This window comes from Zootoca vivipara, chromosome 15, assembly GCF_963506605.1.
Source record: "Zootoca vivipara chromosome 15, rZooViv1.1, whole genome shotgun sequence".
NCBI classification, from domain to species: domain Eukaryota; kingdom Metazoa; phylum Chordata; class Lepidosauria; order Squamata; family Lacertidae; genus Zootoca; species Zootoca vivipara.
The window spans coordinates 21,983,871-22,227,663 of record NC_083290.1 but is presented as its reverse complement, the minus strand read 5'-3'; the positions used below and the strand labels follow the sequence as shown (position 1 = coordinate 22,227,663).

The 243,793-nt window shown below is 44.9% G+C and overlaps 4 protein-coding genes across 5 annotated transcripts; 1 reads left to right on the top strand and 3 right to left on the bottom strand.

Annotated features, from left to right (window-relative positions):
- The first annotated feature begins 15,431 nt into the window (after positions 1–15,431).
- On the top strand, positions 15,432–42,996 carry ATP12A (ATPase H+/K+ transporting non-gastric alpha2 subunit). 2 transcript variants are annotated; one of them, XM_035139388.2, is made up of 23 exons: positions 15,432–15,663; positions 19,370–19,507; positions 22,046–22,105; positions 22,816–23,019; positions 24,433–24,546; positions 25,331–25,465; positions 27,130–27,247; positions 28,440–28,708; positions 28,926–29,124; positions 29,245–29,354; positions 30,226–30,360; positions 31,265–31,457; positions 32,562–32,737; positions 33,179–33,315; positions 34,773–34,923; positions 36,089–36,257; positions 37,294–37,448; positions 37,733–37,856; positions 38,337–38,482; positions 39,261–39,394; positions 40,293–40,394; positions 41,415–41,506; positions 42,227–42,996. In XM_035139388.2, the coding sequence occupies exons 1-23, from the start codon at positions 15,655–15,657 to the stop codon at positions 42,253–42,255; spliced, it is 3,099 nt and encodes a 1,032-aa protein (XP_034995279.1). In that variant the 5' UTR covers positions 15,432–15,654; the 3' UTR covers positions 42,256–42,996. The 2 variants fall into 2 exon arrangements, with proteins under 2 accessions (XP_034995279.1, XP_034995278.1); XM_035139387.2 differs by having other exon boundaries at positions 19,367–19,507.
- A 4,956-nt stretch (positions 42,997–47,952) lies between these two features.
- Positions 47,953–53,901, bottom strand: LOC118097013 (uncharacterized protein CXorf65 homolog). Its single transcript, XM_035139551.2, has 7 exons — positions 53,703–53,901; positions 53,227–53,264; positions 52,671–52,757; positions 52,044–52,160; positions 50,981–51,055; positions 49,157–49,255; positions 47,953–48,267 (listed from the first exon to the last, which is right to left on the bottom strand). Exons 2-7 carry the CDS (start codon positions 53,249–53,251, stop codon positions 48,191–48,193), a joined length of 480 nt encoding a protein of 159 aa, XP_034995442.2. The 5' UTR covers positions 53,252–53,264; positions 53,703–53,901; the 3' UTR covers positions 47,953–48,190.
- A 3,054-nt stretch (positions 53,902–56,955) lies between these two features.
- Positions 56,956–95,360, bottom strand: LOC118097274 (uncharacterized). Its single transcript, XM_060268587.1, has 31 exons — positions 95,264–95,360; positions 92,552–92,703; positions 91,684–91,852; positions 91,283–91,391; positions 90,549–90,694; positions 89,651–89,776; positions 89,182–89,361; positions 88,110–88,334; positions 87,338–87,464; positions 86,413–86,612; positions 85,868–86,080; positions 85,554–85,699; positions 85,293–85,420; positions 83,834–83,966; positions 83,290–83,422; positions 82,619–82,765; positions 81,961–82,087; positions 80,367–80,578; positions 77,861–78,023; positions 76,296–76,375; positions 72,891–73,051; positions 71,451–71,613; positions 70,953–71,122; positions 70,738–70,816; positions 68,778–68,936; positions 67,249–67,578; positions 65,225–65,343; positions 62,622–62,737; positions 59,402–59,531; positions 57,942–58,085; positions 56,956–57,144 (listed from the first exon to the last, which is right to left on the bottom strand). Exons 1-31 carry the CDS (start codon positions 95,358–95,360, stop codon positions 56,956–56,958), a joined length of 4,773 nt encoding a protein of 1,590 aa, XP_060124570.1.
- A 110-nt stretch (positions 95,361–95,470) lies between these two features.
- On the bottom strand, positions 95,471–130,081 carry LOC132591207 (neurogenic locus notch homolog protein 4-like). Its single transcript, XM_060268586.1, has 23 exons — positions 129,985–130,081; positions 129,003–129,112; positions 127,527–127,680; positions 126,727–126,826; positions 126,257–126,423; positions 124,153–124,386; positions 122,090–122,187; positions 121,008–121,185; positions 119,933–120,160; positions 119,160–119,252; positions 117,370–117,543; positions 110,869–111,024; positions 110,191–110,311; positions 109,667–109,884; positions 105,039–105,290; positions 103,469–103,660; positions 103,122–103,346; positions 101,992–102,141; positions 101,289–101,392; positions 100,434–100,651; positions 98,067–98,287; positions 96,894–97,040; positions 95,471–95,499 (listed from the first exon to the last, which is right to left on the bottom strand). Exons 1-23 carry the CDS (start codon positions 130,079–130,081, stop codon positions 95,471–95,473), a joined length of 3,666 nt encoding a protein of 1,221 aa, XP_060124569.1.
- Positions 130,082–243,793: the final 113,712 nt, after the last annotated feature.

Genomic DNA, 243,793 nt, shown 5'->3' with positions numbered 1-243,793 from the left:
AAATCCCTGCAACGGGGTGAGCTCCCGTTGCTTGGTCCCAGCTCCTGCCCACCTAGCAGTTCAAAAGCACATCAAAGTGCAAGTAGATAAATAGGGACCGCTCCGGCGGGAAGGTGAACGGTGTTTCTGTGTGCTGCTCTGGTTCGCCAGAAGCAGCTTTGTCATGCTGACCACATGACCTGGAAGCTGTCTGCGGACAAACACCGGCTCCCTTGGCCTATAGAGCGAGATGAGCGCCGCAACCCCAGAGTCGGACACGACTGGACCTGATGGTCAGGGGCCCCTTTACCTTTACCATAGAGATATGACCCAGAGTCACCCGTGGATCCGAGTTTGGGAATTTTCTTAACAAACTAGATTGAAACGGGGGGTGGTCTGCGCCTACAGATCTGTGCACAGAATCTGGCGACCATCCTGGTCGTCTTGTGATCTTTGCCTAACAGAAGAAGATCGAATTTTTGCTATACCGGGAAGTCAGCAAGTCTTACCAGGGGCTTCCATGTTTGGCACAGTTGAATCAAACCTAGATTAATTCTAATTTTTACTAATTCTAGGATTTATGGGTGACTTGCACCCACAGATTCTGGCCCCTAGAACATATAATACAAAAAATAAAATATACAAAAAATAACCATAGAGAAAACAAGGCACATACAGTACCATCTTTCTTTCTTTCTTTCTTTCTTTCTTTCTTTCTTTCTTTCTTTCTTTCTTTCTTTCTTTCTTTCTTTCTTTCTCTCTCTCTCTCTCTCTCTCTCTCTCTCTTCTTCTTTCTTCTTTCTTTCTTTCTTTCTTTCTTTCTTTCTTTCTTTCATAAATGCTTTAAAAACTTTAAAAGTCATCAAATGCCCCTGTGATTTCTTTATTCACCCTCTATCCATTTCAACTTCCGCCATAATGCCAGTGTGCCATTATCCTCTATTCCTTTATCTACCGGTATGCAGATTAATAGCATATGATATTACAGCTCCTTTAGCCATGCAGATTAATAGTGCATGATATTGTAGTTCCTTTAGCCATGCAGATTAATGGTATATGATATAATAGTTTATATAGGCGCTCTAAACACAGTTGAGTAACTTGTCAAAGTTGGGTAACTTGTGATAAGATGGAACATGTTCAACCTAGTGAGAAAAAGCTATCGGTAGTACTCAACTAAGAATCACTCCAAGTAGACCCATTGACATGAATGAAGTTTGGTTCTTTAATTTCAACAGGTCTACTCTGTGTAACACTTAGTTGAGTGCCACCCAATATGACCATGTATGTATTTCACACTTTTCCACTCAGTTTGCATTTAATAAGCACCCAGACTGGTTCTGAGCAGCAGTTGCTGATAACTGGAATAAATCAAATTAGAATTTGACACCAAAGGGAAGGAGGCAAAAGGTCACCAGCGGCTGATTAGTCATCATTGTATTATTTAACAAGGCTGAATTCCAGAAAGATGGATGGTGCCAATCAAGGGCAGAGCAAATGAAACTTTGGTGTCAACTGGACACAACTGCAAGCCTTCCAGAATGCAGAATCCTTTCTGATGTTGTTTGGCTGCATCTCCTCAATCCCATTATGACTCTACTATCTTTTAAAGGAAAGCAACTTTTAGTGCCTGCAACAGAGTCTGTTTAGTCAGACGCTCCCCAACCCCAATATTCCACACCCCTACATTAGCGGCTGCATCCGCCCGCAGATCGCGCCCCCTGCACATGTCCTCCGCCCTACATCCCTGTAGCCCCTCCCCTCCCATACCTTGGCCCCTCCCCTACGTCCCCTTGGCCCGCCCCTAGCATTGGCTTGCACCCCCTAGCTTGATCCTAATGTCCTTCCCTAAGACTTCTCAATCCAACAGATGTCTGACATCTCACTGATTGAGTTCTTGTAAACATGCAAAAGGCCTCCTGAAATTTCCATTGACCCCTGTTGCAAAACTAGAGGCAGCATTTTGGAAGTCCCAGCTTCTAGCAGAATGCACAATTCCCATGCCAGGGGATGGTAACCCGAACCTTCCAAGCCACAGGGTTCAGATTGCAAACAACAGCAACTGGAATGTGATGGAAAAATTAATCGCCTCTTTCAAGTTTCTTTATACCTCAATTTGACTCCTCCTTGGCCGCCCTCTAATAGAGGCCAGGAAGACAGTCAACAACTGTCGGCAATTAATTAATTATCCTGCAGATGAGTTCATACTTCCACATGTACACACTCCCCCATATCAGGTTCACAATGCCAGATCTCAGAAACTTCGAATCTCAGCTAATCTTAGCCCTCTCTCTTTCCACTCAATGCTTGACTATTTTAAACAATAAAATCAGATGGAATCAGAGGGAAATGTTAAGGAATAGCTACAACTCATAACACATAGTCAGGCGATTGTTCTTTTTATTTTCAGGCTCAGGACATGTGTTGAGGCTTGCTCACATCTGATGCTTGCCCTCCGCTGGAAAAGTACAGGGTTTATTGTTTTGCTTGGCAGCTTTTTTTGGAGTGTGGAAATCATTTCACAGCTCTGTTTCATTAGTTCATCTGCAAATAAACCCCTCTACCGTAATAAACGCGGGTGGCACTGTGGGTTAAACCACAGAGCCTAGGGCTTGCTGATCAGAAGGTCGGTGGTTTGAAGCCCCGCGACGGGGTGAGCTCCCGTTGCTTGGTCCCAGCAACGGGACCACCTAGCAGTTCAAAAGCATGTCAAAGTGCAAGTAGATAAATAGGTATCGCTACAGCGGGAAGGTAAACGGCATTTCCGTGTGCTGCTCTCGTTTGCCAGAAGCGGCTTAGTCATGCTGGCCACATGACCTGGAAGCTGTACGCCGGATCCCTCGGCCAATAATGCAAGATGAGCGCCGCAACCCCAGAGTCGGTCACGACTGGACCTAATGGTCAGGGGTCCCTTTACCTTTTAAAACCCCTCTACATGACAGGGCCAGAATAATGGTGACAAGGCTGGGCACCACAATAGAAGAGATGCAAGTAGCTGCAACAGACCATCATAACATACGCTGAATTCTGGACCAATCTCTCATGTCCAGTTTCTCATCTTTTCCCCAGTCCAGTCTTAAATTCAGTTCTCCATATTTCTGTAGCAATTTGTGCTTTTTTTTTTAAATCCTCCTAAAAATTTGTCAGCATTTGAGTGAGAATTTCTCCTAATCAACACATTTTCATATGTGGTTTTGAATAACGTATAAAATTTGCAAGCAATTTCTCGTAATATAACACATCTTGGTATGTTCTTTCCCTTAGTATATGTATTCTTGTACATGTTTGGTTGGTTGGTTGGAGAACCACATCACAAAATTTGGAGATGTGTGAACTTCAGAGGAAAAATATTGGTTCCAGAATGTGAATTAGGTGGTTTGTCGTTGGAATGCAACCAGAATCAAGTTTCTCCCACATCCCTACTGGCCTCCTATGTAAGGCACAGGTCAAGTAGCTTGGCTAGGCTGCCTGCCAGCTGGAATTCCAGAACTGCATTCAGGGCTCATCCAGACTTCCATTTTTCCTGTGGGTTTAAAGCACTGGTCAGTTAGGTTTTTTTTGTTTTGTGATGCTGCTTTTCCCGAGAAAACCCATGGTTCACTGCTGAATCAGAACAAATGTCAATCTGCAAAAACCTGGGTTGGCATTTGTTCCAATTCAGTGGTAAACAGTGGTTTTCCCAGGGAACGAGGCAGGAGGACAAAAGAAAAGACTACCCGGCCAGTGCTTAAAAATCATGGGACAAGCCCTTTGTTTTCCTTTTTCCAGCAGGGGTTTGAAGGTTTAGGGTATTTCTTTTAAGGTTTTATTGTGCAATTTTCAGTAGGTTGCACTTTATGCGCACTGCTTAGAAATGCAAATGATCAAATGGCAAATAAATATCTTAAGGAAATAAAATAATGGATAAATTATTACACTATTTCAAGGAATTGCTCAGGTACCAGCAGTGCTGACTCTTTGTGGTGTTGGAAAATAGGGCAAGACGTATTGCTAGTCCTACATCCCTCTGCTCATACTCTATATTTTATTAATTGCATTTATAGCCCACCTTTTCCTATAAGGAGCTCAAGGCAGCATACACGGTGGTCCCCCTCCTTAGTTAATCCACACAATAACCCTGTGAGGTAGGCTAGGCTGAGAGGCAGTGACTGGCCCAAGGTCACCCGATGAGCTTCAGGGCTGAGTGGGGGGTTTGAACCCTGCTCTCCCATGTCCTACTCAGACACTCTAACACAGGCATCCCCAAACTGCGGCCCTCCAGATGTTTTGGCCTACAACTCCCATGATCCCTAGCTAACAGGACCAGTGGTCAGGGATGATGGGAATTGTAGTCCAAAACATCTGGAGGGCCGAAGTTTGGGGTTGTCTGCTCTAACACATGGGTAGGCAAACTAAGGCCCGGGGGCCAGATCTGGCCCAATCGCCTTCTAAATCCGGCCCACGGATGGTCCAGGAATCAGTGCTATGGCAAGGGCTGTACTGGCACAGCATTGTTTGAGCCCATTTCTTAAGAACCGCAGATGCTTGCAGGATCTGAATTTGCTTCCCTCTACACAAAAAAAAAAAAAGATGTAACCCTTCAAAGCTACCATTTCATCCATTCCTTGCCAGCTTCCTTTCCAAAAGGAAACTGAGCCACTGAGCCAAGTGGCAACAGTGCTTCTAAGCAGCTGCAGAGGTCTTTGTGGATCCCCCCCACCTTATGCAACATCACTGGACCCTTGCCAGCTGTGTAAAGGGATGCACGGTGATTTCCAAGATGCTTTCTTCTTCCAAAGCAACTGCTCAGGCTGCAGTTTCCAGTCCTATGCGGGTGGGTGGGAACATGCCTGTATCTTTTGGCCCACTGGGCGAAAACATCACAGATTCTTTGAGCCTAAATGACCTCTAGGAAGAGGTGACGAATACCCTTATTCTTTGTGTTGCAACTGCAACTCATGGTAGCAATGAGCGCAAGGTAAATTGAGGAAGGAGGAAGCAAAGGAATCGGCTGCATTTTTTAATGGTTAACATGATTTCCACACCAGATTGATACTCAGGACTGTAGATAATTACATAATTAACTCTTCATGCAAAATCATATTGTGACTTCTTTTGCTATGCCTTTTGCGCATATATTTCTTAAAAATATATAAACTGAAAACTCTCATGATGCCAGACCTGGTGTTTATCCAACAGAATGAAAGGTGCTTTAGCAAGCAATCCCTTCCCCCCTGGGGAACTGTGGGATTTGTAGCTCTGGGAGGTGAACAAGGGTCTCCTAACAACTCTCAGCACCTTTAACAAACTACAGATCCCAGAATTCTTTGGGAGAAGCTGTGGCTGTTTAAACTGGTATCAGACTGATTTAAATCTGCGGTGTGGATGTGGCTCAGTGTCTGACCATGTGCTGCATGGTTGGCATTTGTGAGAAAGCAGGTTCTCCCCTTAAGGAGAGCATGGGTTGCGGAAGGGTAAACAAGACGTTCCCTGGTTTGTTAGGCGGGTCAGTTTGGATGGCCACAGAGGGTATTGTTGCTGGGGAGAATTTTATGTTGCAATTTGTTTGATTGACAGCCACAGCCTATATGTACTGGGCAAGCAGCTTGCGGTTTCACTTTTGGTGCTTGCAACGGATCTCCCGCCCGCCCGCCCTATATTTAGGGGTTTGTTTGTGCATGATGTTGCTGTGCCTGTCATGGGGTCGTCCGTATTGATACAGGGGCCTAGTAGGAATTTTGCCACCTGGCTGATTGGCTGGTGCCTTGTGGTTTTTGCCTACTACATAGCAAAATGTCACACCTTGTAAGGTTGGTGGTTAGGCATTGGTTCAAATTGGATGGTGGAGGGGTATGGATTTGGCTGGGCCTGCCCCTCAAAACTGCTGCTGCCTTTAGGGGTATTCTGTTAAAGGAATCCTGGGGCTCCACATGTTTGTCCGTACCCCCGGTAGGGGCTAGGACTGCGCATGAGCCTCAGGGAGCATCTGGGGGAGAGGTGAAGGGCTTGGTGGCCCTGCCCCGGCCTCTCTCAGAGGGTGCACACCTATCCTGGCTTCCCCAGTATGCTAGGGGAGCTAGATCTGTCCCAGGTGGGGGACAGATGGCATGGGAACTTAAATTCTGTGTGAAGTGTGAGTTATTGGTGGGAAGTCTTGGTACCTTGACACGCAAATAGACTCTGGCCACTCCTGAATTAGTAAGATCCCCAGGAGATCTTTCAGCTCTGCGCCGGACCTAGCGCCTTGGCTTCCTGACTTCGCAAGTGCCTTGTGTCCATTCCCCCAGCCACTCACACCAAGATGTTGCTCAATGCCTGACACCCTGATGCTGATGCAGTGGTGCAAGGTCTCCTGTAGCTGGGATTGGCGAAACGTCCCATTAGTCATTGCAACATGATGACTCAGGCCACTCTCGAGGTGTGACAACCCATAAGCCCAATTTTACCTGCCTTTTGGCTTGTCTGGGGGAGGGGTTTAAAAGGCTAGCTCAGAAGACTGCAATCTTGCATCTCAGTGCATGTGCAGATGCCCCATTGAAATCAGGGGGGTGATGTGCTTGGAAGACAGTGGCCAAAGGTTTTATTTTTTTAAAATATAAGTCCCCTTACATCTGCTGAAATCTATTCAAAGTAAAAAAATTATTATTATTATTATTATTTTTTTTGGGAGGGGGGGCAAACAAACCACTGTTCTGCATGCTGCCCTAAATGTTCCTATTGGGATAGCAGGTTCCATTACCTATTGAAATCCTTTTGTATGCGCTGTTTAGCTAGTGAATCTTGGTTAGAGAATAGACATGTTACCTGTTGCAATGTCACATATACACAGATACTTGTAGGTCAGAAAATAAGAAAAGTTGTTCATTGTAGGAAATGTGTAATTTGAATAGAAAAGCTTCTAATCTAACTAGGCTAGAGAAGAACAAAGCCGTCGTGCTGGCACCTTTGATCTCTTAGAGGCAGAGGCGCACTTAGGGGTTGGCAAAACCAGCCTGCAGTGGGGGTGCAGGCCCCGGGGGGGGGGACGAACTAGGGTTGCCATATTTCAAAAGGTGAAAATCTGGACACAAAGGTGGTGTCCAGTTGCTGGTTTTTTGTGTGTGTGCAAAACCTCAAAACAAAATGAGTTTTTGAGCTATTTTTTAATGAAATTCACCCAAATCTACACTACTGACACAGGCTGCCATACGTCTGGGTTTTCCCGGACATTACAGCAATTTTCACCCGGGCGCTGTTTGCGAGGGCTGAATACCGGCTATGTCCAGGAAGTTCCAGAAGTATGGCAACCCTAGGTGAAGGCACACAAAAATCACCCCAGAAATCTGTCTACAATTATGTGTGTAAGTAAGGTTTTGAGTTTAGACAAGAACTGGGAACTGAGCAGTAGGAGAAATGGCAGGGCGGTAAGAAGGTGGACTGCTGGAGACTACGGAGGAGATGATGTATATTTGTGTGGCACAATCTACTTTTAACCATGGATTGCTTTTTTTTAAGGTACCTGGGAAAATCCCCCTCTCAGAGAAGCATCTAACTCTTCCTGCACCCAACTGACAGCATCCTCTTGGCTATTTGTTATAAGCCAAGATGAGTAGAAAGAGTGACCATGCTATCAGCCAAGGTTAAGCTTACAGGTACTTTGAGGTACAGGTACAGGTGAACTGCTATCATTTCAAGGCTAAGATTGTCCCTGGTCTATGAAGTGGTATTAGGATTTCTTACAGAGTTATCAATCAATGTTGTCTCCCTCTCATTCCAAACCTAATGTACATAATACTGCTCTTGTTCAGTGTGAAGTCTTCAGAACTGATGAGGCAGATAGAAACGACTGATGGCATCAGGTGCTTGGATATTTGAGCTCATTGCTGATGGTTATGACACACTTTCACTTCTGTCACTCGAGGCAAAGTGGACTTTCTTCTTTCTCCATGAAATATACAACTTCCTTACTCCTCTAAGACCAGCTGCAGAACCTGCTGGGATGGCACAGCTAAAATGTCAAAGCGCAGATAATGGTTACCATGATCACAGGGGTTCCTTTATCTCTGCAAAGTTACAAAATGCTAAGATTCCTGGGTTCCTTTTTAGTCAATTCTCACTGGTTGCCTACAAACCAAAATTTCAATAACAACAGGCAGCAGAAGAGGAGCAATAAACAAAACAGAGTGGGTCATCAATATGATCAACGACCAATAATAAATTTCTGAAGGTCAGCCGAAACATGCATGCATACATAAGTAATTTTATTTTCACACCACTTTTCCATCGTTTAAACAACGCTCAACATGAGGCTTGCAACATGAACATAATACATAATCTCAACATAACAAAAGTAGTCACAACCTATAAATGAAACATAAAAAGTAGTAGGCAAATAACAAGATTCCGTCCTCCCAGGGCTGGATTTAGGTTTGATGAGGCCCTAAGCTACTGAAGGTAATGGGGCCCTTAATATGTACAGCTGTGCTGTCACTGTTTTTTTTGTGTTGAATATATGCTATATGGTAATTTATGGACCTAATAGGTATCTAAAGCCATTTGCACATAACAAAATATGCATTTTATCAAAGGAATTGTTGAACTGAAATACAATTAGGAAGTAATTTTTTTGGGGCCCCTCAAGAGAGTGGGCCCCTAAGCTATAGCTTGCTTAGCTTATACGTTAATCCGGCACTGTGTCCTCCCTTTCCATGCACAGAAACTGACGAAACTGGCCACTGAATCTTGCTTTAACGCTTGCAATGGAACAGTATCCTTTAGGGCACCTGCGGCCAGCAGACTTGTTCAGGGGGTAGAGGTCAGGCATATGACATGTTTAGTTCTGATCTCTGACAGAGGAGAATGGCAGGGAGCCTCTAGGGCAGCTGGGGGACTGCCTTAGAGCATATTCCACCTGAAGTGATTGCATTACTGAGGACAGGCCCACACTATAGACCAAAAATATATTAAACTCACATTTAAAACATGCGGCATCCCCCAAATAGAAGGAATGGCCTGCTGGGAGGCCTCCTAGCATCTGCCCCTGAGGTGATTGCCTCACTCTTGTCTAATGGTAAAGTCAACCGTGTCCAGTTCTTCCATCTTTGCGCAATCCAAAGTAGGACCCATATTAGTTGACAACCTGGCACCTAATGTGTTTTACACATTTTGCCCAGAGGCAACAATCCCTTTCCAAATGCTTCCTCACTGCTGGAGAGGCCACATTGCCATCTGATTTCTCCGACCTGTATTGAAGCAGGTTGTCCACTCTTTGTCCCATAAAACCAGGGCAACATAAAAAGGACCAATTTTACTGTGATGTCTTTTCCTCCATGACCACAGTGTGTTGCAATACAATTTTATTTATTTATTTATGCATGTATTTTTTTTTGGGGGGGGGGCTAGCATGCTGTGCTGAGCCTCCATGAAGAAAAAGAGCCACAACACCAAGATACAGAATTTCTGGGTGAATATGGTGATGGTTTACCTTGGGAAGCTTCCTTGAGTTCCTAGCAAGGCACAAATAGGTTGCACATTATGAATTTCTTGAGGATTCTTCACATGGGGCAGGTTGGGAGCCAGAGTGTTGAGACTGGAAGCAACAGAACCTAGCTTTTGTTGTAGAACCATTAGGTGTTCTTTCACCTCCACCATTTCTGTTGCCCTTACTCAGACCTGGAAGTGTGAATCTCCAGGTGATGTGGGACTAAAACTTCCACTGGCCATACTGGTTTGGGATGATGAGAGTTGCAGTCCAACAAAAGCTGGAGAGTACCACATTGGCTACCCCTTTATTTCGCAGGGATGAGGAACCTCCAGACGTTGAGGGATGCCCATCTTCCCACTGGCCATTGCTGACTGGCCTCATGAGAGCTGGAGTCCAACTACATCTGGTGAACAATAGGTTCTCCACTTTAGATGAATGCACACATGCAGACGACTGTGCTGGAGCAGAAAGGGAGAAAAACACATAAATGCAGCTGCAAAACCAACCACCATCCATCAGCACTCCATACCGTACTCGCCTGGAGCAAAATACCGGTTGTAGCAGTTGTTGGAGCCAAGCAGGTGTTAGTGGCAACCAGCAACAGTGAGCTCTTTGGATGCTGAAGGGATCACTTAGGGACACACATTGGCTAGGTTGCCTGATAAGTGCTGCCCATAAACAATACTACAGGTTGACACAGTTGGCATAATAAGACTAAATGTAGCAAAGCACTGTACCTGTAAATATCTGTTGATGTCTCCAGATGAGAGGTGAACCAAATGCCATTCAGAAAGTCTATGGAACTTGCTGGGTCTGAAAGGTTACTGCTTTGCTGTTCCTATCGATTGCTTCCTGTTCCTGAAACTAATTAGTTATCAATTTCCTGTTGTGCTCTTCTGTTTATTCTCACTGGGTTTTAAAACTCTGTTTGGTTAATGCTCATATTATCGTGGATTTTTTACATGTGGATCAAAATGTTTTAGGGATGCAAATGTTTCAACACATTAAAATAATGCATGCTTGGGGAAGAGTTTATTTTTTGTAGATAGCTGTGAGAGTTGCACATCCAATTTCTTATGAAAGCACCCTGGTTCAGCATCAATACACACACAGAGGACCCAACTTAATCCAAATAAGTTATGTTAAACTGCATTCATTCATTCATTCACCCACACATTTTTCTTGCATCACCTCTGCTAAGATTTCAGTGGTAGCTGAATCATACCAAGGGATCTAGAAAGTGTGAATGAATCCGGTTTGGGGAAGTAAGAAAGGAACACCAGCTCATTCTCATACCATTATTCATGCATACATGATTTGCATTTAATTTGGTTTTGGCTAATTATAGAATAGATCTAACATGATTTCACCAAGATCAATAGGTGTTTCATAAGAGAACTGAAACTCTATTTAACAGCAAACAGGAGGATTCAAGAGAGTCACCTAACATTTCCTCCCCACATTTCCTCTGTGTACCTCAGCATTTGTGAAGAATACACATAAGCTTTATTTTGCCATGTGTACATGCAGAAAGTCACTTTGTGAGTTCCTTACATATAAAAGCTGAAGCATGGGGTATATATTAAAAGGATAGTTTCAGTTTGCAAATGTCTGCTTCCAGTATTTTATTTTCAATTTTGTAAACTTTTTATCTGATTCATAGCATTTTCTTTTATGTATGCATTCATGTATTCACAAGGTTCCATTTATTATAAATACACACTTGGGTATTAATAAGTTGATTTGGATTAACATCCCCACCACCAGTTCCAGCTCTGTATTATCATGGTTTCGTGCAAAGCTGTTGCTTTGGGAGGAGGAGTTAGTAACCATTATATGGATCAGCCTAATCATTGAACATTATAATCAAGGGGTCCTGGAAACCAGTTTTAGGTTGCTAGGTAAAAGGTTGAAGAAAAGACACTTCAACATATCATTTTCAGAGCTATCACTTGTTTCGAATGCAAAACCAAGTAGTCAGGAAGAGCCACAAGGTTCCACTGCCAAGGACGAGACGGTGGTGTCAGGATGAGGGATCTAGATTTGTTGGGCACTGGAGAACATTTTGGGAACATGCTGTACAAAGGACAGATGCTTCACCTAAACCAAAATGGAACCAGGCCTTTGGTGGTTAAAATAACAGCAACAAAAGGATAGAAAGCAGCTTTTAAACCAACTTGGGGGGGGGGGAATCAATGGTAACTGAGGAACGTCTGGTTTGAGATAACTTATCCTACAGAGTTTGGGTTCTGAAAGTGTATACTCTCAAGGAGGAAGAGGATAGAGGAAAAAAGACTGTGAAGATTTTCAGATACACTAAATGACTGTCCTAGGTTGGCAGGAGCTGGGACACAACACTGGGAGTTCACCCCGTCATGGGGATTCGAGCTGCTGACTTTCCGATTGGCAGGCCCAAGGGCTCAGTGATTTAGACCACAGCACCACCCATGTCCCACTGTCCCACTTAGTCAGCAAGAGGAAATGGACATTCATTTTATAGAGAGTGGTACCCAGGCTCCAGTTAGAGATGTAACTGTTGAGCTGGGAACCACTGGGAATCACAATTAATTCACCACTGGGAATTACTAGTAAAGGGAATATTAAGGGGAATATTAAGAAGATGGGATTTCTCTAAAATAAGCGAGTGGGTGGGTTAAAAAGGGGTTGAAGGAGAAGTCCAGAGTGTTGAATCCCTTCAGGAAGCCAGGAGGTTATTTAAAAACAATATGATAAAAGCCTAGATAGTATGAGTAAAACGGGCACATGGATAGCAGCCAGTGCTGGATTTACGAATAAGCTAAACAAGCTATAGCTTAGGGCCCCACTCTCCTGGGGCCCCACAAAAAATGTAAAGGAAAAAAACCTGGATGTACATTTCCAAAATATAAGATAAAAAAACAAATAAAATAAAACCTACATACAGCAACAGTTTTTGTGTTGGCTCCAATGATGTACATATTTCGTCATGTGGCTTTAGATACCTATTAGGTCCATAAATTACCATATAGCATATATTCAAAAATATACAAAAAACCCTTGTTGTTGACAAAGGACAGCTGGACATATAAAGGGCTCCATTACCTTCAGTAGCTTAGGGCCTCATCAAACCAAAATCTGGCCCTGATACCAGCATAGCTCAATAAGGAAGCTATAAAAGGCCATGCTTTTGTTTAAAAGTATGTTTTGCACAAATGGAGGAAATTAAAAAGAGCAAGAATTCTGGACGAAAAAGAAAGATAAGAATAAGGAATGCAAAGGAAGACTCTGAGGAGCAAATTGCTGAGGGTGTGTTTGTGTAGGTAGCAGTGACAGTCCCCAGCAGCTTCCCTCTGTTGGATGACAGAGCTGTGGCCAACACTGTGACCCCTAAATCAGTCTGCTGCCCTCGCAGGTGCTGGAGGACAATGTGACGTCACTACCATTGACGTAAGAGTCAACTTCTGTTCCAGTTGGCTTCTGTACATGTAATGGAGAAGAAATACTATCTTTTCCTTCACTTAAGGCAGCAAAATGTATTGAGCTGCCCAAAGCTTTCCTGGGAGATATTTTTTGCAAGCAAGGCGCCACAACTGGAAAGGTAATGGTCTCTGTAAGCCCCCACCTGACTTAGTGGGGCACCAAGGGGATGATCAAAATCAGTTTCCATAACAGAGGACTAGGAACCAGGAAGCTACAGATCTGTCGAGCTACTCTCTTTCCCAAGTAAATTGGTAGAGGTTGATTATATAACCAACAGGCAATGTTTACAATGGAGGAAATGAAGCAGTAAGGCTTCCCAAGTATCATCAGTGGTTTTTTTTTTGAAAAATGACCAGGAGTCAAAGGTGAGCAGTGAAATAACCAAATTATCATGATGTGAAGTACTCCACAAATTGTCTCAACACCATATGAATGAGCAAACAGAAAGGTAAAAGGGAATAGGGAAAACCCTCATTTCATACATTTCTAGGGTCTAAATTGGACATGTACACTGTATATTCCTGCAAAAGAGATTGGGGTCATGGTGGACAGGTCAATGAAAAACACCCATGCAGTTTACAGCAGAAGTGAAACAGACAAGGATGGAGTTTACATTATGTAGTTGTTATTGAGGATATTGATGGTGAAAGTGATAGAACTATTGATGCTACAATTCCTTAGTATAAATTCAGGAATGAATTCAGCTCAGTTCACATTTTAATGCAAACCAAATATGCTCTTCCTGAACCAATACACCAATGATGTATTGAATATTCTGTATAATTCTGGTTGCCCCATCTCAGAAACAGTGCAAATTTCAGAAAGGCACAACTGAGGCTACAATCCTTCTCTGGGAATACGTTTCAATGAACACAGTGTGTCACTTCTGCATAAATATGACAGAATTGAATTATGAAATGATTGGGACAGTGAAGGACTTTCCCTATAAGTAAAAGCTAAAGCATTTGCAGGCTCTTTAGTTTAGACCAGGCACGTCCAACAGGTAGATTGTGATCTACCGGTAGATCACTGGACGTCTTTGGTAGATCACTGGTAGATCACTGGCTCCCCCAAAAGAAGCTCAATATTTTTGCCCTGTACCCTCAAAAAATGGGCCTTCCTCTTCCCTAAAAAAAAGCTCAACAACTTTGACCTGAACCCCCCCCAAAAGGGGGTAGATCACTGCCAATTTTTAACTCTGGGAGTAGATCGCAGTCTCTTGGGAGTTGGCCGCCCTGGTTTAGACTAAAGAATAAGGGGACCATGAAAGAGCAGGTGTAGATAACATGATGCTTATCAGATGTTGTGAACTACAACTCCCAATGGCTACAGCTAGCATGGTCAATGGTCAGGAATGATCAGAATCATAGTCCAACATCAGAAGGGCACCATGTTGGCTATCCCTGTGATTGAGGTTTATAAAGTTCTGAATATGAAATAACGGACAGAGAAATCTCTCTCTCTCTCTCTCTCTCTCTCTCTCTCTCTCTCTCTCTCTCTCTCTCTCTCTCTCTCTCTCTTTCTCTCTCTCTCTCTCTCTCTCTCTCATTTGGGGTGACCCAATGCATCTAATCAGCAAGAGACTGAGAAAATGCAAAAAAAGAAGAATCCATATTTCACACAACAAACAACATTTTTTGTTCTATAATCCCAGTAGGTATATACTGCATAAGAAATAAGGAAAACTGCTAGACTCTTCTTTCCCACGATTACCCTGTTGTGAACAAAACATTCATTACACTTTTGCTTGATTCCTCTTGCCTTTACATAAATGCCTTTACATGCTTAGACTTTAGGAAACTGATCTTTCCTGGTTTGCTGATAAACATCACTCAGTTTTAAAAGAAGTAATAAATCTCCCCATTCCTCTTAGAGAGCTGGTGAATACTACATTAACCCTATATATATATATATATATATATATATATATATATATATATATATCTACCATGTGATTGCTTGCTCTTGTAAAGTCTTGTGGCTTGCATTCTTAAGATTTAAGGGCTGCAAAAAGAATTATTATTTATTTATTTATTTATTTATTTATTTATTTATTTATTTATTTATTTATACCCCAGCCATCTGGCTGGATTTCCCCAGCCAATCCTAGCATTTTCTTAGTATTTTGAATTACTATGATGCAGAAGAGCCCAACTAACTGTTGCCAGACCTATGACAGTCCACAAATGACTTTAAGCCATCTCCCCTCTGTCCCTGTAGTTCCAGCACACCTTGAAAGGAAGGCAATGAATCATGTGGATTGATTTCCTTTAGAACAAAGCAGGGAGTCAAAGTGAAGTCTTGAAGGAAGCTCATGGGTAGATCAAAAGATGCTAAGTAAGTTGCCCTTGCTTCCTCATGGAGGAAAAAAAATATTGCCAAAGCATAATTAGAAGCCCTGACCTGGAACTCATATGCCCATTACTGTGGTATTTTTCCACCTACTATTTGATGAAGCAGAGAATGGGCTGGCCTCAGACAGCTAAAGAGGTGTGGCTTGGCAACATTCATAAGGGCCAGCAGGCAGCAGTCTCTTCCCACAGGGCTCTGGAAGGTGAGCCTGTCCTGTCTAGAGGATGCTTAAGTGTGGACAAGAAGCCAGCTAACGTTAACTCTCCGGGAGGCTCCAAGCTCTGTGAGCTTGTGTTCCAGCATTGCTCCCTCTCAAAGCTCATTGGGTCTTGACCTTTTCACCCTAGAGCCTTCACTTGGTACATTTATTTGGCTGAGAGACATCCATTGCTCCACTAGGTCAAAGACAGAGGAAGTCTACAATGGGGAAGGTGAGTAAATAAGGGATAAAGACAGCAGATATTCCTTAGCTGGCTTCTCTTCAGTTCTGGGAGCAGTTGGCTTCTAATAATTGAAATATGCCTGTCCTCATGGGAAAATTTTAAGAAGAGAAGAAGACAATTTCTTGGTTAAGGTCAGGGATGTATCCAACTGAGTTCCACTCAGTCATTGAAATTAATAGGCTCATTAACTTCAATGAATCTATTTTGAGGAGAACTAGCATTGGAGGCAACCCTTAGGCTGCAATTCTAATCCCATTTATCTGGGTTTTCAATAGGACTGAGTAGATGTGAGTCTTGCAGCCTTAGTTCTGTGGCAAACAGAAAAGTTATTTCATATGGAGATGTAAGAGATTAAATTCTTCTGCATTTTTGTGTAAAACTTTAACCTTCATAATTGGATGGGAGGAGAGGAACAGGTTCGTGTGTATTTGTAATTTACTACACATACACAGGATTCTTAGCGAATTTCCATCACAGATTGCTGATCAGGCTGATACCAGTTTAGCGCCAGAAACCCTACAAAATCTGGTGTTCTCAAGCTGTTCACCTGTTTGCTCAAGTGGCTCTCCAGGACAGATGTATTTCACATCACCTGATTCTTTTAACTGGAGGGATTAAGGATTGGCCCTGGGATCTGGAAAGCACATGTTCAGATGTTGAGCTTTGGTCCATAGCTGTCAAGTTCTCCCTTTTTAAAAGGGAAATTCCCTTATGCTGAATAGGCTTCCTCGTGAGAAAAGGGAAAACTTGACAGCTATGCTTTGGTCCTTTTCCTGAGCTCACTAGGACTTACTTCTGAGTAAATCTATATGATTCTGCTGCATGTCACATTCCAAAACAAAGAGTGCTTGAACTGATTTGTTTTCCCCAGCAACAATCAAACTATCAGAGATGTTATTGAGGTGTCAAGTTGAAAGAATCCTCATTGACTTATTCCAGAGATTAAAATGCTAAACAGGGTTTAAAAGGCCATTCAGCTGAGTTGATCAATTACAAAAGAGAGAGAGAGCCCACCTTAATAATGGGAAATATCCCACAGTGCACAAGATCATCTATCCCAGGCTTCCTCGAACTTGGCCCTCCAGATGTTTTGAGACTACAATTCCCATCATCCCTGACCCACTGGTCCTGCTAGCTAGGGATCATGGGAGTTGTAGGCCAAAAACATCTGGAGGGCCGAGGCTGAGGAAGCCTGCTCTATCCTCTGCTAATTAAATATCAAAATGGCACCCACAATATACCAGGAGCTGTAGAACAGGCATCCCCAAACTCGGCCCTCAATATGTTTTTGAACTACAATTCCCATCTTCCCTGACCACTGGTCCTCTTAGCTAGGGATCATGGGAGTTGTAGGCCAAAACATCTGGAGGGTCGCAGTTTGGGGATGCCTGCTGTAGAACATAGAACTGGTGCTGTCCAAAATCAGCATGTTTGCAAACTTTATTCCACAGGCAACATGGAAAGCAGCAGAAATAGATGAGAGTCAAGTGGTTGGGAAGGAGCAGCACCAGAAAATTACTTTCAAATGATGGAAATAGGATGGCAGTTAAGGATAAACAGATACCGATGTTTTTGCTGGTTTCTGGAATGCCCCCCAAAACAAGCAAAATAAATTTACTTGCAGAAATTGAATTACTTGCGTAATTCTTGCTGTCATTCTCTACCAGATTGGGAGAATCCTGAGTATTAGGGCCTTTTCATACCTCAGTTTAATGTGGTTTGTGAGCTCCTCCTTATGTCTGCTTTAATTCCCCTTTGGATGAGGGGGGAATTGAGGGAGGGGCTCACAAAGCACAATAAGCCAAGGTATGAGTGGGCCCTAAGTTTATAAAGCAATCAGGACAAGTCTAGCTGATAGACACATAGGTTTGGGAAAACAAAAACCAGTTTGATTTATATTTTAATATTGTTACTAAAAGTATGTTAAACAAGTTATCTGAAAACATTGAAGTGCACACATGTTCCAAGCTCAGGTCTGTGCCAATAAGCAAGCGATGACCTGATCCTCAATCACCAGGTATGACTATGCCTTACAAACTCAGTAATGTAACCCTTAAAGAATCTGCTAAGGAATGGGGTCAGTCAATAAGCTGGCTATTCTACAGGACAGCATGCAGTTTATGGGTCAATTATGATCTGGAAAGCTATGTATATAAAAGTAGATGAGCTGAAATGAAAACAGGAAGCCAGTCTTTGGAGCAGGACAAGCTATTGGAAAAGAGGTAACAGAGAACAATGGCATATTTATACATCCAAATTAATTTGAATGGGTGGGGCAACGTCCATTGCAGAATAGAATTGGTGGGGCAACTACCAATAGCTGGTGTAGATTGACAAGAAGGGTTGGCTCAATGGCTCAGTCACGAGTTGTCTGGAATACTCAGGTAATATTCAGAAGTAGCCAAGATTTGTGATTTGAAACAACCATGTCATCTACTAACGACTAAAATGAAAGTGGATCCTGTACATACATTATGTAATGGGCAGTAATTTATCAAACTCACAAGAAAGTTAGCATTGCACCTCTTTTTCCTGTTCTCAGGACTCCCAACTTTGTTGGACTCATTGAAATTGGAGAAACTGTTGTGGGCAACACACACACACTGCAGCCTATTCTATTGGCTGCCAATACATGCCTCTTTCAAGACTGATTTCAGATAGAGAAGGGAAGCTTGTGGGTGCCAGGGAAGGCATCTGTAGGTGAAGGGGCACGACATTGGTGACCCCCCAAAAAACTATTATATGGCAATAATGTGCACACTGTTGGCCATAGACATTTTCTACTTTGTTGTTGTTTAGTCGTTTAGTCGTGTCCGACTCTTCGTCACCCCACGGACCATAGCAAAGCATCCCCTCTGGAATCTGAGTCTCTAAATTTCTCACCAAGATAGGGGTCAGCATTATGATAATTGTTAAATCTTATGTTGCTCATTATTTATGGCTAAACATATCCAAATGATTAAGCATTGCTTATTGACTTTGTGGAATAAGTTCAATTCTAATATAGATGACTTCTTTTTCAATTCGGATTATTTCTTATTTCAGGTTGTGCAGGATATTTGTAAGGTTGTGTGTGTGTTCATTTGAGAGGGAGGAAGGCACGCGGCAGTGATGGTTAGCTTACTGGGAACTAATGGGAATATCAGTTAGAAAGCAACAATCTGAAATTTTGGGATTATTAAAAAACATGTCCCAAACACTCTCTGGATATTAAGGAGCCAAATTACCTGGTCTTTTCTTCAGAGAGGCACCAATGTCATAGGAATGTACCACAATTCCATTTTGATTTCTGAACATGTGCATGGCTTGCCACAGCTTTTATTTCCTAACCTTTGTTCTTACTTTTTCTCCCCCCCCCTAGCTTACTGATGTATGCATTGATAAAACATAGCGCCAAAAATCATATTGATGCACCCAGTGGGGCTCATCTGAGTGCATGCACTATATTTCATCAAATGTTCACTAGCACATATCAGAAAGGCAGATAATAAAAAGGCTGACAGTGAAAAGTTTCAGCTTAACTGCACATTCTAGAATCAATCTTATAAATGCTCCATGTTAAATCAGAAGGGAGGTTGAAACACTGTAGTGGAATTGTACCACTTACTCTGCTCCCTGTCTGTTGGGTATTTCTGCTGCCCCCTTATGACAAATCCATAATGCTAACCCAACCCATCTCTGCTCATTTCAGAAGAAGCTTGACATCTACTCTGTTGAGATCAATGGAGAAAAGGATTTGGAAAAAGTGGACAAAGGAGATGAAAAGTACAAAGATTTGAAAGGGAAGAAGAAAAAGAACACCACCGATGACCTGAAAAAAGAGCTGGACTTGGTAAGTGACTTCAAGCTTCTCCATGCTTCCTTGTTAAGTTGTCCTGGGACAGAGCAGATAGGCTGAAACCAAAGTCCTAAACCATAGTTTTCTTGGGGAAATTGGGACAGATTGTAGTGCAGATCTTTCAGTCTTGAATGGGAAATCATTTAATTACCGTTAAATAATACATGCTCCAATGGCCAACAAAGGCACACTGTTTTGTATTGCACTACCAGCAGTGTTCCCGTAGTGCATTTAATCTTCCAACTCTGATTTTATGAACACTGACTAATTGCATTTCAATTAGGTAGGCAAATGTGGGTCATTACCCTTCTTTTATTAAGCTGCCACCTCCAGCCAGCCGGAGGATCCTGGAGTTTTAGGGATCCACTCAGCTATTGCTTCACTTGATCTGAAGCTATGTTGAAAAGGAGAAGAACAGTGGCCATGAGAAAAAGGAATCAGCATGACAAGGAATGGGCTACTCAGCTAGAACAGCCAAAAGCCCCTTCCTCCCCAGACAGCATGCGTGTTAGATCTGCATATTAGGAAAGGGCACAGTGGCCTTCTCACTACAACATCATGGAGTTATGTAAACGCAAATACATGTAACAAGTCAGCCAGTCAAGCAAGGAACTGTCTTGTTTGTCTCTGAAAAAGCTGTGCAATCCCTCCTCTTCCTTCTGCTATGGAGAAATTATCAGTGGGATCTCTGCTTTTCCTCTTCCTTCATGCCAAGTCCTGTTTTGTTAAGCTACACCCAAGATTTAATCAGAAGGGCAATACCATTTGCTTGAAAAGTGAAGCAAGTCGGAAGAGATGTCAGCTCTTGGTTTCAGCTCTCCTGACTTTTTATACTGATGCTTTGAATCTCTTATTTATCAGAAGAGGGTGAAGGCCATGTCAAATTGAGTAACAGCATACATGATTCTTACCGTGACCCTTAGCTCCTGACACACCAGTGCCAAAGCTCTTCCATTATAAGTACATACCTGTGTGAAATATTTTCAATGTGCTGGTGTCAATCCATGAGATGCTGTAAGTTTCACTGCAGTACAGGTGTGTGTGTGTGTGTGTGTGTGTGTGTGTGTGTGCAGGTATGATTATGTACCTGTAGTGCAGCATCTGCTGTGATTTGTAAGCTTTGTTTCCCCCCCCCAGTGGTGCTAAATGCCATTTGGGGGAAGGGCCATAGCTCAGCGATGGAGCATGTGCTATGCATGCAAAAGAGCCCAAGCCCAATTCCCGGCTTCTCCAGGTAGGGCTGGGAATGTCTCCTGGCTTGAAACCCGGGAGAAGCCCTGCTTGTCAGTGCAGACTGTACTGACCTAGATGAACCAATGATCTGACAGCTTTCTAAGTTCATCTCTGCATATCTTAGGGATTAGTCCATAGCTGCCAAGTTATCCCTTTTTTAAAGGGATTTTCCCTTATGCTGAATAGGCTTCCTCATGAGAAAAGGGAAAACTTGGCAGCTATGGATTAGTCATGCAATCTGAATGATGTGCTTTAGCACTGAGCAATGACTTGCCCCGCAGTTAAGTCATAGCTAGCTTTATTAAGAAGCCTTCCTTAATTCCCATGACACATTACGTTGTGCAAAAACAATGGAGGAGCACTCAGCTAGCTGCCTCCAAAACAACAACTGTGGCTCTCGTTCGGTGCTTTCCAAGAAAAGATTGTACAACCAGCTGTTTGAGATGCTTAGATAAAAAGGTATCCTTTCAGACTTGCTAATCCAATGGTTCCCCTTACATTCCACAACTACCGGTAACTGGATGGCGTTAAATCTTAGAATCATAGAGTTGGAAGAGACCACAAGGGCCATCCAGTCCAACCCCCCGCCAAGCAGGAAACACCATCAAAGCATTCTTGACATATGCCTCTCAAGCCTCTGCTTAAAGACCTCCGAAGAAGGAGGCTCCACCACACTCCTTGGCAGCAAATTCCACTGCCGAACAGCTCTTACTGTCAGGAAGTTCTTCCTAATGTTTAGGTGGAATCTTCTTTCTTGTAGTTTGAATCCATTGCTCCGTGTCCGCTTCTCTGGAGCAGCAGAAAACAACCTTTCTCCCTCCTCTATATGACATCCTTTTATATATTTGAACATGGCTATCATATCACCCCTTAAAGATGCAAATGGGGCCACTATCCTCAAATGCAATGCCTCTTCAGGTTCACATAGGTTTACAAGTACTGTATGTACTAAAAAAATAAATAAATCACAGATTAACTATGGATCTTTTTCTCTTGATACATCTGAACAGGCAGAGTGACAAGTTATCAGCCGGCTCATATTGAGCAAGCAGTACGGCTAGCTTCCACTGAATTTTTCCTAAAGCAAAACTCATGAATTCAAAGGTTGCTGCATGGGCAAAAAGCACAGCAGAATTTCATATGAAGCTGAAGAGTTTTAAGGACTAGAAAAAAATATTTGCTGGGTTTCAAAAAGCTTTAGCAGAGCATGTTGATTGTGGCATATAATTTCTGAAAGCCCCGTGCTGTTCTTTAAAAAAAGCAAAGCTTGTTAATCTCTCTCTTTTTTTGCTGCTTTAGGATGATCACAAACTCAGCATTGAAGAACTAGAAGATAAATATGGCACCAGCATCACTAAAGTAAGTGAATATGGGCAAGAGGCAGTCATCAACAACACACCCACATATAAGTAGGCAGCAAGCATTATAATTCACTTAATCCAAGCATGGTGTTAAAAACAGTATGTGTGCTATTTCACAAATAGTGTATTTGTGCAGTTGCATGCTTCATGTGGTATATTGCAACCATCAGCTGTAATGATCTGGTCTTAGTCTTCAGGATGGAGCAGGGCATAAATTTAAGTAGCCTTTAATATTTAGACTGCTGGGTACATCAACCATTTTGGCAAGTTTTTTATTATATAAATTATGGGACTTAAAATTCACTTTTGAACATAGGCTGTGCTCTTTCAGGATTTCTAATTTAAATTAAGAATGAACTGAACAACCTAATAATGTCAGTTCTGCTGGCACTCATTCAAATGCCCATTGTGTGTGTGTGTGTGTTTAAAGAAAGGCACAAAGACTCTGTATTTTGTCTGAATTTGTACACAGATGCTTTCTATTTTCTGAAAAAAATGTTGCATTTATACACATTTTTAATGCAAAAACCAAATTTCTTTGCTCCCTATCCTGCACACGGGAAACTGCATTGCAAAACTTGGCGAAGTGTGTAATGTGTTTCCAACGACAAGCATGTTTGGGAGTGTCAGATCTGCTGCAAAAAGTTGACAGAGCAGAAGATCCCCCTCCATCCCTAATCCCAACTATGCACTTTGTCTCTCCTACAGGGTCTTGCAAGCTCAAGAGCTGCAGAGGTTCTGGCCCGTGATGGCCCCAATGCACTTACTCCCCCTAAATCTACTCCTGAAATCATCAAGTTTCTCAAGCAGATGATAGGAGGGTTTTCCATCCTCTTGTGGCTTGGGGCTATACTCTGCTGGATCGCTTTCGGGATTCAGTATCTTCATCATGATGCCGGAGCATTTAACAACGTCAGTATTATTGCAGGTTTATTGTGTGTTGTGTAATTCTCATGGGTGCCACCCATGGTTCTCTTTACCCCCAAGTCAAGGAGCATGGTACCCAAGGCCACTCAAGGAATTTGGACACCTGAGGCGGAAATCCTACAAGTGCCAGGCTCGGGCCTGGGAGACCCTGGTTCAAATGCTAACTCAGCCATGAAGCTCATTGGGTGACCTTGGACCAGTCGCTTCCTCTCAGTCCTAATCTATCTCACAGGGTTGCTGTGGGGATTAAATGAGGAGAAAGAGAGAGCCATGTATATGCCACCTTGGGGGAACAAAAGTGGGGCATAAATACAAAAAACCCCAAACAAACCGTAATAAATTAACTAACAACTTACCGCCCTTCCATGACACTTAAGCCTCATTCCACCTAATGATAGGGGACTGTCCCAATGGAAAATGTTTGCAAAAATTAAGAAAAACCGCACTTTCACATTCCTGATTAAATAGCTGTCTGAAATTCTTATATAATCTTTGGCATTTGTATGGTTTTAGCACAATTTCTAAACCAATGTATCTTGGTCAGAATTGAATGACCTGGTGCAGACCCTGAAGACCACCTGTTGTCATTCAGCTATATGTTTCCTCCGTATGTTTATGCAATGTTGTTTAGTCATTTAGTCGTGTCCGACTCTTTGTGACCCCATGGACCAAAGCACGCCAGGCACAAACACAGACTCAGTTACAGAGACACAGAGGCAAAGATGTTCATGACTGTCAGGTTACACAAACTGGAACAGAGAGTCAAGCCTAGAATGGCAGTTGACAGCTACACTTATGGCAGTTAACCCTAGAATGACAGCTGAGGCAGTTACAGTTATGACAGTTGGGATTCTAGCCTGTTTTTCTGTTCCTGCTCTCATGCGTCGATGTCACATGACACGCCTGTCTTCCACTGCCTCCCGCAGTTTGGTCAGACTCATGTTGGTGGCTTCGAGAACACTGTCCAATCATCTCGTCCTCTGTCGTCCCCTTCTCCTTGTGCCCTCAATCTTTCCCAACATCAGGGTCTTTGCCGGGGAGTCCTCTCTTCTCATGAGGTGGCCAAAGTATTGGAGCCTCAGCTTCAGGATCTGTCCTTCCAGTGAGCACTCAGCGCTGATTTCCTTAAGAATGGATAGGTTTGATCTTCTTGCAGTCCATGGGACTCTCAAGAGTCTCCTCCAGCACCATAATTCATAATTTTGCAATAGGTCTTGCCTATAAATCTCTAAGGCATTTCACTGATAATATGCTAGGTATTGCTCTTCTCCTTGCTGTTTAAACAAGTTCATTCACACAGTTTATTCAGTGCAGTTACAAAATTATTTTGCATCAAGTGGGAAATAGTAAAAGTGTTGTTGTTTTTAAGCTAACTTGAGCCATCTTTTCACTATTCAGCTCTACCTGGGAGTGGTCCTTGCGCTGGTGGTCGTCCTCACTGGGATGTTTGCTTATTATCAAGAAGCTAAAAGCACGAACATCATGGCCAGCTTTGGTAAAATGATCCCACAGGTGAGTCTTCAGTAGTGCTCAGAATATCAACATATTTAAAAACCAGGTAGTCATTGTAAAGAGTATTTGTCACCATATTAGAGAACATACCAATGTGCAGGAAAAATGGTAGAATTAGGGTGGCCACACTGTTTAAAGAGAGGAAATGCATGGCCCCAACAAGGGGGACAAAAGAGGACACAGGTTTCCATAAAATACATATAGATGAAAATTATTACCATAATTTTAACGGGAAAACAATACCAGCATAGCGGCGAAGACTTTGACTGCCCAGCCTGCTGCTGTTCAGCTTCTAAATGTCAAGCTCCACTCTTCCTTCTTGGAGATTTAATCTTCAAACCTGACTTAGATCAGACAGCCCATCAAATAAGGAATGTCTTCTGGATAGTCTTCCATGCAGTAGACTTCACTGTAAAGTAGGACATATAGGTTGGAAGCCGGCTTCACTCTTCCTATCGTGTTGTCAGCACAAATATTTCAGGTTGCCTAATGGAAGGATCTCCCCTCTCCTTCTCTTGTGGACTGCTCTGGAAGTTCTCCAGACCCTCCCCCCCAGCTGTTTTTTTTTGGGGGGGCAAAGTGGGGAGAGAAGCCCCATTGCATTTGGAGGAGTCTATGTGCTGGCTCCTGCTAGCACAATTGTTTAATTGAATCCTGCCCATAGTTACAGTATGCAGATCTCCAAGTAGCTGAATATATTCTGGCAATTGCATGTGTACAATAATCAGTCCAAGAATCATTTCCACCCGACTTTATCTGTTTCATTTTGTTTTTCCCTTACCAGCGAGCCCTTGTCCTCAGAGATGCAGAGAAAAAAGAGATTTCGGCAGAAGAACTGGTAGTGGGCGACATTGTGGAAATCAAAGGTGGAGATAGGATACCAGCTGACATCCGGATCATCACCAGTCAGGGCTGTAAGGTAGGAACAAAACAAAACCCAGTTTTGAGCCAAAGAAAAGAGAAAGAGAAAACCCAGCCTCTTTCTACAGATCAGGGACATGAAGAGGCATGATCATATGTTCAAAGAAAGGATAACACAACAGCTAATTGAAAAAGAGTCTAAAATTAGACACTCCTTTTGAACTTTTATGAGAAATTGTCTTCCCACCAAGAGCTTGATCATTAAAATTATGGAAATAATCACTGCTTGTTGTATGGGTTATTTACGCAATCTTGCAATGGTTGTGATAACAGCATCATCATTTACTTAAAGTTTGGTTTTGTTTCATGTCAGTCAGTCAATCCCAGGCAGAATAAATTAAAGGGGGGACGGCGGGAAAAGCTGCTGCATAATGAATAATGTATTATATGCTTGCTTTTGTCCCCATTTTGCAGTGAATACACATTAATCTAACAATGTTAGGTGAATAGGATGTGTGGCAAAGCGAGTTCTCCCCTTAAGGAGAGCTCGGGTTGCAGAAGGGTTAACAAGACATCCCTGGGTTGTTGGGCGGGTCAGTTTGGATGGCCACATGAGTGATTGGTGGGTTTTGCTGTTGCTGGAGAAATTGTTATGTTGCAAGTGATTTGATTGACAGCCATAGCAGTATATATTCCTAGGAAGCAGTTTGCGTTTCACTTTTGCTGCTTACAACGGATCTCCCGCCCTCCCTCCCTTTATTGAGGGGTTCTTTGCGCTGGACATTGCTATGCCTGTCATGGGGCCGCCTGTTTTGGAGCAGGGGCCTGGTAGGAATTTTGTCCACTTGGCTGATTGGCTGGTGCCCTGTGGTTTTTGCCTACTGCGTTTGTCACAACTTGTAAGGTTGCGGTTAGGCACTGGTTCAAATTGGATGGGGAGGGGTAAGGATTTGGCTGGGCCTGCCCCTCAAAATTGCTGCTGCCTTTAGGGGTATTCCGTTAAAGGAATCCTGGGGCTCCACATGTTTGTCCGTAACCCCGGTAGGGGCTGGGACTGCGCATGAGCCTCAGGGAGCATCTGAGGGAGAGGTGAAGGGTGTGGTTCCCTGCCCCGTCCTCTCTGATGGTGCTCACCTATACTGGCTTCCCTAGTTCGCTAGCGGGAGTCAGATCTGTCCCAGGCGGGGGACAGATGGCGGGAACCAATGCCTAAGCAACCACCCACATTTAGTTGTATTTAAATAAAGTTGTGGCCAAATTAATGCCAAAAACCTTAAACTTAAATTCTGAGTGATGTGTGAGTTATTGGGGGGGGGGTGTCTTGGTACCTTGACACGCAAACACATCTGGGATTTCTTACGAGGTCGATAAACCTAAAATCAGCCTGTTCTTTATGGATGCAAATTGTCTATGGATTAATAATTTGCATATTCATCCTCATGATAAAAAGGTATCATGGGTGAGATCCTGCATGAGTCCCAGAACAAAGGGGTAGGGACGGCCAGCATGGGAGTTGTAGTTCAGCATCTGGAGGGGCACAGCTTCCTCACCAGCAAGTCTTTAAGTGACTTGTTGCAGTTGAACTCCATCAGTGATTCAGTCATCATAAGTGTCCCTGTTGCCTTTGCTGTGATGATAGCCTTGGACACTACCACTATTATTATTATTTTTTACTACAGTAATAATAATGTGATAATGTGAATGTTTGTGACTGATCCACAGGTGGATAATTCTTCCCTCACTGGAGAGTCAGAGCCACAATCTCGTTCCTGTGAATACACTCATGAAAACCCACTGGAGACCAAAAACATTGCTTTCTATTCCACAACCTGCTTGGAAGGTACGTATTTCAGTGGTGCCATTCCATCCAAATTCCACATATTTTGTGCCTATGAAAAAAGCTACTGCAGCAGTAGTTAACATCAATATTTTCTCATTCCTTCTGATATTCTACCGTTTAGTCCTCATCTCCTTCTGAAACTAAGCCTAATTGTGTATAATGCAAAGGATAAAGGTAAAGGGGCCCCTGACCATCAGGTCCAGTTGTGTCTGACTCTGGGGTTGCGGCGCTCATCTCGCTCTATATGCCGAGGGAGCCAGCTTCCGGGTCATGTGGCCAGCATAACTAAGTTGCTTCTGGCGAACCAGATCAGCGCACAGAAATGCCGTTTACCTTCCAGCCAGAGCGGTCCCTATTTATCTACTTGCATTTTGATGTGCTTTCGAACTGCTAGGTGGGCAGGAGCTGGGACCGAGCAACGGGAGCTCACCCCGTTGCAGGGATTCGAACCGCCGACCTTCTGATCAGCAAGCCCTAGACTCTGTGGTTTAACCCACAGCGCCACCTGGGTCCCTAATGCAAAGGATGAGCATACCCTATTAAGACAGTTTTCTTGACTTACCTTTCTTGGCTCCCCATTTGTTAAATTTTAGATTGTAAGATTTCTGGGGAAGGGAGCAAGTTCAGGTTGACATCCTGGAAAGAACTGTGTACATTGATGGTGCCCTAACATTACCCTCCAAATATGCAGTTATGTGGAGCTGGTGTAAAACATAAAAACATTGTCTTGGGTCCTAACATTGGCTTGTCCATTCACATCTGCAATGCAACCCCCACAACCATATCCTACACCAATCATATCCTGGTCTCCTAAAGGAAATTCTCTGCAGAGGGATTGGTGAGGTGGGAAAGCCCTTCTCCAATAACGTAAACTGTTCATGGAAAGAAATTTTGGATTCAAGTCAATTATTTTATTTTAAAATATGACACACACACATATGCCCACATTGTCTTCTTTAGTCGGAAATCCAAGCAGCATTTGACCTGCCCAAAGAAAAAAGCTATAATTTTGATTGAAATAAGACACCAAGGAGAGTAGAAGAGGGGATTATCAAAAAGAGTCAGGAGTATTAATTGGAAAGTTTGGGGAATACAATTAAATTTTGGTTTGTTTTTTTTAAAAATGGCATTGGTGTTCAAATGAATAAAACTTATTTTGTTTGTTGATAATCAATATTTTACTTCTCCTTAGGAACTGCTACTGGCATGGTCATCAACACAGGTGACAACACCATCATTGGACGTATTGCTTCTCTGGCCTCTGGTGTTGGGAATGAGAAGACGCCTATTGCTATTGAGATAGAGCACTTTGTCCATATTGTGGCTGCTGTCGCTATATCCATAGGGGTGATTTTCTTCATCATTTCCGTCTCCATGAAGTACACTGTCATGAAGGCCATCATCTTCCTCATTGGCATTATTGTAGCCAACGTGCCCGAGGGGCTGCTAGCCACAGTCACTGTAAGTACTGGCTCACAACAGCCACCAGTATCTTTGTACTCATGCATAACAATTCACGACAGTACATGCTACTGAAAACGGGATGCATAGGACCTCTACATCTCCAACACATTATTAAAAAGGGGTGCATAATTATTAATGGGCAAGGCTGGCACTATCTGTTGGAATAATGGTGGAGAGTGACTTTAAAGTGCTGTGCTTTCCCCCACATTTTTAGGTAGCTTTGTCCCTAACTGCGAAGAGAATGGCAAAGAAGAATTGTCTGGTAAAGAACCTGGAAGCTGTTGAGACACTGGGCTCTACCTCCGTCATCTGTTCTGACAAGACCGGGACCCTTACACAGAACAGGATGACAGTTGCCCACCTTTGGTTTGACAATGAGATCTTCTCCGCTGACACCAGTGAAAATCAAACAAGTAAATAATCAGTCAAGAGGCTTTGGAATGGGAAGAGTAACAACATGGTTGCTTCCTATTTTAGAATGTGGAGCAGCTGTCTTCTGAAACATTATATAATTTTTACCACTTTCTTTCCAGCCCAGACTTTTGACCAAACATCTGGCACATGGACGGCGTTGTCAAGGATTGTAGCCCTTTGCAATCGGGCAGAATTCAGACCAGGACAGGACAGTGAACCTATCATGAAGGTATTTACTACTTTAATGAGAGCTGCTTTCTTAAGAGGATTGTCTGATGGGTTTCCAGGGTTTTCATCTGGAAACAGATGTTTTATTGTAAGTTGCATATAGCACCTGCCCTGCCCTGTTTCCTTCTAAAGTGACAGAAATAGGTATGGTGACACCACTATTGGGAGAAAACAGGCTAGCACAAGAACTTTCAGGCATTTAATTTACAAGCAATAAACAGGCCTTCGGTCCAAGCAAACATACCACATTGCACTCTCATTCTTTATGTGTGATTTTAATAATGTAAACAGCTGGATCAAAAGCTTTTTCTCTATTTTAAAATCAGTTCATACTCCAGTCAAAGGTCCATGATGAGAATTCTCATACAATGCATTTGTTGAGATAAATAATCTACAGGTAGAGCATGAGGACTAAACGATCAAGTTATTTTTATTTTACTCACAACCATCAGTTTTACCGCAAGAAAATAAATACTTACGTAGTGTCATATTGCTCAAGAAGATTCATAAAAACGATCAGAAATTTCTCTACTATAACAACAATATTAGGAGACAATTTAGAATACATTACAGCTATAGATCTCTCATGGATTACAGCCACTAACTCACTCTCTCCTGAGATTCTCAAGAATCTCAGCTTTTATTTGCATGCATGAGTCCCCGAGGAGAAGGATGATTATAGCAATCTTGCCCAATTATTGTTCTTCTTATGTAAATATGATAGTACTTTGCTACAATGCTACAGGATGCAATCAGAGGAGCAAGCTATATAACACAAAGTGACCTAAGTAATGTCCATTGGTTAGTTGAATGCACATTAACTGAGCGACACTTTTGCTGAACTGAATTTTCAAAAATGACCCCCCCCCCAGAGAATCGTGGTTGGAGACGCCTCAGAAACAGCTCTGCTGAAGTTCTCTGAAGTTGTTATGGGCAATATAATGGACATCCGAAAAAGAAATAGGAAAGTGACTGAGATTCCCTTTAATTCTACTAACAAGTTCCAGGTAAGTTGTATGTCTGAGAAGAGACTGATCTCTTAAGAGCTGTTAAGAGAAAATGTTGTGCCCCATGAGCTATCAAGATAAAACCTGAAAACTGGAAGGACCAGTCTGATGAATTTGTGTCTGTGGTGGAAAAAACGCATTGCTGCAATACTCAAGTAGAAGTGTGTTATTAATTTCACATAATTCAGTGTATGTTTGAAAGTAAGATGTAAACTCCAGTGGCAATCCCAGAGGCTAATCAGCACAAAATCTCTTGTTCTTCTGGAGTGGTTTTTTGTGATTGCTATTCTACACAGCAGAAATAACTACTGCATTGAACATATGCAACATTGTGAAGATGGAAATCAAATGAAAAGATTCCATTGTGAAGATGGGGCATATATAAACAATTGTAGTTTAAAGCTTGATAGAATATTTAACTCAGGAAGGTTGTCATAGACTAGGGCTAAATTCATATGGGAGTTTATTTCATTTTCCTGATGTTTCCTTAACTGTTGATTTCTGCATTATGTTTGAGCTTTCGTGACATAAAGGCGTTTCCAGAAATATAGCAGAATATAGCTCAGGTTTAGCACTCATTGCTATGTTAAATGCTTCCAGAAAAAAAATAGATTTGGATATAACATGAAGTTGAGCACGAAACTAGTGCTATATTCCACTGGTTTTTTTTCTGGAAGTGGCTTTTATGTTGTGTGAAAGCTCAAATATACAGCAGAGATTACCAGTAAGGGAAATGTCAGGAAAACAGAATAAATGGCCATGTGAACACAGTCTAGAATTGTATCTGTCAGCCACCTTTGGTTATCAGATCATTGCATCCCCCCATGCCATTCCTCCTCTGGGAGCATTAAGATCAAAAGATCCAGGCACTTGTTTCAACGTTTGCATTTGCATTTCATTCAAGCTTTCCATCCATGAGACTGATGACCCCAATGATAAACGCTTCCTGCTGGTGATGAAAGGGGCACCCGAAAGGATTCTGGAGAAGTGCAGCACCATCATGATTAATGGAAAAGAGGAGCCCCTGGATGAAGAGAGAAAAGAGGCATTCCAGACAGCTTACATGGCACTGGGAGGCATGGGGGAGAGAGTCCTAGGTGAGCTGAACACTTGCAAAACAACATGTGCAGAGAGCAATGCAGCAGGCAAAGGGTTAAGTGCAACAATCCAAGGCAGGGGGGGGGGGAGCTACAGTGATACTAGGGAAGTCACCCCAGCTCTTTGGCCATTCTGATTGGTGGCATTAAATGATGCTTGGTGGCATTAAATGAGCACGGGAAGTGATAGAAACTGTGGTTGGCTTGGTGCATTTTCTTGAATTTGATCTACAGGCAGTGGTGTCCAAACTTTGGCCCTCCAGATGTTTTGGACTACAATTCCCATCATCCCTGAACACTGGTCCTGTTAGCTAGGGATCATGGGAGTTGTAGGCCAAAACATCTGGAGGACCGCAGTTTGGGGATGCCTGATCTACAGGCAGTGGTGTCCAAACTTTTTTCAAAGAGGGCCAGATTTGATGAAGTGAAGGGCTGTGAGGGCCGACCAAAGTTGTTGAGCTTTTCTTTTTTTAAAGATTTCACCCCAGGAAATAAACTGCTACAGGGGCCAGATTAAACCGACCGGCAGGCTGGATTGATTGGTCCCCCGAAACGGACTTTGGCCATGCCTGACAGGGTGACAGGGTAGGGCAGGGGTCAGCAAACTTTTTCAGCAGGGCACATTCTACTCATGTAAAAACACTCTGATTCCCAGACCCGTCCACGGGCTGGATTTCGGAGGCAATTGGGCTGCATCCGGCCCCCCTGGGCCTTAGTTTGCCTACCCATGGGGCAGGGACTAAACCTGCTATTTGTCCTCCTGGTGATTGCTTCCTAATGTAAAAGCTTAGAACCCATACATCTTCCTACTATAAATTATAATTAATGGCTTTTCATATGCATTCCTGTGTTAGCTGCTATCCATGACACAGTAAATAAGACAGCTAGTTAGGAAACACAATGGCTTTAACTTGCTTTCTCCTCAGTAACCCCCATTGTTTTGACAGGAGGCAATCTATTTAAAGAGACAGGATAATGGTCATATGATGGTCACTAGACCTAATAAAACCTGTTAGTTATCCTAGGAAGGTTTGTCCTCCCCCCCCCCTGGTTTCTTCCTCTGCTTAATTATTCTGTTGTTGCTGTTATTATTTTCAACTCTAGGCTTCTGTCACTTATACCTGCCAGAGGAGGAATTTCCAGACACCTATCCATTTGACACTGACTCAATGAACTTCCCCACTTCCAATCTTTGCTTTGTGGGGCTCTTGTCAATGATTGACCCCCCTCGATCCACTGTGCCAGATGCTGTCATCAAATGTCGGAGTGCAGGGATCAAGGTAGGCTTTCCAAAAACCAACTCACCATGAACGCCTCCCTTGTTCTCTTATAATGGCAATGGCACCCACCTGAGAGGTGCCGGAACAGACTTCCAGTAAGTTCATGCTGAAAAAGGCCCCACCCAAGTGTATAGTAAGTTAAAAGGATGTATGCAATGTCAATGCACATTTGCAGATATAGGCATACATTTCTGAAAGAGAATATCCATGCAAAATCTTTATGTACAAGCAGTGGGTATATTTCATTCAGATGTTTCTATCTCTTCATTGCTGATCATAGAATTGTAGAGCTGGAAGAGACTCCAAGGGTCATCTAGTCCAACCCCCTGCAATGCACACAGTTTTTGGAGTGGTTAAACAACCATGGCAGATGCTACAAGCTGTATCTTTAATTTGGCTCCTTCTGATAATGAATCCTGCTTATTTGCCCATTTTTTCCAGGTGATCATGGTCACTGGTGATCATCCAATCACAGCCAAAGCCATTGCCAAAAGCGTAGGCATCATTTCAGCCAACAGCGAGACAGTGGAAGACATTGCCCAGCGCCTCAAAATTCCCGTGGAGCAGGTGAACAGAAGGTAAGGATGGCATAGACTCTCTCTGTCTTAATACGTCACACTATGTTCCTATGGCCGTGGTGGTCGCCAACTTGGATGGCTTTAAAAGAGAACTGGAAAGGCTATCAATGGCTGCTAGTCACAATGGCCATGCTCTGCCTCTACAGCTGGAGGCAGCAATGCTTCTGAATACCAGTTGCTGGAAACCACAGGAGGAGGACAGGTCTCTTGTGCTCAGGACTGCTCAGAGCAGTCTCGAGCAGGTCGGGCGCCCTGGCGCTGAGGGGCAGAGATCGCTCCGGCGCCCCCGCCCTCGCAGGGCGCAGCATGGTTTCAGTGCGGCTTTTCCACGCAGCGCCCCACCTACTGACTGGGCGCCCGTCCGCACCGCGCCACTGGGAGTCTACCTAGAGCCGGCCCTGGTCCTACTTTTGAGCTTCTTAGGGGAATCTGATTGGCCACTGTGAGAACAGGATGCTGGACTGGATAGGTCACATGCTTGATCCAGCAGGCTCTTCCCATGTTCTCATGCTACTCTATTTTTAATGCACAGTTGATGGTATAACTCAGAACAGGGGTGGGGAGCATAGCTGCCAAGTATCCCATTTTTCGCAGGGAAACCCCCAGATTTTAATCCATTTCCCGCTGGTATCCCAAATTGGAAAAAAAATTCCAGATTTCCTACCTGCCAGGGAGGCTCCATTTTAGGTGCCGCTCTGCCCATGCCTGGGCACCGGAAATCGGGCAGCGCCGGCACCGGAAGTTGCTTCTATGCATGTCCAGGCATGCATAGAAGCGACTTCCGGTGCCGCGCCGCTGCTGATCCCACATTGTTCAGTGGGAGACTTGGCAGCTATGGTGGGGAGTCTCAGACCTAAGGGTCAAACGCAGCCATTCAAGCCTCTCTCTGTGCTCCTCAGGACCAGACCCACACACCACACCCTTCCCACACCCTCTCCCTGGACCATGCCTCTCATCTGCCCGGCTTTGCACCTCCATTGAGTGTTTTTGCCTGTCTGGGATGTGTTTGGTAATGCCTTTTGCTCGGATGGAGGACAGAGAAGGGTGTGTGAATATGTAGAAGTTAGCCTACCATACAAATGTAAAATTGGCACTTGCTGCTCCACCCACTTTTGTCTCTGGCCCCACCCACCACTAGCAAGTGGCCCCTGAGATGTTGCCTAGAAGGGAAAGTGGCCCTCAGGCTGGAAAAGGTTCCCCATCCCAGACTTTGAACAATCTATCCACTTATCACATTTGAATGCTCCCAGACCAGTCAGTCAGTGGCCATCTACTGTATCTCATTTTTCAGGAAACAAGGAGTGAGGTTTCCTTCCTATGCTGTATTCTAACTTGAATAAATGAGCTTTTCGCTGTTCCCTAACACACCAGTTTAGATTTAGTAAGATACGTACGCATGTCATTTTTGAACTCGGTGCTGCAGCAACTTTAATTGAGATCGCCTCTGGTTTTTACAGCGATGCCAGAGCTGCTGTAGTTAATGGCATGGAGCTGAAAGACATGAATTCAGAACAGCTGGACGACATCCTGCGCAACCATTCAGAGATAGTCTTTGCCCGAACTTCACCCCAGCAGAAACTAATTATCGTGGAGGGCTGCCAAAGGCAGGTGAGTGACTCTGGCGAGAACAGAAGATGTGCTTTTGGTAGAAACAGGTTGCATCCACATGATCTTGCCCTGGAACACTTCTCAGTGGAAAACATATATAACAACAAAAAAATTAGAAAATACAGCTCCCTAGTTTCAATCCTGCATGGAAACAAACAAAGTCCTATATTTAAAAGGCACAAATATTTTTTCTCCTTTTTACCGTTCATTAACACCCACATTCAAAGTAATATTTAGCTCTCTAAAGGATGAACAGTAGAAAAAAGGAAGTGTGCTGTATGCATGCTCTATATTTAGTTACCAGAGCCTATAAGCTCTTAGGCACAGTATTATTTATAACCAGTCTCAATGCACTAAGTCCCCCGAGAACAAGATCCCCAGCATTTGCCTTAATCAGGTTTTCTGGGTTTTCTCTCTGCTTAATTCAGCTCACAATACTCTAAATTCCCTTACACTTAGACGCTCTGACCTTTCCTAATAAGGACGCTTGGTTGCATAAATCTCACCGAGCAGATATGGATTTGGCCAATCAGCATATTTAGCTATCTGCATAAATCCAATCTATGCTAGCAAGAAGCAAAATGCCACAGTAACAGATTGGCATTGAAAGAGCTGAAGGGAAGGGGATCCCTTGATACTGCAAATTTTGTAGTATCTGAATTCTCGGTTATCTGAAATTCCCAATGCTGAAAATCGTGTCTTGACTGCATAATGTAAGCAAGCAAATAATCCTTGATTATCTGAATATATTGGTTGTGCTGCGGATGTCTGGGCAGTTGAAGTTTTGCCCTGTACAAATATCCACAACCAAATTGCAACAAGAAATGGCACTATTTCTCACAAAAGACAGAATAGGAACTGACGTCTGGCTTCATTCCTGGAAGCAACACAGGCAGGAATAAGAGAACTTTACAAGGCAAGGTCAGAGGGATGCTTGTGCAACTAGTATTTATATTTTTGCTCAGTCGCTGGAATGGTTGTGCCTTCTGAGCTGCCCACCCAGATCCTTCCATCAAGTTGTTTTTGAAAGAGCAACATTATTGTTCAGAGTAACCGTACACAGACCTCGACACTGAATTTAGGAAGTTCAATATAGCAGAAGTGAAGCAAGGGCAGGGCTGTGGGCACAGTTTCTCTAACCTCCTGTGGTTCCTATGTTCTCAAGGACGCAGTGGTTGCCGTGACTGGAGATGGCGTCAATGATTCCCCAGCTCTGAAGAAAGCTGACATAGGAATTGCTATGGGCATTGCTGGCTCTGATGCAGCAAAGAATGCCGCCGACATGGTCTTGCTGGATGACAATTTTGCTTCTATCGTCACTGGAGTGGAGGAAGGTAAGATGAGGCTCTGACAAGTAGCCTTAACAGTCTAGCAGCATATGTTCGGGGAGAGGTGAATCACATGAACGCCCAGGTGACTGGCCGAATTTGGATGCTCTTGGGGACAGTTTTTGCAAATCTGGAGAGGATTATGCATACAAACATAAACAGAGGCAGCCTCACACCAATCTTTACACAACACATGAGACTTGTTCTCCATTCCCCTCTGGATCCCATACCTTCTCAGCCTATCTCAGCTTGTACTGCAATGATTCAATCCCAGAAATGTTCAGATCGTTGGAAAGCTGTTGGACCACTTTTCATAGCATCCCCGTAGTCCTTTCAGCTCTTCACCACCACCACTATCAATATGTGGAACAGGTGTCTCAAGGTGTCCACAGCTGAAGTCCACCTAATCGTCACTATTGTTGTGGCTCCTTTCAAATGGAAATCCTATTTTACCAATGCCAATGATTTAAATGTTTGATTTAATCTTGAAGCCTGCTCATTTGCTGTAACTGATGCCAGGGAAAAGGAAATGGCAGTCCTATGAAATGCTGTGGGTTAAACCACAGAGCCTAGGGCTTGCCAATCAGAAGGTCGGCAGTTCGAATCCCCGCAACAGGGTGAGCTCCCTTTGCTCGGTCCCAGCTCTTGCCAGCCTAGCAGTTCGAAAGCACGTCAAAGTGCAAGTAGATAAATAGGTACCACTACAGTGGGAAAGTAAACAGCGTTTCCGTGCGCTGCTCTGGTTCGCCAAAAGCAGCTTTGTCATGCTGGCCACATGACCTGGAAGCTGTATGCTGGCTCCCTCAGCCAATAACACAAGATGAGCGCTGCAACCCCAGAGTTGGTCACAACTGGACCTAATGGTCAGGGGTCCCTTTACCTTACTCCAGCACTATGTTCTTGATAATCCATACCGGTATCTTATGGTAGGAGCAGATAAATTAAGCAGCTCTGCATATCTCCTTTCCTTTAGTATATTTTGCAGCACTGCATGCCACATTCACCAAAACCTGACAGACTTATTCCCCTTTCTCTCCTACAGGTCGCTTGATCTTTGACAATCTGAAGAAAACCATTGCCTACACCTTGACCAAGAACATTGCGGAGCTCTGTCCTTTCCTGATTTACATCATGGCCAGCATCCCACTGCCCATAGGCACCATCACCATCCTTTTTATTGACCTTGGCACAGACATTGTGAGTCCTTAACATCTGGAGAACAAACATTTACAGGGTTCAATTTGTACTGCCTTTCCTTTCCTACTCTCTTGCTCTCTTTGCTTTGGGGAAGGAAACTGAAGGCTTAACAGAAGCGTTCCTTAATCCTAACCAAAGTGTTCCTTATTTGATTGTTAGATTCTCCTGGGAGCATGAATTGCTTTTTTGTGTGCAATATTCCGTAATCAAAAACAAAAGCGGAAAACATGAATCCTAGAATCTTACAGGATACTGATTGGGACTTTTCCCTCTCTCTCCTACAGATCCCTTCTGTCTCACTGGCATATGAAAAAGCAGAAAGTGATATCATGAAAAGGAAGCCACGACACAAGAAAAAGGATAGGCTGGTCAACCAGGAGCTTGTCACATACTCCTACTTGCAGATTGGTACGATGGGAAATTTGCAAAAGTGGTAAATGGGGAGGGGCTTTGAATCAGTTTATGGCTGATCTCTGATATTATCTTGGAGCAAATCCATTATTTTGTTAACAGAGAGGCAAAAGTCTCCAGGAGAGCTATTGTAATACAGTCATACCTTGGTTTGCGACTGCCTCCGTTTGCGACCGCTTCGGTTTCCGACCACCACGGACCCGGAAGTGTTTACATCCGGGTTCCGCGGCGCTTGGATGCGCAGAAGCGATCTGCGCAGCATGTGTGTGCTGTGCGCAGAAGCGCTCTATTGGTGCTTCGTGCATGCGCAGAGGCATGCATTCGGGAGCAACCGATTTTGGGAGTGACCGGCTCCCCGGAACAGATTGCGGTCGCAAACCGAGGTATGACTGTATGCATTCAGTCATTAGTTTTTGTCAGTTTTTTAAATCTCCTACAAACTCTGCTTCCCCCTCAAACTGTCTTCTTTTCTTCTAGGGCTTGTGCAGACCATTGGGGCCTTTCTGACCTACTTCACAGTTTATGCTCAGCAGGGCTGGCTACCTCACACACTGCTCCATATCCGAACCGACTGGGAAGATCCATTTATAAATGACTTGGAAGACAGCTATGGACAGGAATGGGTAAGGCAATTTCACTGAAGACACCAGTTCGAACTTAGAAGGACTGACACCAAGGGCCACCATAGTTGGGCATGCGCCAAGAACCCACACAACCCAACAGGGAGTCCCTTGACCAGAACCCCCTGGTCGTCTTGCTCCAGTGATGAGATAGATTCACTAAGGGAATGGGGTCATGGGGGTGTTTTGGGCAAGGGGCCCCCCAGAACATGGAGCTGACACCAAATACTCTTCATCTAATTTAATTTAAACCATTTATATACCACATAACTACAAACATCTCTAAGTGGTGCAGAAAAATCAGTTAAAATTCCAAAACCAGACTTCAGTTAAAATGCCTGCTGGAATAATAAAATGTATTCAGTCGGCACCAGAAGTTCAGCAGAGCTGTTTGACTTCAACTGGGAGTTCTGTAAAATTAGGCCCACAGTTCTGAACACATGACTTTGTTGCAATAGGGCAAATGGAGCCACCTCCTAATTTATATACATAAATAGCCTTACTGTTGCATGCTATTTTCTTTCTTTCATTTTTTTTAAAAACACTTTTATAATATTTGTTAAAACTGCTTTAAAGCAGAATTAGCAGACCTGCAGAATTTTCGAAAAAGATCCTGGTTTTGCTATCTGCCTGAACTTCAAAAGGGAAGGCTGTCAAGCCTTTTTCTATCAAGCATGGCTTGAGGGATGTATTCAGCTTGCTGGCTCACAGTTTATCTATCACTTACTTAACACAGATATCTCTCCCTACCCCCACCCCCAAATTTATTGTTCTTCTGCAGACATTCTCCCAACGGCAAATTTTGGAGTACCATGGCTACACGGCCTTCTTTGTCAGTATCACCATTGAGCAAGTGGCAGATCTGATCATCAGGAAGACACGACGGAATTCCATTTTCCAGCAAGGGCTTTTCAGGTATAACTGGAGTCTCAGATGATAAGATGACTTTGGAACAAATCTCCACCTCTTTCCTTTGTTACTGACCACTGTACTCTTCCTCCGGTAGCCATTCAGTAGAGCTATGGATAAAAAGAACCAGTAGTCAAATTAATGGGATTATCCTTTTGGAAAAAAGGAAGTTGGAATTTAGGATAGATAAGTAAATGAGAGACTAAGATGCATCTACGTACATCTCCTTCTTTTTTTTGTGACCAACAACCTCTAAAGGTTTCACCACATCAATTTTTTAAAAGTCTTAATTGATCTTTTTAGACACACATGCTCTCATTTTGGCTCATTTTGTCTGTCGCCGAGAAAAGATTACAACAGAATTAGGGTCAGGGGGAAGCTTTTATTTTTCTTCTTCCACACGTTATCTTTCCAAGAACATGTTTGCTACACAAATTGCTACAAAACCAATAAGAAATGAAGGCAACTCATGATGAAACCCATTATGGGTACCCAATACCTGTTCAATGACCTCACAGTGATAAAGTCAGGAGAGACAAACGTTTGAGCTGAACCTAAACTGAAGAAGTTGGAGAGAAAATGATTTTGGTGGTTGCTAAAGTGTAAATATCACAATGGAAAAATAGATCCAGTAGCAAGGTTGTAAACCTGGGTGATCAGAGAAGATAAACCAGGCAACTCAAGTTTCACACATCAAAGGCCTGGATTATTCCTTTTTTACACCCATTTCTAGGGCACACACTCCACATCTGACATGGCACTTTTGCATTAAGATAATCTGTACTATTATAGACATAGGTGAGGACAAAAAGTAAAAATCTATTGTCATGAATAATGAGAGTTCATGTTCATAGTACTGTATATAAAACATTTAATCACCGAATGTATTTTTTCCCCTTCATAGGAACAAAGTAATCTGGGTTGGCATATTCTCCCAAATAGGAATTGCTCTAATTCTCTGCTATGGTCTAGGAAGTGTTTATGCCTTAAACTTTGCACCCCTCCGGTGAGTTCAGTTTCTATCCAGCAAGATGTGTGTGTGTGTGTGTGTGTGTGTGAGAGAGAGAGAGAGAGAGAGAGAGAGAGAATCTTGGGAGTGTATTATTAAGACAAGAACACCAACCCTACTGTGTTCTTCTTCTAATAATAGAGCCCCAAGACTTGTGTGTTGAAGGATATCTCTATCAAAATTCTATTCTATCTTTAGCTCTCATGGCTAAAGTGGCTAAAGGAAATACGAAGCAAAACCATGAATTGGGGTGGTGGTGGTGGTGGTGGTGGATAAAATTCATTCAAGGTGCATATCTTTGGAAGGTGATGATATATTTGCTCTGTCCACTGCCCAGCTAGGCTCTCACTAGCAAGGTGGAAGTGAGAGCAGAGGAACACTTTTGCACTCCTCTTTTGCAAGCCCCTAAAAACACACCCCTATTGGGGGAAGGAAATAAATGGGTACCAGCTCCTGAAGTGGATTAACTGCTCCTTGGACTCGAGGCAAATTAAGGAGCCTGGGAGGCTTAACTGCCTCAGCATGCCCTGGTTTGGCCCTAGTCATGAATTCTGATATAATCAAAAGGGGTGAGGGTTATGGAAGTTGACGTGGTGGTGGGAAGGACCCAGCTCTGTATGTCTGCCTCTGAGGCCAGAGCTCTTGCTCTAAACTCAGAAAGAGATCTGTGATAGCCCTTAAGAACTGATGTCTCCTATAGCCCCTGTTATGGCCTTCCAGAGACCATATGATGGAAGCCTAAGTCAGCTGAATAAAGTCCTAAATAAGAGTTGAGTCATGCCCTAGTCTTGGGCTCCTTAAAAAACATATGCAGAGTTTTTGGTCATGATGAGAGTTTTAATCTTCTGCCCATGGTGCCATAAGCACTGACCTCAATGCCAGGGACATCAGGACCGCAAAAGGGTCCAAAATCCTTCAGCCACGCCACAATGTCAATTGCTGTGGTAGAGATGTTTCAATAAATGATCTGACTGTATTTTAAAAGCAATATCTGATGCCTAATACTTTGCTTTCTAGGTTTCAGTATTGGTTTGTTGCTGTTCCTTTTGCCATCTTGATCTGGGTCTACGACGAATTCCGCAAACTGTTCATCAGACGGTATCCCGGAAGTAAGTAACGCAGCGATTTAGAATTTCTACACCCATTTACTGCAGGTAGCATTGCATTTGTCAAAATATAAATATAAAAAAATCTATGAAAGGCAACAGAGGTCCCCTCTGGTTAGGAATTCCACTTTGCAGTACATGAACCACAAGTTAGATTCATGAATTACTGCAGGACCTCATTCACATTTTAACCAGCAATGTACAGATTTGGAAAGAATTCAAAGAAGAGAAAGAAAGAGGACATTGATTGGCGGACTGATGGAGATCTAGGAAACCGTACCATTTTCAAGAACATTCAAACCATACTTTTCTAGTTGCCCTCAATATATTCGGGAGACTGGGCCAGGCAAGGCACTGCATGGTCTGGATGCCTTCATTCTGTGCCCCCCATAGGAGGAGGAGTGGGAGGAAGGGGGAAAGCTCTCATCCCATGATCTTTCTCTTTCAGCATTGTTGCCAGGGGTGGAGAACCCCAGGTCGGTGGGGGGAGGCAAATGTGGCCCTCTGAACTTCTGTCTGGCCCTTGGTGTGATCCACACGCACCCTTCCCAGAACATACCGCTCTCCTTGAGCGTCTGTGTTTGTCTGGAATGTGTCAGATTCTGATAAGGCCTTTTTGCTTGTTTGGGTGAAGAACAGAGAGGCATGAGAATTGTGTGTGTACAGAAAGCTAAAGGGAAAATTCACACGTGTTTTTCTCTCTCTCCTGTCCTTCCGTTACAGGCTGGTGGGACAAAAATATGTATTATTGAAAGTGTCTCCGCCACTCGTTTCTCCATGCTGGAGACTGCAACTTGGTTGTCTCTTCTGGCAGCGGCTGCTTGAAGGTGCTTGCCTGTGCAATATCAACCAATTGCGAAGGAATCTCATCAGAATTGAGAGGAGGAAGAGGAGCAGATATGAAGCAGATCTAAACTGTACTGTAAAAGCGTACCCTTGGGTTGCCAACTTGAATGCTATCTATTTTTATAATACCTAACCCCTTCTTGTTTAAAGTGTGCAACTGTCCGAAGGAAAGGAAACCCTCTTGTATATAAAATGAAAGAAACCGCCAGTTTGTTGCAGCAATAATATAAGGCGCTGACTTGCACTAGGTTTCTTAAAAGTTGCATTTTTGTTCATACGATGTCGCCTACAGCAACCCAACTGTGAGCCTGCTGGTGCAGACCAGAGGTGGGGTTGCTGAGGTCTATGCTGTACAATCACAATTTGATAATAAAAATAACTTTTTACAAAAAAGCTCCTGCTTGTCCTGTCCGGGTCTTGATTTATTTATTATTACATATATCCCACCTTTCTCACCTCCCTGTTCTTAATGGAAAAGGCTACAAATGGCTACTCACCATGCTGGTGCTTCACAGAATCTCATAATTTGTAGAGTTGGAAGGGACCACAAGAGTCATCCAGCAATGCAGGGAAATTTTGCCCAATGTGGGGCTCGAACCCTCGACCCTGAGATTGAGAGTCTCATGCTCAGCTGTCTAACCCTACACATAGTTATCAGTACAACTGCATCATGTGCAGGAACACAGCTTGTCCTTTTCTATGCAAAGAGCTTATTCCCCATTAGGTGGTGAATAGGATATATTCAAGACGAAAAAGTCTGCTTTTATTGCTGTCCACAATAAAGGCAGCATTCCAATCTGAGACTTGGCACTGCAGTTCTCTGAAGCAAAAGCAAGAGCCATGACTAACAGTGTCTGTAAGGCTACCAGGAGTTACATTTTTTGGAACTCCTAAGTCAAATGCCTTTAATGCCATTCCGTACTAAGTTGTTATGGAAATGGCCAAACCAGTCCATCCTGCTTTCCTTTTTCAATTGCTCACATTTGAAATCCTTGGCTTTCCATCCTGTCCTGCCCCTCCTGTGCTTTTATACAGTGTGTAGGAGTTGTTGGTGTAGTTTTTTTTAAAAAAATAGAAAGTGCAAGTTTGAACTGGCACATCCCCGTCTTCCAAATGTTATGGGAATTCATCCCTAAACTTTGATTTGCAAATGAATGGAAAGCAACTAAAAATCTGGCTTCAAGTAATGCATTCTCCTATAACAATGGACTCTCATAGATGTGCCTTAATGGGCATCTGTTTGTCACTCGTAAATGTCACTGTTTTTATGTGATATGAGAAAATAATAATAATAATAATAATAATAATAATAATAATAATAATAATAAATAATTGATAATAATAATATAATAATAATTTATTATTTGTACCCTGCCCATCTGGCTGAGTCTCCCCAGCCACTCTGGGCGGCTTCCAACTGAATATTAAAAACAGTACAGCATCAAACATTAAAAACTTCCCTAAGCAGGGCTGCCTTCAGCTGTCTTCTAGGCCCTCGGCGCTGGATCTCAGTGTCTGGGCTGAATAATGGGGGTGGAGACGCTCCTTCAGGTATACAGGACCGAGGGTGTTTAGGGCTTTAAAGGTCAGTACCAACACTTTGAATTGTGCTCGGAAACGTACTGGGAGCCAGTGTAGATCTCTCAGGACCGGTGTTATGTGGTCCCGGCGGCCACTCCCCGTCACTAGTCTAGCTGCTGCATTCTGGATTAATTGCAGTTTCCGGGTCACCTTCAAAGGTAGCCCCACGTAGAGCGCATTGCAGTAGTCCAAGCGGGAGATAACCAGAGCATGCACCACTCTGGCGAGACAGTCTGTGGGCAGGTAGGGTCTCAGCCTGCGTACCAGATGGAGCTGGTAGACAGCCACCCTGGACACAGAATTATCCTGTGCCTCCATGGACAGCTGTGAGTCCAAAATGACTCCCAGGCTGTGCACCTGGTCCTTCAGGGGCACAGTTACCCCATTCAGGACCAGGGAGTCCTCCACACCTGCCCACCTCCTGCCCCCCCAAAACAGTACCTCTATCTTGTCAGGATTCAACCTCAATCTTCATGGCTTTATAGTACTGAAATAAAGTACCAAAAATGCCCCCATTATATCAATGAGAGCCAAATTGCATGGGTTGCTGATGCAGTCAGCCTGGGGAACAGATCTTTTCTGGACTCTTTTCAGTTAGGTCTCCACCTTGGTAACAAGATCACAGTTGAATCTATACATATATAAAAAACGCTGTGGAAATGCTTTAATTTTTTAAAATATATATACAGTGGTACCTCGGGTTACAAACGCTTCAGGTTACAAACGCTTCAGGTTTCAAACACTTCAGGTTACAAACCCAGAAATAGAAGAACTTTGCTTCAGGATGAGAACATAAATGCTCCGGCGGCGCGGTGGCAGCAGGAGGCCCCATTAGCTAAAGCGGTGCTTCAGGTTAAGAACAGTTTCAGGTTTAGAACGGGCCTCCAGAACGAATTAAGTTCTTAACCAGAGGTACCACTGTATATGGAATTTGCCATTAGCTCACCAGCGCCATCTAGTGTCACATATGTATAATGCACTGAAAGGTAAAGGGACCCTTGACCATTAGGTCCAGTCGCGGATGACTCTGGGGTTGCAGCGCTCATCCCGCTTTACTGGCCAAGGGAGCCAGCATACAACTTCCGGGTCATGTGGCCAGCATGACTAAGCCACTTCAGGCAAACCAGAGCAGCGCACATAAATACTGTTTACTGGAGCGGTACCCTTTTATCTACTTGCACTGCATGCTTTCAAACTGCTAGGTTGACAGGAGCAGGGCCTGAGCAACGGGAGCTCATCGCCGCGGGGATTCGAACCGCCAACCTTCTGAGCAGCAAACCCTAGGCTCTGTGATTTAACCCACATCACCACCCCTGTCCCATAATGCACTTAAAAGCACTGTTAAAATGTTATGTTTGCAGCTGTATAGCTGAGTCCCAGCATGGCAAAAGTTGCTTTGGTGCTTGGGTTCCCAATGCGGCACACTTAGATTTTGGTGCATTCCAATCCTCTCAGCATCTCCCAATATTTTATTTTTAAACATTTACGGTTGGGGGCTTGTTTTCAGTGGGTAGTTGGTTTGTGCCTTTTTTGGGGTCTGTGTTTTGTTTTGGGGTGTGCGCAGGTATTTTTCCTGTTGTATGTGTTCAAAATCAGCAGATTTGTGGGACCCCACAAAGTTTCTTTTTTAGATTTCCAGATGTGACCCCAGGCTCAGAAAGGTCAGGGAGCCTTGCTCCAATGGACAATCTTTGTGAACATGATGAAAATTATTTCGACTGGTATCGTTTTACACCTAGGAACCACACAGACACATTTGGATGAATAGCTCCTATTCACAGCAGAGAGCAAAAGTTCAAACAAGGTGATGGCCACCCGGCTTCAAAGTTGGCAAAGAAATGGCTTTGTTTTACTATTTGACATCTGGCTCCTTTGCTGGATAATATCCTAACCTGCTCTTTACTGTTGCCCACTATGGGCCCCTTTGAAATTAAATGGTCTCTGGTACGTTCCCAAGAAATACTTATAAACAGAAACAGCACATTCTTGTGAAGGAACAAAAAGAGAGCACAGTACACAACCTTACATGAGGATACTAGACCTTTCACATGGAAAAAATGCCTTATCTTCATCTGCTCAGATCAGAACAAGATACAGACTTGTTTCCACCAAAGCTAAATCAAAGCAGTATTGAAAACCGCAATGCACGTTTACAGAGAGTTTAAATCACCCCCAACTGAACTTTAAAGCAGCCTAATTGCAAAGCAGGTTCTCCCCTTAAGGAGAGCATGGGTTGCGGAAGGGTTAACAAGACCTTCCCTGGTCAGTAGGGGGGGGTCGGTTTGGATGGCCACTGAGGGTTTGTTGCTGGGGAGAATGTTATGTTGCTAATTTTGATTGACAGCCACAGCCTTTAAAAGGGTGGAAGCAGGTTGCGCTTTCGCTTTTGGGTGCTTGCAAATGGATCTCCCGCCCTCCCTCCCTATATTTAGGGGTTGTTGTTTTTTTGCTGTGCTTGACGTTGCTGTGCCTGTCACGGGGTCGTCCGTATTCGGGGGCCTAGTAGGAATTTTGCCACCTGGCTGATTGGCTGGTGCCAGGTGGTTTTTGCCTACCACATAACAAACTGTCACAACTTGTAAGGTTGGCGGTTAGGCATTGGTTCGAATTGGATGGGGGAGGGGTAAGGATTTGGCTGGGCCTTCCCCTCAAAATTGCTGCTGCCTTTAGGGGTATTCCGTTAAAGGAATCCTGGGGCTCCACATGTTTGTCCGTACCCCCGCAAGGGGCTAGGACCGCGCATGAGCCTCGGGGAGCACCTGGGGGGGAGAGGTCATAGGGCGTGGTGCCCTGCCCCAGCCTCTCTCAGAGGGTGCTTACCTATCCTGACATCCCCAGTATGCTGGGGAGTCAGATCTGTCCCAGGCGGGGGACAGATGGCATGGGAACCAATGCCTAAGCAACCACTCACATTCAGTTGTATTTAAATAAAGTTGTGGCCAGAATTAATGCCAAAAACCAAAACTTAATTTCCATGTGATGTGTGAAATTATTTGGTGGGAAGTCTTGGTACCTTGGCACAATAAAATTTGTGTGTGAAGATGCCGAGGTGTCAAGCAGCATTTATTTTTGAGGGTGCAGGTAAACAAAATGTTCCAAGGAAGGGTCAGAGCAGGCATCCCCAAACTGCGGCCCTCCAGATGTTTTGGCCTACAACTCCCATGATCCCTAGCTAAGAGGACCAGGGGTCAGGGATGATGGGAATTGTAGTCCAATACATCTGGAGGGCCGAAGTTTTGGGATGCCTAGGTCAGAGTATTGTTTCGTGCAACCCCAATCTAAGCAACACATCCACTGTTCCTTTGTGACTGTATATTTCATCAGTGTAGCCCCTTAAGGCCCATGTCTGTATCAGAAATTAATTCCATGGCCATTCCTGGCTCACTTATGTTCTGTAATGTTATTGTGAGCCACTTGGGAGCTATGCCCCCCAAAGGGAGCATATATATTTATTTCAAAATAGGTAACAATCAACTTACATGCCTCTCCTTTCTCTGTTGTCATAAAAAATGGGGAAGTTTAGGCTACTATGAATTTATTTATAACAATAAGAGTGAGGGATCTGCAGCTTCTCTTATTAATGCAACTCCATTCCATATTCGTCTACTCTTAAAACATTGGAGATTGGAAACAACTCTCAAAAATAAGCCTTGGGGAATCCTGGTGCAGAATGGCTGTAGCATTGGCTGACTCACAAAATTGTTCCTACAACGGTTGAGGCAAAGAGAGAGAAACATAGTGGAGAATGCCTAAAAATTCACATTTGCACAAAGGAACAGAAAAAGGAATATGTGGGGACTCGGCTAGATTGGTAAAGAAAAAGCGATTTATATGTATTGTATATGCAATATAACACTGTGCCACCAGATGGTGCTGTGGAGTCCCATTTTTACCTACCGGATTTCCCTGTTTAAATGTACGTGTTTAACTGAAACGCTTCTTTGATGTGTCTAGATCCAGCCTTGGTTCAAGCGAGAGGCAGTGATTCAGCTTAAAGGCTTTAGTGAGACATCAGGAACAGATTGAGGGAAACAGGGAACAGGATCTGATTTATATACACTTCAGCCAGCCCCTGGCAACACCCACCTCACACCTGATTGGCTGTTTTGTGCCAAGGCAGCGAATCACAATGCAGGCTTCAGAATCCTGGCCTGCCTTGTTAAGCGGACTCAAGCTCAGAGCAGGGGACACTCAGGAACATACATAACAGGTGCATTTCCACAAACTGGAACAGATTCCAATCTCAGATCCAACAAGAGATCATAATTTTCTGCTTTGTTTTGGAGAAGCAACGGGTGTCCTTGTTCTGCTGCTGTGAGGCGAATGATTCCTTAAGCCTACAGTGGAAAGAGACACAGTGGAAATCACGTAAGCACCAATGCGTCTGTGAAGAAGGCGGTGGAAGCAAATACTTCATGCAAATATGGACAATAACGTGAGATTTTGGTTAAGTTTGGTCTCCATATGTAAAACAAACCATACATTCAGAGAATGAAATAAAAAAAATCCTTCCAGTAGCACTTCCAGGTCATGTGGCCAGCATGACAAAGCCACTTCTGGCGAACCAGAGGAGCACACGGAAACCCCGTTTATCTTCCCGCTGTAGCGGTTCCTATTTATCTGCGTCAGACCAACACGGCTACCTACCTGTAGTCAGAGAATGGTAATTAAATATTTATTTATTTCATAAAATTTATACACCACTTGATAGTAAACAACAACAACAACAACCAACCCTCAATCTTCAACTAGCATTAAATGATGACATTGAGGTGATACGCGTAACCATTTTAAGTCTGGTTGTGATCATGTTAGGGGGAAAGCAACCCATTATTCATTGAAAATGTTTTAAGCTTATATCTCAACTCAGCAGTTCACCAGAGGCAACTTGCAGTGCCTGGCTGTTGTTCCCTGACGTCTGCCCTTGGACAATGAAAAGACTGGCAGTCCTCAGAGAAGGAGTTGCTAACTTTGAAATTCATATACTGTAGCTGGGTTCCAATAAGTAAACCAAGTTGATATTGGATTCTGAAGGTGCTTGTTAATCTCACTTGGCTAAAGAAGTAATTCCACTTCTCCGTATCTAATACCTGCCATTTTTCCTGGATTGCAGGGGGTTGGACTAGGGGGCCCTCTCCAACTCTACAATTTTATGATTCTATGTTAGCCATCAAGACTCACAAAAAGTAATAAACTGGAGGTTTTCTTTAATAATTATGAGCTCACCTTCAGCAGCTGGAATATCCAAGGTTGCTTTTTTGTGGGTCTTTCTGGATTTTGCTCTTGGAGAGGGGACTTTGTGCTCTTGACAACTCTCTAGCTTAGCTTCAGGTAGGAGAAATATATAATTCACCAAAACAATTGTCAATAACAATTGGTTCAACGGTGCAACGAAAAAGCAAGATACAGGACCAGCAATTATCTAACTAAGGGAGCAGTCTTGTGCCCCCTGGGACAATGGCTGAGGGTCCTCCTGATGCTGCAGACCACCCTCTATGATGCCACCAGAAGTCTCCACAGAGCAGTGATGGAAAGCTCCCAAACCACTGCTATTCTGACAGTAGTCCCCAGGCACAGGTGGGGACAGGAACAGGGCTGCAGATCCACATAATTCAATAACCCTCCTTTCCTCCCAACATGCCCTTCAAGAGGTGCTTAAAGATCCTGGATTGGCTCTTTTTGTATTGTTTTGAGAAGTTAATAAATGTATATGATTCAAACCATTAATGCACACTTGAGATGTATATTTTTAGGCTCCAGCTCATTTTTGTTGTTTTAAAATATTGTGTAATGTTATGTTTTACTATGTTTCCATATTAATGCTGTGTTTTATTGCTGTAACCTGACCTTAGGGTGAAGGACCAGTAATCAACTGTAATCATCATCATCATGATCCAGGTGTCTCCCTGGCCAGGTAAGTATTAGCAGGTGGGCACCAGGTTGGGGAATGCTGATTGACTCGTCTTCAGATTTGGCTATGTGACCGCATCCCTGAGGTCAAAAGAAGCCCTCCCACTGCCTTCATTATCTTCATTTATACTTTATTAATTTTCTTTGTAAAAGTTCTCTTTGGGCATTAGACGAACAAACAGTTATTGGGCAATCTATTCTAAGGAATGATTCAACATTCCTTTTGGGAATAAAATGCTTGCGTTCCATAAATGTTAGAATGATCACATCAAAAATGAAACTTGTAAGAGAAAAAGCCTTCCCTTTAAACAAGGGGTGGGGCACTTCTGGCCTGTGGTACAATCATGCCTGGCAGGAGTGGTCAATTTGGCCTGTGAGGCCATTTTTACCCAAACCACCCCCATCTTGCCATCAAAACTGGTTTACTAGGGAGTAAGTACAGTGGTACCTCGACTTACGAAGGCGATCCATTCCGCGGCGCTCTTCGTAAGTCAAATCCTTCGGTTGTCGAAGCGTCCGTTTTGCGCATGCGCAAAGTGCGATTTTGCGCTTCTGCGCATGTGCCGACCGTGCACGCCGCTTCTGTGCAAGTGCAGAACGCGTGCGCGGAGAAAAGACTTCTGGGTTTGCCGACTTCGTAAGTCGAAACCTTCGGAAGTCGAGTCATTCGGATTGTCAAGGTACCACTGTATTCAAAAGCTTGAGGATTAAAGAAACTTAAAAGGTAAACATAAAATGTATACATAAAAGTTACACTCACCTGTTTTCCACTGAAATCAAAGGGGCATAAAGCACTGCACCCCTTCTAGGTTGCATCTGAAGGTGGAAGATCCTTTGCCTGTCCTTTTACAAACCTAGTTCCCAGTTCTAAAGAGGCAAGCCACATTTCTGAATAGTTATTGTCCTACATTGAAAATGTGTATGTCTCTTTGGCATGCGAGGTGTATTTTTGTCCAGAGGCACTGATCCATCTTTGACAGGGCCAACTAGGCTCAGGGACAGACAAAGCTTAGCTTCTTTTACTGGCAAGTGCACACTGGCAAGTGTCCCTGGACCCTGATGGCAATTCTGGCTGACTACTGACATTTGAAGATGCTTCTCAAATTGCATAGATAAATGGAGGCATGTTCACCCACCTACCTAGGAACTTAGCATCAATGACAGACTCGTCTTTCAACAGAGGTGTAAATATTCTCTTGGAAGGCCTTTCACCTCCTGGAAAGGGCAAAGGAAAGGAACAATTATAGTGTGTGGTTAGGGGTAGGGATGGGATGTCCTGTTTAGCGCTCAGAATAAAGTGCAAGAGTTGAGCTAGCTGGCAAAGACTTCTGCATGAGACATGGCAGAACAGCTGCCAATCACAGCTGTGGCTAGTAGCATTGTAGTTCTCACTAAGCACGTTCTATTAGAAACAAAACTCCTTTTCCGTGGGTTTTTACTCACAAGTAGGGCTGGTTGAAAAAAAAAATGATTTCCAGAAATTCCGACATGAACTGACTTGATTTCCATCTATTGGACTAAATTGTAGATGGGAACACTAGATTTCTCCAAATTTTGCAGTACTGTTCTTGGCATAATAATAATAATAATAATAATAATAATAATAATAATAATAATAATAATGTATCAAAAGGAGCTTTAAAATGTATATTTTGGGACAAAAACAGTTTAGAAACACGGACACTGAGATCCCATACATGCTGAAATACTTGTTTTCTAACAAAATACATAGTTAAATATATATTTAAATATGGTTTTTCATGCAGTTTTTTTCTTTATAAAATCACAGATACAAAGGAAATGGGATGGAGTGGAATGAAAACATGCAAAGTTCACATGGAAGTGAAACAGACAGATCTGCCTATCCTTGCCTCTGAGTGACAGGCATAGGATTGGCTGCGAAGAACACTAGAAGTAGCTCTGCTCTGCTATCTGTGGACCCAAATGCAGAATTGTAAGCAATAGGCTATCAAGGAACTGCTCACATTCTTGCAAAGTGTTTCAGGGCCCACAGTGAAAGTACAGACCTTACAGGCAAAACTGTGCCTTTGTGCGCATATCCGTACATGCACAATACGGATTCCAGTGTGCATAAATTATCATGAGAACTGGATCCAGAGAACTGCACATTGTGCAGTTGAACATGTGCAACCTGACATACCTGTCCACATGGGAGTCTAGAGTTTTGGTGCAATGGACCTACTTGTAACACCCAGGAGCACGTAGGCCTCACGTTCCCCCAGAAGCTCAGTTGCGGAGCGCTGCTTGTTCTGGAGTAAATTCTTCATCTGGCCGCTCTCATCTGCTAACTCTATATCGTCTGAAACACATGATTCAAGAGCTGGCAAGTGTTATTCATTCACATGCTATCCCTGGTTTTTTCTAACGTAATTTTTGAGCTTTCTGCATGTGTTCAATTTGTGTCAGGCCTTCTCTGAGGAATGTGCTTCTACACACCTTGGAGTCTTTAACAGAAAGGCAAACATGCTCAGAAGGAGGCTGGATGTCTGTGTCACAGCACTGAATGCTGTCTCAATTAGCCTCCACACTCCAGGATTTGACAAAGTCTCTGCTGGATCAAGGTGCTTACTATCAGTGAGTGTAACCCAGGCACCCCCAAACTGCGGCCCTCCAGATGTTTTGGCCTACAACTCCCATGATCCTTAGCTAACAGGACCAGTGGTCGGGGAAGATGGGAATTGTAGTCCAAAACATCTGGAGGGCCGAAGTTTGGGGATGCCTGGTGTAACCCACTCAAACATCTAAATGCATGGATACCACACTCCCCCCCCACACATACAAAGTGCACAAAGGTTTTTAGCTACTGTACCTTCGTCCTCACAGCCACAGCGGCGTTTGATGCCTTCTAGGAGACGCTGGACTTCACAGTGAATGTTAAAAATGTCTGCCCTGTTTTCTAGAAAGTAAAAACAAAATGCAAAAATTGATTTCATTTTTTGGAAAAAAAAGAAACCATTTACAGTATATGCCACCTTTCAGTAAAACATCTCCCAAAGTAGCTAACGATAATTAATTTAAAACATATGCAAGGATAAAACCAAGGGAAACAGCTGTTATTCACACGCTTGTAACCTCCAGGTTAGACTAATATAATGTGCCCTTGAAGATTGCAAGGAAATCATAGTTTAGCTGAAAATACAGCTTGTGGGGTTGCTAACTGGGTCCAGGTGCTGGAAATGTGTTTCCCCCTGTGTTTAGACAAATGCACTGATTCCTAGTCTAATTCAAGATGCTGGCTCCGATCAGCGCTGGGCATTGGCTGTGCTTGCTGGAGCTGATGGGAGCTGTAGTTCTGCAGCCCATGGAGGGCAAAGGTTCCCCACACCTGTTTCAAGACAACAAAAGCTCAAGGCCAGGTCACTTACCACCATGAAGCACAGTTACAAACATGTCTGCTGAAAACCTGAAGGGGAAAAGAAGGGAAAGGGGGAAATGTGCCATGAGGTCAATATATAAAAGATTGCTTTTGTTTATGCTGATGAAGTCAACAAAGCATCTGACTCCTCAGCAAATGCCCAGGAATTGAGAGTATGGAGAGGGGAAAACATGCTGTTCTTCACATTGAATTCCCTAGAATTCTCCCTTCCTTCCTCTGGGGGGCACATACCAGCAACAGAAATGGCTACATTCATGCTCCACACACATCCTTTAGCAATTAGGCCTGAAAAACATCATTCCACATGGTCATTTTTCTTTTTGAAACAAATATATATCCTAGTTTTCCTTTGACACAAGGACTTGGAACTGGTTGCAACCATTTTAAATTCCATTTAAAAACTATGTAGCATTAGAATGTAGCAGGACAACCCACAAATGCCTGTTGACCCAAGCCATCACTGACCTTTCTGGACTATCAGTAGCCCTAATCCAAAACGGGATGGACTGACGTAGCTTGGGGAGCCAGGAAAACGTAGGATGGTCAGCTGCAAATTGCCACCTTTGTTCCTAAATTCCGTACCAGCCTTGCGAGCAAAAGTGATATTGCAGCTATCTTCCAAGCAGCCTGATACAACAGAACACATGTGTCTTTATTGCCGAGTGCTGCTTGGGTTTGTTTCCGTCTCCATGGGTGACATGTTGCCCTAACAATGGCCCTGGTAAACAGCAGCAGAGCCAATGAAACTGTCTCTCTTTTCTACCAGTCGTGTAAATATTACCTCATCCTCCACGAGCAAAGAACCTGCCTTAATGTACTTCTATGTGGATGAGGATCTCAGGAAATCTAGGATAAAGGAAGTGCTTGGTTATCTGAATAGATCTGAAATGAACATTAGCATACTCGCCAACATTTCTCGAATGAAAATTGAGGTGTCCTATTCAATAATAATAATAGTTGTTGTTGTTGTTGTTGTTGTTGTTGTTGTTGTTGTTGTTGTTATTACCCCACCCATCTGACTGGGTTGCCCCAGCCACTCTGGGCAGCTACCAACATACAGTGGTACCTTGGTTTATGAACTTAATCCGTTCCGGAAGTCCATTCTTAAACCAAAACCGTTCTTAAAATGAGGTGCACTTTCCCTAATGAGGCCTCTCGCTGACAGTGCCCTTCCACTGTTCGACCGAGGTACAGTTTGCAAACTGGGACACTACTTTGTTTTGCAGAGTTCGTAAATCCAATTTTTCATAAACAGGACTGTTGTGAAACCGAGGTACCACTGTATATAAAAACATAATAAAACATTAAACACTATTTACCTTTCCTATATGGCTTTCAAATGTATTCTAAAGGTTATATATATAGCTACAGTGGTACCTTGGTTCTCAAACGCCTTGGTACTCAAACAACTTGGAACCCAAACACTGCAAACTCAGAAGTTAGAGTTCTGGTTTGCGAACTTTTTTTCAGAAGCCAAGCATGTTCTGTTTTGAGTGCCACACTTCCGTTTTTAGTGTCTGTCTGTTTTTGCTATTTATTTTGCATTTTTGCAGCTTTTTTGTTTTGTTTTTGTGACTGTGTGGAACCCACTTCAGCTACTTATTGATTGTGTGACTGCAGTACATTGTTTATTGCTTTCATTTTATGGATCAATAGTCTCATTAGATAGTAAAATTCATACTAAATTGCTGTTTTAGGGGTTGTTTTTAAAAGTCTGGAACAGATTAATCCATTGTGCATTACTTTCTATGGGAAAGTGTGCCTTGGTTTTAGGAACGCTTTGGGTTTTTTTTTGGAAAGGACTTCCAGATTAAGTTTGAGAACCAAGGTACCACTGTACTTACCTCCTTGGCTCGGAGGTTGCATAACTCCATACTGTTCAGCATTTCTCCAATGAAAATAGGAGCATCTTAGGTGACATGTTTCCCTAACAATGGGCCTGGTAACCCTCCGACATCTTGCCGATGAAAATAGGGATGTTCTAAGGAAAGCGAGACATTCTGGGATCAAATCAGGGACCAGGACGGCTTCTGTAAATCTGAGATTGTCTCTGGAAAATAGAGACACTTGGAGGGTCTTCATTAAAGCACGGGGAACCCACCCAAGCAGACTCACCCAATTAAAGTACAGGGCGTGGATACCCTGTTATGCTACTTCAGGAATCGTGTTTCTCAAACATAAAGTGTGTTAGGCCCTCTTAGTTGTAGCAGGAGGCACTGAGGCTGCATCCAGACAGCAATTTATTCTGTTTTCATTTATTTCCTTACCTGATAATTTCCAAATTTCATGTGATCTCTTATACAACATACTTCTGGAAAAATCTAGCAGAAGTTTAGCACTCATTTCCATAGTATTTCCTTCCAGAGAGAGAGAAGAAAAAAACTGTCTGCAACTCTGTTAACCCAGAAAATCTCGGGAGTTTTTTTCTGTTGCAATTTCACTTGACCAAATTCTGGGAGGTATTCCAGCATACAGTTCTTTTCCCGCCATTGAAAATTTAGTGTGACAAGGCAGTATAGCGATAAAAAAAGCCACAGTTCCACAACACAATGGGTAATGCAGTGTAAAAGGAATGAACATTAGAATTCGGGATAGAATCTGAGGCGCTAGCATTATAATCAGGCAAAGTAACACAATAATCCCCACATCTGAATGCTCTCCAAGTAGTGTCTCCTTTGTCGAGTGGTTCGGCTGTTATAGATGCTCATAGTGACTATTTGTGACATTTGTTACAGGATCAAACAGAATTTATTTCCCCACTGGAAACATGAAGCATGAGGCACAACCGCAATCCTGATTCCTCTCACATTTTGAATATTTACATGATGATTTCCAGGTAACAAACATTTCTCAAATGTGGCATTATTATACCGTATTTGCATTTTTATCTCCCATGAAAATTAACATTTTTGCCCAACTTTAAAACATAATGCACATATTTTTCAACTGCATCTATCAGATTAGCAGTTATAGATTCTGCAACCTTTCAGATGTCCACCTAACTCTTTGTGTGTGTATCAGATTAATTCAGAACTGTCATTTTGTGATACTGTAAACAAAACTGCCATTTCTCAAACTTCCTCTCTGTGTGCACACATCCCATACATACCTTCTCTTTCATGCAAAGTCATCTTGAGCCAGAACTAACCAGAACTTCTGTTCATTTTTGACACCTGCAATGACCAAACCTTGTTTTTGTATTCCCTTCTCCTTTGAAAAAGTTATTGCCTATATTCATTTGAAACTGGCAAGGACAAAGAAAATTGTGTGCACATTGGATTATAACTCTGTAACTTCACAATACTCACATGATATAGCTCACAACACATCAGTGATGCACATCCATTGGGCACTTAAAATTTCCTTCCTAAATACTAATTAGAAAGGAAGGAGCAGTAGCAGGCAAACTGGTGAACTTCTGAAAGTTACAACAAAAGTTGAGAAATCCACTCACTGCCATTGAAAGCCTCATCTCTCTGATCCCAAATATGTTAAAAAGAGAAATGATTAGGAGACCCTAGATTGTAATCCACATGCCCTAAAACCATTTGGTGCCCAAAACAGTTGTCTCAAATTTGCTACTTGGATTCACTCCTACTGCAATACTTGAGGTCCCAAGAGAGTTAGGTATTTAAGTAAAGTGTTGATCACTTCAGCAAGAAATAAACACAGCCAACCAAACGTTCCTTGCTTGTGCAGAGTTTTGGCCAGTCTCCTCTCAGCTGCTGAGTTGGCCACCACGATGGATTTTCAGACAATGAGCCAGTTCCAATTCAACGTCTTTGATTCTCTGCACAATGAGACTTCTCTTGATTTCCAGCAACACACTTTGGTCTCTCTTGGCAGCCCAAGATTCAAGATGTTCCGAGAAGTGACGTGCTTTCTCCTCAGGGAGACAACTTGAAGACTGTATAATGGGTGGGGAAAGAGGGAAGTTGGAAAAAGGCGGAAAAAAGCCACTGAGTTATCCTGAAGCAATTACTGGAATAGTGGTTGAGGCAAGATGCTGTAAACCAGGAGGTCTGGGTTCTTATTACTCTGGTGCTACTAAAAAAGAGCAAACCAGACGGTGTGGCCTCCTTCCTCCAGTTCTGATGACTTGCAAAGCACTTGCTTCAAGTTTGTGGCTGAAGAGTGTTCAATGAAGGCAAGCCAACCTTCAACCAACTGGATGCCCTTCAAATGTTTTGGATATGCTGGCTGGAGGCTGATGGCAGTGGTAGTCCAAAACATCTGCAAGGGAACATCTGGTGGGGAAGGTTGATGTATAAACAGATTATCTAGTAGATGTTGGGTGAGGAACTTCATCACAGAATGAGTGAGATCTATCTGCCCAGCCTCACTCTCTTGGGCACTAACTTACAACTTCCTGGTTTTTGTCTACCACACGCCCCAGAGTGTTTCAAGAAAAGTTTCTTTGCATTGCCATTTTTAGCACTGTAGATGTAGGGATCCATGCAGCAAGCACACATGCCACATGATGTGTGTGAAGTGAGTCTGAGAGAGGGATGAGAAATTACTATTCCCTAGTTCATTCCTAGTCTTAAACCCAATGCCCAGCCTTATGGGGCTGTTGTGTAGGTGTTGGGTTGTTGAGCATTCTGCATACAAGGAGCACTGTCTAGGCATATTCATCTGCATTTAAAATATGGTTATAGTCATTTGCATCACTGCCCCCGCAATGAAATTGTGGCATGCACATACTGCAAATGAAGGTGACTCCTCTTGTGCTCTGAGTTCACGGTCCAGATGTTCCTCTTCTTCTTGAATTGTTAAGGCCTGCACTGTCAGCTGGAAGAAGTCCTCATTCAAGCCATCCAGCATCTCCTCCAGCTCTTCAATCTTCACCTGGAAAATGGAAACCATTAAGGAGGAGGACGGGGCCAAATGCAAGTGAGGACACAGCTGCTCTTGGAACAGTTGTGTACAGAGAATTTCATCACTTGCAGAAGGTCATTTCTTACTGCTAAAATCGCAAGAGTAGGCCTTATTGAACAAGACACAAGAGCCCTGCCTTCTAATGCACTTGGGCATGCCACACAGATGCCCAAATTGCACATCATTGGTAGATCCATGGATGGGACTGACCTATGCTTCCCTCCCCGCATCATGTCTCTTTGATAACATGTTGGTGTTGTTTGTTAAAGCACAATGCTGTGTCATTGCAATAGCCTTCTCCTCTCCTCAGTGAGTGACAATCTATGAAACAGACTGAGAGTGGAGGAACAAGAAGGTGGGTGGGCAACTGGATCTGACCAGCAGGCTGGATCCTGACTTCCCCCAACACCATGGGCTGTTTCCATTCAACGGTCACATCTGCCCATGAGTCAACAACCTATTTCACCATTATGCCAGGGTGAAGCGTTTTCCTTTGCCTTAATGATCTGAAATCAAACCATGCAGGCAAAAAGAGGTTCCATGGGGCCTCTGGCTGGCTGATAGGTGGCTCCTGCAAAACCCACTTCTGCAGGGAGCCTTTGCCTGCCCTCCACCTGATGAGATCAGTGTAGTGTGGGTGGGCATGGCTTGGGAAAACAGCAAACCAGAACCACTGCTAGGCTTTATTAGGCCTGTAGACAGCTTTCACAGGTACACAACAGAGACATGGGCCAGTGCCACCCATGTATCTCCCTTAATAGGTATTCTGGGGTCCAGAGCCTTCCAGTCTTTGAATAACATCTCATCTAGAACCAGGGGTCATTTTGGCCATCCTTTTACCTTTCGACAAGCCCATTATTGTTTTGCTCAGAATGGCCAAGCACCAGTTATCGTATAAATAACCCCTTCCCACCCTATTTGCATAATATAGGGAAAGGAGGGGGGTGTATGAAAAGGCAGCCACCAGAAAACAACACATTTCCATAAAAAGGTTCTGCACATCATAGCAAGACAGACTCTTCTAGAAGGGGAGGGATCTTCTCCCACTAGGGGATGGTGGACAAGCCTGATTTACATGGCCCCACATACTAGAGCAAGTAGGAGGTGCAATGGGACAACTCATACTCTCTTCCATTGTAGAAAAATGATATTGGCACGGCAGACATAAACAAGTCTTGCAAGGGGATGAACTAGATGACCCTTGGGATCCCTTCCCACCCTACAATTCTATTATTCTAAGTTGCAGGAGGTTAAGAACCAAGTTGATTTAAGGTCAAGTGAACTACCTGAAGGTCAGAGGAATCTCCTGCCCAAGTCTTCCTCTCACTGCTGCGTGCTCTTTCCTCAAGTTTCCCTGAAGTTTCCATTATATTTTGAAGCTCTGCTTGCAGCAGGAAACTTCTGTAATCTTGCAATCTGAGACACACAGGAAGAGGGAAAAAAAAGGAAAGTAGGATTTTCTGTGTGTTGCACCTGCCTGCATCCGGAGGGCTAGCATTAAGCTCTCTGTCCATGCTTTGAAATGAAGGAAGGAGGAGAGAAAAGAATTGACCTGGTTAGAGAGTCCTCCTGGAGCAAGGCATCCATTAGGTTCCCAATATCACCTATTGTAGCTCATCCCTTTATCAGAGGGAAGAACCACATGACGGAGAGGGTTATATTAAACCAGTGCTGTACTCCCAGACCAAATTGAGTTAGGGGTGGAATGCAACTAACTGCTACTAATTCATTCAAAAATGGAGAGATTCTACACTTGCTACTACATCAGAGCTATTTGCAGGATGGGCCTGTTTAGAATCTAGGTTGCCTGAAATGGCTGCTTTGCTTCAGAAGGTTATTGAGCCATTGCAGACATCCTGGTGGCCTAAATCAATCACCGAGGCAGTGATTGAAGATTCAGGGCAGATTTTTTTTTTAAAAGCACTTCGCACACACAGTCCATAGTTAAACTATGGAACTTGCTCCCATAAGAGGCAGTGATGGCCACCGGCAAAACAGGCTTGAACAAATTCATGGAGAAGACCATCCATGGCTACCAGCCATGATGGTTGGAGACATTAATGCATCTGAATACCAGTTGCTGGAGACCACAGGGAGAGGGCTCTTGTGCTCAGGTCCTGCCTGCAGGTCTCCCACAGGCGTCTTGTTGGCCACTGTGAGGACAGGACGCTGGACTAGATGGATCCAGCAGGGCCCTTATGTTGTGTGTTGGGCCTGGAACACCCTAAGGAGATTCCTCTACCCATGGAGGTCTTGTTAGACATCATCTTCCTCTTACCTTGCCCACATTTTCCCACTCCAGAAACCTCTGACTGCCTCTGCTACATGCATCCAATCTGACCAACACACAGAAGGGTGAGGAAGAAAAAAACCTGTCCACAGTTTAGTTTTGATGGAGCTCAGGCAGCACCCAGCTGCTCCAAGCTAAGCAGGACCAGAACTGGAGGCCAGTTACACCTCCAACTGTCAAGGATGAAAATTCTAACACTAATTTGCATACAGCTGACTTGTTGCATGTATTGTGATGGAAGCAAGACAGGTCAGCAGGTGCAGACTGCACAGAGCAATGATGTCATAACAAGATCAGCCAATGTGGAGTGTTTTCAATTTACACCAAAAATTTACAATTTTTTTTACAAAAAATGTAAGAGTATGTTTTCTTAGAAACTCTTTCAGCCACAGCATCGTCTCTTAATCCTCTATCTACTGAGGACATATTTGATGCAGCTATGAAGACTGACAATAATTTCTGAGAACTATGATATATTCCCCGTGGAAAAGAATGGATGTTGATTGCCTCCCTGTATTTGGTATCAGGATATTACCCAAGGGCAGAGTCTGATTCATTGCTTGTAAGGGAAGATGAGATCCTGTAGATAAATGAATGGTTTATGGGCTGCTGGCAGGCTGGTCCTGGGTCACTATAGCATGGAGCTGGCCCACCCATGAGGCAATACGTGATGAGACCACATTGAGTGGCAGGATCCACAGCGGCAGCAGAGCTGGCCTCCAAGGAATGCGTTGCCCACTGATGTTGCCAGAAGTAAGATCTGCCTTCTCTTCAGTAGCACCTCCAGTGCTGCCTCTACACCAGCCTCTTGTTGAATTAGACACAGTACTGATCTCCTCTTATCCCTAGGGAGGAAATGGGCAGGGACTGCCCTTTGGGGTCTCCTAGGCTCTGCACCTATCCAACATGATTCAGAGAGAGCCCTGTGACAGCCTTTGCTTCCCACTTCAACCACCAGGTGAAGTTGATTTGATTCCCCCACTTTCACAGTGTAGAGCAAGCATGTCAAACCTGCGGCTCTCCAGATGTTTTGGACTACAATTCCTATCTTCCCCAACCACTGGTCCTGCTAGCTAGGGATCATGGGAGTTGTAGGCCAAAACATCTGGAGGGCCACAGGTTTGACATGCCTGGTGTAGAGCTTTACACACACACACACACACACACACACACACACACACACACACACCGTTCTTGATGTATATCTTCATTCACCCCTCCTTCCCTAGTGGGGTGCTCCATTTTGTGGTTTTCCCACAGGTGCCGAAATGTCTTGCCCAGACCCAGTCCTGTTACTGCACCACAGCAAACACTGTTTCCAATGTAAAATAACATTATAAACTCTTGTCTTTGCAACTTGAGGCATTCACCTCTTTGTCTGACCCTCCAATGCACTTGCTCCCTGTGCCTGCCAGGATCTGACCCAAGCCTGATCCTGTCAGCGTACCACTTGGATCCCTCTAGCCAATATTTCTACAGCTGAGAAAGGAGAAGATGGCTGCACACATACGCCATACATCTAAAGTGTGTTTTCCACTCCCAAAAGAATCTTGGGAACTGTAGTTCATTGAGGGTGCTGGGAATTGTAGCTCTGTGATGGGGTAAATTATAATTTACAGAGAAGGTGCATGGTGTATATGCAGCTGATACCCTTATTCACTGACTTTGCCTGGCACATAGATAACTTTAGTGGTGGTAAGGTTTCTTTGGGGCACAAATCTACAAGCATGGAGTCAGCTAATGGACATTGATAGATGACTCCTCTTTCCAAGAGTCTTCTGTTCCTTGTCAGTAGCCCAGTTATCAAGCAATGGGGCTCCCACTATTAGCAGTTTACTCCACACAAACCCTTCCCTGAAGGAGATGCCAATAGAATTATCTGAGCTCAGTGACTGTTCTCAAAATTATCTCTAAGCTCAGTAATTGTTATCAGTGATGCAAATGAAAAACAGGACTGTTTTCGGATAATATACATGCACCGATATTAAATACACAGACAAAATTCATTACAAAGGGCTAGGTTACCCTATCTCGGTGAGATAGGGAAGAGGGAATTGGAACATTATATAAGCTAAATAATCAATTATGCAACTGAAAAATGCCCTTGTTATTGGAATATATGCACCAATATCGCAACACAGCAATATGATGCTAGTACTATTTATTTGTCTGTCACAATCCTGGATTAATTATCTAGTGAAACCAACATCAACTACCTTTCCCGTGGGTGTTGCTCAAGGAAACGAGAGTCAGGCAACATTCGGAGACTCAGCAGTTCTTCAAAAATCGACCGAGCAGCTAAACAAACAGGCGAGCAATTTTTCATCGGATTCTGAAAGAATCAGCACAGAAGGCAGAACTTTTAGTGGTCCTAATCAAAGAGTCTATTCATCAGAAATATCGAGCGTCCAAGATTTTGCTGACATCGTGGGATTATTATTTTATTTTTATTTTGCATCCAGCTGTTTTGAAATTCAGGCCTTTGGGTTTTCTTTTCACAACCCAAAAGCTGCGGGTTGAAAACAAAAGAACAGAAAGCTTATACAGCAGTTAAAAACCTTCAACTCACATTCCAAAGCTTTTTTTCTGTAATTTAATATTTCTAACTTTTATTTCTGATTGTAGTGACAGGTAGGGATGCCTGAGAAATTAGATTTCCGTGAATCCTGATCTGAATTATTATATGCTGTTATTATTATTATTACATTATATCCCACTTTTCATCCAAGGAGCGCAAGGTGATGTGTACAATTTTGTCTCTCCCAATTTCATCCTCTAAACAACCCTGGGAGGCATAGCTGCCAAGTTTTCCCTTTTCTCACGAGGTAGCCTATTCAGCATAAGGGAATTTCCCTTTAAAAAAGGGATAACTTGGCAGCTATGCTGGGAGGTAGGTTAGGCTGCGAGATGGCGACATGTCCAAGATCACCCAGTGTGCTTCATAACTGAGTGGAGATTTGTTTTTTGGTCCCCCAAGCCTTAGTCCAGCAATATAACCATTACACCACATTGGATCAATTTGCCTGATCCTAAGCTCCTATATCATAATAAAAAAATTCCTTCAGTAGCACCTTAAAGACCAACTAAGTTTTTATTTTGGTATGAGCTTTCGTGTGCATACACACTTCATCAGATACACTGAAACAGAAGCCACCAGACCCTTATGTATATTCAGAGGTTGGGGGGTGGGGGTGATGGGAATGGGTGATGGGCTGATAGGAGTGGTAAACCTGTTGGTGACTGTTAGAGACTGTTAATGAGGGCTGAGGTGCTAAGGAAAGCTTGATCATGTATAATGCTTGATCATGTATAAAGCTTGATCATGTATAATGAGATAAGAATCCTATGTCTTTGTTCATTCCAGGTGGCTCCATGGTTTTAAGCTTGCTAATGAGTTGCAATTCAGCAATTCAGCAACTCATTATATCATGTATATCATGTATAGCAACTCATTATATCATGTATAGCAACTCCTATATCATGTAATGGATAGGAATTCGGGGACAGAGAAAAGGAAGTACCTCTTTGTGTAGCACATAGTTCAACTATGGAACTCACTCCTATATGGGACAGTGAGGGCCACCCACTTGAATGGCTTTAAAAGGGGATTGGACAAATCTATGCAGGACAATGGCTATTAGACATGATGGCTATACCGCACGTCCACTGTCAAAGGCAGTAATCCTTCTGCCTACCAGCTGAGGGCTCTTGTGCTTAGGCCCTACTTGAGGGTTTCCCACAGGCATCAAGTTTGCCACTGTGAGAACAGGATGCTGGACTCAATGGGTCATTGACATGATCCAGCAGGTTCTCCTTATGTGCTTATGAATTCAACTATCTTTCAGATTTTGTGCTTCTCTGAATTTGGCAATACAGTGGTACCTCGGTTTACAAACAGAATTGGTTCCAGAAGTCTGTACTTAACCTGAAGCGTACTTAACCTGAAGTAATGGAAAGTGGATTAATCCATTCCAGACGGGTCTGCGGAGTACTTAAACTGAAAATACTCAAACCGTAATTAAACCGAGGTATGACTGTACCATCTAGCGGCAACTAGACTGGTGACTGGGAACGGCCGCCGAGACCACATAGCACCGGTCTTGAAAGATCTACATTGGCTCCCAGTACGTTTCCAAGCACAGTTCAAAGCCCTAAATGTATACCTGTATACCTGTATACCTGAAGGAGTATACCTGAAGGAGCGTCTCCATCCCCATCGTTCTGCCCGGACACTGAGGTCCAGTACCAAGGGCCTTCTGGTGGTTCCCTCGTTGCGAGAAGCCAAGTTGCAGGGAAACAGGCAGAGGGCCTTCTTGGTGGTGGAGCCCGCCCTGTGGAATGCTCCCCATCAGATGTCAAAGAAAAAAACAGCTACCAGATTTTTAGAAGACATCTGAAGGCAGCCCTGTTTAGGGAGGCTTTTAATGTTTAATAGATTATTTTATTTCATTTTTCTTTTGGAAGCCGCCCAGAGTGGCTGGGGAAACCCAGCCAGATGGGCGGGGTATAAATAAATAATAATTATTATTATTATTATTTGCAGCTCATGCCCCAAAACCATTTTAGAAAGTGCCATTTACAATCAAAAGCATAAAGATTCTGTCAAGCCAATTTTGTCCCCTTCTGCAGCACCTTCGGAATTTGCTGAGATGCCAACTCCCCACTTCACACCATGGAAAAAAGGGGTGGTGAAATTGGGGAAGGCATTTCGGCTCAGCCCTGAGCCAGAACTGGCCCCAAGCCAGACCAATGGATTTTAGAGCCACATCTGTAGTGTTACAGCAAGCACATATGGCCGGAACACCTGAAAACTTATTACCTTCCCTGCTGTCTCTTCTGCTCCCCAAGAACACTGGAAAAAAGCATCAGCTAGGGCAGCCACTGCTGTGTTGAGCTCTTTCCAAAAGCCAACGTTTGGAGGAATAGCTTCCTTAGCGCCTGGGAGCAGGGGAGAAAGATAAAAAGACAGATCTGTGTCATCAGAATTCTTTGAATCCTCCAGATGTAGCCTCACCCAGCATGGAATCCCCTTTCCATTAGACCAGTGTTTCCCAACCAGTGTGCCTCCAGATGTTTTGGGACTACAACTCCCATCATCCCTAGCTAGCAAGACCAGTGGTCAGGAATGATGGGAGTTGTAGTCCCAAAACATCTGGAGGCACACTGGTTGGGAAACACTGCATTAGACACTCCCATCTGGAGTTTTGTTCAGTTCACTGTCCCTTGCCACAGTATTACACCTTTCTGCATGCAACCATCCAGGCCATTCAGGAGAGCCAAGCACCAGACAGAATTTTTTAAGCTAGCTAAAGTTTGAACCACAATTTTGTCCAACTACAGTACTCATAGTAGTCAAGCGATGAGACTATTTTGAAGATTCAGTAAGCCAAACCCGTCTTCAGCTCGCCATTTTGGAAGCCTGCCTGCATTATTAGGCAGGGCTTGTGTGGTGCAACATGCAGATTTAGAAATAGGCAAAACCTTCAGCAGAGCATCTCATAAGCCAGGAATCCACACCTTCATTGTGCTATTGTTAGCATAAGGCACAAACAAGGAAGAGGCCAGACTCTCCTGTCATATGCATTGCAGATCTAGTTCTTGGAGCTGCTATCTCTCTCCTTTCCTCTGCCATGATCCTGGGGGCAATGAAAGGTTAAGGAAGGAAGTGAACAGACAAAAAAAAAGAAGATCTGCAAAAGGTATTTTTGTCCTTGCTTACAATATTATCCAAACAGCAGAAGGACCGAGAAAGGAAGAACATTACTGGAAAAAACTATCACAAGGAAGGAAGTGTTGTGCCAAATACCTGCTACACAAATAGGATAAAAAAAAATTCCCTGTACCCAATTATGCGGAAAGGATATCATTTTATCACAGGGTGTAGCAGCCTACTTTGCATTTGATATGGCAATTGTCAGAATTTCATCATTATATTCCAGGCATTCAAACCAGCCTTCAGTACTTTGAAGTACATGCTTTTGCTTGCAGAAGATCCCTGGTTCACTCCACAATATATCTACAGTTGAAGGAAATCAGGTATCCTTTAGCTGTAGTTACAGGTAGGTAGCCATGTTGGTCTGAGTCGAAGCAAAATAAAAAAAAATTCCTTCAGTAGCACCTTAAAGACCAACTAAGTTTTTATTTTGGTATGAGATTTCGTGTGCATGCACAGGAAGAAGTGTGCATCTGAAGAAGTGTGCATGCACACGAAAGCTCATACCAAAATAAAAACTTAGTTGGTCTTTAAGGTGCTACTGAAGGAATCCTTTAGCTGTAGATATCACGGAGGGAACAAGGTACCATGTGAAAAGAAACAAACACTGGGGATTGTTGGAAAAAAATGGCAGCCCCATGTCAAGTTCCACCTCCCCTTGAATAATGTCCGAACATCTTGGCAATACATAGAATCATAGAGTCGGAAAGGACCCAGAGGGTCATCTAGTCCAACCCCCTGCAATGCAGGAATCTCAGCTAAAGCATCCATGACAGATGGCCATCCAACCTCTGTTTAAAAACCTCCAAGGAAAGAGAGTCCAACACCTCCCAAGGGAAATCATTCATTTCTCTCACTCCTATTTTTTTATCATTGGGTAGAGGGGGCAGAGAAATCCACATCAGAATGACATTAGGAGAGGCAGTAAATTGAACTAGATGTTTCAGAGTGTGAATGTTGGCACGGGGCTGTCATTTTCATTGCAATGCTCATTTCTGCCACCAGGTGGCAAACACACACACACACACACACAACACATGAACCTGTCTGGCACTTTTGAATGCCTCTGTAAGTCAGAGTTGAGAGTGCTGGGTTGAATGGTTTGACAGCTTCTTTCCACCTAACTATACCTGCTTTGATGTGTGCCATGGCATTCAGCAGCACCGTCACAAAGCCCCCAGCGCTCTCCAGGTGTGATGAAAGTATATACAGGAACCTGTTGGTGGCATCATAGTAGGAATCTCTGGCGAACTGAACCTCCGTAGGGCCTTGCTTGGGGACTGCTTGAGCCAAGAGGAGAACCAGCGCTGGCAAGGAGAAGGCCCTTCCCAGAAGGCGTGTGACAGTGCAGCCAAAGCGGTAAACCACAAAATGGCGAGGGGAGAGGCTGGTGAGGTCAGTGGGGACCACAGCATCGACACAAGGTCCTGAAGAAAGGCGACCATGATCTATGTTTTCTCCTGGAAAAAGGCCACAGAACAATGGAAAGTTGGCACTGAAAGTCATTCTATAGTCAAGGTACAGTGTTCCCCAAACTTGGCTCTCCAGCTGTTTTTTGGACCACAACTCCCATCGCCCCTAGCTATCAAGCTATCGGTGGTCAGGGATGATGGGAACTGTAGTCCAAAAGCAGCTGGACACCTAAGTTTGTGAAACATGGGTCTAGGATCATGGATCTAGACCTTTGGCCTTCCTGATGTTGCTGAACCACAGCTCCCATTAGCCCTGGCAAGAAAGGCCAATGGTTAGTGATGATGGGAGTTATAGTTCAGCAACATCTGGAGAGCCAAAGGCTTTCATTATTCTGAAAGCATGAAATTGCTCTTTAAGATTCCTGAGTTGCCTCAGTCCCTAAAATAGCCTTATCAATGGATACATAGCCCCCTCTTCCCTGTGTTTGTGAGATTGCTTGTAAAATGAATAGGGAGTTAGGCTTTTCTTAATTGGTATATTCAGAAACATATGTATATTCCGGTGTATAAGATGACTTTGCCTCTGACAGTGAAGGCAGAGCATTGCCATCATGGCTAGCAGCCACTTACAGCCTTATCCTCCATGAATATGTGCAATCTTCTTTTAAAGCCATTCAAAGTTGCTGGCCATCACTGCTTCCTATGGGAGAGAGTGCCATATTCATTTATCTGTCCTGGGAGCTTCCAAGGTTCAGCTTCACTGGATGTCCACAAGCTCTAGCACAGGGTTTCCAAACTAAGGCCCGAGGGCCGGATGCGGCCCAATCGCCTTCTAAATCCGGCCCGCGGATGGTCTTGGAATCAGCATGTTTTTAGATGAGTAGAATGTTTCCTTTCATTTAAAATGCATCTCTGGGTTATTTGTGGGGCATAGGAATTCGTTCATATTTCCCCCCCAAAAAATATAGTCCGGCCCCCCACAAGGTCTGAGGGACACTGGACCGGCCCCCTGCTGAAAAAGTTTGCTCATGTTTCCTGCTTAAGCCCCCATAGTGGCTTTTTAAACCCTGGAGATTTAAAAAGCAACCTGGGCATTCTAAGATGGAACGAAGCCAAGGGGAGGAATCACCAAACCACTTCGCTGATTTGCATGTGTTTCTATGCATCATTCCCACTTCCTCTCTGAGCCAATCCCAAGAAACGCAGGGATGATGGGTATCAGAAGATGCAGCAATCAGCTCTATCACCTGGAGAAGGAGGCGAGTGCGGGGGCTGCTGGGACGCCTCCAAAAACTGCTTGATCTCGCCCAGGGTCTTGGCAAGGGGGGACGTCGCCATCAGGGCCTCTACTTCCAGCTCGCTTACGCAAGCAAGCATGCTGCTCTTGCAAGGCTGCAGGTCCAACCCTGACAAATACAGACAAGGCATATATATCAGCTGAAGGTGCTGCTTGTAGGCTCAGAGAGATGAGGATGAGGATGATGACTTCATGCAGATTACTAAATTCATGCAGCGGGGAGGGGCTGTTATGTAACATACTGTCACAAGGGTCACTTGCATGGCCTGAAAAAATGACCTATACGTACATAACTGATGCTCTGACGCTTGCAGACCGCATGCGGCTTATGTTTCCATCTAGTGGCAGCTCGGGAGAACTGCACCTCCCAACAACCGCAGACAGGGAGAAACTAGAAGTGGCAGCGCGGCGGGCAATTAGGATTTCCTGTGGTTTTGTGTGTATTATTTTAAACTAAGCAGCTGCTCTCAAGATTCTGAACGCTTTGAAAAGCGCTGTTTCGTTAACCGTTTCCTCCCTTAGCCTGATCTAAATTGCCCCTTCCGGCTGCTGTTAACACCATAGCTGTCAAGTTTTCCCTTTTCTCGCGAGGAAGCTGCGACGTACCCTAGGACTTTGCCACCAATTAATATGCGACAAACCCAGTCCCGGCATTGTCACTAAACTTTCGGGGATCCGCTGCCACCAATTATGTGACGAATTGTCCACCCTCTCTATTACTAAAAATGTGCCACAGGAATCCAGGGGTGAAACCACCACCCCTCACTTCTCCTGCCGCCTTAAAATAAACCCCTGTTACTTGGGTTCCTTAGTAAAGAGAGTCTTCCAGCTTACGTGGCCTGGTATCTTGATAAACTCTAGGCTGTTTGACGGACTAACCTCTTGCCTACAGAAAAGGGTCTCAGTCAGATTGATTCCCCACTGCAAAAGTTTGCCCTTTCCACTCTGGCAACTTTGTAGCACCCCAGGTTATCCTCCTAAGCCTCCTCCGTGTAACTCTAAGACACAAACCGTTGCCTCTATTCCCGAGGTAAGGTCCTCTATTGAGCCACCACTTCTGTGACTTTAGATACCCAGCTGGAATAACTAAGCACATCCACTTTTAATAAAACATTTAAGAAAGCTTTATTACTAGAGGTCTTTTAAACGCGTAATGGTTTCATGTGTACAGGCTCTTAGATCATATTCTTAGTTTCAATTAACAATGGATAGATAATATAATTCAATTAAACTCCTCAGAACACTTTAAGATCTCCTACGCCTACCCACACTCTCCCTCGCTCCAACAATCCTCTCCCCCGAATTAACTGCCTCCCATTCCTTTTAAACTCCTGGCAGTCCCGCCCCTCAGGAATGGAATGCGTCATTTATCCAGGAGGTTGGGGTTTAACTCTCTGCACCCTGGAGTTCTTTTGCCCACCAGGCCAATCCGTCACAGAAGCCTATTCAGCATAAGGGAATTTCCCTTAAAAAGGTGAGAACTTGACAGCTATGGTTAACACATGCACTTGTTTTGTTTTCTGAAGCCAACAGCTGCTTCGGAGGAGCTTCGCCAGGGAAAGGGTATGGATGTTTAGGACACCAGCTTCAGTGCAGATGTTTACAAGAGTCCTTTGTGTCTGTAATCTGCACTGGGAGGGGGGGAATCACCTTTCAGGGGAGCAAATGAGAGCCCCACCCAGCCACGCAGATTGCATGTGTGCACACTGGGGTCATCATGTGTACCTGTGAATGGATGGGTATGTCAGTGGATCGGGTATGTGGATTAGAGAAAGGATGTGGACTGGCTTTATCAACTTTTGTTTCAGGCTGCAAACACATTACACCAAAGGGAATGCAGCCCTCGAGGGAAGTGGGAGGTTCTCCTTCCCTGTTCTATAACCAGGTAAAAACGCTGCACACATCCTTACCTTGGTCTTCACAGCCACGAGAGCTAAGGGAGGCCCGTTTCCCACTGGAGAGCACACGCTGTGTCAGGGAGCTAGTACCCTACACAGGAAATAATTTTCAAATATCACAGGAGAGAGAGAGAGAGAGAGAGAGAGAGAGAGAGAGAGAGAGAGAGAGAGAGAGAGAGAGAGAGAGAGAGAGAGAGAGAGCGCCAAAGGGAGACCTTCATTCTTACCGGGCATCTTTGCTGAGTTCCAGCTTGCTCTTGGATAGCCAGGCCAGATCCATCAGCCCCATTGTCCCCTTGTGTCCCTTCTGGCTTCGCTGTCACCTTCCCAAAATGGACTTTTCGCAGCAAAATACCCAGGACTTTCATTAACTCTGTTGCCTCCTGCCACTCAGAACCTTAAAAGAATTCAGCAAGGCATTTAACACCAGCACTAATTAGTTAATAATACGGCTTCCTTAACAGCCTATAAGCAGCTGTTTTCATGCATCTTGGACATTTGCTCATGGAGGAATGAAGCAAGCTCCATGGGTTACCACAAGTGTCACAGTGAAATATCCATAAGAAAAGAGACCATTAAAAGGTGCGGAGGAGAATTTTAAAAATGAAAAGCACACTGTTATTTGCTTTCACATTTTGGTCAATTCTAATGGGTGCCTGGCACTTGTAGAATATTCCCTTTTTAAAAAATGGCAGGGAAGTGTTCTGTTTTCCCAGCTCTCTCACCTGAGTAGCCCATCGCTTGCAAGACTCCAGAAAGCTTGATGGAGGAGCTCTCACTTTCTTGGGTCTCCTTGGCTGAGCTGAAGGTGACCTGGGCTCTATCCCTGGGGACTGGGGACCTTTCCATGCGCTTCAATGCATCCATGTCCAGTGTCTGTACCAGATCCTACAAACGGAGATCAACAGCCTTAATGCTTTACTGCTGTCTCGTCAAATTGCTTTTGCCTTCACTGGGGAACATTACATTGCTTAGGAAAATAGGAAGCTGCCTTATGGAAAGGTCAGACTATTGCCCATCAAACTTTTGGGTGGCAGAGGCTTTCCAGGGTCTGAGGCAGAGAGAATGGCACTGGGCCCTGTAAACCAGGGATAAGGAACTTCAGTCTTTTTCTTTTTGCCAGGGGTGTGTGGCAAATGTGACCCTCCACTCCTCTCTATCTGGCCCTCGGGACTCTCCCCACACCACCACCCTTCCCAGCCAGCCACACCCTCTCTCCATAGGCCACACCCCTGCTTCATTTGTTGCTCCACCCACTTTATCTCTGGCTCTGCCTGCCACTGCATGTGGCCCTGGAATGTGGCCTAGAGGAGACAGCTGCCTTTGGATTGAAAAAGGTTTGCCAGCCCTGCTACAAACATTTCCTTGTGAGCTTCTCTGGAAATCTGAATCACTCATCTCCTTAACCAAGACTTTCCCTTGGTATGTCTCACCAAGCCTGCCCTGCCTCACCTCAGTTATCCAGTCTGCTGCTTTACCCTGCCAGCCCATTCACGACTATGCCGCCTGTTTCTGGCCCACAAGCCCATTGCCACATTCCAGGGCCCAGACTTCACAGTGGCCTGTTTCAAGCCAGACCCCAGGCCTGACAGTCCCCTAATTCCCCATGCAGCCATCAGGGGGCGCCTCCTTCTTTCAGTTTCAAGCTTATTGTAATTTAGCCACATCAATGGCTCCCATAGGTGTGCATTAATGTACCCTAGTGCAGAAACATTTAATGAGGGCCAGAGATCTAAAACCTGCCAATGTTGAAGAACCCTGCCTGAGCAGACAGACTCAGGGGCAACACTTCTAGGTTGCCCAGAAGAGTGAAATTCATTGCTATATTCTGCCCCCTAGTGGAGTTTTTGGTACCTACGTCTAGAACAGCCACCACCATGTGATTGGTCAAGAGTCATGATCTAGCTCAAGCATCCCCAAACTTCGGCCCTCCAGATGTTTTGGACTACAATTCCCATCATCCCTGACCACTGGTCCTCTTAGCTAGGGATCATGGGAGTTGTAGGCCAAAACATCTGGAGGGCCGCAGTTTGGGGATGCCTGATCTAGCTAATCTGGTCCATTCAGGTGAGTGCAGTGCTCCATTTCGTTGGAAATAAAGTGGGGTCAAAAGCAAATAAGCAAATATATTTCCACACATAACCTTCCCTCTTCACAGCACTGACCAAAAGACTCTGGATCTTCTGGCTGATGCCTCGGTAGAAAGCTAGGACATCTGCCCGGTGTTTTGCTAGCTGCGAAGCCAGGTGAAGGTTCTGGTCCTCCAGCTTGTCATACAAAGTGCGGACGCTGAAATCTTCCAGGTCTTTTGTTGCAAACTGGTCGCCTGAAACAAAGGCAGCTTATCCGTTTAATTGTCAATGACCTTAGGTATAAAGGAAGAAGCTTTGCGACCCTTATTTTAATTGATTTCTTTGTGGTGGGAAGGGAGGAGAAAGAAGCTCAGAAATGGAGACGCTCTTCCAGTAACTCTCCCTTCTTATCTTGTCTTCAAAAATGGCATGAGATGAATGGTTGGAACAGAAGGACCCGGGTTCAAATCCATGTCCAGACACATAGCTTGCTGGATATACTGGAACAATCTCTCTCTCTCTCCCCTTCTCTCTCAGTCTATACTACTGCATAGGATTTCTGTGATGAAACATCAACTGGATAGACTCCATGAAAAACCATCCCGATGAGAACATAGGGAAAACTCAGTTGGAGCTGGACAAAGGCCCAGAGAATCCAGCTTCCTGTTCTTACAGCCCTAACCCAGGTCCCAGATGCCTATGGGAAGACCAGAAGTAGGACCTGGGTTCAACCACCACCTTCCCACTTGTGGTTCCCAACCAGTGGTATTTAGAGGCCTCCTGCCTCTGGCAGTGGAAGCAGAGCAGCCATTGATCACCTTATCTTGACCTTGGGAAATGATCTCGCCAGCCTGGCTCACCTGATACTGAACCTTGTACCATTCCAGCCCCAGGTGAAGACCTTTTCGAATCCCTTGAAGATCTACCCTAGAAGTTGGGGGCTGCACACAAATATGGTCCGACATCCTTTCCCAAACTGGTGTCCTCCAGATGTTGCTTGACTACAACTCCCATCAGTCTGAGCAAGCATTTGGCCTATATGGTTTTGCATGCACAAAACCATCTGAAAGGCACCAAGTTGGGGAAGGCTATGTGAGAAAGAGAGAGTGTGACACATCATTGAATGAGAACGAATAGAAGCGGGAACTACAACAAAATGTGGCAGTATGAAGTGCTCCCTGCTCAGAATTCAAACTATTGCATTATATTTCTCTTGCCCCCTCCCCCAGTTTTTCACCTCCTCCCCTCATCAGTGAGCATCCCATGCCCTCTGAGCATGCTCAACCCCTGTAGAGCTGTTTTGGGGTTTCCGCTTACCCCCTCCTTTTAAGGTTTGCCCTGCTAAACATTTGATGCTGCCCGTTTGTGCCTGGGTGATGTCATTTTAGCTACACAAGCAATGGCATTCACAGCCTGAACTGTGAATACAGGGAAGGATCCTGCAGAACTTTGGCTAAGTGGGTCAAAACCTGAAATCAGTCCCCAGAAAACCACAAGGTTGGAAACAAATATTGACAGTTTTCACAGCGTCCCTAGTGAGGTGCCCTAGTGTTAATTACCAGTGTTACCAGTGTTAATTACTAGTGAGGTGTCCAAAGTGTTAATTACCAGCTATTATTAGTCTGGTATGATGTGCGCATGACATTCAAGCCTTTCAGGGTGCAATATATATATATATATGCACATTTAAATCCTCTTTATAGGTTCACAAGTTACTCTTGGCCACCCACAATGCTCATAAGAATAGTCTACCAGTGTGAGTGATATTGTGTGAACTAGGAGCACAAGCCCAGCAACAGCACAAGCAGTGAGTTGGGAGGAGGGAATGAGGAATGGAGAGGGTTGGAGGGCTCAGTGAGGTGTCTGAGCCCTGACAACGCTATGGAGAACAGAGTGTGCAGGAAGGGCTCAGAGACGTGTCAGAGCCTTGGCACCGCTCTGGTCGAGGGTCAGCGGATGAGGGGCTCAGCGAGACGTTGGAGTCCAGGCGCCGCCCCAGCCAGCAAGAGGGGAAACCTCTCCTTCTGGCACCCAAATTGAAGTGTGTGCCCACATGTAGGACAAAGGGACGGCGTTTTGGGGTACCCAGGCTTTTATGCTGGCCGAAAAGCCAGAAGCAGCCATTGTCGGGTTCTGAATCGGACTAGGCAGCCATGTTTTCTGTTATCTCTGCACTGTAAATAGTATGCACAATAAAATCCTTAAAGACAGTGCGGACTGGAGCATCTTTACTCGAGAGTAGCCGCAACAACCCCCTGACATGTACTTTTAATGGGTGTTTTTTTTTGCTAAAACTGTAATGGCTGAGATCTGCAAATTCACAGAGGGCACCACTTGGGCATCTGTAGTTCTTAGGTGAATTACAAAAGTTCCCAAGGTATCCACGGTGGCCTTTTCATACAACAGACTTGTTTGGAAGCCTAATCCTAGGTCCCTAATGAGTTCATGTGCATGGCACATGTATTTACAAGCACAAATTTGCCTCCACTTTTCATTTTCAGGTGTACATGTACACGTCAAACATCCTAGGTCAGGCATCCCCAAATTGTGGCCCTCCAGATGTTTTGGCCTACAACTCCCATGATCCCTAGCTAGCAGGACCAGTGGTCAGGGATGATGGGAATTGTAGTCCAAAACATCTGGAGGGCCTAAGTTTGGGGATACCTGTCCTAGGTCTACAACTTAATTGAGAGAATTTAGTAAAATTGTCAGGGTGACAATGGCAATTGAAATGCCCTGCCTTGATTCCCCCCCTAGTGATTTTTTAGTACAGGAGCCACCCCCAAAGAGTGTAAACACTGCCATCTGCTGGACATTGCTCCTCCTGCACTATCATCAGTAAATGCTTCCGCCTTGGAGATCTCACAGACTTACATTCTCATCTGACAAAAGCAAAAGTTACTGGGCCATGATGAGTTATCCGGAGAACAGACAAGCGTGATCAATATACCTTTGCCAAACCTGTGCCCTGCAAATGTTTTGGACTACAGCTCCCATCATGCATAGCAATTGTTTAATTTGCTCTGGAGATGATGGGTGTTGTAGTACAAAGCAACTTGAGGAGTCCAGGTTGGAGAAGGTTGGTTTAAAGGGAACCAAGTGGGGAGTGCTTATCTGTACCCACATCAGAGAACTCCACAAATTCTGAAAAAGTCCAGGAAACCAGCTACCAGAGTGTATGTGCCATTGCTATCAAGCTACTGATGTTCAGTTTTAAAATGGCCCTTGTATGTGCAAATGAACAGTATTCATTTTCTCCTCTCTGGAAGACATGGCGTCCCAAAAGCACCCTATGCTGGATTGTAGCTTTGATTACAGCACACGCCTTGCTTCAGCGTTTTGTGGTTGCTTTGGCAAACTCAGAGATTTCCTATGTCAGGACTGGAGATCAAAATTGCTTGCCAGCATTTGGGTGTCTGTGTGGGAGGGGGGAATATGCAACATTCACCTGCCCGTTTGTGAGAGCACCAAGCCTAATCTTCCAAAACAAAGTCTTACCTAATCCTGGGAAAGTTCCCTCTCCTGCATCAGGTTCTTCTCCAGATCCCTGGGAGCCAAGAGCTTCATAGAACTGGATGCTACAAGAACAGGGGGAGAAATGCACACAAGAGCTTGAGAAAGTGCCTCTTTTAAAAAGGCTGTCTCTTGTGTTGAGACTAGGGATGGGCAGATCTGTTAATTGGGATTACTCTCGGTTTCTTATTTAACCACCTCACTCCTGGAGGAGGAGAAGGCTATCCTTGGCCACTAGCCATTATGTCTATGCTCTGCCTCCACAGTTAGAGGCAGTTGAGGTAGAAATTCTGCAAAACCCATGACCAGCAAGGCCATTGCTGCTATGCAAGTTTGCAGCCTGGCCACAAAACTGACAGTAATCCATTCTGAAGGAACCTAGCTTTCCACTAGAGTGGAAAACAATTCAAGATAAGATGCAAGGAGGGCTCTACATGTACAACTAAAAACAACACCAACACCATAGGTTGAATAAGCGTTTTTAAGAACTATAGTTGGGTGAAGTGTTGGGGTGGCAGAAGGTGGCAAAATGTGGTTGAATAAACAGCCAAGATTATGTACCGGTACATTTCCCAAATAGGACGCGGGTGGTGCTGTGGGTTAAACCACTGAGCCTAGGGCTTGCCGACCAGAAGGTCAGCTGTTCGAATGTCTGCGACGGGGTGAGCTCCCATTGCTCGGTCCCAGCTCCTGCCAACCTGGCAGTTCGAAAGCACATCAAAGTGCAAGTAGATAAATAGGTACCACTCCGGCGGGAAGGTAAACGAGATGAGTGCCGCGACCCCAGAGTCAGTAACGACTGGACCTAATGGTCACGGGTCCCTTTACCTTTACCTTACATTTCCCAAATAGGGAGTGGGCTACTGGAATGCTCTCACAGAGTCTTTTGGACTCTGTCCTGTAATATATGACTGAATATAAGAGTCTGACTAATTGGGAATCTGGTCTGAGCCTCTGTATTGAACCCCCAAAGACAATTTCTCCCATGCAGTAATGCTTCTGAATAACACTTTCTAGGAACTGCAGACGGGATTATGATTTTTAGTTTTATTTTTAAAAAACACACAAGCTGCCCCTGTTTGTTTTAAGAACTAAATTTCTGTTTGTTGCCCTGAGTCAGGATTTTTTTTTGGGGGGGGGGGGAATTCAATTCAGTTTGCTTTGGTAGGTGAACTTACCTAATTCACACTTTTCAGAACAATGCATGAAGCAATGCATACAGCCGTCCTATGAAATTTGCACTTTTCCTAATTTCGCAGTGCACTTTTAAAGTCAAGCAATGTGTACAAAAAGGTATGGATTGGGTTAAAGTATGCATAAAGCTGCACATATTAGTTTTTAAAGCCTGCATTCTATAAGGGGAATTTGCACACAAAGATATGTAGAGTACAAAAAGTAGTACTGAAATGCTGAAGAATTTCATTTGGGGGGGAAAAAATCACAAACTGATGTGGAAATGTGAAGAACTGAAGATGGAAAAAAATTAGGAACTGAGAGACACTAGAATTGATGCCCAAGTTGGCACTGGAGATTAGGCTTCCGTCACGCACCTCTCTTTAATGAGCACATACTCCGGGGGGATGTGTGGCTCTCCCAAGCTCCTCCACCGCGGCTTCCAGCTCTTCATTGGACTTGGAGCGGAGCTGGGATGCCTCAGGAGAACAACTAAGGCTGTCAACACCACAGTGAGGAACCCCAGGATGAAGAGCACAGCTGAAAAGGCAGGAGAACACAGTGGTGATTAAATGAAGGGAAACAGGTCACCACGATTTCTTCCCAGAGGCCTGATGGTGGTCTAAGGCAAGTTCTTGAGCTGCCACCCCTGCTCCACTTTATCCAGGTGGCATCCGTTAATGGTTCACAGTTCATGCTTCCACCACCTGCTTAACTTCCCCCCTCCACCTCCCAGCAGGCATTTCTCTACAGTTCAGGCGCCTCTTGCTAGTCCGCATGCGGCTTCTTTGGCCTGAACTGACCATCTTTCAGAGGCAGCAGGGCTAAGGCTGAAGAGGCAGAGTTTGCAGCAGAAATGTCCCTCCAGGTGCTTTTGGACTCTGTGGATTCATTTGAATTAAGTTTTAATCGGCATTGGGTAACGTGGCGCTGCTGTGGGTTAAACCACAGAGTCTAGGGCTTGCTGATCAGAAGGTCGGCAGTTCGAATCCCTGCAATGGGGTGAGCTCCCATTGCTCGGTCCCAGCTCCTGCCCACCTAGCAGTTCGAAAGCACATCAAAGTGCAAGTAGATAAATAGGGACCGCTCCGGCGGGAAGGTAAACGGCGTTTCCGTGCACTGCTCTGGTTCGCCAGAAGCAGCTTTGTCATGCTGGCCACATGACCCGGAAGCTGTCTGCGGACAAACGCCGGCTCCCTCGGCCTATAGAGCGAGATGAGCGCCGCAACCCCAGAGTCGGACACGACTGGACCTGATGGTCAGGGGCCCCTTTACCTTTACCTAACGTGTTCTGACATTTGCATTGCAATGTGCATTGTATTTGATGTATACTGTATAGGAATTATAGCCCAGCGACAGCAGAAGAGACAAAGGTTCTCTCCTCTCATAAGAAGAACCTGCTAGATTAGGTCATCTACTCCTGCATTTTGTTCCCAGAATGGCAATTCATGGCATTGCTTTGCTGTTTTGTTTCATTTATTTACTTGTTTCCATCCCGTCTTTTATTCCGTGAGCTGCCCTGAGATCTTATGATGAAGGGTGTTATGCAATAAACCTAATAAATAATTAAATAATCCAGGTGCTTGTGGGAAACCTGCAGAGGCATGACCCGAACACAAGAGCACTCTCCCCTCCTGCGGTTTCCAGCAAGTAGTATTCAGAAGAATTACTGCCTCTGGCTTCAGTTCTTATGGGCTGGGACAGATCGGTCTATTGCTAGATGGGAGTTATAATAAGTCCAGTAACATCTGCAGAGGCACCCGGTCTCTCTCCACTCTGGGTCTTTCAATCCACTTTGCCTGCTGCAACAAGGTGACCCACAAACTAAGCCCGTTCCTTCCATGCAGAAATATGGGTGCGGTTCAGTTGCAAGAGCATTGGAAACAATGCATAAGTGTCTGGCATATGTCAGGCACATAAAGGCACACTATATTGTACACTGGGGTGAACATGCCTAAAACAAGTCGTCCTTAGAACTCTTGCACAGAGAATACGTCCTGAGATCACACCATGCCTAGCTCTATTTTGCAATCCAGACCAAAGCAAATATCTCACAGTGTGTTTATTTTGACACCAGCACGTGCTGGAAACTATGACGTTTGCTGCTCTTATGTAAAAAGACTGAAGAAAGCAAAGCCACCTATTATTGCATTCTTAAGGCAAGGTGTGGCAAACCTGGGCTGCTTCTCATTGCTAGCTCCACCTGCTATTGCTATGCAGCAAAGAATTGCTTACATAGTAGGAGGAGAGTTGCTGCAGGAGAGGATGGAAGACCAGAAGTCTAGAGACTCTGTCTTGTTCCTCTGCTTGTATAAGACATATAAGCAGATTAACTGCTACAGATAATTAATATGATTCAGTCACCTCAAGTCACCTTCCCACAGGGCGTCTGCTTTCCCATGATGCATGTTGCAAGAAGTCAGCTCTCCTTACCTCTGGAAAAAATATGCCAGAGGAGCAGCTGATATTATAAAGGTGAGCAGAGAGGCCAGCAGAGGGATGCCAGTATGGGATGAACAACTTGTTAATTGTGGCCTAGTTGTGTTGGTTTGACTGAAAAGGGCAAAGTCTACAAAAGTTTAAGGAGCACATACACAGCACTTTGCAAGATCCACACTATAGACCAGCCACCCCCAAACTGTGGCCCTCCAGATGTTTTGGCCTACAACTCCCATGATCCCTAGCTAACAGGACCAGTGGTCGGGGAAGATGGGAATTGTAGTCCAAAACATCTGGAGGGCCGAAGTTTGGGGGTGCCTGCTATAGACTTAAAGCACATCTGACACACATTTAAAGCACATGACTTTCCCCAAAGAATTCTGGGCACCATAGTTCCCCCCCTCCTTTAAAGACTTATAAACTACAGAGTCATTGTCATGGTACCTGCAATAGCTGCCCAGTCTGGGGCGACATTCAACACCTGGCGCTTCAGGACCCCCTGCCGAGAAAGCTGGAATGGAGATGAAGGCTGGAAGGGAGCTGCAAGGGGGTTGCAACTCATAGTCTCCTCATTCACCACCACGATCAGCATCCAATCTTCAATGGCATTATCCCGGAAGACGTACGTCCCAGGCTCAAGGAACACATGGGAGAATCTGAGGAGGGGAGAGGTGTGCTGTCTTAAATAAGCCCTTCTGCTCTACTACATTCCATCAAGATTTAATATTACCACAAAACTAAAGGTATCAAGGTGGAGGAAACACCTTCAAGCAATTTCGGTGTTATTCACAGCTTGATCTCCAGGTCGCTGAGGCCATGGAGATTCTGGTCTACTGACTGCAGCAAATTATTTCTTTGATTATTGCTGGATTATTCTCCAAAATGATAGAGCTCCCCTAGGAAGAAGATGGAAAACACTGTTCCTCAAGCTTTCTTCCTTGCAAAAGGCATTTCATGCCTCTTATCAGTTCCTTGAGTGGAGCTCTTATTGGTTCTCTGAGGGTTGGCAAGTGCATCAGACAAAATTCTGCAAAGTTAATGGAGGCAAGAGAGATGTAAAATCAGAGATTACTCATGAGTCAGCTACAAAGAGGAGAGGCATATTGGAGAGATGAAGACACATGAAGTATATGTCATCCATACAGTATTTTACATGGGTAAATTAGAGATGTCAACAAAATTAAGCCCTAATTTCTACAAACCAGAGCAGCAAACGTGTGCTGCTCTGGTTCACCAGAAGCGGGTTTGTCATGCTGGCCACATGACCCGGAAGCTGTCTGCAGACAAACGCCAGCTCCCTAGGCCTATAGAGTGAGATGAGCGCCGCAACCCCAGAGTCATCTGCGACTGGACTTAACTGTCAGGGGTCCCTTTATCTTTACCTGTACCTTTACCTTTACATACATCTGTCTACCTACCCACCAGTGGAGAAGAACCGCAAACTAGCCTTCTCACTGATAATCTTGTGTAATGCCTGAATTTCTCAGCTATAGATAAAGAAAAGCAGACTGAGAATCACTCTGGAGCTTAAGGAATATGAACAATATTTCTTTAGTCTATAGATTTAAAGCAATTAACACAGCCAATTAAATGAACAATCTAATCAGCACATGACTCTCCCTGACTCCCCTCAAAACGGAAGGCCACAAACGACCAAACCAACACCATCATTGGTTAACATGACAACCACATCAACAGAAGGGGAAGGGTCATTTCCTTCAGTTTGTTTGCTGCCAAATTCAACCCCCTCAGCTGGCAATGGGCTGGCAGAAGATTTGCTGGATTCTTGGAATGTGTGACCCACAACATTGTATGGCAAGGCACCTGGGGTTACTAATGTTTTTTTTTTTAATATAACAAAAAGTAAGAAATAACAGCTAATATTCACATGCATATCTGTCCATTTTTTTAAAAAAAGAGTTCTCTCCCCCCCTTAAAGATCAAAGAGTTGGCTAGCCTGTCAGATATCTCTTGGGAGAGAATTCTACAAGGATCTTCGTAGAAGGGAAGGCATTCCTTTGGTAGCATCAGAAGATACCTGGAGATGTTGAGATGAGTTTCTCGAATGAGGTGGTCCAGCCTTCTGAATGCACCAAAATCCCAGTGGGGGTTGCTGTTGTAGAGGTGCTGCTTCTGATAGACAGGGTAGTGACTAGTGAGGCGGTCTGGTAAGGAATGGGCACAGAATCAACACCATCCAAGCACTCACGAGTGGATTCAAAGCCAGGCTAAGGGTGCATAAACAAACAGGCTTATCTCTTGAATGGCAAGCCCTCTGTGATCAGATGTGCAACTTTCCTAAGAGAACTGAGCTCAGGATCAATTAGCACCCCCTCTTTCTAGCAGAAACGAAATGTGAAGAGTAGCAATTGCAAAGCCAAATCTGCTTTTCCTTCCCAAGACCACAGCTGACAAATTCATAGAGGGTACAGCTATGGATGCCTATTTTCTACCTCCAGTGTTTGAGCAGCAATGCTTCTGAATACCAGTTGCTGAAAGCCCCAGAAGGGGAGAGTGCTCTTGCACCTTGTTCCTGCCCCAGCCCCCCTCTCCCCCCCCTCAAGCCTTATCTGGGACCGATTTGTGGGTGAGGAGGTGGAGTGAAGAGAAGCAGCAGCCTAGTTCTGTGAGCAGATACCCACTTATGCTGTGTTAGATCTCACCCTACATCACAGGAAGCAATTGCATATACTCACCATAGGGATTGATGCTGAGCTGGAAAAGGATAGCATCCCCAACAGTCAGACATGCAACAGGGTTTGGAATTGTGGGTAATTGTTGGGATTGTGTAGCCTCTCCCTCCCGCCGACGTCTCTGCCGCGGGGGAGGCAGCTCTGAATCTCCTGGATTGGAAAAGTTGATGGAAAGCAGAGGAACTAGTCAAGCGTTAAGGAAAGATGCTTCTTCTGTGGGTAGGTGGGTGGACTGGACCACAAGTTCTTACAGAGATGGGAACCCACCAATGTTGTGGGTGGAGAAACCATCGATGTCCAGCAACACACTCCTATATTCCCTTGTTTTCTGACTCACAGGCCATTGGTGGTTCATTGCAATATATCCCTTTTCAAAATATGTGAAGGTTCTCTCCGTGGTGTTTGATCTAGGATTGACCATTCACACATGCAAGTAACCATACAACACTGTTGTGATGAGGAACAAGTGTAAACCAGCTGGATCATAGATCCAAAGTGATTTTAGTAGGGGTGGGGGGAAGGGGAGTTGCACAGTCTGTGGGTTGCCTGCAAAAGGGTCCATCTCACACATTATTATCAGCCATTACAGGCATAGTGCTTATGTAAGACCTAGACTGCAGATGCATAAGTCAATGCACTCCTGTCACTAAACTGTGGCAAACCAAACATCTTACCAGCCAGGAAAGTGTCCAGCATGTCTGGGCTGGAAAGTAGGAAGCCAAAAACTCCACTGGGACCAAAGAGAGCCAAATGCACCTGCTGGCTTTTCTGCACATGTTCATCAGGTCCCAAGGTATTTGGTAGCTCCTGCAAAGCAATATAGCACTGTTTGTCTTACAGTCTGCTATTTAACGTAAGTTATTTGCTGGAATTCTCTGACTTCCCTATATGGTCCCCAGCAGAGTAGTCCTAGAGAAACTCCAAGCCTTAGGTAACATTTGCAGCATGTATTTAAAACAGCATCATTACTACCGGTACTTTAAACTGTTCCCAGAGTTGTTTAACAACAAATCCCTCTTTAGAAGGAATTGTAGCTTTGTGAGGGGAAATAGGGGTCTCCTAACAACTCTCAGCATCTTTAACAAATGCCAGCTTCCAGAATTCTTTGGGGGAAGCCATGACAGCTCAAAGTGGTATGATACTGGTTTAAGTGTGTGGTGTGAAAGTGCTGCATGCAGAGAGAGTCATTCTCCTTCTGCCCTGGCATTCTCCACTCACTCTTTCTTGAGTCCCGTCAACACTTAGAAGCAGCTCCCTCTCTGGACCAAATCTCAGGGAAACCTGTGGAGCTCTCAGGAGGCATAGCCGATCACACAGCTCTTCAGCGGAGATGTACTGCTCACAGTGGCACCTGGGAAGCAGAGAGGAAACAATGCTGCTTCTGTCTGAATCTCCATTCCAGGGAAATAGGCTTGAAAGGCTTACTTTCATATAAGCTGGGAGTCAGCTGTGTCTGCTGGTGCCAGAACTAAGAAATATGCAGATCTCTGTGTTGTGAGATGCAGGGGCCACAGGTGAAGAATTATGTAGACCGCAAGGCAGAGTTAGGGAACCTGGTACCCTTGAGGTGTTATTGGAGTTGACCATTGATGGCTGGCCATTGACCATGCTGGCTGGCATTGTTGGGAATTGGAGTCTCACCTACACCTGGGTGACCACAGGTTAGGGGCTGCCGTGCGCGAGAGGCACTCCGTTAGGGGCTGCCTTGCGTGAGTGGCGCTCTGTGCAGATTGTGCACACATGACATCCCACGCATGCACAGTCCACACGGGGTGCTGCACAGGTGCTTGGCGGCCTTACGGGGTGCCACGCGAGAGCGCCGCACCCGGTAGCAGCTGGGCTAGGAATGCCAATGCGCAGACAGGAGCAGCCCTGTCCTCTCGGACCAGACACTGGAGGTGGTACCAGTGGTGGATGTTGACATGGTAAGGCTGCAAGAATGATCTGGTAAAATGTGCAAGCAAACAGACATGGAATTTGGGTGTGAAGCTTATGAGACTGAGATGAAGTCCATTTCATACATATTTGGGCAGAAAAACATAGGTTCTGCCACGGTGTGGGGATCTGCAGCCAATTCTGGCTCTCTAATGGGCACATCTTCCTCGCTCAGCTCCTTTGGAAGGAAGGAAGGGAAAGAGGGAGGGAGGAAGGGAGGGAGGGAGGGAGGGAGGGAGGAAGTGATAAAAATTTAATTTGAAAAAATCAAAACAATAAATCTGTCTAAATCAGGCATCCCCAAACTTCGGCCCTCCAGATGTTTTGGACTACAATTCCCATCTTCCCCGACCACTGGTCCTGTTAGCTAGGGATCATGGGAGTTGTAGGCCAAAACATCTGGAGGGCCACAGTTTGGGGATGCCTGGTCTAAATGCACCTGCTTCCAGATGTACTTTTTGGGGGAAGTTATTTGTAAATGTATAACCTAAATGTGGAAATGAAACAATGTGTGAAGTGACTCCCATTTTTCATTTCTGTTTTGCCTTCTATGCAGAGACTGCTGGCAAGGGGGAGGAGGCCAGAGTGCTGGCATTTGTCACATCATACTTAATCCCATGTGAAAAATCCGAGCAATGGTAAAAATGCATAAGAGTTTGCTGAGATTTACACTCCTGATTGCTAAGAGAAGAACCTGTCTCTCTGGTACCCAGTAATGCTTTCCTGAAAAGATGGTGCTTACATGCCAAGTTCAGCGTGGAGCTCACCACTTGCTGGACCACAGACCAGAGAGCAGTTATAGTGCTCAGGGGACACACACTTGCGGGTGGATGCTAAGCGGACCTCCCAAGGAGCGCAGCGCTCCTCTACCTGCAGAAGGGGAAGGAAAGGGGCAAGTCAGACTGGCACAATGTTTATAAAAGATGCCACTAGGAAGCAACACACACACACACACACACACACACACACACACACACACACACCAACAGCCATGGTGCATCACCTGGGGCTGGCAGTCCTGGTCACTGTTGCTGTCAGGTGTTTTCTTCCCTCTCTCGTCAAAGTAAAGGTATCCCACCTGGCAAATGCAAGAGCCATCAGACTCCTGGAAAGCCCGATTCAGACCATGGCAGGTACAGCTGGTAGCACCTTGAGGAGGCAAGCTGAGGTTCAGAGGGGGGGTTGACTACTCATCTAAAAAGCATGCACTCAATCCTTATCTGCAAATGTTTGCACACTGCAGAAACGAAGCCCTTGTGCAAGCAGCTCCAAATGATGCTAATGAAGGGAACTGAGCCAGGGAACAGGTGGGCTCACCTGGATTGGATGTCGATGAACTGCCGCAAGGAAAACACCCAGTTTGAGCTGGGAGGTGATTGAAAGATCCAGCAGTGCAGGGGTGGCATTCCTCCAGCCGCTTGGCTAGGCTACTGTTCCCGTAAGTACCAGGAGGGCAGGGCTTGGGGGAAGAGGTCAGGTCTGGGCAATAATACCCCCGGGGGCAAGGATGCTGGAGGTAACTTGCAGTACCTGGGGGGGAAGAGGAAGAATGGGAATTTCTCACTCTGGACCTAGACAATCCTGTGGTATAAAAATGATGGGTCGTCTCCAATGCTTGTCCTACTCAGAGCAGACTCGTTGAAGTTAATGGAGGTGACTACTGGAGGTTCATTCATTTCAATGGGTCTACCCTGATGCAACCCAATGTTCTTTGGCTCCTGGCTCAGATTTTAAATGTGGCATTTCTTAAAGAGATGCTCAAAAGAAAGTTTCTTCTTGTGTCCTCCCCCAGCAAACCTTGAAACCAATTTCTCTACCACGACTACCTCCCTGCTCTCTGTGGTGTTTTGTGGAACAATCACCTTCAGGGCAGCTGAATCCTGGCGGGCAGGGCTGGCAGGGTGGAATGGTGTCCAGGTTGCCACCGTAGGTTCCGGCCGCGCATGCCCTGCAGCTCTTCTCAAAGGAGTCTCTCAGGCCTGTCGTGTTCAGGGCTGTGTAACCGGATTGGCACAGGAGTGGATGCGCACTGCCAAGAGGGCAGTAGTGGGGATAGACACACCTGAGAAGTAGAAGCAGGGCTGAGGACGGTCAGAGAGCAAATAGGACTTCCTGTGAATAGTTCACATTTCTGCAGCAGATGGAGAGTATCCCCCAATGGATTCATCCTTTCACTTGGTCATTCAAGGAAATAGAAGATAGTCCATGTTTAGTACTCATTTCTGTGTTATCTGATTCCAGTAAAAAAAAATCAATTTGCAGACCCCTTAACCTGGAAAATCACAGGAGTAAAGTGGTATACTGGCATATAGTTCTTCCCTGCTATTTTCAGAGGAGAACAGAGGCGTGGAAAGGGGGGCTTGCATTTGAGTAAAAAGTCAGCAGGGGGGTGGAGCAAGCCTCTTTCTATTAGTTTTTTTTAAATAAAAAAAATCCTCCTCCTGTTAAATAAAGCTTTTTTTGGGGGGGGGTGTTGATGCTGCAACCCTATATACAGTTACCTTGAAAAAAGGCCCAGTAAAGACAGGGAAACTTATTTCAGAGTAAACAAGCACAGGGTCACATTGTTAGTCATACTGAGATGGTCCCCACTAGGAAGGCTATGCTGAACGGGACACCCAAATTACATGTGTGGGATTTTGCAACTCTGAAGCAGCTTTACAGTATCTATGAAATACACAAAGTTTTGGGTGGGTAGGGGGTCAGATACCCCAGAACGATATGTTTGGTTTTAAAGCATGAATTTTCCAGAGGTGTGGAGTCTTTCCTCCTGTGAAATATACTCACAGCTGCCCCAGAATGTTGTATGTGGATGACCCTTCCGGGCAGTAATACCCTACTGGACACAGGGGAGGAACCCCCGTGCGAGGTCCACAGTAAGAGCCAGGCCGGCATATCTGAGGACTAGGTGAACCTATAGGAAAGGAAACACAATAGATGTCCCACCTGCGCTATGCATTTAAAGAAGTGTCTATTGGCTTTAAGCAGCCACAGCTTCTACCAAAGAACCATGGCCAGTTCCCTCATAGAACTACAACTCCCAGAGTTCCCATGGAGGAGGGATTGAGTTTACCCCTCACAAAACGACAATTCCCAGCAACCCTCAACAAACTTCAGGTCCCAGGATTATTTGGAGGAAGCTACTGGTATGTGCTTTAAATGTATGGCATGTACCGTGTTTCTCATATTATAAGACATGTCTTATATTTATTTTTTCCTCAAAAAAACACACTATGGCTTATTTTCAAGGGATGTCTTATTTTTTTCCTCCTCCTCCTGCCGCAGCCGGCATTGCTGCTGTGCCTATCACTATGTCTTATTTTCGGGGTATGGCTTATATTCCTTGAATGCTTAAAAATCCTGCTATGGCTTATTTTATGGGTATGTCTTAAAATATGAGAAACAGGGTACACAAGAGTATTGCTTCAGCCTACATGTCCTGGGTCTTCGCAAGTACAAAACACCCAGAAAGTATCACGGGGAGAATGCCCAACTAGTTACTGAAAGCCATATTGTCAGCGCTGTGATGCTCAAGAGTTGATGGAGGATCACATCTCACCTGGTGGGCATTCATAGGCTGGTTCGCAAGGTATGCCCTGGATGTTTGGTACCCCTGACTTTGCTGGGTCTGGGCAGTAAAACCCAGAAGGGCAGGTGTTACAGTCCTCCAAAGATGTAGCACCAGGCTGGGTCCTAAAGGTGCCAGGTGGGCAAAGGAAAGCCTCTCTTCTTCCTGGGCACCAGTGGCCAGGAGCACAGGGATAGTCTCTGAAAGCAGTGGCTCCTGTTGGATGAAAGACAGGGAAACAATTTAAGGTGGAAGGGGGCAGGAAGAAAGAACTTCACTATAACACCCCTGCTCAAAAAAACCTGGTTTGCTTGTGGGGCAAGCTTAACAGTTCTCAAGGCCCAGTTCTCAAAAACCACAGGGAAAACATAGGAAACTGCCTTATACCAAGGCAGACTATTTAACTACTTAGCACAGTCTACTCAGACTGGCAGGAGCTCTCCAGTGCAGAATTCCTACAGAATCACCTACTTAGCTGATCCTTTCTAAATAGAGGTGGCAAGGATTGAACCTGAACTGTGCCAGTTGGTCGTTATAAGAACAATTATTTCAGAATTGGCACTTGAGTTTGATTTCCTCCTCTACCCTCCCTGTCTTTTCCCCCTTGTGTGTTATGTGTTTATTTTATTTTTAAGATTGTAAGCCTGCGGGCAAGTACTGTAATGGACTCATAGAGTTAGAAGAGCCCACAAGGGCCATCTAGTCCAACCCCCTGCAATGCAGGAAACTTTTGGCCAACACAGGGATTGAACCCACGACCCTGAAAATAAGTCTCATGCTCTCCTGACTAAGCTATCTCATGTTTTAACAGATTGCATGTAAGTCGCTCTGGGAACTTTTTGGCAGAAGAGCAGAGTACAAATGCGCTAAATAAAACAACAACAACAACAACAACAGCAACAACAAAGTTCCTAAAGGTTCCTACGGTTAACATTTCTGCTTTCATATCATTTAACTTGAAATTTCAACCACCTCCTGGATGGGGAATCTGCTCCATCATTCTTGTGCTGAACAGCAATTTTGCAGACTGAGTTTCGAAATGGGCCTCAAGTTGGGGGCTTACCTGTGGCCGCACACAGATGGTCTGATGAGCAGGGCTGGCAATCGATAGGGTTCTCAGTCCCCATTTCTGTTCGGAAAGCCTGCCTCGGGCACTGCGGGAGGGCCCGGGGTCCACCGGGGGTGGTGTGATTCATTCCGTGGCAGTCGTATCCATAAGGACATGGATAGGCTACTGGATCCCCTGAAGAGAGAGGGAGAGAGAAGGAATGAAGGTGTTCAAAGGGATAGACTTGCAGTGCTTAGGGCAGGGATGGGGGACCTGCAGGCTACAGATGTTATCAGAGTACTGTACAACTCACAATAGACTCAGCCCGCACAGCCAATGATGTGAGTTGGAATCCAATGACACACAAAGGCAGGCAAGCTTGTTGTCCCTGGTTGGGTGTGCATGAGTTCTGAAAGGAGAGAGGGAGGGAGGGGATGCCTCACACAGGTGTTTTGGGAAGGGGACTCCAGAAATAAATTCCTACCTGCTTTACACCAGCGGCCTGGTGGGCAGGGCAGGCAGTTTTCTCTTTGTCTTGCACCTGGGGCAGAGCCAATAGTGTCATCTGGACAAGGAATGGGTGCCTCTGAGCCTTCTGGGCAGTAGAATCCTGGGTGATAAGTAGGAAACACCTTTAGTTTAATGCCTTGTGGTAAAGATTAGGAAAGAGAGATCCCTCCATTGCAGTTCCTCCCAGTTCCTCCTTTTTCCACTCTTGAGTTTGGGTCTTCACATTTCCACATTAGTTTGTAATTTACTTATTTATTTTATAAAGACCTCAAGAAGTTTCATCAACACTTTTGTGTGAATTTCTCTGAATATTCAGACACACACATAAAAATAGGGATGGATCTATATTTTAAATTCCTGGATGCCAATATTACATTACAGTGGTACCTTGAGTTACAAACGCCTCCGGTTACAAACGCTTCAGGTTACAAACTCTGCTAACCTGGAAGGAGTTACGTAGAGTTGAGAACTTTTTGCCCCAGGGTGAGAACAGAAATCATGAGCTGGTGGCACAGCGGCAGTAAGAGGCCCCATTAGTGAAAGCACGCCTCTAGTTAAGAACAGCTTCAGGTTAAGAACGGACCTCCGGAACGAATTAAGTTCGTAACTAGAGGTACCACTATATTTTTGTGCAAGCCAAAATAAGATGAAATTACATTTAGCCTGAAATCCTACCACACACTTAGAAGGGAGTAAGCCCCAATGAGTTCAGTGGTGCTTACTTCTGAGTAAACATGCTTAGGACTGGATCCATAAACACCAGCACCAAAACTTTCAGGAGCTGGTGATTTTTAAATCCCCATTTCTCGTTGTGTTCTGACTGGACTGAATTTTCAATCATGTGCTTGCTTCTTGACAGACGGCTTAATTACCTGCTGGGCAGGGTCCTGCACACACCTGACCCCAGAGACAGCCTGCCAGGGGGCTCCAGGTGAAGTTATGGCCCCGTGGGGTGGCGTCTGGGCTCCCTTCTTGGCAAAAGAATCCGGCAGCACATCTCCCTTCCACTCGTCCTCTCCTAGTGCAGAGAAAGTGGTAGGGATTTATTTAGATGGCGAAAGAGGCATTATTCATTAAAACTATACCTTTTCAATGCCACTTTTCAAACTGAATTCACAGAGCAGTTTACAGTATAAACCAGGGTTGCCAACATGCCCTCTGGCCCCTTCCATAACACCCATGAAAGATCTCAGTAAATATGCCCTCAAATGTCTACACCAGGCATCCCCAAACTTCGGTCCTCCAGATGTTTTGGACTACAATTCCCATCTTCCCCGACCACTGGTCCTGTTAGCTAGGGATCATGGGAGTTGTAGGCCAAAACATCTGGATGGCTGCAGTTTGGGGATGCCTGGTCTACACTGAGAGACTGTTTGCTCTTCCTACTCAGTCCCTACCTGCACTTACCTTCACTGATTGTGTTACTGATGCTTCAACTTACTTACATCCCTGGCTTTATAGCTGTTTTGATGGACTGTTTTGTGGGTGCAAAGAAAGGCAGGATAAAAACAAATGCATTAAGTAAAATTAAATGAAGCCGAACAACAAGAAAGCAGCACAAGACAGCACAATGGAATTTGCTGAGGCAGTGGGAAGGATTCACTACCTGCAGAAGTGACCCACAGGACAGGGAAGACATCCCCTCTCCTCCTGAAGGCCGGACATATCCATGGGAGTAAAAGTGCCATCGGGACATGGATAAGGAAACAAAGTACCTAAGGAAAGGAGACATATAAAAAACACAGAACAGTGAAGTATGCAGCAACTTAAGAAGAGCCCTTCCAGATTACATCAAAGGCCCATCTAGTCCAGCATCCTGTTCTTACAGTGGCTGGCCAGGTGTCTATGGGAAGCCCGTAAGAAGGACCTGAACACAAGAGCACTCCCCCCAACTGAGATTCCTAGCAACTGGCATTCAGAGTTTGTGAATGAAACTTTAGGTGATGGGTCAGTGACATCAATCAGTTAAAGCTTGTGTCCCTCTGCTTAGTGTGCTGCTGTTTGTACCTTCAGGGCAATATGAATGTGGTGGACAGCGTCTGGGCTTCCCTGTGGCAGCCTCATGGCAGTAGAAGCCTGCTTGGCAGGGGAGGCAACGTTCCGAGCCCCGGTTTGGCTGGTATTCACCGATGAGGCAAGGGGCTGGATAGGCAGACCCAGACTGGCAGAAGTGCCCCTGGAGACCAGCGAGAGAGAGGGAGAGGGAGAGGGAGAGAGAGAGAAGAAATAAATTGAGACAAAATAATTAACTACCGTAACTGCCCACACACAAACACACAAGCTGTCTTCTGCTAAGCCAGACAATTGGTCCATCTAGCTCCATAATGCCTACACTGACTGGCAGCACCCCTCCAGGGTTTCAGGCAGGGGATATTCCCAGCCCTACCTGGGATGTTGGGAGTTGGGATCCAAAACTATCCAGAGGACCACAGGCTTGCCAATGCTTTTTTTTTTTTTTACACACAAATCTAATTACAGCATCTGTGGCTGGGTGGGGGAGAAACATCCCACGACCCAGTTTTCTGATTCCGTTTTTCTATTCAGAACATTCCAGAGTGGTCCTGTATCAAGAAGCAATAGTCTTCACATTGGCTTCCATGGGGAATATCCCAAGCTACCAAACCTCCTTTGTCAAATCCAATGCTCTGCCATGGGGTTGTATTAAGGCTGGAGTAGGGAACTGGTGGCTTTCGAGCTGTTGCTCGACTCCATCCCTCACCATCCTTGACCATTAGACATGCTGTCTGGGGGAATTTCATTCCAACACGACACCTGGAGAGACTAAGGGCTTCCTCCTATAAAGCAACCCAATGATAACCTGGTTCCCATAAATTGTGATAGCAAAGCCCATGACAACAGAGCATGTGTTCCATACCTCAGGGCAGATAAATGCCGTTGGGCTGAAGGAGCTGAAGTTTGCCGGGCAGTAGAAACCAGCAGCACATGTTCCAGTAGGTAAACTTAAACCCACTCCAGCACAGAAGAATCCTGGATAGCATGGGATGCAGCAGTCTGGAGAGGAACCTCCTGCGGGACACAAAAGTTGGCAGAGATCAGTTTAATTTGGAAATGAGGAACATAGGAAGCTGCCTTGCACCGAGTCGCTGCCTTGTATCAGTCTCTACAGCCACAGCAGGCGCTGTAATTCTCCAACAGAAAATTATCCCTGAAGGCACACTCTTCCATTGTCTCTCAAGACAGATAGATGCCAACAACAACTGCGGAGCATGGCCATCCTGTGAGATGGTTGTGGGAATGCTCTGGAGCCTGAATAAGTGGTAATGTGTACATAGCCTAAAACTTTAAAATACAAAAGGTACTGTGTGAAGATCTTCCAGGTCTGCTTTGCCTGTGATTTGAGAGTTTGATTTTCGATATCAAACCAAGAGGTTCAAGCCAAGAATACAAGTTACTTTAAAGATTTTAACTTTGAAAGGATGAAAGTGCAGCTGTCAGTTTGGCTCACATTACGTGGCTAGAGAGTTAGTGGGCTTTCTGCTATCTCTGATGGAAAAAAGTTTTAGCTGATGAATGACACATCTATTAACTGATTGACTGAATTAGCTAGCCTATTAATGTTAAATGCATTTGCATATCATCACCAGCTCAATAAAGAGACAACTTCTGAGATATCAGATGATAAGACTATCAACTGTTTAATAAACAAAAGCCTACATGTGGTGGAAGAAAATGCAATTTTTATTTAATTCATTTATTTTTGCTTCTATTAAAGTAATGTATCAAAACCCAAACTGAACAAGATTTCCCAAGAGGCAGCTTCACTGATTAAAATATGCCCACGCCAATTCAAAATAGTTTCCATTGGCTAATCATGCAAGGCAACCTGTGGCCCTCCAAATGTTTGTAGAATAATAGAATTGTAGAATTGGAAGGGACCACGAGGGTCATCTAGTCCAACCCCCTGCAATGCAGGAATCTTTACCTGACACGGGACTTGGACTTTGCAAACCTTGCTCAGTATTGTCTGGCAGCAGCTCTCCGGGGAATCTTTACCCAACGTGGGGCTCAAATCCATGACTCTGAGATTCAGAGTCTCATGCTTTGACTGTGCTATCTCCCAGAGATTGGGGGGGGGAGTTGTAGGCCAGGAGCAGCTGGAGGCCCCACAGTTTGCCTACCTTGAGCTAAGACTTTAGTGTCTTTAGTTGATTCATCTGCCAAACTCTGCTTTTCAGCTTAAACACTGGGTTTCAGTGCTTGCACTTGCTCAGCGCATTGGAACTAGGTTGCTGTCTTCTGCGACTAAGGATGGAGCTGGCCTTTAGGAGGGAAGGGTGAGCCTTCTGTAGGTGTTTGAGCTTGCAAAGGGGCAAGTGCGAACATGAACGGTAAGCCACACCCCTCCAAAGGATGCTGCATGTGCCAGGCAATGCACAGCCACCTTTAGTCTGAAGGGGGCTACCCTATTTGTGTGTAAAGTTATGGAACCCTAATTGACTAGGATTTCCACCCCTGTATTAGAAATCCTATTTGTGAATAAGGTAGCCTCTTTCAGAATAAAATGAAGACATTGTCCAGGGGGCGTGTTTGGTGTGCACAGCGCCATCAAGGATCTCCTCATTTTGTTCCTGTTTGCCCCTTCATGTGCCTGAATGCCTGGTCCCAACCACACCATACATTTTTAACGCTCTGATACCACTCGTTTAGTCATGGCTGTCCCCAAAGAATTCTGGGAATTGTAGTTCACTCGCGGGATGGGAGTTATAAGGAGGTTGCTCACAGAGCTACAATGCCCAGTGCCCTTAAACTATATTTCCCAGGATTCTTTGAGGGAAGCAGTAACAGTTAAAGGGGTATAAGAGGGCTTTATATGTATGATGTGGTTATGGCCAGTGCTTTTTTCTGGGGGGGGTGCAGGGGTACACCTACCCCTAAACATTTCGTGAATCTAAGTTTGGCTTCATTGAGGGACAGTATTTCAATATGAGCAGAAAAATGAGAGTACCCCTAAACATTTTTTTAAAGAAAAAAAACCACTGGTTATGGCCATTGGAAGAGGCTAGAGGGTATCCATGCACCCCTCATAAAGCTGGTGTGGGTGCTGTGGGGCCACCCAAAGAGGGAAATCAATGTGTGGAATGCGAGACTAACCTTTCTTCTACCTGCCAGCTCTCTCACACAGATGTCTCTCCAACAGATTTAATTTTTCCTATCCCACCTGATTTCAAAATGGAAATGGGTGGGCAAGGTGGGGGAAGTAAGAGCTTCCGCCAATCCACTGCTTCAGAACCCCTCTGGGTATCTTGAAAAATGTGGTAGTGGGACCTTGCATTTGCTGAAATAACATTTAGGTAAAGGTAAAGGGACCCCTCACCATTAGGTCCAGTCGTGACCGACTCTGGGGTTGCGGCACTCATCTCGCGTTATTGGCCGAGAGAGCTGGCGTACAGCTTCCAGGTCATGTGGCCAGCATGACTAAGTCGCTTCTGGCAAACCAGAGCAGCGCACGAAAACGCTGTTTACCTTCCTGCTGGAGCGGTACCTATTTATCTACTTGCACTTTGACATGCTTTCGAACTGGTTCCACCCTAAAATATGCTTGTGTCTGCACGTAAACCTTGCAAACCTTGCTCAGTATTGTCTGCACTGTCTGGCAGCCGCTCTGCAGGGTTTCCCATCTCCACCTGCAGATGCTTGGGATTGAGCCAGGGACCTTTCTGCATGACGAGCAGGTGCTCTACCACTGAGTTATGACCCTTCCCTTTTATGTTTCCCCTCCACTGAAGAAGAACAAAGATTCGGCACATTTCTTTCATGCTAGGGCTCCTTGCGTTCAGAGAAAGTCAGGTGCAGCAGCAGCAGCTGAAATTTGAACATGGAGTACCCATGCTGTACTCACCTGTAACATTATTCAGAGTGCCCACTGGACAGGGAACGGGAAACCGAGTGCCTTCTGGACAATAGTGCCCCCGTGGGCAGGGCCCATTAAGAGGAAATTCAGGTGTGCTTTGTGGGACAGCATCAGAGGCTGCCCCTGAACAGTAATACCCAGAGGAGCACAGACCTGCCAATTGGAAAACAGAACTCTCAGGGGCTGTGGACACATCACATGATGAAGTGCAAACAGTGTTAAGGTACCCCTATAAAGGTTAGCTCAGAACAGACACCTTGCTCCTGTGTTGTTCACATATGTATGGATTAAGGGGCCACACCTTTCTGAGGGCAGGGGGAAAGCCAATACTTCTGTTTCCTCTAGTATGAATGAAGGTAAGGTAAAGATAAAAGACCCCTGGATGGTTAAGTCCAGTCAAAGGCAACTATGGGGCTGCAACGCTCATCTCGCTTTCAGGCTGATGTATGAATGAACTACTAATCTGATAGAGGCAAAGAGAAATCTCTTAATAAATCAGAGATGTTTGCTATTACTTTATTCCATAACTCTTATTTTCTGCAACAAGGCAGCCTCTGAATCATTTTGAAGTACTTGCAAGATTTCACTGTATCTAGCCTATACCACTTCAACATAAAGGTGAGTGGAACAGAATGGAAAACTCCTCAGTTCAAAATATTCCTTCTTAAGCTTTCCCTTAAGAGTTCTCTCTCTCTCTCTCTCTCTCTCTCTCTCTCTCTCTCTCTCTCTCTCTCTCTCTCTGTGTGTGTGTGTGTGTGTGTGTGTGTGTGTGTTAAGGGGCATGTATGTAGAAAGGTTAATGTGCATATCAACTGAGAACTGTGCATATTCACCAGGTCTCATGGAGAATGTGCACATAACTCTTCCACAAAGAGGGAATTGTGCACATTACCTGGTCAATATACATATTCTCCAACACACCTTGAAACAGGAGCCTATATGGATAGAATTTTGCAGATTCTCTGGTCATTATGCATAAGCCCCAACAGGCCTTGGGCAATGTGCACAGCATCCATTAACTGCTCTCAGTGGCATCCTGCCTTTGTACATCTTCACCATTTATTACATTTATTCATTGCTTTGCACAAGATGTCTCAAAGCATCTTATACATCTATAAAATACAAGTAACTTGACAATAATTTAAAAACCAAACATTGGGAAGCAGGGAATACAATAGAAGAAGGTTCCAAATAGCTTCCACGACTACCAACCATTTCATAGGTAACTCCTCCAGAAATGTGTCTGATTCTCTCATAAAGCCATCTATGCTACTGGACACCCCGTGGCTGAACATTACTAGGACTTGTGAATCACCTCAGAGCAATAACTAACCCTACCTCTTACCATCAGGTTCCCAGTTAGCATTTCCACTGCAGTACCTCCCAACTGGGCATGGTTTGCAGGCATTGGAGGAGAGCGCCCCCTCCAGGGTGTTCAGGGTCCCAGCAGGACATGGCAAAGGGATGGCTGTCTGAGCTGGGCAGTAGTAACCTGCCAAAGCAAGAAAGCATTAGGGGGCTGTGTGTACACATTATATTTATAGTGTAAAGGGATTGGTGGTTGAGTTGGGCAATTTCTAGGTTCCTTCAGCTCAGTAATTCTGAATTTGTCTCCTGCCAACCTAGCAGTTCGAAAGCACGTCAAAATGCAAGTAGATAAATAGGAACCGCTACAGCGGGAAGGTAAACGGCGTTTCCATGTGCTGCTCTGGTTTGCCAGAAGCGGCTTTGTCATGCTGGCCACATGACCTGGAAGCTATACGCCGGCTCCCTCGGCCAATAATGCGAGATGAGCGCGCAACCCCAGAGTCGGTCACGACTGGACCTAATGGTCAGGGGTCCCCTTTTACCTCAGCTCAGTAATTCTGAATTTGTAAGATCAGGGGTCTGGAGAACGGAAGGGGTGATTTAGACAAGAGTCCCCATTTGCAGGGGTGGGGCTGGAGAGCACATTTGGAAATGTAAGAAGATAGATCCATCCCCAAACAAAAAAAAAACAGAGAGTGTGAGGTGCAGGGAGAAGGCAACTGCCCCCAACAAAACAACAACCAAATCCTTAAAAAATGAAGGGTGGTGGTGGAGAGGCTATTGGTACTTGTCAAAGGTGTGAGTTTCTGGCTTTGTTATGTAAAATAGTTGGCCAAGTACAGACTATTTGTTGCTAATGGTTGGAGGGCCTTCTGGAAGGAAGCATGTCTTTGTCCCCTCCCTGGCAGATCTTATCATCCAGCTATATCTGTGTGGATCAAGACTGCAGATTGAGAGAAGCAAGGATTTTATATACATGCTGGGTCCCTGGAATGTGCGTCATTTGGAGAATTGCAGCACACAAGGATTTGATTCAAAGGATCTTGAAGGGGTGTGGGATGGAGAATTATCATGGTAACTCAGGAAAGGACTTGTGCATCATAGTGGATAACACTGACAGTCAAGAAAAGCGGGTAAGGAGTGTGTTCTACCTCTGGCAAACAGTGTGCCTCCCATCAGTGGAGTTAAATGCAATCTCTCCGTGTCTCACCTCTGGGGCAGCTGAGTGGCTCCACAGTAGCAGCATAAGGGCAAGCTGTACCCGCTGGGCAAGGGAGGCAGAAGCTGGCCCCAACCATGGGGCTAAACATGCCAGGCTCACAAGGAACTTCCAGAATGGCACCCTCAGGGCAACGGAATCCTCTAGGGCATCTGTACCCATGAATCCCATCGCTGGGGCATGGAGCAGCATTTCCCTCAAGGCAAACACACCTACAAATATTACATAGGAGTACATATCTAAGGCAGGAGTAGCCAACATGATGTTCTCCAGCTGCCGCTGAACTCCCACCTTCATCAGCCCCATTCAGCATGGCCAATGGTCAAAGACAGGCACCCCCAAACTTCGGCCCTCCAGATGTTTTGGACTACAATTCCCATCATCCCTGACCACTGGTCCTGTTAGCTAGGGATCATGGGAGTTGTGGGCCAAAACATCTGGAGGGCCGCAGTTTGGGGATGCCTGGTCAAAGAGGATGGAAACTGTAGGTCAAGAAGATTTGGAAGGCACAACTTTGCTACCCCTAATCTAAGGTTTGTCAAGAACCTGGGCCTACGCTGGAAGGACAGAGTCCAATCCACACCTCTAGTTTCAGTTTAAGGCATGCTTAAAGCCTGGCAGATGGTTGTCTGAGGAGACATGAATGCCTCTGCTTAAATTCATCATGGGTAGCAAATAAATTAACAGCAACAGCAACAGCAACAGCAACAACAATTTATTTATATGTTGCCCATCTAACTGGGTAGCCCCAGTCACTCTGGATGGTTTCCAACAAATTAAAACACAAGAAGACATCAAACATTAAAAACTTCCCTATACAGGGCTGCCTTCAGATGTCTTCTAAAAGTCAGATAGTTGTTTATTTCCTTGACATCTGATGAAAGGGTGTTCCACAGGGTATGTGCGACTACCAAGAATGCTCCTTGCCTGGTTCTCTGTAACCTTACTTCTCACAATGAGGGGAACCACCAGAAGGCCCTCAGAGCTGGATCTCAGTGTTTGGGCTGAACGATGGGGGTGGAGAGGAGACACTTCTTTGGATATATAGGGTCATAGCCATTAAGAGCTTTAAAGGTCAGCACCAACAGAGCTAGACAGGTTGATGGGTTTTCTGAATCTAAGAATCTGCTTTATACCAAGTCAGACCATTGCTCCATCCAGTTCAGTAGTGTGTCCAGTGATTGACAGCAGCTCTTCAGGGTTTCAAGCAGGGTTCTCACCCAGACCTACCTGGAGATGCTGCCGGGGATCAAGCCTGGGACCCTCAGCATGCCAAGCAGATGCTCTGCTACTGAGTTATAGCCCTTTCCACACAAATATCAGGCAGTAGCAGCCAATCTACTGGAAGGAAGTGGCCCCATGCCACAAAATAAGAGGTGAGCAGAAGTAAACATTCTCATCATCAAAATGGTAAAGCCAGGATTGGGATGCAGGCAGCAGAGCTCAGGTGTCACCTGTTTCCCTTGGCTGTCTATTACTCAGAAATGTGCTGTGCTTCTTTGCTAGTGATGCAAGGAGGTAGCTATTTCCATCCTATACTCTTTTTTGTCAAAACCACTGCTGTTTCTGTCCCATTACAGTTTGGCTTTAGCTGAAACACATGTTATTTGTCTCACTATTGGCTATATAATCAATAAATGATATCACTGTGCCAAGCTGATTTAGAAAACATAACTCACAAATGTAAATCACTGTGTAATTAACTTCAATCCATTTCAATGGAAGGGAAATTTCAAAAACAATGTAGAAAATGACATAATTTTTATGTAAGGTTTGCAGACCAACCCCCCCCCCCATGACACCACATTCTGTTCATGTGATGTCCGTTCCTGACCTCAGTTGAACATGCAAACAGCAGTCATTTTTCCATTCCCATTTCCATTTGTGATTGGATGCTCTTTGCATCTTAATACTGAGCCCTAAGATGCTCCCATTGTTGTTGTTGTTTAGTCGTTTAGTCGTGTCCGACTCTTCGTGACCCCATAGATGCTCCCATAGGAGAATAATAAAAATCATAGTTATTAGGCCCTTCCCAAACACTCCCTTCTCAATTTAGGGTTTTCCTTTGGGTTCATGCAGAGCGATGGAGATTTGATGTATCTCCGGGCTGGATTCAGATTACTACTCTGCCACTATTAGTTCATTGTATTTTTGGATCTCTGATGATACTCTTTCTCCCAAATACCCAGGACAGCTGCTCTTCTTTTTATCCAGCTCTGTCTACATCACTCATGTAACCCCTATTTATTTATGGAGAATATCATGCGATCAGAGGCTACTGTGTTTCTTCAAAGTGAGCTTGCCTGCAAGTCTTGGCTTGCCATTCAGTCAAGGGAAGCAGCTGTTACAGCCTCTTACCCTTCATTACATGGTGCCATCTGGGACAGATCAGACATCCCTGATTGGCTGCAGTAGAGTCCAGCTGGGCAAGGCTGGCACTCGCTCTCTGCGTTCAGACCCAGAGAAGCGGAAAAGGAGCCAGGTGGGCAAGGAACGGGATATCCAGTCCCATTGGGGCAGAAATGCCCAGGAGGGCAGATGTCATTCCCGGTTAGGAGGAAGCTGGAAGAATCCACCTGAAAAATAAATAAAGGAAAATAAAATCAGTGAGAAAGAAATATTGTTGCTGAACAATTTTGATTAAACCAAGTCTTAAATGTGAGCTTCCAATAAGATGATATCACTGTGCCAAGCTGATTCAGAAAACATTTCTCAAGTAATTGCACATCAAAGAGCCTATTGATTTTCTCTCAAGTTTCTTTTGTGAGCCACAGAGAGGCGTAATTAACTTGGTAAAATTGTCCAAGGTTGTGCAATTTGCTTTTTTAAAAAAAGTTATCATGAAAATTCATCAACATTTTAGTGCAAATTTCTCCCCAAAACACAATTTTGTAAGTAGTTTTGACCAACATGAACATTTTTGCAAGCTATTTTCCTTGATAGAAGGCATTTTTGTGCATTATTTTCACAAATATAAGTATTTTTATTTATGCAAAAACATGCCTAGCTTCTCCTAATGTGCAAAAATGTGTATGCTTTGGGGGTTGTTGTTTTTTTTTGGGGGGGGAACTGCATCGTGAAAATGGAAGATGTACATATTTTGAAGGATAGCTGCTTTGGGGTCTGCATCTGGGTTCGGGATGTGAAAATTAGCCCAACACATTTGACACCCCTAGTAATGAATTAATCCTGCTTCTTGCCATTTACACTCACCCTGTGTCTCACGGGAGCAGGGTTGACTGCTCCCCTGGTACAATAGTAGCCTTGATGACAAAGACCAGTCGGTTGGGACAGTCCAGGAGAGGAGCAGTACATTCCTTTAAAAAAAGAGAGGAAATAAATCTGCAGTGAACATAGGGAATATAGGAAGCTGCTTTTTACCAAGTCAGGCCAATGGTCCGCCTAGCTCAACATTGTCCGCACTGACCGGCAGCAGCTCTCCAGAGTTTCAGGCAGGGAGGTCTCTCTACCTGGAGACGCCAAAGGGGATTGAACTTGGGACCTTCTGCATGCAAAGCAAATACTCTACCACTGAGCTGCGGCCCTTTCCCAGTGTGCACAGCATTTGTATGAGCAACCAAGAGAACAAGAAGGAGGAGGTGGAGTTTGGATTTGATATCCCGCTTTATCACTACCCGAAGGAGTATCAAAGCGGCTAACATTCTCCTTTCCCTTCCTCCCCCACAGCAAACACTCTGTGAGGTGAGTGGGGCTGAAAAACTTCAGAGAACTGTGACAAGCCCAAGGTCACCCAGCAGCTGCAAGTGGAGGAGCGGAGACACGAACCCGGTTCCCCAGATTACGAGTCTACCGCTCTTAACCACTACACCACACCAAGAGCTAGACTTCTTCCCACTATTGCCTTACCTTCTTTCTTGGGTGGGCTGTATGCTCCTTGCCCCAGGCCCTCACTTACCTGCTGGGCAGGGCTGACAGTCAGATTCCTCAGCAGCACCAGCCGTGGGCCCATTTGTGCCTCTGGGGCATGGGTGTTCTGTGCCAGATGTAGTGCCAGGGGGGCAAAAATGCCCCAGAGGGCATGGCTTGGGGGCCTGGATAGCAGCAGCTAGGAATGAAAGAGCGGCTTAGAAACTTCTTGCTAGCATTTTCTGTAAGACATTATTATATTGTTACAATTGTGTGTACAAATCTCCAGCACTCTGCTCTGAAAACTAAAACGTATAAAAGATAATTGATATAAAGTGATAAACAATGGTAGAATTAAAACCAATATAAAAAAAATCTGTTAAAATGTGGATAGTAAACAGCACAACACCACCAAAATGCATTTTAAAAGCTGTCAGTTCCCAAAAGCATGCTGGAATAAAAGAGTCTTCACCTGCCGGTGGGAAGACAACAAGGAGGGATCCAGTTTAGCTTCTCTAGGAAGAAGTTCCAAAGTTGGGGAGCAAACACCTGGGAAAGCCCTCTCCCACATTCCCACCAAGGGTGCCTGAAAGGGTGGCAGGACTAAGAGAAGCTGGGTCTCCTCAAAGATATCAGAGGCCAGGCAGGTTTATATGGAAGAATATGGTGCTTCAGACAGCCTGGACTTAATCCAGAGGGCTTCATAGGTCATAACCAGCACTTTGAATCGTACCCAGAAACAGACTGGTTGCTGGCAGAACTGTTGTAACAAAGGAGTCATGTGCGAACATACTTGGAGCTTAGATTATATCCAGTTCTTATCAAGCATCTGTTCTTATTTACTAGCAGGGAGATAATATTATGGTGAGCATTCCTCCTGCATTCATCCAGATTTGCCTGTTGTGTGCTTATACACCTTGGTAATCCTTCAATGTGTTTCACTATCACTTTCCTAACTCCAAAAAGTCTATTTTTTCAAAGCAGATTTGTTGTGCAAGGGCAACAGAGCACCTTCATACGTATTAAATGTGCCAACCTAAATTTCCCAATTATGTGCTTGATTCCCTCCTGCAAAATACTGACAGCCTGGAGGTGCTCACAGACATATGGAACAAGCTATCCCCCGCACCTACATCACAACAAGCAACCATCATGGGCACATCCCTCCAATTTCCTCACTTTGGTTGGATGATTCACAGAAGAACCCGGCTGGGCAGAGATCACATGACTCTTTCCCTTCCTCCAATTGGTAGGTTCCTTTCTGGCAAGCTGCTGGAGCCACGGATCCCTGAAGGCAGTAAAATCCACGTGGGCACCGATGGGAAGCAGGTGTGGCAGAGGTCTGTCCTGGGGGGCAATAGTACCCGGCGATGCACATCCCTTCTGGGGCAGCCTTTCCCGGCCCTAAAGCCATTGAGAGGAAAAAAGAAGGCTGTGCTCCTTTCCATTAAGAAAGAAGCCAGCTGAGAATCCGTCAAGACTCCCGCTTCCCTCAAAAGGGGGGATAGAAAATTTCCCGCACATACCACTGCAGAAATGCCCCGCTGGACAGAGCTTGCAGTCTGTGGGATCCCATTTCCCACTGTGGGGATTGATGCTTCCTGAAGGGCATGGAACTGGGGACCCTGTGCCTTTGGGGCAGTAGAATCCTTCGGGGCAGAGCTTCTGGTCAGGATGCGTAGACAGCAAATCACAGTAGTAGCCGCGGTGACATATCCCTGCAAAGGAGAGGGTGTCAAAGACCACCACAAATCAACGGTGAGCCTTAATAATAATAATAATAATAATAATAATAATAATAATAATAATTTTATTATTATTATCCATACCCCGCCCATCTGGCTTGGTTTTCCCAGCCACTCTGGGCGGCTTCCAACAAAACATTAAAATACAATAGTCCGTTAAACATTAAAAGCTTCCCTAAACAGGGCTGCCTTCAGATGTCTTCTAAAAGTCTGGTAGCTGTTTTCCTCTTTGACATCTGGTGGGAGGGTGTTCCACTGTTGAGATCACACTCCTCCCGAGTTGCAGATATGGTGGATTGTTACATGTCACATGTCTGTTTACATCCCAGCACAGATTGCTGGAGTCTGTGAGCGGAACTTCTGCTCTGTATTGCTTTTGTTTTCAGTCTCTCTCCGAGAAGACGGCAAGGAGAAGAGCCATGTTTTCTTCGTCCTGGTTTATGTATAATAAATGTGTAGTTTAGAAACATGGCCACGCCTCAAGCCTCATCTGTTGCGCAGTTTACGCTGCTGAGTAATGTGTGCTCAAGCATGCACTGCAGCTTGAGTCACAGACGCATGTCGGGGCTGCAGAGGTCAATGGATCTGCGCAGTGGCGAGGCTGAGAGGGGAGACACTGGCTTTTCATCCCTGGTTCCGACATACACAGAGCGTGTGCCACTACCGAGAAGGCCCTCCGTCTGGTTCCCTGTAACTTGGCTTCTTCGCAGCGAGGGAACCACCAGAAGGCCCTTGGCACTGGACCTCAGTGTCTGGGCAGAATGATGGGGGTGGAGACGCTCCTTCAGGTATACTGGACTGAGGCCGTTTAGGTCTTTCAAGGTCAGCACCAACACTTTGAATTGTGCTCGGAAAGCAACCACAGGGCTCTGTTTCTAACAGAAGAGGTGCCAGGTCTTAAGGCTACCTGGAAGTCACTTTCTTTGACCTCCCGGATGCCTTGCTGCCTAAAACCATACCTGTGCATGGGGATGGGGAAGTAAGTTTCCAGTAGGTCCATGGTGAGAGAAACTCTGTGTGGGCTCAGAGCCTTCACTTTCTTTATTAATTCCAGACTCTCAGGAAGGATTTTCCTCGCGTCCCATTGTGCAGAAAATGAACAGTAATTTCTAACCTAAGCCAGTTGCTTTAAATCATCCACCCACTCACCCCAAACTCCCTATGCAAATTGCATATCAGATGTAATTATTTTCTGGGTCAGAAGCCAGAAAAAAAAGAGGCTGCTTGATTAGTGCAAGACAAACTTAGCTCAATGCAGCTTGCGGAGTGGCGGTGGTATATTTATAGAGCTTTCTCTTGTTTCAGCATCTGAATTACACTGCATGCTCTGGAAGGTGATTACAGAACTCACCAGAAACGCTGACCAGACCTTCTCCTTGGCAGAAACTTCCTCCAGGGCAGGGCAAGCAGGCATTGAGGGACAACATCCCAGGCTGGGTTAGAAAAGTCCCACTCGGGCATGGTGTTGGGCTGCTGCTACCCAAGGGGCAGAAATGCCCTGCGGGGCACATGTCTCCACTTTCATCGTGAACAGGGTTTGGTACTTGTGCTTTCAGGGTGCAGTAATACCCAGGCAAGCAAGGGCCGCTAGAGGTAACAAGACCTAGGAAAGAGAGAGGCTTTATTTTACTTTATTTATATCCACATTATTATACTGCTCAAAAGCTCTGGACTGCACATAACTGGTGAGGATATTTAGGGATTTAGATACACACCATACCTTTAAAGTACTTTTTAAATAAAAAGAATAAATTTTATTAGAGTTTGGAAAACAGGATACAAAGATTACTACCTATTGCCGGTATCTTTTTAATCAAAACTAAAGTTTTAATCTAAAGAAAAACACAAACCAAAAAGAAAAAGAAAAGAAAAAACAGAGAGAAAGTGAGGATGAAGAATTAGAGACTGGAGAGGGGAGAAGGAGAGAGAAAGAGAGGAGATAATGAAAGAAAAAGGAAGGAAGGAAGGAGAAGAAGGAAAGCTACAGTAGTTAAGAAATTTCTGATTATTCATCAGTCTGCTATATACAAACATTATTCAACTCATCCACTCCAATTGTTGTTGTTGTTTAGTCGTTTAGTCGTGTCCGACTCTTCGTGACCCCATGGACCATAGCACGCCAGGCACTCCTGTCTTGCACTGCCTCCCGCAGTTTGGTCAAACTCATGTTCGTAGCTTCGAGAACACTGTCCAACCATCTCGTCCTCTGTCGTCCCCTTCTTCTAGTGCCCTCCATCTTTCCCAACATCAGGGTCTTTTCCAAGGATTCTTCTCTTCTCATGAGGTGGCCAAAGTATTGGAGCCTCAGCTTCACGATCTGTCCTTCCAGGGAGCACTCAGGGCTGATTTCCTTAAGAATGGATAGGTTTGATCTTCTAGCAGTCCATGGGACTCTCAAGAGTCTCCTCCAGCACCATAATTCAAAAGCATCAATTCTTCGACGATCAGCCTTCTTTATGGTCCAGCTCTCACTTCCATACATCACTACTGGGAAAACCATAGCTTTAACTATACGGACCTTTGTCGGCAAAGTGATGTCTCTGCTTTTTAAGATGCTGTCTAGGTTTGTCATTGCTTTTCTCCCAAGAAGCAGGCGTCTTTTAATTTCGTGACTGCTGTCACCATCTGCAGTGATCAAGGAGCCCAAGAAAGTAAAATTTCTCACTGCCTCCATTTCTTCCCCTTCTATTTGCCAGGAGGTGATGGGACCAGTGGCCATGATCTTGGTTTTTTTGATGTTGAGCTTCAGACCATATTTTGCGCTCTCCTCTTTCACCCTCATTAAAAGGTTCTTTAATTCCTCCTCGCTTTCTGCCATCAAGGTTGTGTCATCTGCATATCTGAGGTTGTTGATATTTCTTCCGGCAATCTTAATTCCGGCTTGGGATTCATCTAGTCCAGCCTTTCGCATGATGAATTCTGCATATAAGTTAAATAAGCAGGGAGACAATATACAACCTTGTCGTACTCCTTTCCCAATTTTGAACCAATCAGTTGTTCCATATCCAGTTCTAACTGTAGCTTCTTGTCCCACATAGAGATTTCTCAGGAGACAGATGAGGTGATCCGGCACTCCCATTTCTTTAAGAATTTGCCATAGTTTGCTGTGGTCGACACAGTCGAAGGCTTTTGCATAGTCAATGAAGCAGAAGTAGACGTTTTTCTGGAACTCTCTAGCTTTCTCCATAATCCAGCGCATGTTTGCTATTTGGTCTCTGGTTCCTCTGCCCTTTCGAAATCCAGCTTGCACTTCTGGGAGTTCTCGGTCCACATACTGCCTAAGCCTGCCTTGTAGAATTTTAAGCATAACCTTGCTAGCGTGTGAAATGAGCGCAATTGTGCGGTAGTTGGAGCATTCTTTGGCACTGCCCTTCTTTGGAATTGGGATGTAGACTGATCTTCTCCAATCCTCTGGCCATTGCTGAGTTTTCCAAACTTGCTGGCATATTGGGTGTAGCACCTTAACAGCATCATCTTTTAAAATTTTAAATAGTTCAGCTGGAATATCATCACTTCCACTGGCCTTGTTATTAGCAGTGCTTTCTAAGGCCCATTTGACTTCACTCTCCAAGATGTCTGGCTCAAGGTCAGCAACCACACTACCTGGGGTGTACGAGACCTCCATATCTTTCTGGTATAATTCCTCTGTGTATTCCTGCCACCTCTTCTTGATGTCTTCTGCTTCTGTTAGGTCCTTACCACTTTTGTCCTTGATTATGGTAATCTTTGTACGAAATGTTCCTTTCATATCTCCAATTTTCTTGAACAGATCTCTGGTTTTCCCCATTCTATTGTTTTCCTCTATTTCTTTGCATTGCTCATTTAAGAAGACCCTCTTGTCTCTCCTTGCTGTTTTTTGGAAATCTGCATTCAGTTTCCTGTATCTTTCCCTATCTCCCTTGCATTTTGCTTGCCTCCTCTCCTCCGCTATTTGTAAGGCCTCGTTGGATAGCCATTTTGCTTTCTTGCATTTCCTTTTCCTTGGGATGGTTTTCGTTGCTGCCTCCTGTATAATGTTACGAGCCTCCATCCATAGTTCTTCAGGCACTCTGTCCACCAAATCTAAATCCTTAAACCTGTTCCTCACTTCCACTGTGTATTCATAAGGGATTTGATTCAGATTGTATCTTACTGGCCCAGTGCTTTTTCCTACTTTCTTCAGTTTAAGCTGGAATTTTGCTATAAGAAGCTGATGATCTGAGTTAGTCAGCTCCAGGTCTTGTTTTTGCTGACTGTATAGAGCTTCTCCATCTTTGGCTGCAGAGAATATAATCAATCTGATTTCGATGCTGCCCATTTGGTGATATCCATGTGTAGAGTCGTCTCTTGTGTTGTTGGAAGAGAGTGTTTGTGATGACCACTCCAATATAACACCCAATAAAACTACTTTCTATAAACCAGCATTATCTTCAATCCTCAAACCCAAATTTCATTGGTTCATTTTCTTTTTCATGCAAAAACACTATGAGAGGTTTCCAATCTTTAGTAAATGTTAACAATGACTTTTCTTTGATTAAACACGTCAATTTCACCATCTCAGCTAAGTCCATTAATTTTAACAGCCATTCCTTCATAGTTGGTAATGACGAATCTTTCCACCTTTGTGCATATAAAAGTTCCATAGCCTTTTCCTAATTGTATGTATTTGTATACAATTTTTTGGAACCTTTAAAGCACATTTGTAGCACATTCTTTCCCTCAAGGAATCCTGGGCAATGTAGTTTACCCCTCACAGAGTTACAATACCAAGCAATCATTAACAAACTACAGTGCCCACAATTCATTGAGGAGCAAAAAAAAAAAAGTGCTTTAAAGGTACACTCTGTGTGCAGCCTTAAGCACTACCTCTGTCAGGAAGACTGTAACTGTGGTGTGTATTCTTTGTCTAAAAACTGGCCCTAAGGAGATGCGCCTAACATAAAACAAGATGCCTAGTGTTTGAAAACAGAAAGTGCTGCAGGCATGCCTCAGTTGCAGTTTAACTTAAGCACAGAATTTCACTACATGTACTGGCCACAAGTCTAGCACTCCATCCACCAGGTCCACTTGCATGGGAGCTTTCAAAGAAAATCCACTTTCACCAGGATTGTCATCCAAATAGGCATGCTAAGGCAGGGGCGTTGCTAGCCCCTAGGACACCCGGGGCAGCGGCGCGAAGGCACCCCTGGCGGCGAGGTCGTGACGTCATGACGTGTACGTTGTGACATCACAACCCCACCCCCAGCGAGCAGGGTGGGCCAGCAGACTGGACATATAGAGGGCGGGCCAGCGAGCCGGGGCGTCAAGCACTGCTCTCTCGCTCTGCCGGCTCGTCCTTTTGTTGTTGTTTTCCACCATGCTGAGCCCTGGGCAGAGAGGCGAGGGGGCGGATCAGCGAGCCGGGGCATCACGGCGCCTCTCTGGCCCGCCCCCTCGCCTCTCTGCCCAGGGCTCATCGCGGCCGAAAACAACAAAAAAGGATGAGCCGGCAGAGTGAGAACTCGCTTGGTGCGTGGCGGCAGCGGCTTGGCTGACTTGCTTGCTCATTCCCTCGCTCGTTCCCTCGCTTGCTCGGCCTGCCGGCACCTGCTTGCTTGCTTTTTTTAAAAGCCTTTTTCTCAGCGCGGGGCAGAGCAAGGGAGGGGTAGGCCAGCGAGGAGGGGCGTCACGCCACAAGTGTGATGCTTTGCTGGCCCGCCCCTGCCACCCAGAGCCCAGCGCTGCTGCTGAGAAAAACTTTTTAAAAAAGAGCGAGCGAGCAAGCAAGCAGGCGCCGGCAGGCTGAGGGAGCGAGGGAGCGAGCAAGAAAGTCAGCCGCCGCGCGCCGAGTTAGTTCTCAACCTGCTGGCTTTGGAGTTGTGATTGTGGGGGCGGGGCCCGGGGCCCGGCGTGTCACCCCCCTCCAGGGCGGTACCCAGGGCGGCCTGCCCCTTCTTGCTCCGCCCCTGTGTTTAGGATTGCAACCCAAACCGAAATCTGCTTGTTGTCTCCTTGACCTACCTGGGTTTGCACAGAACTGGCCTCCAGGACAGGGTGTGCATTCCTTGGAGCTGCTCAGGCCTGTCTGGTTACTGAAGGTGCCATTGGGGCATGGGAATTGCTTGGCAGTTTCTGTCCCTGAGAGGCAGTAGTATCCAGGCAGGCAGTCCAATGGCTTCACCACTCCTCGTGGAGAGGTGTTTTTGGAATCCTGTGCTTGGAAATCAGGATCACAGAACCTGCAAAAAAAAAAAAGCAGACCATGTCTCCTCTAGTGTTACATTTTTGTGCATACATTGTTTGGCTAGAGAATTGCCTTGCAAAATTCAGAAAAGTGCAAATTTTAAATGAAGTTTGCTCGCATTGCAGTTCATGCATTGTTTAGGAAAGTGGAAATTTAGTATGTTCACCTTTAAAAGTGAACTCAGTGGAATCTCTCTCCCTTTGGAAAGTTAAAGACTAGCAACTGCTATGCAGACTGCAAAGGAGAAGACTGAAGACAAAAAAAAAAAAAGGTGAAGGATCCCGCAAACCGTTTCACTTACTTTCCTGCTGGGCAGATTTTGCACAGGCTTTGACCAGTTTCATCCTGGTATTTTCCAGGGGGGCATGGCTTGGGCTGTGGGCTGCCCGTGGGGCAAGAGTGACCAAGAGGACAGAGGTAGTCTACGGAAAAGAGAAAAGAGTAGAAAATGTTGCAGCTGTGCGTTACTTTAATTGGCACCCTGTGCAGCTATAATGCAAGGAGGAGTGTGAACTTCAAGCACTGCAGAAAAATAATTAGAAAAAGTTACAAGAAGATCAATAAATAATCTGCTTGCACCATTTCTAATTCAGAAGCTGGGCTTGACACATGTGATGCTTGCTAGCCTAGTTTAAAGATTACAGACCCCTTTTGATACATCTAAGACAACGACCAATTTATGTGCATCCAATTTATGTGTGACTGCACACACATGCATTGCATTGAACCCCAAAGTGACTTTAAAAAAGGCAAAAAACTGCCCTAAAAGTGCACAGAAAGGGGACAAAGGGCACAAAACCAGCATCTAGTAATCCCACAAGTTTTTTACGTTTGCGTCCAAATTGCTTGGGTTGTTTTTTAATCTGGAAGCAACTGTTTTTCCTTTATTTCTTCATGGTCTAGAAACCAATCTCTTATTTCTATTCAGATTCTTACTGCAACACAAGTGGTTGCCCTTGAGCATACGATAATTTCCTACCTGGATTCTGGTCAGATACCGATCCTTCTGGGCAGAACCAGCCTGCCATGCACAAACCCTCTGGGGAAGTTTGACCTCGGAGGGAACAGAACCAGCCAGCCACACAAAGACGGCAGTCTTGCAGTGACTCACCACCTCGGTCGCCCAGAAAGGAGCCTGTAAAAGGAAACACATGTTTGCTTGTGTTACCTGCCATACTCATAGCTGCCAAGTTTTCCCTTTTCTCATGAGGAAGCCTATTCAGCATGAGGGAATTTCCCTTTAAAAAAGGGAGAACTTGGCAGCTATGCATACTAATCTGTCTCAGCTACACAGAACACAGCAGGGACAAAGATAGGCTGCAAACTCTCCCCTGACACCGTCATTCCAGGGCTGGATTAAGACCTTTAGAGGCTCTAAGAACTTTTAAAAAAAATGGTGCCCCATATATACTGAAATGTACTCGGAGTCGAGAGTGAATTTCATGCTCTTTATTCAGCTCATAGTCATCAAGGAGAAGAGGAGAAGAAGAATCGCTCTTTTCCCAAAACCATCTGCTTATATACATTATTTACACAATGGGCCTTGCGTGATTGGCTACTTCAGGGCTACACCTGTGGGCCAATTATATTGTGGATTGACTTCTGCCTGCAGCCTGATTGGCTGCTCCTACAGGCCAATCAGGTAGCAGATTCACTTCTGCCAGCCGCCTGATTGGCTGCTCCAGCAGGCCAATCAGGTTGCGGATTCACTTCCACCTGGAGTTGGATTGGGTAGCTCCCGCTGTTTCTGAATCCTATTGTTCTAGGATTCAGCTCAGTACATAACACCCCTCCCCTCTAAGTTCCAGTCCTGCCCGGGAAGTTGCATTCGTAGTCCCCAAGGTCTGCTGGCCGCCTCCGTGTGCGTTGTGGCCTGGGGTGTTCCTTGGTCAGGGGTTCTGGTTCTGGCTCGTGTTCCGAGGCTGCTGGCTGTGCCGGGGCTGTCTGGTCTGGCGCCACTGAACCACTAGGTTGTGGCTCTGGTTCCGGTGTCCTTCCAGCCTCGGGGCGCCCCTCTGTGCCTACTGCTTCTGCTTCCCCTGCCCACCCCTCTCGCTCTACAGGCCTCACTGCCCTGCTGTCCCCTTGGGACCCCTCTGTCCCGCTCTCCTCCCAGGTTCCTCCTGGGAATCGTCGCCGTAGCTGGTCGCAGTGGCGGCGCCAACATTGCCCCCCTTCCGTTAGTACCTCGTACGACACGGGACCGGTCACCTTGGTGACTGTGGCGGGTACCCATGCTGGGCCTGCCCCAAAATTCTTTGCGTACACTGCGTCCTGGGCCACAAATGTCCGGGGGTTCCTGCCTTTCCCCACCACTACCTCATCCTGAGCTCTGTCGGGGTGAAGTCGGTCCAGTCTAGTTGCAAGGCGCCGGCCCATTAGTAGTTCAGCTGGGCTCCGGCCCGTCGTTGTGCTTGGGGTGCTGTGCTGTGCTAGAAGAAATGCGGCAAGGCGGTATTCCCAGTCCCCTTGTGTCATGCGGCGGAGGCTGTCCTTGGTGGTCCGCACCATGCGCTCCGCTTGGCCATTGGTGGCAGGGTGGAATGGTGCTGAGCGGATGTGGCGAATGGCGTTCTGCGCTGTGAAGGTCTGGAACTCCTCTGACGTGAATGCGGTTCCATTGTCCGAGACGAGGGTGTCAGGGAGCCCGTGGGTTGCAAAAAGCTTACGTAGTACCCGGATGGCTGCCGCCGTAGAAGTGGACGGTACCAGTGCGACCTCCAGCCATTTGGTGTAGGAATCCACCACTATGAAGAATGTTTTTCCCTGGAAGGGGCCAGCGAAGTCCACGTGCAAGCGTGACCATGGATGTCGGGCGGACTCCCAGGGCTGGACTGGGGCCCTTGGGGGATCCGGGCGGGATTCTTGGCAGGTCTGGCAGTGTTGGACCCAGGCCTCTATCTCTCTGTCAATCCCCGGCCACCACACATAACTCCTGGCAAGGGCCTTCATCCTCACTACCCCTGGGTGTGTCTCGTGTAGGGCTGTGAGGACCCTTTTGCGGAGGGGCTGGGGAACAACAACCCTGCTTCCCCATAACAGGCACCCCTTGTGGGCCGACAGTTCATGTTTGCGGTTTGTGTAGCCAGCGAATTCTGGCCCGGGGCTGCTGCTGGGCCATCCTCGCCACACCCAGTCCAGGACCCGGGAGATGACCCTATCTTTTGTGGAATGGTGCGCAACTTCTTGTGCCTGAATGGGTCGGTCGGGAAGCAGCTCCAGGGTCATAACCTCTTGCGCAGGCGCTGGGTCGGGGCCTGTTTCTGGTAGTGGTAGCCTGCTGAGGGCGTCTGCGTGGCCCATCGCCTTCCCAGGGCGGTGGATTAGTGCATACTGGTAGCCGGCAAGGAAAATTGACCACCTGAGGACACGTGGAGACAACACTTGGGGGGTCTGCTTCTCGGGGGCAAACAGGCCAAGCAACGGCTTGTGGTCAGTCACTATGGTAAAGGGCCGCCCGTACAAGAAATCATGGAATTTTTTTACGCCCTTCACGATTGCCAGACCCTCCTTGTCAATCTGTGAGTAGTTTCGTTCGGCTGCAGCAAGCGTCTGGGAGAAGTATGCCACCGGCACCTCTCTTCCATCCGGGAGTTGGTGTCCCAGGACAGCGCCGATGCCATAGGGGGAGGCGTCGCATGCCAGCACCACTGGCAGCCTCTCGTCGAAGTGTGCCAAGACCGAGTTCGAGACGAGCAAGTCCTTGACTGCCTGGAATGCGGCCCTTTGTCGCTGGCCCCACACCCAAGGGGCCCTTTTATCTAGGAGTCTGTGTAGGGGCTCCGCTACCGCTGCCTTATGCGGAAGAAAGGCATGGTAAAAGTTCAATAGTCCCAAGAATGACTGAAGTTCGGGCTTGCTCTTGGGCGCTGGGGCCTCACAAATGGCCCGTACCTTGTCACCGGTTGGATGGACCCCTTCTGCGTCCACCTTAAATCCCAGAAAGTCCACCTGCGGTACTCCCAGTAAACACTTTTCCCGCTTCACCTTGAGGCCCGCCGTCTGGAAACGGTGCAGGACGGAGCGGAGGCGGTCCTCAAATTCCTCTGGTGTGGGCCCGGCGATCAGTACATCATCGAAGAAGGGGGTGACGCCAGGAATCCCTTTCAGGAGAGAGTCCATTAGATTCTGGAATATGCCTGGTGCCACGCTAACGCCAAATTGCAGCCGCTTTACTCTGAATGCCCCTCTGTGCGTCACAATCGTCTGAGCCTCTGCTGTGGCTTCGTCCACAGGCAACTGTTGATACGCTTGGGCCAAGTCCAGTTTGCCAAAGATTTTTGACCCAGCCAGGGTGGCGAGGACATGGCTGACCACTGGCACTGGGTATGCATGGGCCGTGAGAGCCTTGTTTATGGTGCATTTGTAGTCTGCACAGATGCGGACCGAACCGTTAGGCTTGACGGGTGTGACAATTGGAGTTTCCCAGGGGGCGTTGGGCACCGGCTCCAGCACTCCTTGCTCCACGAGTCGGTCCAATTCCTCGTCTATGCGGGGTTTCAGGGCGAACGGGACCCGGCGGGCCTTGTGCCTGATGGGTCGTACAGCGGGGTCTAGCTGTAGGGCAATGGGGGGTCCTGTATATCGTCCCAATGCCCCATCGAAAACCCCTGGAAACTCTTTGCATATGGCGTCCACGTCCACTTGTAAGCTAGTGCGGTTCACCCCAGTAACGGCTAGCCCCAGAGGTCCAAACCATGCCAGTCCCAGTAAGCTAACGTAGGGGCCCTTAACTACCAGCAAGTCCAATTGTTGCTTTCGCCCTCGATATTGCACCCTGAAGGTCCCCACCCCCATTGTAGGGACCTTACGTTTCTGGAAGTCCCGGAGGGTGAATGGGGCCGGCCTTAGTTTGGGACCCCCATTAGGGCACAGTTCCCTTAATGTTCGGGCCGAGATTATGGATAGAGTTGAACCCGTGTCCAGCTCCATGCGGCATGGGGCTCCCTCTATCTGTACCTCTATATAAATTTTCTCTGTGCTGGGATGGGGCAACTGGAATACCTGGTAGTCCGTGATCTCCGTCGAGTTGCCTTGGTGCATGGTGCCGTGTGACCTGGGGCTCCTGGGTCGGTCATCTGATGCTTGTCGACGGGTGAGTCGAGCCCGACACACCCGGGCGATGTGTCCCAATTTTCTGCACTGCCTGCACTCTGCGTTGCGGAAACGACAGGTCCTCCTCTCGTGGTTCTCCCCGCAGCTTGCACAGTTCCCTCCTTCTCGTCGAGGCTGCTGTGGTGTGTGTGCTGCTTGAGTGCGCCGCTGTACTCGGTGTACTTCCTCCCTGTCAGATTCGGATTCGTCGGTGAGGTCTTCGTGGTAGACCCTCGGTTGGGATGGCGGGGCCGGTCGTGCCTCTTGCGTTGACCTCTCGGCGGCTTCGGTTGCCAGGGCTTCCTCCAGAGCAATCTGGAACGTGAGGTCTTTTTTGGCGTAGAGGCGTCGTTGCAACATCTCGTCCCTCAGGCCACCGACGAGGCGGTCACGAAGCATGTTCTCCAACTCTGAGAAGTTGCATAGCCGGGCGGCTTGGCGGAGGGAGGTCACAAACCCAGTTATGGTTTCCCCCGGGGCTTGCCGCTTTGCGTAGAAGGCATTTCGGCAAGCTACCACCGAGGGCTGTGGTGAGAAGTGCTCCTTCAGCCGTTCCATTATTGTTTTGTAAGAGACGGTAGCGACATCTCTAGGTGCAAGGAGAGCCCGGGCGATTTCAAACGTCTCCTCTCCACAGACGCTGAAGAATTTCGCCCTCTTCATGGCATCGTTGGTGACTTCTTTCGCTTGCAGGAGGAAGTTGAAACGGGCGGCGTACCCTTCCCAGTCTCCTGATGCTGGTTTGAATGGCGAAAAGCTGCTGTCGGTTGCCATTCTGGGTTCCTTGGGTCCTGGAGCTGAAGCCTGGATGCACGGTGCGATGCAGCGGTGCAGCAGGTGGCGGTGCTGCGGTGCAGTGCGTGGTGGCGGTCAGCTCAGCAGGATCCCATCCTCGTCGCCAGTGAAATGTACTCGGAGTCGAGAGTGAATTTCATGCTCTTTATTCAGCTCATAGTCATCAAGGAGAAGAGGAGAAGAAGAATCGCTCTTTTCCCAAAACCATCTGCTTATATACATTATTTACACAATGGGCCTTGCGTGATTGGCTACTTCAGGGCTACACCTGTGGGCCAATTATATTGTGGATTGACTTCTGCCTGCAGCCTGATTGGCTGCTCCTACAGGCCAATCAGGTAGCAGATTCACTTCTGCCAGCCGCCTGATTGGCTGCTCCAGCAGGCCAATCAGGTTGCGGATTCACTTCCACCTGGAGTTGGATTGGGTAGCTCCCGCTGTTTCTGAATCCTATTGTTCTAGGATTCAGCTCAGTACATAACATATACCTAATTCAAAATATAAACAATAATAAACCATAAAATAAAATTTTACCAGATTCCAATTTTGTTGTATTCCCAAGATAAATGTATATCATTAATCTCTATTATTACTACCGTATGGTATTATTACTATTTTGTAATTATTTTGTATTTGTGTATGTAATTTTTCCATTTATTGTGGGAGCCTTTTTTGAGGAACCTGGTTCAGCTGCCCCATGTAGTCCATGGTAAATTTGGCAATGGATGTCCTAAGCATGTGCCTATTTTGCTTAATGCTTAATCCAGCCCTGCCTAGTTCTCTACACATGGGGAGACTTTTCATGGGGGACCATGAAATGCTCATAGTACATCATTTTTTTTTAAAAAAAAAGCCATGCCAGTTGATTTGGCTAAACTGGCCCTTGGTAGCTATAATGGAAAGACAGCATTTTGCATCAGTCCACACAGAATGTCTGGGAGAGAGAGAAAAGGGATTTCTCTCCATGCACATGTGAGAAAACAGATAAAGTCAGAATCCAATAGGCTCTTCTCTTCATTCCTGTTTCTGGGAGGTACAATATAAAAATATTACGATTTGGAGCAAAAATACCCCATCTTTGCTGGCCCAGAATAACTATTGTTTATGTGCTTCCAATGATGACAAAACCTAGGCTCAGCCTGAGTACATAGATAAAACAGGACTTCAGAGTTTCAGTTAAGCAAGTAGGCAGTGCTAGGTACAAGCCCATGATCCATATTTGCATATTTCAGATGTATAGATGCAAATTTAGGCTGACTTTCAGAGGGAAACAAACAAACACACACTTGCTAACAGGGATGACTCTGAGCTATGGGATGCAAACCCAATTTTCTGGACCCAACATACTGCATGGGGATTGTATCCTCCACAAATTAACAAGGTAGGTTGTTTGGAGTCACATTGGCACTTGGCTTTGCAGTGTGCCCAGCTGTGCTGTAAGCAAAGATTTAAAAAATACAAAGAGGAGGGAAGGAGATCCTCAGCCAGGTGGAGTAGACCTGGGGTTTGCCCCTGCCCCCTGCCAATGCCCCCGATCTCTAGAATTGATTATGGCATCAGTGCTTTGCTGAGCAGCTACTTTGGGACCTACCTGTGAGGCATGGAATGGGAGATGAGCTTCCCTGTGGGCAGACATGGCCTCCAGGACAAATATCTCCCACTACCCCATCTATTGGGTTAGGGATGGTGGAGCCCCCAGTGCAGTAGAAGCCGGCATCACAAGGGCCTGAAGGTGCAGCCAATTCTGAAGAGGCACAGTAAAAACCTAAAGGAGGAGGGAAGAAAAGCACATTCAGCGTTTCTGCCTTCATGGATCTCCTATTAACTAGCTATGTATTCCAGCACTATTGGAATGAACCTCTAAGGCTGGAGAAGCAACAGGATGATCTGTTAAAAAGGCATGCCTAGAACAAGGCGAAGCCCCGGTAGATCTAGATTTGCTGCCCTGGGGTTGTAAATATACTTTGTTTGCAAGTAAGGCTTTGGGAGAAATGTTGAATTTCAGGGCTTGGATGAGATATAATTGAGCAGAGGAAAGACCGAGGGTGAGGTGAGAGGCTCCCTGAACAGAGAGGGAGAGACAAGCAAACTGCACGGTCAATTTCTGTGTGCTCTTTTTTTTTTTTGCAAATTTCAGCTGGTTTGGATAATTATATCTTTGCATAGTAAACAATGATATAATTGAGCCTCTTGTCTGCACACACAGCCCCCTCAAACCACCCTTTGTGGTGTGAGCAGCCAAACCAGGATGTTTCTAATTAACCAAAGTTTCTCATTTTGTCTGAACCAGGAGGCTATGGTGACCAGCCTTATTCAACCAACTCTGAACTACAGTATAATATCCTGACTCTTTCCAAGGCTGGCAAACCATGGTTTGGAAGACTTTGTGGGTGTTTCCTCATGGGGGGGAAAGCACTACATGCAAGGGCAAAAGTCTTGTCCCGATCTCACCTTATTAAGCCAAGATACAGCATTCTGCAGACATAGGGTCGTCGCCAATTAACATCTACTCAGAGTAGACCCACTGAAAGCAATGGATGTAAGTTAGACATGCCTATTCATTTCATTGGGTCTACTCTGAGCATGGCTAGTGTTGGAAACAACCCGCTTTATCTCAGTTCCAAGTGCAATCATGATCAAACATATTTTTCTAAGGGCATGTTGTGCTGGCAGGTTGCTGCATTCCAAGCTGGAAACTGTAGCATGCAAGAGATACACTGCAGGGGAAATGGAGCTCTTTTTGCCCTCTTCTGCTCCTACACTTGCCAGCTCTCACAATGCACTGGTTTGCTCCATCTCCTTGCTGCCCTCATCAGTCAGAGTGCACAGCATGGGCTACAGAATGTACATGGAAACTGTGGTGAGAAGTAGATGATTTAATCAATTTTGGTTTCTCACCTTTTCAGTCTTACATTTCCACACCCATTTGCAAATTTCTTTTTTTTCCGGCAGTTCTCATGAAAATTTACCAGTGTTTTAGTGCAAATTTATCACAATACACACATGGCTGCAAAGCAACTCTCAATAATATAATGTATTTTTGCACATTGTTTTCATTAATATCTGGATTCTATGCACGGTTCTCCCTAAAATATGCATTTATTGGCTGGGAGACATGCAAATCTCAAAGGTTCCCTCTGTTTCAGTTGATGCATTCTTTTAATTCATTTTTTTGAAAAGTGCAAATTTGGTTGGTTTGGCTTCAAATGTGAATGGATTTGAATTCCTCCCCCATCTCTAAAGACCGCTGGGAGATCAAGCACATTGAAAAGAAGTCTGCTGCAGAAAACAGTTACCTATGATCTCTTGGGCCACCTGTGGGAACTTGGAGGTGGCAAGTTTGAAGGCATGCTCTGAAAGGTTAGTAAGAAGTATAGCTACCTGGAGTGCAAGGGATGGGAACAGGAGATCCCTCCGGACAGAATGCTCCAGCAGGACATATTTGAATTAAACCAGAAGCTTGGACAGTGGATCCTGCTCATGGAATGGAAAAGATAGTGTCTGAAAAGTATACATCCTGGCTATGGGCAATACTTTGTGCTGCAAAAATTAAAATTCGGCATCTAGGAGACCCCAAATTTCTGCATCTACCGTATATAAAAACTGATTTCAAACCACATCATTTATCCTGTGTGGACTGTTATTTTTGCCATTTTGCACTGTCTATTTTGCATTATCATCTGTCTTGGCCAGTTTGGGGTATGTGTGTCTCAAGAGACACAAAACGACCCCATCCAACCCACTGGAAATCTGATAATAAGCCAGCTTCTGAGATTTAAGCAGGCATTTTGCCCCTCCACCCTACCAGCATATATTTATCTTCACAATCTATATAAACTTTAAACGGCAATAAAAATGGAGTTTCTCGGGAAGCTGAATTCTACTGCCAGTAACATATAGGGCTACACTGATGTTTACATGTTAACCTTTTCTGTGCAAAAATGTGCCCTGCTGTGGTGACTACTGTAGCACTGTCCGTTTATTAAATATATTGTAGTCCACCTCGAGAACTTTGCTAAGCAGGCAGGGTATAAATATTCCTAAATAATAAAACATTCTGTGCTATTGTGCAAGGACAAAATATCATTTTCTCCCACCACCACCACCCCCACTCCCAAATGCACCATTATGCAATCAAATGTATTCTCCAATACCAGTGCTGTTTCCTGGGGATATCGGCTTGCCTGAAGTTGACCCAGGAGGGCAGTACCATCCGGGCATGCACATGCCATCTGGGCTTACCAAGCCCGGCTTGGAGCAAAACTTTCCAGGAGGGCATAGCTGGCAATCCAAGACGGTCTTGATGTTAAGAATCTCACTGTAGGTCCCCCTTGGACAAGGGAACTGAGTGGCAAACTTTGTACCACGTGGGCAGTAGTGCCCTGGAGAAGAGAAGGAGATTGCCAAAACTGTAAATACCAGATTGTTAAAGGACACTTTCCCAAGTGCTCAAGGCAATTTGCATCAATCGAGGAATCAAATCCACAAGAACACACACACACAAATGGATGCTGTGAAGGTTACATATGGGCATCAGTAATGCCACAAGCAGGGACCCATTTACATACCAATGCAGATGTCTCCCTCTTACCGCCAGCACGGCCAATGCTGGAGTTGTAGTTCAGTTTCCCCATCCCTGCTCATAATGCTAGAACACATGGACATCCAAGGAAGCTGAATGGTGGAATGTTCGGGACAGACAAAAGAAAGGACTTCTTCATGCAGAGCACAGTTAAACCATAAAATTAGCCCCTACAGGAGGCAGTGATGCCCATCAGCTTGGATGGCTTTCAAAAAGAATTGGAAAAATTCTGCAGTCAGTGGCAGTAATGCTAGAGGCCGCAAGGAAGGGAGAGAGCTCTTGTGCTCGGGTCCTGTTTGCAAGTTCACTCAGGCATCTGGTTGGCCACTGTGAGAACAGGAATTTGGACTACATGGGCCACAGGCCTGATCAAACAGGGCCCTTCTTATGTTCTTACATTCTGACCGAGAAGGAATCATAAGGAAACCAGACCTGACCACCAGCAAATACTTCATGCATAGCAATAGACCAGAGTAGGCCATGTAGTGAAGCTTCACAGGTCAGGATGATGCAATGTTCTGAGCAACAGGTCACATAGTAGTGATCTAGATCTAGATGCAGGCATCTAGAAGGCCTTCAGAGCATTGGACTGATGCTGTTCAAAGAAAAAGAAGAAGCTGGAAAGATACTTGTACTGTTAAACTCACCGACTGGGCAGTTGGTGTAATTAGCTGAACCAACATCACAGTAAACACCTTCTGGGCATTCCAAACACTGGGCCATTCCCCAGAAGGGGCTATAGCTTCCTGCTGGGCATAGCTGTGGTCTTCCACTCCCTGAGACACAGTAATGACCAGGTGGGCATTGTCCCCCTCCACTTGTTACCTGGAAATATAAGTGCATGGCATCACTGCAGAACAGAAGTGGGGAACCTGTTGGTTAGAGGGCTGGATGTAAAGATGACCAACCCTCCTCATGACACTTTGACAGCTGGGCGGGGTTACCCACCTGTCCATCACCTCATGTAATATGACACCAGGCACATCATAAGATATCAGGTATTTCCCAAAATGTAACTGCAAAGAAATAATCTTCCTTTGCAGATGTGGCTTGAATTCAAAAAGTGTCAAATTCAAGTCATTTGGAGTGTGCTCTCAGAAGACAAGGGTGGCGCTGTGGGTTAAACCACAGAGCCTAGGGCTTGCCGATCAGAAGGTCGGCAGTTTGAATCCTGTGACGGGGTTAGCTCCCACTGCTCGGTCCCTGCTCCTGCCAACCTATCAGTTCGAAAGCATGTCAAAGTGCAAGTAGATAAATAGGTACCACTCCGGCGGGAAGGTAAGCACTGTTTCTGTACACTGCTCTGGTTTGCCAGAAGTGGCTTAGTCATGCTGGCCCCATGACCTGAGAGCGAGATGAGTGCCGCAACCCCAGAGTTGGTCACGACTGGACCTAATTTTCAGGGGTTCCTTTACCTTTACCTCAGAAGACAAATGATAAAGAGGCATATAGAAAATGGCTACTGTAAGGAATGAGATCACCTGATACCTCCTGAAGTATACTTCATGGAGAGAAAGATGGGGGGAATGAAGGGTTAAGTGTAAATTCTGTTCCCTTGGTCTCTCTTTTGAGAATTTTTATTTGCAAATATAACAAACAGAAAGAAAGGTTGAAACATCACCAGCTGATATTAACCATAAAAAAATCTTCCACCAGTGCTTCCTAATTTAAACTTCCTTCTACTCCTGACAATTACAATATTATCAGCATCAGCATCAACATAGCTTACCAGCTGAGGTCTTGGAGAAACGGCTCCTCCGCTGCAGTAGAATCCAGTGTGACAGAGACCAGAAGGGGCAGCAAGCCCTGTCCCATCACAGAAATATCCTGAAATGGAGCAGAAATATAAAGCTGCTTCCAGGATATGTGTACCATGGATATCATCATCGGTGGGAAGGGGAGAACCTGTGGCCCTGCAGATGTTGTAGGGGACTGAAGAAATCCTGTTTATTTGAATTATGTTTCTTTGAACTGTATCCTTACTTTTATGCTGTTATGCATTGTAATGAACTTGATGGGTTAAACTGTCATTTGGGGCCTTCCAACTGCCAGCTGGAATTCTCAGGATGCAAAAGCGAAGGAGGTATGCATATTTTGATTGGTGGCTGCAGATTTAGAATCTCCAGTTAAGCAGTTTGATTGGTTGGGGCTGGACTAGAGGGCTCCGAAGAAGTGTGTATATGGGCAGGTGCTAGGCAACAGAAGTTAGTTGGTTGGAGATGTCTGAGTTGTTGGTGTTCATGGAGGCAGCCAGAAGATGATGATAGCAGAGTGAGAAGGCAGTAGAGGAAGAGGACTGGGTAAAGAGAAAGGAGACCTGAGCTGCAGATGGAGTGGCTTGGTGGCCAAATACTTGTTGGGGTAGCTGGGTCACTGCGCTTGGGCTGAGGAGGCAAGGGAAGGAACCTGTATGCAGCACTGAGGAGAGAAGAGAGACACAACTTTCAATGCTGGTCTACGGTGACTGGTAGGAGTACCAGAGGGAAGATTCCCAGGGCAATAAAGGCAAAACTATGGTTTAATAGGTTAGCAAAAGTTGGGGGGAAAGAGCCTTCCAGCGGTTGTAGTTATCGTGTTGGCGAGGCTTTAAGTGAGGTGGAGAAATTGAAAGGGTTAAAGATGGAAACCTGTTTCCTTCAAGCTGTCTTAGCATAAAATAGTTGAATATAAGCTGTTGGTATTTAAAGCGACAGTAGCAAACTAACTGCATATACACATTTAAAGATATGGTACTGTTTCAAAGTAACAAGACTGTGAACTTGATAATTATTGTGTAGAACATAAATGTAAATGCCTTTGTTAAATATAAGTTACATATCTGGCTTTGTACCATGCATAGCTGCCAAGTCTCCCGTTTTCCCCGGGAAATCCCCGTTTTTCCAGTTGTTCCTAGCTGAAAAAACGGATTTTTTTGTTTTTCCCCGGTTTATTCTGGCGCAGCGGCCATTTTGGAACTGGGTGGAGCATGCTCAGAAGCGACTTTTGATGCTGCTCTGCCCAGTTCCAAAATGGCTGCAGTGCGACTTCTGGCGCGGCGGCCATTTTGGAACTGGGCAAAACAGCATCAAAAGTCACTTCTGAGCATGCTCCGCCCAGTTCCAAAATGGCAGCAGCGCTACTTCCAGTCTGCTATTTCTGGCCCGGTCCCTTATTTCTCTGACAGCAACTTGGCAGGTATGGTACCATGCCTACTAGGATTGCCATATTTGAAAACATTTACCTCCCCCCCCCCAAAAAAAAATCTAGAAAAAAATGTTTTAAAGCTATTTTAAAAGAAATTCACCAAAATGTACATTTCCAGCATGGGTTGCCATACGTACAGATTTTCTTGGAGATCTCAGCAATTGCCGCCCAGACACTGTTAACCAACGGCTATGTCCAGGAAATTCCGAATGTATGGCAACCCTAACCTATACCCCCAGTGTTACTAGAAAATTGGTAAGTCAGAAGGAATAAGTGAGACTGAATTGAGACAGATGCACAAGTTTAGGAGAACCAGTGGAGAGGGAGTTGGGCTTCATTAGAAATACCCCTCTTCCCTTGCTGCAGACTCCAACTCTCATCAGCCCAGCCAGTAGGGGTAATACTCTTTACCCAGACATTTGGTGGTTGAATATAGAGAATAAAAGCTGTTTAAATAAACAGATCTCATAAGGGCTCTAGGATGGAAAAGACCCTAAACTCATATTTGTGAAGAGCACCGTCTCCTCACTGGGACTCTGAAAACCCTTTGGATCCCAGTGCAATGCTGGAAGCTCTCACAGGAACCATTCCCTAAACTCCTCATCATACCTGCACGACACAGAAGACAGTCTTCAGTCTTGGTGTTTCCTGTAGAGTTGCTGTAGAAACCATGAGGACAGGGCTGGGGAAGGGCAGATCCTTCAGGGCAGTAATGCCCCTTTGGGCATACATTTCCAGCCAGACCATTTGCAGGTGTTGGGGTGGTAGCCCCAGTGGTGCAGAAGTACCCCGCCAAGCAAGGACCTGTGACATGAGACTGACCCGTCAGGGCACAGTAATGGCCTGGAACAAAGATTGCAACCCACTGTTATTAATATAGATCTATAGATATGAAGAATACAAAACAGAAAAGTGGAACAACTTCAGTGGAAAACATAACCAAATTCTCTGTCTCAAATTAAATTTAAAACGTTCAGTCAAAATTCAGTATAAGATTGTAGCATGAAAGCACAAAGTTACAGAGGGCCATAGCCAACATTTTCAGTCCAATAACACAATGGCTTTTGTGCTTGAGGTTTTTATGTTGCACAACAGAGGGATCCAATGCAATTGTTGTGCTAGCGGAAACTCGCCACCCAACAGATTCTGCTGTCTATCATGCAGCAAACTTGCCATCAGCCTGCTTCTGCGTTCTCTTGAGCTTTCGCATTCTCTTGAGCAAGAACGCGCCACTGGTGCAAACCCTTTCACCACAATTCACCAAAAATCGTGTAAACGATCCCTGAACATAAACCAACTCACAATTCAGAACCAAAAACAAGCAACACTTTATCTTAAATTCCCTTTTGTACATAACAGCACTATCAGAAGAACATAAATAAGAACCCACTGCTGGATCAAATCAAAGGCCCATCTAGCCAACCATCCTCTTTCTCACAGTGGCCAACCAGATGCCCCTGGGAAACCCACCAGCAGGACATGAGTGCAATAGGACTCTCCTGCTGAATATCAACAGCAACTAGCATTCAGAAGCTATGCCTGCTACTTTGCAGGTTAATAAAAAGTGAATCCCACTGAGTTCAATCAAACTTACTCTCAGGTGAGAACATGATTGTTACTTTAATTACATTGAATACTTCCCTCTTAATGTTTTCATAATTAGAATCCCCAAGCTATGCGGCATTCCAAAGGGTTCTTTGAAATCCATTGTTGGCAGAATAAAACACGAGCAATTTAATCCTCAGGAAAGTTGGATGCTTACACAAAGAACAGCCCCCACGATGATTGTATGTTTAAAAGGCAAACCCATTCACACAAATTGGCATACATGTTCTTCAACAGATATGGTGCAAAGGGGCAATAGACATACACTCTTTAATTATTTGTTTGAAAAGCAAAGAAGGGCCTGTACGAGCAGCTCATAAAATTTCCACTGTCTAAGCTGGGAGACTCTTCATTTTCTTTAACAACAGAATGAGTGCATATAGAACATTCTGTGGTTTAACATTTTGATCAGGGGTCATTTTTTTCTGAAGAAATTTGGAAACGGGTAGGGCCTTTCTATGGATTTAAAAAAGAACCTTGAATGTACTTACAGCGACATAAACACAAATGCTGATCCAGTGCCAGTAACATAATGTCCCATTCTCACCTAATGGAAACAGCCGTATTTCATAGGCTTAATTATTATTTAACTAGGGGACAGGGGTGTCAACTTGAATAAAATATTGGGGGTGGCGACAAGTAAGCCCTGCCCTGCATAATCAATCACATGATGTGGCACTCACCCACCCATTCGATTGGCAATGTCCATCAACTTTGGAGGGGACTGCCCCCCCCCCTCAAATATTAGGAGCTGGCTCCTATGCTAGGGGTTATGTCTACTGCAGTAAAAGGAAGCGGATATTTGAATAGCTAATAATGCAATCCTATGCACGTTTACTCAGAGGTGAGTTAAATAAGTCCTATTTCTAGAAGGGGTGGGGTCATTGTTGTTTAGTTGATTAGTCGTGTCCGACTCTTCATGACCCCATGGACCAGAGCACACCAGGCACTCCTGTCTTCCACTGCCTCCCAAAGTTTCATCAAATTCATGTTGGTTGCTTCTATACCACTGTCCAACCATCTCATCCTCTGTCGTCCCCTTCTCATAGGAGTTCATTGAATGGGTTCCTGGCCCGTCCAACAGGATGTTCTGAGCTGAGATACCTACCTGGATCACATGCTATGCAGACAGATGGATTGCTGCTTCCTGTGTTTGCATTGTAAGTCCCTTGGGGACATGGGAACTGGCTTTCTGAGACAGTGCCTATAGGACAGTAGTGGCCAACTGGACATTTGTTCCCATCCAAAGAGGAGGAATTATTGGGACAGAAGTATCTGCATCCAGAAAAGAAAAGTGGGGATGGGAAGAGAAATTCAACTTCTGCAGCCAACACTTCAGTCTTAGTACACCAAGGGATCAGCTGGATGAGATGGTGCCTGATAAGATCCCCATACTTTAAAAAATCAGCTGCTTTTAACAGGCTGCAGTGATGGCAGAGGGCTTTAACATCCCTCTCACTAAATTGCCCCACTGGAGCTGCAGCCAATTGCTGCCCTTGGCCCCACCCTTGGCCCCTGCTGTTGCTAAAAGTGTTTCTGTTTTTGCAGGTGATGAATGATTATTGTTCTCTTGCTTACCCGCTAGGGCAGGTGAGGCAGGTGGCTTGCCTCTGTAAAGGATTATATGACCCTTCCGGGCAAGGCAAAGGATTGGCTGTGCCCTGAGGGCAAAAATACCCTGGAAAAGAAGCAAAAGTGTAAAATCAGGAATGCCCCTTTGAGGCCAGGTTGAGGGGGTGGGGAGCACAGCAAGACAACCAAAAAGCAACAGCAACTCTAAAAACAGTTCACATAAGAACATAAGCAAAGGACTCTGGGGTCTGACCAATGGCCCATCTAGTCTAGCATCCTGTTCTCACAGTGGCCAACCAGATGCCTGTGGGAAACTGCAAGCAAGAAAATAGCAGAATGCCTCCACCAGTGGAGGTAGAGTAAAGCCATTGTGGCTAGTAGTCAATGATAGCCTTGTATTCCATCCGTTTGTTCAATTGTTTAAAAAGGATGGCAAAATCCCTGAAGCTTTGGAAGACCTCTGGCTTTGGTGGCTGAGAGAACCAAGGAGCATGCTGGGAATTCTCTTCCTAAATATCACCCCCTAGCTGCAATTCCTGCAACACAGAGGGTTGGGGGCACCTTCCAACTCCACAGTTCTAAGATTCTATGAAGATAGAAAGCTCCTTTATACGGAATCAGGCTGCTGGTCCACCCATCTCAGTATTTTAGAAACTGGCAGGCAGAAGTCCTCTAGGGTTTCAAGCAGGGATTCTTTCCTAACTTTACTGGGAGATGTTAAAGACAAAGCCTGGGACCTTTTCTGTGGAGTGTGGCAGGCAGTTTGAGCAATTTCCTGAATTGGGTAGGGGTGGTGGTGGAAATACCTCTGGGGCATGGGCCTCCAGTCTCATCCATGGCTGGTATGTTGGGGACGGTGGAGCCCAGAATGCAGTAGTATCCTTCTTCACACAATCCTGTTGGTGCCGTCAGACCAGGAGTGTTGCAGTAATGGCCTGGCAGGCAGGAAGAACACTCGGCCTGCAAGAGATTAAGGTGGCCAGAGATACTTTTCAGATGCAAGAGTCATAGCTCACCTACCTTTTTTGAGTCTGAGGGCACACCTGGAATTTTGAGAACGTGGGTGAGACCCACAAACCAGCGGTCCTAGGGATGTGGCCTTACATAAAATGGCTGCCACAGGGTATATGGCTTAACACAAAATGGTTGTCCCTTCTGAAATAGTAGAAAGGGGGGCAGACAGGGCCACAAAAGTTGTGGTGGGCATTTCTCTCATCAATGAAAAAAGGCACCTACACCTGCACTGCTGTGCCTGCTCAGAAAAACTATTTGCACCTTTCTTTTGTTCAGAATGGAAAGGAGGGTGGGTATCACATCATGGTATTCAATGAAATGTGGACATGTTTGATGGGACATGCTCATTGCTACAAGCCAGTGCAAACTAGAACTGAGCAAGAAGAGGGAACATTCACTTTTGCATTGGTGATATTTCAAGGCATTTCATGGACAATATGGGAGGTACTTGTGCGTACATTAGCACCCATGGGCACCATGTTGATGATCTCTGATCTATGCCCGTTTGCATGGAATCTTAGGTGGAAGGGAACAGGCTACGGTTACAGCAGGAATTTGCTTTCAAGCATTCGCTGCATTATGAATCTTGATTAAAACACTATGTTTTTTTAAATAAAAATTACTTATAGGCTGCTTTTGTGGGCATAGCCCACCAAAGGGATCTTACCAGTGTCATAAACTGACAATTAGCAGAAGTGTTAACAACTGTTTCAAAAACATAAATTAGTTAAAACCTAAAAAAAAAAAGCCCTGCGCCCTAGGTACAAGTTGCAACACTGCTAAGAGGACCACCTCTTCTAAATTAGCTTAACTTAAAGAATGGCCCTATTTAGGACACAGTCATCAGGGAAAGATGAGTTTTAAGGCCCACTTAATAATTTGCAGTGGCCTTGAGGATGCATCTGCAGGGAGGGACTTCTAAGTTCTGGGGCCACCAGGAAAGAGGTCTCCTCTCTTATGCCTGCGAAGTGAATTTGTTTAATAACTACTAAGTACAATAAAAGTGTGTGTGTGTGTGTGTGTGTGTGTGTGTGTGTGTGTGTACACATATACATAAACACATGGGCACACCTGCACATACACACAAGCATGTGTTGACTCTTAAAATGGAATAACAATGCTTTTGTGATTATAATTCAGAGCACAACCTCCATTTAACCACTATCAATTGTATGGGGTTTGTTAAGGATCAGTGAATTTATAGCCAGTATATACAAAGGATACCCAATTCCTACAAAGGACAGCTTTAACCGTATTTTTGCCCTTACCTCAGATATTAGCTTGGTGCTAGCGGCAAATGTTCCCACAGGACACTGCTTGGGAACAGCTGTGCCCCTTGGACAGTAGTGACCAGAAGGACATGGACCAGCACTGTGATCTGTGATCAACAAGGGGAACATAAATTAGGTGGTAAGAATAGTGCCAATAACATACGAGAAAAGAAAAAGAAGTAGTGAATGGTAAAGATGAGGTCATTTTAAACCAGGCACGTCCAACAGGTAGATCGTGATCTACCAGTAGATCACTGGACGCCTGTGGTAGATCACTGGCAGATCACTGGCTCTCCCCAAAGAAGCTCAACAACTTTGGCTCCCATAAAAAAAGCTCAATTTTTTTGCCCTGCATCCCCCAAAATGGCACTTTCCTTCTTCCTAAAAAAAGCTCAACAACTTTGATCTGAATGCCTAAAAATGGGCCTTCCTCCTCCCCCCCAAAAGCTCAACAACTTTGACATGAACCCCCAAAAGGGGGGTAGATCACTGCAAGTTTTTAACTCTTAAAGTAGATCACAGCCTCTTGGGAGTTGGCCACCCCTGTTTTAAACTAACAGAACAATCTAACCCTTTATTCCGCTGTACTAGAGCTTGGAAAAGTACAAATAATAATAATTTCATTCCATAAAATTTTATATACTGCTTGATTATTTTTTTAAAAAACCAGCAGTTTACAAAAATAATAAAAATAACTATATTATTAGTAAAAAAACAATTAAAGATTAACAACATTAGACTAAAAACAACATTCTAAACATCTGGGTAAGCTCGTCTAAACAAAAACGTTTTCAGCAGGCGCTGAAATGTGTACAGTGAAAGTGCCTGTCTGGTGTCAATATGCATGGAGTTCCAAAGTGTAGGTGCTGCCACACTAACAGATTTATTTCTTGCAAATGTGGAACGGATATTATGCAGCACTTTTGTAACCGTGCCAATTCCACACTGATCCCATTGATTCAAATGAAAGAGCCAATACCATTGAGCTGAGCCTCAGGATTGGGCTGGTCTGAACCCTGGGTGCAGTAATACCCTTCCCAGCAGTGTCCTGTAACATCAGTTGCATTGTGGTACATGCAGAACTTTCCTCCATCGCACGCTCTGCAGTTGGTATGGCTCCCTATCCCTTGGATAGGGCTGTAGGTTCCAGGGGGGCACGGCTGCCAGTTTAAGCCTGTTCCTTCAGGGCAGAAAAAGCCTGGAAGGGAAGGAGACATCCATGTAAACTGAAAGCTGTTAGAACAGGCATCCCCAAGCTAAGGGGACCAGTGGTCAGGGATGATGGGAATTGTAGTCCAAAACATCTGGAGGGCCGAAGTTTGGGGATGCCTGTGTTAGGACAAACAACAAACTGTTAGCGAAAAGAAAAGAAAAGAGGAAAAGGGGGGGGGGGGAGAATCACATCAAGATTGCTTTTATTTAAGTGTTTCACCATAGATGACACATGAGTCAGTAAAGTAGGGGAACAGAGCTGCAGATGAACTGGAGGAACTCTAGTTGCAGACCCTGCCCCAAAATTCTAGTTTCCCAGTTAATTTTAGAATTTCTCAAACCCGAATTCAGGACAGAGCAAACCCCGGAAGGGAAATATGGGGAAACCATTCATTATCTAATTCACATGGGGACTAGAAACATGCACTTGCAAAATGGAAGCACAAATAGATTACAAACTCTTGGACACCAGGACAGCTTTGTGTATCGAGAAAGCCAAAGACTCACCTTTGGGACACAGCTGTGGCAAGTGGCCAGGGAGACAATACTTCCCCTCTGGGCAGGTGTGGCACTGTCCTTGCACATGTGTTTCAGCCATGTAGGAGCCAGGTGGGCAAGGTGTGGGGCTGTCACTGCCCAAGGGGCAGAAGTGGCCCACAGGACAAGGAGCACCTGAGATTCCATCCGTAGGTGTTGGTGTGGTAGACCCTGTGATGCAATAAAACCTACCAGAATGGCAAGAGAAAAGTCATTTTATTAATAACGAAGGAGGATGAGATCATTGCCAGAGTTCAAAAAAGCAAAGAACCAGACCACAGGAAACAATCCCCTGGGTGAATCTGCCCTCTGACTGCGGCAACAAGTGATGGCTGGCTTGTGCGAAACATCCATGACTGATCAGGAGTGGGGACCAGAAAAAGGAACGTCTAAACTTATTCAGTCTGCTGCCTAGAGTAGCCAGCTCACGTTGCCTAATGGTAGAGCCAGCCTTGGATGGGGAGGAGGAGGAGGAGGAGGAGGAGGAGGAGGAGGAGGAGGCAATAGCCTCACACACAGAGAATGGAAAGCTCTTTCCTGGCCTAGGACAAAATAATGATTGAGAATTTGGAACTGGAAGAGAGCAGAGCAAGAGAAAGTATACAAAGAGGGCCAAGAGAGTAAAAGAGTTGGGGGGGAGGGGGGAGAGAGAGGTGGAGAATTGTTGAGCTAAGGGGTAGAATAGTGGGTGGTAGCAACCCCTGGGGGGGGGCTTGGGATCACCTAGGGGGTGCTAAGAGGCATAGGGGCAGCAGGGGGCCCTGGAGGTGTAAATGGCTATCATTTTTGTTGAATTAAATTGTGTGTGTTTTTTTAAAATAATTGTGCAATTAATCATTACTGTTTTTAATTTAATTGTGTTATTATCATTCTTAGTGTTTGTGTACACTGCTATTCTGAATAATGCTTTTTGTAAGGTATGGGGCACTGGGGATGAGTTTCTGGAACCAAGGCAAATGTTTCTGTCAAATTTTGGGAACCACTGAGCTATAAACATGGTTGATGCCTGATCAGAAACCTGCAGTCCATTGACTATCCTGACATCAAATTGGAAGGTGGAATCTGGCACTGCAATTTGTATTTGTAGCTGGAATTTGCTAGAAAATCTCAAGGAAAGTGAGCTTGTAGTTTGTACCTACCCCACTGCACACCGCCCCGAAGGGGCCACGAGGCCTGTGCCATTGCAGTAATGCCCCCCAGGGCAAGCCTGACAACTCTGGAGGTTTTGATTCCCTTCCTCACCCGACCAGGTTCCACGTGGGCAGGCAGATGGAACAAGAGTTCCTAGAAGGACACACAGATGAGAGAATCCCCCTTTGGGCACTGAAACAAGTGGGTCGAAAACAGCAGGAAAGCTCCTAAGGGGCATCCAAAGGAATACAACCATGACAAAAGCAGTTAGTACCTGAGAGGCAGTAATGTCCACGCGGGCAGGGAAGTCCAGACACTCCATCAGTTGGGTTCGGAGTCCGAGCAGCTCCTTTGCACCAAAATCCTGCAGAGCAATCCCCTAAAACAGAGAAAGGGGATTATATGCTCTTTACTGGCTCGAAGTCCAACATCAAGACAGGGAATCTATCCCAGATTTTTATTTTGTGTATGTGCTTCATGAGTATAAATAAGAGTTTTGCTGTTACTCAAATAAAGTGCAGTAATTAGCTGTCGGCATTCCCTGAGAATCTACCTGACCGATGCTCAAGATAGGAAGTTGCAGTAGGTGTGTATCCAATTAAATCTTCCTCGGAGTAGACCCACTGAAATTAATGGCTGTAATTTAGGCATGCTCATTCATTTTAATGGGTCTACTCTGTGTAGGACCAACATGGGGGCACAACCAGTGTTATTTTTCTAGAGAAAGAGACGCCAGAACTCACTATGAACGCCTCATTTATAATGGCAATGGCATCCACCTAAGAGGTGCCACGACTGAGTTCCAGTGAGTTCCAGCTGAAAAAGAGCCCTGGGCCATAGCTGCCAAGTTTTCCCTTTTCTCGCGAGGAAGCCTATTCAGCATAAGGGAAAATCCCTTTAAAAAAGGGATAGCTTGGCAGCTATGCCCTGGGCACAACTCACATGAAGCTGCCTTATACAGAGTCAGACAATTGGTCCATCTACTTCAGTACTGTCTGCAATGACTGGCATTGGCTCTCCATGATTTCAGATGGGGGGGATGGGGATCCTACTGCTATATGAAGATGCTGAAAAACGAACCTAGGACCTTCTGCTCTTCCTTTGAGCTTTGACCCTTCAAATGTATCACTTCAGTAAAAAAAAAAAAAAGCAAGGTAACTGACTTTTGCCTCAGGCTCCCACATTGAATCACTCTGTAGAGGAATGCAGCCTAGCAGGTAAATTAAGTGGCAAGAGGGGCATTAGCACAATAACTAAGTAGGATATTATGGTAATAGCAAAGGAAGATATAGTATAAATGAGCTATTTTAACAGAGCATCGCAAAAAGCAGTAGAAAATAAATGAAAGCCTATACACGCACCACAAAGTATATTTCTGAAAGGTAAGAATGTCAAAAAAGGAAAAGGGGAAAAAAGGAACAATATTCCTATAAATAGATAAAAGCACAGACTCCCAAACAAGCAATTTGAGCCCCTGCTGAATCAGAAGTTGATTCTGCTCAATTGAAAATCTGCTTCATAGCTGTTAATGATCCTCAGCTGACTTGAAATCAAAATGCTTCAAGGCATTGCTGATATGACTAGCAAAATTGTTCCAAAGCTAAGTTGGATCCATTTCAAATAAATATCTTGATCATATGTTAAAAGTAAACCAAATCAAACTCTCATTCTTCAGTCCTTTGAATGGCTTAACCTGGATTTAAGCTCCCTTGAATGCCATGGGACTTGCCTCCGATTTAAACCCACCGAGCAGAGGTAGCCAACGTACTGCCTTCCAAATGTTGCTGGACTCCAACTCCCATCATGCCCGGCTACCATGACCAATAGTCGGGGTGGTGGTAGTTGTAGTCCAACAACACTGGAAGCATCACCAGTTCCCCATCGTTGGTTTAGCATTTGCTCCCTAAAACATTTTTATAGTTGCTGCCTCAATTCATTGTTGACTAAAGAGGTGGTTTCTCTCTCTCTCTCCCTAGGTCAGGAGGTCAGGAGGTCCACTCTGGAGATATGACTTACCTGTTGGAGCTGCTAGCCCAGGAGATGAGCAAAATTTCCCTGGTGGGCAATTTTGACATTCCTGGATCTTCTTTAGCCTCTGTCTGGGTCCAAACGTCCCTGTGGGGCAGCTGTACTGTGTAGATTGCTGTGTTCCTGGTGGGCAGTAATAGCCATGTGGACAAGGGTAGACAGTGAAGTCACTGAGAGGCCCCTGCTGATTGTCACAGTAATAGCCTATAGAAGAAAATGGAGAAGGTATGACCATTAGATTTAATTTAAAGGGGAAATAAAGATGCATATGGCATACCATTTCCTCTGTAAGAGATGGAAATTTTGGATGAGTCTTAAGTAGGGATGTAGGAATGCAGCTATTTCCTTTCCTACCTGTATTGATCACAATCAGCACAGTTTCCATTCTGCTGCAATGCAGTTTCTGCCCAACACTAGGTTATTTGTCTCACTGCCTGCTATTTCATGTAATTAATGTAAGGCTTTTACGGTACATGAGTTGCAAAACTTACATTCATTTCAGTGCAAAAACAAACAAACAATGCAATGCAAACAAATCCACAACTATTTATGGTTTGTAGACTTAACACACACACCCAAACAACAATGGGAATGAATACTAATTGTATTTGCTTCGCAATTTTCCATTCCTGAACATAAACTACCGTAACATGAGTTTTGCAGCAATTTCTGCTTTCTTTCCCATTTTTGTTGGGATTCTCTGACACCCCTACACAGGAAAGATTGGATCTAAATGTATTATTATTATTATTATTATTATTATTATTATTATTATTATTATTATTAATTTGCATTCAGCTAAATTCTACTTAGGGTAGAACCACTAAGATTAATAAACTGAAGTCATTTGCAATAACATCAATGGGTCTACTCTGAATAGGACAAGTTATACAGCCAAAAAATGATAAAATAAAAAATATGGTGGGATGATAACTTAAAGAAGAATTGTTTAATATGTGAGCACCCCTGTTTGAATTCTTGTGAACAGAACTTAGGTGGGTGATGGGATGGTAATAAGGTAAAATTCAATAATTAGAACATAAAATAAATTACTAGTGGAAAAGGCCCCCACTTTTTTTGATTAGGATGCTTGCACTAAAGGAAAACATGTTGTTACTTTTCTTCGTATTCAGTCTAGAAACAACATAATTTCATTTCCTCTAAATGGCATCATGAAACTACTCAAAGCAGAACTACTGTAATTAATGGACCTGAGTTAATAATGTCCATTTTTTTAATGGGTCTACACTGAGTAAGATCAACATTGGCTACAACCCGCCGTTTGCACTGGCTTCGTATTGCCAGCTGCGCATGCATAGTTTTCACTGGGTGAACTTTGCCAGCTGTATCACGTAGGCTGTAGGGATGTTGGAGAACTCCCTTGAAAAAGGAAGCAGAAATAGCCATGTCTCATGTTCACCCAAGATCAGGAACAGAAATCAGGCAAGCAAATGAGAGCTGTAATGGTGCTATCACTATTTCTTTTAAGTCTGTGAACATCACATAAACAGTCACATTGTTTTCTGCATTGCTTTTGATGTTTCCTTTCCTTTGAAATGCCAATTCCAGATGGAAACAACTACCTCCTTCCATCCCTAGCTGTCTGCCAGGCTCCCCCTCCCCACCCACCCATTTCAAGCTCAACAACAACAGCTCCAGAAGGTTCTCCTGTGCTACTTCCTAAGAGTTCTTCACTATTACCCCGGGCTCATCCCTGATCCACTTTGGCAACTGTGGTTTACCTTCCCAGCATTCTCCGGTGGGGGCCTTCAGTCCGGATCCTTCACAGTAAAACCCAGAGGGACAGAGCTGGCACTCGGAAAGCATACTTTGCCCTAGATGATTGGAGAAGGTGCCAGTCGGGCAGAGGGTGGGGGCTGAAGACCCCACAGCTGCAAGAAGAAACATTGGAAGAGGGAGAAAGTGAGTGAAGCTGCGAGAAGAAAAGAGACCACAGGGTGGTCCAGCCCAAGAAACCTTGTTGCTGCTGATGAAAGACAAGATGGTGTCTCCTTTCTGTTCCAAATATAGAAGCAGACTTTGACACTGGTGATGGGATAGCATCCTCCCTTTCACACACACCCCTGGGGCAGCAGGGCGCTTTAGAGAAGGGCAGGAAAGGCCATGAGTAAACAAAGGGAAATGGTGGGGCGGCAGTACGGAGGGAGTTCAGGAGGAACATCTGGCCCCATTTTGCTGCCCCTCACCAGCACCTGCCACCTGAAGTGGTTGCCTCACTCTGCCTAATGCCAGGATTGGTCCTGTAAACAACTAACACAAGCACTCTCCATATCTCAAGCACCCCTTTCCAGATTTTCACATTACTTTCAGGCGATTTTTTTAAATAAAAGAAACCAACACATGGTAACTGTATCTATTACATTTATGACAGGACCCCTTCTTTCAAATTGCCCTATTGTATGGAATTATTTGGGTGAACAAGAGCTGCAATTTATTTTAATTTATTTTTGCAGCATGAAGTTTTTCTGCTCAGGGTCCCAACCACTTCAATGCTGCTTTGCTTCCCACCCAGTTTTCTGTCTCTAGGCAAGAGATACGCACGGCAGTAGGTGCCTTGAGGGCAGATGTTGCCTGTAATTTCATCCAGTGGCTTAGGAGAAGAGGCTCCACCTGTACAATAAAATCCAGCAGCGCATTCCCCACTTGGAGCCGACAGACCTGATGAAGAAGAATGGGAATGTGAGCGCAGGGACAGTTTTAACAGATGCTAATAATTCAAGAGAAGCTAATAGTAAAAGGTTATTTATTATTTGCATTATTATTATTAATAATAAGAGCATTTACATGTATACCCCATATTTCTTCAAAGGAGCTCAAACTGACTTACATCCTTTCCCCCTTTCCCCCTTCCCAATTTTATCCTCATGTCAACCCTGTTAAGCCTGAGAGAAAATGAATAGCCCCAGGTCACCCAGTGAAATGTCATGGTTGAGTGGGGATTTCAACCCTAGTCTTCCAGTTTTCCAGTAACGAGAGAGACTTTTGCTTATAGGTCTGTTTGGAATTATTTTTTATTTCTAAGAAGATGGATACGTGCTGGACTCGCACAAGATATTGTATGGAGTTATTTGGATGTATCATTGTTTATTTTTGTACCTGCTTTTGAAGCAAGTTCTGCAAGTAAGGTTTTTGAATCATTTATGGGTCTAGGCAATTTTCATTCCAAAAAAAGAGTCAGGTTTTTATGCATCCAGTTGCTTCCAGCTGCACAATATTAATATCCACTGAAGGCAACACTGAGCTAAATGGACCAATGGCCTCTTGATATAAGGCAGCTTCCTATGTCCCTGTACCCAAAAGGAATTGAGTGTTTTAGGATAGCAAACTGCACACAGGAAAGCCACCTGCAGCAAGCCACCTTCCCTCTCACTACTTACTTACCATATTCAGGCAAAATGGGCAAAGGGTTCCCCTTACCGGGTGCATTGCAATAAAAGCCTGGAGGGCAGAGAATGGGCTCAGGACTGCCTTCTGGGCAGTAGGACCCAGGAGAACATTTTGCTCCTGTCGCAGTGGCTGGGCAAAGGCAGTTGCCATTGGTGTAGTTATCCAGGTCAAAGGGCTGTGGGGTCCAGGCAGCTGAAATGCAGAACCAACCTAAGAGAGCAAAACAAACAAATGGAATTTGTGAGAAATGGAAGGAAATTATAAGTCAGAAGAGCAGGAGCAGGAGGAGTTAAGATTGATTGATTGATTGATTGCATTTATATCTCATTTGTTCCTCCAAGGAGCTTGAGGCTATATAGATAGCTTGAGGCTATATAGATAGCATCCTGCATCCCCATTTCATCTTCACAACAACCCCATGAGGTAGGACAGGTCAAGAGTGTGTGATTGGCCCACAGTTGCCCAGCAAGCTTTGCGGCTTAGTGGGGATTTAAGCCTAGGTCTCATACATCTTAGTAGGATGTTGGAACCACTACACCACACTGCCTCTCTTCATGAGGAGTGGGCTGTGTGGTTTAAGAGAGAACGGTGTCATCAGCACTATGCCTTTATCTCTGGTTTTGCCTAACAAAATGGGCCTGAAAACATATTCTAGAGGGTTGTTGGTGTTTTGAGTGAATATCCTCAAAGAATGTTAAACAGACACCTATGATGCTATAGCTCCTTGTGATCCCACCTCCTGCCCTCCCTTTAAATATCACCTCACCCACCCCTTTCTGTTAATTATGTTTGTTTGCACAGAGATGGAGAATCTGGTACTCTTCAGACATTGTTGGACTCCAACTCCCACCAGCCGCAGCTGCAGGAATGATGGGAGTTGTAGTCAAACAAATATCCAGAGGATATTTCACATTCCTGCTTTATCACAACCCAATAAGCCCTTATATCACACTAAAACTAAATCAAAGTACGTGTAGCTGAACTGAATTCAATGCATGTATGTTAGTTTCATCTCCTTCCTCTCCCTTTGTTCCTTCCCTTCTATCAAATGTTAAGATTGTCAGCCCCTCGGGGACAGGGAGCACACTGAAAGTGCTGGGATATGAGTAATAAATAAAAACTGTGATTTTTAAAAAATACTCCACTGTGTTGTTTTCACAAAGGAGCCAAGAGTGTCTAACTGCTTGTGTTTTGAATGTCAGTTTTGGTAAATTATAGAACAACTGGTTTCAGGGATCTTAGAAGGATGAGCCAGACAGCGATTCCTTCAGAGTTGGGAGGTGGACCCATTTCAGTTTTGAAATGTCAGGTCGACAGAGATGTGTTTCTGCTCAGATTCCTCCAACCTCACCTGCATCACACTTCCCAGACACCGTGGTTAAGTTTTCCTTCCCGCAGTAATGTCCGGGGAGACAAGGCAAGCAGCTGTCCAAACTTTGGGTCATGGGATCTGGGTTGTAATAACCTCGAGGGCAGGGAAACTCTGTCGCAAACTTGGTTCCTGAGAAGCATGACAAAAACAGAGGTGGTCATAACCAAATCATTCGGCAATGTGCCGTTCATGCTGTGTGTGTTTTTGGCCTACTGGTATACTTGTGTCTGGAATGCAGACAAGAACCCACAGGATGAAATTATCCTCTATACATTTGTTTTTTCAAAAAATCATGATAATCCTCACAGGCAGAAAATTAGCATGTCAGGAATATGACAGTGCTAGAAATCTTCTGCATGACACCCTAGTTTTCTACTTTTTTTGTCTGTCTAGAGGAGCATGCTGTGGTGTAAGCTGAAGCTCCCACTTATCCTATTTTAAAGATGACAGCCCTGTATTTCAAGGAATGTTCTATCCAGCCCAAGTCCACCTTAAAGATAATCCTAAAACAGGGCAAACTTCAATACTTAGCACCTGCATAGCTGATCAAGGAGACACCCTTGAACACAGTCTTCTCCACTATGGTGAATTGCAAAGTAAGGTAAAGGTAAAGGTACCTCTGACCGTAAGGTCCAGTCACGGACGACTCTGGGGTTGCGCGCTCATCTCGCTCTATAGGCTGAGGTAGCCAGTGTTTGTCCACAGACAGTTTTTCCCGGTCATGTGGCCACATGACTAAGCTGCTTCTGGCGCAACAGAACACCAAAACCAGAGCAGGGCACTGAAATGCTGTTTACCTTCCCGCTGGAGTGGTACCTATTTATCTACTTGCACTTTGATGTGTTTTCGAACTGCTAGGCTGGCAGGAGCTGGGACTGAGCAAACGGAGCTCACCCCGTTGCAGGGATGTGAACCACCAATCAGCAAGCCCTAGGCTCAGTGGTTTAGACCACAGCACCACCAGCAATTATTTCTACATTTACATCTATACATATAAATCAGCACATGAAAAAGCCACTTCCGCATCATACGGAGGTGGTGTTGTGGCCGTGGCCTGAGCGAACCCTCGCGATGGGGGCTGAGTGTGCAGCCCCCTCGCGAGAGGGGAGTTCCCGCCTCCGTCATAACCGGGCAGACCAATAGGGTCGGCCGGGAGGCGGGGCTTCCCTTCTTTAAACGAGCCGGAGGCGGGAACTCAGGCCTCTTCTGCCCTGGCTCTCAGCCCATGCAGTTCACCCACCCACCCGCCCTTTAAGCTAGGCAGGTTAGGCCGACGCTGCTATGGACTTCAGTTGGTCGCCTTGGTTGGCCAGGGGGCCTGGTAGGACTTTTTCCACTTGGACTAGCCAAACTGGTTTTTTTCGCCTACCTCATAGCAATTCGTCACAACTTGGTGGCGGTTAGGCATTGAAAATTTGCATAAAGTAGAAGGGGGGCAGATTACGTCATCCTCTGCCCAGAAATTGGAGATTTAATCCCGTTAAAGGGGTTCCGGGGGCAGTAGCTTTGTCCTGAGCCTGCGGAGGTCAGGGCCTTATGGCACCCCCCAACGGTGGCCACAGGAGGTGTCTCAGTAGATGTACATCATTGGGCTCCTTTCTGGTGGTTAATTTCTCCCAGACTGTAACAGACGGGTTACAGTCGGATATAGTCGGTTAGGTTCCAATGCCTAAGCCAATACCGCTCAACATCCGAAACCAATAAAGTTGTGGCCTTTTCGCCCAATTAAAATTATTTCACTGTGTCTTGTGTCTTATTTCCTGGGGAGCGAGGGTCATCGCCACACAATGTTATGCAGAACTGCATCTTCTTTTGATCTCCTTTTTTAAGCGATGCACTTCCCCAGGGGAAAGGGGGGGGGGGTGTTGATGCAAAAGTGGCCACCTTAAGTGGTATGTTCCAGACTTTGGTTTAACAAGCTGTGTTGGAATTTGGCAGCTCTCCAAACAATGCATCTTTGAGACAGTCAAAATTGGGATACTCAAACGCAGCCATCCACATCCATAAAAGCCATTTTAAATTTCTCTGCATGGTGACTGTCACATAAGGAGACTGGCTTTCAGCTGCATCCTTGATGCTGCCCCAGGTCTGATCCAGCTCCACCGAAAGGGACACAGTGTGGGTTCCTATCCAAACAAGCAAAGAATCCTGGCTCAGCCACCTTCTTTCTGGTACCTTGTACTGCTATGCTACTATCAGCAGATGGAGCTCATGTATCTGGATTTATTTTGAAGCTCTGCAAATTTGCTCATTCTTTTCCCTTGGGAAATCTGGTCGAGCTCTTAGCAAAAACACTTTTTCCAGTTAACTTTTAAAAACCTTTGTTCTCTAAAGGGTATATGAGCAGAGAGATTTCAGCACTGGCATTTAACCACCTTCTACTGTCTGGACCACAAAACGTCAGTCTCAGCAACATCTTGTTCTTGACAGCCATGACAGATCTCACCTTCAGGACAGTAGAAGCCAGGTGGGCATGGGAACTGACTGTAGTTGGTGATATTTTCAGGGCAGAAGTAACCAGCTGGGCACGAGAAGCAGCTCGCTTGCCCAGTGAGATTGTTGTAAGTTCCCGCAACACAAGGAAGTGGCTGGCTGGTCCCGTCTGGACAAAAATGGCCCATGGGGCAAGGGCCTCCCTGATCTGAAAACCCTGCAAGAAGGAAGAGTAGAAAATCTATAGCTATGTTTCTAGTCCTCAAGCCTCTGGTAAAAAAAAGAAGACACTTGAAACCAGAAACCAGCAGGGAAGTATAAGCCACACCCCTCAATTCCTTTTCTTATAGAATCATTGAATTGTACAGTTGGAAGAGAACCATCTAGTCCAACCCCCTGCAATGCAGGAAAATTTTGCTCAGTGTGGGGCATGAACCCGTTGCCCTGAAATTAAGAGCCTCATGCTCTACCAACTGAGCTATCAAAGTGGTTTGTTTATTTATTTCATGTCATGAAATGCACATACAGCTATGGTTCCTAACAGTGCTGTCTGTGGGCTTAAGGGAAAGAGACTGAGTTCAATATCAGTCTCTCAAACAAATGATGAGTTCAATGGTGCCAACAGCTACAAGCACCTTATTCAGAGGGCAGAGTCTTGTTGAAAACCCCACCATTGTTTTGCAAGGGCACTCAGGGAATCTGCATTCTCAAGACACCCCTGACACACTCACCTGTGGGGGAAGGAGACATGGCCCCGGGCAGGCAGTAGTAGCCAGCAGAGCACGGCCCAGAAGGGACTGTGAGTCCAGCAGAGAGGCAGTAGCGGCCAGGTGGACATACTGTGCAGCTGGACTCAAGGGAGAGGTACAGCCTGAGAAAAGAAGTATGGTAATTTGCCACCAGGCCATCTACAAAGTGCTTGTGTCGATACACAAAGCCCAAAGCAAATGGGGCCCAAGATACCTTAAGGTCTGAGTCCTTATGTTCCACCTTGATCGGCAACACCCTATGATGAGGCACTTCTGGGGCTTCCCCCCCCCCCCGCCCCTGAGGTTTGGTTGGCCTTGTCGAGAGACCAAGCTTTTAGTGAAGTATGTGGCACTCTCTGCCAATAGCAGCTTAGCATCCTGACTAGGGATGAATGAATCTGTCCATTTCAGTTTCTCTCTGTTTCTCATTTGTCCATCTTTCCCTTCGGTTCTCCCTATTTCTGCATCCATTTGCAGAATTTCTCTCTGTGAATTTCTCCGTGTGAAAATGTGTGTACGTTCCTCCCTAATGCACGCCTGACAAGGACCTTTTTGCAAGCCATTTTCTCCATTGCAATGTAGTTTCATAATGACTTCTTCACTCATATATGCATTTCTGCAAACACTCTTTGGTCCCAGAACTGCAGCATGAAGTTTGAAGTGGTGCAAATTTCAAAGGACCTTTTTAATTTAAGAAATGCGCATTAAGTAGCTATGCATTACTAAGCACATCTTCTCCCCTACCTTTAGTCCTGGCACTGTGTATTTATTATACCTAGTTCAGCCAATACAGGGGCCCAGTACTGCCCATTACTCCTCTTTCTGCAGGAAGAAGCAGGGTCGGCCCTAATATTAGGCAGAATGAGGTAGTGGCCTCAGGTGGTAGATGTGTGTGTGTGTGTGTGTGTGTGTGTGTGTGTGTGTGTGTAGTGGAAGACAGAGCAGTGTGTACGCATCATAGCCTGCACTGGATCCCCAAAGGTAGCATGACACTCTCTAGAATTGTAGCGTCAGAAGGGGCCTCCAGCTTCCTCTAGTAGTCCAACCCCCTGCAACACAGAAATTACAGCTAACAAATCCAACCAACACCTTCCAAGCCAAGATATGGTGGAGGGTGCTGTCCCATTGCCAGTGCTGAAGTCAGATTCATCCACCAGTCCAGCTGGTTTCTGTACACAGAGTTAGAGTTGGGGTGCTGTGTCTCATACTCTGTCCCAGGGAGCGAAATGTTTTGGGCTAGTCCTAGGAAGGAGTCACTCTCCACCCCACAACCACACACAGTCTTCAAGGCTCATACCTGTCCGAGAAGGTGCCTGCAGGGCATGCCAGAGGGTACTTGGTTCCAGCTGGGCAAAAGTGTCCAGCTGGGCAAGGGCCTCCAGCACTCATGGGAGAAGTTCCATTTGGGTTTGGGCTGCTGGAGCCTGCAACAACAACATAAATCCAAGCCATGACGCAGCCGTAATGTGTAACTGGGACAGCTAAGTGGTCCATCTGGTTCAGAACTCTGGGCACAAAAGAGAATTCTAAGATCTGGGTGGGGTAAACATCTGAGGCATATTGTGTTAAGGACACTTTAGGATTGCCCATCACTGGCTTGGCTTTGGGGGCCCTCTGCCTTTGCTGATAAGGGGTGCCGACCTTAGCTAGTGGTACAGCATCTGTTTGCATGCAAAAGGTCCCAGGTTGAACCCTTGGCATCTCCAGATAAGGTTGGGAAAGACTCTCTGGAAAGCCACTGCCAGGTCGTGTGGATAATAATTAGAAGGACCAGTTGGTTTCACATAGTATAAGGCTGCTTTCTGACCTCTTCACACTGGAGGTGCCCTTTAGGTTTGGCATGCACAACAGGGTGAATGCCAACATGGAGGAGCCACAGCGTGCTTGCCAGGTTCACATGCCCACGGCTCTCATAGCAAGGAGGAAGAATTCCTTCCAATCCTTTGCTGCGGGGCCACATGTGGAACCTGCAAATGAGCCCAGGAGTGGGGAGGGATCTGTCCCCTCCTGTCGTAAGGAACTTCCCTGCTTGGACTGCAGATGCACTATGTTGTTGTATTTTGAATAAATATAGCATTTTTTCACCACATGGATCTTCTTCATGGCTGCGCTGGGTGGGGAGGGGGAAGTATAGACAGACACCGACAGAACGATCAATACCTGAAGTGCAGAAGAAGCCTGGCAAGCAGGGGCCAGTGGGAGCAGGCAATCCCCATTCACCGCAAAACATCCCTGGGTGGAAACACAAGGAATCAGATAACCAGCTAGAACGACCTTCTACCACAGCACAATGAAACCTGATCCTGTTGCAGCAGCAGAACAGGACATGCTTTGATATCATGTCTTGATTATGAGAGCCAGCGAGGAGATTCGTCTGCATATTATAAAGAAATTGTGTTGGCAGCCCAGCTACAGGAGGAGGGCAGGGCAGGGGGAGTTGGCTTTTGCAAAGGGCACTAATAATAATAATAATAATAATAATAATAATAATAATAATAATTTTTCCCCAGCCACTCTGGGCAGCTCCCAACAGAATATTAAAAACACGACAAAACACCAAACATTAAAAACTTCCCTAAACAGGGCTGCCTTCAGATGTCTTCTAAAAGTCAGATAGTTGTTTATTCCCTTGACATCTGATGGGAGGGCGTTCCACAGGGTGGGCACCACTACTGAGAGGGTCCTCTGCCTGGTTCCCTGTAACCTCACTTCTCGCAGGGAGGGAACCGCCAGAAGGCCCTCAAACAAAACAGCTGCAGCATCTGTTATTTTCCTGAAACAGTTCCTCACCTGCAGGACACAGCTGGCACCTCTCTGCTCGGTCACTACCAGGAGATGGGTTGTAAGTCCCAGGAGGGCATGGATGAGGAAAGGCTCCCGTCTTTGGTGGGCAGTAGAACCCAGGTGGACAGAGGAACCTTACGCCATTTTTACAATAAAGGCCAGCTGGGCATGGGAAGCACTCCTCCAGACCTGGGGAAAGAAAAGGAGAACTGAGTTGTTCCCTTGCTTTCTGCATTCTGTACTTTGAAATGACCTTCGTCTGCTCTGCCTACCCACAGAAAGGCACACACACAGGGACACACACACACACACACACACACACACACACACACACCCCTGTATTTCTCTCTGGATTGGCTGGTGCTAAAATGACAGGAAGGCTGGCTCTCAACTTGTGAGTCATATTCTCAAACTCGAAAATACAAATCCTGGGAGCTAGAAATGCTCCCCTCAAGCATGAGACAAATGTGAGAATTCTTCTCCAGCTAAGATTTAATTGCCAGTGGCCTTAGGAAAATTTCGTTTCCCAGGGTTTTCTCGTGGCCTGGTTGCAGAGAGGGGAGAGATAGATACTTCCCTCCTTTCCTCCCTGCCAGTTGCAGCTGCTAGTTGCTAGTGATGCTAAAGCTAGACCCTAAGTTAGATCAGAGGAGAAGGGGAAAGTATCTGGGAAATCAGTGGATGGGAGGAGAGAGTTATGAGGTGGGTAGGCCTTGAAAATAAGCCAAGCTATTTTCTGATTTCTCAGTGAAATATCTTGGTTAATTCTGAGCCAATATTATTTGAGCTAAAGGGAACTTGCTGGTCACTATTGACTGGAATTAGACTGGAATTTTGGCTCAGTTTCCCCCCAGCAATTTGGGTATGTATGTGTGAAAATAAGCCATTCATGAAAATAGAGGGAAGTGGGAGAAATTTTGCGAGAGATGTTTGGAGTTATGGGGGAAAGGTTTGGCTCACTTAAATGAAGCAATGAGTTTATGTCTCTGATACTTTTAATCTTTAGTAAAAGTATTGCATACTCACCTACCTAAAGTTTAAAAGTTAGAAAATGAATCTCAGCGTTTCCTTTGAGTAAGATGAGTAAAATCCTTTATGCATACATATCCCCCCAAAACATTCTATTATTTCTTCTTCCTCCCCCCCCCATGAGCAGAATTAACCCACCTTTTTGTGGGTGAACAAATGATCCCCTGAAAATGCAGGTGAAAATTCAGCTCAGTGTTACCACTGACAACTCCTACAAGCCATGTCTGATGGACACACAGAGAGAGACACCATGCCAAACTCGCACTCCTCACCAGTTATTGGGCTGTATTCCCCATCTGGGCATGGAGATGGCATTGAGGAGCCTGCAGGGCAGAAATGGTTTTCGGGGCACAGGTCTCCAGTTGCCCTGTCTGCTGGCCTGGAAGTTCGAGTCCCACCCCTGCAATAGAAGCCTGGAAGTAGAGGGGAAGTTATATTAAACTGCAGGATGAAACAAAGGAGAATCTGCAGAAGAACATAAGAAGAGTCCTGTTCGATCAGGCCTGTGGCCCATCTAGTCCAAATTGCTGTTCTCACAGTGACCAACTAGATGCCTGAGGGAACTGGCACTGAAATAATGGGCTAATGCTGCCAATTTCTCCAATACAAGTCCAATACAATACAAGCAGCACGCAAAGGCACAAGATTCAATCAAGTTACAATCAAGTATTATTAGTACAAAAAGAAAACAATAAGAGAACCATATACAAACGCTAACACAGAAGCCAAAACCAAAAGTCAAGCAGATAGCATATACAGTGGTACCCCGGTTTATGAACACAATTGGTTCCGGAAGTATGTTCATAAACTGAAGCGTTCATAAACTGAAGTGAACTTTCCCATTGAAAGTAATGGAAAGTGGATCAATCCGTTCCAGACAGTCCGCGGAGTAACCGTTCATAAACTGAAGCGAACTTTTCCATTGAAAGTAATGGAAAGTGGATTAATCTGTTCCAGACGGGTCCGCGAAGTACTTAAACTGAAGCGTTCATAAACTGAAACATGGGTGTAATTGGTTCCGGAAGTCTGTTCATAAACTGAAGCGTTCATAAACTGAAGCGAACTTTCCCATTAAAAGTAATGGAAAGTGAATTAATCCGTTCCAGATGGGTCCGCGGCGTTCATAAACCGAAAATTCATAAACCGAGGTGTTCATAAACCGAGGTTCCACTGTACAAATAAATACCAAAAGGCAAACCAGTCTTTATGGTCTTTGACCCGATCACAAGAGCTCTCTCCCCTCCTGTGGCCTCCAGGAAATGGAATTCAGAAGCATTATTGCCTACAGTAGCCATCATGGCTAGTAGCAATCAATAGCCTTCTCCAAGAATTTATCTAATCCTCTTTTAATGCCAATATAGGTTGGTGGCCATCATTGATTCCTGTGGGGATGAGTTCCATACTTTAACTATGTGCTGCACCAGTAAACGCATGTTGGCCCAGTTTGTACATAATGGGTATTGTGCACCTGCTTAGCAAGAATGAGAAGGTGCACAATACCCATAGGGGAAATTTCAGGAGCTTCATTCCTCCCTTGGTCATGCTGCATCACTAACTACAGACAAGCCATAGTTCAGCTTAGCATCACATGCAAATCTGGGTTTGGGTTTTGTCTCACTCCATATTAACCATGAACTGCAAAGCAGTGATTTTGCTTAGCACAGGGGTAGGAAACCTCAGGCCCAGGGGCCAAATGTAGCCCCGGCTCCAGATCTCTCTTCCTGGACCCCAGGACTCTCCTCTGAGGAGGAGGAGGAGGAGGAGGAGGAGGAGTAGTTTGGATTTGATATCCCACCTTATCACTACCCGAAGGAGTCTCAAAGCGGCTAACATTCTCCTTTCCCTTCCTCTCCCACAACAAACACTCTGTGAAGTGAGTGGGGCTGGGAGACTTCAGAGAAGTGTGACTAGACCAAGGTCACCCAGCAGCTGCAGGTGGAGAAGCGGAGACGCGAACCTGGTTCACCAGATTATGAGTCTACCACTCTTAACCACTACACCACACTCTAGTCTGGGTCATACCCCTCATTGAGTACTTTTGCCCCTTTGAAAGTGTCATTGAACTGTGATTAATGTCTCTTGCATGCCTGGCTAGAGTATGGTGCTTGCAGAGATGAAATATCGTCTATGGTAGAAAAGTGAGGGTTGCCCCAACTGCTACTTTCATGTGGCCCCCAGACAGTTGCTTTGAAGGGAATGTGGCCCTTGGGCTGAAAAAGGGTCATAACTCTGCTGTTTTAGCGTTACCTGTGAAGGAGGCCAGTAAATTGAGGTTTAGCCCTGAGGGCCAGTTCACACACACATGCTCACCATAACTACTTATGGTCCAGTGTCATAGATATTTTTGTGGGCACTGCTTGCTACAAACGTGGAAGGAAACAGAGTATAGGCTGTTGCATGCATTGTGCAGAAATTAAAATGTTAAGTTCTGCTATATGACTTTACTACTTTGTAAGTGGCTTTGGGTCACCTTTCATGTGAAACAAGAAACTAACAAGAATTGAAATGACAATACAGTATACAATGGAAAACAAGCAAGGAAATAACAACAAAAGGAAATGGTTGAACGAAGGTCTGGGCCAATCTATATTAGGCGGCATATCTATTCATGGCCCTGCAATTGCACACCTTATCTTCTCAACAACCCTGTGAGGTAGGATAGATGGAAAGGGTTGGTTAGCACCAGCTCTCCATTTACATACTGGCAAATATTGAAAATGGATACATATTATGCACACACATAAGCAACAGTTTGTGCCTTTCTCTCACAGACGGGGCATTATTATGAGATGCCCCTTTCCAATTGCCAGCAAAGTGCCTCTAAGGAAACCATCCTTGTCTTCACTCACCTGGAGCACATGGACCTGTTGGGGAAACACGGCCTGGACTGCTGCAGAAAAATCCTGGTGGGCAAGGCAGGCACCAGCTGGCATCCCGGCCTCCTTTCTGCTCATTCCATGTCCCCACCGGGCAGGGCATTTCCCTGAATTGCTTTGTGCCAGCTGGACAGTAATGCCCTGCAGGACAAGGGCCACCAAAGGGGAGGCCGGCCTTGGAAAAGAAAAAAGTGCAGCTGTAATGTAATGTGGAACATGCATTTCTCAAGATTCATTGAGAAGGACCAGCCATGCCTTAAATTGGGGACAGCCCAACTCTGGAGTCAAAGCCACTACAGTCATACCTCGGTTTAAGTACGCTTTGGTTTGAGTACTCAGCGGACCAGTGGAACAGATTAATCCACTTTCCATTACTTTCAATGGGAAAGTTCGCTTCAGGTTAAGTACGCTTCAGGTTAAGTACTCCGTGGACCGTCTGGAATGGATTAATCCACTTTCCATTACTTTCAATGGGGAAGTTCGCTTCAGGTTAAGTACGCTTCAAGTTAAGTACAGACTTCTGGAACCAATTGTGTACTTAAACCGAGGTACCACTGTATTGGAAAAGACAGAGAACTGCAATCAAAGCATATGGACTTCTTTTTATGTCTTCCCTAGAAGCAACTGACTGTCAAAGGGCTAGCTGAATTCTCATTGGCTCAGAGGCCTTTATGAAGTCACCAATGAATTCCAGACCTTAATAAAGAACCATGTTATCTTTAACTGCCTTCAGCCCGTTTTGTACGTTACATCACATCCCTCAAGTAGTACTGAATAATATGGATCTGTTCTCTTCCAGAGAACGATTTTGAACTATCTTCTGATATTTGCATCTGTGCAACTTCCGATCACAGCTTCGGCATCTCTCTCACCCTGCAGTTGCATTGATCTACCTGCATCTCTCATCCCTTGAGTCTGGGCAGAGGCACATGTATCAGATTGCAATCTTGATAGAAAAATGGGAGATGGGAACCCAGACAGGACACCAGTTCCACACTTACCGGGGAGGCACTACTGGATCCTTGGAGACAGTAATATCCTGGCTGGCAGGGTCCTTCAGGCACTGCCAAGCCAGATTTGCTGCAGTACATGCCTGCTGGACATGGCTTGCAGGTGCCCATTCTGGTGCCACCCAAGATGTTTGAGTAGGTACCCTGAATAAAACAGGCCGGGGGGGGGGGAGCCAACACAAAAGAACAATATATATCAAAGGGGAAGTCAAGGCACATGCTCTGCCTGATTTTCTGTTTCCCTGACTTAAAACTATATCAAAGGTTCACCAAAATTTGATCTGCAGTCCAACCCTGTGAACATGTGACTTGTCTTTTTTTTTTAAAGGAGACCTCCCCTCCCCATGTAAGAAGACCAAAGGTGTTTGAAGCTGCAGGTTTGTTTCCTGAGTACGGAGATGTGGCTTTGTTGTTCTTTGGATCCTGATAGGAGAAAACCATTAGGCTGCTTCAACATCTTCAGCAATTACTGCCTTCTGGTTCTTTGGGATTTGAGAATTTTCACCAACATGGTATGACTAGCTCTGGACTGTACATCAAACTGCAGATGTGTGGACATGATTAAATATTCCATATATCTATCTATCTATCTATCTATCTATCTATATCTGGCATAAGACAGCACTTCAGGCAAGTTTGTTCTGGATCCTGGTAAGGGTGATCACTAAAACCATGTATTTATTACAGTGACTAACAAAACAGAAATTTTAAATTCTTATAGCAAAGTGATGGTGCTGTTTTCAAGGTGGAAGCTACAGCACTCTGAGGATGGAATGCTCAGATGGCTTTCAAGCTAAGCGATGCTGGTATTATTCTCCAGGTGGAGCCAGGAGGTGTTCTTGTGTCCTGTGTGTGTATGTAAGGACAGTTTCTGCATATACACACTGGGCACATAAACACTATGGCCTCACGGACAGTATCAGCATCATGAGGGCTCATCCACAATTCCACTTTTCACCTGTCTAGAAAGTACAAGTCCCAGTGGTTTTGCCTTTGCTCTGTTGCTTTCTTCCAGGAAATCCACTCTTTAGTGCTAAATCGGAACAAACAGCAATCTGCCGAAAACCCGGTTGCTGTTTGTTCCAAGTCAGTGCTAAACCACAGGTTTCCCAGGGTTTTTTGGGGTGTGTGTGTGAGATGACAACAGGGCAAAATGGAGGTGTGGAAAAGCCCTTCGTTTCTGTGAACGAAGGGCCTTGAAGCATTGCAACCTCAAAGCTGTAAAAAGGCAACCTTTGAAACAACAGCTGATGAAGGTGGAAGCAGAAACATTTTGCTGTAGGAATTCAATATTGCTGCACTCAGATAACTAGTCGGGGAGAATATTCTAGCCTAGAGCGTTGCAATATGTGAGTACTCAGTACAGTCTGAACAGGCACAGCCCAGACACAAGCTGACAATCTCAGTACTAGGAACTGGGCTGTAGACAATGTACACTGCCCAAATAAATTGCCATTTACGATTTAAACAATAGCAACCAGCATCTGGTAAACATATATTTTCTTGTTCCTGCAAATCTGACTTTAGAAGAAATAGATCGGTTGCTTTCCCATGTGTTTCCCTTGAAGCAACATGCCACTCAGACTCTTCTGGGGTCATGCAGTCTCTCGCACACACAAAAATAATTATCATGGGATTTGTTTGAGCACAAAAATGTTAACACGTGGGTATGCATGGTGTGACATCATGCAGGTCAGTGTGACATCGTTCAGATGCCAAAAACACAAAACCTTGGTTTATCTCACAAAAGCAGCATAAATATTTGGTCCAGGAATCTGTTGGCATATATGAGTCCTAAAAGCTCCTGTTTTTGAACATGCCAACTTTAAAACTGAGCCACTGATAATGGCCAGGATTTAAAAGAAGTAAATGTGCACAGAAAAGCCTGAGTAGCTGGGTTCCCCCCCCCCCTGCTGCAGGTGAAGAGATAAGTTGCTGTTCAATTTCAAAAGCAGCTTGTCTCTTCAGCAGCAGTAATTGTTGTGGTATATTTAACAGGGAGCAAAACCCTGGCTATGCATGCAGTCATCTTCTTTCCCCTTTTGGAGCTTGCTCTGGCCATAAATTTGCATCTGTGCATTTAGATTCAGAACTGAACTTTGGATTTTGAATATTCTAGCTCTGGAATCAGTGATGAAATTTGTTTGTTTTAATTTTATTGATTTTATAAAATGTGTGTACTGCTTGGCTGTTAAAACAACAACAACAACAACAACAACACACCTCAGAGCGGTTTACAGAAGAAATAAAGTAATAAGTAAAAATAATTAAAAACAGCTATTTAAAACATTCAAAAAAGAATTGAAATTAAAACAATAAGCTAAAAAACAGATTAAATCACATGTCAACATTCTACATGCCTGGAGATGCTTGCCTAAACCGAAACGTTTTTAGCCAAACTGAAAAGAGTAAAGTGAGGGCATCTGCTTGATGTCAATAGGCAGGGAGTTCCAAAGTGTGAGGTCACACTAAAAGATCAATTTCTGACAAATGTGGAATGAGTTTTAGGTGGCACCTGTAGCAGTGCCAGTTCCACAGTTAGATATTAGAATGTGTTTCCTGCATTTCCCATGGCTTTTCTAAACTGAGAAATCTGTCACAATTCTAGAAAGTCTTACTGTTGGGCAAGGAACAGGCAGCGTACTCCGAGCTGGGCAGTAATATCCTTTGGGACAAGTCAAGGGCTCCACCAGGCCAGTGTGATTGCAAAACATCCCCGCAGGACATTCTCTGCATGAAGACTGGGCTAGACTCTAGACAGAGGAGAGATGGAGGGGGGAAATCTGTCAGGCTTCAGATGAAAACAGGGAAGGAAAAACCTATCTATTTCGAACCCCTCCCTGTTTCTCGCTGTTTCCAGTCTTAGTATCAGTTTGCTCCATTTCCACACCAGTGTGTGATTTTTATCTTTTAAGAAACTCTGCATAGACTCATAGAATGCATTTAGTTAACATGGATCCCAAGGATCATCTAGGCCAGCCTGCTGCAATGCATGAATATTTACATGCATTTTCACGCACATAGCTTCTAATGCACATGTATTTTATGCCCAACATATACATTTTTCTCAAGCAACATAATGCCTTTTTGTACATTATTTTCAGAAACATGTTCACTTCTGCATGCACCTTTCTCTGATGTTTGCATTGTTTCACACAGGTGTGTGTTGTTGTTACTTCGCCAGAGAACTGCATTGCAAAATTCAGAGAAGTGCAATTTTTTTGCCAGAAAGCTTCCTTCCAGTTTGTGTACTTCTTCAGGAAGCGCAAGTTAAGAAGGTTCTGAATGAATCTGTTCCCCGTCCCTATAGATGAAATCAGAGCAGGAAATCCTAACATGTGCCCCTGCCACTCTGTTCCAAGGCTCAGCAATTCTCTAGTGGGGGTGGAAGAGATTAAGCTCCTCTGTTGTGTCTCTCTCGTGTGGACTGATTTGGCTCACAGCCAACTAACCCATCAGCAGCTACTGCAGAGTTACTAGGAAAATCAGGGAGACATTAAGGAGCGTGAAGTGGCTAAGAATGAACAGATTACACACAAGGGGGGGGGAACAGGGATGTTGTCAAGCAATTACAGTTTTTTAAAAAACAGATTAATCATCTGCCTTTTAAGCAATTAATCACTCAATTAATTGATGATAAATACATTAGAACATCCTAATGTAGGTGCCTTTTTGAGACACTGAAGCATGGGCAGATTTACAACTTCATAATCAAAATATACCATTCTCTGTTAGAGCTTGTAAACTAGGCTGGAAAGCAGTGGACCACCAGAAAAGCTTTGGTGAGCCGGATAAAACCCGCAGGCCTACAGTTCACCAACCTGGCATTAGGCCAATCTTACTGGGCTGTTTTTCCATTCCTTATTCAAGCAACACAGCGGAATTGCCTTAGAAACAAGCATGCTCTAAATCTGCTTACTGCTGATTAAAATTTGCCTCCAACTATTAATCAAAGAAGCGGCAAAGACAAATCTGAAGTTTTTCCAATCCTGGCTCTTCATCTGTTTTGTTTGACACAGCAGGAATGCAGACCTATCTGGCTGATGCTAGGGGTTAAGGAGAATGGGGATGGGGTGTCATTTAAATTCTACTCAATATTGATCCAAAGAAGATTCCAATGTATAGTTAGCAGAGTGACACATTGCAGGATCCCCCCAAAATAGACCAGAGGCAATTATATTTCATCCAGCAGAGCTTTAATGCTACTGAGGGCAAATAAGCATAATGGTCACATATCCAATGCATTCAGGTTTGGCACTGTCCATAAAAAATCCAGTTGCAGCAGACATACTTAAACTTACAATAACTCATAAGAAGTCTAAAACCTAAAACCTTAACACTAAGCATACAAAACACCACACCAGACGGAAAAGAGATAGAAAGAGAAAGTGAGTGAAACCCAGGCTCCTTCTGACCTATTATTATTTCATTTTATATTATTGCCAGCTGATGAAGAATTATCACTGAAACAGTTAATTATCCTGGAAGAACTGTTCTGTCTGCTGCTGTGCTCAGAGCACCCTTTTGCGACGTTTGGAGCACCCATCACCTCATGTTCGTAGGATATTGACTGTGGAAAGGCATTCTGCCTCCATTTCAGTGATCTTTGACAGTGACTTACCACTCCTACCATTCCTGTTCATGGAACATTTATTTGATTCTTATTAATTTGTGGCTCCGTGCACATATTATATGTCTTCTGTTTATGAATTTTGAAACAGTATAATGTTATAACAAGACAGGAGTGCCTGGTGTGCTATGGTCCATGGGGTCACGAAGAGTCGGACATGACTAAACGACTAAACAACAACAACAATGTTATAAAAAGATTGTCAGTATATTATCAACCAACGTGTTGCTTGTTGTTCAGTGTTCTGTTTTGCAACACAGGGGATTTTCTTTGTTGTCTATTATTATAGTCGGCATGACCTTGACTGAAAGAGGTAAGAGAAGCAGTTTAAAGCAGCTTCTCTGAAGGAATAACCCAAACATCATGAACCTTCTACTTGCTTCTTTCACACAGAGCAGCTTTCAGAACCCTCTTGAACGAAGTAAAATAGGAAAGATCTTTACACATCAGAGCAATACTTTCGGTACTAAGAAATGCAAAATGACAGGGGGAAGGATATCTAGTCTACCTGCCTTCTGTGCCAAAGGGAAGAGTCGTGTCCATTTTTCTGCCCTCGGTTGTCTCTGGCCCTACCAACCACTTGCATGTGGCCCCCAGGCTGAGAAAATTCTCCCACCCCATTTTATAAAGTGACCAGCTGGGATTTTGTATTGAGGAATATGGATGGTGCGTGACTGTGTGTATTACTGGTTGAACGGCACAATGTTATTCTAACAATTTCTTATCTGCGTATTACTATATTGTATAGCATTTCAGTTTTGCGCACATGGCTTGGGGGTTCTCTTGAATATAGAGCGATCAAGACACTTCCTAAACACATTCATCCAAAAACAGCTGCAGTATCTGTAGGTCAGGCTCTGCTTACCGGCTGAAAACTGCCAGGAGGGCAGGTCTCTGGCTGGATAGCACCTTCCAGGGTGTAGTGACCTTCCTTTGCCATCATCTGAGTGGCTGTTTTAGCAGCACCAGGGCAGAAGTAGCCGGGTTTACAAGGCCCCGTTGGAGCTTGAGGGTTTGTTCCATCACAGTAAAGCCTAGGATTAGAGGAGAAAATGTAGCTTACATGAGATAATCTTCTGAGATCCTTCCCTGGGTAAGCTCTCAAGATTTGACATGGGTTGGTGAAGAGGAAGGGAGCCTTTTGGTGGTGCCATCCTGTGTATAGATATCTCACCCCAGGGAAATTCACCTGGAATTTTTTGTTGTTGTTATCCTTTTGGCACCAGGTGAATGATTTTTCTTTTTATTCTCGCAGGCCTTTAAAAGGGCTTTACGGTCCTGAGCTTGAACTGGTTTCAGCTTCTGCTCTTAATTGCCAGTTTTTATAGAGGCGGTTACTTTATTCCATTGATTTTTATTGCTTTTAGACTCTTTGTAAACTGCCCTGGGAACCATGTGAGCTGAAGAGTTGTCTAGGAATCCCCCCAAATGAGCAAGCAAGTAAATCCATAGATATGGCAAATCCGCACGCCCAAAATTGTGCTTATCTTAGAAATTGATTAATTGGAATTCCGTATTATCATATATCAGCCTTCAGGACCATGGATTTCCATGGTAAAGGAGGATGAACAGACACAATTCAGATGCCTTTAAAAAAAGACCCAGCACATTCATGGAGGATGGCTAGTCAACAGCAAGGTCACATTCACGCCATACATTTAAAACACTATGATGTCACTTTAATCAGTCATGGCTTCTCCCAAAGAACTCTGGGAGCTGAAGTTTCTTGAGGGTGCTGTGAGTTGTTAGGAGACCCCTGTTCCCTTCCACTTAATGGAGGCAATGTAATTGAGTATTGGGGAAGTAGGACACACCCATAAGGAATGTATATCACTTAAAAGGCCTCATTTGTGAACTTTCCAGGGCCTTCTGGCTGGTGGTTGTTTGAAGGATCACACACACACACACCGATCCTAGAGCCTTCCTGATGAACAAAGGAGCTTTGGATCCAGAATATCCAAGACCATCTCCACCCCCCCCCCAAGAGTGTGCTATTTTGGAGCCTAACATGGGCCGCCAATGGTAATATGGCCAACAGTTGATCTATGCCTGTTGAGCTTCTTGCAGGCATAGCTGGGAGCTCCATAGTGGATGCAGCGCTCCTGAGGATGAAGATCCCCTCCTCCATCATTGTCCTTGCTATTTCCATTGCTGTTTATTAGATTTCCTACCTGCCCATCACCATGAGGTCCCAGGAGGAGCTAAAACAACTTAAAAAAAGACAATATTAAAAGTTTAAAGAGTGGGGTTTGGGGGGGTTAAAAAGAAAATGAGGTGTTCATTCTCATATATTGGTACCATGGACAGGGAAAAAGAAAGAGGTGGTGGTACTCTAATGCCAGTGAGTACCATCACAAGAAATGCACCAAGTTTAAAACAAAATGCAGTCGAGATAATAAAGTGGGTCCTAAAATATCTCTCTCAGGTGCCAAAGGCCAAGGTAAAGAGGAGAATCTTTAGAATTGGCAGAGATCCACCTGAACTCAGGCCTAATTCCCTCTGGGCCAGTCGATCTTGATTGTTAAAGTATTTATGTAGTATATATCCACAAGCCATTATGTCCTGCATATCACCTGGGCTTCAACCTGGCCCAGAGGTCTCTAGCCATTGCAGGTCACAGTACTATTATTGTGCAGCTGAGCGACATTCACCTATAGGATGAAGAACTCACCCAGGTGGACAATCCAAACACTGATTCGGGTGCTTCAACCCACTTGTGTTGCTGTAGGTTCCTGGAGGGCAGAGAGTGGCGATGGATGATCCAGGCAGGCAGTAGGCCCCAGGTGGGCAGATATTCCCCGTGACTCCATCTGTGGGCTGCTGGATTTGGGGAATGAAAGAAACAAGACTGCTCTTGACTGGATCACTGGGGGAGCTAATGAACAGCCCAAAGGTTCTGTCCTGAGACTTGTATTATCATTATCAATTTGTAATGGCATAATGACAGAATAACTTCAAAGCAGGTCGCAAAGTATAAAAAGCACACTGTAAAGCAAACTGCTAAAAAGCTGAAATTCCTGCTTAATTAAATGTGATCAGATTGGCTGTTCCACCAGATAGCTCTGGTTAATCTTCAGTTATGAAGTATTAATTGGTTCCTGCATTCAGGGTCCAACAATTGAGAGGTTGCTTTGAGTCCACATGGAGTGGGAAGGTTGGGCAAAGCCCCTTTCCATACTGTAAATCAGGACTAGGGAATCTTGGTCTCTACAGGGGCAGCATTCCTTTGTGGGCAAACCAACCAAGGGCCACATGGCAATAGCTGGTGGAGCCAAAGGCTGTATTTTCTGCTTTTTATATTGTAATTGTATGTTGTGAACTGCCCTGAGACCTATGGGGTCTCAGGTATAGGGTGGTATACAAATTTAATAAATAATGATAACAACAATACTCCCCACTCACATGAAAACAGCAGCATTCCTTGGAAAGGCCAAAGAGGGAGACTTACCTCTGAAAAGACAGAAACATCCACACAAGAGATTTACTTACTGGTGACACCGCCCTACTCCAGCAGTAGAAACCAGCCTCACAACGACCGCTTGGGGTTGGCAGTCCAGGAGCACCGCAGTAAAAACCTGCTCTACACGGGCTGCAGTCTTGCAGGCCTGCCAACCCCTTCCTGTTGCCATAGGTGCCCACCGGACAAGGCTCAGGCTGGGATTGGCCACCCACGCAGAAAGACCCCTAGAAAACAAAGCCATCATCTTATGGCCATTGGTCCCAAGATGCTATACTAATGGTGAACTCATTCTCCAAGTCTCAATCCCTTCTGCAGCCAGAAATGAGGGGAGGTATCAGAAGGCTTGAGACAACCCCATAAGAAGAAGAGGGATGAGGATGAGGAGGAGGAGGAGGAGGAGGAGGAGGAGGTTAAGAAAAATCCCATAAGCATGGAAAAATCTCCAGAATGACTTAATGAGGACAGAGCATGCTCAATGGGGCATGGGATGCTGGCTGACTGTTGGACGAGAAGGGGGAAAACAGGAACTGGAGTGGTGGTGGGGAATGGAATGGAGTATCTGGGGAGAGGGCATGGCTGGTTAGCTGGAACCCTGTGCAACATTCTGATGCAGGTACCACCACCCCCATTCCACACTTCCCCAGCAACTTACCAATGGGCACACTTTGGGTTGGGTCACAGCAACAGAGTCACAGTAGAATCCAGCTGGGCACGGTTTGCATACATCTCCTCCCCCCACAGTGGAATTATCCCAGTAGAAGCCTGGCAGGCATGGGAAAGAGAAGGGGAACCCAGTTCCTAGAGGACAGGCGTATCCAGGGGGACAATTCCCAGTCTAAGAAAGGAAACGCATACGGAGAGTCACACACAAGGGGGCTGTTAATTGGGTGAAGTTCTCATGGTAAGGATGAGAGAATCCAGCCTGACAACACAATTAGTGAGGCAATTATACAATCAGGAAATAGAAGGGGGGGTGTTGCATAAGAATTCAAGGGGGACTGGGAGGGTGCATGCTTAAGGAGAAGACAGGGCGTGAGTACTCACAGGCTGGGATATTCCTTGGGGTTCTCTCCCTCCCCTGTAGCAGTACTTGCCCTTGGGGCACAGCAAGCACTGGTCAGCTCTGCCCAGTCCCCTTTGGCCACTGTATGTCCCATTAGGGCACGGCCTGGCAGGTCGATGCTGGAGACAACAAAAGGAATGAAGCTGATTCTTGAAGAAAACAACAGCCATAACACACCTGATGCAGTACTTTAGAGTGTTCAGGCTCAATAAGCTCAATTCTAATTGTGCAGCTTCCTCTTCCATGACAGCTGTCCTATTAACATAGCAAAGGTAAGAAAAGTGTGTAATTACGAGAGGTGCCTAGGCTGAATAATGTGGCAAATCAGGGTTATTTGGAGGTCTTTTCTCCTCCCAAGTTGATGCATGAGGTCAATAATCCCCACAGGGATCAGTGTCCCTGCAAAGCCATAGAGTGCCTTGTTGCTGGTTTTCTGTACCTTTTTATGTGTGTGCAGAATAGCTGTGCATTTTTATATCACACTATTTCTCCATGGGCTATGCAAGAAGTGAGGCTGTCCAAAACATTGCCTGCTTGTTTGTTTAGCACAGCAGTGGAAGATTGGTTTTCTTAACATAAAAAAGTTAAAAGTTTTATTTAAGTGTTGTTGTTTTTAATTAAAAAAACACCCTACATTGTTCTGCTTTAACAAAAAGGACCCCACAGCTCTTTAGGCAGTGTTCTAGACAGTGTCCTCTTGTGCAATTTATATCAGAGGCATATGGCTTACCGGTATTGGGGATCTCAGACCTATTGCAATGCATCAGAAATTAGGGTCAGTGTGAAACTGCAAAGAGATCATAGAGGAAAGCAAATTTCTTTTTATTTCCATCTATTTGTCTACAATCTGATAATCTTAATCCACTCTGGAGGGGCTCCCATGTCTGTAAATTTCATCCACTTTGGCCAAAAAGTTAAACAGTTATAGCAATTTCTTGATTTCTCTATCATAGTGAACGGGGAGATACAGAGCATCTCAAGAGCCTAACTATACACTGAATGGGAGATTGCACGGTGTGACGCAGAAAGAAAGTGGAATTTTTAAGAAGTGTTAGGGCACCTTCACGGGTGCCCTAACACATGCAGGCATCAGGTTGGCAAATCCTGCTCTAGACCCGTAGGCATTAAGCTCTCTGTAGCAATTTCATTCCATGGGATCCCAGCAGAGAGAATCATAGGCAAAGGGGGCAACAGTAAGTAAAGATGATCAAAACAAAGTACTTACAACATCACCCTGTGGGCAATAGTAACCTCTTGGACAGGCATGGCCACTAGCATTTGGAGCAGCTGTCAATCCTTCAGGGCAAAGCAGACCTGCTGGGCAGACCATCATAAGGAGCATAACCTCCCTGCTGGTGTTGATGTGTGCACAGTAATGCCCAACGAGGCAGGGTGAGCAAGAAGTAGATCCAGCGTCCTGCACAACAGGAGGAGGGGATTATCATTGTAGCATCATTTTAAGCTCAGAGCTGGACTAATGTTGACCTACCTTTCAGGGTTGTTGGAAGGATTCCCTAGGGTATGTACAAGGAAGCCAAATGAGAGGCAAAGGTACTAGGACAATAGGATAGTCTGTTGAAATGTGACCCGATTCACTCGCCGAGGATGGCATCAGATAGGGCCAGTGCCAGCAATCAAATTCACATTATGTGGTGTTAGTTAGACCCAGAAGTGCCATAAGGGCAGGACTTTAGGGCTGATGTCAAGGCCCTACTAGGCAGAATGAGCAGGAGGATCAAGGACAAGAGCCCACTTCATCAGATGTGTTCAATGAAGCAGACTTTGGTCCACAAAAACTTATGCTACAATAAATGCGTGGCTCTTTAAGGTGCCACAAAACTCTTCACTGTTTCGGCTGTGACAGACCAGCAAGGTTGCTCCCTACAGTGAGAAACAGAGCCTTTCCTTTGGGCAGCCTTTCAGAATTGGTGGGGAATCATGTCCCTCACCCTACCTTGCTGAGTGTTTTTGCACTTAGGTCAGGCTTGTGGACTTTCCATAGTCATCTAGCTGACCACTGTGAGATCTGGATGCTGCCCTAGATGGGCCTTTGACCTGATTCAGTAGAGCTCTTCTGATATTCCGATATGGAATGTGGTGCAAATGACAACTGGTACCATTGCCCTAAGTTCAGTCTCCTAGCAGCTCCTGCAAAATGAAGCAGGGAGAAGTTGCAAATGAGCAGATCAATGTTTCTTCCTGAATCTCCCTTGCTTGGATTTCAAGGCCATTATTTCTGCTTGCTCTGTAGCCTCTGCAGTACGCTCCCTTAAGCCTGCCTCCAATTGCTTGCCGACCTGCCCCTCTATTTTAAAGCAGGTCTAGCCTTGTTTTTGCCCTAGAAATAATCCCTGTGAGTCTTACTTACTCAGCTTACAGCCCAGGTAAAAAGACAAAACAGGTGAGACAATCTATGCCTGTCTATCACAGGGCTCTAAATCATCATTCATTCCATATCTCTGATCACAAAAAATGGTTCTTCTAAAATGATAAATTGCCAACATTCTGAAGCTGCAGAAAAGTAGCCTGGATGGGAACAATACATGCATTTAACAGAGAGTGAAAGTGTTTTGTTTTCGTTCTCCATCAGTATGGAAATGTTTCTCATCACAATTTAGCCACAGAGTTTGTCATTTGCTTGTCAGAAGACCCATGCTGCTCATCTCCAACTTTAACATTCCTTTTCTTTTCTTTCCTCTTTTTTTTTTAACCTTTGATGGCAAAATGAGCTTTCAATTGAATTGTAATTTCTACCCTCCCCAGGAGCCAATCAGGAATAGTAAAACATGCTCCCTTCTTTTCTGGAGTTTTAGCCATCCTGACAATGAGGAGGAGAAAATAGTCCAAATGACACATTTCTTCAAAATGGCAAGTGGCCAGCTGGGTAGCCACCAGACCCTATTCAAAATCACAGCAATTTCTATGTCTACTGTAATGTATCTTAAAAAAAACCCCACAACCCTCCTATGATTTGCATTAATGATCATGGATGGGTTACTAGATCACTGTAGAGTTAGTTCTATGCTGTGGGTGGGGTTGCTTGCTAAAACACAGCCTTCAAGACCATTGTCTCCCCAGGTGCAAAAATGGACCCAGAGATGGTCACTTTTCATCTGTTAACATGAAACAGTAAAAAGGTAAAGGGGCCCCTGACCATCAGGTCCAGTCGTGTCCGACTCTGGGGTTGCGGCGCTCATCTCGCTCTATAGGCCGAGGGAGCCGGCGTTTGTCCGCAGACAGCTTCCGGGTCATGTGGCCAGCATGACAAAGCTGCTTCTGGCGAACCAGAGCAGCGCACGGAAACGCCGTTTACCTTCCCGCCGGAGCGGTACCTATTTATCTACTTGCACTTTGATGTCCTTTCGAACTGCTAGGTGGGCAGGAGCTGGGACCGAGCAACGGGAGCTCACCCCATTGCAGGGATTCAAACTGCCGACCTTCTGATCAGCAAGCCCTAGACTCTGTGGTTTAACCACAGCGCCACCTGGGTCCCCAACATGAAACCGTAGTACCAGTCTAAACAAAGGCCACCTGGTTTAGCCTGGCTGCAGTTAGTCAACTGTAAAAATTGATAAGCATTTTAATGCAAATTTATCCTAATATTATTGTATGCAATTTTATTTAATATACATTGTTTTGCAAAGCAATTTCCCTTAATATAATTCATTTTTGCATCTTATTTTTACCAGTACATGCATTTTTATGCAATCTTTTACCCCAGCACATGTATTTTTCTACCCATTACTCAGCAGGAGAAAATGCATTGCAAAATTCAGAGAATTTCAACTCTTGAAGGATGGTTGTGTTTCAGTTTGCCTATTGTTTCAGGAGGTGCAGTTTAGGTAGGTTCGAACGGAACCAAATTTCTCCTCCATACCTGTCAGGGAGTTGCTGCAGCTACTCCCGAGTAAAGACGCTCCAATCCGTTGTGTCTTTAAAGGTTTTATTGTGCGTACTATTTACAGTGCAGAGGTAGCAGAAAACATGACCTCCTAGTCACTCTCAGAACCCGGCAATGGTGCCCGTCTGCTTCGAGGCCAACATAATAACCTGGGCACCCCGAAACACCGCCCCTTCGCCCTGCGTTAGGGTGTACGCCTCAATTTGGGCACCGGAAGGAGTGGTTCCCCTTCTTCCCCTAGCCGGTTGGGGCAGTGCCTGGGCTCTGACGTCTCCCTGAGCCATCCCTCCTCCACTTGTTGGTCAGTGGTGCAGGGGCTCTGATGCCTCGCTGAGCCCTTCCTCCACCGTCTGTTCCCCAGAGTGTTGCCAGGGCTCTGATGCCTCGCTGAGCCTTCCCTCCTCCATTCTGCTTCCCCCTGACCCGCTGCTAGTGCTGTTGCTGGGCGAAGTGCTGGTCAGGATGATGGGGGGGGGGAAGCTCCCTGTAGGGAGTCCCCCTGACAATACCTATAAAGCCATTCCCACTGCCTAAGAAATCTGATGGTACTTACTGAAAATTGGCCAGCTCCACATGCATACGGAGTTATGGTGCCCAATTCAGGGCAGTGATACCCTCCAGGGCAGGATATGCAGTCACTAGTTGATTTTGCTCCTTGTTCTGAATGGTAAGTCCCCCTACATAAGGAAACAGGAGAAGAGGGAAGACAGTTACCATTAAGATCAGCCAGGGAAGGGGAGATTAATCAGTGCTGCCATCTGGTGGCGAAAAGGGACCCTCTGCTTTGTGGTGTGGGCTTCCTGCTCTCCCTTTCCACTGCCTCCAACTGGGGCTGCCTCATTTCCTTTATTTGCACCACAATGAGATCTGCAATTATTGTGCTTTGAAAAATGGTCCAGAGTTCACAGGAGGGCATGGGGCGCGGAAATGCTTCTGGGTTTAATAAGTTTGTAATATAAAGCAACTGCCTAAAACTAGGTGTCTTTTTATTTTTTTAGAAAAAGACATAGATGAACAGTTTTTGCACTAGGAAGCTCCTGTGTCATTGACTCATTGTTGTAGCTTACCTAGCATTATGATTAATCTATTGTGATTCATGTTACAGTATCAAAGTATTGCCCAGTATGGGTCGTATCCAATGGTAGTCATGTTCAGAGTAGACCCACTGAAATTATTGAACACAACTATCTTGGATCTTTTAATTCCAATGGGTCTACTCTGAGTAGCAAGTAATTGGCTTTGTTCTTCTTCCTTTACTTACGGTGGGCAGAGCACTGGTTTGGCAGTTCCTTCCGGGCAGTAAGCTCCCCTGGGGCAAGCGACACAGTCATCCATCTTACCATTCCCAAGCCTGGTGCTGAAGGTCCCATCTGGGCAAGGGAACTGAGTGCTTGTCTGAGTACCTTTCCCAAAGAGAAAGAGGGAACAGGGCAAAGCAAATGAGAGCTATCTTGAATGAAGTACAGTGGTACCTCACGTTACAAACGCTTCAGGTTACAAACTCCGCTAACCCAGAAATAGTACCTCAGGTTAAGAACTTTGCTTCAGGATGAGAACAGAAATCGTGCTCCGGTGGCGCAGCGGCAGCGGGAGGCTCCATTAGCTAAAGTGGTGCTTCAGGTTAAGAACAGTTTCAGGTTAAGAACAGACCTCCAGAATGAATTTAGTTCTTAACCAGAGGTACCACTGTAAACTAAAAAGTTAGTTCATTGGCAGAAACAGATTATTGTCATCAGTGATATTTCTATCCTGCTTTTCTCCAATGGGGTTCCTGGTGAACTCTCATCTAGGCACTGACCAGATACAGGCCTACTTTGCAAGGTTGTCACACCATGTGTTCTCAGACCATGCTCATGAATCAAGCTTTGTTTGCTAAGATAGTCAGTCCAAGTGGGGGCTGCAACAAAAAGTATAGGCTGATCCTGTTCAGGGTTCCATCCAGCCATCCAGCCAGACCTTTCCCTTTCTCAGGATACTGTATTCCACCACCCTATTTTGCTCACCAAAAGACACAGAGACACTGTAGTCACTGGGCTGTTTTGATTCCCCCCCCAACACTCTCCAATTGTCTTTTTCCTCCCAAAGTGCTTTGAAGCATCCTTCTGCTTCAACCCTTGTGTACAGAAGGGTTATTTTGTTATTTTGATAACATAAAGCACCAGAACTTGCTAAATTTGCTATTAGTTGGTGGGGTGGCGCTATTAGTTGGTGGGGTGGACCCAGGTGGCACTGTGGTTAAACCACTGAGCCTAGGGCTTGCTGATCAGAAGGTCGGTGGTTTGAATCCCTGTGACAGGGTGAGCTCCCATTGCTTGGTCCCAGCTCCTGCCAACCTAGCAGTTCGAAAGCACGTCAAAATGCAAGTAGATAAATAGGAACCGCTACAGCGGGAAGGTAAACGGCGTTTCCATGTGCTGCTCTGGTTTGCCAGAAGCGGCTTTGTCATGCTGGCCACATGACCTGGAAGCTATACGCCGTCTCCCTCGGCCAATAATGCGAGATGAGTGCGCAACCCCAGAGTCGGTCACGACTGGACCTAATGGTCAGGGGTCCCTTTACCTTTACTGGTGGGGTAACTGAGAGATACATCCTCAAAGGAGAAGAGTAATGACTCAACCAAAGTAGGAAACCCCAGGCTTAAATCTCGTACCGGTAATTGATCAGTCTTGGGGAGGGGAACTGTGAAAGCCCCCATCCCAGCTGAGATCCTAAGGGAGCAGCTGACCCTTAGACAAGGCAACTCTGAGACAGACGCATCAAAAGTCTGTTCAGAGCTAGGCATACTCTCACACCGGGAAAGGAAAGGGCTATTGATGATTACAAGTCATGATGGCTGTGCTTTGCCTTCATGGTCAGAAGCAGCAATGCTTCTTTTTATGAGTTGCTTGAAACTGCAGGGGGGATGCTCTTGTGCTTGGGTCCTGCTTGTGGGTCTCCCATAGGCATCTGGTTGGCCACTGTGAGAACAGGATACAGGAATGAAATGGGTCATTGGTCCCATCCAGCAGGGCTGTTCTTACAGTCTTATCAAGAGCATTCCTAAGTTTAAGGCTGCCCAAAACTGCAGCATGCCATATTGGCCATGTGTCTTACTCATTTCCAATTATGGCTGTACTTGAGAGTCAAGACATTCAGCTAGGCACAACATAGGTCTGGCACAGCAAGACAGCTCCTTTGTGTCCTTATGGGTGACTTAACTAAAGCGTTGGCAGCAAGCTAGAGCAGTGGAAGGCATTTGGAATGGCAAAGACTCATGTCATATCCCCAGTTTTCATATCCATGTGTATTTGAGATGCCGGGTGGGTGAAAAGATAGGCTCAACCCTCTTGAGTGTGTGCCTTGATGCTTCTCTTCGACCTGTGCCCTCTTAGAGGCCCTGATCCTGCCAAGCCCCGCATTGGTCCTAATTTACTGAGAAACACACATTCTCCACAAAAGAGGCACTGGAAAAACATCAGTCATGACCAAGGATAGCAACCTGGTCAATTTCTCCTTACCTTCTGGGCAGAAGTGACCGGCACTGCAGCTTCCAGAAGGTCTATGAGCCCCTGCCATGCAGTACCATCCTGCTGGGCATGGAGCACACTCCTCTTCGGCAGCTAACCCAGTCTTGTTGCTCCATGTGCCAGGGGCACATTTGTACTGTGTTGGGTGCTTGGTTCCTGGTGGACAATAGTGACCAGCTGGGCAGGGGACAGGGGGCTTCTGCTTCCCTCCTGAGCCTGCAGAAAGACAGGTGGGCCGTCAGCAGTGAAACTCAGCATGGCACATGTAATCAAGGTCAGCTGCCCTGGTCGGAAGGGCAGAACTGCAGCTAAAGTCTGAGTGGGGAGCTGATATGGGAGAAAGGAATAGCTAGCTCTTGAAACAAGTCAGGGACAGGAAGCATCTTCAGCCTGAGGGCTGCATTCCCTTCTTGGAACTGTTCTCAGGGCCACACACCAGTGGGTGGTGGTGGTGGAGCAATGAATGTAGAAGGATCAATGAATATAAATCTTGCCTTTCTAAAGTAGGCTAGTTCCTATGCACACTCCCCTCTCTATCCTCCATCCAGGATAGCTCCATTGGTTGCAGCATGGTGCTGATAACACCAAGGTTGCAGGTTTGATCCCCATATGGGACAACTGCATATTCCTGCATTGCAGGAAGTTGGACTAGATGATACTTGGGGTTGCTTCATAGGATTCTATGAAAGCATGTGGCATTATTAGAATCATAGAATCATAGAGTTGGAAGAGACCACAAGGGTCATCCAGTCCAACTCCCTGCCAAGCAGGAAACACCATCAAAGCATTCCTGACAGATGGCTGTCAAACCTCCGCTTAAAGACCTCCAAAGAAGGAGACTCCACCACACTCCTTGGCAGCAAATTCCACTGTCGAACAGCTCTTACTGTCAGGAAGTTCTTCCTAATGTTTAGGTGGAATCTTTTTTCTTGAAGCTTGAATCCATTGCTCCGTGTCCGCTTCTCTGGAGCAGCAGAAAACAACCTTTCACCCTCTTCCATATGACATCCTTTTATATATTTGAACATAGCTATCATATCACCCCTTAATCTTCTCTTCTCCAGGCTAAACATACCCAGCTCCCTAAGCTGTTCCTCATAAGGCATTGTTTCCAGGCCTTTGACCATTTTGGTTGCCCTCTTCTGGACACAATCCAGCTTGTCAGTATCCTTCTTGAACTGTGGTGCCCAGAACTGGACACAGTACTCCAGGTGAGGTCTAACCAGAGCAGAATACAGTGGTACTATTACTTCCCTTGATCTAGATCCTACACTCCTATTGATGCAGCCCACAATTGCATTGGTTTTTTTAGCTGCTGCATCACACTGTTGACTCATGTCAAGTTTGTGGTCTACCAAGACTCCTAGATCCTTTTCACATGTACTGCTCTCAAGCCAGGTGTCACCCATCCTTTATTTGTGTCTTTCTTTCTTTCTTTTTTGCCCAAGTGTAGTACTTTACATTTCTCCCTTTTAAAATTAATCTTGTTTGCTTTGGCCCAGTTGTCTAATCTGTTAAGGTCATTTTGAAGTGTGATCCTGTCCTCTGTGGTATTAGCCACCGCTCCCAATTTGGTGTTGTCTGCAAACTTGCTCAGGATACCCTCAAGCCCATCATCCAAGTCATTGATAAAGATGTTGAATAAGACTGGGCCCAAGACAGAACCCTGTGGCACCCCACTAGTCACTTCTCTCCAGGATGAGGAGGAGCCATTGATGAGCACCCTTTGGGTTCGGTCAGCCAGCCAGTTACAAATCCACTTAATGGTAGCCTGCATTTTACCAGCTTATTTACAAGAATATCATGGGGCACCTTGTCAAAGGCCTTGCTGAAATCAAGATAGGCTATATCCACAGCATTCCCTTCATCTTCCAGGCTTGTAATTTTGTCAAAAAATGAGATCAGATTAGTCTGACATGACCTATTTTTCAGAAACCCATGCTGACTTTTAGTGATCACAGCGTTCCTTTCTAGGTGCTCACAGACCGTTTGCTTAAATATCTGCTCTAGAATCTTTCCTGGTATTGATGTCAGGCTGACTGGGCGGCAATTGTTTGGGTCCTCTCTTTCCCCCTTTTTGAAAATAGGGACAACATTTGCCTTCCTCCAGTCTGCTGGAACTTCACCTGTTCTCCAGGAAATCTCAAATATTACTGCATCAATTAGCATTGAAGGAGGCATTTTACCCCAGGAAAAACACTCTAGGAGGGTAACACACAGACCAAGGAGGGAGGGCATGCTGGGGAGGCGGTGTGTCTAGGGAGAGTCCCAAGGACCAGGTAAAGGCTTTGACTCCAGGTCATGAGATTCTTCACCCCTGAAACCAGGCCAAAGAGCAATCATCTTTGCAGTTCCCTCAAACGGAGCTGCTACCCACAAGTCTTTGTTAGAGAATAAGGAAGTCATGGCAGCTGCAAAGAGAAGTGTACAGAATATCTGGCAAGTAGGCAGAAAAAAAAGCCGACCTCATCTCTTCCTCAAGTCACTAGTCCCTGCCAATGTTACGTCCCACTAGCTAAGAGCCGCTTCTCAAATGGCAGGTCTGATGCTCAGCTTATCCAAGTACAGAATGGCATACCTCTCGTGCAGACAAATCGCTCTGGACAGGTTTCACACTGGGATTTATCAAAGAGGTCAGAGCGGTTGCTGAATGTTCCTGGCGGACAAGCGTTGCTGGGAGCATGAGGGCTAGAGGAACCAACCGGGCAGATGTATCTGACGGCATAAAATATACTCAAGTCATAATCAGATAGAAAGAAGAGTGAGGATTCAAAGCTCCCAGACTACTGTGTTTTGCCACTAGGAATCAGCTTCTCAGCTGCCATGGCCTCTGCTCTTGTTGTGTGGAATAATGGGATTGCCGTGGTCAACACTGTGTGACATCACTAGTGAGGAGTGACACACCTCCCATTCCCTGCCTGTCCTTACCCGTTTGTGACCAAATAAATATATTTATTGCATCACTGTACCACTCACCACTGAACAGTATACAATTATTATTATTATTATTATTATTATTATTATTATTATTATTATTAACCACAATCCAACCTTGTAAAAATGGGCTTTTTTCAGCTAGAACTCACCAGAACTCAGTTCTGGCACCTCTCAAATGGGCATCACTGTCATTATAAAAGAACAAGGGAGGTGTTCACCGGCACCTCTTTTTCTAGAAAAACAGCACTGAGTATGACCAATGGTCAGAGGCAGTGTCCCCCCCCCAAAAAAAACCCAAAATATTTAGGGGTACTCTCATTTTGACTCAAGAAAATTACCGTTTTATAGTTCAAATTGGGAAAAATAAATACAGTAAATGGACAAAAGTACAAAGATTCACAAAATGTTTAGGGCAGGGTTCCCAAACTAAGGCCCGGGGGCTGGATGTGGCCCAATCGCCTTCTAAATCTGGCCTGCGGACGGTCTGGGAATCATCATGTTTTTACATGAGTAGAATGTGTCCTTTTATTTAGAATGCATCTCTGGGTTATTTGTGGGGCATAGGAATTTGTTCATTCCCCCCCCAAAAAAATATAGTCCAGCCCCCCCACAAGGTCTGAGGGACAGTGGACCGGCCCCCTGCTGAAAAAGTTTGCTGACCCCTGGTATAGGGGTATGCATAACCCTGCATCCCCCCAGAAAAAAGCACTGGTCAGAGGTAATGGGGAGAGGTGTCTGAAACATCTGGAGGGCATCAGATCATGAAAGGCTGACCTGGGACACTGTCTCTAAGCAGGGATGGGCAATGTTATAGCCTGGTCAATGGTCAGGTATGGTGGATGTTGGAATGCACCTAGCAGTACTTGATGGGGTAAATTCAAGGACACTTATTCCTCTGTACATAAGCTCCAAATATGAGACTGCTGATATGAATAAAGGCCATAAGAAAGTATCCACTTTCCCCTTTTCATTATAGTACTTTCACTAGCATAGAAGCCTATGAGATCCGTTGGAAGGAGAGGCACCATAGCACGCCAACTGTGCATACCATTTTAAAGGCTCCTGTTTTCAAGTGTATTCACTGCCACAGCATATATACTGGCAACATGACTCTGACTGCTACTGCTATGCATCTGCTTCACTGCCGGAGTGCTCCCAAAGACAGCACCCAGCTGTGAAGATATGGCTTGAACTCAACAGGAAGAAAGATCTGCCACTTGTGAACAGTGAAAATCATGATGATGCTTCTCTTTCAACAAGGAGGAAACAGTTGCAGAGGATCAAATGAATAATGATAGGCCATCCCTGATTATAAACAGTGGCACAGCTCTCAAGTTCCAGCAAAGGAAGTGAATTCTGTGCCTTCCAAAAGACAAAAAGCTGATCACAAGTCTGAAACTAAGGGCCAGCCCTTGGTTGAGAATCTTCATGTTCTAGCATCAAAGCCAAGGCCATTCCTACAGAGCTCAAATAAAGTTCAAAAACAGTCTCTTGCAGATCATTTTCACAAGAAGCTGTATCCCACTAAAAAGGAGAGTTACTGCCCATTCAGTATGCGAGGAAAGCTGATGTTGCATCATTCTTGGTGAGAAAGAGACACATCTGCCTAAAGGCAATAAAAAATCTTAAGCCACCTGTGCTTTTGGGCTTCAATACGTTCAGACTTAAACACGTGAAGCACAGTTTGAGCTTAAAATGTGAATTGGAAGGTGTATTAAGGTGGACGGGCTGTTTGGGCAGCACGGAGCCTATGGCTCAGGCACGCTGCAGGCCCCGCGGCATTTTGTCACCCCCCCCCTCAGTGGTGACACCTGGTGCAACCTGCACCTACCCCCCCCCCTTCACCCCTGCCTGCAGATGCAAACTTACGGCAAGCTTTGTTCCATACAGTGTAAGAATTGGGTCTTTAGTGTAGTGGTGCAGACTCTGGAATTCCCTCCTGTTAAACATCAGACAGGAGTTGTCTCCAATGTCTTTTTGGCACCTGTTGAAGTTCTTTCCTTTTCAACAGGCAAATGTGGATATCTTTCTCCTAATCTGTATTGGATCTCAAATGGTTTTTACACCTGAAATGGTATTATTATTAAAATTTATGTACAGCCCTTCATTCGAAGATCACAGGGTGGTTGACAATTGTTTTCAGGTATTTTATGGGAAGTGATTCGCAAAGATAATCAAATATAGAAACAAACACTGGTTAAGCAGGCTTCCCTAAAAGTATGGAATATAAAAGAGACAAGCACAGCAATACTTACCCAGCCATGCACTCAGAGTCTGGCTCAGCCAAGCCAGCTTGGGTGCACGCTCTCCCTGCAGGGCAAGGCCTGCAGTCTGCAGATTCATCTTGCCCCTGGAGAGGATTGTGGGTCCCCGAAGGGCATGGGCTTGGAAAATTTGCTCCATTTGGGCAGAAATATCCCGCAGGGCACTTCAGGCACTGTTTGACTCCTAGGTGGGGAACAAAAGGAAAAGGTGGTGTCACTGCAATGAAGACAGCACCTACTGTTCTGCTGTCTCCCAAGGAGACCTAGTTTTGGGGAGGATGCTGTGAATCCTGCCAGCAATTCCTAGCCCTGCAGTAAAATGGCTTTCACTTTGTTAAACGTCTTCAAGCTTGCAAAGCAGTAGGGTGCATTTTCAAGACAGCAGAGTAGATAACTTACTGCTCGGTGGTCTTTAACTGCTGGATGGGCACACACAGAGCCTGAATCAAAGATTGCGGCTTATGCTGTGAAATGTCCCTACGTCCTCTCTCCTCTCTCTGTAATTCAAGCAGCTGTTCATCTGCACAATCGGGGGAATGAAGGGGTGGATTCTACACACCCCTTCATGGATCAATTCAAGGTAGTTATTCTAAAGGCAGAATGATATGTGTGCATGTTAATAATAATAATAATTTTTTATTTATACCCCGCCCTCCCCAGTCAAAACCGGGCTCAGGGCGGCTCACACCAATAAAATTACAATAAAACATAAAAAGCAATTAATTAAAATACAAATTAAAATACAGTATTAAAATTTAAAATGCAGCCTCATTTTAAGTAGTCCATAAATCCAAACCATGAGGGAGGAAAACACAGGGGTCAGGCTACGTCCAACCCAAAGGCCAGGCGGAACAGCTCTGTCTTGCAGGCCCTGCGGAAAGATGACAAATCCCGCAGGGCCCTGGTCTCCTGTGAAAGAGCGTTCCACCAAGTTGGGGCCAATACTGAAAAGGCCCTGGCCCTAGTAGAGGCCAATCTAGCCACCTTATGGCTCGGGATCTCCAGAATATTGTTGTTTGTGGACCTTAAGGTCCTCCGCGGGGCATACCAGGAGAGGCGGTCCTGTAGGTACGAGGGTCCCAAGCCGCATAGGGCTTTAAAGCTCAGAACCAGCACCTTAAACCTGATCCTGTACTCCACCAGGAGCCAGTGCAGCTGGTAAAGCACTGGATGAATGTGATCCCGCGGCCAGGACCCCGTAAGGAGGCTCGCCGTGGCATTCTGCACCCGCTGGAGTTTCTGGGTCAGCTTCAAGGGCAGCCCCGCGTAGAGCGAGTTACAATAATCAAGCCTGGAGGTGACCATCGCATGGATCACTGTGGCCAGATCAGGGCGAGAGAGGTAAGGGACCAACTGCTTGATACGGCAGAGATGGAAAAATGCCACCTTTGCTGTGGATGCAACCTGCGCCTCCATGGAAAGGGAGGCGTCGAAGGTTACACCCAAACTCTTGACAGAAGGCGTTGGCACTAATTGAGCCCCTGCAAGAGATGGGAGTTGGACCCCCAACCCCATGTTAGTTGATCAGGCTTAACTAATGCGAGGTATAAAGCTTTGATCTTGGGTATTTGGTGAAACAACCACACAATCGAGACATCTCTTTAAGAATCACACACACACACACACACACACACACACACACACACACTCTGAGGTTCCCTTGTGATCCTGTGGGCAACGCTCAGTGCATTCTGTGGTTCTGCATCAGAATGCCGTAAGAGCAGAAGGCAGCAAGTCCAGAACTTCTGGTTTCTCTTTTAAATTAAAAAGTTTTTAGTCTTTGTCCTGCAAAGAAAATAGCCATTAAGGTTTGCAGTGGGGAATGCCTGCTGCAATCTCAGAAGTCCATGCTGGCAAGAGCTCTGGGTATGGCCTCTCTCTCTCTCTCTCCAATGCCATTGCTTGCTCCTCCCCAAAACAACAAGAAGCCAATTTTGTTTGCTTTGCACAATTTATATGGATTCAGCTTTCTTTGGCACAGAACTTGGATTATCCAGAGTCAGTATTATGATGTTCACCTAATAATCAGGGGTGATGGGAATTGTCATTCAGCAAAGACTGGGTGTTTGGTATTAGTTGGAAACCCCTGTACATTATTGTTATTGTTATTATTATTAGGGAAAAATTACAAACTGAACATCCCCTACTTTCTCCAACCTGAAGGCATAGATCAGATATAAACAATAAAAGCAAAGTTCATACAAGCCCTGAAGTGGAGAGAGACTCATTCCTGCTACCGGTAATATCATTAGGAAGGAAAATGCTAACACAACCTTATATTACAGAAGGCAGCAGGTATGCTTTGTCCTGTCTTTGTTCCTGTGCTGGATGAATGGCCACTGGTTTGCCATGAAAGCCTCTCAGGTTTTATGCCCTCTAGCTGCACAAAGTTTTGCATCAATTTCACAGAAAACTCTATGTCCCAAATTACACAATACCGTTTTTGTACATTTAAATGCTTTGCTAGCTATCAATATCCTCACAACCATTAATAAGTAACCAATTAAATGTTTTATATAATAAGCGTTGGCTTTCTCCATTGAATATACCCAACAGTGCTATTTCAGGAAGTTGCTGTTTTTTAAACAGATTTTCCCAGTTTAGTTGTTGTTGTTATTTCTATAAATATCTCATCTCAGAACTAGCAACTTTGGCACAGTCCCACCACATATGCGCGAAGGAACTATGAGCTGCACATCACCTCCAGCAAGCAGGCAAATAGGACTTATCCATTTTAGCTATGCTATATAAAGCCCTTCCTCGTGCTCTTGAACGGTGATGCAGAATCAAGAATTAGGGAACCCACCCCAGTCCCACCAGCAGGTGGCATGATTGGACTAGCTGAACTTCGAATATCATCAGTCTGTGGGTTTCTTTCTCCTCATATGAAAGTGATAAAAAGCAGTCGGGAATTTTGCTCAAAACCGATCATATGAGAATGAGAAACATTAAACCCAAAGTAAATATACCAGCCTGTGAACACTTGTGGGTATCAGCTGACTCTTAATGTAGTTAAAAAGCGAGGACACCCGGGGCTGGGACTTCAGAGAGCCAGGTCTGTGCAAAAAGCCAAGCCCACATTCGTATTCAGAGCAATGAATGGGTTTCACAGACTAGCGATAGACTCGGCACAAACACTCGGATACCTGCCTGAATGACAAACATCCTGAATGGGTGGCGGGGGCCTTGGAACTGTGTGCCTTAAACAATGGAGCCGGCGAGTGATGGGCACAGACTGGGAGATTGTCAAGATGAGGGGGAGAGAAAAATGAACCAGGTCTGGCTGGAATTAATTCCCCCCAAGCCACACATCCTGTGAATGCATTGTCATCGGGCAAGAGGAATTGCCCCCCACGCAATAAGTGTAAAACAACGCACCCACACAAACAACTTTCCATTGTAAAGACTGGCAGGACTTCTAACAGAGGAACATTGGAAGCTGCCTTATACTAAGGCAGGCTGTCGGTCCGGTTAGCTCAGTATTGTCTGGCAGAAGCTCTCCAGGGTTTCAGAAGAAGAACATACCCAGCCCTACCCAAGGGATTGAATCTGGGACATTCTGCAGCCAAAGCAGATAATCTATTACTGATCCAGGTTTCTTCAGAAAATAAAAGTCTGGGATGGAATAGGCTATGAATCAAGCTATTGAGGATTTATTTACAGGCCTTTCCCAATCTGGCCTGGGAGGGTGTGGCTCTCACTGACTCCAGCTACAAAAGCTGAGGCTGCTGAACAGACTCACGGGCTAGGCTATTGTTGATGACTACTTTTGTTATGTTGAAATTATGTATTCTTTTCACCTTGGTTTGAACTGTGGAAAGGCGGCATACAAATAAAATTGTGTACCGGTATGTATGTTATCTACATTTCAGTCACTGTAGTTCTGGAAGAGGAAGTGGAAACCCCTCTCGGCATCCTCCTCAAACTACAGCTGCCAGGATCCTGTGGGGTAAGTCTCCAAGTGCCTGCGAATGGGTTTCCAGATGTTGCTGGACTACAGTTCCCATCATGCTTGGCGGGTGGCCATGGTGGCTTACCAGTATGCTGATGAGAGCTGAAGTTCAAGGGAATCCCAGCCATGCAAACACATCCAAGGTGTGAAGCAGGACCGGTAAGGGGTGTTTGGCCTGGGGAATGTTCTGAGGGCCAGACAGGGAATCCTGGAGATAATGCATTTAACCCCCTCCCCTCCACCAAGTCTGTTCCCCACTCCTGTTGTATCTGGAGGGCAGCAGATTAGGGATGGCTACCCTAAGTGGATTCATGCAAGAGGTGCCAAGTAACACCCGTTTCAAATCCTGCCAGAGAAACCTGGGAGTCTCATCAACTGAGACAACAGCTCAGAAAATGGCCTGGGAGTGCTCTACCAACACCTGCCCCAATGGCATCATTATTATCCATTATCATTCAGTTCCAAAAATGGATAGTTTAAACACTAGAACTCCTGGACATCCGATGAAGCTGAATGTTGGGAGATTCTATTGGGAGAAAAAAGAAAGCCATGCACACGGCACATAGCTTAACTATGGAACTCACTCTCATAGGAGGCGGTGATAGCCACCAACTTAAATGGCTTTAAGATTAGACAAATTCAAGGAGGGGAGGGCTATTAGCCATGAAGGCTGTGTTCCCCCTCTATGGTCAGATGAAGTGAGGCTTCTGAATGCCAGTTGCTGGAAGCCACAGGAGGGAAGAGTGCTCCTGTGTCTGAATCCTGCTTGTGGATTTTCCATAGGCATCTGGGTGGTGACTGTGAGAACAGGACATGGACTAGATTGGACTCCCTTTGGCCTAATCCGGCAGGTTTTTCTTAATCCAGGGGAAAATCTATTAGAATCATAGAATCATAGAGTTGGAAGAGACCACAAGGGCCATCCAGTCCAACCCCCTGCCAAGCTGGAAACACCATCAAAGCATTCTTGACATATGGCTGTCAAGCCTCTGCTTAAAGACCTCCAAAGAAGGAGACTCCACCACACTCCTTGGCAGCAAATTCCACTGTCTAACAGCTCTTACTGTCAGGAAGTTCTTCCTAATGTTTAGATGGAATCTTCTTTCTTGTAGTTTGAATCCATTGCTCCGTGTCCGCTTCTCTGGAGCAGCAGAAAACAACCTTTCACCCTCCTCTATATGACATCCTTTTATATATTTGAACATGGCTATCATGTACCCCTTAACCTTCTCTTCTCCAGGCTAAACATACCCAGCTCCCTAAGCCGTTCCTCATAAGGCATCGTTTCCAGGCCTTTGACCATTTTGGTTGCCATCCTCTGGACACGTTCCAGCTTGTCAGTATCCTTCTTGAACTGTGGTGCCCAGAACTGGACACAGTATTCCAGGTGAGGTCTGATCAGAGTGGGACTATTACTTCCCTTGATCTAGACGCTATACTCCTATTGATGCAGTCCAGAGAATTGTCCAAGAGAAAAAGAACCATATCTCATTCCACTCACTAGCGTGGCACGGGAAAAAATAAATAATCAAAGACAAATGACATTTAACAAAATAAATGAAGTGAGTGCAGTTTGCGATGCACCACCATCGGATTATTATTTTTAATTGAGTTTGCCCAATTACTCGTTAATTTGCAAAACTCGTTCGCACTGAACAAGCTTCCCCGCTCATTATAGCATGACTTCTGAAAACTCCACTGAAAGGATAAAAACTGATAATCCAGACGGTAAGTGGGGGAAAAACCCCTTAAAAATAGAAAGAAGGAAAATAAATTTGAGGAAAATAAATATCTGCAAGTTGGTTACAAAACGAAAGAAAACACAGCAGCCAATCTGATGAGTCTGGCATTTTTATGTTTTCAAGGACAGTGGAATAAAAATGGATGGAAGATACGTCTATGTTGATGTTGTGGAATCCACAAAAGGACCTGTCCTGGATCACGATATTCTACTCTTAGATGTTTCAGGAATCAAGATCAGGGATCAGCCTAATACTGCCTGACTTCAGCAGGTACTGGCTGTCCGAGGTCTTGGGTAGAGGTTGTTGGCCTCAAGGAGCTAACCTTACATATGCAAAATGAATGGTCACCACCATGCTACAGCTTGGCCACCCTCCTTTTGCGCCCATTCACCCTTTCTTGTTTTCCTTCCATGCACAAAAAACCCCCTGCTCCTTCTGCCACTGGCACCTGGTGCAAAAAGTCCTAGGTTCAATCCCCAGCATCTCCAGGCAGAGATGACAGAGAACCTCATCTAAAACCCTGGAGTTGATAAAAACAACTCCTGGAATCAGCTGTGGAGAACGTGGGGCTTCTGCCCATAGAAGGCTTGATTATAAATATTCCTGACTTTTGTGAAACTTGAGGACACTTGTTACTTTGCCAACATATATTAGAAAATGATCGAATTAGTTTCCTCCTATGTAGGCATTCTGTTCAGCTCTGTATATACTGAGATGTACAATTTTCTACATCCTGTGCTCCTTTAGTTACCAGATAATAATGGCCATTTATACTTGCAGTTGCCAATTAACTTACACTATTGTGCTCCCTGCGTTGAAATCCAACATGACCAGCACACACAAAACATGTGGGATACATATTCATAAAGATGCCCTCTGCTTCAGAGGAGGCTGTTCATGTAGTCAGTTTCATTTAAAATAGGTTTATTTCACTTAGAGGTGTTATCCATTATGGCAAATGCTATGACAAAGGCCATTGGCCAAGCTATCAATCTCCTGTCCTAATGGACATCAAGTGTAAGTAAAATAAATCTGTGTTTTAATGGAATGGATGCCATCAGCTACCTAATCTCTCTGCAACAGGGTTCCCATGGGAATACGCTGCCATCACAATACGGAGAGGCATGAAAATGTTTGGAGGCAAATGGGATAGAAAGTGGTAAGCCTACCTCCCTGCTTACCTGTTTATCTCCCACTCTGCCAGCTTCCCTATCTGCTGCTTGTTCTGCTGCATCAGTATTCTAAGCCCCTATTGGATAGACTCCTGAGCTCTGATACTAGCTTGCAACAATAGACTGTGCCTGCAGATGGAGGCTTCAATGAATCTGACCCAGAAATCCTTCTGGTCCCTCTCAGACTCACACTTCATCTCCCTGCCTACACTTCAGTGCACCAATTGCTTATGCCTGTCTGTTCAGATGATGGAGAATGTTCACAGTGACCTTGCGCTATTGAAGTATGCATCACACCAACTGAGCCAGGAAACGACTATTTCAGTTGGAAAATCTGGGGACAGAAACTCATTAGGTATGTTAAGAAGAAGCAGGGCCATTCCAAACAGAAGGCACACCAGGGTGACAGTGTGCAAAGACTGCTTTGGGTTACATCCTAAAAGTAATTCGCTGCTAAAAGCAGCTAATGACTTTTAGGACTTCTTAAGAGTCAACGTTCTGTACAATAAGGGTGGCTAAACTGTAGTCTTCCCAATGTTTCTAACCTACAACTCCCATCAACCCCAGACAACATGGACAAGGTGCTCACATTAGTGTTTAAAACCACAAATGATTTAGGTATAAAATATATTTTTAATAAACCCAGAACTTTATCCCCACCAACCTTGCTTGGGTACTAAGATCTGTAGATGGGGGTCTCATGGTGATCCCACTGCCCTTAGAAGAGCAGGGAATGGTGGCCCAGGAGAGTGCTCTCTGGCATCCCCCTAAATTTTGGAGCCCCTACCCCATAGAGGTGTTCGTGTCATCTTCGTTGCACAGCTTCTGCAGTGTGCTGAAGATCCACCTCTTTACCTTGGCCTTCAACAGTTAAAGCATTCTGTTTTGGAGGGGACCCACCTCCTTTGCTGAATTTATACAGTTCTGTTCCATTTAGAGTGGTTTTCCTTGTTTTATAATTGCAATAGCTTTGTAGGTTTTCATTCTATTGCATATTCTATTGTTACAACCTGCCCTGGGGCTTTATGCTGAAGGACAAGTAAGAAATCTTACCAATAAATAAATAAGGAGGTTAGCACCCCTGCTGTAGAAGAACTGAATATCACTTCTGCTCTTAGATGTTGATGTTCCTCCTATCAAGCAAGTAATAAAGTTCTGAAATAGCAATTTTGCCTCCTTGAGTCATGGGTGCAAATTGTCCTATATAGACCTGGCTTACTCGAAGTTCCAGTGGCATCTCAATGAGATTTCAGTGCCTTGGAGCTATCTAGCACCTTTCATGCACCTTCAGTGACTTCCAAGGAAGTTACTACCCAAGTTAACACCTTGTTGTTTTTTCTTAACAAAAACAAAGAAAGAAACCAATAATTCTCAGAAGTCTCCGTGTACAAATTTCTAGGAAATTTCCTTGGTGTCTAACATGCCTCGCTTTATGCCAGAGGGTAGTAAATAAGCACTATAACTGTCAGCCACTGTAGAAGAGCCTAATTAGTGGTGTGATTTAGAGCAGAAACAGCTTTCCCCATTGTGCAAAACAGAGATAATATAAGGCACGAACCTGAAAAGTACGAAGAGGAGCCATCGCTGGGCCTCGGGAAACGTTCCTTGGGCTCAAAGCTTCCTGCGGGGCACGGAGCTGTCATGAGATCATCAGCACAGAAGTGGCCTGCAAGAAGAGGAAGGATCCTTTTACCATATGTGGTGGACTTGACCACTAGTAAGGGATTTATGGGAGAAGGGGAGAACTAAAGAGTGTTGAAAAACACATTTATTAAGAAACCAGAATCCTTTCTATTGGGTGTAGTTCAGGGGTCCCCAAACTACGGCCCCCGGGCCGGATGCGGCCCAATCGGCCTTCCAATCCGGCCCGCGACGACCCCCGCCGCCCGCTGCCGCCGCCCGCTCTCACGGCGCGCGGCGCAGCGACGATCTAAAAAATCGGCAAAAAATCGCCGAAAATCCTTTGTGCGCATGCGTATGGGCCTCTCCCGACCCGGAAGAGGTCATTTCTGGTGCACTTCCGGGTCGGGGGAGGCCCATACGCATGCGCACAAGCGATTTTCGGCGATTTTTCCCCCGCCCGTGTGCGTGTGCGCATGCGCACAGGCGCGCACTCCCCCGCCCTCCGGCCCGCTGCGCGCGCACTCCCCTGCCCTCCGGCCCACCGCGCGGTCGGCGCGGCGGGCACCGGCCCGCCGCGCGGTAAGTCTGGGGACCCCTGGTGTAGTTGGAAAAGAGATTCCTAAGAAAAATGTTGATTTCTTTATGTATGCTACAACGGCGGCAAGAGTATTATTAGCTAAGAACTGGAAGACCCAAGAATTACCAACAGTGGATGATTGGCAAATGAAAATGATGGAGTACATGGAACTGGCTGAGATGACCGGGAGAATACGCGACCGGGGAGAAGAAGCGACTGAAGAAGAGTGGAAAGATTTTAAAGTTTATTTAAAAAAAACATGGTAAAATTGTATATTAAGATTAAATTTAGAAGTTTATAGAAACTGCGGGTTTAAGTATTATGTTAAGTAAATTGATGTATGAGAGAACTGAAATCGCAAAGAGTTTTAAACAATGAATTGGAAATTGCTAAAGATGAATGAGAAATGAACCGCAGATAGAGGGAACTTGAGGAAGTCCCCTCTTACAATGTTAAGGGGAAAGGATTATGGTATTTTGTTTTTTGTTTTTTTTATTGTTATTTTTATAATGTTTTCTTTTGTTATTTTTGTTTGCATTTGTTGTGTTAAAGTGTTGTGTTTTTTCTTTTTGTAAAATTAATTTGTAAAATTAATTAATTTGTAAAATTAATAAAAATTATTTTAAAAATTATTTATTTAATAGTAACTTAATTAATAATTAATAATTTAATTAATGGCGTGTTCTGGTCCATGGGGTCACGAAGAGTCGGACACGACTAAACGACTAAATAACAATTTTTTAAAAAAGAAGTGGCCTGCAGGATGAGAGAAGAAAATAAGTAGAACTTGGCTGCTAGATCAAGCCCAATGGCCAACTCTAGTCCAGCACCCTGTTCTCACAGTGACTGATGAGATGCCTCTTCTGGGAAGCCTGCAGGCAGGATCTGGGTGCAACAGCACTAGCCTCACTTGGGTTCCCCAGTAGCTGGCATTCAGAGAGAACCATTGCACCTCTTGGGACCCAGTCTACAGGCCCCTCCAATAGCAGGCCCCCTGATAATGACTTCAGGTGAGAGTCACCTCCCCAGTAGACCTCACACAGAGTCTATTCACAATCAGGAAACCTCATACTTGGACTTTACCACTTCAAAAGTGAGGCAGCACACATGTGGATGTTCTGCCATAGGGAAATATCTATCTACCCTTTGGAAATCACTCATTCAAACAATCTCCCCACCTGCTATCTAAAGGGGCACATGCTTGTGGAAGCCAGTTAAGAACTATATTTGGGTGTGATGCACCCAGAAGCTAACAATATAAAATGCAAACCCCCAATATCTAAACAATTTTTAAAAGACACATTACAACAAACTTTTTAAAAAAGCTGTGTTAATTACTATTATTATTATTATATTTATTTATTTATTTTGTAAATAAATTTTTATTAATTTTCCAACAAACAAACTTAATACATCCAAAGAACTTCATCTACATCGAGATCAACAGCGTGACTTCCTTCCTTCCAGCAAATGGTAAATTCTTTCAATCTCATATCGTATTATTTAATTCATTATATATGTACCATTGTGGGAGTTATGTTATTACCACTAACGTTTTCATACCTTTATAATTAACTTTAGCATATTCAATAAATTTACTCCATTGCAATTTGAATTTTCCTTCGTCCTGTTCCCGAATTCTATTGGTGAGTCTGGCCATTTCCATATATTCTAGGAGTTTCGACTGCCACTCATTAATTGATGGTATTTCATTAATTTTCCATTTTTGGGCTATAAGAATTCTCGCCGCCACAGTGGCATATAAAAAGAAATTTTGGTCAATTTTTTAAATTTCTTTATCTAATAAACCCAACAAAAAGGCCTCTGGCTTTTTTGCGAAAGTATATCTCAAGATTCTCTTCAATTCGTTATAAACTAAATCCCAATTTTTTTTAACCTTTTCGCACTCCCACCACATGTGGTAGAATTCTCCCACCGAAGTTCCACATTTCCAACACCATTTATTTTGATTTCTGTACATTTTAGAAAGTTTTACCGGCGTTAAATACCAACGATGTACTAACTTCATTATGTTTTCCTTAAGTACAGTACATGCCGTAAAATTTAAATTTTCTTTCCATAGCTTTGTCCAACTATCGGTGGGTATGTTGTGCCCAAAGTCTCTCACCCATTTGATCATAGAATCTTTTGTCAACTCATCTAATGTGTGCCAATCTAGTAGTAAATTATACATTTTTGATAACAATTTCTGATTATTTTCCAATAACTCAATTTGAAATTTTGACTTTTTTTCCTCAAACCCGATTCCTTTTCTGTCCTTATTAAAAAGGTCATTAACTTGGTAATATTGTAGCCACCCGGCGAATTTGGCTTTGATCTGGTCGTATGTTTTTAATTTAAAGTCGTCTTTCGTTTTTACTACAATGTCCTCATACGTAAATCCTTTTCTTTCCATATTCACTTTTCGTATAGCTAAGACGTTTAGTGGAGCTACCCACCATGGTGTTTTCTTTTCTAGTAGGGCTTTGTTCCTATTCCATACTTCCAGAAGTGAACCTCTAAATATGTGACTCTTAAAACCAGTATGGACTTTGTTATAACAAAGATAGGCATGCCAGCCAAATCTATTTGTATACCCTTCAAGATCTAACAAATCCGTATTCTGCAACATAATCCAATCCTTGATCCATACAAGGCAGGCTGTCTCATAATATAACTTTAGCTCAGGCATATTTATTTATGTCCTGCCTTTTCCTCTGACAGGACTCAAGGTGGCTTACAGATAAATACTTGGCTATATTTATTATAATATTGACCGTAATGAGGATATCGCTAGTCACAACTCTGCTTTTTGTTTGCAAAATGTTGATAACAAAAATAGTAATTAAGAAGCCAAAGCAAATTGCTAAAAGCAGGCAGAGCAGCAGACGAAATTCCAAAGCAAAATTTGCCAAACAGATTCAAGGCCTGTTGGAATAAGCATGTCTTCAGAAGGCAGTGAAAAGCCAACAGGAAGGGTCCATTCTTGAAGCAGGGAGTTCCGTAATCCAGGTGTAGCGACAAAGCAGGCCTTCCTTTGAACCATGAAACCTGACTCACTTCTAGTTCCTGTGCATTCCTTCAGACACTGAACACTGACCTGAATTCCACTGTCCACATGGCATCAAATGAAGCCTGTTCACTGGCTCCCCCAAGTACTGTGCAGATAAACAAATCAGTATAATGAAAAAAAAAAAAACAACAACCCACAAGAGTCACCTGAAGGGCAGAGCTGGCACTGGAGGGCTCCAGCAGAGTGAGTGGATTCCTGGGCCTGATGCACCTCACCCAGGCCATCTGCAGAGCAGGAACTTCCATTACACTTTGGACTCTCGGTCTGCCTGGGAGTTGGGCCCCAAGAGCCAGGAGGACAGGGGAGGGGCTGAATGGTGCCAGCATGAGGACAAGAATATCCTGAAGGGAAAAAACAAAGTGACAGGATGTGATGTGATGTGGTGGACAAGGGATGCGTTCTTGTAGCACCTGCATGATTTAACTGCAGCTGGTGAAATCAGCGAAGGGGCAAGATGGTGTCTATGTTAATAGGAATGGCTCAGGACCTGTGGGAAATGGTTGGCTGGCTAGATGCACTATTCCATTCTCCTTAGTTCTCTGACAACATTTAAAAGTTTCTTTCTTTCTTTCTTTCTTTCTTTCTTTCTTTCTTTCTTTCTTTCTTTCCTTTCTCTCTCTCTCTCTCTCTCTCTCTCTCTCTCTCTCTCTCTCTCTCTCTTTCTTTCTTGAGCTAATGAGCATGAGATGCCAGATTTATTTAAGATAAAGAATGGCACCACACTCCCCTGAACACCAATAAAATGCACACCCACAGTCTGCAGAGCAGCAGGAAACCAAGTGATATCAGAGGTCAAGTCCTCTCCTCCCTGCTCTTCTCCCTAGTGATACTGCTTCAAGCAGGAGATGATGGAGTGAGGAGATATCAGGTCACGGCGGCAGTCACTCTTGCAAAGCGTCAATACCTCCACCTTCCCTCAGCAAAGTAGATGAAAATCATGTTGCTTTGCAACGTTCAAAGTGAAATCAGAATTAATTTGGAATTAACATCCAGGGAGATGTTGTTTTCAAAGTAGGGATGAACAGCTCTGTTAATTTCTGCTTCTCTCAGTAGCCCATTTTCTGTGCTGCAGCACTAGTGCCTATTGAGGCCACCAACAGGAACAAAGCTGCCTATTGTGAAGGTCAAGGGAAAGGCATGCTCTATGCAAAGCCCACGTTCTGTGACTGAACCATGGTGCCTCCCATCCTTCTTAAAGGCTTCCTGTGTAGAGCAAGGTGCAGATCCATTTCCCTCTTCACTGTGATGGGGGAAGCTGCCCCTGTAGAAATTTTGCTTTTCACAGGGTTCCTACGACTCATAATCTTCCACTCAGTTCATCAAAAGACACAAACACATAATGGCCATGGCAGCAGTTCTGTTCTGAAGGCTCCTAGGGCTGGAGGGTGGGGCAAGGTAGGTGATGATCAGCACAAAGTCTCACTCCGCTCATATATATCTTTGTGAGTTTTATAAGCCTTTTCTAGGCTTTGTTGCTAATATTAAGAAAAGATGGTTTGCAAATGTTTCATTATGTCAAAAGTGGCCAATTTTTGTAGACGAAGACTTTGTGTCTTGTTCTGCCAGAACCGCTCTGAAATGACAATATTCTGTACCAACCTCCAGAGACTGCTGTAAATCGTAATGCCCTGTGGACAGTCCTTCTGAAAATTGGCTGCCCAGATAAATTTGTAAACATCATTCGGCTCCTCCATGATAATATGACAGCAATAATCGCAGATAACAATGGCCCTCAAAGTGAACCATTCACAGAGGGATCAGGTGTTAAACAGGGTTGTGTTATTGCCCCAATTCGATTCATTATTTTCATTGCCATGATCCTACACTTTGTCCAAGGGAAACTCCTCACCAGAGTAGAAATAATATATTGAACAGATGAAAAGCTCTTCAATATGAGCAGGTTGAAAGCAAAGAATAAGGTTACCGTAACTTCCAACATAGAGCTTCAGTATGCTGATGACAACGTAGTGTGCGCACGCTCAGAGGATGACCTCCAAACCATCCTAAATATCTTTGCAGAAGCTTACGAAAAGCTTGGCCTATCACTCAACATCCAAAAAACCAAAGTGCTGCACCAACAAGTACAAAACAACCCCTCTGAAGCACCACAAATCCAACTCAGTGGTGTAACATTGGAAAATGTTGATCACTTCTCCTACCTAGGCAGTTATGTTTCCACAAGGGCCAACATTGATGCCGAAATCCAACATCGCCTGAGCTCTGTGAGTGCTGCTTTCTCCCAGTTGAAATGGAGAGTGTTTGAGGACCGGGACATTCACAGAGAAACCAAAACGCTTGTTTACAAAGCTATTGTACTACCAACCTTACTATATGCTTGTGAAACATGGACCACTTATAAACGCCATCTCCAACTCCTCGAAAGATTCCATTAACGGTGTCTCCAAAAAGTTTTACACAGGCAAGCTAATATCAATGTACTGGACGAAGCAAAGATCACCAGTGTTGAAGCAATGATTCTTCAACATCAACTTCGTTGGAGTGGTCATGTTGTGTGGATGCCTGATGATCATCTTCCAAAGCAACTACTCTATTCCGAACTTAAAAATGGAAAGCGTAATGCTGGTGGTCAACAAAAGAGGTTTAAAGACTGTCTCAAGGCAAATCTTTAAAAATGTAGTATAAACACTGACAACTGGGAAACACTGGCCTGTGAGTGCTCCAGTTGGAGAACAGCCTTTACTAAAGGTGTCATGGGCTTTGAAGACACTCAAACTCAGGATGCAAGGGAGAAACATGCTAAGAGGAAGGCATGCTTGGCAAATCCACACTGTGATCAACTCCCACCTGGAAACCAATGTCCCCACTGTGGAAGGACGTGTCGATCCAGAATTGGCCTCCACAGTCACTCATTGTTAAAACAGTGTTTATGGAAGACAATCTTACTCGGCTACAAGTGATCGCCAAAGAAGAAGCAGCTTTGGTGCCAGCACACGTACTCCTAGCTCCATATTTTGCACAATGAATGCTCCCGGGAGCAGGCTGCTCTCTATTCATTGACACTAATACCAGAAGCCGAAAGCCTGGAAACCCAAGACCCAATGTTATCTGATTTCCATAACAGTGAATTACAGACTACTGCTGGAAGTGAACCACCAAGGCTTTTCATGAAACATCAATCATTCCATTTTGCCTTTTATCAGTCGACATCAAGGCAGCCAGAATACAGGAACACTTCATTATTTAATTAGGAGGATCCTCATTACAGAGATCAGAATCAAGTTACTGACTACAGTGGCACACTGGGAGGTACCTGGATGTGCTCATTAAATACTTTGGCTTCCAATGGAGCAACAAGTCGTGAAGAAGGGGAGAGCCTGAAACTCCCCAGGAGAACTTTGGGCCTGGAAGGCCTCGAAGCAAACAGTTCCGTGAAGCTTTAGCTGCTTTCATTAAGGAGCTGTCCGGTGCTGAAAGCCAGCCTGAGGTATTGTGACCAGGGATGCTTAAGAAATTTGATCTTCACAAATTTCAAAGCAAATTGACCTGATCAGCCCCTCCTGGACTTAGCATGAGGAATGGAACATAGCTATCTGCCAGACACAATTCTTGGCTCAAAAAATGCACAATATAATATGTACAAAGGTGTATTTTTGAAAGAAAGCTAAGTTTTAAGCTACGCATTTAAAACAGAATGTTTTTATATTAGTGCAAATCAGCTGATTGTTAGCATAGCACTGTGCACAGAAACCTCAATGGTCAGCCGATCATCAGGGCTTGCAAAGCACAGTGCTAGCAAAGTCCCAATGATCAGTTGATTCTTGGTGCTTGCAAATCACCATGCCAGGGGTCCCATCCGCTGATTGGTGGTGCCTGCAAATATCTTTGTGGCCCAGGCAGACCTTTATCTGCTCTAAACTCAGTGTCATAAATGATGACAGATGTGGCCATGGCTTGGCTAAAATGGTCTCACGAATCAGATAGGGAGGCCTAGTGGGCTTTACTAGGTCCATGGGCTGGAGAATCCTCACCATTGATTGACACCCTGTATTTTTCCTTGTCTTAATTTCCACTTTCCCATTACCTCCCTGGAATGCAGGTACCTACCTTACAGCCTTCTCCTACCACCCTATTCCTGTGTGGGAGACCAGCCCTGATATTGTAGGACTTGTGACCCTGGTCTTCGCTGTGCATGTATGCTGAGCCCTTTCTTCCTTGCCAAGCCAGAATTCCCAAGGCTGGTGCTTTTATAGCTTCACATTTATTATTTCATACTAGAGACAGATAATTTAGAATGGGATAAAAAGAGAAACCGGCAGAAGCTAGAAAGTGTTTCATCAACCCACCTTGATGAGAGTAAAAATAAAAATAAAAAGCCACTGGTGATGCCTGAAGTGCCTTTACATGCCACCAACCATTCCTAATTTGCCTGGGAAGCAAGCAGCACTGAAGCCTTGCAGTTATCTCTGCTGTGCATTTATGGGTTCAAGTTCATACAATTTGCAAAAAAAAGAAAACACCTTTGATTTGGGGTAGTTGTTCAGATCACACTACCAGCCTGTTTGCAAGTGCTTTCATATAATTTGGCAGAGAAAGCCTTGCCTATGGGTGCATTGGAGAAGAATGCAGCCTTAATGTAATATTAATTTCATAGTATATATGTATGTATATATATATATTTAAAAAACCTCACAAAGGTAAGCCACATGCATTTGCTTCCCATCTTCTCCCCATAAAAAGTGCTTTGGTGATTTTCACAGATAGCTCTTCTCCCATCTCCAGAGGGAAATAAATTTCCAGCATGAATTATCTCAGATATTTGATTCCCTTCCAGCCCGATTTTATGCTGAGAGACAGTGTGCAGTGGGAAGCAACCTCTAATTCTGGTTGCTTGTCTTTCTTTGTAATTTTCTGAGCCATTTCAGCCAATTAATCATCTCTAATAACATTCTACACTTTCATGATTCTCAAAGGCAATTGTTGCTTTTAAAAACAAAGGTCTGATCTCCCCTCTGCCCATCCTCCTGTCATATTTGGTTCAGCGCTAATGTCACAGTGATGAATTTGCAACACCCCGATCATTCCCACAATGACAGGCTAGTGATATCCTGAGGACGGGATTATCAAGACGTCTCTGGAATATCAAGCAGGGGGAGGTGTGCAGTAGTTAAGAGCAAGGAGCTCTTTAAATGGCTTATGGAGGACAATTGAGAATTCACTTATTTACTGGTGGGGCACATCTAATCTACCAGGCTTTACTTTCAGCTTTCCTGAAGACTTAAAAACTTGAGCCTGCCAAGTTGCTTCAAGTCATAGAAATGTATGGCTGTAAAGGACATGAAAGTCATTCAGGCAAGCCCTCCCCCATTCAGGTGGGCTGGCCTGACCCACAGATTCTCCCAAGCTGAGGTTATTACAAATCAATAAGTTGAAGTCACACAGAATTCCACTTCGGCATCTGCTGAAGACACACAGAGAGATGTGAAACAGACACAAACACATTTTCCCCAAAACAGTTATTCCTTACACCGTTAAGAAACTCAAAGCTATTTTACTGGGTAACTCCTGAGATGGACATCAGGAGCTGACTGGGAAAATGAAGCTTCATTTCTTTTTAATTGCAAAGTGGATTAATTGTGCCAAAATCGGGAGCCCCAGATCAGAGCACACAAAGATATTAATGATTATGGCATGTATAACCAGGGTGTATTTACATGCACTTTTTAATATGCTCAAGTCCTCAGTTTTTCCCTAAGCCTCACGTCTCCCTCTCTCTGGGTTGCGAGAAATCACTTTCTCTGAGTCTTTGGCAGAATATGAGAAGCACCAGTCACAGAAAAACAACCAGGGACTTTAGCATCTCTGGCTGATTCAGCCTGTCTAAATATTGAATAGCATTTATTGCGTTAACCCATACCGGTAGACCAAAGCAGAAACTTGCCCAAATATTGTGTGTGTGGCCTCCTTTCCAGTCAATGATATAAGGGCTTTTATCTCATATCACTGCACTTTTTACTATGAAGGGAAGATTACCTCTTTGTCACACAGTATTGTCTTGCTCTCCTGGGATCAACATGGAGCAAATGAAACCTAATTGCTGCTGAAATACCTTCACGACTCTACTGCCCCCAGACTGTCACTGAGCCACTGCTTTAATCAGAACTATTTCAAGGGTTTGGAAGCAAAAGCAGAGTTACTATTGATCCAGGGCCTGTCTGTGTTTTGCATCCAAGGTGGCTCGGAAGAACAGCCTACCTGTTGGACAAGGCTGGCACTCTGGACTTCCTTCCGTAGAGAAAAAGCCAGGGAAACAGGCTCTGCAAAAGGTATGGCTGGGGCTGGGCTCGTGGCCACCTGGGCAACGCTGAAGAGAGAAAACAGAGAACAAGTTTATGAGGATGCCTTTCCCCAATACAAAACTATGCAAACAACTAAAGCCCACATGATCCTTAACACACAAACAAAATAAATTTGCAACCAAAAACAGAGTTAAGTGGGAGATTAAAAAAAATTATGTGTACAGTATGTATGTATGTACTGTATGTATGTATGTATGATTACTTATTTGTCACTACTTTTTTTTTCTCAAAGCACCATACAAGTAGAAAGAAAGGAAGGAAGGAAGGAAGGAAGGAAGGAAGGAAGGAAGGAAGGAAGGAAGGAAGGAAGGAAGGAAGGAAGGAAGATATAATATCAAGTAAAAATGCATCAAAATATTAGAAAGTATTATTAACTAAAACTGCTTATACTATATCAACATAAGAAGGACACATCCTATCCTTCTCATCTAAAAGATGAACACCAATTAGGAGCTCAGCTAGCATTAGGTGTGATACTCTATACCTGTATCTCCTGTCCATTGGGGCAGACATATCCTTTGGGGCATTCCTGACACTCCATCTCTCCAGCAGGTGAATGCTGACCAGGGATGCACTTTCTCTGTAGACCCATCTGTGGATCACACCAGTAGCCATCTGGACATACCTGACACCCAGCTCGGGTGTCCAAGCTGATGTAACCATCTGGGCAGGCCTGCCAAGGAAGTTATGAATGAACCATTAAGAGGGGCACTATTATTATTTTTTGAAAATATTTTTATTGAACATTTTATAACATAAAAACATACCTAAATTACTCAACAAAACATCAAAAACATCAATAATAATTTAAAAAAACCAAAAAATACAAATACATACATCAATACAAAACTGCATCAATACAAACAAAAAACACACATTTCATCTTTTATCAACTTTTCAAATCATTGTCTGTTTGGCTTCCCCAGCTCCCCTCTATCTGATTTTCATTTTACATACATCTGTAACAGTTTCTATTTCATTACTTTTTCATCATCCTATAATTTCTTTAATTCTTCTTAATCCCATCCTTATATTTGTATATCAATTTTTCTACATTATGATCTCCTCTTTTCTCCCTATTGCCTTAACTTCTATATTTCCCTAGATGTTCAGACTTTCAACTCTGAGAAATAATTCCCTAGATATAATTTAAAATTTCTCCAATCTTCCTCCATTCTTTCACTTGCTTGATCTCGGAGTCTTCCTGTCAATTCTGCCAAAGAGGTGCACTATTAAGTGGAATGGAGCCCCCAGAAGAGTCACAGAAATGCTGCATTCCAAATTTGCCATTACTGGAACCAAGATCAGCCAAATGTCTGGGTATGTGTGATACAACTCATGAACAAGCATTTGCCCTTTATAACACCAACATTTTTGCTTCCATTTCATGATCTCTTCTTGCTTCATGTACCAGATCTTTTGGCAAGATCCAACTCATGTGTGGTGGACTCAGGTGACCTCCAAGGGCAAAGCCATTAGCACCACTTCAGCTAGCGCATCAATCGTGCTATTCCTGGACAAGGATAACTAGGCCACTGTAACTCATACACTGGTAAGCTCATGTTTAGACTACTGCAATGCACAGTATGTGGACCTCCCCTTGTGGCTGGTCCAGGGGCTTCAGTTGGTGCTGCATATTGTGGGCTGGATTGTGAGCAGTGGGCACATTATCACACCAATGCTAAGGGATCTGCACTGGCCACCAAGCCAGTTTTAAGGTCAAGTTATTTACATATAGAACCTAAACAACTCTGGACCAGGAAACCAAAAGGACTGACTCCCCCCCCCACCTGCCTGGAAACAGGATAAAGATGAATAAATGGAACCCCAGTTAGCCTTTCCGTGTCTTGATGGTTATTGACATGTCATAATGCAGAGGTGGGATTTTTCACGGGTAGCGCTGGTGTTATAGAATGCACTCTGTTGAAATATACTCTGCATTAGAGAGAAGGATAAACTCCATGAACTCTTGTTATTTTATTCTGGCAGAAGATGGAAGCAGGGGTGTGGGAGCTTCCTTGGCACCAGGAATATTTAAGAGGGAAAGAAAGAAAGTCAAAAGCAGAAGAACTGGTGCTCACATTTTGCAATGCCCAAGATGTTAAGAAACAACCCAAACACATCAGAAATGATCCCACAATATTCTTTTGGGCTCACATCAGTTACGAGCAGCTGATGAAAGAGTAATTTCTCTTAAATAGCACTGCAGAGGTGTGTTAATTACAGGATCTGGGAACACGCCCCATGTTTTGCCTGGAAGAGGGAGAACAACTGAACATATTATTGTAATTCATAACATCTAATGGTGGGGATTTTGATACCCGTATGACGAAAGTTGCATTTTTTAACTTAGAGACCGCTATAAAGGTAAAGGTAAAGGGACCCCTGACCATTAGGCCCAGTCATGACTGACTCTGGGGTTGCGGTGCTCATCTCACGTTATTGGCCGAGGGAGCCAGCGTACAGCTTCCAGGTCATGTGGCCAGCCCAGCATGACAAAGCCGCTTCTGGCGAACCAGAGCAGCACACGGAAACGCCGTTTACCTTCCAGCCAGAGCGGTACCTATTGATCTACCTGCACTTTGAGGTGCTTTCGAACTGCTAGGTTGGCAGGAGCTGGGACCGAGCAACAGGGATTCGAACCACCAACCTTCTGATCAGCAAGCCCTAGGCTCTGTGGTTTAATGCACAGCGCCACCCACGTCCCTAGAGACCGCTATATTCTATGCCAAATACATTTAGATGGGAGGTAAGGACGGATCTGGACAGGAGCCTGCTTTACCGGCCCCCGAGTTTGCAACAGCCTCCAGCTGGCTCTATATGCTTTGAAGTTGGCCCTGACGATCTATAGAGCCTCATTCCAGGAATGTCTAGGCCCTTCCGCACCGCCACTTCACATAGTTGCTCCCTCATGTTAGCTGCAATAATCAGTAGAGCACTTTCCCAGCTACTTTGTGCTCTACCTGCCCCCCAACCCATGATAAACTGCATGAGATGCGTCTCCCGCTCTGCTCCTGGGTACACTGCAGGCTCCTCAATACACAAAGTGGGGGGGGGAGAGAGATTGAGCAAAAGAGAGAGAGATTGCAGCTCTTAAATTTTATTTCAAAAATCAGCTGCCCTGCTGATGGTCTGTTTGGGTGGCATGGGCATAGCCGGGGGGGGTGCAGAGGGGCACCTGTCTCCCCCTAAATCAAGTTTTAAAAAAATACTTAACTGACCAAATGTGTCACAGATAACTCAGTTCTGCCCCCCTAAAATAAAGCCTGGCTACGCCCATGGTGGGTGGGGCTCCCTGCCTTGTTATTTGAAGAAACAAGAAAGATCCAGCAATTGAGTAGCCTCTGAGTATGAACAGAAATCCCATTTTAGCTGCCGACTCTCTCCATACTCTCCCCTTTCCCGTCCCGTTTCATTTACCTGGCAGGATGCAATATCCTCCTGAGCTGTAAGTTGATTATAGGTTCCTATGGGGCATAAGCGTGGAGCTATCTGACCTCCTGGGCAGCTGCAAAGCAAAGCAACAAAGGTTTGAGTCAAACTGACCTTTGGCTCCTTGTGAGGTTCCCACAGCAAGGGCCAAGCCTCCGCTGAACCTCAATTAGACCTAATAGGCTGACTCTCATACTATCACCCTATAGTGGGACTCCAAGTGATGGTTTTCTTCCAGTTCACCCACAGGAAAGTAGCTTTCTAGGCTCAGTAGGTAGTTTTAACTAAAGTACACATTTTTGCAAGCCATTTCCCCTGATATAATGTATTTTTTATGTTACTTTCACTGATACATACATTTTTATGCATGCTTTAACTGTGCATGTGCATTTTGGCAAACACTGGTTGCAGAACTGCAGCAGGAAATTTAGGTAAGTGAGAATTTCAAAGGATAGCTGTGTTCTGGGTCACATATTGTTTCAGACAGTGTGGATTTGATATATTTGGCTTTAAAGGCATACAATATCAAATTTCTCCTCCATCCCTATGATCTGCAAAATCTTCCAAGGTCCTTCTTTCTAATACTTTCATCCCATTCTAAATCCACCCTTCACCCAATTCGGAAATATTGTCCCTTACTATCCTGCTTCTCCTCTGTTCCCTCCCCCCCTCCCTTTATGGATTCCCCTATAATGAATTGTAGTTTGTATGGGCCTTGGGGCAGAGCCCTACTTCCTATTCCTTTTTGCCTGCAAACCTCTGTAAAGTGCCACCTCCCTACTAGCCTCTTCTGAGCAGAGAAACAAACAGAAGCTCCTCTGGGATCCCTTTATGCATTTCTAGTTTCATAGTGCAACACACACACACACAGACACAGACACACACACACACACACACACACCCTGCCCCCCCAAAACAAAATCATTGGCCTAAGGTGCTCCCTTACAAGAATCCAACAGGGCACTCGAGGCAGTTTCCAGAGGTGTGGTAGTATCCTTTTGAGCAGTTAATGAGGCACCGACTCTTACAGATTATATCTTCATTGCTCATGGAAAGAGAGAGAGCTCCTGCAAGAAAGAAGAAAATGGTCCCTGGAGATGGCAAACACAGCAGAGCCAGGATTCTAGATCTAGCTTCCCAACAGAAATGGTCTGAAGGCATGTGAGGCCACCACATTGCTAAAGCTAAGCAGGTCTGGATCAGTACCTGGATTGGAGAGCAACTGGGGACCACATCTTTCTGCCTGTCTGTCTATGGCTTTTATAATCCACCTTTCCTCCAAAGATCTCAAGGTGGTTTACATCATTCTTCTCCTCCCCATTTTATCCTCCCAACAACCCAGTGAGGTTGGTTAAGCTGAGAGTGAGTGACTGACCCAAAGTCACCCAGTGAGCTACATGACCTAGTGAGCATTCGAACCCTGGTCTCCCAGATCCTAGTACAACATTATAACCACTACACCCCATTGGCTCTCACATGTCTCGGGTTTCATGATGGAGGAAAGGAAGGATATAAATGCAATAAATAAATTGCCCCTATTTTTCTTCAAGGAGCTCAATGTGGTGTACATGGTTCTCACTCTCCTCATTTAATCCCCACAACAACCTTGTGTAATAGTTTAGGGTGTCAGGCAGTGACCAGCCCAAGGTCACCCAGTGAGTTTCATGGCTTAGTGGCGATTTGAACACTTGTCTCCCAGGTCTTAGTCTGGGCCACAATCTTCTCAGTTCAGAAGGTCAGAAGAACGGTGTTACGACTCAATGTCTGGAAGACAAACCTTTGGCCTGGGAGATCTACCAGCATTCCTAGCAATGGGGAGGTTCACAGTGTGGCTTCTCGAAAGGCACTCAACACACATCCAAAGGCAGTTTATCACATCCCAGGACACAACCTTGCTATCAAGGAGAGATTCTGGTGTTGGCCATAAATCCAGCTCTGCCTAACAGAAGAGCAGAAGACAACCTGAGAGTCCAGAAATATGGCTCAGGAGAGACTTCAATTCTACTTCTATCACCTTTCCCTTTGGGCAAAATGAAGATAATCATACTGCAAGCTCCTTTGTAACAGAAACAAACAAACACCCTTTTTGAAAGGGTGGAATTCACGAATCAACAGTTTGTATTAGGAAATGGGCTTCCTGAATCCAAGGTCTAAAGATTTTAGTGTGAGCACTTGATACTAAAATGCTTCTTTTCTGCGTCCTGACATCATTTCCAGAGCTCAGAAAGTGAGAGCCCATTAGTTTCAATCTAACGAAGGTCTTGCCGCAGATCCCTTTGTAACTGTGCCTGGTGCTATGCCTTTTGGAGGACTTGACTCTCAGCACATGTATTCATTATTTACTTATTAGGCAAGCTTCCCGACAAATGGTGGAGATGTTTGATGCCGGCAGCATGGCCCAGATTGTTCTTTCGGAAATTGACTCCCCCCCCCCAAAAAAACATGCAAACAGAGGAGAGCAGAGCAAAAAGGGGCAGGATTGTTCCACTGATTAACAATGTGCTCCACTGGCACTGATTGTCCCACTGCCAGAAATTTACTAAGCATGTAGAGAAATTAAGGCTACATGGACACCATACATTTAAAGGGCATTTGAAGCACACCCCACCCAAAGAATCCTGGGAACTCTAACCCCTGAGTCATAATTGCAAGCACCCTTAACAAACTACAGTTCCCAGGCTTTTTTTTTGGGGGGGGGAGATGAACTTTTATGACATGGTGGGCTTATCCATACCATGTAAGGAAGGGACAGGGATAACAGAAGCATCTCACTATTTAAACATACTGAACAAGAGAAAATGCATTGAATAAAAACAAATTTGCCAAAAGATGGGTGATTTTTATTTCCTTCTTGAATTACGATGTAAAACTATACTCATTGTTCCCCTTAGCTAAGTCTTATTTTTAAAATTTATGATTAATGAGTATGCACTGCTCTTCTCTTCTGCATTATTATTATTATTATTATTATTATTATTATTTTAAAAATCTATATTTTTAAAACAATCACCTCACCACCATAAATGCCAGCAAGCCATGTAAAAGATTCTCGACTCAGGGTCTTGTCCAGGCTTAAGGAACGGAGGGCAGAAAGTTCCCTCAAAGCTTCTTTCTTTAAAACAAAAAAACCAAAGACTGCACATGCACACCATATATTTACAGCAAAATTCAACTCTTCCCCATCCTGGGACCTGTAGTTTGTTAAGGGTGCTGGAAACTACAGATTTACAATGGGTATACTACAGCTCCCAGGATTTGGGGTGTGTGTGCTTTAATTGTATGGTGCATATGCAGCACTTTAGGTGACAGTGATGAAAGAGAGAATGAACACATTAAGAAAAATTAAACATACCTCTTGAGAAGAAAGCAAGGGCAGAAAACCAAAGGAACCAGCTCCAAAATTCAGCCATCAGATCCAGGGAAAGCTGGCTCTGCCTGGCATGGGAGAAACCCAAAACCCATGCAAAAAAACTGCCAAGTTCTCTTGCTGCCCCAGCAACTGATGTTTCCTTTGCTGGAGCCAAACGTGTAACCAAATCTCTCCCGGGTAAACACTTTCCAAAAGAGCCTGAAGTGAAATGAACACCGAGCAGCGGAAAAAGATGACAGCCCCCAAGAGGTCAACATTGTAAGGATGACCCCAGAATTCAAAAAGACACAGCTGAGACATTGGCAAAATGCAGGGCATTTCAAAAGCAGCCCCGAATTGTGAAAAGCCCTGTGGATTGTTTTAAATCCCCAATGTGATCAGCTGCTAAATTAGGCAAAGCCACAGAATTCAGGCCTGCTAAAGGCTATTGGGTAGTAGTCAACTCAGTTTTACTCGGAGTAAACCTATTGAAATGAATGGGCCTAATGTCACCATGTTGATCAATTTCAATGGGCCTACTCTGAGCAAAATTTTAATAAATGCCGTCCATTGTCCACAACTGCAACAAATAAACCTCCATGTTCAGAAGCAGTGTATCTCTGACTAAGGCAGGGTGGGCACATCCATCATGTCCTTCCTGTGAGCTCCCCCTGGCACATCCTGCTTGCTGGAGTTGCACTGGAGGCAGAGAGCTAGGTAGGATGGCCAGAGGCAAGGGTGGACTACACTCCTATATATTAAAGTAGCCTATAGAATAGTGATTCCCAAACTTTTGTGGACCACTGCTCCCTTGGTTCCATATATTCATCCCCGGAGCCCCCTACCCTATAAAAACATTATTCCAAATAGGAGTTTGCACCACCCACTAAAGACGATAATAACACAATAAAATTTAAAGCAGTAATGATTAATTGCATATTTACTCAAAATTAAAACTATTTAGTTTAATTAGCTCAATAAATCAATAAACTTTTGATACCAGCTTTTCAAAGTCTAGTAGTCATTGACACCTCCAGGGCTCCTCTGCCTCCCCCTTACCTCTTGGCACCCCCCCCCAAAGTAGTGTCCCCCCAGAGGTCAATACTGCTCAATTTGGGAACCATTGATATGGAATGTAAAGTTTGGGCAGATAGCTGGCTGCAGGTCATTAACACTGGTAGGGTGGAAAGCAAGGAGACCAACAGAGCCAGTGACAGGCTGAAGTGTGCCCTGACTTGTTGTAAGTAGGCAGGCAGGTGAGAGTTGACTGAGAGTTGACTGAGCTTGGTGGAACACATCACCCTAATGGACCAGCCTCTATTGCAAGGGCACACAAGTAGTCAATATTATACCAGTCAAACTGGTATAACAGCAACACACTCTTTGGCTGGAGGGTCTGAGGCTGGGCCACAGGAAGTAACCTAAGATGAGGCAGCTCACAGGCCAGGCCAGTGGCCAGAACCAATGAGCAAGTCATGACCAAAAAAGTCACCAGGATCAGAGAGCAGAAAGTAGAAAGTAGAAAGGATGAGGACAGGCTAGCAGGTCATGACTTAGCACTGTCAGACTCAGGCGGACTCTATGCTTAGCATCAGCAAGTGCCTAGGCTAGAATGGGGAACCTCTGCATAGTGACCCCATATAGTAAACGAGAAGATCTGCAGCTTGGGTCATCTTCTCAGCTGAAAGAATTCTGCGGCTCTGGCCTGGCTCTGGCCACACCAGTTCCCCATTGGACAGGAAGGGCTATAAAAGGCTTCATGTTTGTTCTGGTACCTTCCTCAGCTCTGATTAGCTCAGATATGACACGTAGGCCATGCACAGAAGTTTCCCTGTTTTGATCTCCACAATGTGGGAGGATATGCTATGGTCAAGTTCATTAAAACCCTGTCCAGAAGCAGCTTTTGCAATCATGGAGATAAGATCCTTCTGTAATAAGAATAAAGAAAAGGTTGGAACTTGGCTGCTTGATGTGAAAATGGGCTGATTGCAATGACACAAAAGTCTGCCCATTTTCATCTGTGAAAAATTCTGGAGAGTACAAAATACACACGTGCCAACTGAACAGAGACTTCTGAAAGGAACACATGAGCTCAACAGGGAAGGGAACACCCTCCTTCAAGACTCTGAGATGCCACCAAAGGCCTCTGCCACCTGCCCCCTCAGCTAACAAGGATGCCATCTGTTGCACTTTGATAAAGTCTTTAATTAAACTCTTCCAATACATCTCAGATGCATCTGTTTCCTTCCACCCTATAAACAATTCCTGGGAATATCTGCAATTATCTTACATTACAGACAAGAATTGCCAATTAAATCTTTATCAACACAGTGTTAAAGAGAGGCAGGCAGCCAAATTCACTGATATAGTTTCCCTACCCCTCCTCCTCAACAGCTAGCTAGCAGTCGGAGAACACCTGTGGCTTTTATAGGGTGGGGGATGCAGATTTGCCAACCAGACAGCATCATTTTACTCACTCAGTCAGGACAGCTGAGTTCTGAAACAAGTAGTGATGCAGATTGAAATGTCTGCAGACTTCTCAAATACTTTTCTGCCTTATTGTACCTGATTGGCTTTGCCAGGCCTGATCCAATACATGCCAGGTTTTACTCTAGTTCTGTCATATCCACAAGATCCAACTCTTCCCTTAACTATCAAGAATCCTTCCTTCCTTCCTTCCTTCCTTCCTTCCTTCCTTCCTTCCTTCCTTCCTTCCTTCCTTGTCTATATTTTAGGTTATTATTCATGTAAGGCAGGCACGTCCAACAGGTAGATTGTGATCTACCAGTAGATCACTGGATGTCTGTGGTAGATCACTGCTAGGTTACTGGCACCCCTAAAAAAAGCTCACCCAAAATTTTCCTCCTCCCTAAAAAAAGCTGAACTATGACCTGAAGCCCTAAACAAAAAAAATGGGCCTCCCTCCCTTCTAAAAGAAGCTCAACAAGTTTGACCTAAACCCCCCCAAAACAGGGCTTCCCTTCCTTAAAAAAACTCAACAGCTTTGACCTGAACCCCCCAAAAGGGGGTAGATCACTCCCAGTTTTTAACTCTGTGAGTAGATCAGAGTCTCTTGGGAGGTGGCCACCCCTGATGTAAGGTAATGCTGTGGCTTCAAACTCCACTCCACCCCAATCATTATAGCATCTTACTTTTGGATTACCAATAGTAATGTAGTTTCAGTTCTCCTTTTTTCAACTCTCCACCCCCATCCTGGGAAAACAAGAAGCAACCTACTTGCCAATCCCTTTGGATGCAAGACGAAGTCATTTACATCTTTTGTACGGGCTTCTGACTGGTGCTGCACCCTGTAATTTTAGCCTTCCAGAGCGATGTTAACACCTCGGGAAGAAGGCAGATCTGACAAGATAATGACATCTCCCTGACAATGATGCCTCAGACACATTTGGGGACAGGCACAAACAGCGCCGATGCTATTTTAGCACCATTCACCACCGAAGCAAGCCTCGCATTGGTGACAAGGATGGTGGGGTGGAAGCTGACGGCAATCAGAGCTGGTGGCATGACCTATTGCATACATGCAAGCACATTTCAGCCCAGCCCACGCAATCCACACTCAGCCTCTATTCCAGGAAAATGAAAGCTGCGTCATTTGCTTAACCCTTACAGATTCTCCTTTGCTTGGTTAAAAGCAGTAAAGTATAGTACACCCTAATTTTATTTTGAACACCCTTTGTGCATGCTAATCCTTTCCCTCAACAATTTTTGCAGAGTTACACTAACTGATTATAGAGTCAGTTGAACATATATTTAGCCAGTGTGGTCTAATGCTTCAAGTGCTGGACCTGGGAGACAAAGCTTTGAATTCACATTTAGCCATGGAGCTCACTGGATGACCTTGCCTCTCAGCTGCCTCTCAGCTTAACCCACCACACAGGGTTGTTGTGGGGTAAAAATGGAAGGGGAGAATCATGTGTGCCGCCTTGAGCTGCTTGGAGGACATAGTATATCAACATATCCTTGTTTACGAGGTCCACTGTATGTGCAACAATTTAAGCAAAAATCAGTTGCTTACATGATTGTTGTTGTTGTTTAGTCATTTAGTTGTGTCTGACTCTTTGTGACCCCATGGACCAGAGCACGCCGGGCACTCCTGTCTTCCACTGCCTCCCGCAGTTTGGTCAAACTCATGTTGGTAGCTTCAAGAACCCTGTCCAACCATCTTGTCCTTTGTCGTCCCCTTCTCCTTGTGCCCTCCATCTTTCCCAGCATCAGGGTCTTTTCCAGGGAGTCTTCTCTTCTCATGAGGTGGCCAAAGTATTGGAGCCTCAGCTTCAGGATCTGTCCTTCCAGTGAGCACTCATGGCTGATTTCCTTCAGAATATATAGGTTTGATCTTCTTGCAGTCCACGGGACTCTCAAGAGTCTCCTCCAGCACCATACACCATACATGATTGTTACTGCTGCACAATTAATGAAGGAGACTCTGATGAAAGAGTCTCAGTTTGAACTGTGCTGAATATTCACTAGTCTGAATTTCTGAGTCAAAGATACATAGAAATTTTGGTGGGATGGAAATTCCCTCCTTCCTGGATGAATTACAAGGGTGACTAATTCTGATCAAGGACTACGCAACGAGTGGGATAATGTCACAATGGTATGTAGCCAGTCAGATTTGGCTACATTATGTTGCATCCATGAAGACTAATGAGGGCATCTGAAAGCTATTTAAGATGAATACGGGAACATCTCTGCAAGAAGTTCTGAATAAGTGGTGGTGGTGGTGGTTAAAATAAGGATGAGCGGCAGCCAAAAAAGAATAACATTCAGAAAGCCTATGGAATTGTTTTAGTTCTGCTTTAGTATGCTGTTAACAGAGACGCTGGAAAGGCCAAATACCTCTTACTGGATCCTTGATAGGCTACTCACAAGCATCATGTCCAGGATCCATTGCCCTGCCCATGGCCTATTGGCATCTTTTCCACTTGTGTGTTCCCTCTGCCCCCACAGCCTGATTTAAAACCACATCAACAAGTGACATTACCTTGCAAATTCTGCTGGGTACGGTATCATAGAAAGGCACATAGGGGATAAAAGTAGAGGATTAGTAAGTGTGTTTTGTGCATTGCTCATGGGGTAAATAAAGAGATGAAATGCAAGGCAATCAGGGATTTCAGTTTGGTGCTGCTATTTGAGAGCATTGCCAGGATGATTACACTAAAGATTTAGTGAATCAGAGCACAACTTCTGGAAGAGAACTCAAAGGAATTGGGGCTAGGCAGTGCAAAGAATCTATGTCAATGTAATGCTGTAAGAATTCATTATAGGAAGCTGGAAGGACATAAGGTGAAGAGGCCATAATTTGTTGTTCAAGGAAAGTCAACATCAAGAGATACAGAAGTCTGACAGTACAACAGTCGATTGAGGTGGGAAGAACAGGGGGATATATATCTTCCTATACAGTATCTATATTTGTGTAAGACTGTCATCACACTAAGGTTTATTCTGCACAGGTGTGGGTGGGAAGAGGGAGGAGGAAGTCATTCACCAGAAGCAGGAAGGGGTTCTTGTTGTGTGGAGATAACATGAAAGCAACCAGCAGTCCATTTTCCCAGAGAGCCTGCTTGGAGAAAGAGGCATGAAATTAGGAGTTGGGAGGAGGGGGAGCAGCAACAACAAACCCAATCTGAGGTGAGGCTCCAGCTCCCAACCCTCTCTTACCCTCCTCCTCCTTCCCACTTCCTACAACATATTGGTACTAGTGGCCAAAGACCGCAAAAAGGAGCTCAACCCAGTTATGACAATGTTAATAACAGCTATGATAATATCTGTGATTCCTGCACTGTGGGTGTTGGACCCTTTGTGTGTCTTCCAATTCTACAGTTCTATCATTCTTTAAGATCTCAGGAAGAAGCAATGGAGGGGGGGGGATGTAAGCACCTCTGAACTTAGGACACAATTCAGACTCTGTGCTACTACTGCATTCATTGCCCTGCTGTTCTTGTCAATGGCGGAAACTTGAGTGCAGGGGGGGGGCAAGCAATCCTTGCACTAACTTGACGCTGGTGCAACCATCAGGTTTGTATCAGACCCAGTGTTGGACACTAATGGCTGTGAGACTGGCTCAAGCTCCCTGGGATCCCGAGCTGGTTTGAACCTGCCCCTTCCATTGCATGACCCCATTGGCAGCAGTTGGCAGGAGGCTGGTTCAGCCAAAAGAACTAAGTGGATGGGAACTTCTGTTCAGTCCACACACACACACACACCATTATCCACTGCAATGGGGAGATTAGATTGCTCTTATGGTAACTCTTACTCAGAGCAGGCATGGAGGAGAAATGTGATACATTTCACAGTTAAAGGCAAACTTACCTGATTCACACTTTTTGAAACAAGATGTGAACAGCCAGCTTTTGAAATTCACACATTTCGGAATTTTGCAATGCAGTTCTCAAGCAAAAAAATGTGCGCAAAAGTGAATATCCTAGAATAAAGTGTGCACATGAATGCATCTATCAATGGAAATTACTTACAAAAATCTATTTTACATGGGGAAATCGCTTTGCAAAAATTAGCATATTAGGCAAAGCTGAATACAAAAATGTGTACATTGGGAGAAATTTGCACTAAAACACTGGTGAATTTGCACAAAGACTTTGAAAAAACAACACAAACTGAGGTGGAAACATGGAGAGCTGCACTGAAGATTGGGGGAAAAATGAGAAAGTGAGAGAAAACAAAAATGCCTATTTCCTCATCCCTACTTCAGAGTAAGCATGTGTGGGGCTAAGTTGTAAAAAATATAGAGGGACTGGTGTTTATGATACAACATAAAATCGGAAGACCCAGAGATGCTTTGCTTAGCTGCAGGGCCTTTGTGTACTGTATCCTGACCCAGGGAGATTCTTTCCCCCACATTCCATTTAGTAATGGAGTGATAAAACCTGCTCTATAGAGGGAATTTATAATGGAAAACACTGCCAAAGCTTTAACTAGTGCATTTTGGACAGCACCCTTCAATAAACCCTGTTTCAGGCTGAATTATTCATAGCTAAATGGACAGAACTCTCTCAACAACAAGGTTAGACCAATAAAATACATGTGCTGTATTCCCAAGCCTGTGAAGATTATATGTTTTCTTTGAGTGCTCTGGGCCTTGATAACCAGTGGCGAGCAGAGGAGATGGATGGGGGTGTTACATGCTGTACCATTTGCACTGTAAGTGGGTAGCATTCTCTCAATATCTAGGGCAAAAGTTTGTGGGTGTGCTAATCTCCTTCAAGACATCCCAGTGTGATGGGCAAGGGGGGGCAGGGAAAGAGAGAGGTGGTTTTCTGGGAGCAAATTGCGTTTATTAATACTTAATTGGTTCTCCACAACTACCCTAAGACCCTTGAAACTGTTTACCACAATGCAATCATTTTCTCCATGACCAGTGCCATTTTCCTAGAAAAAGAAGTGCTATGAACTCCTCCCGTGTTATAATGGCAATGGCGCCCACATGAGAGGGGCCAGAACTGAGTTCTGGCAAGTTCTGGCTGAAGAAAAGCCCTGTCTATAACTAAACTTGAATGACATTTCGGAAGCAGGGTGCAGCCACTTGAAGATAAGGTGGCATGTGTAGGTAATGGTCCAAGGGGGACTTACATAATAATAATAATAATAATAATAATAATAATAATAATAATAATAATTTTATTTATACCCTGCCCATCTGGCTGGGTTTCCCCAGCCACTCTGGGCGGCTTCCAACAGAATAATAAAACACAGTAATCTATTAAACATTAAAAGCCTCCCTTCAGGTGACTTCTAAAAGTCTGGTAGTTGTTTTCCTCTTTGACATCTGTTGGGAGGGCGTTCCACAGGGCAGGCGCCACCACTGAGAAGGCCCTCTGCCTAGTTTCCTGCAACTTGGCTTCTCGCAACAAGGGAACCGCCAGAAGGCCCTCGGTGCTGGACCTCAGTGTCCGGGCAGAATGATGGAGGTGGAGACGCTCCTTCAGGTATACTGAACCGAGGCCATTTAGGGCTTTAAAGGTCAGCACCAACACTTTGAACTGTGCCCGAAAACATACTGGGAGCCAATGCAGGTCTTTCAAGACCGGTGTTATGTGGTCTAAGCGGCTGCTCCCAGTCACCAGTCTAGCTGCCGCATTCTGGATTAATTGTAGTTTCCGAGTCTACACAATGGACTTTCACTTTTGTTGTGTACAACCCTGCCTCTGAACTGCATGGGGATGATCATGGCCGAGGACTGGGGGGGGGAGAATAAGAACGCTGACACAAATGACTAACTTGAACCATGGACCACTTCACAGAGAGCCCGTGTGGGGTAGTGCAAAGAGTGTCATAAAGCTCACTGGGTGACCTTGAGCCAGTAACTGCCTCTAAGCCTAACCTGGAATATAACTGCAGTAAATTAATTAATTAATTAATTAAAAGTAAGCATAAACAGAAACTAGCAGAGAGGTGAAAATGAGGTGACAAGGGAGAAATGAGGAATTCCCGTTTATTAGCAGTGGAAGGACTAGGAGCTCTGAATTCTGAGATTTCTAAAGCTGTTGAAGTAAACAGCCATCTGTTATACTCTCTCTCTCTCTCTCTCTCTCTCTCTCTCTCTCTCTCTCTCTCTCTCTCTCTCTCTCTCTCTATCATAGACAGCAGATTGAACTTAAAATATGGTTCATCAATCACCAAAACAGTAGCAGATGAATGCCAGAGAGCCAGAACCCAAATTTAACAATTACACTATGGGCAAATGTTTTAAAGCAAGAAGAATGGCATCAGGATGCAAGCATTTATCACACTGTGGCAGGGGTGTAGGAAGGGGTGGGGGCTTGCGGGCCCCGGGTATAATCCCTGAGGGGGTGAGAAATGGCACACCACAGGGGGCGGCACTTACTGTGGGGCCTGGCCTGCAGCGCACGTGAGCCACTCATCTCTCCTGGGAATGACGCAGTGGCTCGGGGTCCTGCCCTGCCCGAAATGGCAATGTGGGGCTTGCGTCTGCCAGGCAGACTCCATGGGCAGCTTGCCATGGCGCTCCCCCCTGGGCGGATCATTGCAGTGCCCCCGTGCATGGATCACTGTGGTGCCCCCCCGCCCCTACTGCTCTGGGTGCTGGACCAGCTAGTTACGCCCCTGTACTGTGGGTGACATTTGTCCAACAATGGAGGAGAAGGATCACACACAGGACATTTCCTGACCTAGACAGTTCACAGTTCAGAGCAGGGATGTCAAACCCATGGTCCTCCTGGTGTAAGTAAAGGTAAAGGGACCCCTGACCATTAGGTCCAGTCGTGACCAACTCTGGGGTTGCTGCGCTCATCTCGCTTTATTGGCCAAGGGAGCCGGCGTACAGCTTCCAGGTCATGTGACCAGCATGACAAAGCCACTTCTGGTGAACCAGAGCAGCACATGGAAATGTCATTTACCTTCCCGCTGTAGCAGTACCTATTTATCTACTTGCACTGTGACGTGCTTTCAAACTGCTAGGTTGGCAGGAGCTGGGACTGAGCAACAGGAGCTCACCCCATCACGGGGAATCAAACCACCAACCTTCTGTTTGGCAACCCCTAGGCTCAGTGGTTTAACCCACAGCGCCACCCGCGTTGGCCACTATTTCTCATCAGCGGCAGCTAGCATGGCCAATGGTCAGGGATGATGGGAGATGTAACCTGATAACATCTTGTTCCCCGCACATGCCCTAGAGACCTGTTGCTAGTCAGATGACACCACACTTGGCTCAACGGCTCACTGGTCTGATTTATGTTGGTTCAAACAACTGCATTCATCAGTGTTATGCATAGCAATAAATATGCATTTCCTCGTCCAGTTCTTCCAAAAGCTTCGGTAAGCATCCTATGAAAAACTGTGGAACTGTCTCCCAATGCAGGCACCGATGGCCACCAAAGAGGATCTGACAAATTTATGGAGGAGAAAGCTATTGATGACTATTAGGCATAAGACTCTTAATTTCAGAGTTCTGAGTCCGAACTCCACATTGGGCAAAGCGGGGGGGGGGGGGTAGACTAGGTGTCCCTCGTGGTTTATTCAACTCTACAATTCTATGATGGATGTGCTTTGCCATCACAGTCAGAGGCTATATGCTTCTGAATCCCAGTTGCTGGAAACTGCATGAAGGGAGGGTGGGCTTGTGTTCAGGTCCTGCTTGCAGCATTTGGGGAGCTGCTGTGGGAACAGCATGCTGGACTATATGGACCAATGGCCAGATCCAGCAGCCAGGCTCTTCTTATGTTCTTAAACACCCTCTTGAACCATCAAAGCAGCAGTGGCAATGACCAAGTTGGGGAAAAGTCACAAATTAGCTGCTTCCTTTTTTTCCAATTTATATAGCGCTCAATTGTTAAAAACAAAAACCCCAAAGCAGTTACATGGAAGTATGATTGAAAATCAAGAGGTGACCCTTTAGTGGGTAGTGTAGAGGCCAAAGGATGGGGAAGGATGGGAGGGAGGGAGAGAGGAGGGTGGCAATCTTAAAATATACTATGTGGCAGATGATTTATCAAAGGCTCTCAATGTTACATTAAAAGGGCCTGCACGTTGCCCATCCGAGGTGCTCAGTAATGATTCCTCCACCCTTTCATCCTAAATCAGCGATAAATTAGAAGTTCCTAATATCTGAATCTGAGGATCTCATTAAAATGATTTACAGCCTTGTTGGAGGCTGCGTTATTCACAGGGCAGGATGAATGAAGCCGATGTGTCCGTTCTGCCAGGAGGCAAAACTTAAGGCTGGTCAGATCCCATCAGGAATCTAATTGAAAGATGGGAAGCGTTTTATATACACACATTTGGCATGAAATACCACCCCCTCCCATGCACTGCCCAGGCGCTGAACACGCAACAGCAACAGAATTTATTTGCGAGAGATACCCTCGGCCTCATCATTACTCACAGCCAGGTTCTTTCCCTTTCTCCCTCCCAGATCCCTCTATCTTGCATGCATAAATTGTAGCTACTCCATACAGTTATTGGAAGTTTGATTCATTGACTCTCTCTGTCTCCCCCCCCCCCACCTCTGCCCTTCCCCAGTTTTCCTGGTGGGAAGGTGAGCATGGCGTTTTTTGTTTTTTGATGAAAGGCCAAAAAGAAAAACTTGCCCTCTGCTTATATATATATATATATATATATATATATATATATAGGCATTACGCAGCCTTTCTCCGTAACTGCTGAACCGTAATGCAACAAATTTGGCCACAACGTTCCATGCCCACCAGGGAGGGATATGGCATAAAAATTATTTCAAAAAACTACACCTTTCACACCTAAAATAATGATTAAACACAAAAAGTGGCGCCCAAATTAGACATCACCAGCAGAAGGTCTGAAGACTCCAGCAGCACCCAATAGAAAGGCAGATCACGCGCTGTCACCAGCAGAATCTTTGAAGGGCGGCGCCCAATAATGACATTATCAACCGAGCAACTGAAACCACCAAGGCGGCCATTACCAGACAACCCACTAAGTCAGGCCAGGGCCAAGGAATGGAGATACAGGGCGGAGGCCTCGGCTCGCATTTAACTACTAGCCCAAGCCAAGGCTGACAGACTAGGCCTCGCCTCCCAGCGGCTGCATTAATAAATGCCTGGCAGCATTAGGCAATCATTCATCATTCCCCGTAACACACACTTGGGGGCACGGCGAGGGGTTTTTGCTTTTTAAATTAGCAGGCATTGTGTCACATGCGAGGCTCCGGTGGCCATTACAAACCACAAACCACACAACAACGGCCAAATCATACAATACCCACCAAAATAAATGACAACCCCAAAAATAAAATCAAACAATAATAATCTTGTTTTTATTTAAAAAATTTTTAATCTATATACAAATGTTCATGATGCGTGTACAGGGGCCAATGTATAGAGATACGGGGGGAGGGGACAACACTCCCCGGGGACAACAGAGGGCTCAGACAAAAGTAAATACTGGGAAATAGAACCCAGAAACTGACAGTTCCTTCTCCAAGGGTGGGGGCCAAGGTATGGAGATACATGGGTGAGGGGCCAACACTCCCCAGGGACAACAGAAGGCTCAGACAAAAGTTCATGCTGGGAAGAAGCTGACATTTCCTTTTCCAAGGGTGGGGGCCAAGGTATGGAGATACAGGGGGAGGGGCCAACACTCCCTGGGGACAACAGAGGGAAGGGTATCCTACTGAAACACAGGGATGAGCTGCGGGGGTGGAGGGAGGAGGGGCAGGATACGTCACGGATCGGGACAGGGTGGGGGGAATCACAGGGATGACCCACAGCAACATGTGGCCGGGCCAGCTAGTTTGTAAATAAAAGGACAAGTCAAAGTAAAGGGAAGGAGGGGGAGGGGAAGGGGGGGGCCTTCCGGGGAGATGTTGCGCAATTCATCAGTGATCTATATCTGTTTATATAGATAGGGTGATATATAAAACTAAAATAAAAGTTGCTCTCCATTTTGGGCCTTGTTGTAATTAATTGTTTTTATGTTTTATTGTGGTTCTGTTGGTGTCAGCCACTTATGGCATACTTGAAATGAGGCTGCACTTTAAATTTTAATACTGTATTTTAATCTGTATTTTAATTAATTGTTTTTATGTTTTATTGTGGTTCTGTTGGTGTCAGCCGCCCTGAGCCCGGTTTTTGACTGGGGAGGGCGGGGTATAAATAAAAATTTATTATTATTATTATTATTATTACCTCAGGAGTGGAGGAAGTTTCATTTCTCTTTCCTCACATTTTTAAAACTTAAAAACAAAAGAACATAGGAGGAGCCAAAGGCCAATAGGTGTGCAGATCACACTGTATGAAGTGTTTTCAATATTTTTTAAAAAAACAGAAAGGGTCTAGGCTTTAAAGATACATTTTAAAACACACACCGGGAGAGCAGTTCACCTTCTCTGAACCTGAAGCAAGGTGTCTTTTTCACTTAAGAAGTTCTTTGCCTCCTTCACCTAAGTTTGTGCATCCTTTAATGGCAGGCATTGTTCAAAAGGAAGAAGCAAGCTGTGACTACTGAAGTGCAGCTGATTGATTCTGCAAAATAATAAGTGCTGTTATTGGCTTTTTAAAAAATGCTTGTGCATATGCTTTGTTTCTTAAAGTTGGAGCTTTTTTTTCTTTTCATGACTCACTGATCTGCTCACAACTGTTACTATCCTCCTTGTCATTTCCCCCTCCTATCATTATGGTTAATTTCCCCCTCCTTTTCAAGTTCCTACAAACCATAGCTGCCAAGTTCTCCCCTTTTTTAAGGGAAATTCCCTTATGCTGAATAGGCTTCCCCGCGAGAAAAGGGAAAACTTGGCAGCTATGCTACAAACAGAGGATAAATTGTTTCACATAACTAGAAGTAACATAAAACATAATAACATAACATAACATAACAACATAGCTGGTGGTATTCAACTAAGTTTTATGCCGAGCAGATCCACTGAGGTTTATGGATATGGCTAATTTAGATTCATTAACTTCAGTGGGTCTACTCTCAGTAGGATTTAGCAGATTACAACCCCATCTTCTTGTATTCCCTGCTATCTATGTGAACAGTGGAAACTAATGTTTGAAAATATTCACTATGTGCTGGGATTTTCAGCTTTGCCATTTAGCTTGTGAGTGTAGAATTTCACAGCCAAAAATAGAATTTTCCAGGTGACTCTGAAATTGCACTTCAAAAACTGAGATCTTTGAATCTGTTGGTGTCTCACCATCATCACTGTTGCTTTATTTGTATGCTGCATTTTCCATCCAAAAGGTTATGTTCAAGGTGGCTTACAATAGTGAGAAAAAGAATGCACCACAAAATAAACACCTGCAAGAATAATTTCATAGTAACAGCGACAGTAAAATAGCAGCCTACGACAAATGTAACAAAATTTGAAACCCCCAATATTTCAATATGTGGCAGCATTAGACCTCCTGGAAGCTGCAAAAATAGCAAGACAGTTTCATCTTGGTCCTAGATGTTACAGTCCCTGCTGCTTTGTCTGCTACAAATTAGCCAAGAATCAAGCTAGTCTAGGCCCTGGTTTCCCAAAGGGCTGCTGCCCCTTTGACATTACCCTTCAGGTAGACGTTCCTCCCATGACATTGCTCACAGTCCCTCTCCTGCAACAGTTTCCTGGAAGACAGGCGCTGGGAACATTTCGCCCTCCAGCTGTTACTGACCTATAACTCCCCTCAATCCCAGCAAGCATGTCCAATGGCGAGGAGTGGCAGGCATTGTAATCCAGCAACATCCGAAGGGTCAAAGGTTCCTCCCTTGTGTTGTAAGGCTTCCAAAGGCAGAGGGTGGAGGGTCAGCTGGAATTATTCCTCCAATGACATTTCTCCACCTCTTGACGATTTTGGCAGGCATCAAATATGAAATATCAGAAGCGGTCAAATAATACATGGGATGTCCATCTGTCAATCAGCATTCCACTTGAGTCATTGATGTCTGTAAAATGCAAAGTATCATGGCATGTTAGTGGTTAGGGTGTTGAATGAGCACCTGAGAGACCAAATCCCCACTCGATCATGCTGCGTGACACTGGTCACTGTCTCTTTTAGCCTAACATACCTCACTGGGTTGTTGAGGGGATAAGATGAGGAGGGGGAGAACTACTGCTAATAATAATAATAATAATAATAATAATAATAATAATAATAATAATATATATATACCCTGCCCATCTGGCTGGGTTTCCCCAGCCATTCCCCAACCAAATATTTAAAACGCAATACAGCATTAAACATTAAAAAAAAACCTTCCCTAAACAGGGCTTCCTTCAGATGTATTTAAAAAGTAAGATAGTTCCTTATTGCCTTGACATCTGATGGGAGAGTGTTCCACAGGGCAGGTGCCACTACCGAGAAGGCCCTCTGCCTGGTTCCCTGTAACCTCACTTCTCGCAGTGAGGGAATCACCAGAAGGCCCTCGGTGCTGGATCTCAGTATTCAGGTTGAATGATGGGGGTAGAGACACACCATCAGGTATGCTGGGCTGAGGCCATTTAGGGCTTTAAAGGTCAGCACCAACACTCTGAATTGTGCTTGGAAACGTACTGTGAGCCAATGCAGGTCTCTCAGGACTGGTGTTATGTGGTCCCAGCGGCCACTCCCAGTCACCAGTCTGGCTGCCGCATTCTGGATTAATTGCAGTTTCCAAGTCACCTTCAAAGGCAGCCCCACGTAGAGCGCATTGCAGTAGTCCAAGTGGGAAATAATAGATCATGCACCACTCTGGCGAGACAGTCTGCGGGCAGGTAGGGTCATCTTGAACTCATCAGAGGAAGTAAATTGAGGAGCAATTATGGAGCAACCACAGCATTTACAGTAAACATTTATCATGAGAAATGGCCTGCTCCTCATACTTTCACTTTCTGCCTTTGGAATGTTTTCTTTACTTATTGAGAGCCTCTTGGTTCATGTTAATTGTGTATTTTTTGTTTGTTTTATTACCAAAGCTTGGGTTACAAACAGTCCATACAAGGCATTTGAGGTTGTTGTTGTTGTTGTTGTTGTTGTTTTAAAAAAATCTTTCCCCTGTTTAGTCTAGTGTGAAATTGTTTTCAGGTAGCGATTAATTCCACCCTGGCATTCCTCCCCCTTGTCAGATCATTCACACTGTTTGAGGGAACACTTTACTAAATGGTACCCTTCCCTTATCAGAATCTCAATTACAGCTCTGTTGTATCCCAACCAACTCATGCTATAGGAGGGTGGCAAGTTGCATCCATTGTCCCTTACGGGTGTTCATATCCATTTTCTTTGCTTCTTAATTGTCAGGTAACACATGAGCTTATCAGAAACTAGATGACATGTTGAGGCAAGATGCTATTCGCTTTGGTGGCCAGGGAGGTGGGGGAAAAGGTAGCTGAGAGTTAGCCTGGGGTGGGCTTAATGGGTCCTTGAAGACCGTTTGAAGCAGCCTGGAAACACTAGCCAGGTGCAGAGGTGGAACTAGCTGCTCTGGGGAGTGGGGGTGGGGTGGCTTCTTTAGCCCACCTCCTGTGCTTGGGAGATTCTCTTATGTCTGGTGTCATGTCCAATTTGACATTGTCCCATTTGGAAACAATGGCATTAGTCGTGATCAGCTTGTTCTATTTTTTTTTCAAAGGGTTAGTCTTGACTAATGTTAGGTGGATTGGAGCCCAAAAGTTTTACATGGGTTTTGCTGTCATCATCAGTATTATTATTTTTTTAAAAAAAATCCTAACTTTTGCAGCAGGTGGAAATGAAAGGATCCTCATATAGCACGTTTTCTCAGAAAAGAGGAGAACGAAAATATATAGAAAGGTGAAATCAACAAATTACTAGAAGCTTCCTGGGAATAGATTCCAGCGAATGGGAAATGGGATTTTTATAATCTCTAAGCAATTTGTTATTTTGACCTTTGCATATTTTTTTGCAAAGCTAAGGTTGGGTGCACACTTTGAATAAAGTGCACTGAGAGTGAGTGATAACAGATTATGCAGCAGCAGGGAGCCTCTTGCATACTAACAGCCCATTTCTGAGTATTTCTAGTGTGTGTGTGTGTGTGTGTGTGTGTGTGTGTGTGTGCATTTGTTTTGCATAGGGTACAATTTTTTTTTGGTAAAAGAAGTGTTATGCGTGCCCTTGGATAAAAAAGCTCTTCAAATCCAGCAACGTTTCCAAGTTTTTCTGCTCAGAACTCAAATTCAGGCTTTTCAATCAGAAGGTGGAATGTGCAAAATTAGCAACTTTCCCCCATTTCAAAGAAGGATGCACAAGCATCCCTTTGCTTGAAATGGATTGAGTGTTTGCCAAAAATTGGCCTGAGCATCAGCAAAAGCCCAAAACGTTGCTTGAGTGCTTGAGACTTGAGACCTTGCAAGAGGCTCAATTGATTTTTCCACTCCTTCCACTACAAGGGCCCAGAAAGCTTCCTTTTGGTGGGGGAAAGGAGCATTGAAGCTACTTATAGGTGTTATATAAAGATGATGTACAGGTGTTCAAGGTACATAATTAGACCAATTACAGTGGTACCTCGCAAGACAAATGCCCTGCAAGATGAATTTTTCACAAGACGAATGCGTCTTGCAATTCTATGGGTGACTCGCAAGACAAATTCGTTTTGTGAAAAATTCATCTAGCGAATCGCGGTTTCCCATAGGAATGCATTGAAATTTTATTAATGCGTTCCTATGGGCAAAAAAAGAAATTTCAATGCATTCCTATGGGAAACCACGATTCGCAAGATGAATTTTTCACAAAACGAGTTGACTCGCGGAACGAATTAAATTCGTCTTGCGAGGCACCACTGTAGTTTGGTCTGTGAGGCAGGAAAGCCCACATCTCCTCTTCTGCCTGATGCATCTGCCTCACTCTGTTTAATGGTAGAGCTGGGCCCAACATCTTGATTGGTTGGTTGGTTGGTTGCAATGCTCTCTACACGGGTCTCTCATATGGGGATCGAACCTGCAACCTTGGTATTATGTTGTTTGGCTATAGCTCCCACCAACCCTGGTTAGCACAGCCAATAGTCAAGGAAGATGGAAGTTGCAACCCAGCAATAACTGGAGGTCCCCCAACCCTGCTCCCAAATGCTTGCACCCACATAAGGCTGCTTGACCATTAAGATGAGCATGCCCCCAGCTTCTGAAAAGAGAAGGGTGACAATGAAGAACAGGGTCTTTTTTATTATGGCACCTTGCACAGAGAATGCTTCCTGTCCCTTCATCCAGATCCTCCTTTGCTCACCTTTAGAAAGAATATAAATGCACCATTCCCTCCCTGCTGCTTTTAACATGATTTGATGTTGCTGTTTATTTGATTTCTGTTACTGATTGCTTTCCTTATTATTTGTTTTCTCTCTCGCTTCCAAATGCTTTATAGTGATTTGATTTTATATGCTGTGAGCTGCCTCATTAACCTTTTTGGTTAAGAGGTGGGGTATGAATACAACAAACAAATACAAAACAAGCTGCTCTGCAAACGGAAAGCTCTCTATAAATGTGCATCAAGGAACACAATTGATGAGCAGCGTACAATTAGTGCTTTGTCACAAAGTCTGCTAATGGGAAGGGGAAGTTTATATATAGGGCAGGGAAGGGCAATGATCACAACACAGTAGGGCGCGGTAAGGGCAAAATGCCGGCATGGATAGCTCCGTTGGTTAGAGTGTGGTGCTGATAACACTAAGGTTGCAGGTTTGATCCCTGTATGGGACAGCTGCATATTCCTGCATTGCAAAGGGTTGGACTAGATGAACCTTGAGGTCCCTTCCAACTTTACCATTCTATGATCTATGAAAATGTGGCTGAGATCAGCATTACCTCTATGTCAGTTCCTGCCTGGTGCATTGCCTATGCCATTCCATTGTAGCAGGGGCCCAAAGGGCCACAATTAAGGTGATAATGTAAATCCTTATAAATCTTGGAATATGCTTATATTAGAAGAATTATGGTAACCTGGTGCTTTAAAGCAGGCATGTCAAACCTGCGGCCCTCCAGATGTTTTGGACTACAATTCCATCTTCCCCAACCACTGGTCCTGCTAGCTAGGGATCATGGGAGTTGTAGGCCAAAACATCTGGAGGGCCACAGGTTTGACATGCCTGCTTTAAAGAAACTGATGTTCAGCGAGAAGCCGTCCCTACTGGGATAGAAGGTCAGCTAATACGTCAATTACAAAGAAGCAATTCATAAACTAGAACAGAAGTTGTTACATGGTACACGTAACACAGGTTCCCATGCATGTAAACTAACAATATGTAACAGACCACGGTGAGAATCAAAGTTTAGTTAGCGATGCTTATTGCGCATGCGTATTAAACATGAAATGAGGTAATGATGAATATTAAATATAAAATGATGTAAAGATTTATATCATTGGTTAAATTGAAATCCTTTGTCTGAAATGTTATAAATTCCTCTGCCCCACGTTGGGCGGGGTTGCAGTTTTGCGAAAAGATTCGACTGTAACCTTATTGCTTTGCAATGAACAAATGGACTCCTAACTCCTCTTGTCTCTGAGTTTTATTGGCCTAACTCAGAAGATAAGCCATTTTTTTTGGCTTGCAACACCATCAAGAACCGAGAGAAGTCACAAGCTCGGCAGAGCAAAAGGATTGAGAAGGGTGAATTTAAGTTGAAATGTTTATTTGGAAAATTTAATAAAAATTATTTAAGAACCAAGGAGCATGAGATCCTTTGGGTGAAGGGATTTCCTTCTTTGAGAGAGACTAGTGCAGGGGGTCCATTCATTCCTGGGGGGGTGTAGCAGGGGCCCAAAGGGCCCCAATTAAGGTAATAATGTAATTCCCTATAAATTCTAGAATATGCTTATAATAGTGAATTATGGGAACTTGTTGCTTTAAGAAACTGATGATCTAGCAAGATGCCGTTCTTTTACCAGAACAGAAGGTCAGCTAACACACAAATCACAAAGATATAATTCATAAGCTAGAACACAAATTGTTATATAGTACATGTAACACAGGTTCCCAACACGCATACTATCTCACAATGTAACATCTTATTGAGAATCAGAGGCCTAGCTAGCAATCCTTGGCCTAGTTAGCAATGCTTATTGCGCATGCGTATTAGATTAGGTAATGACATACATATTAAATATGAAATGAGATAATGATGAATATTAAAATATTAAATGATGTAATGCTTTATGTGATTGGTTAAATCAAAATCCTTTGTCTGAAATGTTATAAATTCCTGCCCGACCTTTGGGCGGGGTTCCAGTATTCCGAAAAGATTCGACTGGAACCTTATTGCTTTGCAATAAACATAATGGACTCCTAACTCCTCTTGTCTCTGAGTTTTATTGGCTAACTCAGAAGATAAGCCATTTTTGGCTTACAACAGGGGGGGGGGGTCCCTGTATTTCTCATAAGAGGAGGAGAGAGCCTTTTAGAACAAGTCAGCCACTGGCTCCGTTCTTCCGATCTCCACCAGCAAAGTATTGTTAACACACTGGGGATAACCAGCTTAATATTCAGGCCGTAGTCATCAGCTTTAGCTTTGCCTGGATTCCCTCATTGACTGACTTTCCCCAACTGTCTCTCCTAACTGACAGTTAACTCCCAACTGTCATTCCCAACCAGCCAGAACCTCTGGCCCATCAGACTTTGTTGTTTCTCAGGCCTATTGAAATGAATTTACTAGAACCAAGTTCCATTTATAAATATATTAAAAGAATGTTTCTCTCTCTCTCCTTTCAGAACCTGCCACCAAGCAGCTACTGCTAAGTAGGTCTGCAACACGGTAACAGCACAAGGCCTCCAATCCCATTCCTAGAAAGGCTCTGGCTGTGGCTGATGACCTTCACAGATTCTCTTAAGTGTCACTACCTAATCTTATTCCTCCAAATTGGTGTGAAGCCAGAACTCAACACTGCATTGAGCTGCTGACAAAAGCAATGAATTTTTTGCCTTGATTTTTCGCTACAAAGCTCGTGTTCTCCATAGAGCCACTGCTAGCACAATACATAGCAGAAACGATTTAGTCAATCAATTTACACAAGCTTACTTGATTGGAAAAGCAAGCATGATTAATTAGGAATAGGGGTCAATTTTTTTAAAAAAAGTATTCTTTTTAATTTATATTCTTATGTACAGTAATGCAACTTAAAAGGTGAAACCAATATATGAGATAGATGCATGACATGCAAAGCAAGATATGTCAAGCCTTTATTTGTTGTAATTGTAATTATTTGTCTTTAGGTGGGTCAATTAGAAATGGAATGTAATTAATGAAATGTAACAGCGATGTTTATTTTTGTATTATTGCAACTATTTGTTTTATTACTGTGGAATTTCCAAAAGAAAGCATTTGTAAAAATTAAAAGAAAAATAATAAATAATAAATTGCACTACTGAAATAAATTCACTTTTCGACGATATTCTAATTTCCCCAGTTTCACCTGTATATGGCCTGCCTTTCTTCCATCATGGAACCCAAGGTTGTATACATGTGGCTCTGACACAATCTCCCATCCAGGCATTGGCCAGGTTTGGCCATGCTTTGCTCTATGTTCCTTCAGACCATACTCTGGGGATGGAGGTAGTTTGCATCTTAAAATGCATTCCCCTTTTGCTCTCATACACAGGAGAAGATGCCTCTTCTGTTACAATGTAAGAAAGGTGCTTGGAGGTATTCAGCTGGCTCTGTACCTGACTCCAGCACTTCTTTACAATGCCATCTGCACTTCTTTACAATGCCATCTAGCCATAACAAGTTGACTGGGTGGACCTTGGAGATTATTAATGCTGCAGCCACCTAGAGGGATACAGTTGTGTGACTAGATTTTAAGAAATCTACTTTGAACCTGGAAGGCCATCAACTGTTGCCTAATTGCAAATATTCACATTCGGGGCTAGATGCTCAAGTTGGGTGGTGGCAGTACGACTCCAGAATCTCTTGGAGAATTCAGTTCAGCCTTCCCCAACCTGGTGCTCTTCCAGGTGTTTTGGACTTCAACTCCCATCATCCCCAGCCAGTCTTTTAATAAGACACTGATGTTGTTGTTGTTGTTGTTTAGTCGTTTAGTCGTGTCCGACTCTTTGTGACCCCATGGACCATAGCACGCCAGGCACTCCTGTCTTGCACTGCCTCCCGCAGTTTGGTCAAACTCATGTTCGTAGCTTCAAGAACACTGTCCAACCATCTCGTCCTCTGTCGTCCCCTTCTCCTAGTGCCCTCAATCTTTCCCAAGACACTGATAAGTGAGGGCTAACGCATACTCTCATGTCTGATTTCCCTTCTCTGTTTTGGCAATGGAAATAAAAGGGGGAATCTTGGGATGAAACTTTGAAGCTAATTAATTGTTAGCGTTGCCCCATTAAGGGGTAAATTTGGACCAGGACTGCCAGTTGCTAATGATAATGCTTAGTCTGTTGGAAGTGCAACACCAGAGATCATTCAGTCTGTAACTTAAGGGGTTAATTTAGTTCTCAATGCTGGTCAACTATCCAAGGGCTGTGTGTGGAGGTGTTGCTTAGCAACCAGTCATAGTGGCATGATCCTCACTGATTGGCTATGTAGGTCTGAGAGAGTTTTCCTCTATATGCTTAGTTGTTTGTCTCCTTGCTATGTGCAAGACCTGAAGTAAAACAAAACCTCTCTGTTCCTTTCTCCTCAAATTACACACTAAAGTTTCCCCACTAAAGTATTATCAGAGTTTATTTTCTCTCTAGACTTCATCGGCATTATTTTAAGTGACTTGACTAACCTAGCCTTACTGAGAAATTCTACCAGGACCTCTAGGTACAAGGCTCTGAGTAAAATATTTACATCAGCTGAAATACATCCGCATCGATTTGGAAAACATCCCCTTCCAAATTATAAAGCATATCCATATCTCCAGATAAAAAGAAGCACTTTCTTCAAAGAGGCTGGGTCTCCTCCTTCCATGATCACAGCTTCAACTCCTGCAATCAGAGTGCCATGGGTTCAAGAAGGTGCTAAATCCACCCTTATGAAGGCTTTCCTTTGGAGTCATGACAGCCCCTTCCTATTGCTTGACTTTAGAGGAGGACCTTGCTAATTGGCAGTGTAGCACTGTGCACAGAGGAGCAGAAGAACAGCTGTGTGTGCCTCTCAGCTTCATTGAGAGGTTGCAATGGCAAGGCACTTCCAGCTCCTCCAATGTTTCCCCAGCCAAACAAACAAAAAAGAACCCAGCCAAACAAACAAACACGCAGATGTATATTCATGTGCAGCGTCAAGAGATCTGCTCCTGCCTGCCCAAGGAGAATTGGGATTTGATTTGCATCTTCAGGAACAGGAACTCTTTGTCTCTGAGAAGGGTCTCCGAGCAATTAGCAGATGGAGCAATGGGGCAGATGAACGGGAGCTGGAGGAAGAGGAAGCAGAGAGTGGGACTTCAGACTCTTGTGAAAATTAGTCCCTAGGTGTGGGTGGGGAGGCTGTTTGAAAACTTCATCTATGTGCTGCCTTTCTGAGGTGGATTTTAGCCCAAAGCAAAGCATTTGCACTGCTGTCTCAAACCATGAAAACAATAAGATGATTCATCATAATGAATTTTTGAGAGTTTATTTTGAAAATCCTATATACTTCAGAGTTTGTGAATGCATAGGTGAATCTTGGCGGCAGGAGATTATAGTACATTTTGGATTTTGATGCTTTGTACAATGATGGTGATTTTAATAAAAAAAATAGATGGGGAGGGGAGAGAATCCTGGCAATTGGACTGAAAGAGAGGCAGAGAGGAGGAAGGAAAGTTTCACCCTCTCAGGGATGACACCCAGGTGTGCACCCCTTGCACCCCCTTCTTACACCCCTAGGGGCAGCAAGAGCTGGGATGAAGACTAGCATGGCTCATTTTGTGGGGTGCCATGAAACATGCAGTTTTGACCACCAAACATTACAGGGGCCCCTGTCCCTGCGTTTGGTGCCACTTTGGAGTGAATTGGACGACGTCAGGCTTTTGGCAAAATCTTTGCCCTGCGGGTTAGGGCCTCCCTGCATTGAAGGCTTCGGAGTCTGAGAGAGAGTTGGGATGTTTGCACACATGGTCTAATGTCCCTTAAGCAGTTTAAACATTTGTACAAGCTCTTGAGACTTACGCTTCTTAGGTCCTTAGTTGTAGTTACCGTATTGGCCTGAATATAAGCCTCACTTTCCCCCCAAATTCCAACTGTGAAAAGTTAAAGTGCAGCTTATATTCGCGACCTTACATTATGCAACCAGGAGCGCAGGGCAAACAGTGCCAGGGGCAAACAATGCCAGGAGCAAAGTGGCACCCGCCCCATGTGTAGTCCCCTGTTCTCTCCCTCAAGAGTGAGGAAGGAGAAAGGCCGCCAGCAACACAGTCTGCACCCCCCCCCCCCCCCAGTATGCAGCCAGGAGCAGCCAGAAAGGCAGAGCCTTATATTCAGGTATTTTTTCTTTTTTTTCCCTCCCTCCCTCCAATTTTAAAGGTGCAGCTTATATTCGGGTGAGGCTTATATTCGGGCCAATACGGCAATAAAGGGGCCTTGGTTTACCCCAAAATCTGTGTCTTGCCTCTTTATTTCAAATCTCCTAACACAATGTCAATTTCTATTCTTTTTTCAGTCTTGAGCTCAGTTCACCACATTCCCACATCAGTTTGCCTTTTAAAAAGTCTTCATGAAAATTCACCAGCATTTAATATATATAATATAAATATAAATAAATAAAATAAAATTTAATATGCGTTGCTCCTAATGTGCAAATTTTTGGTATGCAGTTTCCCCTAAGGTCCACATTCTTGCATACAATTTCCCCTAACACATTTAGGAGTTGGAGACTTACATCACAAAATTCGAGAAGAGCGAATTTCCAAGGATATCTATATTTTGGTGCCTGCGTAGTTATGGATAGCAGAGAAGCCTGCTTCTTTATGTAACCGACTTAGGTTTCTACCAGCCTCTCCTTTGTCCTTGAAATACAGGAGAGGATAAACAGAAGTGCCCAGCCTGACCTTCTCTTACTCACTGCCATCTTCAATGGCTCTCATCTCTGCTCTAGACTAAATTGTCCTAATCTTTTTTAAATCTGTCCTGATATGGAAATCCCTCCATCCAGGAGACCTCTAATTGCTTTCATTGCCCTCATGCAGGTTTCTCCCCTCCTTTCTTTTTATGGGTAAGGTGGTGACTGAAAGGTGTTTGAGACCTGAATGGGAACTCTGTTACAAAACAGATTGCTGAGACACCAGACAACTCAAGGTTACCGGGGACCAGCAGGAGATGGGCGCAAGTCCATTCCCTTACGTGGCAGGACAATGCTGGAATATCAATCAGAAGGATAGACATTTGAATGCTGATGCTAAAAGTGTTGTCTCTACAAAACTCAGTAATTCAGGTCTGCATTAGAAGCACCACTGGGCTATGTACCGTATTTTTCGGACCATAACACACACTTTCCCCTAAAACGGAAGGGGAAAAGTTGCTGTGTGTTATGGAGTGAATGCCAGAGCCAGAGCCAGAGCCTGTGCAAGAGCCAGAGCCTGTGCCCGAACCGCGCACGGGCTACTTCCGTGACAATGAGCAAGGTGAGAGGAGAGACAGAAGGGAGCCCCTTCTGCCCCTCCTCCCAGCTTCCATCCTTCCTTCCTTCCTTCCATCCTTCCCTCTCTCTCTCTCTCTCTCTCTCTCTCTCTCTCTCTCTCTCTCTCTCTCTCTCTCACACACACACACACACACACACACACAAACCTCCCTCTCTTTCTCTTTCTCTCTCACCCCTTCCTTCCCTCTCTCTTCCTCTCTCTCTCTCTTCCTCTCTCTCTCTCTTTTTCACCACTTCCTTCCTTGTCTCTCTTTCTCTCTCGCACACACCCCTTCCTTCCTTCACTCCCTCCCTATTCCAACTTGAATAAAATATTGGGGGGGGACAGGTAAGCCCCACCTCACATACCGTATCAGCCTCCCCCCGCCTCCGCTGCATTCAGCGAGAAGCGGGGGGGGCAGCGGAGGGATGCTGCTCATTCTTCCCTGCCAACCCCTGCTGCCTCCTTTTCTCCCCCTCCAGTGCCCCCCAGCCTTTTAGAGGAGGAAAACCAGGTAATTTTTTTTTTGTTTTCCTCCTCAAAAAACTAAGTGTGTGTTACGGTCTGGTGTGTGTTATGGTCCGAAAAATACGGTATATGTTGCTTTTGGAGATGGACATAGAGATAGCACTCTTGAGGCTGTAACAGCTGGGAAAGTTCATTTAAAAAGGGAAAAGGCCCCATCTGCAGATGTCGTCCAGGATTATCAATGAGGATGAGGATGATGTTGCATGCAAACCAGATTGTCTAATCCTGTGCTATGGACACCCCTAGACTTGGGAGTCTTCTACTGCATTTAAAGGGACATTGGGATTGTCTCCCTTTGGAAATATGGCAGAATGGAGAATGATCTGATATAAAAACATGAACTCCAAAAGCAAAGATTCAGCAAACCTGCAGACAGAACAGCAGGTGCTTCAAAGTTCTGAAGAAACATCAGGAGGGGCAAGATTGGCCCATGGTCAAGGTGGGTGGGTTGCCACAGTAACAATGACTTGCCCTCCTTTGTGACATCTCTTGCTTCTCCCTTAAAAGCCACCTATATGTGTCCACTGTCAGTTAGTGAGGAGAGATCAGGAGAGATAGAGGTGTGGGTGCGGTTGGCAGAAGGAGATTTAGGAGAGGCTTTGGGTTTTGATTTTCTCATTTTGATTTTCGCATTTTGAGTTTGATTTATTTGATTTCAATTGTTTTTTGTTTTGACATTTTTTGTTTATTTTTTACTTTTGTTCTTTATTTTAATATTTCAATATTTTATTTCGATATCTTTATTTTATTTTAATATTTTTTGTTTTTTACTTTTGTTCTTTATTTTAATTTTTAATTTTTAATTTTAATTTTTTATTTTTACATTTTTATTTTAGTGCACATCTGTGCATATTATATATATATATATTGTGTATGTTTATTTTGTATATAGAGGGATAGATAGGGTTAGATGTAGGATTAGGGCTAGGGTTAGGGTTTAGGCTTAGGGCTGGGCTGGGCTGGGCTGGGCTGGGCTGGGCTGGGGGTTGGAGTTAAGCTTGGGTGGGCATCTTAGCTAGTTAGGTAGTGTAGAAAGGAGGGAGGGAGGGACTTCTTCTGGACACCATGTTCTGACTGTAAGTAGGATTTCTTCCCCTTCACTATGTCTCCTGGGATGTGGTCCTGGGATTCCCTGCATGGCCTCAGCCCCGTGAAATTGTCTCGGCCAGTCACTCCCCTCCTGAAGAGCTCAGCTCCTCCACACTCTTTCCCTGCCTTCCCATTTCCTCTCCTATCCCATCTCATCAATTACATATATTATTTACATTCATAGGCTAGCTTTCTTCTCAAGATGGCATACAGTACATGTTTCTTCCTGCCACCTGTTTTTACCCTCACATCAACCCTGCAAAGTAGGCTAGGCTGAGAGGGGAAAAAAAGACTGGCCGAAGGTCAATCAGTGAGCTTCATGGGGACTTGAACCCTGGTCTTCCAGGTCCTCCTAGTCCAGCACTCTAACCACTACATGTCTCCCCAATAGGCATTCTTCCCCCCCACTTTCTATGAGTCTCTCTGTCTCTAAGCAAGACTCCACCACCTTCCTCTCTCAGCCACCCAACATTCTTCTGCTCCTCTTCTTGGACCCCTTGATGCTTGGGGGACCCACCTAATGGTCTCTCCTCCCCTCCCCCGGGCAGGGCTGTCCTCAAAAGACTAGGCAGAGGTGCCCTTTAAATGCTTTTGTGCCGTTCACACAGAGCCTCCGGTCGTTCCACGGACTATTGACCCTGTGCCACCACGTCTATTCTCTTCCAGTGCCACCAACCAGGTTTCCCCGGTAATATATTCAGACTCAGTCAGGTTGTAACTTATTAACAAAGATTCCAGTTTATTGTGAACACAAACAAGTTTTAAATACTTTGAAACACCGTAATCCGATTCACTCTCTCTGTCTCCCCTCTGTCTCTAACCCACTCTGACTCCTATGCCTCCCATCCACAAGAAATCAACCGAACTAACTGTCTCTCTATTTCAAACTCTATTCCCAACTGTCTAAACCAGGCACCCCCAAACTTTGGCCCTCCAGATGTTTTGGACTACAATTCCCATCTTCCCCGACCACTGGTCCTGTTAGCTAGGGATCATGGGAGTTGTAGGCCAAAACATCTGGAGGGCCGCAGTTTGGGGATGCCTGGTCTAAACCTCTGGCTAAGCCTTTTAAAAACAGGTAGGCTCTGTTTTTCTATTGGTCTACCTATTAACTCTTTCTCTTCCCTTGTACAGACATTTCCAAAAGAACGGGCCGAACGGGCTAAACGTATTTCTGTTCTGCATAATATTTTCTAGGCACGGGCGACTGAGAATTTTTCTGAAACTAAAAAGGAGCAACAAAGTGGCCCTGCCCCAGCGCCAGGAGCAGCCTGTGGCACCACGTGAGCAAGGCCCCCCCCCCCATGTGCCATTTTTGGAAGGGAAGGAATAGGCTAGGGTGGCAGCTCAGGGTATAGGATTTGTGGGGGAGGGGAAGCTAGTAAAAATAAAAATAAAAAGAGCCAGACTGCTGGATCCGACCCAAGGCTCATCTGGTCCAGCATCTGGAAAGCCACCCCCGTGGTCAGCCAGTATTGTGGGGTCTGATGAAGATGCTATTGACAGAGAGAGGAGAGGAAGCATTTCTAGTGGAAGCAGGAGGCAGAGGCAGCTGATAGGACAGGGCTGGGGGACAGTTGTCAGCTAGAGGGCCACATTCTCTTGTGAGCCACATTCTGGGGGCTGCAGGGCAAGATTGGCCCACAAAGCCTGGGGTTTGCCGCCCCTGTAGTAGGAGTGTAGAAGCAGGGAAATCAAGGACAAGATTCTTGGAATAATCTCGGAAGCAGCTAAGGGATGAACTAACCTCTCCCCATGTCCTTCTCTTGTTTCAGTTGTGCCACAGCTCTTCAAGGCTTTCCCAGAGCCTGAGGTTAGTACTGGGGAAAACAAAAGAGTAGGAACTGGATCCCTCAGAGCCTCTGCCCACTGACTGTGGTCTTTGCCCCCAATTCTGCAGTCTCTGGAGAAGCCCTCACCTCACTATGAACTAACAGCCTGGCGTTTTGCCATTTCAGCCATTGGACCTTGAAAAGTTCTTCTTGGTCCAGATTATAGGGACTTGTATGGAGGCCGCACAGAGGGGCTTCAAAACCATTGAGCTGCCAAAACATCTGGCTGCTGAAGGAATTTTGGTGAGTGCAAAGTTCTGTAAGTTACCCTTATAGTGGTTTTGAAACTAGGGACGGGATTTGGGGAACGTGTTGTGGGACTGCCTGAGAGGAGAACCGTGCAGGCATAGGGCATGGAGTTTTCCATTCTTATGGAAAGCAAAGCCTGGAGTTTGATGTTGGAGCTGTCCTGATGCCCGCAGAGCGATCTGACTTTTCTCCTCTGCTCTCTTTCAGGACATCCTGGGACACCTGGACCACTTTGAGGGCTGCCCTTGGATCCTTGCCTTGGCCCTTGAAGCCTTCTTCCAGTTGAGGTGAATTGTGTTTCTTTTAACGGGTGGGGGTTGTGGTGGTAGGGCAGAGCTCTGGGATAAGCTCTGTGTGGGGAACAGCGGTGGAAGGAGGGAGAATGGGGCAAGGGAGACTCAGAGGAGGCAGAGTCTAACACTCTCCCCTCCACCCCTCCAGCTTCATGAAGCTCGCAGGACCATCGTGCATTCTGCCTTTCAGGTAGTTGCGGATGAAGAAAATGAAGAGGACCAGGAGGTAAGTTGTTAGTCTTGAGTTCCCTTTATGTGGCTCTTCCTTTCTCCTTCACACATTAAAAAGGTAAAGGTAAAGGACCCTTGACTGTTAAGTCCAGTCGCAGACGACTCCGGGGTTGTGGCGCTTATCTCACTTTACAGGACGAGGGAGCCGACATTTGTCCGCAAACAGGGATTTGAACCGCCAACCTTCTGATCGGCAAGTCCAAGAGGCTCAGTGGTTTAGACCACAGTGCCACCCACGTCCCACACATTACAAGCACTCAAAATCTCTTCCCTCCTCCCCCTCCGTGGACCCGCTGGGATGAAAATGGGCAGAGAGGCCCCATATGATGGCAATCTGGTCCTGCTGCTGTTTATTGCGAATCAGATGCAAAAAGAGCACCGGCAATTACATTCAAGTTTAAGGTAAAGGTAAAGGGACCCCTGACCATTAGGTCCAGTCGTGACCGACTCTGGGGTTGCGCGCTCATCTCGCATTATTGGCCGAGGGAGCCGGCGTATAGCTTCCAGGTCATGTGGCCAGCATGACAAAGCCGCTTCTGGCAAACCAGAGCAGCACATGGAAACACCGTTTACCTTCCTGCTGTAGCGGTTCCTATTTATCTACTTGCATTTTGACGTGCTTTCGAACTGCTAGGTTGGCAGGAGACATTCAAGTTTAAATGCATGCAAAATATACACCGTAACCATTCATGGCAGTGAATTCACAGTTCGTACCTACTGCTCTGAATGGACCCTTTGCTTCTTCGGTAAACATTGAAGCTTTTGCATTTTCCATCTAACCTGTTTACATTCTTTTTTCGGCACTAGGCATGGGGAACATGTAGTAATCCAGATGTTGTGGGACTCCAACTCCCATCAGCCCCAGCCAGCGTGTCCAATGATCAGGGATGATGGGAATTTGAATCCAAAAGCATCTGGAGGTCCATATGTCCTTCCCCCTTGCTCTATCTCCATATTTACATAGTGACAATGTTTTATATAGTGGGCTCCAGTCTGTGAAACCTTATGCTTTGCTATTCCTCTTAGATTTTAGTTAGGATCACAGGCAGCAGCTCTTCGGGATTTCAGATGGGGAACATTCCTAGTCCTACCTGGAGATACTGGGGATTGAACCGGGGAACTTCTGAATAAAAAACAGATGTTTTCGCACTGAGTTTCGGTCCTTATTATAGAAGATAGTTCATTATGCTTTGGTTAACTCTATTCCTTTCCAATACAAATTTGTTAGTGTCTGCATTAATGATAATGATGTTATGTCAAATCTGGCATTGGAGGGTGGGGAGAGGTACCTGCGTTTTCTCGGTCACTTCCTGCTTTTCCAGTTGTGCATTGCAACACTGAGTGGCAGCTTCCTTTCCAAGCTTCCACTTGTGTTGTTTATCTGCTTCTCCTTGGAGAAATTGTATTTCAGGCTGAAATTGGTCATGCTTGGATTCAGCCAGAATTGATGTTCCATCTTTGAGAGAATCAAAAAGAAGAAGAGGAAATCCTTTGAGCTATATATTGGTTTGAAGACAACCTGTAAACTCAATGGAGATAGGAGAGGATGCAGGTGACTTGTGCAGCTGTATCATCCTGGGGGGGGGGGGGGACTTAGCAAGTCAATGTCAGCAGGGTGACCCAACAAACATGGTAGAAGGGACAAGGAACAAACTGGGGCTTCCTGGGCTGCAGCTCAGAAAAGCACAATTACTCATCCACACACAAGCCCGGCTCACCCATTGACTCTAGTGGCGCAACGCACCATGGCGCCTGGGCGATCAGGGGGCGCTGAGGGGTGCCCCAGCAAGTGGGAGAGCTTCGTGGTGGCCTCCCTTTTCCCTCCACCAGCCGCGCCACGAGCGAGCGAGCGGAACAGGGGCACTAGGACCCTGTTCCGCTCTGCAGCGCCAGGGTCATCCCTCACCCCGGCGCTGCATTTCATTGGTAGAGGTGACGCCACATGGCAGCACCTCTACCAGTGAAACGCAGCGCCCTGTTGGCAGGAAGGAACCTGGCGTGGCCCGGTCTGCCCAGGTACCCCGCTCCGCTGGGAGAAGGGAGGAAGGCCGCACGGAGCAGCGGCGTCCCCTCCCCCACTCAATCCAGCAGCATCAGACAGGCAGGCGGCCTCCGGCACAGCGCGGCCCTGCTGTGAGGTGCGGGGGCCGCCGTGAGGCTCCCGCCGCCCAGCACGCCAGGTAAGAGTTTTCCTTTTTTTTAAGAGGGGGGGGGCGCCCGAGGGATCCCTGCACCAGGGCGCCCGATGACCTTAAGATGGCTGTGTCCACACATCTTCTTGAATGGTGTCTAGAAAGCACAAGTCCAAGCAATTGCCCCACTACTTTCATCCAGAAAACCCATTCTTTAGAACAAAATTGGAACAAACAGCAATCCGTGGAAGATCCAATTGCCGTTTGTTCCGATTCAGCTCTAAAACGTGGGTTTCCCTAGGGAACAATGGGGCAAACAGGGGTGTGGATGAGCCATTAGTCTAGTAGCTGCTATGGGATTTCCCACTATGCATTACAAGTTTGCTCAAGGTGGAGTTGTTTCTGTATCATGGCTATAGTCACCATGGCAAGGGGGAGTTGCATTTTTTTTTTTTGCAGAATACCCACCTTCTTAGGAAGTATACTTCTTATAGGAAGCAGAAGAAGGTGTCTTCTACTGAATCCATGGGTGTCAGGTCCTGCCTCACTTTGTGGGTGTCTGGTGAAGGCCTGTGATGTCACACAGGTGGTGCAAGTGTGGCGTCACATGGCAGGAGGAGGCCCGTTATGGCAGGAAGGCCTGACAAGGCCCATTGTGGCCTGTGGAAGGCCCATTGCAGCTGCAGGAAGGCCCGATGGGCCCCATTGGACCTTCCTGAGGTTGCAGCGGACCTTGTTAGGCCTTCCCACAGCCTCGTTGGGCCTTCCCACGGCTGTGATGGGCTTCGTTGGGCCTTCCAGAGGCCACAATGGGCCTCCAGAAGATAAGGAGGCATGTGGTGGCAGAGGCGGAGCTAGGCGCTCTGGCACCCGGAGTGGTGTGCAACTGGGGGGTGGGGTGGGCGAGCGGCGGCCCAGGGGGGGCAATGTCACCCCGTCATGGGTGGCAACCGGGGCGGACCACACCCACTGCACCCATCTTCCTCCGCCAGTGGGTGATGGTGGTGCATGGAGCCACTCCAGGGCCTCTTGGAGTTGGCCACACCTCTCCTCAACTGGTCAGCACAGCTGGCCGGGCTGGGAGAAGCGGGCTCGCTCGGGGATGTGCTTGGCAGGAGTATATGCTCTGCTGCTGGGCGTGCTGATGTTGGGCATACACACACTCTGCATCAAGCATGGCACCACTGCAAAAAAATTGTGGGTGCCCTGCCCCTTCATGGGGAATGTGTTGTGGGGGCTGAAGGACCCAAAAGCCCCCCATACTTGCCACCTATGACTGAATCCGACTACTGATCCATCTAGATCCATACTGTTTACATAGAGAGGCAGCGGCTTGCCATGTTTCCAAGCAGTATTCCCTTCTGGCCCTACCTGGTGATGCCAGGAAGTGAACCTGGGATCTTCTGCATGCAAGACAGATGCTCTAGCACTGAGCTACAGCCCTTTCCCAGGGTTTTAGTGGGCCAATTTCTCCAAGCATGGCATTCAATTCCCCCCTCTGCATGGTTTTCTATTTTTTTCATTTTTCAGGGGATACTATTGGAAGATGGGTCAATGGTCAGGCAGTGTGGTGAGCTAGACAGAGTGCTAAATTTGCAGCAGCTAGGAACTGAAACTTAAATCCATTGATGGGGCCTTCCAATGAGACTGCATGTTGGAAGACTAGTTGCTAGGAATCACAAACGGCTGGGAAAATGGGGGTTTCCCAGGGAATACAGGAGAGTTGGCAGTTATGACCCAAATGCCTCTCAATTCTCAAATCCCAAAAGGTCTAATTAGCAGAGTTTGGAAGGAAGCAGGCTGCCTCACAAATGAGTTGCCTGGATGCCACCATTAACACCTTCCTTCCAAGAGCCAATAATAACCCAGCAACTCATCGAGCGTATTGCCATTACCCAGACTCTGAAGCAAAAGGCTGTAATTCACCCCAATTTCCTCACTGCCCCTTTGGAAGCAGTGCATCTCTCCAGACCCCTCTTGAGAAAGGCTTCCCTTTCAGCCACCCAGGAGTCAGACTTGCAATTATTAACTTCCTATGTATGCACATCTCACTAATGGGCTACCGTTTGCCATTATTATTATTATTATTATTATTATTATTATTATTATTATTATTTTCATTATTATTTCTATTATTGCTACCCCTATCATTATCTCTAAATCAAGGTCCCACCCAACTCTACAGTTCTATGAAAACATGTCCTGAAATGATACACAAACCAAAATGCAGCCATCCTTTGAAATTTGCATATCTAAAAATAATGTAGAAAAATGCATATATTGGTGAAAATAGCATACAAAAAAAACATACAAAAATGCAATAAATGAGGGAATGTTGCTAAATATGTAGATGCACTCAAATGCTGGTGAATTTTCATGAAGACCTTGTTTTTTAATTGCAAACTGATGCAGAAATGAACTTAAGACTGGAAAAGGGGAAAATGGATAAAAACCAAAACTGAAATCTGTCCATTCCTAGACTCTGTCTTCCTTTATTTTTCTACAGTTGCTGATCCATTTACTGCCCCTACCTATGAGGAAGGGCCATAGATTAGTGACAGAGTCAACCTTGCATGCAGAAGGTCCCAGGTTCAATCCCCAATGTCTCCAGGTAGGGATGGGGAAACACTCCTGCCCATCTGCAGATTTGTGTCTTGATTGTGGAGTATGTGTGTAAATATCATAAATGAATTGTGGGATGAGCAGCAGTAGCTAAATTCTGCAGGTTATTGAACAACAAAACTGGAAGTGCAAGAAGGATTCAGATCCAAATTAACTTATTCCACTGTCTGTGCTTTTGTGTAATAGGAAAAAAGGTATCAGCTGTCAATAATGGTACACCCATAATATTTATATCCACTTTGTCCCAAACATGTATTGCCAGTATAGGCAAGAATTTTCAGCCATCAGTATTTATAAAATTGAAGGAGCGGTTTTTGTACTTCCCTAGCCAGGATGCAGATCAATCCCTTAATCCCTTCAGTGTAAGAATATGTACAGCTATATTCCTCTTTACTTTGTTTAGATTTATTCATAATGATTCCTTTATATTTACTAGTAATGGAGTTACAAAGAATGAACACAGTGGAAGCCAGAAAAAACTACATTAGACTAGTTTTTTTCCCCTTCCACATCCTTGGAGTATAGAAACAGCACCAGCTTAGCTCCCCTTAGACCTTATTATAAAATAAACAGAACTATATGCAACCTACAACATGCTTCTCTACATTTGCCTCCTGCACCACTTTGTCATTTCCTCCAAACCAACTAATCAGTAGATTCTGCCATTTATCCCAGATAATGCACTTTCGGCTTATGAAATCAAGGCAACAGATGAAGATCTCAGATATGGATGCACCATAATTTTAACAACGATAACCCCAGGGTGCCATAAGTTCCACCAGTGACTTTTGGGTGGTTTTCATATTGCTTCTCTTCTGGCAAATGTGCTGCCCAACTCTGCTCAAAGTTAAATAAATCCCCACCTTTGCTTCAAAATCATTTATAGCATGTGTTTGTCCCAACTGCTTCCCCTGGCAGAATACTCTACAATCCAATGACATCTGGAAGGACAAGCATATCCTATTATCAAGTCAAAGCCTCCTGGCACTTCAACAGAAAGGTATATCAACTCACAGCATATTTCCTGCAGCACAGACAAATGAATTCATCCAAAGGAGCTTCAAATCAATTTGGGTACCAAAGGGACTCTGTGTCAACCATCTTTTTCATATGTGTCTCGCAGCCATCGGAGATGGCATGTGCTCAGAAACCAGCTATTGTTTGCACATGCAGGTGTATTCATGTTTCCTATTTATTTATTTCAAAGCATGTCTAAACTGCTTCATATTTAAAAGCTCTAAGAAGCATGCAAAAATACAGCATAAAAGCAACAATACAATAGCGCCCAAAAAAAACCCAAAAACCCACTTTGAGTTTTGTTTTGTTTTTTTGTTTGGAAACACATACTGCTTTGAGATTTATTGAATGTGGTATATCAATCTTAGTAAATCTATCTATCAATCAATCAATCTAAAAAAACCCAGTATTATAAAAACAGGCAAAAATAGGCCACAACAGGATCCAGTTATGGGTTAGGGAAAGTCTGTGTGAACAGATACAGTGTGTCTTTATGAGATGTCTGCTGCAACTGATGGATGGTGCTTCAGGCAGGTCAGAGGGAAGGGCCTTCCATAGTGCAGGGGCCATTGTAGAAAATGCCTGTTTTCACATCACCACCTTATGACATTCTGCTGGGTAGGGCCCTGTGAGTCAAATTTCTCCAGATGATGTTGCAAGGGCGGGCAGTCATTCAGGTAAACTGATTTCAAGTTGGACATGCCTTTATATGTAGGTAACAAGACCATAACTGTCAGGGAGTTGTTGCGGCTACTCCCGAGTAAAGACACTCCAGTCCAGGCTTCCCTAAACTTCGGCCCTCCAGATGTTTTGGACTACAATTCCCATCTTCCCCAACCACTAGTCCTGTTAGCTAGGGATCAAGGGAGTTGTAGGCCAAAACACCTGGAGGGCCGCAGTTTGGGGATTCCTGCTCTAGTCCATCGTGTCTTTAAAGGTTTTATTGTGCATACTATTTACAGTGCAGAGATAGCAGAAAACATGACCTCCTAGTCACTCTCAGAATTCAGCAATATGCTTCAGGGCCAGCATAAAAACCTGGGCACCCCGAAACGCCCCCCCTAACCCGCCTCCCTGAGCTGTCCCTCCTCCACTTGTTGGTCAGAGTGGTGCAGGGGCTCTGCCCTTCCTCCACCGTCTGTTCCCCAGAGCGTTGCCAGGGCTCTGATGCCTCGCTGAGCCTTCCCTCCTCCATTCCGCTTCCCCCTGACCCGCTGCTAGCGCTGTCGCTGGGTGAAGTGCTGGTCAGGATGATGAGGGGAGGCTCCCTGTAGTGAGTCCCCCTGACATTAACCATACCTTTTTTCTGCTCAATTATGTTTATACACTGGTTTCAGCCAAGGTAGCCTCCCAACGCAAAATACCATTAACAAAGTGCAATTATAGCAGGGGGTTTTCTGGGCCCTTCCAGTGAACATGTTTCAGGTTCCAGGCTCTTCACTCCAAAGAGAGGGGGATGAAGGACCCAAAAGATGCCCGGCAGATGTTGGCATCTGTCTGTCTTGAGAGACAAGGGGGTGCACCTCCTGTGATGAAGTCAAACTGTTGCATTAGCAGCACCAACATGACCTCCTCAAGGTGGAAGCCTGGGCAGTGTGTTTGTAGGTCCTCAGCTGCCCAGGCAATAAAAAACCCACTCTCAGCCTCGCTAAAGTGGTCCAAGGGAAAGCAGATACATTTGGCACCAGCCTGGCTGCAGGAGTTGCTGGAAGGAAGAAGAAGAAGAAGAGTTTGGATTTGATATCCCGCTTTATCACTACCCGAAGGAGTCTCAAAGCGGCTAACAATCTCCTTTCCCCTCCTCCCCCACAACAGACACTCTGTGGGATGAGTGGGGCTGAGAGACTTCAAAGAAGTGTGACTAGCCCAAGGTCACCCAGCAGCTGCATGTGGAGGAGCGGAGACTCGAACCCGGTTCCCCAGATTAGGAGTCTACCGCTCTTAACCACTACACCACACCAAGGAGGCCATTGTTGCCTCCTGCAGGAGTGAGTTCAATAGCTTAACTCTGAATTATGTGAAAAAATGTTTGATTTTGTCTGGCCTGAATCTTTCAACATTCGGCTTCAGTTCTAGACATATGAGAGATGCAGAAAAACATTTCTCTAATTATTTCTCTTAACCCACCTTTTGGACATGATCCTATCCCTTTTCTACTGGGGCAAAATCAAAGAGTGGCTGGGGCAACCCAGCCAGATGGGTGGGGTATAAATAACAAAATCAATATTACGTTTATGAAAGACTGCAAGGATTAAGAGATCCTTGTAGATGCAAATGCTCCAATTGCCTCGTTCCTTGTTTACAGGGGAGTGCATCTGCAACCCCATAATGCCTAATAGATGAATAGAATAGATGTTCCAGGTCCTCTCGGTTGATTTTTATTGAGTTGATGTGTATGAAATTACCTAGTCATGGAGAAAAGAGATTGCTCTTCCCCACCCTCTCCCCTGGGGCCCTTCTGAGATGTAATACCACACTCCATATATTGAAAAACCATTGTAATTTGATCAAAACTGTCGTCTCTATCCCATAATTTTCTCCCACCTAAACTAACCACAGTGGAACAACAACAACAAAATCTCGGCATCTTAAATTTGATCTGCATGGATGTGTTGGAATTGAATGTTGAAATATGAAATGAGGAGAAAGTGTGCTCACTGACAGCTTAGAGGGAGCCAGCATTTTATTTTATTTTTTTGTTTCTGTGTGCAAGACAGGTCCAGGATCATTTATTAAGCACTAGTTGACAAGCTGGACAAGCTTTCATATGATTTGTCCAGATATTCAATAATAACAATTGTGGAGAAGTTTGAACAGATTATATTTATTGATAAACTTAGGACCAGAATGATGATCAAAATAAACAAATAAACAAATTGCAAACAGGTGTGGAAATCTGAATTTGATATTGGGGGGAAACCGACAAACTTTAAAAAACCCTAAATGGACCCATTTGCCTATCCCTAGCAGGTTTCAAAGGAGCACACTTGTTTTGAAATCCTGGAGGGGGCCTGGGCAGAGAGAGAGAGAATTTCACTGATCCTACTGATCTTGCCGCCTGAGGCAAGTGGCTCAGCTTGGCTCATGACAGAGCTGGCCCTGACATTCTGTCACAATACCCTTCATGGAAAACAATCCCAGAAACTCTGGAGGGGGAAACAAAAGTGTTTTTGCAGCCAGTCAGAACCAGCCCAGAAAGTGAGAGGAGAGAAGCCAGCTGGCGATCCGAGAACAGTTCCTTCACGTAAAACAATGAAAATTGATATAAACGGACTAAATAAATAAAGAAATGATGCATTTGTTTACAGTCCCATTAGTTGACAGAACAGCTGCCATCCTGTGCAGGGCAGTCTCATTATGTCAGCAGACATAAGATCAATGATTTTCTTTCCTTTTCCTGAGGAAGATTCTGATGACTATTAATGGGAGGAGGGCTTATTTTGCAAGCTCATCTGCTTCTCTTTTCTCCTTGCCTCTTAACATGCAACCAAAGGAACATAAAGGGATGTTCACCAAATTCCCAGGGGACTTAAGATCAAATGGGCCAGGCGAATGGAAATCTTGCCAAATACTTTTAAAGAAGGCAGCTTCCTGTTTTCTTCCAATCACCTTCTAAACAAGCTGATATTGAAAGAGCCAGCTAAAATGAGAAGAGGCCTTTGGTAATAAACATAGTTCAAGTGGTTGGCTCCTGTGGGAAAATCAGAAAGAGGGGCTGGAAACCCTCCTCCCCTCTTCCTTGTCGAAGTGTTATAGATTGCAAAGAGCTATCCTTTTACAGCTGAAACAAATGTTCGCCTCCAAATTTCCTTCTGCAAAATGTGATGTCAAATACTTTCCAATTCAAGGAGTATTTGCCTGATATAGTTTACAAATAGACTATCTGCCTAAGAATATAAGAACAGCCCTCTGAATCAGGTCAATGAGACAAAGACCATGACAATACTGTATCTCCATCCTTTTCCTATTGCTGGAAACTGCTTGTTGTCTTGCTTATGGGCTTCTCATAGGCATCCAGTTGGCCACTGTGAGAACAGGATGCTGGACTAGACGAGCCTTTCTCCTGATATACCACACCTACTCCTATTCTCCATGAATTTGACTAATCTCCCTTGAAAGCCATTCAAGTTGAAGGCCATCACTGTACTTTGTGGGGACAAATGCCATAGTTTAATCATGTGCTACTATGTGAATTCTTTTCTCCATCCTAAATATTTATCGTTCAGTTTCACTGGAAGACTCCAAGTTCTAATATTAAGAAAAAGAGAGGAAAACCTCTCTCTATTCCCTTTCTTCACACCATGCATTATTTAATGTACTTCTATCATGTTTTCTAACTTACACAAGTTTTTTACTATCCTAAAGGTAAAGGGACCCCTGACCATTAGGTCCAGTCGTGACCGACTCTGGGGTTGCGGCGCTCATCTCGCGTTATTGGCCGGGGGAGCCGGTGTACAACTTCCAGGTCATGTGGCCAGCATGACAAAGCCCCTTCTGGCGAACCAGAGCAGCACACGGAAATGCCGTTTACCTTCCCCATCGGAGCGGTACTTATTTATCTACTTGCACTTTGACGTGCTTTTGAACTGCTAGGTTGGCAGGAGCTGGGACCGAGCAACGGGAGCTCACCCCGTCGCAGGGATTCTATCTATCTATCTACCGGTATCTATCATCTATCTATCATGTGTGTGTGTGTGTGTGTGTGTGTGTGTGTGTGTGTTCATGAAATAGCAAGCTAGGCAAAGCATAGTACCTGAGTGTTCATATATATACATTTACCTTTTTTTACACCAGCGTAGCATGTACACACACACACACACACACACACACACACACACACACAGGGCCAATCTGCACTATACATTTAAGGCCTTATAATACCACTTTAAACAGCCATAACCTCTCCCAAGTAATCTTGGAAACTGTATGTACTTTGTTAAGGCGGCTGGGAGGTGTTAGGAGACACATACACCATTCCAGTCACCTATAAATACCAGTGAATTAACTGTCAATCACTCTTCCCAGCACCCTTAACAAACTAAATTTCCCACGATTCTTTGGTTGAAGCTATGACTGTTTAAAGTGGTATTTTAATATAAAGCACAGATGTGGCCTGATATTCTTAAGAAAATAAGCATTTGGAAGGAACAGGTGCATTTTGAGTTTAAAACGATTTATCCAGAATGAAAACGTCTCCAGTTTTCTCCTGCTGAAACATTCTTCACTTTCCCAATCACAGACACCACAAAGCTTAAGTTCTGTGTGGATGCACAACCACACTGCAGCCTTCTGCTACTACAATCAGAACATATTGGGGAAATTAAGCAAATATGCCTGTACATGAGAATTGAGAGTGGCTGAGAACTGCCATGAGCTCACCTCAGCTGTTCAGGGGGTTGTGGATGGAGCCTCTGTTGTTAAAATGTCTAATTATGCATTAAGAATTGCAAACATAATTCTCAAGACATGCTCATCTGCATGATAATTAAATTGTCCAGATTCATTTTAGTATTGTTGTTTTTTGATTGCCTTTATTTTTTACGAGAGAGGGAGGGAGAGAGAGAGAGAGAGAGAGAGAGAGAGAGATGTACAGAGTGGGGTTATTTTGGTGTGCTTTTGAAACCAAGGTATAGAGTACTTGATTTCACCATATTTACTCCCGTTACAGAAATTTGACCCAGGGATTTTTGGTATGTGTGTGGAAGGGAAGAGAGGATGGAGGAAAAAAGTTGGAGTGGACTTGTGAAAGAGGACAGTGTCCCGGTTGCCATTAAGAAAGGGGGGGCCTAATAGCCAGGGGCTGATGAAGGGTAGTGCTGTGGGGGTGGTCCGCCCCGTTTGCCACCACTGGGGGGGGGTGACAAAATGCTGGGTGGCACTCACCATGGGGCCTGCAGCGCACCTGAGCCACGCGTCTCTCCTGGGAGTGACACGGTGGCTTAGGTGCCCGCAGGCTCCGCCCTATCCCAAACGGTCCGTCAGCCGCCTCCCCCTCAGCTGTAGGGCGGCTGAGTGGGAGGAGGTAGGCAGACTCCTTGGAGACCCCATGGAGTGTCCTGCCCTGGCTCGTCCCACCCCACAGGTGTCTGGCCCCACCCCTGGGCGCAGGGCATGTGCGCTGCCCCAGGCGCCCGATCTGCTTGCTCCGCCACTGCTAATAGCCATGCTATCTGCCCCCTTCCTGCTTTAAGTGTTTGCTTAATTGGTGATGATGGAAGTTGGAGCCCAACAACACCTGTAGGGTACCACCTTGTCTGCCCCTGATGTAGAATCATTTCCAGGACACTGTGCAGGGGAAAAATGGTGTCTTCCATGAGCTGCCCATAGTGCTTCAGTAATGAGATCACTCATGGATGCTCTCAAGAGTTTTAGTGGCTCTGTTTCTCTCAAGCACCTCAGAGGTTGTCCTGCTGAGCCTTACTTTCATTATAAAAGCTCTAGCAGAGATTTATAAATGAAAAATACCCAAGTTTTTTATTTCTTATGCTATTCTAATGCTATTAAGTAAAGTACAATCTACAATCCTGCCAGTGCACTTTGGAAAGGTTCGGTCTGCCATCTTAATTGAACATGGAACCCAATGGTATCCAAACATAGACCAAAACTTGCCTGATTTGGGGAATTGCCATGCTAAATTTGGTGATGATCCCGAAGACGTGTTTGAATGCATATGGAGCAGACAGACATATTTCCAAAATATATAGAAGAGAGAGGGGGGAAAAAACAGTCCCTTAAACCAGCTCACAAAAGAGTTAGTAACTGAGGTGGGCATCCCCATCCATTCTTATATAATTTTCCTGCCCCCCCCCCACTCCCTCAAATGCCCTATAATTTCTCCCCCCACCTTCCATTCTGTACAAAGCTCTGACACAAGTGGGCAGGGAAGGTTCCTACAGAGCCGAGATAACAATGGGTTTGCCCTCTGAACCTCATGGCATTTTAGATAATCCGTATTGGAATAGCTCTCCACAAAGCACTGGATCCCCGTTCAGCTGAGGCAGAGCAAGGATAATGAATGTGGACAATTTAATTTGTATGCAGATGAAGGTGTCATGAGGGTTACTTCTGTAGTGCTTAATGAGTAATTAGCAGATTGAATGGGAAAGACACACCTCTGCAACCTTCTGTATGACTCAGGCAAGGATTCAGCACATACCAGTCACTCCCAATTCCGAACGACCTGCCCATTGCTGCCGCTGGCCCTCCCCTAAAAGACAATTTGTATTTGTCACTTGCTTTGGCACCAATGTCTTATCAGTCGTAATCTCCTCTTCACTCCATCTTGCTCTGGGCAGTTATCATGCATGATAACAGGCTGTCCCATTTTAGTGCCTGAGGCAAGGCAGGAAGTTGTCGCTCCCCCCCCCCCCACAGAAGCCTCACTTATTGAGGTTGTGTGTCAGCGGCTTCTAGTAAGTTCTCACTGGAGGGCATCTCCATTCAACCCCAGCGGAAGTGGTGGGGTCATTGGGGTGCCCATGGAGGTGCCACCCTATGGGATTCCAGCATCCAAGGTGGCTGCTTCAGTCTATCTCATGGGCTGACTGGCCCTGGGTGGGGAGATACCCTCAGTCAAAAGCCTTTCTCTTGTTGTCACAGCTAAAAGAAGGCAAAAAAATGAAAGCATCAGCATTGGGGCAGTGATGTCCCAGTCACTTGGGCATTCTCATTTTTATAAAGTTTCACTAATTATATGCAAAGTTGCCATAAAATCCTCAGAAGGACTCAGAGTTATGGAAGAAAGCTTCTATTTATGAGAATATAACGATGGTGAGTGTAAGGGGAAGAGAGTATAGAGACTCCCCCCCCCCTCATCAGAAGCAGTTCCTCCCCAAGCAGCAATGGCAGCGAGGACGCTGAGGAAAGCAGTCAGGAAGTGGGGAGAGAGGGCCAGGGCTCTGGCAGCACGGGAGAGCCCCTGCTACACAGGAGGGAGGAAGAGAGAGGGGAAAGGGGGGGAGAAGGAAAACATGGAGTGTAGACCCTTTCCTCCGGTTACGGAATTACGCAGGAGAAGGAGGGGAAGGAGGTTTGCTGTCCCAAGACTCTTATGTTGGAGGAAGTCAAGGGGCGGTTCAGTGCCGGATTCTGCATCGGACTGAGCAGACATGTTGTACATACCCAGCTTACTGTAAATAGTCTGCACTAATAAAAACTGCTGAAAGACAAGCATGCGGAGCGTCGTTACTCTAGAGTAGTCACAAGAACCTCTAACAGTGAGGAACTGCAAAATACTGTAAGTAATGCAAATTAACAAAATCAAAACGTAGACTGGGCTGGGGAGGTACCTAATACAGAAGGGATTCACTATTAGGGCATGTTTATAGGTATTGCCTATGGCCCCAAAGACAAGGATTGAGCTGAGAACTGCATTGCAAAATTTGGAGAAGTGCAAACTCCAAAGAAGAAGTTACAGGTAGGTAGCCGTGTTGGTCTGAGTCGAAGCAAAATAAAAAAATGCCTTCAGTAGCACCTTAAAGACCAACTAAGATTATATTTTGGTATGAGCTTTCGTGTGCATGCACACTTCTTCAGATACGGTGTATCTGAAGAAGTGTGCATGCACACGAAAGCTCATACCAAAATATAAACTTAGTTGGTCTTTAAGGTGCTACTGAAGGCATTTTTTTATTTTGCTCCAAAGAAGAACTGAACTTTTATCTGCACATCAAGAGGCATGGAATGGGTCAGTCCCGTAGCAGGCCATGTTGAAATTTAAGATGAATGAATTCAGGGGTGTTGGGTTGCTCAAAGCATTCTTTCTCCATATAGCTTGGAGCAGCTTTCTTCTAATCCTCCAATGCTGTGGTTTTGTTGTTTTGTTTGTATTGATTTATGGCATTTTATTGTATTCGGCTTTAGCATGTGGTTCGCCATCTGGGGGGCCTCCAGGCTGAAAAGTGGTATATAAATCATCCTCATCTTCCCTACTTATACCATATAGAGATACTCCCTGCTACACAGCATAGATGTATTGGAATTGTCTGGAATGAGGAACTGAGGTTGACGTGAAGAGGTTTTTTTAAATTCGTCTTCTTCACTCTCTCAACACATCAAATGAGCTAGAGATGTGAGGGTATTTCCTTTCCCCTCTAGCATGTGGCTGCATGCATTGCACATTTAGATATTTTGACTGAGCACTCAAAATTTGCATGAAAGACAAAATTTGCATGAAAGACAAAGGGCTCATCGGATACAGTTTGTGTCACTTCAAGCCAACTGTAGCTGTGCCAGCCAGGCTGATATAAAGGTAACCCTTTGTAAAGAGATACAGTATTGGGGGGGGGAATGTAAGTTGTGTCTGTTTTTATTATTACTATCTCTCTTGTGAGTTTTATTTATTTGCTTTCCCTTGATTTATGGACCACACAAATCTGCTCATACTCCAGGCTCAGGGAATTGGCCAATTATTTAACATGACAAACTAAATATGGTTTAATCAGCTCCCTGCATCTATCACACAGATGCTCATAACTATTCATACACCTCATTCATCACTGGATCTCGTAGCCAAGCTACGCAATCTGCAGGCTTCTGTGATGCATCTGTTGCTGGACTTTATCACCTGAGATGGCAAGTGTGGGTATCAATGTTGTGAATGGTCTTCCTTAAAGAAAGCTCACTGCACATGGCTAGGCTAGATCTTGTCACCCTGACAGGGCAATTCTGTTACTAAACATTTTTTTTTTAATGGGATAGAAGTCAAACATTTTATTTTCCCCTCCTTGGATGAAATGCCATATACCAGGAATGGCTACAGCACACTGATCTACTGCTTGCTTATTTCAGGTCTACCTTCTTCCATATATCTTCTTCTTCTTCTTCTTCTTCTTCTTCTTCTTCTTCTTCTTCTTCTTCTTCTTCTTCTTCTTCTTCTTCTTCTTCTTCTTCTTCTTCTTCCTTTTCTGCTACAAAGACACCCTAAGAGTCTTATGAAATCAATACAATTAAAAATACAATAAAATGGCAAAACAACATTTAATATCATGAAAGAGCAGCAAAAAGATGACAAAGTTAACATCAAAGCAAACTTTAAAAGCAGCAGGTCACTAGTCATTAAAAGTGCACATCAAAAAATGAACAGAGAGGGAGCCTGGTGGATCTCTATAGAGAAAGCATTTGAGAGTTTGGCGTCACCATTGAAAAGGCCAAATTTCTGCTACTTGTCTTTCTAACCTCACAAGATAATGGGACAGAGCAAAGCCTCTGAAACCAGTACAGTAATACAATATGAGCAGAGTCACATGGGAGAATGCAGTTCTTGAAGTACAGTACTTTGATCCTAGACTATTATGAGCTTTCAAGGTTAATGCTAGCACTTTTTGAAATGAGCTGAGAAAGAGATGACTTGTGTAGCTAGGAAAGATTAGAATGATGTCTTCCAATTGCTGGACCTAGGACAACAATCTGATGGCAGCATTTATATCTAAACCCGTCAAAATCCTCTTCAAACACAGAACAGAAGTGTGTCTGCATTGGCCTCGGTGATGGCTTAGACTGTAGCCTGTACTGTGTGAGGGAAGGAAACCAGCAAAACAACAATAACAAGTCCTCTAACCCACACTAACTCTTCAAATTTCTGACTTCACAAGCTGCTAGTAGTAGTTGTTGTCGTTTAGTCATTTAGTCGTGTCCGACTCTTCGTGATCCCACGGACCATAGCACGGTAGTAGTAGTAGTAGTAGTAGTAGTAGTAGTAATAATAATAATAATAATAATAATTTATTATTTATACCCCGCCACTCTGGGCAGCTTCCAAAATAAATATTAAAATACAATAATTTATTAAACATTTAAAGCTTCTCTAAACAGGGCTGCCTTCAGATGATGTGTTTAATTCTGCAGCTAATTACCGATACCCTATTTTCCAACAGCTTATATACAATATTTGTACTCCCCTTCTCATACAGAAATAAAATAGATTCCTATTTTCCCTGGCTGAACTATTGACCCTCCTGTACAGACCTTCCTGTGCAAAATGGCCCCTTAAAACGTTTAACCTTCCTTTTGACCCTCCTGTGCAAGACAACCATTAAACAAAAAGCAGCAATTTTACAATCCAACTTTTACAGCCCCAAACTTAACACAAATTGGTGGAGAGTCTTATTCTTTCCCTGGCCATATGATTGGTGGGCAAGTGATGCTTCTGGACTGGCTAGGCTAAGCATACAACCTATTGATCCTCTCCTGGTCATAAACAGAACAGGAGCTCCTGTTTGAATTCCAGGCTCAAACTCCAAGTTCATATGCCTGAAATTTACTGCAGGGACCTGGAGCCAAAAATACATATTCCCATACCGTGTTTCTCCAAAAATAAGACACCGTCTTATATTTATTTTTCCTCAAAAAAAACACACGGTGGCTTATTTTCAGGGGGTGTCTTTTTTATTATTAAGTATGGTACAGTTTAACCTACAAGGTTAAACTGCCTATCACTATGGCTTATTTTCGGGGTATGGCTTATTTTCGGGGTATGGCTTATTTTCGGAGATAATATTCTGTGGCTATAATTACATTTGCATTTTTCTCCCATATAACGAGAAAAAAATGGGCATGCACACATATTTTTAAGAAAAGAGAGTGAAAGCCATCTTAATAACTGGATCTAAATCTGTCCAGATCACGCAAAAGGGAAATGAAGGATTTATAAAAGAGCTTTTGTTCTAATATTATCTGGTAAACTGATAGCAAGATGATAGTCTTGCTACAAACAACAATTTAGGTTTGAAGGTGGTAGGTACGGTACCTGAAAGCTCAGAGCTGCAAGGTCTGTAGAGTGCCGCTCAGCCATTTTCTGCCTTTGATCAAAATTCCTTTCATCTGAAGGTCTCTGAGCCTTTTAGTTAAGCATCACAGCTCTTCCTCTTAGTGAGAGGGAGAAGAAAACACTCACCCTGTATCATCGATGGGCAAACTGGTAGGTGGGTGCAGATGGTGATCTGCCAAATAGCAATTTATCATGTGGTTCGTTGGGGCAAATGGGGAGCTGACCCAACAACCTGAGACAGCCCTCAGCCAGCTCCCACCTGCCTTCTTCTGTACAACCCGGTTAGGGGTTGGCCCTGGCTGTCAGCTTCCTCCTCCTTAATCTCACTGTTGCTCCCACTGAAATCAGCAGGGAGAAGGATGTGGACAAAACCAGGGTTTGTTGGCTTCACTCAACATTGCCCTTTCTCCAACCCATCATGGACTCTGGTGCTACCTGCTGTTGGCCTCCTTGCTTTCTGCCTTTCCAGTCCAGTGTGGCCTAGCCACCACTGGTTGTACATGTAACG

What these genes read in the sequence shown, in the direction of transcription:
- ATP12A (XM_035139387.2), top strand. An exon ending in TTGGTAAAATGATCCCACAG is followed by an intron (nt 24,547 to 25,330) that starts GTGAGTCTTCAG and finishes TTCCCTTACCAG; the next exon opens with CGAGCCCTTGTCCTCAGAGA. An exon ending in CATCAGACGGTATCCCGGAA is followed by an intron (nt 41,507 to 42,226) that starts GTAAGTAACGCA and finishes CTTCCGTTACAG; the next exon opens with GCTGGTGGGACAAAAATATG.
- LOC118097013 (XM_035139551.2), bottom strand. Translation starts at nt 53,251, where the DNA reads ATGTTTGTAACTGTGCTTCATGGTG. An exon ending in CTGTGGCTGTGAGGACGAAG is followed by an intron (nt 52,161 to 52,670) that starts GTACAGTAGCTA and finishes CATGTGTTTCAG; the next exon opens with ACGATATAGAGTTAGCAGAT. An exon ending in CATTGATGCTAAGTTCCTAG is followed by an intron (nt 49,256 to 50,980) that starts GTAGGTGGGTGA and finishes TCCTACCTGAAG; the next exon opens with CTAAGCTAGAGAGTTGTCAA.
- LOC118097274 (XM_060268587.1), bottom strand. Translation starts at nt 95,360, where the DNA reads ATGCAGAAAGGTCCCTGGCTCAATCCCAAGCATCTGCAGGTGGAGATG. An exon ending in CTCCACGCTGAACTTGGCAT is followed by an intron (nt 83,967 to 85,292) that starts GTAAGCACCATC and finishes TCTGCTTCCCAG; the next exon opens with GTGCCACTGTGAGCAGTACA. An exon ending in GAACTCAGCAAAGATGCCCG is followed by an intron (nt 70,817 to 70,952) that starts GTAAGAATGAAG and finishes TTTCCTGTGTAG; the next exon opens with GGTACTAGCTCCCTGACACA.
- LOC132591207 (XM_060268586.1), bottom strand. Translation starts at nt 130,081, where the DNA reads ATGTACCACAATGCAACTGATGTTACAGGACACTGCTGGGAAGGGTAT. An exon ending in CTGCATAGCATGTGATCCAG is followed by an intron (nt 124,387 to 126,256) that starts GTAGGTATCTCA and finishes TCTTTGTTCCAG; the next exon opens with GCCATTACTGTGCCCTGACG. An exon ending in AGCGGGGCATTTCTGCAGTG is followed by an intron (nt 103,347 to 103,468) that starts GTATGTGCGGGA and finishes CAATGGCTTTAG; the next exon opens with GGCCGGGAAAGGCTGCCCCA.